This window comes from Zootoca vivipara, chromosome 12 (assembly GCF_963506605.1).
Source record: "Zootoca vivipara chromosome 12, rZooViv1.1, whole genome shotgun sequence".
Classification (NCBI taxonomy): Eukaryota; Metazoa; Chordata; class Lepidosauria; order Squamata; family Lacertidae; genus Zootoca; species Zootoca vivipara.
In genome coordinates this window covers 12,603,842-12,891,397 of record NC_083287.1, presented here as the reverse complement: position 1 = coordinate 12,891,397, position 287,556 = coordinate 12,603,842, and the positions used below count along the sequence as shown (strand labels likewise).

At 43.0% G+C, this 287,556-nt stretch overlaps 9 protein-coding genes, 1 non-coding gene and 1 pseudogene across 15 annotated transcripts; 9 read left to right on the top strand and 2 right to left on the bottom strand.

Moving 5' to 3' along the window:
• The first annotated feature begins 28,609 nt into the window (after window positions 1-28,609).
• Window positions 28,610-54,793, top strand: LOC118091969 (prostatic acid phosphatase). 2 transcript variants are annotated; one of them, XM_035129625.2, is made up of 11 exons: window positions 28,610-28,742; window positions 33,412-33,507; window positions 35,233-35,319; window positions 35,733-35,885; window positions 41,217-41,315; window positions 42,383-42,487; window positions 44,090-44,222; window positions 48,000-48,082; window positions 49,063-49,169; window positions 50,464-50,617; window positions 54,539-54,793. In XM_035129625.2, the coding sequence occupies exons 1-11, from the start codon at window positions 28,626-28,628 to the stop codon at window positions 54,569-54,571; spliced, it is 1,167 nt and encodes a 388-aa protein (XP_034985516.2). In that variant the 5' UTR covers window positions 28,610-28,625; the 3' UTR covers window positions 54,572-54,793. The 2 variants fall into 2 exon arrangements, with proteins under 2 accessions (XP_034985516.2, XP_034985515.2); XM_035129624.2 differs by having other exon boundaries at window positions 50,464-50,633.
• Window positions 54,794-58,096: 3,303 nt separating this feature from the next.
• On the top strand, window positions 58,097-64,089 carry LOC118092146 (prostatic acid phosphatase-like; annotated as a pseudogene).
• A 15,910-nt stretch (window positions 64,090-79,999) lies between these two features.
• LOC118092147 (prostatic acid phosphatase-like) lies at window positions 80,000-90,976 on the top strand. Its single transcript, XM_035129933.2, has 10 exons — window positions 80,000-80,107; window positions 81,468-81,563; window positions 82,785-82,871; window positions 83,401-83,553; window positions 84,414-84,515; window positions 86,137-86,241; window positions 87,053-87,185; window positions 88,263-88,345; window positions 89,777-89,883; window positions 90,820-90,976. The coding sequence occupies exons 1-10, from the start codon at window positions 80,000-80,002 to the stop codon at window positions 90,974-90,976; spliced, it is 1,131 nt and encodes a 376-aa protein (XP_034985824.2).
• Window positions 90,977-96,958: 5,982 nt separating this feature from the next.
• LOC118092148 (prostatic acid phosphatase-like) lies at window positions 96,959-110,538 on the top strand. The gene is made up of 10 exons (XM_035129934.2): window positions 96,959-97,066; window positions 99,189-99,284; window positions 99,611-99,697; window positions 101,387-101,539; window positions 103,863-103,964; window positions 104,789-104,893; window positions 106,095-106,227; window positions 107,041-107,123; window positions 109,021-109,127; window positions 110,382-110,538. The coding sequence occupies exons 1-10, from the start codon at window positions 96,959-96,961 to the stop codon at window positions 110,536-110,538; spliced, it is 1,131 nt and encodes a 376-aa protein (XP_034985825.2).
• Window positions 110,539-116,849: 6,311 nt separating this feature from the next.
• On the top strand, window positions 116,850-124,101 carry LOC118092150 (zona pellucida sperm-binding protein 3-like). The gene is made up of 11 exons (XM_035129936.2): window positions 116,850-117,239; window positions 118,167-118,285; window positions 118,370-118,473; window positions 118,578-118,758; window positions 119,289-119,409; window positions 119,705-119,796; window positions 119,872-120,014; window positions 121,380-121,502; window positions 122,363-122,479; window positions 123,633-123,749; window positions 123,854-124,101. The coding sequence occupies exons 1-11, from the start codon at window positions 116,850-116,852 to the stop codon at window positions 123,943-123,945; spliced, it is 1,599 nt and encodes a 532-aa protein (XP_034985827.2). The 3' UTR covers window positions 123,946-124,101.
• Window positions 124,102-129,320: 5,219 nt separating this feature from the next.
• Window positions 129,321-189,752, top strand: DNAJC13 (DnaJ heat shock protein family (Hsp40) member C13). Of its 3 annotated transcripts, XM_035129327.2 has the most exons (57): window positions 129,321-129,563; window positions 135,723-135,803; window positions 137,903-137,978; window positions 139,892-140,041; window positions 140,786-140,827; window positions 143,196-143,396; window positions 144,026-144,232; window positions 146,372-146,467; window positions 146,724-146,815; window positions 147,580-147,746; window positions 147,876-147,955; window positions 148,036-148,205; window positions 149,982-150,081; window positions 150,699-150,806; window positions 151,140-151,295; window positions 151,735-151,791; window positions 153,167-153,288; window positions 153,791-153,866; window positions 155,769-155,864; window positions 156,052-156,195; window positions 157,458-157,472; window positions 158,072-158,154; window positions 159,904-160,057; window positions 161,595-161,698; window positions 161,794-161,953; window positions 162,903-162,965; window positions 163,754-163,855; window positions 164,058-164,162; window positions 165,251-165,453; window positions 165,705-165,789; window positions 165,964-166,118; window positions 166,477-166,522; window positions 168,571-168,725; window positions 168,922-169,123; window positions 170,158-170,273; window positions 170,873-170,951; window positions 171,863-171,998; window positions 172,653-172,837; window positions 173,394-173,468; window positions 174,635-174,754; window positions 175,560-175,739; window positions 176,250-176,417; window positions 177,113-177,226; window positions 178,164-178,280; window positions 178,820-178,997; window positions 179,235-179,326; window positions 180,319-180,418; window positions 182,291-182,365; window positions 182,524-182,636; window positions 183,829-183,998; window positions 184,317-184,359; window positions 184,793-184,966; window positions 185,844-186,023; window positions 186,622-186,762; window positions 187,892-188,035; window positions 188,226-188,325; window positions 189,589-189,752. In XM_035129327.2, the coding sequence occupies exons 2-57, from the start codon at window positions 135,736-135,738 to the stop codon at window positions 189,684-189,686; spliced, it is 6,738 nt and encodes a 2,245-aa protein (XP_034985218.1). In that variant the 5' UTR covers window positions 129,321-129,563; window positions 135,723-135,735; the 3' UTR covers window positions 189,687-189,752. The 3 variants fall into 3 exon arrangements, with proteins under 3 accessions (XP_034985218.1, XP_060136618.1, XP_060136619.1); XM_060280635.1 differs by lacking the exon at window positions 157,458-157,472; XM_060280636.1 differs by lacking the exons at window positions 184,793-184,966; window positions 185,844-186,023; window positions 186,622-186,762; ... (1 more) ...; window positions 188,226-188,325; window positions 189,589-189,752 and having other exon boundaries at window positions 183,829-184,014.
• Window positions 189,753-189,846: 94 nt separating this feature from the next.
• Window positions 189,847-236,832, bottom strand: ACAD11 (acyl-CoA dehydrogenase family member 11). The gene is made up of 21 exons (XM_035129331.2): window positions 236,545-236,832; window positions 235,583-236,144; window positions 228,188-228,287; window positions 224,625-224,750; window positions 223,144-223,305; window positions 221,011-221,175; window positions 216,400-216,547; window positions 214,678-214,799; window positions 213,794-213,900; window positions 211,843-211,969; window positions 208,728-208,805; window positions 207,253-207,391; window positions 206,567-206,674; window positions 205,665-205,763; window positions 199,117-199,183; window positions 197,866-197,951; window positions 196,217-196,288; window positions 194,963-195,117; window positions 193,889-194,005; window positions 192,358-192,467; window positions 189,847-191,237 (listed from the first exon to the last, which is right to left on the bottom strand). The coding sequence occupies exons 2-21, from the start codon at window positions 235,717-235,719 to the stop codon at window positions 191,123-191,125; spliced, it is 2,340 nt and encodes a 779-aa protein (XP_034985222.2). The 5' UTR covers window positions 235,720-236,144; window positions 236,545-236,832; the 3' UTR covers window positions 189,847-191,122.
• On the top strand, window positions 201,252-205,551 carry ACKR4 (atypical chemokine receptor 4). Its single transcript, XM_035129337.2, has 2 exons — window positions 201,252-201,653; window positions 202,257-205,551. The coding sequence occupies exon 2, from the start codon at window positions 202,265-202,267 to the stop codon at window positions 203,321-203,323; it is 1,059 nt and encodes a 352-aa protein (XP_034985228.2). The 5' UTR covers window positions 201,252-201,653; window positions 202,257-202,264; the 3' UTR covers window positions 203,324-205,551.
• Window positions 207,069-207,153, top strand: TRNAK-CUU (transfer RNA lysine (anticodon CUU)). Its single transcript has one exon. It is a non-coding gene; the product is annotated as a tRNA-Lys (tRNA).
• A 51-nt stretch (window positions 236,833-236,883) lies between the features above and the next one.
• On the top strand, window positions 236,884-246,597 carry UBA5 (ubiquitin like modifier activating enzyme 5). Of its 2 annotated transcripts, none has more exons than XM_060280640.1 (12): window positions 236,884-237,270; window positions 238,803-238,848; window positions 238,937-239,026; window positions 239,775-239,884; window positions 240,162-240,248; window positions 240,766-240,850; window positions 241,630-241,734; window positions 241,971-242,098; window positions 243,085-243,220; window positions 243,500-243,575; window positions 244,278-244,384; window positions 245,132-246,597. In XM_060280640.1, exons 1-12 carry the CDS (start codon window positions 237,122-237,124, stop codon window positions 245,213-245,215), a joined length of 1,203 nt encoding a protein of 400 aa, XP_060136623.1. In that variant the 5' UTR covers window positions 236,884-237,121; the 3' UTR covers window positions 245,216-246,597. The 2 variants fall into 2 exon arrangements, with proteins under 2 accessions (XP_060136623.1, XP_034985224.2); XM_035129333.2 differs by having other exon boundaries at window positions 236,888-237,270; window positions 244,278-244,387.
• Window positions 246,598-247,635: 1,038 nt separating this feature from the next.
• NPHP3 (nephrocystin 3) lies at window positions 247,636-287,116 on the bottom strand. Of its 2 annotated transcripts, XM_060280638.1 has the most exons (27): window positions 285,573-287,116; window positions 285,178-285,303; window positions 284,536-284,686; window positions 282,767-282,919; window positions 282,233-282,366; window positions 280,693-280,853; window positions 279,965-280,112; window positions 278,675-278,749; window positions 277,648-277,827; window positions 275,452-275,555; window positions 273,546-273,660; window positions 271,272-271,415; window positions 270,294-270,391; window positions 268,818-268,920; window positions 267,464-267,546; window positions 266,027-266,165; window positions 259,802-259,966; window positions 258,004-258,101; window positions 257,500-257,622; window positions 255,632-255,821; window positions 254,837-255,078; window positions 253,684-253,759; window positions 253,462-253,589; window positions 251,648-251,888; window positions 251,239-251,364; window positions 249,598-249,713; window positions 247,636-249,015 (listed from the first exon to the last, which is right to left on the bottom strand). In XM_060280638.1, the coding sequence occupies exons 1-27, from the start codon at window positions 285,924-285,926 to the stop codon at window positions 248,835-248,837; spliced, it is 3,954 nt and encodes a 1,317-aa protein (XP_060136621.1). In that variant the 5' UTR covers window positions 285,927-287,116; the 3' UTR covers window positions 247,636-248,834. The 2 variants fall into 2 exon arrangements, with proteins under 2 accessions (XP_060136621.1, XP_060136622.1); XM_060280639.1 differs by lacking the exon at window positions 249,598-249,713 and having other exon boundaries at window positions 248,965-249,015.
• Window positions 287,117-287,556: the final 440 nt, after the last annotated feature.

Below are 287,556 nucleotides of genomic sequence, written 5' to 3'. Positions count from 1 at the left end.
CCATACAAAGGTAAAATTTACATCCATTGCTCTGCTCGCTTTTGTCTCTGGCTCCACCCACCCGCCATGGACTGGTCGAACGCAAAGGAATGGGGGAAGAAACAAGCTGGGGAACCCATAAGGGAAGAAGGCTCAGAGCCCGGGGATTGGTGGTGGAATGACGGTGAGGGAGAAGAGGGAGCAAACTGGGAGGAGGAAGTCTTGGAAACTGAAGAGGTGACAGGGCTTAGTGAGCTGAGAGAGCTTGTGGCAGAGAGAAGCCCAGAAGCAGAAGCAGGAGAGTGGGAGGAGGGAGGCCAAGAGGCAGAGATGAGTCAGGCTGGTGAAGAGTCACAGGTGTCTCCCCTCCCCCTGGTCTCCCAGAACCAGGAGAGGCATGAAGCAGGAGGAGCAAAGGCAGGCATGCGGGCACAGTCTCTGGTTGCTTGGGAAACACACTTGAAAGGAGGGGACTTAGGCAGTTGGGGGAGGCAGGGACCTTCAGTCTCAACAGCTGCTTCATGGGGGCAAGAACTGATCTGCTGTGCTTGTCAGGCCTGATCTATAGCCCATCATGACCAGCATCCTGTATCTCGCAGTGTCTAACTATGTTAAAGCAGGGTGTGAAGACAATTTCCCTCACCCACACTTTATAATGGCAATTGCTATTTTCTAATCCCTCCCCCTCCCATTCTGACTCTTCTGTTGGAGGCAAAGGGGCAGCTTTCAAGGTTGCTACCTGTTTAGTCATTTCATAGCAACAGTGGCATCTGCTTGGAAGAGTGTGCATCTTCCAGCCAGAAGCCGCGATTGAAGTGATCCATAACTGGGTTCAGGGTCACAGTCTGACGACACTTTAGCAGTCTCTCCTCCCAGGAAAACCACAGCCATAACAGTTTGTCCTTATTTGCCTAGCAAAAGGAAACCGCATCACTTCAACTGCATCATGCAAGCACATGCATATTGCTGAAAAGCAGGGAATAAGAAAGGGAAGCTCTGTCGTCGAATTGAAGCGACACAAACTCAAGGAACAATAGTAAAGAATATTGGCAATCAGATACATATGGTAGTATTTGATAACTATTGAGAAATGGTTTGTAATGTTCCCACAGGGTGTCTTTAAGCACCTCTCCACTACTCAGTGATTAAAGCAGTTCATCTTCTCCAATAGAGAAGGCTTAACACTGCAGTCCTACACAGTTACTCAAAAGGACAGATGGCTTAATCTGTAAATTTTAGTTTTTCCACTTTTTACGCTTAGGTTCAGCCCTCCACATGTCCACATCAGTAGTGATTTGTTTATTTTTAACATTCTTGTGAAAATGAATCAATGGATTTCTCCTAATAAATGCTTGCTTGCATAGAATATTGCCTAATATGCCTCTTTTGCAAGGCAATGTTCCCAAACGGGATAGCTCAGTTGGTAAATTGGTAGAGCATGAGATTCTTAATCACACGGTTGTAGGTTCAAGCCTCGCGTTGGGCAAAAGTTTCCTGCATTGCAGGGGTAGAACTAGATGTCCCTTGGGGTCTCTTCCAACTCTATGATTCTATAATGCACTTTGGTATGTTATTTTCACCCATACGTGCAACTTTACCCTAGCGCATGCATTTTTGCACCCATTACTTTGCTGGAGAACTGCCTTGCCAAAATTGGAAGTGCAAATTTTGAAGAAGGGCTGTGTATTGTTTCAGAAACTGAAAATAAGATGGGTTCACCTTTAAAAGTGGTCTGAATTGAATCTCTCCCCCATCCCTGCTCTAAGGTAAATCCCACTGAATCCAATGGGATTTACAGGTAAGTGTGATTCAGATTACAGCTTTAAGCATTCAGCACAGAAACAGTCTTTCTTTGGTGGTTCCATTGCAAGTGTACCCTTCAACAATTACAATTATCTGGCAACACAGTAATTGCAGATTAAGGTATCCTATTCCTAGGGTAATGGAGATGAGCATAGGACCCGTGTTTCTTCAGTGGAACAGCTGAAAGGGGGAAAGTTTTCCCTCCCTCCCTTACACACACTCTCTTTCTCTCATCCATCAGTTAAATTATACCTTTGTGCGAAGTGTTCCTGCTCTCTACTTTTTTCTTTGTTTGGAGATATCTATTCAACAGTGTTTGTAGAACCATCCCTGAGTCAATTGCATTTGAGAGCTGCCAAGGGCACAATTGGGATCTCAAGCAGAGAGAATGGGAGGGCATGCTTGCTTTTTAAGCATCTGAAATATGAACAGCTTAATCATGCATCTGGTAATTAATTTGTAATTAGGCACAAGGAGAATGTTAAGATTTGCATGGTGGGAAGCATGGGATGTGGAGAGAGTTCGTGTTTCGTATTCCCAGGAAGCTTCCTTATACTGAGTCAGATCATTGATCCCCTAGTTCAGCATTTTCCACACTGACTGGCAGCAGCTGTCAAATGTTTCAGGCAGGCTGGAGATGCTGGGGACTGACCCTTTCTGCATGCAATGCGGATGCTCTGCTACTTTGCCTCAATCCTTCCCCAAAGGCCTTTCATTGGGGTCTGAGGGCCAAACGCACCTGAGAAACTTCCTTCTTTCATCCAACAGTCTCTACAATTCTGATTCTTTGAGAAGATGGCTATGTTTTAGTGCGCGTATTGTTTCAGAATGTGCAGTTCAAGTAGATTTGCCCTTTATGTGGGAACCGAGGTGAATTTCTCTCTTCCCTTCCATAATGCTGACTAAATGGCACATATTATGCAAGAAGATTCCCCTTTACAGTCCCTTTTATTTTCAGTGACTTAAAAGCTTGAGTGACTTAGTTGCTGTGGTAGTCTTCCCTGAACCCGAGAGAGAGAAAGCAACATCTTGTCTCCTTCATTCATTTTTTATATGGGAATATGATGTTGGAGTCTCATGAAAGCTGACCTGATTAAGAATTAGCATGCCTTAAGTGCAGTTGCGTACGGAAAAGCAGCTTCCTTAAAAGAAGATTAAAATGGGACATGGTATTATTCATTAACAAGGGGCTCATTGTTCAATGCCGAAAATCTTGCAGTTGCTTTTCTCCCACCCGTTCAGTCAAAGAGTGTCTGCAGATAGTGTGGCTAAATGTGGTTTAGTCTAGGGATGGGGGGACCTGTGACCCTTCAGACATTGGATTCCAACTCCCATCATCCCTGACTATTTGCCATTCTGGCTGGGGCTGATTTAAGTTGTAGCCCCGTAATATCATCTTCCTAGCTTGTGTGCCCTCCAAGCCTTCCATGGTATGGGTTAAATTTACCTCCCTGCAATGCCAGCTGCTTTACGTACTAGATGAATGAGCAGCCCACATCCTTCATCATTCGATGCTGAACCTGGTAGCGTGACCTTTTCCTGCATATTGGCAATATGGCCTAAGAAAACTAGATTGTTTTGAATAGTCGTAGATATACCCACGATACACAGTAAAGCTGGTGGGTGGATAAAATGTGGTTGAGACTGCTGGAATAGTTTTACTTGACTTGGTGACTCCTGAGAGCAATTGCCACCGGGGATTTAACCAATAGTTGGTTCAATGTCAAGAAGGCAGATTCTGCACATGTAGAGGGAAGCGAGGGGCAGGTAGGAGAGAAGGAAAACTGTGATCTGAAACCTCCGCTGCCTTGCAGGGTATCTTCAGGAGAAGAAATGGCTAATGACTTACTAAATGCTACACAAATCCGGAGTGGAGTCTCTAGGATGGTTGGGTGGCAACTTGTACTCCTCCTTCTGACAACTCCTGCAACCAAGCTGGTGCCAAATTCCTTGCTCTGCTTTCCATCAGCACATCACATGATCTCCATACACACTGCCCAGGCTTGTGCCCAGGGCTGTCTCAAGCAGGTCGGGCGCCCTGGCACCATGGCGCGGAGATCGCTCCGGCGCCCCCGCCCTGGTGGGCGGGCGCAGTGCGCAGCACGGCTTTGCCACACAGCGCCCCCTGCCGGCCCGGCACCCTGGCGCCCCGCGCCACCGAGACTACCCCTAGAGCCAGGCCTGCTTGTGCCCCAAGGAGGTCACTTTGGTCCTGCTAACATAGTGGCTTGACTTCATCCCCAGAGGCACAAACCATTGTCTCTCAAGACAGAACTGAAGCCAACAATTCATATTCTAAGCAGCAATGCCCCAAATGGGGGGATAAACCTTTAAGATCTTGAAAGAAGCTTTGACTTGAAGAGCCACAAAAACATGTTGTAGCTTGAATCAAGAGCTATGAAGAAAACAGTGTATTGAACCCGGGACCGTCTGCATGCAAAGCAAATTCTCTGCCACTGAGCTACAGCTCTTCCCCAGTAAGCTGTAGGAAGCCTTTGAACTAGATTCCCTGGATGTGGCTTTGCTTTCATCCCATGATCTCATTGTGTGTGGATGGCGTCCTTGGTGAATGGAAGCCTTCCACAGGCAAGAACACTTGAGGAGACAGATTCCGTTTTGCAAGAGCTTTGGGTGAGCTGAGAGGCAGAAAATGGCACTAACCGAGCACTTAAATTTAGCACCAGCCGTTTTCATGTGCGATGTTGAACAATTGCTTACACATGAAAGTATAAGCTATGTTTCAGAAGCCCAGGGTTTCTCTCTTTAAAGAGATGATTGATCAGGGAACTCAGTATCTAACTGGAGAAAAGAAAAATAACGATATGTTTTCTACCTACCTAACAGAGCTGCAGTAGTGCAGTGTGGGTTCAAACATCATCTCAAACAGAAACTCAGTCACAGGACAAGGCTATGTCTGCTCAGAAGTAACTTCTTACTCCCAGGTAGGAAGGTATCAGATTGCAGCCTAAGTAGTTGTAAGAAAGACACTGGTTATACCCATGCTATGCTATGCAACAATCCTATACCACTTTATTAATTATAATTATTATTATTATTATTATTATTATTATTATTATTATTTTATTTATACCCCGCCCATCTGGCTGGGTATCCCCCACTACACTGGGCAGCTTCCAACAAATACCAAAATACATTAAAATGTCAGATTAAAAACTTCCCTAAACAGGGCTGCCTTTAGGTGTTTTCTAAATGTCAGGTAGTTGTTTATCTCCTTGACCTCCTACTGCATAATGCAGTGGCCGTTGGCATCTCTGAAGCGTAATTGCATCTTTGGTCGGTATTTCTCAAGGTAGAGCAGTTGTTTAGAATTGAAAGCTCATGACAGTCATGGCTTTTCAAAATGAATTCCGGAATCTATAGTTTGTAAAAGGTGCTGAGAGTTGTTAGGAGGCGTCTCACAGTGCTACGATTCCCAGAGTGATTTAATTATCAATCCCTCATTCTTAGGAACCCTGGGAATTGTACCTTTGTGAGGGTGAACTGCTTTCAATAATGTATTTCAGGTGAGAGCAACCTTTATTCTGTTTTTAATCTGCTGGGAGCCGCCCAGAGTGGCTGGGGAAACCCAGCCGGATGGGCAGGGTATAAATTATCCTCCTCCTCCTCCTCCTCCTCCTCCTCCTCCTCCTCCTCCTCCTTGTGGCGGGTGCACAGTCCCTTGGGGTAATTTGGAAGCACCACAAACTGGTGATGCCAGAGTCAAAAGTGTGAAGCCCAGTGCCAAATATGGGTAGGTCCATTTTGTTTCTCTCTCGCCCACTTTCCCCATATTATTCCATCCTTAACACCAAATGGAATCGGACCAAAGGTCACATGAGGCCATAGAGCAGCCAGCTGCTTGTCTCTGTTTTATCCCTACAACTTTTAACTTCAAATGCCCTTGGCTTTTAACTTCAAACGCCCTTGGCATTTATTTCAAAAATGAGTATCAGGCTCCAAAACTTGAATTATACACTAGCAGCTACATTACTAGAGAATTTGAGTTCAAAGATACCCAATAAGCAGTGTAGTTTTGCCATCGAGCAGTGCATTTTTGAAATATTCAGTCTGCCATCTGGATTCAAAATTGTGTCCAGATGTAGCCAAGACTAGATGAAAACTTGCTCCTTGATCTCAGGAACCATCACACAAAATTTGGTGATGATATCTTAAAAGAGGTGTCCAAATGCATAATGAACAAACAACTTTTCAAAATAGATTTAGTAGATTAAGCTAAAGATGACAATTTCCCATCTGTATCAATCTGTGTCACTTTACAAAGCCTCTCTAGATAACTGGGATTTCAGCTGCACACTCACATCGCCTACACACCCACAATATAGTGGTTCTCTTCTCTTTACCTAGTTTATGACCTTATAACACTTCAGAACCTCCCAGGTTATAAATGTCATTCCTCTAATTCACCTTAGTACAATGGCAAAGTTAGATCTATGCTTCTTGCAGTGCCTTAATAAAAAAAATATATATATTCACCAACAGATCAAACACAGCTAAGCCTGCCAGCACACCATGAAATACTGCTTGCAGGAAATTAAAATTTCTACGCTATCTTCCATACCTCCTTATAGGCAGAGATACTGTATTCTTTTCCAGGTGATAAGAGAAAAAGAAAAGGTCTTGAAACTAATTACTTTAGTACACTTCTTAGGGGGGAAGGATGGAGAAAATAAAATGAAACCTGTCTGGAGAAGTCATTCAAAAGACTGAGACGCTGTGGTTGTTTTAGGAAGATTAGTCAAAGAGCCAAGTTATATAGCCCATTGTCCAAAAAAATGACTGGCAGAAGAAGTAAAAAAGAACACCAGTAGAAAATCCATTCTTATTTCTAAACAATGTTTCCCTGTAACTTTTCCCTGAGGTTCAGTTTGCTGCTATATATTAAAAGGTCTTGCCTTAACTTGGAACATTTACCGAAAAATGAAATCCCTAATTTCCTGTAAATATCACAACAAGGCTACATCTTTCTCAGGATGTTTTATTATGTTTTTATAAACACAATAAGCCGCCAAGAGTGCCTGGGGCAACCAAGCCAGATGGGCAGGGTATAAATATTACTACTACAACAACAACAACAACAATAATAATAATAATAATAATTTATTATTTATACCCCCCGCATCTGGCTGGGTTTCCCCAGCCACTCTGGGCGGCATCCAACCGAATATTAAAAACAGTACAGCATCAAACATTAAAAACTTCCCTAAACAGGGCCGCCTTCAGTTGTCTTCTAAAAGTAAAATAGTTTTTTTTTAATTTATTTATTTATTTATATAACAGAAAATAACAAAAAATAGTCGAAAAGTAATAATACACTTACATTCTTGCATGTCCATCATTTACATCGTACAAACAAATCTATATCGTTATTGTTCCTAATAGCAATTTTCCAAAATTAAAATCCCAAAAAAGCTAATACTTGGCGGTTGTATCGAGAAGGAGAAAAGCGATGAAGAGAGAGGAGAAAGAAAGGGAGAGGGAAAAAAAGAATGATAATAATAATAATAATACTATTATTAGTAATAATGTTGATAATTATCATAGACAAAAAGAAAATCAGCAAAAAAAAAGGAAAAAAGAAGAAGAAGGAACAGACAAAGGGAAGAGGGAGGTAGAACCTAATTGACTGATTCAACAGTCATACCTTACTTAGTTACATTTTCATCTTCTGTCGCTTCCACCACACTTTGCACAGAATTTCACTCTTCTATATTTCTATATCTTGTCCTCTTGATGTTTGTTGCACTGACTTCTGTTAACAAGACAGAAGCCTTCCCATTCCTACACAGTTATTGTAAGCACAGCCATGTTCTATTGCCCATTCCTATTTTCTTTAAATAGTCATTTAGACACTCCCACTGTTCCTTAATTTTATCTCTAGGTTTATTTCGAATCAGATCAGTTAATTTTGCTAACTCTAAATATTCGCAGAGTTTATCAACCCATTCACCTCTCGTTAGTGTCCTAGGTTCCTTCCATGTTTTAGCAATAATCATCCTTGCTGCTGTTGATGCATAGAGGTATACATTAGTCTTATCTGGAGGTATTTCATTATTAAGAATTCCTAATAGATAGGCTTCTGCTTTTTTTTTAAACAGAACTTTAATTAATTCTTGGATTTCCCGGTGGATCATTTCCCAAAATGTTTTAATTTTAATTTTTTTTAAATAGTTGCTTATTGCCTTGACATCTGCTGGGAGGGCGTTCCACAGGGCAGGTGCCACTACCAAGAAGGCCCTCTGTCTGGTTCCCTGTAACCTCACTTTTCACAATGAGGGAACCACCAGAAGGCCCTCGGTGCTGGATCTCAGTGCCCAGGCTGAACGATGGGGGGGGGGGATATGCTCCTTCAGGTATACAGGACTGAGGCCATTTAGGGCTTTAAAGGTCAGTACCAACACTTTGAATTGTGCTTGGAAACGTACTGGGAGCCAGTGTAGATCTCTCAGGACCGGTGTTATGTGGTCCCGGCGGCCACTCCCAGTCACTACTACTACTACTACTACTACTGGCATTATTGCAATTTTCTGTACTCAACGTGCTGTTGCTTGTTGCTTATCTGGACCAGGGTGTAACGTTTCAAAGAATCATATAATTGTAGAGCTGGAAGGTACCCCAAGGGTCATCTAGTCCAACCCCCTGCAATGCATATAAAAATAGATCATCTCTGGATTAAAATATGGGGATCCAAAACACACACACACACACACACACACACACACACACACACACACACACCTATCCCTAAGATGCATTAAAGCTTTAACCCAGCTATGATCGCCTAGATGTTGTTGGCCTCCAACTCCCATCATGCTTCACCAATGGCCCTGCTGGTTGACGTTCATGGGAGTTGGAGTCCAACAGCATCTGAAGGGCCACAGCTGCCTTATTGCTGCAGTTACCCGTAAGAGCCATTCAAGGACTATGGGGTAGTACAAACTCTGGCTAGGATATATCCTCATTCAATAAAATGTCCACAGGAAGTTCCTGCATGTACACATGGAAGCAATAACCCTTCAAATGATGTTCCCACCATGCACACTAATTGAAAGAGCTTTTGATTGACGGGGGGGGGGGCATTGTTGAAATGTTTATGATCAACCACAAGGTGTCACTCAAGTGCTGCGGGGAACACAATGCACACAGCAACTCACAGAAGGGACAGAGAAACCTCCCAACACTTGAGCCGTTTCCTCTGGTATTTGGTTGGGGGGTGGAATTATCCAGGTCTGTGGTATGACATGCATGAAACTACACTTTTCGTACACGAAGAAGCAAAAACAGGAAAGGGCCAGGTTGACAGACTGACTACAGACATTTTCAGATAGATAGATAGATAGATAGATAGATAGATAGATAGATAGATAGATAGATAGATAGAAGAAAGAAAGAAAGATTGACAGACACAGACATTTTCCAGAATGATCTGGAATGTCCACATTGGAAACAGGATGATGAACTATATGAAACTTTGACATCATTCAGGCAGGATTTGCTTATGCTCTGAACATGAAGACCTTTGACAAGGTGCCCCATGATATTCTTGTAAAGAAGGTGGTAAAATGCGGGCTAGACAATGCTACCATTCAGTAGATTTGTAACTGGCTGGCTGCCCGAACCCAAAGGGTGCTCATCAATGGCTCCTCCTCATCCTGGAGAGTAGTGACTAGTGGGGTGCCACAGGGTTCTGTCTTGGGACCAGTCTTATTCAACATCTTTATCAATGACTTGGATGATGAGCTTGAGGGCATCCTGAGCAAGTTTGCAGATGACACCAAATTGGGAGGGGTGGCTAATACCCCAGAGGACAGGATCACACTTCAAAATGACCTTAACAGAGTATACAACTGGGCCAAAGCAAACAAGATGAATTTTAACAAGGAGAAATGTAAAGTACTACACTTGGGGGGGGGGGAATGAAAGGCACAAATACAGGATGGGATACACCTGGCTTGAGAGCAGTACATGTGAAAAGGATCTAGGAGTCTTGGTAGACCACAAACTTGACATGAGTCAACAGTGTGATGCAGCAGTTAAAAAAGCCAATGCAATTCTGGGCTGCATCAATAGGAGTATAGCATCTACAAAAAGGGAAGTAATAATACCATTGTGTTCTGCTCTGGTCAGACCTCACCTGGAGTACTGTGTCCAGTTCTGGGCACCACAGTTCAAAAAGGATACTGACAAGCTGGAACGTGTCCAGAAGAGGGCAACCAAAATGGTCAAAGGCCTGGAAACGATGCCTTATGAGGAATGGCTTAGGGAGCTGGGTATGTTTAGCCTGGAGAAGAGAAGGTTAAGGGTTGATATGATAGCCATGTTCAAATAGATAAAAGGATGTCATATAGAGGAGGGAGAAAGGTTGCTTCCTGCTGCTCCAGAGAAGCGGACACGGAGGAATGGATTCAAACTACAAGAAAGAAGATTCCACCTAAACATTAGAAAGAACTTCCTGACAGTAAGAGCTGTTCGGCAGTGGAATTTGCTGCCAAGGAGTGTGGTGGAGTCTCCTTCTTTGGAGGTCTTTAAGCAGAGACTTGACAGGCATATGTCAAGAAGGCTTTGATGGTGTTTCCTGCTTGGCAGGGGGTTGGACTGGATGGCCCTTGTGGTCTCTTCCAACTCTATGATTCTATGATTCTATCAGAAGTACTTTAAATTGAATTTGATGGGGCTTATTCAGTGGGATTAAGACTGCAGCTTTACAATGCAATCCTAGTGCCAAAATATGGAGGTTGGGAGAGGGTAGATTGTGGGATCTCTCCCTCCCCACCCCCGTTAAAATGACCTTAAACCAATAATAATAATAATAATAATAATAATAATAATAATAATAATAATAATTTATTATTTATACTCTGCCCATCTGGCTGGGTTTCCCCAGCCACTCTGGGTGGCTTCCAACAAAGATTTTAAATACATTAAAGTTGGATAGTTACAATGGAATGGTCTCGGTGGCGAGGCGCGCATTTTTCTTCCTATTTACATATGATTATTACTTTGTCAAAATATTTTTTAAAAAATTAAAAAGAATGTATAAAATGTAAATAAATGTATAAAATATAAATAAAGGAATGAAAAAATAATAAATAAATATTAAAAAGATGACCTTAAGCCAGCACAATTTTCTTACCACGGTGTATCGACTTACCCCAACTGAGGGAAGGCTGAAGAAGTTGGCAGAAGTTATCTCAGTGCGAAGGGCAGAAAAGGTGTGCGTCGGGGCAGCGAAAGAGTGGGTTGGGTTTGGGGAGGAGGATAAAACAGCTCCCTGTACCAGTGGCGGACCTACATTTTGGGGGGCCCTGAAGCTTGAAGAGTTTGGGGGGGGGCTTTGCAACCAGCAACAAGATCTGGGTAACCCTTGTTGTCTTCTTCAACAAGGTTGTTCCTCGGCATTTCGCCACACCTGTGCTACCGACTCTCAAACTTTGGGATTGTTGAAATAGATACTACTACTACAACAACAACAATAAACAATTTGAGCCGTGACACTCAGATTGGGTCTACTAGGCCTAAAAAAAGAAAAAGGAAGCAATGTGGACTAAAGTTGCTTCTGTGATTAGCAGCCCTGAAACTTAAGCTTCCTTAGTTTCATAGTAGATCCGCCCCTGGCCCTTTGTTAATTGATCCTGCCTACAAAGCAATTAACACACACACACACCAAAAATGCAGGTGTGACCAGTGCTATTTTTTTTTTCTAGAAAAAGAGGTGCCGGAAGTCACCATGAATGCCTCCCATGTTCTCTTTGTAATGGCAATGGCGCCCACCTGAGAGGTGCCGGAACAGAGTTCCGGCAAGTTCCGGCTGAAAAAAAAATGCCCTGGGTGTAACAAAAATTCACCCCACAGGGGTTGATGGAAGGACACAAAATGAAAGTTTCCACCATCCTGGTCTCACACAGCTATGTTGGTGGAGGATCGCCCTGCTAAACCCTCAATTTACAGTGAATTCAAAAGTCTTGCAGGCCATGTGGTGCGGTCTGCGAATCTCCTCAGATTTGCACACTGGGCTGACTCCAGTTTTATCATCATGCAGACACAGCACTCGCCCTCCCATAGCAGCCCTCCGACCTTTGTGGCTGGTGGGCATTTTATTTGGGAAGGGTTGCCACAGGGAGGATCGCAGTGGCAAGAGAAACAGCGGTCTTATCAGGAAAGTGCTGGTTGCGGCCTACAGCCGCCATTTTACTTCCCCTCACAACGTCCCAGGGACCTGATGTTTGAGTCTCATTTTCAAAAGAGGGTTTCTTGCTATTAGATGCATAAAACCACCTACAATTTCACTGGAACCCGCTCATTTCCACACTCAGTTGAAGTCATTTATGGCAGACATTTATTATTATTATTATTATTATTATTATTATTATTATTATTATTATTATTATTTACAGCAAAGTAGTCCCACTGGCAACAGTGAGCTGGTTCTTGTTAAATCTGAGGAAGGGAGCATTAATTCTTTCACATCCTCAGTAGTCTGTTGCCGTTCAATGTCAAATCTTTAAAAATAAATATCATCATGCGGGTTAGAAAGCTTAGATTTTGCTGCTATTTATTTTGGTTCCTTTCCTATCAAAAAGTAATCAAAAATTCCTGAAGTTTCATTTGTCCACATCACACCCATTGTGCCTTCCTGCTGAAGTTGCAACAAATATTCTGCTGAAAGACAAAAGTGCATATCCTGTGGGATCTGTGCAACGGTTTCTTTTTGAGTTTATCCTCTCCATTTCTCCCTGCTTGCAAAAATAAAAGTTGAAGGCACTGAGTATTTTCCTTGATCTAACAGCCGCCTTCTAGCAAAGGCAAGATCAAACAGTAGGAAATTTGTATCACTCTGTGAACACAGCAGTGAGTATGGCAGACATCAGAACCAGGGAAACAGGAGAGATAGAAAACCTAAATGCAAGTGAAAGGAGGAGAGAAAATGAGCTGGATCTCAGCACCTGCTATTCCAAACTGAGAGGAGATATTTTGATTTTCTTAGATATTGGCAAAGATTGGCTCAGACGTCCTGAAATCTCCTTGACATACGTGAAAAATGGACAATTAATATTGTTCTCACAAAGCTGTAGGCTTTGCCACTTGGACAAGAGGACCTTCAGGGCACATTCAAAACCTATGATTCTAGGGTTGTAAACTAAAAGAGTAGATTAATGGATTTGGAGAATGTCACATATCCTCAATCATTGTAACTCTGCTTTCTAGAGATATTGAAACTTCCCAGCTTTGCATTGCATTGCACTGTAGTTTTACGAAACTGTGTGTGTTTGTAGAACAATGTTGCAACTCAGAAGACAGTACAGCATGTTCGTGGTTTTTATGGTTGTGGTTTGTAGCCATTCAGTAAATGCTATGACACTTACTGAAATGATGACACTCATGCATCCCTTCTGTATAACCATTTGGGAGGATCCCTTGACTCATCAACATACAGTGGTGCCTCGACTTACAGCTAGTACTTGTATATGTGGCTGTCCCTTAAGCTACTGCCGTATTAGGCTTTTAAACCCAGCTGCATGAGTTATGCACCGGGCTCAATCAGTTATAAATGTTATGGTGATTTTATTCTGCTCAGATTCTGAGACAGCCAAAGGCCCGATAATTGCTTGGGGAGAAAGCGCCTGGAACAAGTAACCTGTTTGTTGATTTCAGTGAGATATAAATATGTAGCGATAGTTTTAATATAGAGGACATGCTGGATGTCTATTACCGCGACCTGGCATGCTCCATTATTTCACTTGTACAAACAAGACGGGCTTTTCATCAGCAGTTGTGTTGGAGGTGGAACGGCGTTTCATTGCTGCAGTTTGGAGATATTGGGGAGTCCTATCTACATGTTGTTATATCCATGCTAACATATGGTTACCAGATTTTTTCCTCAATGAATCTGGGGACACTTTTCTTTCTTTCTTTCTTTCTTTCTCTTTCTTTCTTTCTTTCTTTCTTTTGAAGCTGAGTAGCAACAGGGAATCTGTAGTGGGGATGGTAAGGCAAAAGACCCTGGACCCAAGCACACATGCATATTGTATAAAGGTGCAAAGCCCTTCTTTCGCACCCTGTGAAACATAAATGCACAGAGTGTTTTTTTTAAAAAAACCTGGGCAACAGTTGCCTGCCCACAACTCCCGAGCCTCCCCTGATCAGTCAAAACAAAGGGGGAAGGGGGCAGGAGATCTGTACCACCAGACGTCCCCGGTTCCCCTTCGGCAGTGGCGGCGGCAGCAGCAGCCTCGGCTCTGGCTGGCTTCAGGAGCTGCTCGCTGCTCACTGCCCGCTGCCGTGGCACCCACCATTTTTCCTCTCTAGAAGTCCCCATATGAAGTGTTGCGCTCTGGGCTGCTGAGGCTGCCGCTGCCATGTTTCCCAGGGACAGATTAGCAAATCTGGGGACATTCCGGGGACGGAATTTGTCCGGGGACAGATTTGCAAATCCGGTGACTGTCCCCGATAACCGGGGACATCTGGTAACCCTATGCTAACAAGAGCAATTCCCAAGGCATTAAGGGAGAGAATTAGGGCAGGATGTGGAGGGCAGACACGGAACTCCCCTTCATGCTAACATTTGGTTGTGCTGACAACTGTTGCCATAACTACTCTGATACGGAGCTCATTTGCTAGGAGAATTTCAGATCAGCCGGAGCTGGCGATTGTGTCCATTCCACAGCAGGTATGTGTGTGTTCTTTTCCTTGTCACGTCACCGGAGTGTTTCGAAACAAGTTGGAATTGTCAGGGGTTTTATGTGCCCACTTAAATTCCGCCCTGAAGCAGAGAGAGGGAATATGCAACCTCCTGCAAATCTAGGATGCTGTGGAGGTGACATTAAATCAACCTTGCAAATAAGTCCATTAAAAGCACGAGCTGCAACATGTTCTTGGCACAAGTGTATTGTGTGTTTGTAGTGGTTTTGTTCTGTGTTATGAATGGTCCTGCAATGGGTCCGCAATACCACCACATCACTGCTGTCAGCCATGAATGCACTACTGTTGTGCCAAGAACTTGGGTGACCTGGCTCCATAATAAAATACTTAGGGATACAACGTGATGGATGCAAAGGTGCTGGAGGATTGCATACAGAACCCAAGAGAAAGACTTGATCAGCCTTAGATGTTTTACCAACGAAGTGTGTCACAGTGACCGGATAGGGCTACTTCAGAGTAACGACTCTACACCGCTCTGCATTTTATCTTTTTATTTGTGCTGTGTATTTACAGTGCTAAAGGTGGAGCTATTTACAGAGACACAACTTCTCAGCTTGAATCAGTACCTCCGAATGGCGTTTGGCGCGTCTTGCGCCAGCATAACAACTTGGGGAGACCCATCCTCTTCCCCCGACGCTTTCTGCGAAGTTCCGGAGTTGGGGGGATGGGTCTGCCCCCCTTTCTTCCTCCTTCCTGTCCCACCTGGGACGATGGCTCTTCTACCCTGCCAGAGCCTTGGACCCCACTTCCTGTTTCCCCACTTGAGCTGGAGCTTTCCCTGCTTTCAGTCGTGCTCTGGGCTGGGCTGGAACTCAGGAGGGGAGGGGCTTCGCGATATCCCTTGCCCCTCACAAAGTGCACTCTCTTCTAGGAAACAGAGACATGGCCGCTATGACACACACCTTTGCAATATCTTGCTGGACTATTGTAATGTGCTTAGGCATAGAGCTACCCTTGATAACAATCTAGAAATTCCAGTTGATCTGATTTTTGTTGTTTAGACGTTTAGTCGTGTCCGACTCTTCGTGACCCTATGGACCATATTGTTAACTGGCACCAGAGGCTAGGACCAAATTTTGCCACTTTTAAGAGAGCTTTACTATTCATTATACATTTGTTTTCTGGACTGAATTCACAGGACTTGTTTTGACCATTAACTCCCTAGGAAAAGTGAGTCCAGGGTTACCCAGCGAGCACATTTTCCAATCAGATTCTCCACAGACATTAAGACCTCCAGGCAGTCATAAATTATCTTCCATAAGGTTGGCTCTTTTTCTGATTTATTTATTTTTTGTCATGATACCTCTTTTCTGGCATACCTCCTCCTATGAAGTCTTGCAGAGTTTGATCACTACTGTTCTTCCAAAAGTAGGTCAAGGCCATTTGTCTCAGCAAGCCTTCAGAGAACAACATTAATCTATGTGCTCTTTTTGGGTTTGGGGGTTTGTTTTGTTTTGTTTTGGGCAATACTTTTAAATACTTGTGATTTGGGGGGGTTGTTATGTCAAAAAGAATGTTGGTTTTAAACATGAATCAGGGTTACGTATTCCAATTTCATTGTTTGTCATTGTAAGCAGTCTTGTGGGAAACTGAAAGGGAACAATCGCAACTACAGTCATACCTCGGGTTACAGCCGCTTCAGGTTGTGTCTTTTCGGTTGCACTCCGTGCCGAACCCGGAAGTACTGGAACGGGTCACTTTCGGGTTTCGGTGCGCACGCATGTGCAGAAACGCTAATTCGTGCTTTGTGCATGCGCAGAAGTGCCGAATTGCAACCTGCGTGTGCGCAGACGTGCCTCCCGCATGGATCACGTTCGCAACCCAAGCGTCCACTACAATTAACTAACTAAAGATGGCTAGCATCCTTTGACTTCCTCTGGCTCTTCTTGAGCTAGTTAGTGGCATCTCACCCCCGCAAGAAAATGTCTTTACCTACAAAAACCCATGGCTGAGTGACACAAAGTACTCCCAGTGCAAAAGGAATAAGGGAACTGCTTCCTTGAAGTGGAACTTTGTCAAAGAGCGCACAGATTAGAAGCTGTGTCCTAGGATCCTCGCTGTTCCAACAGTGAATTTTGATCTTGAAGCCAGCCTTCTATGGCCCTTCAGATATCTATTTCTCCATTATATAAAAACTAAATATAGTTCTGAAAAAAGCCTCCACACCGAAAGTCTTTGTTGCTAAGGGTTTCTTTCTATTTTTACACAGATCATATGCTGCCTCCCATGAGAAAAGGGAATTCCTGGCCAAGAGTCTAAAGTTTCTACTTTTTTTAAAAAAAAAGAAAAGGCCACAGGGTATCAAACTTGCAGATATGACCACTTAGACCTCATTTTCAGAAAGAGTTGCCACTAAGCAATTGAGCATCTGACTGTTCTCTGCTTCTACCAGGTCCCCCACCCACGCACCCACATACATTGCATTTGTTATTCATTAGCTGAAGAGGATTCTAACATTGTCCTTCTAATTTAGGGAAATTGCATTTTCCCAACCCACATTATTTTAGGGAAATGGGATTGTGTGCCACCACCTGGAATTGTTCTTGCACAGGGACAGAGAAGCAAGTTCAGTCTGAGGCCCACATTCCCATCAAGGCAATGGTGGGCGGGGCTAGAAGCAGAAGTGGGTGAGGCAACTTTGGAGCTTCCCCTAGGCACCTGATCGGCCACTGTAGAGACAGATGTTGGACTAGGATGATGAACCCCCTCTATCCTGTATCCTAGCATGATCAGAATTGAAGGGCACATTTCAGCCAGGGCAAAACACTCAGTGAGGATACAAAGTAAAGATTGCCAGCTGACTAAAAAACCTGGCCTAGCCTGTATCTTGGGCTACAGAAACTGGTAGATAAATCTTTTCATCACACCGTGATAATATTTATCACAGCCAATAAATGTTGCTGCAGCCTCTGTTGAAGACCCAGTGGCAGGAGGTAGTTCAAAAGTTGGCAATCCAACAATTCTATGATTCCACTATTTTCCTCCAGATGCAAGCATTAGCCAGTGCCACTGGGATAAGAGAATTTGAAAGTATACCTTGGAGGGAATATGAATGGGCTGACTTTGGCTTTCCCTGAAAGTTTGAAGGGATATGATGAAAGGATTGCCAAAATGAGACCCATTTACATCTATTGCACAAGTAAACAATATACAAACTGAAGCCTCAGCAAAGAGAGGCAAGATAAATGTTCCTCTTCTTCCCTCTCAGGACGACAAAACATTCTGTGGGGAGTGCCAAAATCATTTCCACCTTTGTGCTGAATTGTAGTTCTGAGGCCATTAGTCCTTTTGACTGAGCGGGAGAAATTACTTAGCCATTCTGTCAAACCCTTCCTTCTTATATCTCCCCACCCCACCCCACCCCCGATGGCTCTTTCCATCAGCTGGCAATCAAATGTGATAGATGGAGTCAAGCTTCTTAGCTTTTGCATCTGTGCATATTAGCAGATTCATGGAACCATAGCTTCATCCATCATTTTTTTAAAAAATCTCCTTTCAATGGCTCCTTATTAACAGCTTTTTCCACAGTGAACCTCCCCGAATCAAGGACGAAATTACTTGAGCGCCCCCAAGCGTAAAAGATAAAGATGGTTAACTGGGCAGAGCTTGCTCTCACTTAAACCTCAGAAGCAGCTGGATCGTGGAATCGTAGAATTGAAAGGGGCTATGAGTGTCATCTAGTCCCCCCGTAATGCAGGAATCTTTCATCCAATGTGGGACTCAAACCCATGACCCTGGGATTAAGAGTCTTGTGTTCTACCGACTGACCTGTCAATAGGAAAGGGAAGGTGCTTGGCCATTTGAGGCAGGAGGGTCATTCATTCATTCATTCATTCACTGGGCATAAGAAGAGCCTGCTGGATTAAGCCAATAGCCCATCTAGTACCACATCATCTGCCACCACTGCCTTCTGTGGGTGTGAGTTCCAAAGCTTCACCATGTACTGCATGAAAGAGTAGTTTCTTTTATCTGTTCTGAATCTTCCAACATTCATTGGAATTCCACAAGCTCTAGTGTTGTGACAGAGGTCTGTCTAGTGTTATTGGATAGGACACAAGTGAAGGTTATCTGATAGGAACCCGGGTGCAACGTTACACAAATGCTATGGCTTCCAAACTACTGTGACCAGGATCATTGTTTTTTCTATGTCAACATTTAGCTCTCCCCCCCCCACATGAATCTACTCTTTCCACACGACTTCCCATTTGACTAAGTGTTGGATCAGATGCTCAGCAGCACATCGGGGCCTATTAGACCCATTGAAAATAATGGTTATGGTTGCTGGGTCCATTAAGTTGAATGGGCGTACACTGAACAAAACTTAGTTTGATACAACCCTAATTCTCCAAGTCTATTGGTAGGATAGTATTTATTCCTGTGTGCAGGTAACCCTGCCTTAGGCTAGGCAGGGACAGTAGGTAATCATCACATTCTATGTGTTTTACAATCAGTTGTAATCTGAATCAGGATATCAGTTCATCCCTCTTGCCTCCACCTCAACACAGAAGTAATTTTATTAGCCAAAATATCATGCCACCTATTTCTCACGCAACTAGTCCATTTCTAGAACTGATTCATCCATCCCCTCTTATTTGAGAAATGTCATCTTTATATTTTAAGAAACGGCGCACAATGCCCTGCTTGTTTAATTTGCTCTTTGCTCATGACATGACAAGCTGCATGAGAATAGTAACTAGAAGTTAACTAGTGCACAAACATTTCAAAATACAGATTTTTGTTTCCCTTGCTCTCTCAGTAACTCTGCAAGAATATAATTACTTGTCGGCTAAGTGCCCAGAATTTACCAGAGGCAAAGGATGGCAGTTTCCAGGGAGATGAGTTTTGTTTTTCCCCCATGGGAAACGAGTTTGGTTGATAGTTAAAAATATTCATAATCTGAGAACTGAACGAACTTCAGTGCTTGGATAAAAGACGTAATTCAAAGGACAAGATCACCCAGTCTATGGATACTGCCCTAGGTGGAAAAGCTGTCTGAGTTGACTTTTTGATCACTACTTTCTTTACAAGAAAGAGAGATTCTAACTACAAGCAAAATGACACTCCACTTCATCTGAACAGTTGGATACCTGAAAATGGTTGCAGGGCGAATCTGGGTTTGAGGGGAGCATTCAGCATTGCACCCTCTGGTGGACACCCTTCTACAGCAGTGACCCCAAAAGTCCTAAATACACTTCAGTGGTGCCTCAACTTATGAATTTAATCCGTTCCGAAGGCACCTTCATAAGTCGAAAAATTCGTAAGTCAAAAAACGCCTTTGGAAACGCGATTTCCCATAGGAATGCATTGGAAACGGGAAAATTCGTAAGTCGAAGCAACCCTATCTAAAAATTCGTAAGTCGAACAATCCCTATCTAAAACCGCCTCGGTTTTCTTTCGGATGTCGAGACATTCATAATCGCGCGGCCATTACCCCCATTCGTAATTCAAAAAAGTCGGTTGTTGAGTCGTTCATAAGTCGAGGTACCACTGTATTTAGTTTTCATTTGCATTGGCTTCTGAACCATTTCCAGGCACAACTCAAAGTGCTTGATTTTACCTATAAAGTCCTAGACACCTTAGGACCAAGTTAGCTGAAGGACCATCTCTTCTCAGGTGAACTTGCATGAGTACTACCTTCAACATCTGAAGACCTGCTCCATGTTTTGTCACCTCCAGAGATTCTCTTGGTGGGGAGGTGAGGTTGGGCCTTCTCAGTTGTTGTTGTTGTTGTTGTTGAGTCGTCTTAGTCGTGTTCGACTCTCCGTGACCCCATGAACCAGAGCATGGAAACTCTCACTTTCTTCTCAAAGCTTCTCCTTTTTTATGTCCATGGAGTTTTCTTGGTAAAAATACTGGAGTGGTTTGCTAGTTCCTTCTCCAGGTGGATCAGATTTAGTCTAAACTCTTGGCTATGACCTGTCCATCTTGGGTGGCCCTGCACACCATAGCTCATAGCTTCTTGTAGTTATTCAAGCCCCTTCGCCATGACAAGGCAGTGATCCATGAATGGGACCTTCTCAGTAGCAGCACCCAAATTATGGAACTCATTCCCAAAAGAGGTTTAGCATGCACACCTTCCCCTAAGCCACCCAGGAAATTATAGTGGTACCTTGGTTCTCAAACTTAATCTGTTCTAGAAGTCTGTTCCAAAACCAAAGGATTCCAAAACCAAGGCATGCTTTCCCATAGAAAGTAATGCAAAATAAATTAGTCTGTTCCAGACTTTTACAAACAACCTCTAAAACAGCAATTTAACACGAATTTTACTATCTAACGAACCATTGATCCATAAAATGAAAGCAATAAACAATGTACTGCAGTCACACAATCCATCAATCAGTAACTGAATTGGGTTCCACCCAGTCACAAAAACAAAAAGAGCCTCAAAAACAAAAATGCAAATAAATAGCAAAAACAGACAGACCTCAGCATAATACTCAAAACAGAAGTGTGGCATTCAAATCGGAAGCATAACACTCAAAACAGAGCATGTTCGGCTTCCGTAAAAAGTTCGCAAATCAGAACACTTATTTCTGGTTTTGTGTTTGGGCTCCAAGTTGTTTGAGTAGCAATGCATTTGAGAACCAAGGAACCACTGTACTCCGGTGAGAGACTTACTTGGAAATCTAAAGGAAAAGACTCTTGAGTTTGGTTGGGAGGACATCAAAAAAACATTATCAATGGAAGTGACGCTGCATAGAAGCAGAAAGCCACTAGAGGTCATCCTCTCCCTTCATTTGAGTGTATGTGAGACATTCACATCCTTTACCTTACATTTTTATTTTGCAGTTAACAATCTGGCCATTTCAGCCTCTCTGAAGGCCCATCCTCTGTGAAAGATTGCCTCCCCCCCACCATCAGTCAAGATTAATAGTTCAAATCATGTGATTTGATGCAGCTGCTTTTGTTGCCTTGGATGTAGAATGGAGTTTCAGGAGTTTCTTGCACTGAAATTCACCAAGAATTATTTGAGATATCGAAAGCATTTAATAGGGCAATAAAAAATTTTTTTAAAAAAATAAAATAAGTGTGTCTTCTCTTTGTTTCTTTTTTCATTACTGAGTCAGGATGAGGCATCTGTGGCTTTCCAGATGTTAACTGTTATCAGCCCCAACCAGCATGGCCAAAGGGCAGGGATGATGTGAGCTAGAGTCCAACAAGAGCTGGAGCACCAGAAATTGCTCATCCTTGTTACAAAGGAAATAAAATTTCATTGCATCTTTCCTTCCCCTTCCTGGTTATGCAAACAGAAACACACTGCATACGGGAAAGATTAAAGGTGTGTGTGTCTCATCCCAGCTCTGCACTGCAAGGACGTCCATGTGTTGGTAGCTGTCAATTATAAGGAGAAAACCTCAGAAAGGTCAGGAACACACCACCCACATATATAGCAGGAGATGTAGCAGAGAGTGCCACGCTCAGTTTTCAGCCAGGATGACGTATAATTTGTTACTGCCTGCTGTTTGCAAACCAGTGAGCTCGAATGGCCAGGTTTCTGTCAATAGCAATGTTTCCAGCTTGTCATAGGCAGATACTGTTGTTTCTAGGAAAAGAAGTAGATGAATGGAATGCACATAATGAATAGGTGGTTGTCTGCAATCTGGCAGCAAAGAGGGAGAGATAGGAAACAGCAGCATCCCATCAGCTTTGCGGAAAGCCCAGCTCCAACTGACTTATCCTCTGCATGAAACTGTTCCTTTGCCAGCTGATAATTTCTTTCCCCCTCTTTGTCCATTCCCCTTTTATTACATCCTGTATTTTGGACTGTAAACCTGTGGGTATTTTTAAATTATTTTTGTTGATCTCATACAACCTGTTTGGGGAGCCATTTTGCTGAAGGGTAGGGTGAAGAAGGTGAAGAAGAAGGTGAAGAAGAAGAAGAAGGTGAAGAAGAAGAAGAAGGTGAAGAAGAAGAAGGTGAAGAAGAAGAAGAAGCAGAAGAAGCAGAAGAAGCAGCAGAAGAAGAAGCAGAAGAAGCAGAAGCAGAAGCAGAAGCAGAAGCAGAAGCAGAAGAAGAAGAAGAAGAAGAAGAAGAAGAAGAAGAAGAAGAAGAGCCACGAGTTTGACATTGGTTCAACACCTGAGCAAGTTGGAGGTATGCTAGGTTACAGTGGGTGCTCTGCATTTGTAGCCCTTTCCCAATTAAACCAAAAACAAAACAAAACAAAAAAAAAAACCCCAAACCATCAGAAAGTATAATTCCATAAAAGGAAATAAAAGGTCACAAGCCCACACTAGACTGGAAGTGGGGGAAATCTTGTTCAAATAAGATCAGTCACAACGTGGCATATGACGTGCAGATGAATTACATGCCCAACTGGCCTCACGCAAATTAACTTTCAGTTATGAATGGGAGTAATGGGTCCAGATGTTGAGTGTAAAGAGTTACATCAAATGTTCAAAGGCATGTTAGGCTTTAGCATTACAGTAGAGTAATCATGGTTCCAGCAACCACACTGCCCTAATTCAGGAATGAGATGGCATATTAATAATAACACAAGTGTATTTATGTAGCATTACCCCTAAGTGTTCAAAACACTTAATATAGATAGATATACAGTGGGGTTTGTTTGTTTAAAAAGAAGCATTGGTATTAATATCTAGATTGGGGCTTGTCAACCTGGTCCCTACCACCTGCTATTGGGCGTTCCAGATTTCTAGGTAGGGGGTTCTACGGCACAAGCTGAATCCTCCTTCCATTGAGCACTGGTGGGCGGTAAGGAAATTTTACCGTCAAGAAAGATGCATTAGGGGGCGGTAGGTATATAGTGGAAGACAGGAGTGCCTGGCGTGCTCTGGTCCATGGGGTCACGAAGAGTCGGACACAACTAAACGACTAAACAACAACAACAACAAGGTATGTTTAGCCTGGAGAAGAGAAGGTAAGGGGTGATATGATAGCCATGTTCAAATATATGAAAGGATGTCATATGGAGGAGGGAGAAAGATTGTTTTCTGCTGCTCCAGAGAAGCGGACACGGAGCAATGGATTCAAACTTCAAGAAAGAAGATTCCACCTAAACATTAGGAAGAACTTCCTGACAGTAAGAGCTGTTCGACAGTAAGAGCTGTTCGTCTCCTTGCTACCAAGGAGTGTGGTGGGCTCTCCTTCTTTGGAGGTGTTTAAGCAGAGGCTTGACAGCCATATGTCAAGAATGCTTTGATGGTGTTTCCTGCTTGGCAGGGGGTTGGACTGGATGGCCCTTGTGGTCTCTTCCAACTCTATGATTCTATGTATAAAAAGGTTGACTACCCCTGATTTAAATTAAAGTGTCATGGGTGCCAGCAACAGCAACATCACATGACAAAAAAATCTCTGTCTCTCTCCCTCTTTAGCAAGGGTGCCTAACTCCTGATATACCCCCACATGCAAGTGTTTCTGGCCCCTGATATCTGACCAGCCCTCCCTCCTCCTTCAAAGCTGACACAGCACAGGAAGATTTAAACCTCTCCACCCAGCCAATGTCCTCCCCAGTCATCAGGTTGTTCATTTGATGAGCAGGGAGCAATGATTTTTTTATTTAAAAAAACCACCACCCAACCCATGGAGGGGAGGGCAACCAAGATGATCAAGGGTCAGGAAACCAAGCCTTCTGAGGAACAGTTGAAGGAGCTGGTTATGTTTAGGAGACTGAGAGGAGAATTCTGAGCATTCTGTTTCCATGTCAATCTGCAACCAAATACATACTGCTAAGCCATTCCTAGGGTAGTAAAATGAGATCGGCCTAGTGAATTCTGGTTTCAGACAAGGGGTATTTCTAGCCCTACCTGTAGAGCTCAGGGATTGAACCTGGAGCCTCCTGCCTGCAAGGTGATACTCTGCTACTTCCTTCCTCATGGCAGCCTCCACACCCACATCCTCAAGGAGAGTCCAGTCTATTACGACAGTCACAAAACAGTGAGCTACTAAAGGGCGGTGTAGTGGTTGGCACATTAGCTGGGAAGACCTGTCTGAGCCTAGTCTACATAAGAAGAAGATCATGTGCCAGGCCATATCTGTCCCCCTATTGTCCACCCTCCTATTGTATTCACAAATCCCACATCCGGCAAATGATGTCATCACTCATGCTATTATGGGGTGAGGGAGAGTTCTGTGCTCTCTGACTTTCCTGATCCACTTTGCTCCCAAGGAATTAAATTCAGAAGACTAGTCAAATATATTATGGAGCAATGGAAGAGTTCCCTAAGTAGGTATAACTTTGCATGCGTTTAGATAAGAATCAGACCAGGTGTTTAGTCAAATCAAGCCTCTGTACTTTCTGAGTCACAGCCTTGAAAGGCAGCAACAAAGTCTTGTGGGAGGAAGGAAATTCCTTAACTCTAGTTCCTTGTTCCCAGATAATATGGCAAGGCCTAGCTGTGTCCCAGATTTTTATGTTTACTAACAGAAACACTGTTTGTGCCGTGTTGGATGTTACAAAAGCACCATGAACACTGCTAGAACCAGTGCTATTTTTATAGAAAAAGATGTGCTGAAACTCAACATAAACACCTTACTTGTTCTCTTACAATGGCAATGGCAGCTGCCTGAGAGGTTCCAGAACTGATTTTTGCTGAGTTCCAGCTGAAAAAAAAGCCCTGGCTAGAACAATATGGGATTTTGCTATCCACTTCTTAATCAGATTAGGCTGCACCACTATGCCTGCTTAACCAGGGGAACATCCTATGGAACTGAACTAGACGTAGTTTTGAATATAGATGTATAGGATTTGTTTGTTCATAATCCACACTTTTTTATATGCCTGTTGTCTTTGTCCATGGAGTTTTCTTGGCAGGGATACTGGAGTGGCTTGCCAGTTCCTTCTCCAGGTGGATCACGTTTAGTCAAAACTCTCCACTATGACCTGTCCATCTTGGGTGGCCCTGCATGGCATAGCTCATAGCTTCTCTGAGTTATTCAAGCCCCTTCGCCACGACAAGGCATTGATCCATGAAGGATCAATGACAAACCTAGACAGCATCTTAAAAAGCAGAGACAAAGGTCCGTATAGTTAAAGCTATGGTTTTCCCAGTGGTGATGTATGGAAGTGAGAGCTGGACCATAAAGAAGGCTGATCGCCGAAGAATTGATGCTTTTGAATTATGGTGCTGGAGGAGACTCTTGAGAGTCCCATGGACTGCAAGAAGATCAAACCTATCCATTCTTAAGGAAATCAGCCCTGAGTGCTCCCTGGAAGGACAGATCGTGAAGCTGAGGCTCCAATACTTTGGCCACCTCAAGAGAAGAGAAGAATCCTTGGAAAAGACCCTGATGTTGGGAAAGATTGAGGGCACTAGGAGAAGGGGACGACAGAGGACAAGATGGTTGGACAGTGTTCTCGAAGCTACGAACATGAGTTTGACCAAACTGCGGGAGGCAGTGCAAGACAGGAGTGCCTGGCATGCTATGGTCCATGGGGTCACGAAGAGTGACCCCATGGACCATAGCGACTAAACGACTAAACAACAACAATCCACACTTCCATAAAGTATAACAAGGTGTCTGACAACATACATTATGTAATAAAATCAGTCTATAAATAGCAATACAACATCATTTGAAACATCAATAAAACATCAGTAGGTACTGGCTGGTTTAAAAGAGAAATTCATCTTACGAAGGCCTTGTAAAGGCTTCAGACACAGATTTCTATACCACACCATGGTAGGGACATGGGTGGCTCTGTGGTCTAAACCACTGGACTTCTTGGGCTTGCCGATCGAAAAGTCGACAGTTCGAATCCACGTGACGGGGTGAGCTCCCGTCACTCTGTCCCAGCTCTTGCCAACCTAGCAATTCGGAAGCACGCCAGTGCAAGTAGATAAATAGGTATCGCTGCGGCGGGAAGGTAAACGGCATTTCCGTGCACTCTGGTTTCCATCATGGTGTCCCGTTGTGCCAGAAGCGGTTTAGTCCTGCTGTCCACATGACTTGGAAAGCTGTCTGCAGACAAACACCAGCTCCTTCGGCCTGAAAGCGAGATGAGCGCCACAACCCCATAGTCGCCTTTGACTGGACTTAACCATCCAGGGGTCCTTTACCTTTTTTACCACACCATAAAATATTGTTATGTAATAACACATTATTAACGTTACAAACAAGATATAATGTGCCCATTACGTTATGAAAATCATTCCTTAACCCTACCTTAGTGTTATAAACCATGAGTGTAGATCCTTCCCAGGTCTTTTTTAACACAAAGAGAAGTCTCACTCCTTTGATCCTTCCTTGTGCTAACACCCCATAACCCCAGGCTACTACCTCAAAGGAAAACAGACTGACTCAATTAACCCAGTTTAGGAAGTTTGCCCAACTTAATTAGCTCTTCATATGTGCCAATACCAGATGCTTGGAAGCGGGTTGAACACACATCCTAATGCACACGGGTTTAGCTTACATTCTGACACTTGGTAGTCTGATATACAGTTTTATCGCACCAGCGCCCTAATTAAATTCTAACATTTACTGAACCCAGGAACTTAGCACCTACAAACCCATAGGTAGCATTGTTTCTAAGTACTGATCTTTCCAAAAATCCAAAGAAAGACAAGCCTTTGCTGATTTTTAAACAGAATCTGGTATAAGAGTCATTGCTTGGTGGTTCAATAGCTGTCATCCACACAGCCATGACTCAAAGAGCCAACAGCAGCAGCGACTGTTCCTGCTCAAGGAAAATCTCACCTAACCCGGAAGTATTTAGTCTTCTTAGGTCACGGACAAGGTGGATGGGGTCCTGATCCCAGTAACATTCCTGATCCACTGATAGCTATGTTACAGCGTCAAAACATTCCCAGGCTGTGTCAAGATTCTTTTTCTGTCAATATTATTCTTTGGGGGGGGGGGGAATGGAGTCTCACAGTGACGTTGGTTGCAGATCCACAAGGCACAAGGAAGCAAGGAAGCAAAATGCACGATCTTGGATTTAAAAAGGGGCCACAAGTTTACAATCTCCAATTGTACAAGGTCTTTTTAATTGCTTACTCCATTCTTCGGTATTCATATTCACAAGAAGGTAGATGCTGTCTCCTGGTTCGTCATTCGCCCCAAGTGACCCCAAACTGTCTCAGAGCTCAGAAGCAGTTGAAAGCACCATTCCTGATTCCTCACAGCCCCCACACATTAAATGATGCGCCAAGAGAGGCCTCCCAAGGCCCATTAGCTTTGGGTGAGTAATGCCGTCCAGCCCTCAATTCTCTCTGAGACTAGTAGTCCTGATAAGTACATCTATGGAAGCCCATTTCAACTTTCAACTCATGTGTCTGCAAAGGGTGCTCACGCCTTGTCTCTCTCTCTCTCCACCTGAACTGACCCCAACATCTATGACCTCATAATAATAAACATCACTTGCCACAAGGAGTGAGATGTGCAGGGCAGAGTAGGCAAGAAGGAGATGGGATCCCTGAGTAAGAAAACAATTATTAAGTCATAAAGAGGAATGAATGCATAAATGTCAAACAATTTGAGAACTGTTAGAAAGCTGGGTTACCTTATATACAGTGGTGGAGGAAGCCGAAAGGGGTGGGGCGCGCCTCGGGGCCTCCAGAGTCTGCCTGCCTCCTCCCACTCAGCCGCCATACAGCTGGCGGGGAGGCAGCGGGTTTGGGCAGCAGAGACGCGTGGCTTGGGCGCGCTGCAGGCCCCGCGATGAGTGCCACCCGGCATTTTGTTACGCCCCTTAGTGGTGACACCCGGGACGGCCCTCACCTACCGCACCCAATTCCTCTGCCCCTGCTTATATAGGCAGCATATTTCCACTTTGGGATGGCCAACCTGCATGGGGCAGTTGTGGCCTGCTCAGATATATCCTTCATCTTCTGCTCTGTACCATATACAAATCCACACCCACCCCTACATGATGTGAGGGGAGGAGAAAGGTGTGGGATTCTGCCTTTGGCAGCACAATATAGAAATACCCTCTTGAACCAAATGATTCTAGGTGGGGAAAAGTTTTTGCCTCTCCTCCCTTGTTTATCCTCATTGCCTGGGACTCACACTGCAGCTTTTCAAAAGAAGCTCGATGAAGAAATACGTCTGTTGTCATCTTGTTGCCACATCCTCCTGCAAATTTCAGTTATGTGTCCACCCATTTGAGTCCTATAAAAAGCAGGCGTAGGAAAGGCAAACCTTTTGCCTGTCTGCTGCCAGGATGGGAGAAACAAATCCAGCGAGAAACTCCAAGTGTTTCTACTTCTTCCTGCTTGGCTTCATTTCATCCCTCCTCCTTCAGTCTGCATCGGGTCGGGAGCTGCACTTTGTGCTCTTAGTAAGTAAAGGAAAGCAACTATTTCGTTACTACTGTGCATTTGGTTTGTGGGTTCTTCGAGACAAAATTCCTGGGGCTGTGTCCAATTTTAGTTCTACTCAGAGAAGACCCATTGAAAGTAATTGATATGACAAACTTGGGTCCATTCATTTCAGTGGGTCTACTCTGAGTAAACTTAGTTGGAGCCCACCCTTGGTGTGCAGCTCTCCAAAGGTTTCGTGAATTATCTAGACTTTCATGGTTTTCCTCACACCTATATTTACAGGAGTGGGGAACCTGTGGCTCTCCAGATGTTGCAGGATTCCAACTTCCATCATTCTTGACCAGTGGCCATGCTGCCTGGGGCTGATGGGAGTTGAAGTCCAACAACAGCTAGAGGGCCACACTTCAGTAAGACTGTACACTATAAATTAAAAACTGATGCTAACACAATCCGTCGGTCGCTTGAATTATTTTAAGATGCACATGTGTTTAATGGGGGAGCCTATGCCTCTTTAATAATAATAATAATAATAATAATAATAATAATAATAATAATAAGTAAAGGTAAAGGGGCCCCTGACCATCAGGTCTAGTCGTGTCCGACTCTGGGGTTGCGGCACTCATCTCGCTCTATAGGCCGAGGGCAGACAGCTTCCGGGTCATGTGGCCAGCATGACAAAGCTGCTTCTGGCGAACCAGAGCAGCGCACGGAAACGCCGTTTACCTTCCCGCCGGAGTGGTCCCTATTTTTCTACTTGAACTTTGATGTGCTTTCGAACTGCTAGGTGGGCAGGAGCTGGGACCGAGCAATGGGAGCTCACCCCATTGCAGGGATTCGAACCACCAACCTTCTCATCAGCAAGCCCTAGACTCTGTGGTTTAACCCACAGTGCCACCTGGGTCCCCCAATAATAATAATAATAATAATAATAATAATAATAATAAAAAATTTTTATTTATACCCCGCCCTCCCCAGTGGGAGCTGGGCTCAGGGTGGCTGACATCAATAAAATTACAATTAAACATAAAAGAAAGAAAAACAATTGATTTAAATGCAGATTAAAATACAATTTAGATTTAAAAATTGTTTTAAAATGCAGCCTCATTTTAAAATGGCCCAAATCAAAACCCAAAGGCCAGGCAGAACAGCTCCATCTTGCAGGCCCTGCGGAAAGATGTCAAATCCCGCAGGGCCCTGGTCTCCTGTGAGAGAGTGTTCCACCAAGTCGGGGCCCATACTGAAAAGGCCCTGGACCTAGTTGAGGCCAGTCTAGCCACCTTTATAGTAAAGAACATGCAATTTGCCTATAGCTTTTAGAGATGTAACACGCATCAGAATGTTAAAGAATATAAAGATAACAATTGAAATGCTTCCTTGCCTTCAAGTGTAATGAGCTCCTCTATAAACAAACTCCAAAAAGCAGCCATTTTAGATTGCTGCCATTAAGATGCTGCTTTATCAGATACATGAGGTTCAAAGGGAAGATAATCACAGCCTACATGTAAATAGATATACAGTTTTACAAGGTGAGCATAGGACGGCATCCTGATAGAAGGGATAAAACAGACTATTGAACCAGCTGAAGTCATGAGGACATAAGAGGCTTGCTGGACAGGACCAAAGGCCAGCCTAGTGTGTCACCACAATGACCAACCTGATGCCATGGAAGGTGGGAGATGACAGCAATAGCCCTCATAATTCAGTTCAGACCCCAGTTTAATGCTTTGGGAAACAATTTGCTTAGGTCTGATTAAAAACAAAGCTTTCTGCTTTCCCCAGGATTCACATAACATCCCTTATTATTTCATGGGCAATGCATACAATAGAGGTAATAGTAAGAAATCTCTGAAATTGCACAGTAAAGGTACCCCTGACCATTAGGTCCAGTTGTGACCGACTCTGGGGTTGCGCGCTCATCTCGCATTATTGGCCGAGGGAGCCGGCGTATAGTTTCCAGGTCATGTGGCCAGCATGACAAAGCCGCTTCTGGCAAACCAGAGCAGCACATGGAAATGCCGTTTACCTTCCCGCTGTAGCGGTTCCTATTTATCTACTTGCATTTTGATGTGCTTTCGAACTGCTAGGTTGGCAGGAGCTGGGACCAAGCAACGGGAGCTCACCCCGTCACAGGAATTCGAACCGCCGACCTTCTGATCAGCAAGCCCTAGGCTCAGTGGCTTAACCACAGCGCCACAGTGCTGGTGCCTTTAAAGCTGGTTTGAAGTGCAAGGCGGATTTGACCGGAGTGGATACATAGGCGTGTTGCATGGAAGCAGAAGAACTTGAATGCCCAGCATTTTACAAACAAACCCCATTAACAGAACTAGCAAATAGCAGATAAGGACAAGGTGATGTATTACTTCCACATCCCTTCCAAAGCAGGACCAGCCCAAGGCGTTTTGCTGTCTGAGAAAAAGAACAAGTCAGTCCCGTCCCGCCCCCGCATTCCACAGGCAGAAGCTGCCTGGCTTGGAAGTTTATTTTTATTTAATACTAGCGTTGGGACAGTATTCTTCACCACATCTAAGGACAGCAGGCCAACTCAAGGGTAGCACAGCAAGCTGCAGTACATACACAACTCCATCCTCCAATAGAGGGGAATGGTTAAGTGGCTCAGGAGGAAGGGGGTGGGCTACCACTGGTGACTCCCACCTACATGCCCCAGGATCTGAGTATTGTATATAATATATATATGATAAGAATAATATTGGAAAAAACTATTTTGAAACCTGCTTAACCTAAATCATATATCCCAGTTTCCAGTGGCCCTTTAAAGTACGCTTCACGCAGAGTATACACAGTCAGAAGTTGACCTGGCTAAGAAAACTCCACCAAGAGCGTAGGGTATTATTTCCCTTATATGAAACCCCTTACTAGCTGCACACTTGTAAAAGTATGCAGATGAAAATACAAACGGTTGGGTTTCTTTAACTGAAAAACAAACTGACTCTAAAGAGACTTTAAACTAAAGATAAATGCTTTCTCCCACTTTCCAAACCTCCCACAAAACTCCCATTAAACTACCCGAGAATTAACAGCAAACTAGCATTATAACTAAGCAACTCTCATACTAAGATTCAACTAAGGAATCTCTTAAACTGAGAACAACTGAGAGAATGATTTATTTAGAGATGAATCAAACTGAAAGATCTAACTAAGAGATGCAGAAGGCCTTCTGACAGAGCCTTATATACAAGAAGCAGAGCCCACGCCTGTGGGCAATTAACAGAAACACCTGTTTCTCTTAAACAGACAGTATTTACATTAGACCGGCTCTAAAGTAACTTGACTATTCAAAAAATCCAACACTGAGTTCTGTGGAAGAAGGCAGGTGGCGGGGGGGACACCCACTAATATTGGCTTTGTAGAGATCAATGATCACTGCTCAGAGCAGCTTTTGAGGCAACTTCGATTGCCTGGAGATGTTTGTTTTCTTTCTCTCATTTTACCCACTCCCCATAACTGCTTTACAGTAGTGGTCAGCGGTGTGGTAGCACTCACCTGATCTCCTGCCGCCCATGTTGCTTCTGCTTACCTGCAAGTAGATCAAAAGGGGAAAGGTGGCAACACAGGAACCAGGGTGCAAATGCGCTGGCAGGAGGCCCAGAATGGCTCTGCTGGTATGTTTGCATCTCACCAACTTCTTCTCCTCCTCTACCTCCCAGTGAGCTGTAGGAACATGGGCAAAGTGAGGTCAGGTGAGTGATGCCACCTTACCACCTGACTGCTACTGCTGCATATCACTGCTATTACAAAGGAGCTTGCGAGCCATCCAAGTTAAATTCTGGTGATCCTTCTCATCAAGTTGCTGAAACTACAGTAAATTGGAAGGCTAAAATTGTATTGGCTGAACAGACTTGGATAAATTATTTCAACTTTTCCCCATCGTTACCTCACAGCCTTTCCTAGTTTTCCACTGGCATAATATATTATTAATATTTAGCCCTAAAGTGAAGTTACGTTTTGGTGCTTGCTGAGTCCCGTCCCGTCCCCCCCAATTTCTATAATAATTATTAGACTACATAATAATTATTAGACTGCAGTGTGATGCAGCAGCTAAAAAAGCCAATGCAATTCTGGGCTGCATCAATAGGAGTATAGCATCTAGATCTAGGGAAGTAATAGTACCACTGTATTCTGCTCTGGTCAGACCTCACCTGGAGTACTGTGTCCAGTTCTGGGCACCACAGTTCAAGAAGGATACTGACAAGCTGGAGGGCAACCAAAATGGTCAAAGGCCTGGAAACGATGCCTTATGAGGAACGGCTTAGGGAGCTGGGTATGTTTAGCCTGGAGAAGAGAAGGTTAAGGGGTGATATGATAGCCATGTTCAAATATATGAAAGGATGTCATATGGAGGAGGGAGAAAGATTGTTTTCTGCTGCTCCAGAGAAGCGGACACGGAGCAATGGATTCAAACTTCAAGAAAGAAGATTCCACCTAAACATTAGGAAGAACTTCCTGACAGTAAGAGCTGTTCGGCAGTGGAATTTGCTACCAAGGAGTGTGGTGGAGTCTCCTTCTTTGGAGGTCTTTAAGCAGAGGCTTGACAGCCACATGTCAAGAATGCTTTGATGGTGTTTCCTGCTTGGCAGGGGGTTGGACTGGATGGCCCTTGTGGTCTCTTCCAACTCTATGATTCTATGATTCTATGATACTTTAACATTATTTGCCCTCTTTTACTAGATTTATAGGCATGGTGACAGAAGCCCTATTGAAGTCTATCCTAACAGCCTACACAATGAAAGCGCCTGGTCACAGGGATTTGGACAACTGACTAAGGTTGGTTGGCTTTTCATAAAGTTTGGTTTGGAAATTGTTCAAGAATTAGACTTCTGGAATTTGTACAAAATTTCATTCCTGCTCTAAGAGACATGATACCCCACCCACTGATAGTCACAGACTGCTGTGGGCCATCTAACCTGACCTGTAGTGGTCAGTGCCTGACTTATCCAACACCCAAATCCCTCTGAATGTGCCTGATTTGGCTCAGGACTTGGAACTCAGGTGAATATGGTACACGACCCTAATAAAAGGGGCAATGGGTCTGTGATATAGCAGTCAAGAACCTTCCGGCTATGGGCTTGATTAGGCCTGCTGGGCCATCCTATTTGGCCTGCAAGACCATTTCAGCCAAGCTGCACCCACCTGTCGATCACCTCATGCCGTGTTTTGGGCAGGGATCAGATGCACACAGGAAACCCCATTCACTCTCAAGTGTATCAAATCCCTTTCAAATTCAACCCAACATAGAAAGGCACCAGATTCAAACAGTGCCAAAGGTTGTGCCATGGTTGCAAAGGAACCATAGCTGCCAAGTACCCCGTATTCCCCAGGAAACCCCCGTTTTTCCTTACCATTTCCCAGAGGTCTCCCGTTTGAGCTCCTCTCCCGTAAATCTCCCTTAAATCCGCTCCTGCCGGCAGCCATTTTTCTGGTGCCGGTTTGCCCATCTATGGGCGCCAGAAAATGGCCACCACTGGCGCCGGAAATAGCTTCTAAGCATGTCTGGCAGCCAACTTAGGGGTGGCCACATGGCAGCGGCCATCTTGGAGGTGGCCGCATGGCCACCCCTAAGATGGCCACTGCCATGCGGCCACCCCCAAGATGGCCGTCAGACAACTTCCGGTGCAACTTCCAGTGCCGCTGCTGCTGCTGATCCTGTATTTTTCTGCGGGAGACTTGGCAGGTATGAAAGGAACCATCAGGAGCACAGTCCTGACCAATCCTTTGCAGCCAAGTCCCATGTGAAGTTGAGCCAAAGAACCATCAGGAGTGAACTGCCAACTGTCCATTTCCAGCCACAGCTTTACTTTGGGTGCCGTTTGTACTCGGCATCTTACCTTGTCATGCTGCTTTCAACTGGAATCGGATACTCGGGAGCTCTTGCTCACTCCAAGCATATCCAGTTCCCGCCAACCACAGTGCAACAGGGGGAGGCACCAAATTCAAATGGCACCAAAGGTTCAACTGTGGCTCCAAAGGAACAATCAAAAGCACATTCCCAATGGCGCACCTGCAGCTGTGGCTTTAACTTTTTCACATCTGACATCATACGATGTTAGGTGCTTGACAGGTGGGCAGCCCTACCATTTGCTAACCTGGCACATTGTTTCCCAAATTTAGGTCTCCAGCTGTTTTTGGACTACAACTCCCATCATCCCTAGCTAGCAAGACCGTTGGTCAGAGATGATGGGAATTGTAGTCAAGAAAGTTTGGGAAACACTGGAGGAATTGCTATGTTTGGATCTGACACTCTGGCAGAAATAAAAGCAGTTCCCTACCCCTGCTCTGAAATGTTTATTATTAAGAGCAAAAGGGTCACATGGTGGTTCTACCTGCATGGGAAACTGATCCCCTCCAGCCTCTGATCCTTTTTGTCACATTTCCTGCAATCGTCCCCTAGGAAAGCAGGAGGGGTGGGCAATGCTTGGCTCTCCACAAGGGCTGGAAAAGCCATAAGACTGGCTTCGAGAGGAAATCATGTATCTATTGTTGCTCCCACAGATTGGAATGCAGCAGCATTATGAACTTGGACAATACATAAAGAAGAGATACTCAAACTTCCTGAGTGCTGAATATAAACGAGAAGAGGTGGGTTCAGGAACTTTCAAGAAAGAGATTGGTGTGGTTCATAAGAACATCAGATTCTGAGAAAACCCAAGGGGTGCTTTGACATTATTCAACAAACATTTCAGCGGTGTTAATAAGTCTCCTCTGGCAATGGTTGCCACTACGGTATGCGTGTAGCATAGAGGAAATTTCTGGAGTAAAGCTTCTGGTATCTGATGATATTCAAAGGGAGGCATTCCTTTGGGTTGGCAGCAGACAAAGCACGGCCCTTGGATACTCTTATTCCTCTTCATCAGTGGAGGGCTCTGCTAGAGAGGATCCTTCAAAGGCTACCAAGAAGATGCCCTCAGATCCCAAGACACCCTCCCATGTCTAATTAAGAGGTTTCTGAGTCCAGATCCTGGGTCTTGACACACTCCCTTAATGCTTTCTAGATTTTGATCCAGAGTACCGAAACTGATCGAACCATTATGAGTGCCCAAGCAAACCTTGCTGGTATGTACCCTCCTACTGGTGATCAAATCTGGAATCCTAAAATCCTGTGGCAACCTATCCCGGTGCATGTTGTACCAAAGGAAAGCAATCCGGTGAGTACCAGAGTCACAACCAATTTTGTCTGCCTTCCAGGCTCTTCCTCAGAAACATAATATACTGGAAAGTGTGTGCAAATGTTCGTTTAAAATAAACATTTTCCTTAATCAGAGATTCTGCAGCAGATAGAAGCAGCACATTACCATTTGTAGCTCATTTATTTATAGCCCTGCCTTACTTTCTGCTGAAGGAAACAGCATTTGAATTTAGGATTTGGGTGCCAAGCTCCCTTTGAGGATGTTAATTTCTTGACTGACACAGCGAACTGTCTGGTCCTTGTGTAGGGACAGTGAACAGCTAGCTGTTGGCTGTGTTGCAGCCGGTGTGATGTTGCAGGGCCAATACCAACAGTGATTTAAATGTGTACATCAAAACCAGACAACTCTGCATCCACTGTACTGCTTTCATCAAAGCATAATGCTGCAGTTTGTACATGTATATAAAGCTATATAAAGCTTTCTGCCTATTACTATCATATTTTTTCATACAACAGTAGTACCGACTGGACTTTCACAAGCACCAAAATATATTGAGCTGTTTCAGAGCTGCAAGGAGCTTTGGCAAAGATCCAAGCAGTACCTTACGCCACACTGTACGGTGCTACTTAAAACATCTGAATCTCTACATCATGTTATGTTTATCTGCCCTATGTACAGTTCGGCTCGTGCTAGTATACTAAACTCCATAATCCAGCCTATGGCTGACAAACCAGTTGACCTACAGCTTGCCTGGGTTCTTCAAGATGTGGATCCTTATATTACTCTACAGGTTGCTAAATTCCTAATAGCCGTCCTCTCATACAAGAGACGGAATGGAATGTTAGCTGATTATTTATAGTTATAAGAATTTTCTATAATGACATTAGGTATTGATTTTAGCGTAGTGCCTAAATTTTTAATCATAATCTTAAACTTTTCTTTTTGAATTGTTAATATTTGTCCTTGTGAGCTATGAATTGTGTTATATTATTTGTGGCTTGTACGAGTCCGCTGTTTTATTTGATTTATTTTGTTGTGTTTTATGATGGGCGTAAAGCCGAATAAACATCTTTGTCTTTGTTCATACGGTGCTACAGAAAGCATGCAGTATCTTTTCTTGCTTTGAGGTTTTTGTAGCTTTGGAGACTAAAGGACATTTGGGAAGAGTTTTCTTAAAGGCACAATGGAGACACATGTCTCCCTTGCAAGTCTTGAATTGTTTTGAGGAAACAATTTGAGGTTCTCCCTTACAACCCATTCCCAGCACTATCCTGATAGGCAGGTTATTTACCAGGGCGAACTAAGAGAGTTTCATCAGTCATCATCATCATCACCTGTCAAGTAACAGGAGAGCCAGGAATAATTAGCTTTCATTTTGATGCCTGTTGGTTGCATGCTGCTGCAATTCAATTGGGCAAGAGCTACTACACCAGTCATGCCATCAGCAGGAAGGGGGGGTGGACAGGACTCTTCGATAGCATATAGATCAGGGGTAGGCAACCTAAGGCCCAGGGGGGCTGGATGCGGCCCAATCGCCTTCTCAATCCGGCCTGTGTGTGGACGGTCCGGGAATCAGTGTGTTTTTACATGAGTAGAATGTGTCCTTTTATTTAAAATGCATCTCTGGGTTACCCTGTTTCTCCTATTTTAAGACATACCCATAAAATAAGCCATAGCAGGATTTTTAAGCATTCAAGGAATATAAGCCATACCCCGAAAATAAGACATAGTGATAGGCGCAGCAGCAATGCCGGCCGCAGCAGGAGGAGGAGGAAAAAAATAAGACACCCCCTGAAAATAAGCCATAGTGTGTTTTTTTGAGGAAAAATAAATATAAGACAGTGTCTTATTTTTGGAGAAACACAGTATTTGTGGGGCATAGGAATTCATTCATTTCCCCCCCCCCCCCAAAAAAATATAGTCCAGCCCACCACATGGTCTGAGGGACGGTGGATGGGCCCACAGCTGAAAAAGGTTGCTGACCCCTGATATAGATTGTGACACGGCTCTGCTACGATTCCTAGAGCTTCCTGGGAAGAGGGATTGACTGGGAATTGTAGTTTTGTGAGGTGAATAGGGGGTCTCCTAACAAACCTCAATACCCTTAACAAACTACAGTTCCCAGAATGCTTTGGGGGAAGCCATGGCTTTTGAAGTTGTGTAATTGTGCTTTAAATGCATGGTGCAGGTAGGGCCTGCCTTACTTCCTCCTTCTCTCCTTCCCCCTCACTCACCCTATACAGAAAAGGGCCCATATGCTATACAGTACCCACAGTCCAAGAGAGGATCATTTTCATTTGATTATTTTTTTTAAGCATATGAAGAGTGGCTATGTAGGAAGAAAATTCATTCCAAGCCTCTGCCCCCAAACTACTAGCTATTTATCTATAATGTGGTGACAACAGCACCAGTTTTTTCTAAAGGATGCAGAGAGTGGTATAGGGATGGGTGAACCTGCATATTTTGTTTTCTCTCAGTTTCTCATTTTTCCAATCTTAAGTTCAGTTCTCCACCATTGCACATCAGTTTGCCATTTATTTATTTAAAAAATTCTCTTTAAAACGTATCAGAAAAATTCTCCATATTTTCCCATTTTTCTATGCCATTTTGTCTAAGATAACATTTTAAAATGCATTTTCCACTGATACCATGAGTTTTTATGCTCACCGTGCTAGCAAATGTCTTTTTGTACACATTACTTGGCTGGAGAACTACATTGCAAAATTCAGAAAAGTGTTACTTTCTGAGGCCAGTTGTCTTTCAATTTATGTATTTAAGTGCAAACTGAGCCAAAAAAATTTTCCCCTTCCCTAAAAGAGGAAGTAGGCAAACTAAATAAATAAAAGACCTAGGAGTTATTTAGGAGAGGTGAAGGGGAGGAAGGGTGAGGAACAGCTCAAGTAATTCGTGTTGTGTCAGGGAGATTCAGAATTTTAATTTTTTTTGTGCTTTTATTCAGTCAAGTTTTTAACACAATTTCCTCAGTTTTGTGCAAATTCATTTTGCTTCTGTTAACATGGGAACATTTCTAAAGGGAAGTGTTGTGATATGCCAATGAAATTCAAAATTTCAAGTGTTTTTATGTTGTATGATTTGATGGTCTGATGACAAGATACAAATAAACAAACCTACCAAACTATGGTTTATATCAGGCATCCCCAAACTTTGGCCCTCCAGATGTTTTGGACTACAATTCCCATCTCCCCCAACCACTGGTCCTGTTAGCTAGGGATCATGGGAGTTGTAGGCCAAAACATCTGGAGGGCCACAGTTTGGGGATGCCTGGTTTATATGACATTTGGGACTCTAAATTCAACAAAAACGGAAAGGGGTGGAGTCTAATAATTGGCAGTTATCCCCAAGTGAATCTCTTAGACCTATTCCTGGTCACGTAATCTGTGCTGTGATGAACTGTAGGCCTCAATCAGGTTTCCTCAACCTTGGCCCTCCAGACGTTTTTGGCCTACAACTCCCATGGTCCCTAGCTAGCAGGACCAGTGGTCAGGGATGCTGGGAATTGCTCAATTGCTGTCACTTTGGAGCTGCTCCTCAGGAAATGTGATGCAAGGGCAAATGGCTGATGTTCTCTCTCTCTCATTGTCTTTTATTCACTCTCCATGGCCTCTCTCTCAGTTCTCTCAGAACTCAACTCTCCCCTCAAAATCTCCTCACCAAAACTCCCTTGTGTCAGGCAGTGCAGTGTGAAACCACCCCATGCCCAACTTCACAATTCTGACAACATTCCTCACGCAGAACCAATTAGCTTTTTAATTTTTAATTTTTATCTTCTTTTATCTTTTTGAGGGTGGAAACCACCAATGGGAGAGGTGCCTCTTTTCACTAAATGGTGGGCGAGGGAGTTTTGCATTACTCATTAATCGAGAGAGAACACTGAATATTAATTTAGCTTGACTCTGAAGATGCTTCCCTGCCAAATAGCTGCGGTCTTGATACCACACTGAGTAGCCATTCCCAAAGCTGGAAAAGCAAGAATTATATAGCACACATTTTGAGGGATAAAAAGTAAGAATTGTTATCACCTCTTCCCCACCTTCTCTCACCTGTCTTGCACTCATTTCTGGATTTTGGCCTGCAATGTTTGCTTCAGATGTTGGGAAGATAGAAAAAGGGACTAAACTTCTTAGGCTCAATTTCTTGATTCATAGACTACTTAACACCACACAGACTGTCTGACATGAGTTCTAGTTCCTCACTGGGGTGCCAAGCCCATGGGACGTACTTGCATTTATGGTGGGAATGCTCAGAGGTTAAATGCTTTGGGGATATAGTATTCCATGAAACTGGAACTATTATAAGGTGCCAAGTGACACCTTCTCCACACCTGGCAATATCTCCTTTATTCACTGAGGATTACACTGCTTATGTACATTAAGGAATTAGTTGGGCGCTTTCTTATTTGAAATTCACAATTGCAAAACGCTAGAGGGAGTTGATATGAGCGAACCTGGATTATTGGTATGGGAAGGTATGGGACATATTGTTACCGGGTTGGGGGGGGGGGTGACATTCAGATGAAGAGTGCTTAGAGGCCAAAGTAAGAAAGATAGATTTATTTTGGTATGGCATGGTTGTGCAATGTATGTTAATATACAGGAACATGGGAAGTCTCCATATGCAGCTTCTAAACAGATTTGGATTATTTGAGTTCCATAGGGGTTCAAATCCACTTTATAGTGTTTTCAGTTTTGGCAACCCTATGCCCGCAGATGGAAAATGGAAAAATAAAAATAAAATAATTACTCAGGTGTTGATTTGACGTATTTACCTGAGTAGATCCCCTAATGAAGTTGTTTTGTACATGCCTGCCCAGAGAGATAACTCTAATCCAAACTGTATTTGTTGTAATTATATTTTGCTTTCCTTTTTATATGGTTCATGACAAAACGTGTCTTATTTTCCTGTATGTTAAAAATAAGTTAGCATTTATTTTAGGGGAAAAAATTATTAGGCTAAGCAAAAAAGAAAAACCAAGTCAGTTCTCAAAGTAAGACCAATGTTGCAATACTGTACGTCATTCTGACAACCAGAAAATATCTCAGTGATCATCTTCACTTTATTCTGTTAGTATATTAACAGCATGCCTATTCTGAAGCAGGTCCCATTCAGTTCAGTGGGGCTTACTGTATGTGTATGGATGGCGGGATCACTAAATCATATGACTTCTAGCCAATGAACCGCTACAGGTTATGAGACAGGTATAATTCAGAAATGGCATCATTGTGACAAACATCAATCCTACATAGAGATAAGCACTCTACAAAAACCTAGCCGAGAAGCTTGAAGTGAGACAGAAGGCAGTTACAAGTTGTGTTGTTGTTTTTGTTTCAGAAATTACGCTATCCAATTTTTAATTGTCCACGCTATAAGGAACTTCTGAGGGAAACGATGGAATCAAGTGAATTCAAAGCCAAAATTCACCCGTACAAGGTACACTGTGCAGGATTGGGGATGGATATTGTGTCAGCAATATTTCCACTACAGCCTAGACCCAGACATTTCAAACTCTAGTGGGTAATTGCATTGCTGTTAGATTAGACCTCAATTTATCAAAACCTGCTTACTTAAAACAAGTGTGATATTTCTATATGTATATATATTTCTATATGCATGTCAAATAAACACAGACCCAATTCAGATGATCAGTTCAGATGGGCAATTTGCCCACACATTCTGTACTCACGCCGCCACCTCTTCCTTCCTGTGTTAGCCAGGAAATCTTCAGTCAACCATAATCTCTACTTATGTCCAAACTGAGAAATTAATGGTTACCAGGTTCGGAACAAGCCAGGATCTTAAACTAAGGTTGCCATACATCCAGAATCTCCCAGACATACCCGGAATACAGTCTCACCTTGGTTGTCGAATTTAATCCATTCAATTGGAAGCCGCATCAGACGTTCGGCTTCCAAAAAACGTTCGCAAACCGGCTGGGTTTGTGGCATTCGGGAGTCAAAACATCCCAGTACCAAGGCGTTTGACAACAAGGTACGACTGTACTGGTTGGAAGCAGTGTCCGGGCGGCAAAATGTCCGGGAAAATCTGTACATATCTTAAACCATGCTTTGATGTTGGTTTAGGATATTGCATTTTTAGGCCTGTTTATCCCCTTTGGATGGAATGAGAAACAATGGTTAATTAAACTATGGTTAATTCTGGGGTAAATTGTGGTGCACTGAAAAGGGGGTAAGGAAGGTGCTGTGTGCCCAGGCACAAGGTTAGGTTTATATCTCAGCTAGTTATTAAGCCACAGTGTTAGTACAGAGCCTATGGCTGCAATCCTCCACACAGACTGCAATAATACATAAGATGGATATGAATGTGACTTACCTATATGGAGAACTGCAGCCTATGAAAACTTGAGTGGCACGTGACTACATTCTACAGACGTATCCATGCTTAACAGTGTGCAGAATCATAACCTATGCGATGAAAATATTAGAAAATCTTGGTGTCTGATTTGCAACTGAAGTATTTGTGTTCTCATTTCTTTTCAGGATTTTATGGAAACAATAGGTTTATATTCAGGATATGACCCTCAAGTTCTCATGTATTTGGTCAATTTCAAAATGTGGCACGTACAGGATACTTTATTCTGTGAGGTATTTTTCTCAGTTTTTTTAAAAATCTTTACAGTTTTATTAAGTTCTCCCATCAGAAAAGGTAAAACCCCTGACTTATAATTAAATTATTCTGTGGCACCTAAGAAAATTAAAAGGGGTGAATGGGTTCCTCTACAAGTGCATAATAGTTAAAGAAAATATGGAATGTTTTGTCTACATGTAAATTTTATATGGCTTAGAAAAGTGATGGGAAGGTGGATATTTTTGCAACTCATTAGAATATTTTGTCAGATAAAGGTAGGATTTCCAGAAAATGGTAGCAGGTACTGGGGCTGTTCAGATGTAACAGTAAACCATGGTTTGGAACAGGATAATCTGTGCACACACACCCATGTGTTGCTGGTCTACATCTTCCCCTGCTTTCCTAATGGGAGCTGGAGTTCAGCCGTATCTGGTAGGTCACAGATTGCCCATCTCTGATTTAGCAGACAAGCACAAACCATAGTTTGCCTTTTCAGATAGAATGGCAAGCTATGGTTTGACATGGAACCAAGATGTGAAGTTCAGAGAGCAACGGGAGAAAAGACAGCAGGGAGGTGAAGGGAGAGATTGTATGAGCTTGAGTCTTATTATAAGGGCATTACATCTCAACAGACATTTGGGGTTACATCTCAACAGATCCAGTCTATGGGACCTCAATCTGAACTGAATGAAAACTTGCTCAGACTTAAAAGCAAGGCCAGAGACAGCAAAAATATAAAGCCAGATAGAGCTTTATTGGCTCTTCAAATCACCTGATCCTGCCTGAACGCTTCTGATCATCAGCACTGATCATCACCATTCTCTCTGCCTTCAAGTTTCCTTGGTAGCTGCAGAGAATAAAGCTGCCAGGCCTTGTTTGCAGACTCCCAAATTTGAGCCCTCCAAAGCCTTACTAGTTTTTATTCCATCGAAGAACAAGGACTATATCAGGGGTCCCCAAACTAAGGCCCGAGGGCCAGATGCAGCCCAATCGCCTTCTAAATCTGGCCTGCCGACGGTCCAGGAATCAGCATGTTTTACATGAGTAGAATGTGTCCTTTTATTTAAAATGCATCTCTAGGTTATTTGTGGGGTCTGCCTGGTATTTTTACATGAGTAGAATGTGTGCTTTTATTTAAAATGCATCTCTGGGTTATTTGTGGGACATAGAAATTCGTTCTTTTTTTCCCCCTTCAAAATATAGTCCGGCCCCCCACAAGGTCTGAGGGACAGTGGACTGCCCCCCTGTTGAAAAAGTTTGCTGACCCCTGGACTATATCAACCATGTAGTTTGCAACAGTTTTTTGTGGTATGGTTTTTGTGTGCAGGAGAGCAAGGTAGAATCCATACTGTGATTTACTACTTAGAGGGATCCTGGGATCCTGCCAGAGTCAGAAAGCAAATCCAAGTGTGACATTGATGGCTGGAGCCCTGAGGTTAGGGATGGGTGAGAAAATAGTTCAGTCTGCATTTTAATCTGAATTTACGGAAATTGCACTTCCTGAAACAATACACACACACACACCCCAAAAAGAAACAACAGCCCAACATGGCAATAAAAATGGAGCTGCAAAGGGAGGTATTTCAAAAATAAGAGTAATGTGCTTCTTTCTATTGCAGTCTATTCACAATTTGACACTTCCTGTGTGGGCTACTAAAGAGGTAAGGGCAAAACTAGCTGAGCTGACCGTGTTATCCTTGTCGTCGTTCTTTGGGATTTACAAAAGAGAAGAGAAGGCGCGGCTGCAAGGAGGTAACCAAGGCCCTTTCACTGAGGCACTGTCATTGACTTCTCTTGCTGTGCAGCACACTGTAGCTGAAGCAAGACAAGCCTTAGGGCAGTGATGGGCAACCTTTTGAGCTTGGTGTGTCAAAATTCGCCAAAAAACCAAGCATAACTCAGGTGGTGTGTCACTTCGCTAAAAAAACCATAATTTCACGATATTTATAGTTTAAATAACAAAAATGTATAATTGTAATATATAACTGTATTTAATAAACCAAAAACTAATTATTTAACCAAACCAAACCAAAAAACCCTTATTTATCACAAAGTGCCCAAAGTTGTTGAGCTTTTTGGGGGGAGCTGCTGACCAAAGTTTTGGAGTTGTTTTTTGGGGGTGCAAAAGTTGCTTTGCTTTTTTTTGGGGGGGTGGCCCAAAGCTGCTGCACTTTTTGGGGGGAAAGATAACAGAAATAAATGACAAATAATACTTTTCGCTAGAACTAACACGCAGCACTGACATAGTCTGCCAAAGCACAAAAAAAACCCAGCACAGAACAGGTTAAAAAACGAACGCTGTTACACCCAATCATAGTCTGCCAAAGCACCAGAAAAACAGCACAGAAAGGGTTAAAAACCAATCTCTGGCTACCAGCAACAACAAAAGCGGAGACAAGCTGTAGGAGGAGCGGGAGAACAAATGGGGGAAAAACAACAAAAACAGCATGAATGGGCCGAAGGGGCGCGTGCCAGCAGTGAGGGCTCTGTGTGTCATGTTTGACACGCGTGTCATAGGTTTGCTATCACTGCCTTAGGGCTTGGATGCTCTTAATCGATGTAACTGCTTAATCGATATATATAACTTAATTAACAAACAAAAAAAAGTCTTAGTGGGTTGATCAGTGCAAGCCAATTTTAACCCGTGAGGGAGAATCTTAATTGAGGGAGCAGTATATTGGGGGGGGGCACATGTTCATTTTGTTTCTGCTGTTTTATTGTGGAGTTTGCTGGGCTTACAACTCATCCTTGCCTCTCCAGTTGAAGGATGCAGGCTCTGGACAGGGGTGGCTAACTGGTGGCCCCCCCAGATGTTGTTGCACTCCACTCCAAATGCAAGAAGCATCTCCTGTGATGACTGCAACACTAACATATATAGGATAAAGCAATCTCTCAGGTATCCTGGTCCCGGCTGTTAAGGACCAGTACGAAAACATTAAACCTGGCCCAGTACCATGGTAGATCCCTCAGTGTAGATCCCTCAGCACAGGTGTTATGTGCTGATGATAGGTCCAACAGCTGCTCACCTGGTGAGGCGGGGACACAGCAATAACCTCCTAGCAGTAACAAGAATGTATGGGTTAGGGTATTTTTTCGTATATATTCATATATACTTTTCTACACATTTTTGTGTCTATTTATTTTTCTTCTTCTCTTTTTCTTTGTATTGCTTTATTTCTTTATCATTGAAACCTTTTAAAGAAAATTTTCAAGAAAATATTCACACACACACACACAAAAGAGTCAGCAACAACGTTTGGGCTGTGTGGTGCACCAGCAGAGAGACAAACTGGCACTCCCACCAGGGACCCAGCATCAAACTGGCACTGTGTCACTGCTGCCGGGAAGTTATTGCTGTGGCTCCGCCCCACCTGGTGAACCACTCCTGTACAGGTTGCCCCAGTTAGCATCCTAACTACCATATTCTGCACCGGATGCACCTTCCAAGGCAAGCCCTGGGGCACCCCCATAGAATGCATTGCAGTTTTTAGAAAGCCTGGAAGTTTTTAAAACAACTGAATGGGCAAATTATTAAGTGTCTTTTAACTGCAGCTAAAACAAACCATTTGGAACTTGGAAACAGCTTTCCCAGTTTTGCGGATCCATCACCTATATGCCCAGTAGATTGTGCAAGCTGATAATACCTCAATGCAAACAACATGGTTATGATGTAGTATCCAACGCCCACACAACCTGAGGCACGGAAGGAAACGCTCAGGTGTTGCTTGACCTGAATTTCATCTCACTGTATTAGACGAGCGTTCCCATCACTGCACTGACATTTCACGTGGCCTCCTAATTCAAATTATTGGCTGCGTTCCTAGATTCCTAAAGTGCTTACCTTTGGCTGGATCATGCCCCTTACTTCTAGCTTTGCCTTAGCTGCATTGCAGTACTTGTGTTTATATTATTTCAGCACACTCGTGATGCTGCAGTAAATGTATTTATTTCTAAGTATCTCATTATCATTTTTTTTCTAAATCTGTAGTTGGCTCAGGAAAGATAAATATGTTGTAGTGATGAAAACTAAACAGTCTGCGATTGTTTACATTTGATATGTAATTTTCTTGAAATGGGAAATTTCAAGTCGCATCTTATTGGGGTTTTTTTTTGGGGGGGGGGGTTGTATATAAAAGTATTTCTATATGCCCTTATCCTAAAATATCCGGCTGGTGTACCGCATTGAAACATGAACACCATTTTAAAAAAAATTAAAAATGCAGATAATCGCTAAGGTGACCGGCTAAAAATAAAAATTAAACAGCTACAAAGACCTGTCAGCATTAAAAGATCTTCATGAGAAGCCTGAAACTCAAAAGTGAGGGTGCCTTCTGAGTCAGCATTGGACCAGCTTTGATAAATGCCCTGACTTCTAGTTGAGCCCAGTTGAGTTTCTGTAATGTAAGGGACCGTTAGCAGTGGTCCTCTAAATGATCTTAATCATCTTGCTGGGATATAAGGGCTGGAATTAAACTTACTAAACTTTACATTTGCAGCTGGATTTGAGCACCAGGGTCCGTGTGAGTTGTAGAGAGTCCATTTAAGTACACACTGAATTATCATGATCTCTGGGCATAACTATCTATTTTCCAATGAGAATCGCAGTTGAAAATAGCATCAGTATTGGACTCACAACTCACCCAGGGCACTTACTAATTGCATGCTATCAGTGATAGATGATTGGATTTGGAATTATATCATTTTGAGTGCTTGTATCCCATGCTATAAGGACATAGCTGCCGCTCTTGGCGATTTTTCATTTCAAATAGAAAGAGGCAACAGGAAGACAATCTAGCAAAACTATTCTAGTAACTATTGACAGTTTTTAATTCAAAGCTATAAAACACATCAGACTTGGAGTTAAGTACTGTACTGATAAATTCTGTTTATTTCAATTTAGAGAAACAGGCTGCATCCCTGTATGCACTTACCTGGGAGTGAGTCCACAGATCTCAATGGGACTTACTTCTTGAGTAGACATGTATAGGAATGTGCTTTTAAACATCTGCTTGACCCTCCTGTTGACCAATGAATAACAAGTATTAATTGATTAAACTTGTACACTGCCCTTCATCCAAAGAGCGCAAGGCAGCTCACAACAAGAAAATACAAAGCAACAACACAAAATACATAATACAACAAAAACAAACCAATATAACCCCCCCCCTGAAAACACATTATAAAGGACATAGAATGTTTAATCATCCAAAGGCCTGGTTATAGAGAGACCCATGCCAATTTTGGTGGTGCCCTTGTTAATTGGTGGAGATTGCATAATTGGCTAGGATATTATTGCCATTCTTTATGATATTGAATCAATTATTTATTTATTTTGCTCCTTTCTATGCTATCCTATATAGAAACCTCACACATTACAGCACAATCCTAACTTTGACTACTCAAAAGGTCATTCCTCTTTAAATTCAATGGGCTTACTGCCAGATCAGTGAGATTCAGACTGTAGGTTTAGTAATTTTGCAATCCCCCCCCCCCAACAATCAATATCAACACTATCTCATTTATACTAAGGTCTCCTCGTGAAAAATATTCTAGAAAAACTCTCCAGGGCTGCCAAAGGTTCAGAAAAGAGGAAAATGCTAGTCTATTCTGCAGTAAGTATATTTCTCCCAAAAACTTTGATTGAAGTTGTGGTCATAGTTAGGCTGATCAATCTCAATTGGAATTTACAGTGTAATCCTAGACAAGCCCACTCTGAAGCAAATCCCATTGAGTTCAATGGGCCTTGCTCCCAGGTACGTGGGTATAAGATTAAAGCATTAAGCAGTTTAAGTCTGTGCAGGATTCAGCACTGCATCAAATTGGCTTTGATGTTTAAAACCCCGAGATCCTATTCACTCTCTAGCAAGCCTAAGACCAAATGTGCTTGTCAGAAGCTGGAAATGAGAAAATGGGCCTATCTCTCTGTCTCTGTGGATTCAGCTAGAGCAGGGGTGGCCAACTCCCAAGAAACTGTGATCTACTCACAGAGTTAAAAACTGGCAGTGATCTACCCCCCTTTTTGGGGTTCAGGTCAAAGTTGAGTTTTTTCAGGGAGGAGGTAAAATGTTGAGTTTTTCTTAGGGGAGCCACAATTGTTCAGCTTCTTTGGGGGGAGCCAATGATCTACCAGTGATCTACTGCAGACATCCAGTGATCTACCGGTAGATCACGATCTACCTGTTGGACATGCCTGAGCTACAGTATACAGCTTCAAATTAATCGTTTTAAGTGTGCTGTAAAGTGCATTATACAAATGTGACACTAGATGGTGATGGTGAGCTGTGGCAAATTCTATATATTTTTCAAACTTTTAAAAAAAGGATTTTCACAACTTTTTAATATGTGTCTAGATTCTCTCTGTGTGTGTGTGTGTGTGCGTGTGTGTGTGTGTGTGTGAGAGAGAGAGAGAGATGGAGAATGGGTGAAGGAAGAAGATATGCTACACATTCTCAAGTTTGCTGAACAGTGTTCTGCATCTAGCAATTAATAAAAAGGTTTCAAATTACCGTAGCAATATCACCAATAGTTACCTTTAGAAGCTACCTTCATTCACAATACTTTACAGATGTATGTTTGGGTTTATTTTTCACAGCACGACACTACACTTGGTGCCTTGCAGATGGCACTCAATATCTACAACGAAAAGCTGCCACCATATGCAGCTTGCCAGTTTTTTGAACTGTATCAAGAAGATAACGGGCAAGTATTCTATTGTTTCCTCAACAATTGCAACTTTTTCCGTTGCAAATTTGGGAGGGGGGGTGAATATGTGTGCATTCAAATTCTTAAATTACATCCATGCATGGACAGTTCCCCCAAAATGCATGAAGCTTAAAGGTAGGGCCAAAAATCACAATGGCGTTTTGTCTACCTAGCTTTTTAAATTTATTTATTTTTAAATCTCTTAGTGACTAATGTGGTTAAAACATGGACAGCAATATAGATAAATAAGCATAGCCTAAAATATCAGCAACCAAGCTCAGCACCAAACAAGAGTCCTTAGGAGTGTGTGTCAATGTCAGGGCATCTCAGCCAAAAAGGGCCTGTCAGAGAAGCATAGAATTGTAGAGTTCGAAGGGACACTGAGGATCATCTAGTCCAACCCCCTGCAATGCAGAAATATGCAGCTGTCCCATATGGGGTTCGAACCTGCAACTTTGGCTTTATCAGCACCATGCTCTAACCATACCTGCCAAGTCTCCCACTGAAAAATGCGGGATCAGCAGGGGCGCGGCACCGGAAGTTGCGTAGAAGCAACTTCTGGGGCCGCTCTTCCCATATGTGGACACCGGAAATCAGGTAGAGCAGCACCGGAAGTCGCTTCTACGCATGCCCGGCAGCCATCTTGGTGGTGGCTGCATGGTGGTGGCCATCTTGGTGACGGCCGTCGCCATGCGGCCACCACCAAGATGACCGCCGGGCATGCGTAGAAGCAACTTCTGGTGCCGCTCTGTCCGATTTCCGGTGCCCACACATGGGAAGAGTGGCACTCAAAATGGAGGCTCCCTGGCAGGTAGCAAATCCGGGGGATTTCCGGGATTTTTCTCCATTCGGGAGAACAGTGGGAAACAGATTAAAATCCGGGGGTTTCCCGCGAACAACGGGATACTTGGAAGCTAAGGCTCTAACCAACTGAGCTATCCATGCACATCTCGCTCACCTCACTTCGGAAGCTGGGGAGAGCAGGAGCTGAAAATGTATTTCTATAAGGATCTTAATAGCTGGGTACCCCCCAAAACCCATTTAGTTTAAGCCCAGACTATTGTAATAACTGAGAGTTTTTACGTAATTGCCATACATTGCCATACATTGCCCAGGTCAAGACTTGAGATCTGCTTTTGCCCATGTGGTATTACAGACTCTGGGTTTAGTTGTTCTCGAATAATTGTGGCTGTCAAGGCCTTTTCATTTCATTCCTGAATAGCTCTCCTCATATTGTTATAATTTAATTTATGCTACATTTTCCTTCTTCTTTTTTGGTTCTGCAAACCAGAGAGCAAACCGTTGAAATGTATTTTCGGAATCACACTATGAAGGACCCCTATCAACAAACCCTTCCAGGTTGCTCATCTGCGTGTCCACTGCCAAAGTTTGCTGAACTGGTTTCCCCCATCCTAGTAGACGACTGGGCCAATGCATGTGGGAAGGTAAAAGGAAGAAAAGGTATTGTAATTTCCTTAGCTAGCCCACATGGTCATCAGTACAGATATGGCTGAGAGCTGTATATTGGCTACCAATATGAAAGCAGGGCTGGATCTACACTGACCTTTTAAACGTTATTAGAACAATATTAGATGTACCTTTCTAAAATGTCACAGGGCACACTGATGAATTAAAAACGTTCCTACCTTGTTTCCTCCATAACAATGCAGTTTCCATTACTGCTGGTTCCTGGTTTCTCTGCAGCACTCTTTGGTGTCACATTTGAATAACACATTATTAATGTTACAAGCAAAATGTAATGTGACCATTACGTTATGAAAAGCATTCCTTAATCCTTCCTTAATGTTAACCATGAGTGTAGATCTGCCCAGATGTGAGCAATTGATTACTCAAGGCAAAAGTGTCCACAATTTGGGCGGTGTTGCTCCAAAAAGCATTGCCAATTAGTTTTGTTTGTCCTCCAGTGACGTCATCACGTTGACAAATGATTGCACTGTGATTTCATCCTGTTTCATTGTATAGTTCCCCAGCTGGCTGGTGATCACTCAGAAAATGCAGTAATCAGAAGCCACAAAGGCTAATTGTGGCAGCAGGCGGGAGAGGAAAAGGAACAATAAATATGAGTGAAAAATCACACATGGGTGTCGCAGTTTGGGGGGAAAGAGGCAATATTGTTAGCTCAACAATAGTGTTATGAGTTTGGAGGGAGGGGAGAGTAGGCTGTATGCCAAGACCGTTATAACCCCTGGATCAAGTAAGTGTTAAAATATAACCCAGGCTACCTTCCTGATGAGGTGATCGCCTGGGGGATGAGCCATTAAGGGGAACAAAGGAAAGGGGCTCTGTGCGAGGTGGCAAATTGATGGGGGCCCTCACTCAACTTGTAGTAGTTAGAAAGACAAAGTCAGAGCTGAGATCAGAGAGTGCAGGAATGTGAACTAGAAAAAAAGGAGCAAGCTGGAGAGAGAGTCAGAGCAATGTTTGATTTCTGCTTGAATCCAAGACTGCAGTTATGGGAGAAATGAACCTATTAGGGTGTTAATGCTGCGAACCCCTCTATCATAGGCTCAGGTTGTATATATCTGTAAATAAACTATATACAGTATCATAAAGAAAACACAGTCTCTGCTGTGCCTCGTTCCAAAGGAAACACGAAGCCTAGGTAAGCACCTGGAACCCCGGGAATCTTGCATCACTCAGAGATTGGGGTGGCGCACAAGAACATATATCAAGCCTCTTTAAATGTCTCAATAACCTCTACATTTTAATCAAGACTCTCCAGCCAGATTGTGTGATCAAAATGCACTATAAAATGGGCATACCTAAGGGCAGGTTGTTCTACAAAAATGTGTACATTAGGCATACAAAAATGTGTTTATTAATAGAAATTCACACAAAAATGCTGACAGGTTTTTATCAGGATTTTTTTTTTAAAAAAAGTGTGTTTTTAAAATTGCTGCAGAAGTGTGGAGAGCTGAATTTAAACCTGGGAAAATGAGAAACTAAGAGAACTGAAACTCACAGTTCCATCCACCCCAGAACAGATTTTCTAACCACTTGCTCAATATTGGTAGCTGAACTGGGGGTGGGGGGAAGAGAGAGACACAAATGCCAGGTGCAGCACCTGTTTGTCCCTGTTCTCATCCAGCCTGATTCTGAGCCCTCTTCTCCCGATATAGGGCATTGGGCTATACAATCTACAGTTTACCCATTCTATTTCCCCCCCCCAAAATTTTTAAATTCCTTTTATAATAAAACATATAACAAAACACAACATGCAAACACAAACTATAAAAAGAAAAACAATAAAAGAACAATAAAAAACAACAATACAAATACCTTGTCTACTTTACTTAACATTGTTATACTGACTTCCTGAGATCCCCCCTCCCTGATTCCATTCTAAACTCATCTTTAGCAATTTTCATAAATATATCTTAAACCATTTTCAAAACTTATAAATTATCTCTTCATTATCAATTTCATTATCACTTTTCTCTTCATTATCAATTTCAACATTTATTCCTGACCTATAATTATTTCAAACAACATTATCTTCTATTTCACCCCCCTAGCCTAAAGCTACTTCCCAAAAATATCCATAAATTTAAACATTTCATCATTTTACCTAATAGCATTTAAACCTTTTGTTATCTACTTCTACCCCCTCCTCCCCTGGTCTCAGAGTCTCCCAGTCAATTCAGCAAGTTCCATAAAGCAGCCCAGTTTCAAACAATCTTTACCTATCAGAAAGAAAATATCCATTTTCCTTTGTCATCCCACTCCCAATCTAACACATTTAATACCCACGCTTCCTTCTTTCCCCCTGGTGCCCCCTATTTCTCTAGATTCTGCAAATTGCCAACCTCTGATGTTAACATTTTCCAATCCTCTTACTAATTTCTACCTCAAAAAAGGGTCTTGCTCTCTCATCTGTGAGGGAGCAAGATTCCTTAATGGCTCTTGGTAACTTATTTTGGTCTCTCGGCTCATGCTATTGATTTCTATTCCCCTTGGATTCTGTCCCACATATGGATCCTGTTCTCCCTCTCTCACTGAGAGAACAATGTTCCATGCTGGATCTTGGTAGGTTTTTACCACAACTTGATCTTTTCCTTCCATTTCTTCTTTAAAAACATTTACATTGTCCACAACAGTTAAATGTTCAACTTTCTTTTCCTTTCCTTTCCTTTCGGGGATATCCATTCGTTTTTCCTTTTCCACAAAAAATTGGTTCATCCTTTCAATCTGTAATCTGTTCTGTTGTACCTCGCTTCTGATTTCCCATAACAATTTTAAGACTTCCTCTTGAAAGACAGGTGTTGTTTTGTCTGTTGGCATTTTTCAAGTTCCAAATTTCACGGGCGCAGCCAAGGTTGGAAAACAGGAAATGGTGCAGTTTATGTCTCCAAACTTAAACAAAAATTGTGTCCAAACTGGCTGCAAAGTATCATTATAAATTCCTCTTAGTTACTTTATACCCTTGTAACCATTTATGAAGAGAACAGTTACAGGTCTTATTCTTAGCTGTCAAATCATTTCTATTCTCCTCACTGCTAGCAGGTCACAGTCTTTAAGAAGTAAACAAATTCCTTTCTATTGTGACATCATATTGGTATCTCGCTGATCCATCCAGGATGCCGATTCCAGCGTAAAAGGTGGATTTCCCCAGTCCAAAATAAAACTTTACAGGGATTTTGATTAAATGCAACTATTCCCCCCTTTACCCTGCCTCAAGGGGAGGATTTAAGTCCAATCTTTGGAAATTTAAAAAGTTCTAAACATCTTTCCGGCTTCGCGAAACGTAACTGCTTCTCAGCTCTCTCAGTGGGGGAGATCGACTTTCATTTTTAGATCTCTTTCCCGTGGCCAAATTCTTCAAATTTTAATCCAATAAATCGCATTACTCATGGTACAGTCCTTGAATTTAGAAATTACTTTGGAATAATTGACCGCTGGTGCCACTCAGTCTCACAGCTTTGTGCCGTCAGAGGAAGCGTCTTTGTCCGATGTGCTGCAGCTCCGACCCCCCTCGCTCTCAGGGGCTCAAAAGAGAGCCTTACCAGGGAGGGGGGAGCCCGCTTTCTGCGCCTGCTGGACGACCATGTCCCCCAAACGCTCTATTTGGGGTTCTTTAGGGGGTCCACTGCGCTGGAGTGGTTTCCCCCATCTCTGACGTGCCGAGGTCCGCTCCGCCAAACAGACCTCCGACTGTGATGGCCACGCTGTCAACCGGAAGTCCCAGTTTACCAATTCTAGGGCTGTCTCAGAGCCTTTAACATGACTTAGCTGGATTAAATAGCTATTTTGCTGCCACAAAATCCAAAAGCCAAGGAAGGGAAAGATGAAAAGGTTGAGGGGATAAGTAAAGAATATTGCAATAGCCTTTTAATTGTTTCTTACAGGAAAATGTTCCCAATAAACCAGTAAATAAATAAATGAGCCGGCTTTCAGCCTGTGTGGACGTTGTGCATCAAAGAAAGAAAGAAAGAATATGCCTAACTGGAAAGAAGCGGGATGGAAGAGTAAACTGAGCTTCTGGAACATCTTGAAATGTGACACTGCACTCAACAAATCCCAAATGAAGGATCTCTTTTAAAAGGCTGAATTGGATTAATAATAATAATAATCCCGCTGCCTGGTAACACTTCAACAATAAAGATTGCTTTAAATAATAAAGTGGGGTTTTGGAGTTCACTTATTTCATAGAATCCAGAGAGCCGAAAATGCCATCTAGAGAGTGCTGTTTCTTAGCAAGTGGCTTCCATGTAGGGAAGGAAGTTTGTGTGGGTTCTGCTGCAGGCAGCAGGAGAGATCAGGTGGGAAAGCCACTTTGAGAAGGAGCAGCTTGCACCCTGCAGCCAAAGGCACCCCACCCCTAACTTATCCTGGGAAGATACAGTCAGCCCAGTATCTCCATCTTCTCTCCTCCTGGGCCTTTTCATTGCTTCTCCTTCTTGCTACCCAACCTCTCTTTCTTCCTGCCTCTGGTTGTCCAACACCCCACCCTCTGACAGTCCTGGATCACTCTAGGACAGGGGTGTCAAACTCAAATTCATCGGGGGCCGCATCAGCAGTTTGGTCACCCTCAAAGGGCCGGTTGTGTCTGTAGGACTATATGTCCACTCTTTATTATCATAAATTATTGTCACTGCATTCAATTATTACTGTTTTTTGTAATAATGTAAGCTCATTCCCGCCCCCACGCGGATCACATTCCTGCATCGTGGCGCGTGTGTGGGAGGGGATTTAAACGAGGGAAATTTGAACAAAAGGTGGGGTTCGACGGCTTCCGGGTGGGGGGGCTCAACTAAACCTTCAGCAGGAAGGAGAAAGCCACTGCTGGGATTAAAAACCTGCAGATGGAAAGAGGGCTTCCCTCTCCCGCCCTGCGCACACCCAAACCCCGCTAGGCAGGATGCCACACGCTGCAACCCACCCCATGCTTTGGAGAGGGGCAGGAACATGCAGTGCAGCGCCAACTCCCTGCTTTGCTTTTGCATCCTCCCTCCTCAGCGCCAGAGTCCCTTCCCCTCGCGCTGAGGGAGGGCAGCAGATTTCCCTAGGAGGAAGGCGGCGGCAGCCCCAGCGGACGTGCATCTTTGCCTCAGAGCTGCTCTTCCCCCCACCCGCGCTGTTGTCATCTTCGCCGCCGCCTCTCCCTACCGGGACTGCAGGCAGAGGAGGCTTGAAAACCTCCCCCCCCCCAAAAAAAATCCCCTCCCACCTACTCAAACCGCGAGGCGACTCCATCTGGAGCCCTACATCACGAGGGGCTGAGAGGAGGCGGCAGCAGAGCAGGAAGAGCAGGAACCCGTGCCGCCGCCGCCGCCTCCCTCCCGGCCTCCCCCCAGGGAGCAGCTCCGCCGGAACTGAGAAGCCAAAGGGCGGCTCGGGGGTGGGGGGCAGAGCAAAAGCCAGGCACCCTCCCGAGTGTCTATGAGGAGAAAACAGGGGAAGAGGGAAGAGAAACCCGGCTCCATCAAGAGAGCGGCTGTTGCGCTTCGCCTACTTCCCCCTCAGGCTCACTCCGCGTCCCTTTCGCCCCCTCGCTTGCCCACCTCCCGGATGCAGCTGAGGAGAGGAAGGGAAGCGGCGGGCGGCGGCTCCCCAGTGCCGCCTCACTCGCTCTCAGAGACAACAGCAAAGCCCGCCCAAAAAAAATCCAGCGCTGCTCCGTCCCGGCACCAACTTTGCCGGCGGCGCCTGTAGGGCTTTCCTACCTCCTCAGCGGGCTTCCTCCTCCTCCTCCTGCATCTCACTTCCCCGTCTGGCCACTGTGCCACCGCCTCCCTCAGCCTCATTCAAAATTGAAATTCCCTGGCCAAGGCCGTCAGCGCGGCTCCAGCGCCCGGCCTCCGCCTGCAGCCCCACCCCCGGTTTTGACCCTCGGCCAATCGCAGGCACCAGAACTACTGTCAGTGGCTATTGGCGGCGGCTACGCGGGCCACATGACAAGGTCTGGCGGGCCGGATTAGGCCCCCGGACCTTGTGTTTGACACCCGTGCTCTAGGTCACCTCACCTGACCCACAGCAATCCAGGGCTGCCTCCATCTGATTCAGGTGAACCCAGGAAACCGGTGCTTGGCGGGGGGGGGGAGGTGACCTACAGTCAAAATGAGAACCATCTCATTCTAAAACAGGAAATGTACTGTGCTGCAGAACATTTATAATATTCCCACATCTATTTGCTCACCAAAAAATGATTCAAGAAAAAGAACTGTTCTCCTATCTTGATTGTTCTTCTGGTGATATAAATAAACTATGAGATTGTGCAAGTCTTGGACAAACTCGCCCAACTGAGCAACCATTCATCCTTTGCCTGCTGGATGGGCACCAGAATGTGATTCCTTGCAGCCTTACAGTCCAAAGACAACTGCCAGTTGTTGGAGCTGGGGGTGGAAGGGCAGGGAGCAAGTTGCCTGCAGCTGTTCCTTCTCTGGCCAGTTGGAGGGGTCCAGGCTCTCTTCCATATTGCCATGACATTCTCCCTGCCCCTCTTGGCAGCAGTGCCACTACGTTTGCTGATTTATTTAGAAGATTTTCACCCCACCCTCCCCCATTGGATCAAGTGGTCCTCCAGGCAGCTAGCAAAAGACAAACTTCAAACTCATCCAATTTAGTCCTTGGGCTGATGGGCGGGGGCCAGAGTGTGATTCCTTACAGAACAATTGAGATGGCAGGGGGTTGGGGGTAAGCTTCCTGCAGCTGTTCCTTCTCTGGCCAGTTGGAGGGGTCCAGGCTCACCTTCAAACTGCCATGATGTTCTTCCTGGAAGGCTGAATGTGCAACCTCCCCCTCACCCGTGGTTCCCTGGCCATTAGCAGAGAGCGGAGTTTCCTTCCTTTTGAAGAAAAACCATGGGGCACATCCTCCTAAGTTCTGGCATCTAAAATAAGATAATCTTTATTGTCATTGCCCCCCCCCCCAACGGGAACAACGAAATTACTCGGCTGCTCCATCCACTCAGATAAGGCACTCCGCATAAATTTAAAATAACCACAAAACATTAATTAAGCAATACAATACGAAATGTCAAGTAAAAATAGGATGACTTCTAAGTCCAGACTTTCTATTTAAGGCCGAAATTGCTCTAGAGAAGAAACTGTTCTTGACATGGCTTGTTCTCGCCTTCATTGTTCTGTATCTCCGTCCCAAAGATACAGAACTGTGTGGCAAGTGTGGTCCTCCAGCCCCACAGAATTTGGCACTTCCTCCTCGGTTTTTGACTATATTACAAAAAGCCATAAATTAGTAGCCATCAACTTAAACTTCCAGGTGAATTTTAGGGTCTCCTCCCCTTTGTTGGCTCTTTATAAAGCATGGCTTTTTCCCTTCCCATCTTCACACACAGACAAAAAAAGCTATTTCATAATTACTGCCAGGGCTGAAAGGTCCGTTTTTGTGACAGCAGCCACTCTCCTCCTCTCCTACAAAGCTTTGGGCATTATAGATGACGCAAAATGGGGGCTATTATTTTAGATGTGGTAAACTGTGGCACTGCTACTGGTGAGCACTCCCTCCTAAGACACTGGCAGGGCTGCCATATGACAGATGGCCACCCAACCTCTGCCTAAATACCTCCAGTGAAGGAGAGTCCACCACTTCCAAGGGAGTCTGCTCCACTTGTTGAACAGCTTGTTGAACAGAATGCTTGTTGAACAGCTTTTACCATCAGAAAGTTCTTCCTGATGTTTAGTCAGAATCTCCTTTCTTGTAACTTGAAGCCATTGGTGCAAGTCCTACCTTCCAGAGCAGGAGAAAACAAGCTTGTTTCCTCTTCCACATGACAGCCCTTGAAATACCTGAAGATAGCTCTCGTATCTCCTCTCAGTTTCCAAAAGGCGGTGCTTTTGGTGGAGGTGCCAGTACTCGTCTCTTTATAGAAGCTAATGTTCAATTCTGATAAATTACATCAAATTCTATTGTCTCTGAAAACCAATACACTTTTCAAACCATTTCACCAGGTTTACCGACACGGAGACAGAAATCCCACTTCAACTTTTCCCACTAATGAGGTCAAAGAAGACGTTTGGCCAGGAGGATACGGACAGCTCACAACGGTCTGATAGCTGCTGTTAGAAATGAAAGCATGCTGTGATTGATTAATTAAATTAATTTCTTACTTATTAAGATACTCATTGATCAAAGTAGATTATAAAGGAAGGTTTTCTTTGCTTGTTTAATTATTTTATGTAACAGGATCTACATACTGCTCAATTGTCAAAATTGCTATGTGGTTGCTGAAGCATTGGAGTAGCTTATTATTTATTATTGCAGGCTCTCATGAATTCCTGTTTCAGTGGAAGAGGCTTGAAAATAAATAGAATTTATTTGCAGCCCATTGACCCCAAATTAAAAGTTATGGAATGTAAAATACATAAATTCATTTTGAAAGATAGAAAAGCAATCATACATTTAGAAATTGTGCGATCTGCTTAGTATTTTTTTTAAAATATAGCTGTGCTGAGATATGAGACCTGCCACAAATTTAGGTTTAAACCTTCCTGTTCTCTTGATGCTGTGAAAAGGAATAGGCCAAAATTCCATGCTTATTTTTTTTTTCACGATGCAATTTGCAACCAACATTGTTATCCTGCTCAGTACTGTATTCCATTATCTTATGAAATTGTCATAGGTAGCCTGGAAGGGCAGCACAATCTATCAATGGGTTCTATAGGCACACTTATGTTCTTGTTCCCACAGAAAGGAAATGCAGCAGCAATACAAATTGGGCCAATTCATAAAGGAGAGATATAAGGGCTACTTAAGTGATGACTACAAGTGAAATGAAGCAAGTATCGGAGCTAACACGAGACTTTCCCCCTGTTCATTTGGCAGTAAGGTTTATGGAAACGTAACAGATGAGTTCCCCCCATGCTCTTTAGATCAGGACAAGCAAATACAAGCAGAAGTGGAGAATGTGTGTGGAGGAGAGGGAACGCCGAATTATTAGAACCCGTTGGGGTTCTAAACTTACTCATAACTGCGATCCCCATGTGCCCCAAATCTCCTTGTCCAGCAGCAGCGGCAGGGACTGTTGCCAAGTATCTCCATGCTTCCTCCTCCCTACAATGGCTGTTATCAGCATGGCAGCAGAGGAAAGAAGGTGAAGGCCCCTCTCTTTCTTTTCCCATGTCCTCCTCTATTTTGGTCCTCTCTGACCCACCCCCAATATTGTTGTAACATCCCCTGGGACCTTACAGTGAAGGGCAGGGAATAAATTAAAATAATAACACTCACGACAAAAAGAATAACAACCACACTGGGGAATAAGCCCCAGAAATCATTGACATTTCCCAGCATTTGGTGATTGAGGAAGACAGAGAAGGGGGTTCTTCACTGGCTAGGACTAAACCAAAAGCTACAGAAGGACTGGGTTCCAACGCTCGCCACATTTTAAGGCACACGTTATGAACTGCTATGGTTTGTATTCTGAGAAAATGAATTGTGAAGTCCAGTGACATGACTCACACTTTCACATATCCACATGAGTTCGTCAGCCCTCACAACAGAGTGAACATGCAGGAACAGGTGGCTTGTCAGTCAAATCTGCCTCATGACTCCTGGCAGAAGTTGGGTGAAAATATTCACCAATGATTCTCAAATGTTGTTCTTTCTTCTGTTTCTCTTTGGGGTGTATGCTTAATGACCGAGCCATGTCCAAGTCTCCCCAAGAGAGTATTTTACTGGAATTCAAATCAAATTATACCTTCTGTTGTAGGATCAAAAAAGCAGCACTCTCCTATAACTACACTTTTCCTTTTCTCTACTCTCTACATTTATGTCCAAAGTACAGATCATGATTGAACCATTATGAGCGCTCAAGCCAATCTGGCCGGTCTTTTTCCTCCCCAAGGTTCCCAAATCTGGAACGCAGACATCCCTTGGCAACCAATTCCAGTTCATACTGTGCCTCATTCAGCGGAAAAGGCAAGGAAGCATTTGGCGTTCCTGAAAACTATTCAGTGGAAACATTGCAGCCTTAGAGAGGAATGTTTCCCTTCAGTATATCTTGAAGATATAGAGATATTGATATTAAGAGAGTTCAGGATATGTATGTGTGTGTATGTATATATGTATATATATATATATATATATATATATATATATATATATATATATATATATATATATATATATATAAACATGTCTTGGAGCTGTGGTGCTAAGTAAGAGCCATAATGCAAGGTGGTGTCAGAAATCTCAGATCCCAGCCTAGAAAAAACAAGGGTCACAAAAGTTGCTCAAGCAGTCATTCAGGCAGATACAAACAAAAAGACACAGAAGCAGTAAGAGTGGGAAGTTAGATGTTCTTAGTCCTAGCTGGGGGGTGGGGTGGGGTGGGGGGCGTGGAATTGCTATCACAGTAGGTTAAAGATAAAAGGGAGTGAAAGGCTTTGAATGGCTCCTTGATTTCACCAGTATTTGTCTCATCACTAAGGTCTCCTTGTAAGAGATATTTTGGTTAAGATGACAGATGCTACTAAGGCCACTGATGGAAGAAAAATGTTAATGTATTCGGCTGTAGGTATGAACATTTTAAATTGACCAAACCTGCTATAGTTCACATTTTTCCTGCTCCTTTCTAGCTCCCCTTTCTATTTGGCGACACTGTTTGTCTACTCAATTCACATTATGTTCATCACATATTTTAAAAGTTGAGTTGAACACCACTTTTTAATTTGAAGGAAAAGCAGCTGTGCCCCTGATCCTGCGACCCTGCCCTTCTGGTCTGGATTGGGCTCCACACAGTACATTGTACCTTGGGAACACATGGGGAGGGTTTGAGGCAGGAAACCTGCACAGCCCTACAACTCAGATCAGGTGTGATGTGCCAGATCAGAACAGTCACACTTCCAGATAGGTGATTAATGTAACATCTCAGTGATATTGAAGGCCACATCAGGGCAATCCCCAGGTGTCATGAGTATAGCTTAAAAGACAACCAAAATGCAAAAAATAGAATAAAATAAAAATTAACCAGATTCTTGGGCTGGGAAGAGGGAACCTCAAGTAGGGGTGTAACATATCCATTTCTGTGCTGGCATGTATTTGTTAAACAAGTGGCTCTCTCCATTTCACTGCTGCTAACATTCTGCATCCCAAACCACAATTCATTCCCCCCCCCCAAATATGACAGGTTCTTACATAATTAAGGTTGTCATGTTTTACTTCTCTCTTGTGCCTTGTAGAGCTGCAGGGCATCAGGATGTTGTTGTTGTTGTTTAGTCGTTTAGTCGTGTCCGACTCTTCGTGACCCCATGGACCATAGCATGCCAGGCACTCCTGTCTTGCACTGCCTCCCGCAGTTTGGTCAAACTCATGTTTGTAGCTTCGAGAACACTGTCCAACCATCTCGTCCTCTGTCATCCCCTTCTCCTAGTGCCCTCCATCTTTCCCAACATCAGGGTCTTTTCAAGGGAGTCTTCTCTTCTCATGAGGTGGCATCAGGATATTGATGGTCTATTGACTCCCAAACTCCAGATGGGACCCCACTCAGTAGTTTCATGTAGATAGTCATGCCATCAGCAGGAAGGGGGGGAAATGGGACTCTTCGATAATACAGTGGTACCTCGGTTTATGAACACGATTGGTTCCGGAAGTCTGTTCATAAACTGAAGCGTTCATAAACTGAAGCAAACTTTCCCATTGAAAGTAATGGAAAGTGAATTAATCCATTCCAGACGGGTCCGCGGCATTCGTAAACCGAAAATTCGTAAACCCAGGTGTTCGTAAACCGAGGTTCCACTGTGTATAGATCAGGGGTAGGTAACCCAAGGCCCGGGGGCCGGATCTGGCCCAATCGCCTTCTCAATCCGGCCCGCGGACAGTCCGGGAATCAGCCTGATTTTACATGAGTAGAATGTGCCCTTTTATTTAAAATGCATCTCTGGATTATTTGTGGGGCATAGGAATTCGTTCATTCCCCCCCTATATATATATATATATAGTCCAGCCCCCCACATGGTCTGAGGGACAGTGGACTGGCCCACGGCTGAAAAAGGTTTCTGACCCCTGATGTAGATGTTAAATGAAATGGGAGGGAAATCAAAGCCTGTGCAACCCCACACTGGCAACTACACAGGGCCAAACAACCCCCTCCCTTGAGGACCACCACCTTGGGAAAAGACCACCTCAGTAAGAACAGAAGCACTGCAAAGCTCAGAAAAATACAACAGGGACACACACTCTCTACCTTATCCTAAAGCACTGAGTACATTTGAGTAGGCATGGAACCTGCCATGAAAACCTTTTGGGGGCATATAGATTACATGGGTGGGGTAGGAGTTTGGTTTTTTTGCGTACTTAAAGTCCAGGATTTCTATGTAGAAGTGTAAGAGGGAATGAGCTACAAATGTGAAGAAACTACATGTTAAAATACTGAATTATCTGACTGTCTAGAACCAGCCTGAGGATCCTACAACTCCTAAGTTGTGCATTTCTTTCTTTTTAAGCTCCTGGTTGCATAATTGTGAAAAATAGATATTTCACATGTCATAGGCCATAATCAGAGGACTTGTCTAATATGGCATCCATAGAGCTAACAGGGTCTGAGATCAGAACTTGTGTGCGTGTGTGTGCGTGTGCGCACGTGCGCAGACACACTTCTGTAATGAGAGTTGTAAGGAATTCTTTTCTTTCCCTTTATAGCACGATATCACATTAGCTGTCCTCCAGATAGCACTGGATGTTTTGAAACCACATCTGCCTCCATATGCCGCTTGCCAATTTTTTTGAACTATATAAAGAAGACGATGGGTAAATATGAACTCACAGGTGAAATAGCCAGCAGTGGTTCACTGGGTAAACTTTTGCAAATTCACTCAGCTTCTCAAACCCACAGTGAGTGCAGTATTTCTTTTCTCAATTTGTGCACTGTTAAAATGGGTCAAAAACCAGTTGCATTCCCTCTGTGTTTGAGCCTGAAGTCCAGCTGTTCAAAATGCTTTTGAATTATCATTTCATAGTTGGGCTGAGGTGTGCGTGCCTTTGAAAGACAGAAAGGGCTGAGCCACACTTTGTGCCAGAGTTTTTCAACCTTGAGTCCCCAGATGTTGCCTTCATCTCTGGAGAGCATTTTAAGCAATTTGCTTGCATGTATTTCAGCGTTCTGCCACTGTTACATAGACCCTTCATTGGCTAGCAATACATAACTCCACCCATCCATTATCTCAGAGCATTTATTTTAGAATGGAAGTTTTCTAGTGATCCCGGGGCAATATATGGCTGCATCTTATGAGAATGACCACATTGTAGTCCAATCAGGGGGCGACCTGACTTTCTTCTTTGCAGTCAGTTCACCATCGAGATGTATTATCGGACCAGTACTGATTCTCCACCTGAACAGCTCATTTTGCCGGGCTGCGAAGTGGCTTGTCCCTTGCAGAAGTTTAAAGAACTGGTTTCTCCTGTCATACCAGGGGACTGGCAAGCAGAATGTAACAGTAAATGAGAGGTAAGATAGGGTGGAAACAAACGCACGTAAAACAGATGTGTCATCATTCAAGATCCCAGCTTGACCTTCCTCTCAAAATCATAATAATAATTAGTGGGGCTGGACTGTTTTAGGTTTTGGGAATACAGCTTCCACCCCCACCTTCATCCTGCCCCACCCTCAAGACACTGGAAAGCAGGCTTCCCTGTTATCCTGGGAACTGTAGTTCATTAAGGCTGTCAGGAATTGTAGCTTTGTGAGGGGTAAAATGCAATTCCCAGTGTACTTTGGAGGACGTCACTGTTGGGAGGAAAGCTACAACAATTGTAATACGTTACCTAAAAATGAGGCAAGGCAGTAGATGCAAAGGCAGCCTATTCTTCCTCTTTACTGATTCCTACTTTCTTTTTTTTTTAGTAATACTTATTGGTAAAAAAAATTCACTTCCTTTCAGGCTTCAATTCCTTCAGGCGTCTTCTCCAAGTTTATTTGGAGTCAGTATGTTAAGTATGAATGAATGAATTTATTAATACGGTCACAGACCAGCATCAACACGCACAATATCACAGATCATAAAACATAACAAAAATACAAAGGGCAGAGTGAATATAACAAGGCTTTAAATATAAAATTAAAATTACTTATTAACGAACCCCCTGTAGTTAACATTTAGGGGTTGGATCATTATGGGATACCACTTGCTTCCTGCGATTGATTGCAGACACACAAAATTTGGCTACATTTAATGTAGTCTTGGGATTCTTGTCCTCTAGCAGTAGTTTTAAACTATGATGTTCGGATTCTTTCATGAACTTTTGCAAGACAGGTGTAATAAAAGTCAAACGTATATCTTCATACAAACGACAACGTAAAAGTACATGTGAGGCAGTTTCTATGTTAAGTAGTGTTAATTTCTTCTTAAGCAATTTCTGTTACCCACTTTGCCACAAGTACTTTTAAGGTAGTTAACAAAATGCAATACCCCACCCCAGTTATCCTCAAACAACCCTATGAAGTGGGCTAGACTGTGTGGCTGGCCCAAGGTGAGCCAGTCTGCTTCATGGAAAAGTGGGGGATTTGAACCCAGGTCTCCCTGGTCCTAGTCCTGCACGCTAACCAATACATCACCCTGGCTTTCATGTACTATAGATGGACATCGATCTTAAAAGGAATGCAAATGTATGCATAACTTATAAAGACTATCTGCATATTTCCCAAATATATATTTCTAAATGTGGGCAGTGTTTTTGACCTTTCTGGATGTTGCTGTTATCTCTCATCTTCTACCAGGATGAAATGGAAAGTCAAATAAAGGGCAAATCAGCAAATTAACATCCTCAGGGAGGAAACTGGAGAGTGAATAAATTGTGGGACACCAGCAGCACTACATGACGGTTGATGCTTTCATGCAGTCCTCCTCATCAACATTTTCTTCTTCCCAGTGATAATTCTAATCAAATAAAAACCAGGCAAACAAGTTGCAATAAATTAGTTTGAGCAAACACCACCAACTGCCACATCATTTGCAAGTCAATGTGTATTTATACGCTGCTGAACTGTAAATTCTTGGGGTCGGGGAAGCCTCTGGGGGTGAGGGGAAGCAAGGATTTATTTTGCAACATTACTGGCAAATATAAGGGTTAGGATAAAGCATTCCCAAGTGCTACTGAGCTTTATTATTATTATTATTATTATTATTATTATTATTATTATTATTATTATTACCCCACCCATCTGGCTGGGTTTCCCCAGCCACTCTGGGTGGCTCCCAACAGAATATTAAAAACACAATAAAACATCAAACATTAAAAGCTTCCCTAAACAGGGTTGCCTTCAGATGTCTTCTAAAAGTCAGATAGTTGCTTTTTTCCTTGACATCTGACGGGGGGGGCATTCCACAGGGTGGGTGCCACTACCGAGAAGGCCCTCTACCTGGTTGCCTGTAGCCTTACTTCTCACAATGAGGGAACCGCCAGAAGGCCCTCGGTGCCGGACCTCAGTGTGCGGGCTGAACAATGGGGGTGGAGACACTCCAATAATCTTTTTCAGTAACCCATTTACCTATTTCATGCACAAATCCTGTATTCTTCAAGCACCGCTTTCATTTATCCAACTGTTGGATAGGCCAGAAGGTTTGAATTCTGACAACTCATCTAGTGCAGTAAACAATAAATACAGATCATTCATGGGGGCGGGCAACCTGCCAGAAACAATAAAGGAAAAACATTGAGAAAGGAGGGCTGTGCTACCAGGACAAGTTGTACAGGATCTCAGCTTATCACTGCAGTTCTGTTCAGTTTCTACAGCTTTGAAGTGCCTGATCCCATGCCAGCTGCAAAGGCTGTTCCAGCTCCCTCCTCCCTATGTCAAAGAAGATGTGCGGGTGGGGAGAGAAACATATTGTTGCATGTCACCCCAATCACTGAGAGGAGTGAGATTCCAGGGGTTCCAGACACTTTCCCGGGGTTCATGTTCCATTCAGAATGAGGTACAGCAGAGACTGTGGTGTCTTTACGATATATGGTTTATTCACATATATGCAACCTGAGCTTACGATGGAGGGGCTCATGGCATCAACACTCCGAAAAGGTCTTGCTTCTCCCATTGCCACAGTTAAGAGCAGTAGATTCTTAATCTGGGGGACCGGGTTCGTGTCTCCGCACCTCCACATGCAGCTGCTGGGTGTCCTTGGGCTAGTCACACTTCTCTGAAGTCTCTCAGCCCCACTCACCTCACAGAGTGTTTGTTGTGGGGGAGAGGAAGGAAAAGGAGAATGTTAGCCACTTTGTGACTCCTTAGGGTAGTGATAAAGCGGGATATCAAATCCAAACTCTTCTTCTTCTTGGTCTGAAGCAGAAATCAAGGGTCCATACTTAGGGACATTACCAAGAAGCTGGTCTGACTATTCCAGCAATGGAATCCTTGCTGGATCCAGCAATTAGAAGGGACTCATGCATACAGCCTAACCCTGCCAAAACAACAGCAGCAACTCACAACAATTCTAATGGTTTGTCCTGCTGGCTTTCAAGCTGGCTTTGTCAAAATCAGTGTCAACTTGTCCTTTTTTAATGTGTTTCCCACACACACAATGCTGATAGCCTTGAACTTGTTAATGTCTTTCACCTGCATTTTCCAAATTACTAACAGCCTCCAGCTTTTTGAGGTTGTAAAAGCATTTTGGCTCTGGTGTGCAAATAATTCAGATTCTATATTCCTGAATTCAGTAGTGGCACAACAACTATTAAAGATGCCCTTTCCTTCTCTCTGTGGTGGCTTTTATTTACGTGGACGTTGCCACCCTTCCACCTCCCTTTAGAGTTCTCAAACAGAAGTCATTTATATAGGTGGTTTTTGCAGCAGGTAATTGTGTTAAAATCTTCAACTGGTCATCAAATTGCATTGCACTCTATAAACAACTTCCTCTGTTCTTCTGAAAAAGTGGTATCAATATGTCCATAATGAAAAATATTCCTGAAGCGCTCAAGGAGTTGCTACTGTTTTTCCAGCAATAGAATTTGCAGGGAAAGAGTCTGCGTACTTGTATACTTCTGAATTCAATGAATTTCTGGATTCTACTAATTACAGAAACCAATAAGTTTATCCTATCAAAAAACAATTGCGGTCTTTTCATGATTAACCTGGGTGTGCTGTATTTAATATGGAGGATAACAGGACCCCTTTGGGCCATAATGAATGACCCCAATGAAGCATTTAGAACAAATGTACACACTGATTGGGTGTCCTCAAATATCTAAACTGATGAAACTGTGGAAAAGAACTTACTCACTAGATGTCACTCTACTCCTTCAAATCTCAGATTGTGGTTAAGTCAGCCAGGGATGTTTTTCACTGTGAGTTAGAATCTCCACACAAAAAAACAAGGAATATTCAGTGTTATGTTGGAGGGGATGCCAGGAAACAGGGAATTATGTTCATATGTGGTGGGGGTGTAAATGTGTACAAATATGTACATTTTTTTGGCAAGGGGTGTTTAAGGAAATAACAGAAATCACTGAGTTAAAGCTGACCGAAAATCCAGAGGTAGCATTATTACCAATTTACGATGGTGTGGAAGGTTCATAGGCTATGAAGGACATGCTCACAAATTTATTGGTAGCTGCACGAATTATTATAGCTACGGTAGGAAGTGGAAGGGGCAAGCAGAATATAAAAGGGAAGAATGGTATAAAGAGATGTGTGATATAGCTATTAATGATAAAGGTAAGATGGGGAATATGCAGGAGAAATTATTTTGAGGAGATATGGAGGGGGTTTGTAGAATTTGTACTGTTAAAACGGAAAGGGGTCAAACCATCGCAAGAGGTGTTGAAATTTTGGGAGGTTGGATAGTTACAATGGAATGGTCTCAGTGGTGGGGTGCACAATTTTATTCTTATTTATTTATGATTATTACTTTGTCAAAATAAATAAAAAATTTTATAAAAAACCCACACAAAAAGAAAAGGGGAAAAATAATCTCCACTGTTCCCCCATTCACATTTAATGGGGAAGCTACGTAACATAATCAAATATTTATTCTCCTGTGTTTTCCCTGTGCTTTATCCAGTTTCTTTTGAGAACTCACAAAGCCTCTTTTTTCTTCTTTTTCTTCTTTTCTGATGGGTGGGGTGGAAAACTGAACAGTAGTAGCATGATTGCTGCAGGCATAGATTATTTTGGCAAGGTAGTTCCACCCTTTCTGAAGGGACGTAGTTTTGACATGTGCGCCTTGATCCAAACAATTCCAATGTGCTCCAGTTCAGGGGGACAGATCTGGGGACAAAAAGTAGCCTGTTGGTTCCTGCTTAATTGTTTTAGATAGATACTTTATTGTCCTTGTACATAGTACAATGAAATTGAATGCCGTCCCATGAAAACAAAAACAAAAACAAAAACACAATTACCGGTACAGCCACACATACATACACACACACACATCGCAACTCCCCAATATCATATTATTTAGTTACATATTATTGGAGCCTCAGCTTCAGGATCTGTCCTACCAGTGAGCACTCAGGGCTGATTTCCTTCAGAATGGATAGGTTTGATCTTCTTGCAGTCCATGGGGCTCTCAAGAGTCTCCTCTCCAGGGGGGAGAGCAGCGAGAGCGACGTTGCGCCCCAAAGAACCCCGGGTCGAGCATCCCGGGGATGAAATTGCTCAGCAGAGCCCCAATCCGGACTCCCCAACTCTCCGGTAAGCTCTAATAAGAGCCCCGGAGCAAGAAGGGTAGTAGTCACGGGGGGCATCTTGAGCGACAGCGTTACCCTAACGGAGTGAAGCTCCGAGCCGGAGGCTGAGAGCGCTGGATACTTCCAAAGAACAAGCTGGAAAAAAGACTGTGAGTAAAGGATTTAAAAGCATTTTATTGGATTATAATTTGGAAATGGGAGAGAGAGAAAAACGGAAGCCACCTCCTCCCACTGGTAGTTTTAAGAAGCAGTTAATAAAAGTACCCGAAGCCGAGATCAGAAGTTTCTTTTTAATATAAAGATATCTTCAAGGACTTAAAAAAGATTCTCCCCTGGAAGCAGGGTAAAAGGGGAGAAGGATATTGATGATTAAAATTCCCGACAAAGAGAGGAATCAGAATTGGGAAAAGCCTATTTTTTCCCTGGAGCCGGCAGCCCTGACAGATCAGTGAGTTTATTAGGATATTATAAAGGAAAAGAAGGAAAAGAGTTTTTGACTTTCTGGAATTCATATGTTAAATATTTGTATAGAATTTAATGTAATAGGACTTTGAGAAGATACATTGCAGCCAGTTTTGTGAAAATGCGGTTGGGGAAATAAGTAGTGACTATTTCCCGTCCTCCAAGACAAGTTTTGACCTTGAAAGGACTGGAAAATGTCAACAAAAGTGTATCCACCTGGGTTTCAGCAAAATGTTTTGAGAAGCCTGTGGGAACTGAAAACTGGAATGTACCATGACGGAATACAACTGCAAGAAATAAAGCAGCAACTACAGATGGAGGACACTAATGATGGAATACCAGACGAAGACAGTACAGAAATTGAATCGAAAGACAGTGACAGTGATAGTGTAAACCAAAATGAAGTCCACCACGAAGGAAAAGAGGAATACGTACAACAAGAAGGCTTGAGGAATATCCCTCTTATGTGGAGGGAAGGACAGGAACTTGTAGGAATTCAGAACAAGGAAAAGGACGTTCAAAGAAGTGGGAAAATCCCGGGGGGGGGGCACAATGATTGCTGGGTTGTAAAACATTGGAGAAAGGGGGTGGGATGAAAGGAGAATGGACATTTGATTACTAGGACTGATTAAAAGGACTGAAAACTGGACTGACGATTATGGAACTTGCTAGAATGGAAGGGGTTAGCTGGGAATAGGGGAAGAGAAGGTATATTAGAGGATAGTCTTATAGTGAATTAAAATTGGGAATGAAAAAATGGTTTAAACGTTATGGAGGTTTTTGGAGGAAAATTTAGGCAAGGGAAGAAAACAGATTTTGAATAGGTTGAATTAAGATATGTTATGAAAATGATAATATTAAATTTAGAATGTTGTAAGAAGTTATAAGAAAAAGGATTAGTATATTTAAAAGAAGGTTAGAAAAATTGGCAAAAAGAAAGGGGACAATGATAAGAAAACTGTTAAAGGAGAATTTAAAATGAAGACCGGGGAAGGGGGGAGGTAGGGGAAGCCTTCAAAATAATGTTTATGGATAATGAATGGATATGGTATTTTTCTTCTTCTTTTTTGTTTTTGTTTTTCTGTTTTTCTTTTCTCTTTTCATTTTTTGTGGGGGGGGGTGGGGCTTTTCTTTTTTATAAGATATGTATAGATAGATAGATAGTTGGGTGGACTCCCTCCTTAATCTTCCCTCGCCATCCTAGAGCTTCCTGGTGGCAGGAGGGGGCTCTGGGGGGGGAGAGGGAGGAGGGGACAAACCCAATTATAAAATGGACCACCTTCAACTATCCACTTTGCATGGGACTCTCTCGTGGCAGGAGTGGGCTCGTGGGGGGGGGTAGAAGAAGAGGGAGAATATGTTATGTACGTCTTGCTTTATTGTGTAAAATTAATAAAAATTATTATAAAAAAAGAGTCTCCTCCAGCACCATAATTCAAAAGCATCAATTCTTTAGCAATCAGCCTTCTTTATGGTCCAGCTCTCACTTCCATACATCACTACAGTACTGGGAAAACCATAGCTTTAACTATATGGACCTTTGTTGGCAAGGTGATGTCTCTGCTTTTTAAGATGCTGTCAAGGTTTGTCATTGCTTTTCTCCCAAGAAGCAGGCGTCTTTTAATTTCGTGACTGCTGTCACCATCTGCAGTGATCATGGAACCCTAGAAAGTAAAATCTCTCACTGCCTCCATTTCTTCCCCTTCTATTTGCCAGGAGGTGATGGGACTACTACCAAAGGGTAGTAGTCAACTACATTTTACTCAGAGTAGACCAATAGAAATTAAGGCTCAGGTAAATTAATTTGAGTAGGTCTGATTAGCATTTAGTTGAATGGCACCCAGAGAATCTTACCTTAAAGATAATCAAATTTATTATGGCATAAGAAGACACTACGGTCCATTTCATTAGATGCATCAAATGCTATCCTGAGTTTCAGAGGTGTGTGTGTGTGTGTACACGGACACACACACACACACACACACACACACACACACACGGCTTGTGGAAATAAGATGTAAACTTAGTGAGAGGACTTTGGTATATAAAGGTTGGTTCTGTTGCCGGCCCTACTATTGGGCAGAATTAAACAACCACCTCAGCCAACGGTTACGATGAGTGGGGCGTGATGGTGAAGTGTTGATGGGCAAGGGCTATGCGGAACTTAAAGAACTTTTTTCTCACTTGCCTTTATAATTTTAACTATATGCTCCTCAGACTCGTTGGGCAAGGCTCCCACCTTTGACATGAAGCATTTTTGCTTCTTCCTCCCTCCTTGAAACCTTAAACCTAGGAAGGGCCTGTGTAACCCACTGCTGTGCATTACTTTAACAAGGGCAAACACATTCATTAGGAGAGGTGAGGCAAAGAGCAGCCACCATTATGGGCAACTACCTCAGAAAGTTTAGATATGCCCAATGTTACCTTTCTGTAAGGCCCTGAACCTTTAAGTGCAGGTTGGTAGTGAGGCTTCCCTTAAACTTTCAAAATGAGTTATGAATTTCCTCAGCACTGTAAGATTCCCTCTTTTTTTGGTTGATATCTTTTTTGTTATAAAGGGCTCTAAATTTTAGTTCCTGAGCATGATGACTTTTGGGGAAACTGCTGTGGAGCTGAGGTGAATGTGAAGAAATTGTTTCTGCTCCTGTCAGCGTGAAGCTCAAACTTCATGAGGCCACATCCCAAAAGATATTTCTGTGGAAAGATTGTCCTATATGTTATTAATTTCACGACACTTCTGTAAATGATAGCATTTTTGTTAAATCCTCATTGATGTATTGATATTTAAGATAAGTCGTGACCGACTCTGGGGTTGCGGTGCTCATCTCGCGTTATTGGCCGAGGGAGCCGGCGTACAGCTTCCAGACCATGTGGCCAGTATGACAAAGCCGCCTCTGGCGAACCAGAGCAGCACGCAGAAACACTGTTTACCTTCCCACTGTAGCGGTACCTATTTATCTATTTGCACTTTGACATGCTTTCGAACTGCTAGGTTGGCAGTTCATGTTATTTACCTCTGTATAAAATCTTTGCTATGAGTCCCTCCAGACGAGATCCTAAACCTTTGATAAACAAACTAAATAAGTTAAATAGTTACATCTGTATGCCAAGCCTTCTGAGGTAAAATGGTGCCGCTACACATCACTAAAATCATATGTGAAAGCACCCCCACTTTGTTCTTATTTTCATTTATTGAACATACGTGTACGGAATCTTAATTAATGGAAATGATTATGGCAATGTGCCCTATCTTTAGTGCCATGAAATATAATTTTCATTTCCCTCAAACAACCAGGCACACTCAGTTCCTCTCTTGCAATTCTTGGTTGCCCTGTATTAGCTAAAGGGCAACATCCTGACCATAATGGATGCCCATGATGCTCTGTAGCCAATGCAGCTTCTGACTTTCAACTCTGAAATGTCTGTGTCCAATTTCCGCTCAGGGCAAATGTTACTATGGTCCATTGGATGTTGGGTCTGTTTCTACAATAGTATGTACGTCAGCTTTTTAACATTCTCTTCTTCAATGAACACTTGATCTATGGAGATAATGGTATTGTGTTGTGCTGATGTCCTCCTTGACTGACCATGCTGTGGAACCGTAATGCCCATGATTATTTGCCCATGCAAATACTTCAACTGGCCATGAGATTATGCATCTGTGCAGAATATCTTCTTCTTCTTCTTTTTAATCATTTTTATTGTTTTTCCATATACAAAGTTATAAACAAAGAACTGTAAAGTATATTCATATAGAGATTCCTCCGAATCTCAGGACTTCCCCCCATCCCCACCATGGGGTCCCATTTTAAACATTTAATAAATAAGAAGACAAAGGGAAAACAATTTAAATAAGATCCAAAAAGAACTCGAGGAAAAAGAAAAAGAATTAGTAAAAAAACCCAAAGATACTAAAGTGGCATCTGAAATTAAGATTCTGCAAACAGAGTTATCAATATTAACGGGACAAGAAATGGAGAAAAAAATTAAGTGGGCCAAACAAAGAAATTTTGAAATGGGGGGGAAAGTGGGGAAGTTATTGGCTTGGCAATTAAAAAAGAAACAGAATGAAAGAATAATCACAAATATCAAAATGGATGGGAAAAATTGGGTTAAGAGAGAAAATATACATAAATGCTTCATGAAATATTATGGGAATTTGTATAAAGGAGACCAAATTAATGAGAAAATGATAAGAGAATATATCAGAAACCATAAGTTAGAAAAGATAAGGGAGGAAGAGAAAGAGAGGTTAAATAAACCCATTTCCTTGCAAGAGGTACATGAAGCAATTGGGAATTTAAAAGCAGGGAAGTCCCCTGGTACGGATGGGCTCACTAGCCAGCATTACAAAACCCTCAAAGAAGAAATAGGAGAGACTTATGTGAAAGTAGTCAATAAAATAATGGAAGAAGGGAAAATGCCCCAGTCTCGGCAAGAGGCTTTTATAACTCTCATACCGAAGGGAGACAAAATGGATTCAGTAGAGAACTTTAGGCCCATTTCCCTATTAAATGTTGATTACAAGATATTCGCAGCAATCATGGCAAAAAGATTAAAGGGGGTGCTAAATAGAATCATAGAAAAAGAACAACAAGGATTTCTCCCCCAAAGGAGGATGAACAATAATGTTAGAATTCTGATCAATTTGATTGAATACCTTGATTGGAACCCTGGTCGGGAAGCTGCCTTGATATTCCTGGACGCGGAGAAGGCATTTGACAATGTCAACTGGGAGTATATGAAAGGAGTAATAAAAGAAATAGGAATAGAAGGGAATTTTTTCAGAAGTATAGATACAATTTAAAAAAAACAAAAAGGAACTCTGATAATAAATGGAGACCTCTCCGAAGAAATTGAAATATCAAGGGGCACCCGGCAGGGATGCCCACTCTCCCCCCTCCTTTTCATCCTAACAATTGAAAGCCTACTGAAGGAAATAAAAGAAAGCGAGAGGATTAAAGGAATTAAAGTGGGTAGAAGTACATATAAAACGCGAGCTTTTGCAGATGACGTCATCATAATTTTAGAGGATCCTCTAGAGACAATAGGGCATTTGAAAAGAGTTCTAAATGATTACGGTAAAGTATCGGGCTTTAAAATAAATATGAACAAAACGAAAATTATTACAAAAAATTTAAGAGAAAAAGGGATAAAAGAATTGAGGGAAAAATCAGGATGGGAAATTGTAAATAAAGTGAAGTATTTGGGAATTGAAATTACAGCCAAAAATATAAACCTATTTGAAAATAATTATGGGAAAAAATGGAAGGAGATAGAGAGAGAGTTAGAAAGATGGAGTAATCTACAGATGACGTTATCTGCAAGGATAGCGGCGATCAAAATGGTAATATTACCAAAATTATCATTCTTATTTCAAATGCTCCCAATTGTGGAAAAAAAGGAAATTTTCGAAAAATGGAGGAAAGGGTTGAGTAAATTTATATGGGGGAAGAAAAGGCCAAGGATACAATACAGATTGTTGACTGATGCAAAGGAGAGGGGAGGATGGGGGGTCCCAGACCTAAGATTATACCATGCGGCAGCAAGCTTGGTGTGGCTAAAAGAATGGGTAGAATTGGATAATAAAGAGATATTAGACATAGAAGGGTTCAATAATATTCAGGGATGGCATCAATATTTATTAGAGGGGGGGAAAGGCGGATATAAAGAATTCACGAACCACGTGTTTAAAAGATCTTTATTAAAAATTTGGTATGAACATAAAAATATTTTGGAGCCGAAAACGCCCTGGTGGGCCTCCCCTATGGAAGCAACTGAACTATTCAGCAAATTCAGGCAGGGTAGATGGCCGACGTATTCGGATATCCTAGAGAGAGAGGGAGAACAATTAAGATTAAAACCATATCAAGTATTAAAACATGAATGCATGAGCTGGCTTCATTATGGCCAGATCCAAAGCTTATTTAATAAACATTTGAAAATTGGTTTTCCCGAAAATAAATCTAAATTGCAGGAGATATTATTGGAAAATGGTGGAAAACCAATGTCAAAACTCTATGCTTACCTTCTCGAGTGGGAATTAAAGGATGAATTGGTAAAAACCACGATGATACGTTGGGCCCAAGACTTAGGGAGACCTATATTTAGTAACAAATGGGAAAGACTCTGGAAAGAATGAATGAAATTCACGGCGTGCTCAGGTATTAAGGAGAATATTCTTAAAATGGTTTATAGATGGCATCTAACGCCGGCCAAAATTGCCAAAATACACAAAAATGATTCCAACAAATGTTGGAAATGTAAAGAGAAAATTGGTAATTATTACCACTGCTGGTGGCAGTGTGGCAAGGTTCAAGGATTTTGGAACGGAGTATATGAAAAATTGAAAAAAATGTTGAAAATGACGTTCCCCAAAAACCCAGAAATATTTTTATTGAATATGATCCCAGAAAATATTCCCGAAGGAAAGAGAAATATATTATTATATGCTAGTGCAGCGGCCAGACTATTGTTAGCTAAAAATTGGAAGGGTGAAAAGATGCCGACAATATATGAGTGGCAGGAGAAATTGGTTGAATTCATGAATTTAGATAAAATGACCACAGCAATAAGGAACATCCCCAAACAGAAATGTATTAAGGAATGGAAACAGGTAGAGGACTATTTAAGAAAAGAGAATTTTAATATAGATCTGGTGATATGCTTATATTGAAGATAAAAAACAGGGAAAAATTAATAATAAATATAAAAATTAGCAGTAGGAATTTAAGGATAATCCAAAAGAAGCAAGAATTTGGGAAATTTGTAAAATAAAGCGATGTATGAACAGTGGGAAGTTTTTTCTTTTTCTTATGGCAATTTCCAACTTTTAATCTATAATTTTCCTTTTCCCTTTTCCTTGTTTATCTTTTTATCTTAGGATTTATAATTCAAACCTTAAGTTTATATGATATCTTACCTGGTACATTATTATAGGTGTCGATTTCCGTTATGTTATATCATTGTGTATTATCAGTTATATTATTTGATATGTTAAATTGTAAGACTATTGAAATGGAATAACATTTCAAATTAGTGTTTATATGTTCTCTGTCTTACTATATATATGTGTGCATATATATGGTTACATATATATAGCTCTTCCCCCCCCTTTTTTTTCTTTTTCTTTTTCTCCCTCTTTTTTTGCTATTCTTTGTTGTTGTCTGAATGTGATTTTTTGCTAATTTGTTATGTTGTGCCTTTGTTTTTGGTTAAATGAATTTCATATTGTACCTTGTGTTTGTATAACCGAAATAAAGTTTATTTTTAATTTTTTAAAAAAAACATTTAATACTGTACTACATATTCTTCCATACTCCAATTTTTATATCAAACCATGTTATCCATAATAATTTTAACACTACAGGGAAAGTTAAAATTCTGCTTTTGTTTCCATCTGCTTACAGTGGTTTCCTAAATAGCTTATAAATTTTTCCCATTCTTTTATAAAGTTTTTGTCCTCTTGGTTTCTGAGTGTTCCTGTCAGTTTTGCCATCTCCGCATAGTCCATCAGCTCAGTTTGCCATTCTTTTCTGGTAGGGACTTTGTCTTCTTTCCATCTCTGGGCTAGTAGCATCCGGGTGGCTGTTGTTCCATACATTAAAGTCTTCTCTGCTCCTTTGGTATGTCGGTACCTATAGGTAAAGGTAAAGGGGCCCCTGACCATCAGGTCCAGTCGTGACCGACTCTGGGGTTGCGGTGCTCATCTCGCTCTATAGGCCGAGGGAGCCGGCGTACAGCTTCCAGATCATGTGGCCAGTATGACAAAGCCGCTTCTGGCAAACCAGAGCAGCACACGGAAACACCGTTTACCTTCCCACTGTAGAGGTACTTATTTATCTACTTGCACTTTGACATGCTTTCGAACTGCTAGGTTGGCAGTTCATGTTATTTACCTCTGTATAAAACCTTTGCTGTGAGTCCCTCCAGACGAGATCCTAAACCTTTGATAAACAAACTAAATAAGTTAAATAGTTGCATCTGTATGCCAAGCCTTTCTGAGGTAAAATGGTGCAGCTACACATCACTAAAATCATATGTGAAAGCACCCCCACTTTGTTCTTATTTTCATTTATTGAACATGCGTGTACGGAATCTTAATTAATGGAAATGATTATGGCAATGTGCCCTTTCCTTAGTGCCATGAATTATAATTTTCATTTCCCTCAAACAACCAGGCACAGTCGGGTCCTCTCTTGCAACTCTTGGTTGCCCTGTATTAGCTAAAGGGCACCATCCTGACCATAATGGATGCCCATGATGCTCTGTAGCCAATGCAGCTTCTGACTTTCAACTCTGAAATGGCTATGTCCAATTTCTGCTCAGGGCAAATGTTACTATGGTCCATTGGATGTTGGGTCTGTTTCTACAATAGTATGTACGTCAGCTTTTTAACATTCTCTTCCTCAATGAACACTTGATCTATGGAGATAATGGTATTGTGCTGTGCTGATGTCCTCCTTGACTGACCATGCTGTGGAACCGTAATGCCCGTGATTATTTGCCCATGCAAATACTTCAACTGGCCATGAGATTATGCATCTGTGCAGAATATCTTCTTCTTCTACTTTTTAATTATTTTTATTGTTTTTCCATATACAAAGTTATAAACAAAGAACTGTAAAGTATATTCATACGGAGATTCCTCCGAATCTCAGGACTTCCCCCCCATCCCCACCATGGGGTCCCATTTTAAGCATTTAATACTGTACTACATATTCTTCCATACTCCAATTTTTATATCAAACCATGTTATCCATAATAATTTTAACACTACACGTAAAGTTAAAATTCTGCTTTTGTTTCCATCTGCTTACAGTGGTTTCCTAAATAGCTTATAATTTTTTTCCATTCTTTTATAAAGTTTTTGTCCTCTTGGTTTCTGAGTGTTCCTGTCAGTTTTGCCATCTCCGCATAGTCCATCAGCTCAGTTTGCCATTCTTTTCTGGTAGGGACTTTGTCTTCTTTCCATCTCTGGGCTAGTAGCATCCGGGTGGCTGTTGTTCCATACATTAAAGTCTTCTCTGCTCCTTTGGTATGTCGGTACCTATAGGTAAAGGTGAAGGGGCCCCTGACCATCAGGTCCAGTCGTGTCCGACTCTGGGGTTGCGGCGCTCATCTCGCTCTATAGGCCGAGGGAGCCAGCGTTTGTCCGCAGACAGCTTCTGGGTCATGTGGCCAGCATGACAAAGCTGCTTCTGGCGAACCAGAGCAGCGCACGGAAATGCCGTTTACCTTCCCGCCGGAGCAGTCCCTATTTATCTACTTGCACTTTGATGTGCTTTCAAAATGCTAGGTGGGCAGGAGCTGGGACTGAGCAACGGGAGCTCACCCCGTTGCAGGGATTTGAACCGCCGACCTTCTGATCAGCAAGCCCTAGGCTCTGTGGTTTAACCCACAGCGTCACCTGGGTCCCGTTGGTACCTATAACTCCAAAAAAAAAAGTTTCTGCGTTCTTAACAAAAGTTATTTTAAGCACTTTTTCATTTCATAATATATCATCTCCCAGAAAGCTTTTATTACCTTACATGTCCACCACATATGATAAAATTGTACCTTTTTTTCTTTACATCTCCAGCAGATATTATTACTTGTCCTATACATTTTTGTACGGAATATCTTCTAAATAGGTTTGGGTTATTGTTTCCACCATCACTGACATACCTTCACCCTGAGTAACAACCAGTGTGGTGGGCGAGTGGGATGTTTCTCCCCTCCTGGCAGCAATACCACTATGTTTGCTTATTTATTTAGAAGATTTGCACCCCACCCACCACTGGATCAAGCGGTCCTCAAGGCAGCCAGCAAAAGACGGTAATCACATGAATGCATATACACAAATTGAGCTGTGGATGGATAGGGGTTGGAGTAAGCTTCCTGCAGCTATTCCTTCTCCGGCCAATTGGAAAGGTCCAGGCTTACCTTCAAACTGCCATTATGTTCTTCCTGGAAGAACATAATCTCCCCATTATCTTTGGTTCCCTGCCCATAAGCAGAAACCCAAGTCTCCTTCCTTTTGTAGATAAACCATGGGGCACAGCCTCCAGGAAAGTGTGGTCCTCCAGCCCTACAGAATTTGGCATCTCCTTCTCAGTCCTTGACTATATTACAAAAATACATAAATCAGTAGCCTTCAAGTTAAACTCCAAGATGAAATTTAGAGAGAGTCTCCACCCCTTGGTTTGCTCTTTATAAAGCACAACTTTCCCCCTTTCCACCTTCACTAACTAGGTAATTCATAATTACTGCCAGGAGCAACGGGGTCAGTGATGCTTCTGCGGCACGGTTTCAATAGTTGTGGCTTCGCCTTCTTCAGCCTGTTCTTGGGTCTACTTCTCCCGAGTATCACAGGAAGGGAACTGAAGTATGTTGTATTGGTAAGCGTGAGGTCTTCTTTTCATTGCTAACAATGGCCTTGACACTGTAGATCTTTGCAGTTCTTCTTTCTAAAAGTATGTTCCTGTGAATGATTTTATGCAGTTTGACATGCTGAGCAGAATTTTTTTCAGAAGGTTTGTTTTTATGAGAAAATTTCTGTGGTTTTTCTCCCCCCCCCTTAAAAAAGACCACTTGGAATATCCCACCCCCATCCCCTATTTCTAACCATATTTTGTGGTTGCCATCTTTCCATTATTCCCACCCCCCACAGTGCTTTTGAAGAATGATGCTAGAGAAGTACTTCTAAGTACCACCACACACAAATAGCATTGTTTAAAGGAAAGGGTATGAAATGTCTATATAGAAACCAGAGCTTGAACAAAATACTGTCTAATTGAATTTAAACTCTCAATTTTTCTGGTCAGCTTTATGAAGAACACACAATGGGCTTGTAAGTGTTCAGTCATACAATATTTCACTTGACATCTGAATGTTAACGCCCAACAGCGAGCAGATTTTGCAATGCATGTTTTCTGAATATGAGAAAATGTTGTATTCCCTTTTTGCTTCCTTTTTCCAACTGTACAGCACTAAGGTTCCACGCAAACTATCACTTATTCTTTGCAGCACACAACAGTATTATTGACAGTCTTCCTTTTGTAGATACCCACCCTCAAAGTCTGTTAGCTCTAGAATAGGGGTTCCCGAACTATGGTCCATGCCCTTCCTTCAGGTGGTCTGCAACATGTCCTCATAATGATTTTGAATACTTATTTTATTTCTTCCATTGTTTTTCAGTTTGAATTATATGAAATGCAAAGTGTAGTACAATAAGATATAAGACATGAAAGAAGCACTAAAAATAGAATTAAAAATTATACAGCACAGAGTGGATTGCAAGCACTACAGTAGTCAAGAAAACCATTAAGACCAACAGACGTTTTCAAATGGTCCAGGAGAAACCACTTCTCTAGAAATTCCTTATGTACATTGTGTTCTCCTCTCAAAAGGACAAAAACTAAAATCGAAATACAGCTGTATTAGCGAATCCCCTTCAACTTCTCACCCTGCACAGAATTGCAGAGGCACAGCACTGCTAGGAGATATTCTGGCAGCTTTTTCATAGTGCATTTCTCTGATAACGAAGGCTATAATATTATAGGCACTTACTTAAAAAGCAGGACCCACTGAAGTCAAGTCATTGGGGCTTCTGAGAAGACAGGCATAGGGTAATGTTGTGAGAGGGCCGTGTGCTCCAGATTTAGAGCTGCGGCAGGGCAGTTAATACTTAATTCCAACAGATTGCATCCAGTTCTATTTTCTCTGAAAACTAACGCAATCTTCAAAACATTTCACCAGGTTTACCGGCATGGCGACAGAAACCCAGTTTCAACTTTTCCGACTAATGAGGTCAAAGAACACGTCTGGCCACAAGGATATGGACAGCTCACAACGGTCTGATAGCTGCTCTAAGGAATGAAATCGTATTTTGTTTATTTGTTTGCAGGCTCCAATAGTATCAGTGCCCATTTCAGTACAATGTACACAAACAATAATATAATTTATGTACGGTCCACTAACCCAAATTACAGAATGTAAACTATATAAATTTATTTTTTATTAAAAAAAAAAGAATCAAAGAGCAATCATAGACTAAGGTAAATTGCAGCATTTAGAAATTTTGCAACATTCTTTCCTTTTGCTGCTATTGAGAATGGGTTCTATCTCTCCCCCTCCCCAACCTGAGTCCTTATAATGACACTTCATCGTGAGGTAGTCTTTAAATATTGCTGTGGGCGAGAAGGGAAAGGCCGTGCATCAAGCAGGAAGTAGAATGGCAACAAAACATTGTTGAGAAGAAGACAAGCTGATGCCACCATCATAAGCCCCCACCCAACTCCCAGGCTGCAGAAGTTGCCAAAATGCAGCCCCCACTATCACAGTCTGCAGTTGGGACTGTGAATTTAAAAGGCTTTCTTAACCCAGCTCTAGAATGATGTCAGTGATGTGAGAGCTACAGCCGTATCAACACACATTCATAATTTGTTACAGAATCTGGTCCAGTCCCTTTTTTTTTTTAGTCTTGGAGACCTGCCACAAATCTAGATACAGATAGGTAGCAGTGTTGGTCTGACGCAGTCAAAATAAAAATAAAAAATCCTTCCAGTAGCACCTTAGAGCAGTGTTTCCCAACCAGTGTACCTCCAGATGTTTTGGGACTACAACTCCCATCATTCCTGACCACTGGTCTTGCTAGCTAGGGATGATGGGAGTTGTAGTCACAAAACATCTGGAGGCACACTGGTTGGGAAACACTGCCTTAGAGACCAACTAAGTTTGTCATAGGTATGAGCTTTCGTGTGCATGCACACTTCTTCAGATAGCTCATACCTATGACAAACTTAGTTGGTCTCTAAGGTGCTACTGGAAGGATTTTTTATTTTTATTTTGACAAATCTAGATGTTAACCTTGTTCTCCTGATGCTGTGAAAAGGAACAGGCCAAAATTCAGAGCCTAGCTTTTTCATGATGATGTAATGTACACCCAACACTGCGATCCTAGAATACACAAAGTGTTCCTTTATCCTTTGAAATAGTCAGAAGTAGCTTGGAGGGGGCGGTAAATTGCATCAATGAGTTTTACATGCATACTTTTTCTTTTTCTTTTTCCCATAGCGTGGAATGCGGCAGCAATACCAGTTGGGTAAATTCATAAAGGAGAGATATAAGGACTTTTTAAGTGATGAATACAAGCGAAATGAAGCAAGTATTGGAATTAACTCCCCCCTGTTTTCTCAGCAATAGCATTTATACTAATATAATGTTAGGGTCAAACTATGGATGAGCGTCCCCATGCTTGTCGGATTGGGACAAGCAAATAGAAGCAGAAGTGTAGTGATTTCCACCTTGTGTTCAAAATTTACTCATAATTGCAGTCCCCACAAGCCTAGCAGCATCCGCGGTGACTTTCCATCTCCAACCTTTCTCCTCCCTACCATGGCTACTATGTTCACCTTAGGGTGAAAGGCAGGGAATAAATTAGACGATCAACAACAACCACCCTGCCTTGGGGAATAGGCACCACACCCTGTTGACCTTTCACAGGATTTCCAGTTAGGAGATGGGGCACAGACAGAAAAAGAAGACAGCCGTCACCAGAACAGCAACCCTGAAAGTGGGTTGGTGTGGGTATGCAAGTTAGAATTATACCTTCCCCTGTGGAAAATAACCATCTAGGATCAAAACAGCAATGCCATCCTGAGCCACTCTTTCTTTCTTTTTTCCTTCCCAGATTTATGTCCGAAGTACAGATTATGATCGAACCATTATGAGTGCTCAGGCCAATCTGGCCGGTCTCTTTCCCCCTAAAAAAAACCAAATCTGGAACAAAGAGATCGCTTGGCAACCAATTCCAGTTCATACTGTGCCACTTTCAGAGGAAAGGGTAAGAAAACGTGTGGTATTTTTAACCTTTTCCGCTCCCAGTTCAATGGAAACATGGTAACCTGAGAGGTGAATATTTCACTGAAATAGAGAGATAAATAGAGATGAGACAAAGTCTTGGAGTTGTGATGCACAGTTAGAGCTTCTATTTGCAAAAAACCAGCTGAGGGCGCCCTAAATTTGGACCGAGGCCATGGGCATGGGGAAGTCAGTCTGTGGCATCGCTCGGAGCTTAAATGCATCAGCAGAAGTTGCACTGTGCATTGAAATCCCTGCTCAGAGGGGCACACTTGACCCTTGTTGCAGTCACACTCAAACTCTGAGTATGGAAGATAAGGAAGGGAAGTTTACTGTGTGAAATATTTGTTGGCTATGACAGCTCTTAGGTGCAGCTGAGGTAAATGTACAAAGAACCATGCTTGCTCTTCTATCTCTGCAGGAGAGAGAGAAAGGAAAGATAATTCCTCTCAAAGGTGGGGTGAAGAAGGAGGAAGTGAGGTCAGCAGCCCTGAGAGTGTCAGCCTAGCATCTGAAGAAAGGACAGCACTGAAAGTCTAGCGAGCATGGAAGCTCTTCTTTCTATCTACTTTCTGTCGCCATGCAAACCCACCAAGCCTTTAGCACAAGCCACCCCTGACCAAGGCAACTTTTTGCAACAGAAAATGTGGGAGTTGTAATCCCATGCTTCTGACTGCTTGCTCTTCAAGCATCTTCCCACCTGCCACAAAGCACAGGATGTGTGACTAGGACCTCAGGCTATTAATAATAATCTGAATTTAGGATGGACATATGTAATATACACAGGCAGGTGATAATATGAGGAGGTCTTTTAGCTGATTATGTTTCATTTCATTTTATTAGTTGTTGTACTATCCTGTTCGCGCTGCATGTCCAAAATTCGGTAAACTTCTAAAGGAAACTTTGGGATCCAAAACAGTCCAGGAAAAACTGAAAAGTCACATGGTAAGAAATGGAAAGGGAGAGTCTTATGGCTGCAATCCATGCGAGTAAATCCCACTGAAATCAATGGTGCTTGCTTCTGAGTAGACATACCTCGGAATGTGCTGCAAATGTCTGATATGACAGCCAAACGCCTTTCGTTTCTTGATGTGGCATCGATTATAAACCTGTTTTCTCATTATTAATTTGTTATTGTTTTGCTTACAGGTCTTTTTAGCAGTTGTGCAAGTCCAACTGACTTCCCTGGGCTGCTTAAAACTAGAGATGAATCAACCGTCCCCAAAGGGACTCTCTTATCTCTCTGAAATTACAACCTGTGCAGTGTGCAGCCTTGAACAGTGTTTTATTTTTCATGTTCCTGCCTGCTTGTAAAATAAAGGGAGAATCATTTTCCCCAAAAGGGGCAATAAAAGAGGTCTGGGCGGATTGCCTTGTTGGCTGTGCAGAGCAGGCAGTGGTGCTGCCATGTTTTCAGGGGGCATGTACAAAATGCCCACTGCCCCATCCCGCTCCATTTCCTCCCTCCCTCCACCCCTCTGCCCTGGTTAGTTACTACTCCCCACAGCCTTTTCACTAGCAAAAGGGAATGAAGAGGTCTCTTGTTCTTTCTTTGGGGGCAAAAATGAAAGAGAGTGGGGTTCTTTTGTCCCTTTCCTATCCTCTTTGAAGTGGAACAATAAAACTCAGGACAGATGTAGAAATGTCCAGTCACAGACAGCCCACGAATGCTACTGGAAACTCCCCATTTGCAGGGGTTACGTTCCTGGCCCCCATGCGCATTCCTGGAGCATGCATAAGCCCGCCCCACCTCATTAAACCCCATTATGCCCACACTCCAATCCCCATTCCATTCCCTCTTCTGGCCACGAGGTCCGCAGCAATGAGTTTTTACGCAGAGCTGCATTAATCGGACACACGTAAAATGGTCTCTGCCTGTACTATTTCACAGATGTGGAACACTGAGGTTGGTGTCACCAAGCAACACTACCACCAGTAATTAGGAGCACTTGTTTCTTTCAATATTTCCAAAGCATCCAGCAATTTCCTTTGACCACCTGTTCCCACCTGTGGAAAGGAGGATTGCAGAGATAAAACAGGCTTTGGCTGAATGGGGATTTGCCAACGTGTGACAGCATCCCACCTGGAAGTAGTAAGAGGTTGGAAGTGTCCGTATTGGCAAAATCAAGTTGACTGGAGCTCAGCAAACCCACCATTCATATCCTATGTCTCCAAGGCAATCTAAACCTTTCCCATCTCGCAGTTGAAATGACGATTGCATGGGTCTGCCTTTGAAGGGTCTTCCGAAGCTGCAACCTGACTGGTGCAGAACAGTGGCAGTCAAATTTATTTCTGCTGCTGTCTTCAGGGGCCATTGAGCATGCCGGTTGCCTACTGAAGCCTTGTTTGCCAACAGCTTTCAATCCCCTTGTGCTCCTTTCAAGCTCTGAAAGCCCGCCGTTTAATCCTGTCATCCAAGATTGGGGGCTACTGCAGCACCCCCCACATTATGGAACTGGCAGGGCAAAACATCGCCCCATTAAAAAACGGCAGTCACTGCAGGATCAGGCCCTACCATGCATTTGCACTTACTGATTCATTAATCCTTCTGCTCTTTATCTTTCAGTCACTTCTAGGTCAAATGGCAGCTAACCTGGGATACGAAGTGACAGATCTTCTGGATTTCAACAGTCACAAACTCTGGAATGCGTACGATGCTTTACTTGTTCAGGTAATTCCTAGTAAACCTATATGAAACTCATTCAGCCCCAACAAAAAAGGCCAAGGGGTTTAGGACGAGGTGGCATGTGGCAGATAAAAGCCACACTTGTGGCAAGGTCATGAACGATCCTGCTTTCAATATTATTTGTGCTGGCTGTAGGCTGTTGTAACCATAGTAGCAGAAGCTGCAGTGGTCCAAGTTACTGTTTACATCGAGGATGAGGAACCATTTTCAGTTTCAGGGGCACATTTGCGTCTAGGAAACATTCCAAGGTAGGACCACATATCAGTGGTGGTTTTAGGGGGCAAGGTTGTGTAGAGCTATAATTTTCCTTTTTCCCTGTGTGCAGAAGGATGGTTTACACCCACCCACCCACACCTCTCTATCTCCATATAAGAGACATTATCAGAAACCAAAGACACATTTCAGCAAAGCTAAAACACCCCTTTAGTTAGGCAGAGGCCTATTCTCCCCCCCAAAAAAAAGGGGGATCTTCCAGATTGAGTTCATCAACGCAGTTGGGGCTGTGTTTTTTCTTTTCTTTAACCACCACAGACATGGGGCTGGGAGAGGAGACCTATGTAGTCTAATTCTAATCCTACAATTGTGGAAATTTATTTAGACCAAATCCCCACTCGTCGTAATATGGTTTTATTGGGCGGCTGTGAGCCATTTTGTGTGGGCCCCAATGTGTCATGGAATGGGTTTTCCTATATATAAACATGAAGGTCCATGAAACAACTGAACAGATAAGAGTGAAAGAGCAAAGGCATGGCTGATAGATGAATCACCACCTGCTTTTATTTCTTTTCGACTGTAGAAAAAACATAACCAACCAGTACCACGCTGGGCTACGGACGAAGTCATGGACAATTTGAAAAATCTTTTGGCATTTTCCATAAATGCAATGTTCGGGATACACAAAAGAGAAATGAAATCACAACTACAAGGAGGTAAGAAAAAGAAAAACCCACAATTTTCTATATAAAAATAAAAAATCCTCCCAGTAGCACCTTAGAGACCAACTAAGTTTGCCATAGGTATGTCATATAGGGACCCAGGTGGCTCTGTGGGTTAAACCACAGAGCCTAGGGCTTGCCGATCAGAAGGTCGGCGGTTCGAATCCCTGCAACGGGGTGAGCTCCCGTTGCTTGGTCCCAGCTCCTGCCCACCTAGCAGTTCGAAAGCACATCAAAGTGCAAGTAGATAAATAGGGACCGCTCCGGCGGGAAGGTAAACGGCGTTTCCGTGCGCTGCTCTGGTTCGCCAGAAGCAGCTTTGTCATGCTGGCCACATGACCCGGAAGCTGTCTGCGGACAAACGCCGGCTCCCTCAGCCTATAGAGCAAGATGAGCACCGCAACCCCAAAGTCGGACACGACTGGACCTGATGGTCAGGGGCCCCTTTACCTTTACCTAAGGTGCTACTGGAAGGATTTTTTATTTTTATTTTGACTGCGTCAGACCAACATGGCTACCTACCTGTAATTTTCTATATGACATGCATATTATCTAAAGCAGGAGCAACTAACTTATCTTGGTTCAAGGGCTGCATTGAAGGTTGGACACACAGAGAGACCAAGTGCTGCATGCCTCATGTGTAGACACAAAGGCTGGATCTAGACTCATTAAAGAAACGTTTCAGGAAAACGCATTATAAAGCTTATAGTGGGAAGTCACATTGCCAAAGGGTCCAACTCTACAGCTCCATCTGGTGTCCCAATGTTATAGCACATTTAAAACTTTCTTTCTTTCTTTCTTTCTTTCTTTCTTTCTTTCTTTCTTTCTTTCTTTCTTTCTTAATGTAACTGAGTCCAAAGTCACATTCCTATGTGTGTATAGACCAACTTAGCACACATATAGTATACCCCTCAACAGTCCCAATTGAACTGGGAGTATTACTAGAATGTTAGAACTTCTCTGCCCCAGCTGGGGAGAAATGTCTTTGCCAATTTGCTTTAACAATTGGTTAAAGATAAAAAGGGCTTCTTGGTTTCACCAGCATTCGTATTCTTTTCCATCACCATTAAGGTCTCCTTGTGAAAGATATTTTGGATAAGATGACAGAAGCTACTCAGGCCACTGATGGAAGAAAAATGTTAATGTATTCAGCTGTAAGTATGAACATTTTAAATTGACCAAACCTCCTATAGCTCACATTCTCCTGCTACCTTTTGGCTCCCCTCTTTAAGCCGTCTATTTGGAAATGCAATTTGTCTACTCAAGTAACATTAGGCACATCAAATCTTTTTAAAACAGGGTTGAAAAGTGCCACTTTTTGCTTTGAAGGAAAAGCACTTATGCTCTTGGTGAGTCGCCCTACCCTCCTGATCTGGATTGGGCCACACTCTGTACATTATCTTTTGGGGGCTGTGGGGAGAGATTTGGGTAGGAAAACTGCATAGCCCTCCAGCCCAAATCAGGGTCCCACCTGAAATATACTCGGAGTCGAGAGTGAAGTTCATGCTCTTTATTCAGCTCATATTCATCAAGGAGAAGAAGAGAAGACGAATGGCTCTTTTCCCAAAACCATCTGCTTATATACATTATTTACACAATGGGCCTTGCGTGATTGGCTACTTCAGGGCTACACCTGTGGGCCAATTATATTGTGGATTGACTTCTGCCTGCAGCCTGATTGGCTGCTCCTACAGGCCAATCAGGTAGCAGATTCACTTCTGCCAGCCGCCTGATTGGCTGCTCCAGCAGGCCAATCAGGTTGCGGATTCACTTCCACCTGGAGTTGGATTGGGTAGCTCCCGCTGATTCTGAATCCTATTGTTCTAGGATTCAGCTCAGTACATAACACCACCACAGCTCATGTTCCTGCAAAATAAAAGTAATTACACAGAGAAAGAGAGAGAGATGATTGACATAAGGTTTCATTGATACTGAAGGCAGCCCCAGAGCTACAAATGTGAAGAAACTACATGTTAAAATACTAAATTAGCTGACTGTCTGGAACTAGCCTAAGGTCTTACATGCCCATTTTGTTGCACATTTCATTCCCTTTAGTGCCTGCTTGGATTATTTGCAAGCGTGATCCCTTTGCAGTATCTCATGTCCTAGAGACCATAATGAGGCCTTTGTCTAATATGGCATCTTTGAAACTAGCAGAGTCTGAGATAAGAACTCTCTTTCTATACATTCATATATACCAGGCATGTCCAACAGGTAGATCATGATCTACTGGTAGATCACTGGACGTGTGCGGTAGATCACTGGTAGATCATTGGCTCCCCGCAAAGAAGCTGAACAACTGTGGCTCCCCTTAAAGAAGCTCAATATTTTACCTCCTCCCTGAGAAAACTCAACAACTTTGATCCAACTACCCCAAAAGGGGCCTTCCTCCTTCCTAAAAAAAGCTCAACAACTTTGACCTGAACCCCCAAAAAGGGGAGTAGATCACTGCCAGTTTTTAACTCTGTGAGTAGATCGCAGTCTCTTGGGAGTTGGCCACCCCTGATATATACACACATGTACACACACACGCACACACTTCTGTCCTAAAAGTTACAATGAATTCTTTTCCCCCCCTTTTATAGCATGATATGACACTAGTTGCTCTCCAAGTAGCACTCAATGTTTTCAAAGAACAGCTACCTCCATACGCCGCCTGCCTATTTTTTGAGCTACATAAAGAAGACAGTGGGTAAATATGAACTCGTATATTCAATAATTAGCAGTGATTTATTGGGTAAGCATTTGCAAATTCACTCATCTTCTCAAACACAGTATTTCTTCTCACAATTCCTGCACTGCTGAAATGGGTCAAAAATCAGTTGCGTTCCCTCTGCGTTTGAGCTTGACATCCGGCTGTTCAAAATGCTGTTGAAAAATTATTTCATAGCTGAGTGTCTGAGGTGTGCATAACTTTGAAAGACAGAAAGGGGTTGAAAGGGTTGAGTCACACTTTGTGCCAAATCTACAATATTGATCATTGATGCAGAGCTGAGAAACCCCAGTTAAATCATAATTACTTGAAACAGCAGGTTAGAACTGGGCAACATGGAAAACAAGACTAAATACCACAAAATATCCAATTTCATGAAAGGGTTTTATAAACCACATCCAAAATAATAGTGCAGTTCTAGTCACCTTTAATGGGTCATAATCCCCACTGGGACTCACCTCTGAGACAACATGTGTATGATTATGCCTCAACGCACTTACTAGAGAAGAATCCCAACTGAACAGAATGAAATTTACTTCTAAGCAACTATACCCATAATAGCACTGCCTGAAGGCTACATTCCTGGGCTTACTTCAGAATAAACCCCATTGATATCTGTGGGACATATTTCTAAATATATATGCATGAAATAAATCGAACAACCAGGCGGCTTGTGACAAAGGGTTGGTTTTGCTTCTTTAAGTAAATCCCATCGAGATGGTTTGCATTCAGTCGAGAAAATCAGCAAGTTGTCTTGAGCCTTCCGTGGTTAGCAATACAGAAGTCCGCCCATCTTATCAGAAGAGTTCTCAGAGCAGTTCTTATGAAATGGAAGTGAGGCCTGGGTGATATATGGCTGCATCTTATGAAAATGGCTACAGAATGCTCTTAATGACCTAAATTTCTTATTTTCAGTGAGTTCACCATTGAGATGTACTATCGGGTCAGAAAATATGATCCACCCCATGCTCTTGTTTTGCCGGGCTGCGAAGCGGCTTGTCCCTTGCAGAAGTTTAAAGAACTGGTTTCCCCTGTCATACCAAAGGACTGGCAAGCAGAATGTAATAGTTAATGTAGGATGGCATCAGAAATGAGAGGTAAGATAGGTAGCAGGGTTGAAACGAACACATATAAAACCAATGTGTCAACATTCCATTTGTCAGCTTGACCTTCCTCACAACACCCCTATGAGGTAGATTAGGATGAATCGCCCAAGGTCAAACGGTGCACTTCATGAGGCTACCTTTGACTGTGACTCGGAAACTGCAACTAATCCAGAATGTGGCAGCTAGATTGGTGTCTGGGAGCGGCCGCAGGTACTGAAAGACCTACATTGGCTTCCAGTATGTTTCCAAGCACAATTCAAAGTGTTGGTGCTGACCTTTGAAGCCCTAAACAGCCTCGGCCCAGTATACCTGAAGGAGTGTCTCCACCCCCATCGTTCAGCTGAAGTCCATCTCCGAGGGCCTTCTGGTGGTTCCCTCACTGCAAGAAGTGAGGTTACACGGAACCAGGCAGAGGGCCTTCTCGGTAGTGGCGCCCTCCCTGTGGAACACCCTCCCATCAGATGTCAAGGAAATAAACATCTATATGAATTTGAGAAGAGACATTAAGGCAACCTGGTATAGGGAAGCTTTTAGCATATGATGTCCTCCTGTGTTTTTATATTTTTTTGGAAATCCACCCAGAGTGGCCAGGACAACCCAGTCAGATGGACAGGGTACAAATATTATTATTATACAGGTACACAGATGTATACATAACTTGTAATAACTATATGTGTATTTCCCAAAAATATATTTCTAAATGATGGCAGTGTTGTTGACCTTTTGACATGTTGCTATTGTCTCTCATCTTCTACCAGGGTGAAAAGTAAAATCAAAGAAAAGGCAAATGAGAAAATTAACATCCCCAGGAAGGAAAGTGGACAGCAAATAAGTTGTAGGACACCAGAAACACTGCGTGACACTTGATGATTTCGTGTGATTCTCATTATTAGGATTTTCCTCTTCTCAGAAATTATTCTGATCAAATAAAAACCAAATTGGCTTGAACAAACACTGCCGGCTGCGGCATCATTTACAAGTGAATGTGTGTCTATATACTAAATCTAAGGCCGGGGGGGGGGATGAAAGCCTGGTTGGAGAGCAGCAATTGATTTTGCAACCTTATTGACAATACAGTATTTTTAAATATTGCTTTTTTAAAAAAAGTTCAAATGTGCAACTGAGCTTCGTATTTTTTTTAGAAGTCCATTTATCAAAAATTGTTAACATATTTTGGGCATTAAACCCATATTCTTCAAATACGCCTCTTATATAACCGTGAAACTGAGCACTTGTAGAGTTCCCATTCATTTCAATGGGTGTTAGGACTTTTGAAGTCCCTGCTCCCATGCAAGGCGTACAAGTTTTCTGGCCCCCTCCTCCCTGTTGCCAAATAAGATGAAAAAGAAACATAGGGATGTTTTGTCCTGCAGACCATTTGCATTTCAAGCTTCCTACTCAACTGAAACTGGCAGGTGCTCCATCAACATCATTGTCACCTTGACCTTTAGATTTTTATTTTGCTTAATGCTGGTAACCTTGAACTTGTTTGTGTCTTTAACCTGCATTTTCCAAATCATTGACACCCTTAAATTTACTAATGTTGTCAAAGCATTTAGACTCTGTCGTGTTAGGGTAAATAATACAAATATTCTATATTCCCGAAGTCAACGATGACACAGCTATTAAAGATGTCCTTTCCTTCTCTGTTAGCTTTTGTTTGTGTGACTCTTTCTTCCCTTTCACCTCCCTTTAGAGTTCTCAAACAGTAGATATATAAACACACACACACACACACACACACACACACACACACACAATGTGTACATTTACTTGTAATGGGTTAAACAATGAAAGGGCAGTTAATCATGTTAAAATCTACAACTGCTAATCAAATCATATTGTGCTCTATAAATATTTCCCTGACTTCTTCTGAAACAGTGGTTATCAGGCTGCAAGCAAAGGATGCAGAACAAATGTATATAGTGAATGGTTATTCCAAATCGTTCCAAACTGATGAAACAGATTGTAAAAAAACAAAACAAAACAAGTTAATCACTAGATGCCATTATTAAAATATCAGACTGAGGTCAAATGAGGATGTTCCCACAGAACTTTACTCCAGAATTTCCACTTTCCTCCCACTCATGTTTTATGGGGAAGTTATATGGCATTAAAGGGAGTTGGTAGTGCTGTGGTCTAAACCACTGAGCCTCTTGGGCCTGCTGATCAGAAGGTTGGCGGTTTGAATCCCCGTGACGGGGTGAGCTCCCATTGCTCTGTCCCAGCTCCTGCCAACCTAGCAGTTTGAAAGCACACCAATGCAAGTAGATAAACAGCAGCGGGAAGGTAAACAGCGTTTCCATGCACTCTGGTTTCCATTGTGGTGTCCCGTTGTGCCAGAAGTGGTTTAGTCCTGCTGGCCACATGACCTGGAAAGCTGTCTGCAGCCTGAAGTGAGACGAGCACCATACCCCATAGTCGCCTTTGACTGGACTTAACCATCCAGGGGTCCTTTACCTTTACCTTTAGCTATATGACATTGTTCTTCTGTGATTTCCACCCCCCACCCCCCTGTGTTCTTATGGTTTCTTTCTAGAACTTGCCCAACCTGGGGTTTTTTTTGGGGGGGGGGGGAATAGAACGGAACAGTATCATGATCTCCACAGGTGTAGATCAGTTTGGCACGGCGGTTCTGCCTTTCTGAAGGGGCGTAGTTTTGACACATGCACCTTAATCCAAACAAGTCAATGGTGCTACAGTTCAAGAGAACATATCTGAGAACATATTTGCTGTGGCAAAGTCAGTCAGAGATATTAGTGTTTACATGGTGGCAGCAGAATACCAGTAGTTGGGAGATGGTTTGAGGTCCTAGAAACCTGGAACTGGGGACCCTATAAGGCAAATAGGGGTTGAGAGAACCTTTGCCAAGCAAAGGGAGATTGGTGATTTGAATTAAAGTATCCTCTTGCTCCTAAAGTGGTGGACTTGGGCAGGGGGGGAGGAGGTGCCTGTTTGTCAGGGGCTTTGGGGGGGCAGGCAAGCCCGGCCCTCACCTGCATGACAACAGGTGTAGGGTGAGTGGCTATGGGGTGCCCAAAACAGCTTCATGGGCCAAATGGGAAAGTCTGATGGGCCAAGAATAAATAATTGAAAAATCACCTCAGAAGCTGGTGGTCTCTTGCTTTGCCTCAGGGAACAGTACAATCACGTAAAAGGTTAGAGGCAACCATGAACACAAACGGCAAATGGACTTTTAACATAATTTAGAATAAACACCACAAATATAGAGAAATATTATAACCTCTATCACCCTAACAACCAGGCACACTCAGCTCCTGCCTTGCCGTCCTTAGTTGCCCTGTATTAACAAAGGAGCATGATTGTGACCATAATGGGTGACTATGTCCTTTCAAAAAAGCTCTCACCAAGTTACCTCACAAAATACTCCTGAGTAAGCTTAGCAATCATGCAATAAGAGGGGAAGTCCTCTCGGGATCAGGATTCTGTTAAACAGCAGTATTAGGGGTGAGCAGTGAGGTGGCAAGATCAGAAGAATATTTATTTGCATTAGCCACTAGCCATAGCAATAAAATGCAATGCAATGCAATGTACTGTACTGTACTGTACATAGAGGCGATTAAAATGTTCAGGGTTGTTAAACCCAAAAGAGATTGTGAAGAGCTTCAAAAGGACCTCTCCAAACTTAGTAGGTGGGCAATAAGTGTAAAATGCAATTGAGTGTAAACAAGTGGAAAGTAATGTATGCTGGCATTAAAAAAATATTAATTTCACATTTATACTTATGGGGTCTGAACTCAGGAACAAGACCTTGTGGTTATAATGGCTGCGTACCCAGTCCTGGGATGGGTGGTGGTTGTGTCTCTTAGTGGTGGGCTCCGAGCCTCAGGGAGCAATGCTGGAATGGGCGGTTGGCAGTAGAGGAATCCCCAGGTCAGCCACTTGGAATGATGGGAGTTCCCACTAGCTATAATTTGAATTCTGGCCAGTCATTTGGAATACTGTGTACAGTCACTTCACCTCACAAAAGGGTATTGCAGAGTTGGAAGGGGTTCAGAATAGGGCAACCAAACTAATCAAGCGACTCACCTTATAAATATAGTGGCTAGAGAACAAGTTTCTTCATCACTTTCTCTCCTAACAGTAGAACTCATGGACATCCAATGGAGATGAATGCTGGAAGAATCCAGAGTAAAAGTAGATCTGGAGATGCAATGAGGTTCTATCGTATGCGGTAGACTTGTAAAAGGGTAAAAGAGTACCGGAAAATAATTTATAATGAACTGAAAAAATGTTTTAAAGTACATCCCCCCCCCAAAAAAAACCAGAGTACTTTTTGTTGGGGATAATTCAGAAGGAAATTCCCAGGTGTCAATTCCCAGGTGTTACTTATGTATGCCACTACTGCAGCCTGTGTTTTGTTAGCCCAAAAATGGAAAATGTGTGAGGTCCCAGCCAAAGAAGAATGGCAACTGAAACTGATGGAACATATGCAGCTTGCAGACTTAACATATAGAACAAGAGGAGGGAGAAATGTTGTTTTCTGCTGCTCCAGAGAAGCGGACACGGAGCAATGGATTCAAACTACAAGAAAGAAGAATCCACCTAAACATTAGGAAGAACCTCCTGACAGTAAGAGCTGTTCGACAGTGGGATTTGCTGCCAAGGAGTGTGGTGGAGTTTCCTTCTTTGGAGGTCTTTAAGCAGAGGCTTGACAGCCATCTGTCAGGAATGCTTTGGTGGTGTTTCCTGCTTGGCAGGGGGTTGGACTGGATGGCCCTTGTGGTCTCTTCCAACTCTATGATTCTATGATTCTAAGAGAACAAGAAGAACATACGTTTATAGAAGACTGGGAAACCTTTATTGAATATCTGGGTGAAAATTGTATATACTTAAAAACGCTGGTAGCATTAAGATAAATTCAACAGTGTAAATAAGTTTTGAGGGATGTAACAATGGAATATTCAGCGGTTTAGGTCATGCAGGGATGTATGGTATGCAAACTGAATCACGGAAGAAGAAGAAGGGGTTCCCATAGGAGGCAGCCATGACAACTTAGATGTCTAAGTCGAATTTCTGCTAAGAGCTAATACCACTATGGCCCACTCAGGGCCGTCTCAAGCAGGTCGGGCGCCCTGGCGCTGAGGCACGGAGATCGCTCTGGCACCCTCGCAGCGTGCGGCGCCACCGGGACCTTACCTAGAGCCAGGCCTGGGCCCACTGGTGGTTGTGTCCCCTTGGCAATAAGCTTTTTAACGTTCTCTTGTTCAAGGAGCACTTAATCTATGGAGCTAATGGTATTGTGCCGTGCTGGTGTCCTCCTTGACTGACCATGCTGTGGAACCTTGGTGCCCATGATTATTTGCCCATGCGAACACTTCAAGTGAGACCGTGAGATTCTGTGCATAGCTATCTATGCAGAATATCTTATCGACACGCTTGGGCTACGGTTGCTCCCATCACTTTCATTTCTGTACCTCGGTGCTGGGTGACTTACTACGCTCACTAGCAACCAGGAACACCAATTAGCAGAGACTAGAGTGTCCTTCCTTTTGGAGAAGAATCATAGGGCACAGCCTCCGGGCATCTGCTGGGTGGCGAGTGTGGTCCTCCAGCCCTACAGAATTTGACCCCTCCTCCTCTGTCTGATGTTCTTCCTGGAAGTCTGAGAGTACAATCTCCCCATTATCTTTGGTTCCCTGCCCAATAGCAGAGACCTAAGCGTCCTTCCTTTTGGAGAAAAACCATGGGACACAGCCTCCAGGCAAGTGTTGTCCTCTAGTTCTACAGAATTTGGCATCTCCTAATATAGTCCTTGACTGTATTACAAAAATACATAAATCAGTAGCCTTCAAGTTAAACTCCAAGGTGAAATTTACAGCAAGTCTCCACCCCTTGGTTTGCTCTTTATAAAACACAACTTTTCCCCTTTCCACCTTCACTAACTAGGTCATTCATAATTACTGCCAGGAGCAACGGAGTCAGTGATGCTTCTGCAGCACGGTTCCAATAGTTGTGGCTTCGCCTTCTTCAGCCTGTTCTTGGGTCTGCTTCTCCCGAGTATCACAGGAAGAGAACTGAAGTATGTTGTATTGGTAAGCGTAAGATCTTCTTTTCACTGCTAACAACAGGCATAGGCAAACTCGGCCCTCCAGATGTTTTGGGACTACAACTCCCATGATCCCTAGCTAACAAGACCAGTGGTCAGGGATGATGGGAATTGTAGTCCCAAAACATCTGGAGGGCCGGGTTTGCCTATGCCTGGCTAACAATGACCTTGACAATGCAGATTTGTGCAGTTTCTCTTTCTATAGCCTGATTCCATGAATAATAATGTGCATTTTGTACAGCCGAGGTGCAATATCCTTTTTTCAAAGATGATTTCAGATATTTTTATTTTCTCATCCCCTCCCCTTGGGGGGGGGAGGCAGGCAGGGAGGAAGGCCATTTTGCACAATTGTTTCTCCCTGAAAAACAGCTATCTTTATAAATTCACATTTTTCTGAATTTTGCGATGTAGTTATCCAGCTCACATACAAAATGCATTATATTGGGGAAGCAATCTCCATGCAACCTTCAGAGGCAACCCTTGTGCACTGCATTGCAATAGTCTATCCTGGAGGCAACCAGAGCATGGAAACATGAAAAGTAACTTACAGTACCTGTGTTTCTGGTGCCTGCATTGCCTGCACTCAGATGTGATACAAAACTATGGTTAAGTGCTACATGAATGAATATTGGGTTTGTAATTCCCCCATTCCCTTTCCTCCTCCAATGCAGCTGGAAGCATTTACTTCCATGTTTGACTAACTGCAGTTTATCGTTTTTGTCCAAGCTGAGACGAACGGTGGCTGGTTTTAACAGTGCCTTGCCCTAACCAGCCAACTTCAAACCCATAATGAACACTATCTGTAACTCCCAGTTTAGACCTTGGTTGAAAAAGGAAGCAAATGTTTCTAATTTTTTCCCCTTGCAGTTCCATGGGAGGAAGAGAGGAATGGAGAAGATTTGTGCAGATATTAAACTAGCTTTCCCTAGCTTGCTAGGTAAAGGTAAAGGTACCCCTGACCATTAGGTCCAGTTGTGACCGACTCTGGGGTTGCAGCGCTCATCTCGCGTTATTGGCCGAGGGAGCCGGCGTACAGCTTCCAGGTCATGTGGCCAGCATGACAAAGCCGCTTCTGGCAAACCAGAGCAACACATGGAAACGCCGTTTACCTTCCCGCTGTAGCGGTTCCTATTTATCTACTTTCATTTTGACGTGCTTTCAAACTGCTAGGTTGGCAGGAGCTGGGACCAAGCAACGGGAGCTCACCCCGTCACAGGGATTCGAACCGCCAACCTTCTGATCATCAAGCCCTAGGCTCAGTGGTTTAACCCACAACGTCGCCTGGGTCCCTCCTAGCTTGCTACCCTATAGCTATTTTGGACAGCAATTCCCATCAAACCTCGCCAGCATGGCCCAAGTTCAGGGATGATGGGAGTTGTAGTCAAAAAAGCGGGGAAGGAACCAGGTAAAGTAAGGCTATACTAAATCACAGCGCTTTGAGAGTGGGTGTAAAAATGAGGTTGTATTGCATTATCTTGATAAAAAGTGTTGTGGGTGCCAGCAAAAAATGGCTGAAGCAGACAGAGAGAGATGATGATCATAATGACCCTCTCAGTAGCATCTCACAAAAACACACTGTCTGAAGGACAGGGAATTAAAATGTCAAATCAAACAAGTAAGTAAATAAGCCAGAGCTTGAGCAAACATTTGTTTAAATGAATTTAAACTCTGGCCAGCTTTGTGAAAAACACACAGTGGTCTTATAAAGTGTTCAGTGCATGGAATATTCTGCTTGAATCTGAATATAAATTCAAGAGACAGAGAGCTGATTTTGCAATGTATATGTATTTTGAATATAAGAAAACGTTCCATTCTTTCTTTGCTTCCTTTTTATGGATAAACACCAGTAAAGTTACATGTAAATTTTTACTTATAATTTGCAGTGCAGAACTGTATTCTTGACAGTCTTTTATTTTGTAAATCTGTTATCTCTAGAACAGGGGTTTCCAAACCCATCACTTTTATTCAGGTGATCTGCAGCATGTCCTCATTAAATAGTCATATTGATTTTTAGAGATATGGCAAGAAAGCGAATGTCTAATTCAGGTAAATTGCAACCAATTCTAGTTTCTCTGAAAGCTAATACAGTCTCTGAACCATTTTACTAGGTTTACCGACATGGCGACAGAAGCCCCCTTTCATCATTTCCCACTAATGTTGTCAAAGAAGATGCTTGGCCACAAGGATTCGAACAACTCACGAAGGTTTGATAGCTGCTCTTAGAAATGGAAGCACATTTTGTTTGATTTGTTTACATTTATTTCACGCTCACTAAGATACTAATTACAGTAATCAAAATATGCAAAAGTTTTATTTTTATTTTATTTTTAAGTTAACAGAATCTAAATACAGATGTTAACCTTGCTGTTCACCTGAAGTTGTGAAAAATAACAGAGCTTAGCTTTTTCATGATGCTGTGATGTACAAGCAACATTGTCATCCTAGAATACACAAAGTCCTTATCCTCGGAATGGGCAGCAAAACGTATCAATCAGTTTTACATGCATACTTTTTTTTCTTTTCCCCTCAGCTTGGAATGCAGCAGCAATACGAATTGGGCCAATTCATAAAGAAGAGATATAAGGGCTTCTTAAGTGATAACTACAAGCGAAATGAAGCAAGTATCGGAGCTAACACGAAACTTTTCCCCTGTTCATTTGGCAGTAACATGTAGGGAAACATAACAGATGAATTCCTCCCATGCTCTTTGTTTAATTTCCAAGCAAAGGGTCTGCTGGTTTCTCTTTAAGGTTTCCAGACTCAAAAGAGAGCAGGGCAGTTAAAGGCACAGAAGTCCTGTCCTCTATTGAGTCTGGCAACCTGTTAGGACGCCGACAAGTCAGTGCGCTGAAGAGCAGCAGTCAGGGCCAGATGCAGCCGAGGTACGTAATCCAGGTCAAAGCCAGCAGTCAGGGTCAGATAAGGCCGAAGTAAACAGTCCAGGTCAAAGCCAGCAGTCGGGTTCAGATAAAGCCGAAGTACACAGTCCAGTCCAGGTCAGTCAGGAAGCCGAGGTCAGGGGAGCCAGGAGTCAAAATGCTGAAATCAGGAAGCCGGGAACAGGATTAGTCAGGAGTCAGAATACAGGAATACACACACTATGAGTGATTCAACTTATGCCTTCAAACGCGGCAGTTGCAGACACTGATTGACTCTTATCTTGCCTTCTCTTAAGTATCTGACTCACTCCCACGCTTTCTACGAGCTGCAGCTGTTTCTAATTGCATCTTTCGTTTTTCCGCTCGCCGTTGTAGAGCTGTGAATGGGGGGGTGAGGGGGCTGGCTGGTCCCCTCCCTGACTGGGGCCTGCTTCTGACTCAACTTCTCCCTCTTCCTTTTCTGAGGAGTGCCTCCACCATAGCTGCCAAGTTATCCCTTTTTTTAAGGGAAATTCCCTTATGCTGAATAGGCTTCCTCAGGAGAAAAGGGAAAACTTGGCAGCTATGGCCTCCACCAGTCTTCCCCCGGCATGAATTCCTCACATTCCTCTGTGGGTGCCACTTCGTCAGGGGGGCTATGCCACCACTCTTCCCCCTCATCTGTCTCAACCCTGACACAACCCTACGAGTATCTCGGTCTCCATGCTTCCTCCTCCCTACAATGGCTGTTATCAGCATGGCAGCAGAGGAAAGAAGGTGAAGGCCCCTCTCTTTCTTTTCCCATGTCCTCCTCTATTTTGGTCCTCTCTGACCCACCCCCAATATTGTTGTAACATCCCCTGGGACCTTACGGTGAAGGGCAGGGAATAAATTAAAATAATAACACTCACAACAAAAAGAACAACAACAACACTGGGGAATAAGCCCCAGAAATCGTTGACATTTCCCAGCATTTGGTGATTGAGGAAGACAGAGAAGGGGGTTCTTCTCTGGCTAGGACTAAACCAAAAGCTAGAGAAGGACTGGGTTCCAACGCTCGCCACATTTTAAGGCACACATTATGAACTGCTATGGCTTGTATTCTGAGAAAATGAATTGTGAAGTCCAGCGACATGACTCACACTTTCACATATCCACATGAGCTCGTCAACCCTCACAACAGAGTGAAGACGCAGGAACAGGTGGCTTGTCGGTCAAATCTGCCTCATGACTCCTGACAGAAGTTGGGGGGAAATATTCACCCATGATTCTCAAATGTTGTTCTTTCTTCTGTTTCTCTTTGGGGTGTATGCTTAATGACCGAGCCATGTCCAAGTCTCCCCAAGAGAGTATTTTACTGGAATTCAAATCAAATTATACCTTCTGTTGTAGGATCAAAAAAAGCAGCGTTATCCTAAACAACACTTTCCTTTTTTTCTGCTTTCTAGATTTATGTCCGAAGTACAGATACTGATCGAACCATTATGAGCGCTCAAGCCAATCTGGCCGGTCTTTTTCCTCCCCAAGGTTCCCAAATCTGGAACAAAGAGATCCTTTGGCAACCAATTCCAGTTCATACTGTGCCTCGTTCAGATGAAAAGGCAAGAAAGTGTGTGGTATTTTTAACCTTTCCTGCCCCCTGTGCAATGGAAACATGAGCTGGATCTAGACACATCAGAGAACTGTTTCAGTTTAAAGTGTGGTAAATTTAAACAGGGAAAACAGGTAGAGAAAAACAGGACTCCATATTGCCACCTGGTGGCACAATATTATATTGCACATACAACACATATAAATCACTTTTTCTTTAACATTCTAGCTAAATCCATGGTACCCTAAAAGAGAATATATGTGTGTGTGTGTGTGTGTGTGTGTGTGTGTGTGTGTGTGTGTAAACTGGGCATGTCCATTCCTGACCAATAGCGTTGAAATTCAGACACAAAGCCACATGCGAATAAGAGAGTAACCTAAGACACTTTCTGTACACAGATGTCACACCTGGGCCACGTAAAACCCCCAAAACCTTGTGTTTCAGACAACACACAACTCACCCAAAAGTGCATGCTGGGAAATAGGACCCAGAAGCTGACAGTTCCTTTTCCAAGGGTGGGGGCCAAGGAATTTACATTTACATTTACATCCCAGGCTTGATTATTGTAACTCGCTCTACGCGGGGCTGCCCTTGAAGCTGACCCAGAAACTCCAGCGGGTGCAGAATGCCGTGGCGAGGCTCCTTACAGGGTCCCGGCCGCGGGATCACATTCATCCAGTGCTTTACCAGCTGCACTGGCTCCCGGTGGAGTACAGGATCAGGTTTAAGGTGCTGGTTTTGACCTTTAAAGCCCTATGCGGCTTGGGACCCTCGTATCTACGGGACCGCCTCTCCTGGTATGCCCCGCGGAGGACCTTAAGGTCCACAAACAACAATATTCTGGAGATCCCGAGCCATAAGGTGGCTAGATTGGCCTCTACTAGGGCCAGGGCTTTCTCAGTGTTGGCCCCAACTTGGTGGAACACTCTTTCACAGGAGACCAGGGCCCTGCAGGATTTGTCATCTTTCTGCAGGGCCTGCAAGACAGAGCTGTTCCACCTGGCCTTTGGGTCGGACTTAGTCTGACCCCTGTGTTTTTCCTCCCTCATGGCTTGAATTTGTGGACTACTCGAAATGAGGCTGCATTTTAAATTTTAATACTGTATTTTGGTCTGTATTTTAATTAATTGCTTTTTATGTTTTATTGTAATTTTATTGGTGCGAGCCGCCCTGAGCCCAGTTTTGACTGGGGAGGGCGGGGTATAAATATTATATTATTATTATTATTATTTACATTTACATACTAGGCCAAGCCAAGGCCTATAGACTAGACCTCGGCTCTACAGCCTATAGACTAGGCTGAGTGGAGCCTTGGGTGGGGGGTGGGGGAGGAGGGGCCCGAATAGGTCATGCGTTAAGCCAGGGTGGGGGGAGTCACAGGGATGACCCCAGGGGTGGGGGGAGGGGGGACAGGATACCTCATGGGTCGTGATAGGATGGGAGGAATCACAGGGATGAGACACGACAACGGGGGGAGGAGAAAACACATAGTCCGGGGGGGGGATGGACATATCCTCCCCCTTTCCAGGGAAACAAGGACCCTGAGTCAGGCACAGCAACGCGTGCCCGGGCCAGCTAGTGTGTGTGTGTGTGTGTGTGTGTGTGTGTGTGTGTGTGTACTCTTTTAGGTTGTGCCTCGCTAGACGAATTTAATTCGTTCCACGGGTCTTTTCTTATAACGAAAAATTCGTCTAGCGAATCCCATAGGAATGCATTGAAAAAATTGTTTAATTTTTTTTTTGCCCATAGGAACGCATTAATTGAATTTCAATGCATTCCTATGGGAAACCGCGATTCGCTAGACGAATTTTTCATAAAACGAATTCGTCTAGCGAGGCAACCTCCACTCGAAAAATCCTTTCGTTAAGCGAAAATTTCATTAAGCAGGGCATTCGTTAAGCGAGGCACCACTGTACCATGGATTCAGCTAGAATGGTAAAGAAAAAGTGATTTATATGTGTTGTATGTGCAATATAATATTGTGCCACCACACCACACCACACACGCACACATATATTAATAGAGAGAACACAGACCTGTTCTAGGTATAGACAGGTATATATTAAGAGAGTTTGAGATATATATATTAAGAGAGAAAGCTAGAAGGCTTAGACCTGTACTGCAGGGTTGGAGGTGTAATGCAACAGAAATCAGACTGCAGCCTCAAGAGTCTCAAGATTTAAACATTTTGCCGCCTCCCAAAGTATTGAATGTGTGAAAGCAACCTCAGACTATTAATCACAATCCAAATTTAGGAAGGACACATGGATTATGCACAGGCAGGAGACCTTTCTAGTTAGTTAATACATTTTATTTATTTGCTCTTATTTTAGTTGCTGTATTATCCTGTTCGCGCTAAATGTCAAAAATATAGCCAACTTTTAAAGGAAACTTTTGAATCCCAAACAGTCGGAGGAGGAGTGAAAAAGCACATGGTAAGAAAGGGAAAGGTGGTAACTTTAAGGCTGAAATCCCTGCAGGGCAGTCCCACTGAAGTCAATGGGTCTTACTTTTGAGTAGACCTCCTGAGGAATGTGCAGCAAATTGTCTGATTTGACAGCCAAACCGTCATAGCGCCAGACTATAAACCTGTTTTCTCATGACAAATTTGTCGCCACCATTTTCTTCCAGGTCATTTTTATTAAAAAAAAAGTAAAAAGTTGTGCAAGCACTCCTCTAGGCTGCTTAAAACTAGAATCAACTGACCAATAGGGAAAGACTTTATCTCTCTGAAAATGCAACACATGTACTTGCGTATGTAGTTTTGAAGTGTTTTATTTCTCTTTTTCTTACTTGCTTGCAGAATAAATAGAGAATAAATTTTCCCAAAAGGGAAAGATGTCTGGACAGATTGTCTTGTTGTTTGGGCAGGGAAGACAAGAGCACTTCCAGATTTGCAGGGTCCAATGTCAGTGAGCTCTCTGGGGGACTCCCCCGCACCACTTTCTCTCCCCCCACAATAGTCCTGATTGCTTACCCCCTTCCCTTCTTAATAGCAGAAGGGAATGAAGGGTCCCTTTCGCTTTCTTTGGGTGGCAGGTTGGAATAATAGGAAAGGGCCCCCATTTGCTCCCTTCCCATATCTGGGAACTGGAGAAACTGATCCTTTAATTCTTGAAAAGCCTGTACAGTATTAAAGGACAGGGGAAAACTTTGACAAATCATAACACGCCAGTCACTGCAGGAACAGGCGCTATTGATCCCTGTGTATCCATTCGCACTTAGTGATTTATTGATCCTTCTGGTCTTTATCTTACAGGAATTTCTAGGTAAAATGGCAGCTCACATGGGATACGACTTGAAGACGGCCCTGGATTATAAAGAGCTCAAACTCTGGAAGGCATACGACGCTTTAGTTGTTCAGGTATTTCTAATAAACCTTTTTTTTAATTCATCCTACTCCGATAACAGCAAAATAATAGGTTAGAACAAGGTCCGGCGACCAAAGGCAAATGAGAGCACTTCATGGGGCACAATGATTAGCGACCCTGTTTTCAATACTGCTTGTGTCACCATAGCAACAGAAGCTGCAGAGTGGTCCAAGCTACTGTTTAGACCCCAGGTGAGGAACCTTTCCCATCCAAAAGGCCTCTGTTTTCTTGCAGACTAAGGTTCAGGGCTGCCAGTGTCTTGCTGTCTTCACACACACACACACACTGTCCAGGATGTCATCACCAAGCAGGGGTGCCATCGCAAATAAAATATGGGGGGCAGCTAAGTCCTACCCCCTATCATCAATCACATGGTGTGGCACACGCATGCCATTTGGGGGGCAATGCCTATCAACTTTGGGCCTGCCGCCCTCAAATATTTTATTAGGGGGCCCGAGGGACCTTGGTCCCTACAAGTTGGCTCCTATGTCACCAGGGAAGGGAGAAGGGAAGAAATAAATGCCCCCTTCCATAATGAGCTCTGTGGCACAGACAACGTGTCACCTGTACTTGGCCGCCTCTTTAGTTATGGAAAGGCCCATTCTCCCAACAAAGGAGAATCTGTCAGGCTAAGCTCATCCATCTTGGTTGCCCACTCCAGCAGTCATTTTATGTAAACACCAGAGTCACAGGGTTTGGGAGGGGGCTCCAAAAACCTATTTAGTCTAACTCTAATCCAGGCACCCCCAAACCTGGCTCTCCAGATGTTTTGGGACTACAACTCCCATCATCCCTAGCTAACAGGACCAGTGGTCAGAGATGATGGGAATTATGGTCCCAAAACATCTGGGGGGCCAGATTTGGGGATGCCTGCTCTAATCTTACAACCACAGAAATTTATTCAGACTCAGCTACACTCAGTCAATTATATCATTATAACTGTGTTATAAACATGCGGCACCATTTTTTTTACCCGTGTGTAGATCCAGCCCCAGCCTCCTCTCATTATAACGTGTTTTCATTGGCTCTGGTTTTAGTTGGTGGTTGTGAGCCACTTTATGATAGACCCAAAGGTGGCATGTAATGGGTTTTCCTAAATATAGATATGAAACAAGAGAACAGGTACAACTGTGAAAGCGGGGGAGAGGCATGGATCACAGGGGAGGTAAACCCTCTTTTCACCCCTAACTGTAGAAAATTCATGACAAGCCTCGACCAGACTGGGCTGACGACAATGCCATGGACAGATTGGGAAAGCTTTTGGCCTTTTCTTTAAATGCAATGTTTGGGGTACACAAAAGAGTAGAAAAATCACGACTACAAGGAGGTAAGGGGGGGGGAATTCAATATGACATGCATGTATCCTTGTTCCTCTCAAGGGACACGTGACTATGTGTGCAAAAGCACATGAATGTGTGTAATAATAATATATTATTATTATTATTATTATTATTATTATTATTATTATTATTATTTATACCCCGCTCATCTGGCTGGGTTTCCCCAGCCACTCTGGGTGGCTTCCAACAGAAGTATTAAAATACAATAATCTATTAAACATTAAAAACTTCCCTAAACAGGGCTGCCTTCAGATGTCCTCTAAAAGTTTGGTAGTTGTTTTTCTCTGACATCTGGTGGGAGGGCGTTCCACAGGGCAGGAGCCACTACCAAGAAGGCCATCTGCTTGGTTCCCTGTAACTTGGCTTCCTGCAGCGAGGGAACTGCCAGAAGACCCTCGGCACTGGAGCTCAGTGTCGGGGCAGAATGATGGGGGTGGAGACGCTCCTTCAGGTATACTGGACCGAGGCCTACCTCTGCACCTGTCCACCATGGGCCTAAGCTGTTCCCTTCACCATCCAGAGAATGAGGAGCAAACGCCTTTGCAGTTGCCAGCCTCTGCCAGGGAAACAGGCTCTACAACATGTACTGATCACATTATTATTGGTGACAGTGGTTGTGATTGGAGGGCATTGCTAGGATTCCATATCACCTTGAACAACAACAACAACAAAGTTAGATGTTCTCAGTCCCAGCTTTTTTGGCGGGAGGGAGGAGTCATTACAGTGATAAAGGGGAGTGAAAGGCTTTGAATGGCTTCTTGGTTTCACCCGCATTTGTATTCTTTCTCATCACCATTAAGGTCTCCTTGTGAAAGATATTTTGAATAAGATGACAGAAGCTACTCAGGCCACTGATGGAAGAAAAATGTTAATGTATTCAGCTGTAAGTAGGAACATTTTTAAATTGACCAAACCTTCTAGAGCTCACATGTTTCCTGCTCCGTTCTAGCTCCCCTTTCTATCTGGCAACACTCTTTGTCTACTCAATTCACATTATGTTCATCACATATTTTAAAAGTTGGGTTGAACGCTACCACTTTTTAATTTGAAGGGAAAGCAGCCACGCCCCTGATCAGCGCCCCTGCCCTCCTGATGCAGATTGGGCCCCACGCTATACATTGTACCTTGGAAACACATGGGGAGGGCTTGAGGCTAGGAAACCTACAGAGCCCTCCAACTCAGATCAGGTGTGCTGTGCCACATCAGGGTCCCACAATAGTTGCTCTTCCTGCAAAACAGAAGTGGAAATCTCACACATATACAAGATTAATGCAACATCTTGCTGATACTCAAGGCAAACTCAAGGCCATCCCCAGGTCGCTTAAGTATAACTTAAAAGACAACCATAACACAAAAGAATAAAAAATAAATAAATAATGTCAACTAGATTCTGGAGTCTTTCTAGGGCAGAAAGGGGAGACTCCAAGTGTCTTGTAACATGTTGTCAATTTCAGTGCTGGCGTTGATTTGCTAAAGAGCCGGTGTGGTGTAGTGGTTAAGAACAGTGGACTCCTAATCTGGTGAACCGGGTTCGCTTCCCCTCTCCTCCACATGCAGCTGCTGGGTGACCTTGGGCTATTCACACTTCTCTGAAGTCTCTCGGCCTCACTCACCTCACAGAGTGTTTGTTGTGGGGGAGGAAGGGAAAGGAGACTGTTAGCCGCTTTGAGACTCCTTAAGTGGAGAGAAAGGCAGGATATCAAGTCCAAACTCTTTTTCTTCTTCTTCTTTCTCCATTTGGTTACCGCTCACATCCTGTATCCCAAACCACAAATCATTCATTTTTTCAATATGACAGGTTCTTACGTAATTCATGTTGTCAAGTTTTACTTTCTTATTGGCTCTGGATATAGATGTGTGCCTCCTCCCTCCCCTTAGGGAGTAGAGTTGCATATTGACTCCAGTCCAAAACGCTTAATAACCCTACTAGTAGTTTCATGTAAATGTTAAACACAATGGAAGATAAATCAAAGCCTGCAGAACCCCACCTCACCAAAGCACCACCTTCTGGGAACAACCATCCGAGTTGGAACAGAACAACTGCAAAACAACTCCCCTTACTCCCAACTCAGATAGTCTCTCCGAAGAGACTGGTGGCAATAAAAACCCCTGAGAGATCAAGGAGATCCAACAGGGACATACTCTACCTTTCCATTGTTCATACATAGGACCTGCCTGTGCAATCCATTTTAGGGCAGATAGATTGCATGACTGGAGTACACACATTTTATGTACAATATGCGTATACAGTCCTAGATTCATATGTAGAAGAGTGAGTAGCATAAACTTTATTTCAGGTGGATGTATGCTGAATGAAGCACAAATGTGAACTAACTACATGTTAAAAAAATACTGAATAAATGTTTGAAACAAGTTGGAAGGTCTTTCATCCCCGGGGCTGCACATTTCATTCTCCTTAAATTCCTGCTTGGGTAATCTTGCGAGAGGGGTCCTTTTGCAATTAAATCCATCGCATGTCATAGACCACAGTGGAAGACTTTGTCTGATACAGCATCCTTGGAACTTAAGGCTGGCCCAAGACATTTTGGCACTTGAGGTGGACCACAAAATGTAGTGAAGATCTGCATCAGGAACAAAGGGGCAACAAAGATCAACATTGTTACCTGCCGCCCCTGTGCAACTTGCCACCTGAGGCAGTCATCTTACTTTGCCTCATGGGTGGGCCGGCCCTGCTTAGAGCTAACAGTATCTAAGTACTCTATACACAAACACACTTCTGTCATGGGAGTTGTAAGGAATTCTTTGTTTTCTTTTTATAGCATGATGTCACACTAGCAGCTCTCCAGGTAGCATTGGATGTTTTCAAAGATCACCTACCTCCCTTCGCCGCTTGCCATTTTTTTGAGCTACATAAAGAAGACAGTGGGTAAGTATTGATGCATAGATAAAATAATCAGCAATGGTTTATTGGGTAAACTTTGGCAGATTCACTCACCTCAAACCTGCACAGAACACAGTATTTCTTCTCATAATTTGAGCGCAGCTAAAATGAGTGAAAAAAAAGTTGCGTTCCCAGGCTCTCCAAGTGTCCCTATTTTCCAGGGACGACCCTGATATAGAGAAGCTGTCCCAGTTTCTGATTTGATTTGATCCCAGAACTTCCCACTTTTCCTTAGAAAGCCCCTATTTTAATTAGAGAAATGTTGGAGGGTATGGAGTTATCCGACCCCCAAGCTGTCTGAAGGCAATCCTGTATAGGGAAGGTTGTTTTTAATGTTTAATGTTTTATCATGTTTTTATATATGTTGGAAGCTGCCCAGGGTGGCCGGGGCAACCCAGTAAGATGTGTGGGGTATGAATTATCACCATGGAAATGGGACGTCCCTATGTTCATCGGAGAAACGTCGGAGTGTATGTGTTCCCTCTGTGTTTGAGCTTGACAGCCGGCTGTCCAAAATGCTATTGGAAATGTATTTCATAGGTGAATGGCTGAGGTGTGCATGCCCTTGAAAGACAGAAAGGGATTGAAAAGGCTGATCCACACTTTGTGCTAGAGTTCTTCAACCTAGAGTCCCCAGATATTGTTGGACTACAGCTGCTTTCATCTCCAGACAGCCATCAGAGTTGTTGTCCAGCAACATCGATGGTCTTAAAGCAGACATCCCCAGACTTCGGCCCTCCAGATATTTTGGACTACAATTCCCATCATCCCTGACCACTGGTCCTCTTAGCTAGGAATCATGGGAGTTGTAGGCCAAAACATCTGGAGGGCTGCAGATTGGGGATGCCTGTCTTAAAGCATAAGGCAACTGCTTGAGCAACAGTTGCATTTTGCATTTACGTCCTTCAGTGTTTTGCCACCTCTACACAGATCCCATTGTGTTGCATGCAAAGGTGTGCTAGAGAGGACAGGTGGGGACACGCTTGAATTGCAGGACAGATACACTGAAGGACTGAAATGGAGTGGATATTGCCAGACAGCAGCAGTGCACAGCAGGGGCAGTGGGCAGCGGGAGCAGGGGTGGAGGCCAGGCACCCACAGCAAAATATTTGTGGGTACCTGGCCCGCCATAGCCCCCTGGAGTTAGCGCCAATGGCCCTGGGCAATATATGGCTGCATCTTATGAGAATGACCACATAGTAGTCCAATCAGGGAGTGACCTGACTTTCTTCTTTGCAGTCAGTTCACCATTGAGATGTATTATCGGACCAGTACTGATTCTCCACCTAAACAGCTCATTCTGCCGGGCTGCGAAGCAGCTTGTCCCTTGCAGAAGTTTAAAGAACTGGTTTCTCCTGTCATACCAGGGGACTGGCAAGCAGAATGTAACAGTTAATGTAGGACGGCATCGTAAATGAGAGGTAAGATAAGGTTGAAACAAACACGTGTAAAACGGATGTGTCATCATTCAAGATCCCAGCTTGACCTTCCTCTCAAAATCATAATAATTAGTGGGGCTGGACTGTTTGAGGTTCAGGGCTTTAGGAATACAGCTTCCACACCCACCTTCATCCTGCCCCACCCTCAAGACACTGGAAAGCAAACTTCCCTGTTATCCTGGGAACTGTAGTTCATTAAGGCTGTCAGGAATTGTAGCTTTGTGAGGGGTAAAATGCAATTCCCAGTGTACTTTGGAAGACGTCACTGTTGGGAGGAAAGCTACAACAATTGTAATACATTACCTTAAAATGAGGCAAGGCAATAGATGTAAAGACTACCTTTTCTTCCTCCTAACTGATTCCTACCTTTTTAGTAAATATTTTTTGGTAAAAAAAATTTTTAATTAAATTCCAACCTTTATAACATACACAGTCAAAACACACTTTCACATTTTCTCTTATTTTTGTCGACTTCCAACCCCATTTTCCATGGAGTTGCTGTTTCTCCCCTTCTGCTACACCCTATCTTCTAGCTATCAAATGAAAGCCACAACATTATAATCTAATTCCTTCTGTTGTTCATAGCTCAAACCCTGCTGGTGAGTTCATCATACTATAACACTTCTTTATTTATTTATTTATTTATTTATTTATTTATTTTTTAAATAAAGTCTTTATATAGTCTTTATACACTTCTTTAAATAGTCTGAAAAAGGCATCCGTTCTTCCATAAAAACACTCGTCTTTAGATTCTCTGAATGCAAATGTGTACATAACTTGTAATGACTACTGTATCTGCAAATTTCCCAAATATGTACAGTGGTACCTCTGGTTAAGAACTTAATTCGTTCTGGAGGTCCGTTCTTAACCTGAAACTGTTCTTAACCTGAAGCACCACTTTAGCTAATGGGGCCTCCCGTTGCCACCACACGATTTCTGTTCTCATCCTGAAGCAAAGTTCTTAACCCAAGGTACTATTTCTGGGTTAGCAGAGTCTGTAACCTGAAGCGTTTGTAACCTGAAGTGTTTGTAACCCGAGGTACCACTGTATTTCTAAATGTTGGCAGTGTCATGTTGCTGTTGTTTCTCACCTCCTACCAGGATGAAAAGGAAAGTCAAATAAAGGGGAATCAGCACATTGACCTCCTCAGGAAGGAAACTGGAAAGCAAAGTTATAAAACACCGTCAAGACTACATGATTGTTGATGCTTTTGTGTGGTCCTCATAATCAAGATTTTTTTCTTCTGGTTGAGAATTCCAATCAAATAAAATCAGGCACATAGGTACACTAGATTAGCTTGAACAAACACCACCAACTGCCACATCATTTACAAGTTTAATGTGTGTCTATAGACTTAATCTAATTACTTGAGGGTGGGGGAAGCAGGGATCTATTTTGCAACCTTACTAAGGGTTAGGAATATATGGATATTCCTAATTCCAAACTGCTGCAGAGTTTAACAATCTTTGTCAGAACCCCATTCATCCAAAATGGTTGACACGTTTAATATAGTACCCCAGGCATCCCCAAACTGCGGCCCTCCAGATGTTTTGGCCTACAACTCCCATGATCCCTAGCTAACAGGACCAGTGGTTGGGGAAGATGGGAATTGTATTCCAAAACATCTGGAGGGCCGAAGTTTGGGGGTGCCTGTATTACCCCGTACCGGTCCTTACAACCACAGCAGACACTGCAAGTCTGCAATGGTTTGACTTCACCCCTGAAGGCACACTCTTCAATTGTCTTCCAAGGCAGATAGCTGCCAACAATAACTTCAGTTGGCACTGTTATTTATCCAACTGTTAGATTAGTCAGATGGTTTGAATTCTCACACCCCATCTAGACCCAGCCGAGAGTCACTGTACAGTAAAAACACTGACAACTAGCCAGAAACAATAAAGGAAAAACAGGAAATGGAGGGGTGTGCTGTAATCATCACACTAGATGTCCTGTCAGGACAATCTTTGCAGGATTTCAGGTTATCACTGCAGGTTTGTTCCATTTCTACAGCTCCTATCGAATGGAAGCTCTTGCACAGCTCCCACAATTTCAGCGGGGCTTAGACAGGACTTTTGAAGTCCCTTCTCCCATGCAATCTGTACAGGTTTTCTAGCTCCCTCCTCCCTGTGCCAAATATGTTGAAAAGAAACATAGGAATGGTTTGTCCTGCAGGCCATTTATTTCCCTTTGAAGCTTCCTACCCAACTGAAACTGACCTGCGTTTTGTGCATCAGTAGTGATTTAGTGATTTAGTCAGGCTGGCCACATGACCCGGAAAAGCGAGATGAGCACTGTACCCCATAGTCACCTATCCAGGTCCCTTCCAACTCTATGATGTGGGTTAATCAGTTAAAGTAGGCATCGCCAAACTTCGGCCCCCCAGATGTTTTGGACTACAATTCCCATCATCCCTGACCACTGGTCCTGTTAGCTAGGGATCATGGGAGTTATATGCCGAAACATCTGGAGGGCCGTAGTTTGGGGGTGCCTGAGTTAAAGGGCAGTTCATACCCTCCAACTCCCGGTAAGAAAAATCCGGGATCAGCAGTGGCGCAGCACCGGAAGTCGCTTCTACGCATGTCTGGACATAGAAGCAACTTCCAATGCCGGCGCTGCCCAATTTCCGGTGCCCAGACATGGGCAGAGCGGCACCCAAAATCGGTTCTGCACATGTCCAGACATGCGCAGAAGGAGCCTCCCTGGCAGGTAGGAAATCCGGGGGATTTGCGGGATTTTTCTCTATTCTGGATAACAGTAGGAAACGGGTTTAAATACGGGTGTTTCCCGCGAAAAACGGGAGACTTGGCAGCTATGGGGCAGTTGCAGTTAACCATTTTCAAATATTCAGTTGGTCGTCAAACCATATTGCGCTCTATAGAGTTGGAGTTCATATGGTTACCTGTGGACTTTTCAGAATTAACCAGGGTACTTAATGGAAGATAACAAAACCCATTTTGGCCATAATGAATGACCCCAAACAAAGCACGCAGAACAAATACGGTCTATACAGCGAATGGATGTTCCAAAACATCCAAAACGATGAAACTGTGAAAAGCAACTTAATCACTAGATGTCACTCTTCTTCAAATCTCAGATTGCGGTTAAGTCAAATAAGGATGTTTCCACACTTCACTCTAGAATTTTCCCCCACACTCATTTTTATGGGGAACTTACATGACATCATCAAATCTTTCTTCTCTATTGTTTTGTTTTTTCCCTGTACTTCTATGTTCTCTTTTGAGTGCTCTCAAAAGCTGACTGGACAGGGTGGGCTGGATCTCTGCAGGTGTAGACCAGTCTGCCTTTGAAGGGGCATCGTTTTGGCATGTGCACCATAATCCAAACAAGTCAGAGAGGCTCCAGTTCAGAGGAACAAATCTGAGGTGGAACAGGGAATGACATCCCACCCTCCTAGTCAAGGCCAAGTTGTTGTGGCACCTGAGGCAGAAAATCCCAGAAAAAACGAAGGGTCGTCATAGCACAGCAGGGGAGAAGCTATGGAGACAGTGAACGTCACTTCTCAGGAACCCTTCATAGCCGCTTCCAGTTAGCATAGACAATACCCAGCTTGATGAAACAACAGCCTGACTCACTATGAACCAGCTTTCTACGTGAGTGTGTTTCCTCTTCCCTGGTAGTAAAAAAATACAGCAATAAATTAAACCACAAACAGTTTGCTGCCCATTCGTGAAACTGCCTCCCTCTGCCTAATTAAAGGACCGACTCTGTAGCCCTTAGCCATCCACTGCCACGTAGAAACGTTTAATACATATTTTTTTTTACTGCTGTTTGACCTGCTGAGCTGAGGGACGTTGCTAAACTAACCCAGCTTTTTAGCACAACATTTCCTGCTGTTAATTGTCTCTCGTGCTACACGTTTTTTTGATATTTTAGGACTGGCAATTTGGTCATTGTTAGCGAAGATCAGAAGGCCCCTTAATGACATCCTTATTGGATTATCGCAATCTGTGGTGTGCGGTCAGTGGACTAGAAGGACTGGGTTGGCCCCTAAACATTGCTGGCAAATTAGAGGATTAAACCCTGGCACCTCCTTCCCAAAGCCTAGGAAGCTTCTGCCCAATTTAGGGAGGGAGGCGTGATGCTCACTTGCGGTGTCCCAACATCACAACATCACTCTCTCAAGCTGGCCTCTCTGGCTCTGTTTCCCGACGAAAAATATCACGGCTGATTGCAATGCATTTATTTCCCGACAAAAATAAATAAATCACCAATGATTGCAATGCAGGGTTCTGCCTCTGAAGAGCCTCCAAAAACATATACGGGGTCCTCAATCACACCCCTTGCAATGAACAAGCAGCACGCAGTCAGTGAGCACTAAGCTACCTTTTTGCACCCAGTGACTCTCTTTCCCAAACACTAAATAACTGAAATAGGTGCCCCTGCCATGTTGGCACCCCAGGCAATTTCCTTGCTTGCTTTTATGGTTGGGTCAGCCCTGAATACAGTCAGCCTGATTTACACATGTCCAGCTGAAGATGCCTTTATGCAAGTCTTCTGATCCCCAAGACAGACATTTGCCTCCTGCAACTGCTGCTCCTCCAGACAGGTTTCTGCTTAATTGTTCTAGAGCAGGCATCCCCAAACTTCGGCCCTCCAGATGTTTTGGACTACAATTCCCATCTTCCCTGACCACTGGTCCTGTTAGCTAGGGATCATGGGAGTTGTAGGCCAAAACATCTGGAGGGCCGCAGTTTGGGGGTGCCTGATCTAGAGGCTATCTGGAAAACCACCCTCTGTACCTAAATAACACCTCTTGAACAATCAGGAAAAATAAAAAGGCCAAAGAGTTAACTGGCCACAACTGCAGTAAGGTTTTAGTGGTGTGGTGGTTTTAGGCATGTTCTCTTCAAAATAAGCCCCAAAGAATTAAACGAGTCTGAGCAACAACTTCCACAGGTGTCACCTGTTGCCATTTGCAGCAAAAAAGAACCAAGGGTGGCATTCAAGTTTTACTCAGAGAAGGTTCATCTAAATAAATGGCTCTAACCTAGTCATGTTCATTAATTTCAGTGGATCTACTCTGAGTCAGATTCAGCTGAATACCAAATAATCTTGTTGCACTTAAAGACTTGCAAATTTATTGTGGCATAAGGGGCCATTCAACAGATGCATCGAGAGTTATCCTGAGCTTTATGTGAGTGAGTATCTTATCTATCTATCTATCTATCTATCCACACACACACACGGCTTGGGTGAGAGCCAGTGCTGGATTTATGTAAACAAGCTATAGCTTAGGGCCCCACTCTCTTGGCAGCCCCCCAAAAAATTAAAGGGGAAAAAACCTGAATGTACATTTCCAAAATATAAGATAAAAAACCAAATAAAGTAAAACCTACATGCAGCAACAGTGTTTTGTGTTGTGTGGGCTCCTATGATGTAACTAATGAGCCCCGCCTGCTAGCCTGCTCTCTATAATATCACTGGTTTGCTCATTTCTATACAGTGGTACCCCGGTTTACAAACACAATTGGTTCCGGAAGTCTGTACTTAACCTGAAGCGAACTTTCCCATTGAAAGTAATGGAAAGTGGATTAATCCGTTCCAGATGGGTCCGCGGCGTTCGTAAACCAAAAATCCATAAACCGAGGTGTTCATAAACCAAGGTTCCACTGTACATTATAGTCCAAAGGCTATTCATCGGGAAATAAGGATTTATTTTAAGTTTTTCATGAGTGCTAAAACTCAAAGTTTTTTTTAAAAAGTGGATTAATCCGTTCCAGACGAGTCCGTGGAGTACTTAAACTGAAAATACTCAACCCGAGGCGTACTTACACCAAGGTATGACTGTATATAGGGTGCCTACATTCTGCATGGACTGGTTGCATGTCAACATGTGCAAATGGCCTTAGATACCTATTAGGTCCATAAATTACCATATAGCATATATTCAACACAAAAAACTGCAACAATTTGTTGTTGACAAAGGACAGCTGGATATATAAAGAGCCCCATTACCTTCAGTAGCTTAGGGCCTCATCAAGCCTGAATCCAGCCCTGGGGCGAGCATAAGTGCACAAAGGACTAGATCCTTACTTCTTCAGCTACAGTGGCCCAGGTGGAACTGATTTTCTTGGCGTTCCCTGTTAGAAATGCCTTAACAGCAGAGGGTGGGAAGTGGCAACAACTGATCTTCTATAAACGAGGCTCATTACTTGCAATAGATAGCAAATGGGGGAAACGTATAAAACGACTGCTGCTGGGTAGTTTTCTCTTGGGTGGTGGAATTTCAGAAGTAACATTAGCAGGATGTGGTACTCCAAAGGGCTTGGGTGCTTATTGTTGTGTTGCGTGATTGAGAGTGTGGCTTGTGCTACTACGGGGGAGTCTCCGAGGCACAAGCCCATCACTGGGCAACTGCATAATGGAGCTAGCGAAGAATCTTCAAGGCAAGCTGATGTGCCTTCTCCTAGGCAGCCCTTGACTTGGTCACCCGCTAGCTCTCTGCGACATGTTGCAGTGCAATGCCACGAAGACGAAATGGTGATAGCCGTTCGCAGAGATCTGTTTGGGTCCGAGCAGCTGATCCAAGCAGCTGATCTCCACTTAGGCTTGCAAGGCTGCCGATACACTTCTGCTAATGCTTCTGACTTGGTTGTTTTTGAGGTGGGGCTTCAAGAGTGTGGCATTAATCTACAGGTAATGTGAGACTTGTGTACAAATAAGATCCTTCTTATGTTTTATTCCTATATGCACTTACCTTGGAGTAAGTCCTGTTGTACTCAGTGGGGCTTCCTACTTTGCAGAGTTATTCCTGTGGGAGTTTCTGCCTCAGGTGCAGAAATCTCTCTCTCTCCCCGGCAGAATAAAGTGTAGCAATAATAAATTACATAGTAATTTGCTTCCCTTTTATGAAGCAGCTGCCTTATTCTGCCTAATGAAAAGGCTGTCCTGTCCTGTAAACAGCACTTTGGGGAGCAATTTGCAACTGAAAACTTGTGCTGGGCCCTGCAGATGTGTCTTCTCTGAAAATTAAAGTGATCACATTACATGTGCTTGTTTGAATGCATTATTAGGGATGGGGAAATATATCAACCTGAGATTGTTTCGGTTTGTTTTTTCCAGCCCCAAGTTCAGCTCTCCACATTTCCACATAAGTTTGTGGGGCTTTTTTTTTAAGCTCTCACATTTTAGTGTTAATTTTGTTTTGCATTTGTGCAGCACAGTTTCCCCATAATGCAGTTTTGTGTCATTTTCACCAATGTATGAATTTATGTGCATACTTCACATTAGTGTTTGCATTCTTATACACATTACTTGACTTTAGATTTGCATTGTGCAAACTCCAAAGGATAACTCTCTTTTCGTTCACATATTGCTTGACAAGCGTGAACTGGTTAGTTTCATCTTGAAACACAAGCTGATTCTAATTTCTCCTCCATCCCTGGCCAGGCGTGTACTGTAGTTTCTTGAAAATGCAGCTCACCAAAGTTATGCCAAAATTAAAAAGTAGCCTGACCTTAGTTACGTTCACTCCCCAGCCACTTTGTTTTAATAGGTAACGGGCAATAACTCTGAACAATAAAAATACAGAATATTGAAACCTGGGTTGCTTTATTCTTCCAGACAACAGCAGACTCCCTGGTCTACCGCACAAGACTGTACTATAACCCAAGCTCTGCAAGCGGCCCTGGAATTGCAAGGAACAGCTCAGTAGAGATCCCTATTGAGTGCCACTACCCTAGGTGAGCATCTTAGGCCACAGTTCAGTATCCCACTTGCATGTCAACATCCACCGAGTTGTAATTTATTTATTTTTTGCTTTTTAGGGAAGATAAGGTGAGCAGCAATGGCACCAAGCCTATTGGGGTTCCTTTTACTTCGACAAAGTCTGCAGAAGGAGGGTTCCGCTTTTCCCTGCGTCTGATGACTGGTAAGGGAGATTCCAAACCCTGAAGAGGACAGTTGGTCAGATACTATTTTAAGTCTCCCTCTCTCCTCCTCCTCCTTTCCTTTCTTTGTTGTGGGTGACTATAGATGACTGGAGTGCTGAGAGGAAGTCTACTCGATATTGGCTGGGCGACTATCTCCATATCCAAGCAGATGTTGAGAGGCGAGAAGACCAGTTACCTCTCAGGCTATTAGTTGATAGCTGTGTGGCCACACAGATGCCAGAAGAAGATGCCAGCCTACAATATGCAATTCTTGACTTTCATGGGTAAGATTGGGGGGGGGGGATAGAGAGAGAGACACTGACTGGAAAAGGGATTATGTTACATGCCACCCCAATTTTAGATCAGTGTGTGACTCCAGGAGTTAAGTGATGGCTCCCTCTGGTGAAAAACGGCATAGGGATTTTTTTTTGGGGGGGGATGTCTATTACGGTAGTGACCCAATCCACACAGGCAGCAGAGGATCTCTGTCTGCTTGCCCACCTTCAGAAGAGATTCACACAGAATCACTCCTGCCTCTACCAACCTAGAATCAATTAAGGCCGCAATCCTAACGCAACTTACCTGGGAGTAAGTCCCTTTGAATGCCTTTGAGTGGCCGTGGTGAGGATTGTGCTGTAAGGCTGCGGTTCTACACACACCTCCTCGGAAGTAAAAACACCCAGGGCTTGCTTCTGCGTAAACATACATAAGATCAGGTTGCACGTTTTAATGGGGCCCTCCATTCCCAAATAGTTGCAGCACTGGAATAATGCTCAAGCGTTTTTATTCTTGACTGTACCGTCTTTGGATCCAGATGCCTGGTCGACGGGAGAATTCATGATGTGAAATCAGCCTTCAAAATCCCAAGACCACGCCTGGAAACCCTCCAGTTCACCATAGAAGCGTTCAGATTTGCTGAGGACATAAGGAACTTGGTGAGAGGACTCCTTCGTCTCACTAGCTTCCAGGGCCAGCCCTACCATTGGGCAGAATAAAAGTGATGGTGAGGGTGTTGATGGGAAAGGCCAGTGATCCACCCTCCGCCTCCTTAAGAGTGCCTGCTGCTGTCCTTAACAGCGCTGAAGTAAGATTCAGCTGGCCATGCAGGCCACTTCTTTCCATGAAGGCCATATTTTGTCTTGTCCCTGGACAACTGGCCCTGCTTACCTTTTTCATTTACAGTGAGATGGTAGCATCCCCCCCCCTGACCCTGTTTAATTTCCCTTCAAGATCTACATTGCTTGCCATCTGAGAGGCGTCACGACCGACAAAGGACCAGATCCTCTAAATAAAGCTTGTTCGTTCAACAGCCAAAGAAGCCTGTAAGTATCGCAGCATGCGTCATGGGAAAGACAGGACTTTGAGGAGTACTAACGTGACCTTTTCGTATGTATCAGTTGGCTACCAGTAGAAGGCTCCGAGGACATCTGTAACTGCTGTGAGACTGGGAACTGTGCATCATCTAAAGGATGGCCCAGCACAAACAACCCCAGCAATCGCCGTACACCAGAACAGTGGAAACAAGTGACTTCGGGGTCAGGTATGCTCTAAACCTGGGCGGTGGGGGAACCTGTAACCCTCCAGGTGGTGTTAGATTCTACCTGCCACCAGCTCCTTCCAGTATAGCCAGGTATAATGGGATTTGGGTCACATCTTACATCTTCCCCCAAAGCATCCCGAGAACTATAGTTTGCTAACTTTGTTTGGGGGTGGGGGGTAAACTGCAGTTCCCAGGATTCCTTGGGGGGGGGAGCCATGGGCTTAACACCAGTACTGAAAGACCTACATTGGCTCCCAGTACGTTTCAAAGTGTTGGTGCTGGCCTTTAAAGCCCTAAACAGCCCTGCTCCAGTATACCTGAAGGAGCATCTCCACCCCCATCATTCAGCCCGGAGACTGAGGTCCAGCTCCGAGGGCCTTCTGGCGTTTCCCTCAGTGCGAGAAGTGAGGTTACAGGGAACCAGGCAGAGGGCCTTTTTGGTCGTGGTGCCCTCCCTGTGGAACGTCCTTCCATCAGATGTCAAGGAAATGAACAACTACAGTGGTACCTCGGGTTAAGTACTTAATTGGTTCTGGGGTGCCATCCGCACCCCAAAAAGTACTTAATCTGAGCGGCGATGGCACATGTGCGTGAAATGCTGATAGAACGCTGCTGTGCATGCGCGAACTGCACAGATCGGTTCTGCGCATGTGCACGCCGTGGAACCCGTTGGGAGCCGCCCAGAGTGGCTGGGGAAACCCAGCCAGATGGGTGGGGTATAAAGAATAAATTGTAAGTACATAGTATGGATGTAACATTGTACCCAAGCAATAACTGGCCTGCCACAGATTCCCGCCCCCTACTCTGAATTTAGTAAAACAAGGTAAAGGGACCCCCTGACCATTAGGTCCAGTCGTGACCGACTCTGGGGTTGCGCGCTCATCTCGCATTATTGGCTGAGGGAGCCGGCGTATAGCTTCCAGGTCATGTGGCCAGCATGACAAAGCCACTTTTGGCAAACCAGAGCAGCACATGGAAACGCTGTTTACCTTCCCGCTGGAGCGGTTCCTATTTATCTACTTGCATTTTGACGTGCTTTCGAACCGCTAGGTTGGCAGGATTTTCTGAATTTACTCTATGGCAATAGCTCAGCTACTGAGAACTGCAAACTACACACTAGCTGGATATTCTGGAAACTTCTGCATTTCTAAACTGAGTGGGAATGCTTGAATGTTGCCATAAGTGATGCTAAGAGCTAAACATTTCCCATATTTCAAAGGTAAAAGCTATGTGCATGGAATTTCAAAAAGGTACAGTATTTTTTTCCACATTGCACAAAAAGCTTGTGGGACCAGCTCTTGCCTTTAACACCCGGGGATAAGCTTCCTTTAAGGCTCTAAAACCCGTTCTGTTGTTCGCTTCTAGCTACCGTTGGCATCTCGGAAGGGGAAGCTGAGGCGGACCTTCTGGTGGGACCTCTCTTAATCCTTGATGCTCCTTGGGACCTCCAGAAAGGGGACGTGGGAACAACAGACATGGGGGCCCAAGGTAAGAAAGGAAATGGCCGAACCAAAGGCTTGTGCTATGATAAAGTAGGGGTGGGGGAATCTGTGGCCCTCCACCTAACTTCATGCAAGTGGGGAAATCCTGGAAGGGGGCAAGAAGGGGGAAATTGCAGAGGAGATGGTCAAAACAGATGAAGCCATGATTCGCTCTGCAACCATTCAGTTCAGACTTCTGGCGAGAATGATCAGTTCCTTCCCAGGCAACCTCCTAAAGAAGACTGAATGGAGAAGTGGAGGTGCAGAGAGAAATTGGGGGGCTCCAGGTGTGCAGCCCCCCAACAGAGAAGAGGCAGTTCTCCTTGACATCTGAGGTTTTCAGGATCCACCCTATTCCTGTGACTGTAACTTGTTTTAACTTTTTAAAATACTGAATTTTGAATTGTTGCCACACACCCACACACAGCCCCGGCACTTGGTGGCGAAAGCCAGGTAACAAATTTCATTACCCTCTCGTCTTCCTGTCTATGTGGCATTCCTAGAGAGCTTCAAGCCACTTACCAATGGAAGCCTCTCATCTAAGCCTCACGATGGGAAGAAATGATCTGTTTTCTTCACGTTTTTGTGAAACATATTTACTTTGGTATTGGGGGAATGACCTTTCTTGAAGGTAGGGCTATTGATGTCACACGGCCTGGAGGCTGAGAACGTGCTATTTGCATGAAATGTACTTGTCTAGAGGCTACAACATACCAAACGCTTCCTAGTTCTACGTTCTCAGTAAATCCTGGAGTTGAAATCACTTGAGTACATAGGAGACTTGTTAAATACTGAAGTTCACTGCTGGGCCAGAAAGTGGAGGAGCTTAACATGTAAATCTGTCTTGTTGTGATTCCTTTCTTAAAGGTGAATCTCATGTGATAGAAGCCGAGGCTGACTCTACAGTTGGACGCCAGTTTATCCTCAAGGCAGACGAAGGACTCGGATGGCTCCTGGATTCCGATGAGGCTGTGACAACAACTGGTAAGGTCCTTTTAGAGAGCCAGTGTGGCATAATGGTTAGAGAGATGGACTAAGACCTGGGAGAGCAGGGTTTGAATCCCCACTCGGCCTTTAAGCTCACCTTGGGCCACAGTCACTCGCCATCTCTTAGTCTAACCTACCTCACAGGGTGGTTGTGAGGATGAAATGGGAAGAACCATGTACACTACTTTGAGATCCTTGGAAGATACAAGTGGCATATAAATGTAATAAAATAGACGGCTTTATATTAGAGAATCCATAGATTTCCCCAAAGGCTCTTACCTCTCAGTAACTGTAGTCATGGCTTCTGCTCCACCTTTTGCAATTTTCTCTAAGAAATCTGCTCCAATAATTACTACAGCTATGGTGATTTTCTTTCCTAAACCCATATACTGGGATCTTGGGAAGTGTTAGGGAGGGTGTCTACCCAAGTAAGTCCTGAGGCCAGAATGGGATAGACAAGTGGGACCTGAAACAAAATGTTGCAGTGTGAATGCTGCTATTTATGATTCAAAAATCACCAGTCAGTCAACTCCAGAGCAAAAACAATCCTCATTTGACTGTTTTTTGGAGGGTATCCCTCTAAAGTTTGTGGATGGGTGGTGCTGTTTTGGCTACATAAGGTCTGGCACTCACGGATTGGAAATACAGTTGTACCTTGGATCCTGAACGCCTTGCGAGTCGAACAGTTTGGCTCCCGAACGCCGCAAACCCAGAAGGTGTTCCAGTTTATGAGCGTTCTTTGGAACCCAAATGTCCGGCGCGGCTTCTGATTGGCTGCAGGAGCTTCCTACAGCCAATCGGAAGCCACACCTTGATTTCCGAACATTTCAGAAGTCAAACGGACTTCCGGAACGGATTTCATTAGACTTCCAAAGTTGTCAAAGTTGTCACTGTAGAGAGGTGAAAATCAGAAGTGTAATGAATGGCTAATTGTAGCTAACACAGAACAAATCAAGATGCAGTTAAAAGCAACAGGAACTGTAACTTCCTTCCTCCTTCTTCTTCTTTCTCCTCCTCCTCCTTTTTAAAGCCCTGTAAAACTTTTTTTAAAAGCAAAATGGTGGCTTTGCCTCTGAGCCTCCAAAGTCGCCGTTCTCGACAAACCCTTTGACAAGCCAATGCCTTAACACTCCTATTCCCTTGACTATAGATGGTGCACCACACACCACACCTGAAAATGTTGTTGCGGCCAAGCTAACCTCTGCTACAGATGAAAGCTTGGGTAAGCTGGCACCCTCTGTGGAGATAGCAAAGTTGTCACTGCAAGGTAATGGACATAATGAATGCATGGCACCGTTTACTAAAGGGGTTGGGTAGCAAACCATGGGAGATGGAGCTCTTGATTTTAATAACTTCTTAAACTCCTTTTAGGCACTGCATCACCGAAGGGGACTGTCCTGGAACAAATCCAAACCACAGCAGCTGCAATCGTGGTGCTTGCCATATTGAGCTGCGTCTTCTAGATATGTGGATAAAACCATTTGCTTGTATATTGAATACTGAGGTTTTTTTCTTGCAGCCTGAAACTGTACAGCGGGCAAGAATTGTGTTTATGTAATGTCTGCTGCACAAGCTTCAAAGCTTGAGGCCAGGTGGATCACCCTCTGCAAGGGCTTAAGCAAAATGGACTACCGAAATGAAAAATAAAACACATGTTGTTTTCAATCGGCAAGTGATGCATAACAATGTGCAATTGATGTTGTTGTTTTTCCCCCATTTACATTGAGGTCTCCTTTGAATTGGATGGTGCAGAATAATAATTATTTACATTAGTTGCTTGACTCACAAAAGCGACTTTAAATAGCTATGATTTTATGTAAAATCTCATCACAGCGAGACTAATAACACAACTTTTCCGGGAAGCCGAACTGCAGCAGAACAGCAGCAGTGCAGCATTCAACTAATACAGGGAGAAATGGAAAGCAATGCCTTTGTACAGGCATCCCCAAACTTTGGCCCTCCAGATGTTTTGGACTACAATTCCCATCTTCCCTGACCACTGGTCCTGTTAGCTAGGGATCATGGGAGTTGTAGGCCAAAACATCTGGAGGGCCGCAGTTTGGGGATGCCTGCCTTTGTATATCCCTAGGCTAGCCCTTCAGTCGTAACACTCCATTGGCAGAGAAATTCTGCCTTCCAATAGAAGACTGCCCTCTCAAATCTTCTTGCAGCAGTTAAAAAGTCCTGCCGTAGAAGAACCTCAAATTCTTGAGGTTCTTTTAAAAAATGGCTCAGTGGTGTTAACAGCTGAAATGCATAGCCTCAAGCCTATACAGTAAAACAAAACTGAGACAATCTGAGAAGGTAAAGTATAATTTTCTGCTGTAACTTGCAATTAAAACTGGTATTGCTCGGGTTTGAGTTACCTTAAGGGCTTGGTTGGCGATACAAATTCAACAAATGAAGATACGGGGTGTTTAAAGGCAGATTTTTCTCACATTTTGGCCGGGGGTAGTGGCTAGCAAGTGGCCAGGTGTTCCCATTTGCAGAGAGCAGTCCTGGGTTTCAAACGTCTGCAGAAGGCAGTCCTCTATTTGAAATACTGGACACTGTGTGCTTGATATGCTAAATACATTGTTCGTTGGCCAAATTTGTGCCATTCAAACTAAATTGGGATATCTATCATCTGATCCCCTAGTTGTTGAGTTGGGGTGTATGTAACTGAGATCCTTTACAGTACTCATGTTCTTAAGTGGAAATATTGTGTTTTATGCCTCAAGACTAGGAGCACTACCCTAGCTTTGGCGAGAAAGCATGCCAACTTCTCAATATGAGGGGAAGTCATGTGCTTTGCACAACCTTGTTTAATGGCTTTTTAACAGGCTTCTGATGTAATAGCTGCTGTGTGTCAAAGGAAGCAGAGCTAAAATCATTTCATTTGAACTTAGACCTTTGGCAAGCTCTGTTTAGTTTGTTTAGTGTCTAACCAGAAGAGCCGGTATTTTGCCATTTGTATGCCGGCAGCTGAAGTGGAGAGCTTTCGGTCTTTGTCTGCTGAGTCATCATTCTGAGTCCCTGTAACATCTTGCTTTCCTAGCTTTTAAACCAACAGCAGCAAACTGCTACCGGTAACAAGGATTGCATAAGACCTACTACAGTGACAGCTCGGAGCTCGACTTTAAAATCTCCCTGTTCAGCCTGACCAGAAAAAGATAAACATTTAAAAGGACCCTGTTTATCATTCAAAAGAAAGCTCCTGCTGAAATAGTCCTTAGAACAGTATAGCTGTAGAATACAAATAAAGTTCCATTCAATTTTCCTATCTCTTGCAGAGGTAAGATGTTAACTGAATTTTTAAAATAGGTCATTATCTGACCAAGCCCTTGTAGGCCTTTAACCATTTATGCTAGAATAATAATTCCTCCCCCCCCCCAAAAAAAACACCACACACACAACTACTATTGGTCTGCTTCTAGAAATCTATTTAATATTTGAGAAGATTGATAGGCATCGTCTGTCATCTTCCTGTTATCCTGAAAGCTTCAAACAGCTGAGGCCTATCCACTCCATATAAATACACCGATGACTCGCTAATATGTTGACAAATCTTTTATTGTTGCTTGAAGAAACAGTATGCTGCTGCCAGCATTTTATCCCTGCTTCCTTCCTGTTTCTTGTTGTACCCGATACTACTTCTACATTTATGCTTCGTTTGTTTACAGGAACCCTGCTGAACTCAGGCACCATAAACAATCATTTTGCAGTACAGTATCTAAGCCCATGTAGATCAGCAATGTTTGCTTTCCTCATCCTTGAGACGTACACACGCCCTCACTCTAACGATCTCGGGGTCATGAGTTTGAGCCCCTCATCAGGCAAGAGGATTCCTGCATTGCAGGGGGTTGGACTGGATGACCTTCGAGGTCCCTTGCAATTCTATGATTCTAAATAAAGTGAGGGGCAAGTATGCAAACAGTAACTATGGTGCCAAAAGAAGAGCAGCCCTAAACACCTGATCCTAGTGGACAATTCTTATTTTTTTTAATAGTGAATGAATTGCCTGCAGCATGATTCAAAGATGTGGGTAATTCTATTTTTCCTTGTTCAAAATTGCAATAGCGGTTCTGGAAACTATAAATGACTCTACTCCCCTTTCATGACAACAAATCCAGTAAAAAAAAATTGATTAAAATGACTGTCAGAAGAAAATAAAAACAGAGCTTTCCAAACTTTTTATGTTGGTGACACGCTTTTTAGACATGCATCATTTCGTGACACAGTAATTCAGTTTTACTAGCAAACCAGAGGTTGAACCAATTCATTTCCAGCCCTGGGAGAAGCACAGGGAGTGTTTTTATGACACACCTACACACTGCAGCTGACACATTAACTGGTTTGGAAAGCTCTGAAATAAAAGAAAAAAAGGTTAAGCTGGTCGTTGCATTCTGCATTTCTGCTGTCTACCAACCAAGAGATCAGGTGTGAAATGTCATAATACACAAAGGCCGGCTATTAATCCCATATCAAGACTAGAGTGTGTAGTTGTTTTCCACAAGGGAGAAATCTGTTTTTTCCTGCTTGCATGCAGAAGAGTAACATGCATGTCCAGGGAGTTTGGATGTTACTGTGAGAGAGTTTGAACATGCAACACCTGTTTTCAAGGGCAGTGGAGTTCATGCGGAAAACTGTGTTTGCATAGCAGTAAAAGTAATTGATACAGGATGCTGAATTGATCCTCAAGTTGGGCTGAGAAATGCGAGTTTCTTCTGACAGCATCAAAGGTAAATGGAACATTCTCTGGGTTCTAATTACAAGAGCTAGGAGATGAGACTGGGATGGAATTGGCCATTTAGTTTTTAAGATGACGAAATGGGAAAGGCAGAAATGCAGGCAGGATTCTTCAACTGATACCGCTGGCATGGATGGCTAAAGCATAAAATGCTCAGGATGTTTCCCCGTTGAGGACAGCCTTCCACAGGTGGGGAGAGCATCACAGCGCAGGGTTAAAACTAGAAGATGTATCTGGATTTAAAATGGGATTAGACAAATTCATGGAGGATAATACTACTAGTGGTTACTAATCATGATCAGTGCTATTTTTCTAGAAAAAGAGGTCCCAGGACTCGCCATGAACACCTCCCTTGTTCTCTTATAATGACAATGGCACCCACCTGAGAGGTGCTGGAACTCAGTTCCAGCGAGTTCCAGCTGGAAAAAAGCCCTGGTCATGATAGCTAAAAATGCTACCTCCATGAGCAGAGACACAATTGTCCCTGCCATTCACATTTACAGGACAGTTTATGGTAAGGTTACCAGATTTTTTCAATTAATCCAGGGACACTTTTCAACTTCCTACTAAAGAGATTGAATTTGTCAGGGGACTGAATTGTAAATCCGGGGACTGTCTCCGGGAAATGGGGACATCTGGTAACCTTACCGGTAGTTTATGGAGAATTACATATATCTTCCTAGAATGAGCGTTAATGAGTGCCTATGAGTAATAATTTCAAAGGAAGGAGCTATGTGACAGTGAAGCATTACTGTCCTATGAACGTTCAAATTTTTAGGAAGAACTCTCAGAAACAGGCAGTTAAAAGAGAGGCAAAACTGTTCAGTTGTAGGTTTGGGATTGTGCTGGCCTCCCTACCCTTTCCTGAGCCACCATTTGGAGCGGTAGGGGTGCCCTACTGGCCAAGCTACTTGATGCCCACTCACCTGAGCCAACATGGTGTAGTCATTAAGAGTGCTGGACCTGGGTGACCAGGGTTCAAATCCCCCACCCCCACCCCACTTCAGCCATGAATCTCACTGGGTGACCCTGGGCCAATGAGTCCCTCAGTCACTCTAACCCACCTCACAGGGTTGTTGTGAGAAGAAAATGGGGAGACAACACTAATTAATGGGTAGATGAACACTACCTTGAGCTCCTGGGAGAAAAGGCAGGATATAAATGTAAATAATTAAATACATGAATGAGCTCAGCCAACAGTGATAATATTTGGAGCTGTGGGGGGGGGCATCCTTTACAAAACTGAGCCCGTGAATATTGGCACAGAGTTTAAAGCACAATCCAACAAAGATAAATAAATTCTTTCCTACCCCATGGTAGGGAAAAAGCACCGGGCAAAACATTCCTGCATTGCAGGAGGGTTGGACTAGATGACCCATGCAACCTTTTCCAATTTTATGATTCTGTAATATGTCTCCCCAGTATTAAGTCTCTATAGCCACAGCTGATGCTGTAACTCTGCGCTCTCCCATTGTCTCCTGAGACAGGTGGATGCCAACAAATGCATTTTGTGCTCCCACTTTGTATTTTCAATGTTGTGAACAGCCCTGTGATCTTCGGGTGAAGGGCTGTATATGTCCTGCCCCAAGGCCCAGGCCTTCTTCCCCAAAAAGTGACCGGAAACGAAGCCAAAGACCTAAGAGAGACAGGCAGTTTTCTAAGAGTTTATATTTAAAGTAGATAAATGAGCAAATTAAATGAATTTGGATATGCAGCAGATTTGAAAAATAAATTTAAGGAGCAGCAGAAAGAGAAGGAAGTCAAACTCTGAAATGCTCAAATGACTGTAAAATTAATGAAAAGTATAAATTTGAAAAGTATAAATAAAAATCTTTATATATATTATCCTGGGAATGGAGAGAGAGAACCTCCATTCCCAGGACTACTCTACCACACCTCACCCTCCCCGGTCAGAGCGTGGAGCGTTCTCTCCCTTCGCTCCGCCCCTCTCTCCCTCCCTCCCTCCCTCCAGCTGCGCGCTCTGCGCATGCCCACTTCCCTCAGGCAATGGGAAGCGAGGTGTGGGGAAGGCGGCTGATTACTGAGCGGGTCAGCTGAGCTCGTCGCGTGACCAGGCCGGGCAGGCGGCGGCGGTCGGCCTCTGCCTGGACTGCGCGTGCGCGCGGAGGGTGGCTCCCCTGCCCGAGCGAAGATGGCGGCCTCCAGAGCCAGGCTCTGAGGGGAGGCGGCAGCGCTTCGGAGGGGTAGCGGCTGCAGCCCAGGAGGAGGAGGAAGAGGAGAAGCCCTCTCGGCAGGCAACTGAAGCAGCTGCGGGGGCTGCTGACTCGCGGCGCCCCTTGTCAGTGCAAGGCGTTTGGGGGGGGGGACTGGACGGCGCCGCTCCCCGGCCAGGTAAATAAATGGGTTCCCCCTCGGAGGGCACAAAAAAGAGACTGAGGGGAACCGGCGAGGGCTTTGCATGCAGTGGGGGGCGGACTTTCCCCCTTATTCATCCGAGCCAGTGACTTCTCTTTTCTCCCCACACCCAATTCAGTAAGCCCCCCCTCCCTATTTCCCCTCGGCAAATGCAGGTTGCAAATAAGGTGGGGTGGGGTGGGTTTAAAACAGGTGTCTAGCTAGCCCTCATTTCCGCATTTGCTTCAGGGAGGCTGGTACCCAGCTTGCAAAATCCCTCTTTCTTTTTTTTCTTTTCCTGTGGCCAAAGCAACAGGGGAGAAGCGGGCTATGCACTACTATAGCATGTTAACTGTTGTGTTTCCAAGCACAAATCCTGCATTCTTCCACAATTGTACCTATCAATATGTATGGAACGGTTCCCTTGGTTTGGGGGACACCCCCTTTGCCTGGCTGCCCCTGTGCTGTAAAGGTGGGTGGAAATTAAACAAAAAAGCTGACTATATCATTTTTTACGCCAGTCAATGAATTCTCTCCCCGAAAGACTGGATGGAGCCTGCAAGGAAGCAACAAGCTGTGCCAAAAACTTTCATGCTGTGCTGAGAATGTCCTGGCTAGAGTTAATCTGTGCCACAGCTTGTTGCTTCCTTGCATGCTCCATCCAGTCTTTCGGGGAGAGAATTGATTGGCGTAAAAAATGATATAGTCCGCTTTTGTGTTTAATTTCCACCCGCCTTAGAGTTTTCTTTAGAAAGGTGGTAAGGTATGTGAATTCTTGGGAGGTGGGCAGAATTTGTGCGCAATAGAATCATAGAATCATAGAGTTGGAAGAGACCACAAGGGCCATCCAGTCCAACCCGCTGCCAAGCTTCTGAATTGCATGATGCTGTGATTGAGAATTGCATCTTCAGTTCCATTTCAAATGGAAGTTCCACATCCAATATGTGTTTTGAATCCTGGGCTTGTTTTGTAGGGTTAGTAAGGGTGTTTTATATAATTCACCACAAAGCAGGGAGTACTTCTGCAAGGAAACGGCACTTACACTTGTGCACTGCAAGCCATGGCTTTTAAGAGACTCTACTTGAGAGCTGCTTTTCTCACGCTGAGAGCCAGAATGGAAAAGGAAACAATCAATATATATAATAGACTTTAAACAAGATGTTAATGTATGTGCTGTCTCTGGCATCCAGGAATTGATACTGTACAAATAATTTTAAAGCAATTCTGGAATGTCCCCCAGCTTCTGAGTAATTTGAATGCATGTTCACATGCATGAGTATCTGAGTAAATGTTTTTCCACTTACCATCATTTAATCATTAACACCCAGAAGTAAGCTGCTTTTTGTTTGTTTGTCCTTGTAATTCTTTATCTGCTGCATTTTCCCAGAAAGCCCACAACCCAGCTAATTTTTGAGGTAGATTGGCAAATAAAATAACTGTGGCAATTGGGCCATCTGGCAAGGGAGTGGCAGTATCTTTTAATTCTATACATAATTTGATGAATGCAGGAGCCCGTGTGGTTATTTTCTTAGGAAAGTATGCAAGTTAATGTGTAAAATGCGAAACCACAGTGTAGGTAAGGCAAATCAGTCTTTCTTCTGAATTATATGTATGCTCTGTTTTAAAGTTAATCAGATTGTAGTCAATTACAGTGGTTTATTATTAAATTTGTATACCACCCTTTATCTGAAGATCACAGGATGGTTCACAACAACAACAAAAATACAAGGGAACCCAAAATACATAATAAAAACAAGAAAGAAAACAAACCAATAACACGCCACTCACAAACACATTTAAAATGACATAGAATATTAATCAGCCCAAGGCCTGGTTATCAGCCTTGTAGTGTCAATGTTGAGTTCAAAGTCAGGAAAATAGATGCAACTTGGTAAAAATGATCAACCATTTGTCTTGATGCTACTAGTAGTAGGCCTTGGATTTCCAAAGTTTTAGCATCTTATTGGAAGCTTTGGTGGGTTTGTAGTGTACAGGGCAATCCTATACATGTCTACTCAGAAGTAAGCCCCATTGAGTTCAGTGGGCCTTAACAATTGGGTAAGAATGTTTGGAACTACAATCTTAAACATTTATTCCTTTATAATGGGTTCTGTGTGCTGGATGACCATTTCCATCATCCTTGGTCAGTATGGCCAGTAGTCAGGGGGAATGGGAATTGTGTTGTGGTGGCTCCCCATTTGTGGAATGCTCTCCCCGGGAAGGCTTGTCTAGTGCCTTCATTACATATGTTTAGGTCCCAGGCGAAAACATTTCTTTTCAACCAGGCCTTTGGCAGATTATCATTTTATGGCCCTGTAAATGTTTTTGTAGGGACGTGGGTGGCGCTGTGGGTTAAACCACAGAGCCTAAGGCTTGCTGATCAGAAGGTCGGTGGTTCGAATCCTCCTGACGGGGTGAGCTCCCGTTGCTCGGTCCCAGCTCCTGCCAACCTAGCAGTTCGAAAGCATGTCAAAGTGCAAGTAGATAAATAGGTACCACTACAGCGGGAAGGTAAACGGTGTTTCCGTGTGCTGCTCTGGTTCGCCAGAAGCGGCTTTGTCATGCTGGCCACATGACCTGGAAGCTGTATGCCGGCTCTCTCAACCAATAACGCGAGATGAGTGCTGCAACCCCAGAGCTGGTGATGACTGGAACTAATGGTCCAGTCTAATGGATGACTGGAACCTTTTTAATGTATTAGTGGGAAGAGGATTATTGGTTTGCCTTGGTTTTTGTATTAAGTATTTTGTGTTCTCATTTTGTATTTTTATGTTGTGAACCACCCTGCGATCTTCAGAAGTGTGGTATACAATTTAATAAATAATAATAGTAATAGTTCAGCAATATCCAACGATCCAAAGGTTAGTTGTCCCTGACTTATAACTAGTACAACACATTTGATATGAGATAATATTATGGACCTTTGTCCATGATTTCTTAGCTTTAAGGTTTTTTTGTTTAGAGACAGACAAATGCTATACTACACAAATGGCAATAATTCATTATTGATTTTCAAACTGACTGAGTCAATGGAAAAGTCATTCATCAACACTCCACCTTTCTGCTCTTCTTTTTTTCTTTCCTGAAACATTTTCCCTTCAAACAACCCCTACAGCTGATTTCATTTTGTTAGAATGGTTGATGCACTTAAGCAGCAAATATGCTGTGCGTGATACTTCCAACTTTACTGCACATCTTCAGATTAGTTAAAATAGCTGTCAAAAACATGTAGCCACTCATTGGAAGCTTGCATCTAATGAAAGATTTGGTGGAATTCAGTTTTACTTTGAAGTCACAATAAGTTACATTACAAATGTATAACCTGAGAGGTTGAAGGATGTGTGTGGAATTAGTATAATAGACAATGGGTGTTCTGCTTTACTTGAAAGAAATCAGATGTCTCAGATGTCTTGAAAGTCATGTTAGAGAGAGAGAGAGAGAGAGAGAGAGAATAGCATTACTTTTCTTCAAAGTGAGAATGTGTTAATTGCATGCTGGCTGTGGCGGCTGCTAACAATGAAATTGAACTTGGGAATAATTTGGTAGACCAGGTCTGTTAGTGGAATATTGCAACCAAGTTGCTTAGTGAGAGAAGCTGCACAAACTAATATAATTTTTGGATAGAAAGAAATTTGTGTATGTGTGTGCTTTCATTCTCAACTCATGGCTCTCTAAACTTCCACTGGTGTTTATTGAGCAGGTAGTTTTTAATAGAGCATACCTAATTGGTTCAGCTGTCTTGCCTGATTCAGTTGTTCCTGGGTCATCTGACTCAACATGCCGTGGGCCTTAACATTTTATTAAGTGCAACATTTGAGACTCCTTAGTTGTGCTGGTGCCTTCCTTTTCTTCTCCCTGTGACTGTCACTGTGCCACACACTCACATATGGCAGTTCTTATAGCATACTGTACATAACACTACTGTGCTGGTATCTTTCAAATTTGGGCCACCTCACTTGTTTCCCCTCGCTCGCTGGTAAAATCATTATTTCATCGGGCCTGTTGAGATCATTTTTATTTGTAATCGCTGGCATCACAGCATTTAAATGGATTTCAATGTGTGTTGTTTTTTTGGATTTTTATGTATTTCATTGTGCTGTTATCAGTTGCCCTTCTGGGCATTAAAAGGTGGGGTGGAAATGTAATTCAACTTCAATGTATATACAAGCTAAAGCATAATGAAGAGTTAAAACAGCCTTCATTTCTTGACTTCACGTGGCAGCTGATCTTTTAATTTCTTCTAAAGCTAGCCAATGGAAAATGAGTAGCAATTCACCATTATCAATATAAGTGGCATTTATTTAGGCTTAAAATATGAGCTCTTAATTGCACACAGTAATAGAGAAGAGATCAGAACTAAGATCATGGTTGGGTAGAGATGTGTGTTAGTGAGTGTATTCTAATTTTAAAACCCTAAAAAGGAATATTAATTGCACATATTGTTGAATATTATTTTTGAGTGACCCTTTGGGTTAATAACGTTAGGATGGAAATGATGGAAGTTATTATTTCATACAAATCTGATTAAATGGTTATATGATACTACACAGCCTGCCTGGCTCTTTGCAAATGACATTCTTTGAACAATAAAAGCTTGTGATAATTTTGCCCAGTGGCATGGAACAGCTGAAACATGCCTGTAGCTATAGTAGCAAAAAGTAATTGTAACCTAGTAACTTGTACCTGTATCAAATATATTCCTTACAGCCTCTGTTTACCTTAGTAGTATGCTTGTTCCCTCTTTCCTCCCCTTCTTCTATAAGTTATTGCATAATAAGTACATCATGTGAACATACTGCTAATCGTTACTGCCAAAGAATTGGATCCATTTCTCCAGATTTATGGGAGCAAAGTCTCTAAATAGATAAGCTTTGAGTATGAAAAGGCTGAATGGAAACTGTTTTGTCCCTTTACAGTATTTGAGACTTAACACTTATATTTTGCGGTCAGTAAAAATTTGTGGTAGTACTTGACTTTTCATGCACTTACACACTCAGCAGAATGAAGTGATAGAAGGGAAATACAGTGGTGCCTCGACTTACGAATTTAATCTGTTCCGAAGGCACCTTTGTAGGTCAAAAAATTCGTAAGTCGAAAAACACCATTGGAAATGCGATTTCCCATAGGAATGCATTGGAAATAGAAAAATTTGTAAGTCGAAGCAAACCTATCTAAAATTCATAAGTTGAAAAATCCCTATCTAAAACCGCCGTGGTTTCCTTTCAGATATCGATACATTCGTAAGTGTGTGGCCATTAGCCCCATTTGTAATTCAAAAAATTCGGTTGTCGTTCGTAGGTCGAGGTACCACTGTAGCAACTTCAGGTTGCAGTAGCAAATGTCGGATTTCCGGTGCGGGTGGGGGGGGGATTGAAATTTGCATTGCGTTGGAAAAACCTACAGTTTGCATTTTAAAAAATCTTTAGCTTGGGTGGCTAACCTGTGACTCAGTTAAGGCAGAGCTGTTGTTGTTTAGTCGTTTAGTCGTGTCCGACTCTTTGTGACCCCATGAGAGGCAGAGCTACAACTCCCATAATATCTTTACCATTTTTTCTATTGACTAATGGTGATGGGAGTTGCAGTACAGCATGTTTCCCTTGTATTTAGTGAAGAAGCCTAAAAACTTTGAAACAGTCAAGTTTGCCTAATATTTGCAGTTGGCACCCCATTCTTTGTAACTAATGAACTTAAAGAACTTGGAAAAAAGAGCGCTGGAAGATTTTCCACGCCGTATCACTGAATGCAGATAAGTGATCAAATTTTGACTGCTCCTCTGTGCTTCTAACCCTGCAGATAGAAAACAGTACAGCAGACAAAAGGCTGCACTACAATGGTTGCCCTTGATATGCTACATTTATCTTTGCAGGGAGTTCTTTTGTACATGAGGAGGTATTCAAAAGTGGTTTGCTGCAGCTGTACCTTGAAGTGGTACAATCCCTTTTAACACATAATTGTGTAGTCTATGTGAAGCTGCTTAGTAAAGAGATGTGAGAGAACTCCTGAACTATTGTCAGTCGGGGTCCCTTGGCTAATAGTTATTCAACATTTTGAGTAACAAGCAACCCCTTTAGCAAACTGTATTGTGTATTCAGTAGAAAATCTATTTCTGTTCTGTGGCAAATTGCTTTTATTAATCCCAAGCATATTTTGTTACAGGTTCTGGCACAAAATGAATATAATTAGGGAAAATAAAGATTTGGCCTGTTTCTACACAACTAAACATTCATGGAGGGGAAAGTAAGTAGCCTAGTTTATTTTATTCTCCAGTTTTGAGTTTTGAGGTGGTAATGACATACAATAGCCTTTCTGCTATCCATCTGTGAGTTTTCAAACTGGTCTGCTAAAATTTATTTGAATTGGAATATGCTAATAATCTAATAATCTCTTTGTGATTATTCATAAATAGCACTGGTCTCCTAAACAGCTTATTTTTATGTAAGGTTATGTTTCAACAGAATTTATTAGTTTCAGGACATGTTCACACAATCTGTTGTTGAGTGGTCAGTTTATTAACTGCCTCCTATACATTTATGAACTAGAGATTGATTGATTGATTATTGCATTTCTATGCTGATTTGCATTCAAATGAATCTCAAATACAGTGGTGCCTCGCTAGACGAATTTAATTCGTTCCACGGGTCTTCTCTTATAACGAAAAATTCGTCTAGCGAATCCCATAGGACTGCATTGAATTTTTTTTGAAGTTTTTTTTTTGCCCATAGGAACGCATTAATTGAATTTCAATGCATTCCTATGGGAAACCGCGATTCGCTAGACCAATTTTTCATAAAACGAATTCGTCTAGCGAGGCAACCTCCACTCGAAAAATCCTTTCGTTAAGCGGAAATTTCGTTAAGCAGGGCATTCGTTAAGCGAGGCACCACTGTACAGTGGTACCTCAGGTTGCGGACCCAATCTGTTCCGGGATGCCGTTCGCAAAGTCCGCAACCTGAGCAGCGATAGAGCGCATGCGTGAAAGTGCAATAGAGTTATTCTGTGCATGCGCGAACCGCACAGAACAATTATGCGCACATGGCGGAACCCAAAAGTAAACACTTCTGTGTCTGCCATGTTCGCAACCTGGAAAAATGCAACCTGCAGCGGACGCAACACGAGGTATGACTGTAATAACATAATAGAATATACAGTGGTCCCTCGACTTATGAACTTAATCCATTCCAAATGCACATTCGTAGGTTGAAAAGTTCGTAAGACGAAAAGCGGTTTCCCATAGGGAAAAAAAATATTCAGAAAAATTTGTAAGTCGAGGAAACCGCATTTAAAATTCGTAAGTCGAGGAAACCGCATTTAAAACTGCCAACGGTTTCCATTCGGATGTAGAAAAATTCGTAAGCATGCGGCCATTTGTCCCGTTCGTAAGTCGAAAAGTTCGAGTAATTCGTAAGTCGAGGGACCACTGTAATAGAATATCACAAATGCAACATAAATCGTAAAATAATTAACAAATAATCAATGAAGCAATTACAATTTATAAAACTATTAACAAAACAACTACTAAAAATAAGCTAAATATCACAATTACAGCAAAAGTCATATGATAAACTAATCAGTACAGCATTTAGTATCTTAAGACCAATATTATAGAGAAGTAACTACACAATATACTAATATTTGACTCCCTTTGAGTATTAATACATATTGTAGCCTATCTGACACCATCCATGCACAAGAGGGAGGTATCAGCAGTTTTGGGGAAACACCAACATTTGCAGAACAACAAAACCTATTTAGTGGCTGGGAGGGTACCCTTAAGAGAGCGAGGAGAAACCCCAAACAGCTCAGTGTGGACTGAGCATGCTCAGTAGGCACAGAAGGCTGGGTGGGGTAGGGTGGAAAGGGGAAATGGGAGAAAAAATACATTGAAAGAAAGCATGAGTTGGTGACTGGAACTCTGGAGTGAAGTGCTTCAAACTGCAAAATATTGTTGCAGGTCTCATACAACTATAACCCCACATATTTGCTCTGGCGCTGCTTCTTGCAATGGCTGTGTAATCCGCGTTGTGATACAGCAGCGGCGAAGCAGCTTTTGGGCATCCCATTTCAAACTTCTGCTTGCCATCAGAGTATATTCAAGGGTGGGATCTCAAGTTTCATAATTAATGCCTAACTTCTATTGCTTAGAAACATGCCGAAGTGGGCAGGGGATAATTTTCCTTGCCCCAGATATTGGTGAGTCATGTTGATGATTCACCTGGAAGAAGCTTCATGAACGTTTATGGCTTATTTATAAAACAAAAGCGATTTTTGCTGCAATATTTCTCTCCTAAGTCTGCAGTTTCCCTTAATGTCTTGTTTCTTGTTGGTATGTTTTTTAGGTATAAGCGAGTCTTTTCAGTCGGAAGTCATGCCATCACGACATACAATCCTAACACATTAGAAGTTACGAATCAGGTAATGCCAAATACATAGTAACTTCATGAAAATGTATTATCTCCAAAGCTGGATTGAGTTGGTTTATATGCCAATCCTATTGAGAGAAGAAGGATGTTCTAACTTACGTCACTTGGTATATGCTCAGATTAATTACCTCATGATATCCTTCAAACATGCCGTAAGATAACTGGTTGGGATAATAAAGGTATATTTTCCCCATCCTTTCAATGTACATTTCTCAACAATATATGGATTTCCATCCATATTAAAGGTAAAGGGACTCCTGACCGTTAGGTCCAGTCGTGGGCGACTCTGGGGTTGCAGCACTCATCTCGCTTTACTGGCCAAGGGAGCCGGTGTACAGCTTCTGGGTCATGTGGCGAACCAGAGCAGCACACGAAAACACTGTTTTCCTTCCTGTCGGAGTGGTACCTATTTATCTACTTGCACTTTGATGTGCTTTCGAACTGCTAGGTTGGCAGGAGCAGGGACCGAGCAACAGAAGCTCACCCCGTCGCGGGGATTTGAACTGCCGACCTTCTGATCGGCAAGCCCTAGGCTCTGTGGTTTAGACCACAGCACCACCCGTGTCCCTTTCCATCCATATTAGTGGAATGTTAATATTAATGTGGAATCAAGTAGTGCCATTATTTGGAACCCAGGAGTATATTTTTGGTGCCCTGTAGCAGATAATGAAGAATAGTTGTTGACCTTGATTAAATGAAATGTTATGTTTAGTTGCCTTAAGTTTGTACTCTCTCCAAATGCTTTGTGGGGTTGATCTGCAATTTGATAGTAGGGAGTAAAAGAATTTTAAAATTACCAAGTGTAATTCTTTAGTTTTCTTGTCTTATATCAGATTGCTTGATGTCCCTGCTTGGCAATGATTGTTGTTGAGGAGATCCCAACAATTGTTGAGGAGATGAGGAAATCTGAAGGACTATAGACTTAATCACAATGAGAAATGTTAGTTTTCTGATCTTTGTCATTTCACCTGGATCTTTGAATGCCTTCTCATTACGGATTTCTTTTTCCTTTGGTGCCATGACTGAGTACAGAAATGCTGAATATGCAATACCTAGGACTGTTGGTATCAAAAAGTTTAATATGAATAAAAATGAAAATAGAATACTTTTTTTAAAATTTAGAGTTGGCAGTCTGCCTTGGGCAGCCAGATGCCTAGGGCGTAACTATCACATTCTCATTAAATATGCAGATTACTGCAATGTCTGACACTAGGGGACACACTGGAGGTGTCTGTGTGTCTTGCAATTGTAGAGTTGGCTAATTAAGGGCAATGAATTTTGGAATTGGTTTCTGTGCCTGATACTGGGAGTATGGGACAGAGTAGCAGTTCTTTATCACAGTGTCAGTGACTAATGGTCTCCCTACCTGGGCTGTTGGACGTTCTGCGCTTGAGGTTCTGCTACGAATGTTTTCAGAGGCATCAATGGTCTTCTGTTTTCACAGAACGTCTAAACTTGGAGCACCTTAACATCTCTTGTGGGTCACTTGTAGGTTATTAGGATGGGATGCAAGCAATGATTTATGGGTAACCAAACAATCAATGTACATAGTGCCTAAGGTTGAGAACAAACAGCTATCACCCAGTGGTTTAAAAATCTCACTGCCTTTTATGTATTTGAATGCATAAAATGATGTTTGGATGCTGAAATATAACTCCCTATACTAATTTAAATCAGGACTGATGGAATACGTACTGTTTGAAGTTAGTTGGCAATGGTTTGTTTGTTTTTTAATATTATAATTACTTATTTTTCTCTTTCTGTTTGCCCTCCCTTTTTGTTTTCAATATACCACGTGACAAAAAAAATCTGTGTATACTTTTGAGTCATTTATGTTGGAATATGAATTTATGATATTATGGTGATAATTATGGAGCATTCTCCAACTCTGATCTTTTGGTTTAGTGGCCTTATGGAGATATCTGTAGCATCAGCCCTGTTGGCAAAGGACAAGGAACAGAATTCAGCCTCACGTTTCGTAAGGGAAGTGGAAAAAAGTCTGAAACACTTAAGTTTTCTACAGAACACAGAACAGAACTCCTCACAGAAGCCCTGGTAGGAAGCTTCTAGTTCTAAAAATCTGAATTCCTAGCTACCTTGCACTCTTTATTGCTAACTGTAACGTAAACGTAACGAGGAACATTCAATTTCTGCTGGATGCATGATTTTAGTGCAATATGCAACACTTGCTTGCCATTTTTTAATTACTGATAACTCTCAGGACAGCAATTACACCTTCACCAGCTATACTTTGGAGCCAAGCTATAGGGTTGTACTAAAACAACAAAGATCAAAAGGAAAATAGACACCTAGTGCTCTCACAAGTTTGCAGTGGTATGTAATAGATGGGCTGAATAGCAGTATTTATGCTTCTGCTTATGCAAGTTCTTTCACATGCAGAACATTTGGTTGCCTCCAACAAAATCATGCCATTTGTGCAGTGGAACATCCCTTCACCACATGACCCCCAATCCGTTAGGGAGTGTATGGGGAACCCCCAGAGAGGATTTTGGGGGCACAGAGGGAAGAAGAGGATAGGAATCTCTGGTGTAAAGGCAGAAGTTCTTGCACAAACCGGATGAATTCGTTGGATAAAACCTATTATCTTTGGATTTAGTATGCTCTAGTATGAAGTATGAAACAGCCCTCCCATTAACTGGAAGCTCCTTCTGTGAGTTGAAGGGTCCAGTTTTATGTGCTTGAACTTGAATTATCTGCAAAATAGTTCACGGTAACTTGTTTGGTGTGCTTACTGCTCATTCTATATATATTTTTCCCCCTCCCTCTTTTCTGCCCCAGAGATTTAGAACTGATTTTGCTGAAGGAAAAATCACAGGAAGGGCAAGTATCTTTTGTCACATTTTTTGGTTTGTTTGTTTTTTAAAAAAACCTTGTCTTATAATTTTGCTTCCCTTCAAGGCTGAGGCATTTACAGGTCATTTAGTTGGAGTGGGGAAATACTTCCCCCCCCCATTGCCAAATTGGCAAGTAAATGCGCTTTGTGTGTGTTTCTATACACTGTGCATAACTTGTTGCCTTGGGATTGTGGAAGGGAGGGTGATGGGACTCTGGCCTTTGCTGCCAACCAGAAAAGCAAGGGCCATTTGGAAGTTCAAGGGCCAGGAAGTACACCACGGTAAGGCAGAGACTAGACTGGCTCCAGCCTTTGGCGAAGGAAGAAGCAATTGCAGAGCAACTGGCTGCCTGCTAGAAATAACTCTTCTCCCAACTTCCAGCTGCTTTGGGATTGCAATAGTGAGGGGGAAGTGCCATATTTTTCCATCTATAAGATGCCCCCATGTATATATTTTTTGGGGCTCAAAATTAAGAAAATGTGGGGGGGAGATTGCCCCCGTGTATAAGACTACCCCCCCTTTTAAAACATTTTTTTAGTTTTAAAAAAAGAACCTAGTCTTATGCACAGAAAAGCCAATATAAGTCATCTGCTCTGATGGGGCAAAAAGAAACCTGCTGCCATTGCTATATGTACCTTTCATTTCACTCAAAGCCTTTAATCCTCCTCTTTTTAGATAAAATTGTCACCCATTTGAAGACTTAAGGGGGCTGGGTAACTTTTAAATTGCGTTAACGGCATTCAGGATCATTTGATCAGAAGTTGGAATAGAAATATTAAAACGACTTTTGAAATGACTCTACGGCCCCCCGGGCCGGATGCGGCCCAATTGGCCTCCCAATCCGGCCCGTGACGACCCCCGCCGCCCGCACGCACGGCGCGGCGGCGATCTTCAAAATCTGCAAAAAATTGCCGAAAATCCTTTATGTGCATGCGTATGGGCCTCTCCCGACCCAGAAGAGGTCATTTCCGATGCACTTCCGGGTCGGGGGAGGGCCATACGCATGCGCACAAGCGATTTTTTTCCGACCGTGTGCGCATGCGCACGGGCACGCACTCCCCCACCCTCCGGCCCGCTGCGCGCGCACTCCCCTACCCTTCAGCCCGAAGCCCAGTAAGTCTGGGGACCCCTGCTCTAGACCTTCATGGGCATTGTGTCGTCTTTTCATGTTCTACTCATTTCTTGAATTAATTGTAATGGGAATAATCTGCTAGAGATGTATTGAGTTAGAGTCGTTCAAGTTTCAGCATAAGAAATGACATCGGCCTGACATCCTTCCTGCCTTGTGACTTGACAGATTTTGGTACTCTTGTCAAATCTATGCACTGAATGAAATTTAAATAAAAATTACCACCCTTAGATTTGTGAACATTAGTAGCCTTCTTAAAGTGCATGCTTGAATAGTGTGTGGTTTTCACAATGTTGCCTTGGTAAGTGTTGTGTAAGACTGAAGTCGAAAATATCTAACTTTCTTTGTAACTATTTTCTACTGAAGTAGCTTACACCATGTGGTGTTTTTTTCAAAATTATGAACAGCATAAGAGTTTCTTTTACTTCCTTCCATTTTTACTTAGCTTATGTGTGAAAAAGGGAGCTTTCTATTCTTCTGTTTAATTTTATGAAGCAATTTAAGGTTGCATTTCCTTCTTGGTCAATGCAACTCATTGTCATGTTTCACAGCATTCAAATCAGCCTTAAATTGCTCATCTTTTTTGGAATTGAACATCATTAATTCATGTTAGTAAGAGCAGTTTTTCATATGTTAATTTTTCCTCAGTCACAAAACATTTTAAAAGTAAACTAGGTGTGTTGGCCCATGGAAATGGTGGAGGGGACAATCCAAAATGCATATTTAGGCAATACCTTTATATGGCTAACTAAAACATAACCAAAAAATGCATTTGCGGAGGAAATGTGAAATTTTCATGTACTTTGTTGTGACAATGGCGTCCATACATAGTATTTCACAGCATGTACATGTTCACAGAAACCACTGTTAATGCCGGTTTTCCAATATATTATGCATACTGCATATACATAGAATCAAATGATGAGCCCTATGAGTCCATCATGCAGCAATCTATATATGTATGGAATGTTGCTTCTTACACACCTGTAATCTTTGTGGCAGGAATACAGTATATGAAGAGAGTCTGATGTGCTTGTTGGATTTGCAGCACTGAAAATATAGTTAACTGCATGTGCTCAGAAAATATTTTTGGACGTCTGTTCTTCTGCTTTCATATTAAGTAACTGCTCCCCTAAGTTGTGATACTGTATTTGTGTGTGTGTGTCCGTGTGTCCGTGTGTCCCCGTCCCCTCAGTGTCCTTACCTACCACTTTCCTTTTCACAGAGATACAACTGTTATAAGCATCACTGGAGTGACACAAGAAAACCTGTAATTCTAGAAGTCACTCCTGGAGGCGTTGACCAGATTGATCCTGCAACAAACAAAGTCCTATGTTCTTATGACTACAGAAATATTGAAGGATTTGTTGATCTGTCTGATTATGCTGGAGGCTTTTGTATACTTTATGGTGGATTTAGTAGACTAGTAAGTATCCTAACATTACAACTTCACCTATGCCTAAATTAAGACACCAGTAACCTTGAATTCAGTAGACTTGGTTTATTTGGCAAGGCCAGAATGTTTATCTGTGCGCTGTGCAGAGAATCACCTCCATTTTCCTATCCTGTATCTTCCAACATTCAGCTTTATTGAATGGACTTGTGTCCTGGTCTCTTGATAAAGAAAAAAACCATCACCACCCTGTGAATAATCGTATGCACCTCCTTCATGTCCCTCCTTATTCACATTTTTTTCTAAACTAAAAAGCCCCAAATTTTGTAGCCTTTTCTCATAGGAGAGTTGTCACAATGTCACATCCTCTCAGTCATTTTGGTTGCCCCTTTCTGCATGTTTTACAGATGTAGAACATTGGTTTTGAGGTGTATTCCAAGTGTGGTTGCATTGTGCATAATTCCCTAGGTCTTTGAGCTAGAAAATACAACTGGTCCTTAGCAAGATTATTTTGTTCAGCTGGTGACCAGACAGTTGAGAGAAGATGATAAGCTATGAATTATTTCATACTAATTGCTATTCACTGTGTTCAGTTTGACAAATTCTGTTGTATTCACTTTCGTAGCTCTTAGGAACTTACTGAAGTCTCTTGAATTTTTCAGCATTTGTTTGCTTCTGAGCAAAGGGAAGAAATTATTAAAAGTGCAATAGAACATGCTGGCAACTATGTTGGCATTTCCTTGAGGATAAGGAAGGAACCTTTGGAATTTGAGCAGTATTTGACACTTCGCTTTGGAAAATACAGCAATGATGAATCTATTACTTCTTTAGCAGAGTTTGTGGTCCAAAAGATATCTCCTAGGCATTCGGTAAGGCTTAAAGATGTGAATACATTATTTGAGTCCTGAACTGGGGGGGGGGAATCCCTTTTGTGTGCTTCTGCATCCCGCCAGCCCCCCCACACACACACACACCTTGCCCAGTTTTTTGGAACTTGAATTGTGTGTTTCTTTGTGTGAATATGTAAAACTTCTATGAAGAATGTGCACAACTATTAGTGTTATCCTTAAAATTATTATTTTTAAATGAATTTTTGACACATCAAATGGCTAGGATACAGAGAAGAGGAAGTAGTTAAGTAAGTCCATGGGACTTTACATGCTCCTTTGTGGACAGCAGCCATCCATCCATATCCCACTACATTTGAGAATTGTTTCCACAGAAGATGGTGGTATGTCGTGGTATGCAGTTTCAAGGGGAAAAGTGAAAGTTGCATTAGGCTAGGCCATATCCCTTGCATTAGCTAAGGAGCTATTGATTTTTAACATCAAATAGTAAAATATGGGGGCAGTAGACATAGTATGATGATGCAGTTGTTCTATGCATTGCCTGTAACTACTGTATCTACTTCATTTTAATATTTTTGGTTTGGTTTGGTTTGTTCTTCTTCTTATCTTGTATATTTTTATTTGTACTTCTATGCTGTGAACCACCCAGAGATCTACGGATGAAGGGCAGTATACAAATTAAATGAATGAATGAATAAAAATTTAGAAATTCTATCAAAATTGTTAATTAAAAGATCAGTTACACTTAGGCTTTGATTATGATTTTTTCCCCAAATGGAAAGAACTGAGCTTCCATCTTTTTATATTTTAAGGTAGATTGGCAATTGCCATTCATTCTAGGAATATTTTTTTTCTGAGTCACATAATGAACATTGGTGGTACTGTCAAGATTAAAATATTACCTTTGCTGGGGATTTGTACCCACTTTTAAAAATTATTTATTTAATTTGTATACTGCCCTTTATCTGGAGGGCAGTTCACAGCGTGAAAATGCAAAACCAAAGCGCAAAATGCATATTTAGAACAAGAACCAAACAGACCAATAATCCCCCCCCCAAAACACATTTATTAAAAGGGCATAGAATGTTAATCAGCCAAAGGCCTCATTGAAGAGGAACATTTTCACCAGGCATCTAAAGATGTATAATGAAGGTGTGAGGCGAGCCTTCCCATGGAGGAAATGTAAGAACAGGGCCTCGGAGGATGATCTCAGGGTCTGGGTAGGTTCATATGGGGAGAGGGGTAAGCAATAGGATCATGGCCATTGGGTTGAATCAAGGCTTAGTCCTCCTTAGAACAAACCCATAGAAACTAGCAGGCTTTCTCCATCCCGATGCCCTGTAGATATATTGGATTACAACTCTCATCAGCTGTGTTGGCCAGGACTAATGGGATTGATAGTCCAAAACACTTGGAAGCCTGCAGTTAATTATGGCCGAGTCTGGATCCAAATTATAGCAATTGACATTACTTGCTACCAGAAGGGAATTGTCCCCAAATGTTAAATCTCTTACTTTAGCCTTGCCATACGTCCAGTTTTCCCCAGACATATCTGGGATTCGGCGGGCGGCAGTAACACCTGGGTGGAGTTTCCATAAAGTGATCAAATGTCTGGGAAAAGCCAGAATTATTTGGTCCCTGTGACTATAGCAATTTGAATTTAAGCCTCTTTCCTATATTTTTGTTCTTTGTTGGAAACTCACCAGGCTGCCCTTGGCGGTGGCTCGGGTGAGGCGCTGGGCCTGCCTCATCTCTACACGCCCTGGCTTCCAAGCAGACTAGGGACATGCCGAGAAGAAACAGGCCCAGTGCCTCGCCGGAGCTGCCTCCAAAGGCCACCTGGCAAGCCCACTGCTCGCAGCAGATCGCAGAGGGCCTCTGCGATCTAATGCAGCAAGGTGCTGGGCCTGCTTCCTTGGACTAGATACAAGCCAAGACTCGCACCTTGCATCATTTGTGAGCAGGAGGCCAAAGACAGCAAAAGTAAGGCGGGCGACAGAGATGTGGGATGGTGTGTATATGTGTGCCTCAAATGTGTGTGATGGGGGGGGGTTGTCTGGGGTTTTGGACTTTGGAATATGGCGACCCTATCTTGCTTGGTGTCTGTGACTGTAGCAATTTGAATTTAAGCCTCTTATTTTTTGTGTTTTTGTTTAAAAGGAACCAGTGAAAAGGATATTGGCTCTTACAGAAACGTGCTTAGTGGAACGGGACCCAGCTACCTACAATATTGCAACACTGAAACCCTTAGGAGAGGTAGGGCGGAAACTTGTTTAGAGCTTTGGATAGGGTGGGAAGGAATAGTAACCTTTAAGCTATCTAAATCTACTGTTGTACGTCTATTAAAATCTGAAGTTTACACAACAAGCTTTGTAACCAGCTTAAATGCAACCATAGTGGGATGTAGAAAAAACGAAGAGTATGTCGTTCACAATACTGAAACTTTGAGTGTGTCATTTAAATACAGTGTGCAGAATAATGACAACCTGTTTGATACACTCTTTCTTTAAAGGTATTTGCGCTTGTGTGCGATTCTGAAAATCCACAGCTTTTTACCATAGAGTTTATCAAGGGACAAATCCGAAAATATTCTTCAACAGAGAGGTATTTTTAAACAGTTCTTGAACTGTTGTTCTTTACTGGCATGTCTTGGGTAAACCACGCAGTGCTTACATAGTTAGTTTCACTCTTACAACCAGGTCACAATGCTGCATTTACATTTGATTCATTCTAAGCTTATGCCACCTCTGTGAGGGAATGACATTTTTAAAGAACCCAGTACTATCCCAGAAGGAAAAAGAGAAAAATCAGATACACAAAGCAATGAATGGCAGGGGTGAATTACCAATAAAAATGTGAAATGCAGGTAGGCTTTTTCCTTACTGAGTTTTTTAAATACCTAAAGGACTCCTTGAAACATGTCTCACCTAAACTTATCAGTTTTGTTCCCCATCTCCGCAGATGAGTGCAGATGATGATGATGGGAAATGTTTTGTTGTCTTTCCTATTACCTTGCAGAAAGCTATTCATTAAACCACAGTTTCCCTCTCACTTAATCACAAGCTAGTTATCAAGCCTCCATATGTCAACATGCTGCCTTAGTCACTTTCCTTTCCCTCAAGTCACCCCCTGCAGTGCCATTGAAGGGACAACCCAGTTAAAACTTCCTATTACGAGGCATTCATACATTGTGAACTGCCATGTGATCTTTGGATGAAGGGCAGTCTACAAATTCAAGTAAATCCTGTCTTTGCAGCACTTGCTCTATATAATCTTAAGCAGAATGAAATGTGTATGTTCTTGTGGGCTTATAAGCATGCTTAACATCATTGGCTGGAAAAGCTAATTGTTGGGGGCAATTTTCCTAGGGACTCATTGCTAGCCAGTTTGCTGGATGGAGTAAGAGCCTCTGGAAATAGGGATGTCTGTGTGAAAATGACACCAACAGACAAGGGGCAGCGGTGGGGCTTGTTGAGTATGCCTGTGGAAGAGGAAGTCGAAAGCCTTCATCTCAGGTTCTTGGCAGCACCTCCAAGTAAGTCTTCTGCTTTTGGTTTCTAATATTTGAAATGAGTGCGTTGCAAGCTTTTTGCAAAGCAAGCTGCACTGACATGCTGCAATATCAGTCCGCCTGACACTTATATCCATGCCTGTCCTGTTGCAGATGGCAACTTTGCAGATGCTGTTTTTAGGTTCAACTCCAACATTTCCTATAGTGGAGTTCTGCATGCAGTGACTCAAGATGTAAGTTAAAAAGTCATTCTTCTGTACATTTTGTGTTCTGTTCCTGTCCAAAGGGTTAACACCTTTCCTCCTTCCTTCAGGGCTTGTTTTCAGAAAACAAAGAGAAGCTAATCAACAATGCCATAACAGCGTTGCTCTCGCAAGAGGGTGACATGACAGCATCAACTGCAGAGCTTGAAAGCCAGTTCCAAGCCGTTAGAAGACTAGTTGCATCCAAAGCTGGATTCCTTGCTTTCACTCAACTTCCAAGGTAGGTACTTGGGTTTCAGCAGCAATCCTGTAATAGTCTGTGAGTTATTTACATTCTGAGCCCAATTCTGAAGTTTGAGTCTTCCACAATGGTTTCTGCAAAGCAACATCAATACTGCTGCAACCGTCCTATCTCCCTTGCTTTGCTCTTCACTATTGTTAGCTGATCTCAGTGGTACATATTATCAGTGATGTATGTATAGACAGTTTTGCCCAAGCCTGCAGAGAGCTCAGCCTTGCCATTAGCCCGATGAAGACCAACATCCTCTGTCAGGATGTCACCAGCACCCCATGCATCAGCATTGGTGACCACACTCTTGAGGTGGTAAGGCTGTTTTGTCTACCTGGCTTCCACCACAACCAGCAAGATCTCCATCAACATTGGGCTGGACAAGTGTATTGGCAAGGCAGCTATGGCAATGGTTCACCTCTCCAAAGTGGTCTGGGAGAATGTGATGCTAATGACCGATACTAAGATGAAAGATTGCATGTTAAGCATGCTGCTTCATGGAAGCGAATTGTGGACAGCTAAACAACCGCACAGAGCGACATCTCAATGCCTTCCACATGCACAGGAAGATTTTGGGCATCACGTGGCAGGACAGAGTCTCAAACAGAGATGTGCTCTCCCAAGCCCACATTCCCAGTATGTTCAAACTCTTGTCTATGCTGACTTGGTCGTGTCTACAAAATGGAGGCAGCACAACCAAATGCTTTCATCTGCCCCAGTTGCAACAAAACATGCCTCTCCCATATCGGTCTCTACAGCCACAGCAGGTGCTACAACCTTTCAACAATTTGACTTCACCCCCAATGGTGTACTCCTCCATTGTCTCCCAAGACTGGCAAATGCCAACAATCTATGAACAGTGCTGGGTTATTTAACTACAGTTAAGGAGGGTGGTGTCTTGGAAATAGCCCTCAGGTTTTTCACTCATTTTTAACTACAAGTTTGATTACAGCTCTGTATATCAGTAATTACAAATATCTTTAAGAGTGAAGTTTATGTACCTCTTGCTGCAAGCATGCACACAGTTATGTGTATTTATCAAAAGGTGCAGAAGCAGGTGGAAAAACTGTTGCCGTTTCTAATAATCACTGGATCAAATCTAAAAATGTATTGGAGGTTTAGTGCCGGAATTGATGTTTTCTCTTTTGGCTTCTGCACATCTGTTTACTTTTATTGTGCTTGGGGGTTTCAAGACACCTGAAGACTTTAGCTCTGTTACTTAAATAAAAAGTACCACCTGATCTTTTATGGGTCTTTCAGTGGCCTCCCATCCAGATTGCTGACCCAATGCAATAGTCTCAGTAATGCTACAGCTTTTGTGTTCCCAGGTCCAGCCATTGATCCCCAGCTTTTACTATTCTTAAACTTTGCTCTTCAAATACAGTTTGGCAGCTCAGTTGCACTTAGCCATGTAATTCATTTCCCGTGACAGACAAGGCCTCCATGCTCTTGTTTCCCCCCTGCTATTCTTGGCAGCAATTATTTAGCTGTAGCTTATTAGAAGATTTTCTTTTTACTGGCGGTTATACTGCCCACAACTACTAGAGCATATCATTGTGAGCTTTCATGAATAATTTTGAAAAATTTAAAAAGAAAAGTAATTGACTGAACTTTTAGTAATGTTCAAGTTTACTGTTCCCTAAATAGGCTGCTGTCAGTTATGCTTGAGTGTTTATTTACACACATTTTATGTTAGGGCTTTTGATATTTGTCAAAATACTGCTACTATTTCAGTATTCAGTCTGCTACTTTGCTATGTTTTGAAAGGTTTCGAGAGCGCCTGGGAGTGAAGGTCGTGAAAGCTCTTAAAAGGAACAATGATGGAGTAACTCACGCTTCCATTGATATGCTATGTGCCCTCATGTGTGTAAGTACTCTTGGGATATTTATTTTCTTGGTTTGATGTGTTATACACAGTAATTCCTATAATGTCATAGCCTCCGTAGGAAGAAGCAGCACTATGTGATCAAAGGAGTTGTATAGCTTTATCTGAACCCATCAGTACAGGTTTTGAGTGATAAACAGGCAACTGCCTATTCAACTCTCCCCAAGGCTAAATACTATACACCTAATCAGTCAATGGTGGGGACAATGTTAGGGGAGCAAGAAGCTTTTTCTCTCTTCCTTTACGGGTGTGGGGAATTATGTGGTCCTTAATTGGGGGGGAGTAAAGGGCGGAGAGCCTTAGTTACACAAGGAAGCTTGAGCGACTTGTTTTAGCTTATGTAGATTTTCTGACATTATAAGAACCATCATTTTAGCAAGAAGGATATTGCAGTGGGTCTCATTTAAAGAATGGATGTTGTCTTGATATATGACCTCCCAAGTGCATAGCCTATCTACATTATTTTGGAACAAATAAGGCGAACTAAGAACTCTTTAATTTTTATCATGCATTTCCTGCTAGCATGTGTTTCCATTTAGCTGGAGCCTTAAGAGTGTTTGAGACCTACATTCTGATGAAATGCTATCTTTTATCCATAGCCTATGCATGATGATTATGACCTGAGGCAAGAACAACTAAATAAAGCATCTCTTCTTTCTTCAAAGAAGTTCTTGGAAAACTTGTTGGAGAAATTTAATTCCCATGTGGTAAATCTTTCACATCAGTCAAATAATAAAGGATTCTATGTTTTTTTGGGGGGGGGAGGGGATATGTGGGACAGAGGTCCTACAGTTTAGATAATTAAGAGATTTGCAAGGATATTCAGTTTTGCGTCTTGGTTTTGGTCTTGATCATGCCTCTCCGTTGAATACACAGTTGTATTTGAAAACTTAAGTGGAGGCAGTGAGACATAGCAAGGGCATGCCACTTTGTAGCTCATAATCCAAGGGCAATTTCAGCAAGCGTTTTTCATAAAAGCATATTCATCTATTTTAACACTGCTATATCTGACATATCTGATCTTCCTTTTTCAATTTCAGGAACATGGAACAGGTGCCCTAGTTATCAGTTCACTTTTGGACTTCCTTACTTTTGCCCTCTGTGCTCCATATAGTGAGACAACGGAAGGGCAGCAGTTTGATATGTTACTAGAGATGGTTGCATCTAATGGGAGAACCCTCTTCAAGCTCTTTCAGGTGAGTTCAACATTAAGAAAGGAGACAGCAAAGATTCCACCTCGTTTCTGCTGCTAGTTGAACTGAGCTAATACTCTTGAGGGAAATTAACATCATATGATGGTAATTTGTTGTATGGGAACAGGTCCAGTTGTGGAGCAGAGGCTTTTGACTGGAAAACCCGTTAAAATCCTCAACAAGTAGCAAGAGCCAGAATGACAGCTGTGGTTCTAGATCTTTGTATTAAATCTGTCCCAGTACTGTAAATTCTTTATTGGAACAGATCACTTAATACTGTAGTTGGAAATAATGATGATAGATCATGGAGTTGGAAGGGACCCTGAATATAGTCCAACCCCCTGCAGTGCGGGAATATTCGAACCTACAACCTTGGCATTTCAGCACCATGCTCTAACCAGCTTTGCTATCCATACACTCCTTTTTATTATTTGTTTTGCAGCATCCTTCCATGGCCATTGTGAAAGGAGCTGGATTGGTTATGAAGGCAATAATAGAGGTAATGCATCTATGCAATCTTGTAATATTTTACTTCCTTATAAATAGGAATGAGAATGGCTTAGTTCATCAAACATGCATCCAAAGTCTTTTTTTTCCAGGGAGAAAATTTTCTGTTATAACTTCTTGCACACTTGCATTCAGCTGTTTGGAAGGAGCAGTTGGCTCACATCTTAAGGGTGTTTCTCAGAGGTGTTGAGTGCACAGCATAGTGGGTGATGCTGCTCTCTTGTGGCTGCAGACAGGAATCGTAGACTGTTCTTTGTCCGTTAGACACACAGCCATCACTTCAAACTCTTGACTGACAAGCTATGGGAACAGGCAGGCTATATAACTCAGCTCACATAATGAAAATAGCAATTGGAAAAAACAGCAAGAACATCAGCCAAACTACTGAAACTTATGAGAAAGAACACTCCACTAAACATATAGTAGAAAAAAATGAAACTGTAGCCAACTGGGTGGTTTGATTCATTGCCTTCAGGAAACACCCTTCTGAAATGTGAAATGAAATGAAATGTGTCGATAAGCCCCAAAAGGATGTCAAACACAATACAGTGGTGCCTCGCAAGACGAATTTAATTTGTTCCGTGAGTCAATTAGTTTTGTGAAAAATTCGTCTTGCGAAATGCGGTTTCCCATAGGAATACATTGAAATTTCTTTTATTGCCCATAGGAACGCATAATTAAAATTTCAATGCATTCCTATGGGAAACCGCGATTCGCAAGATGAATTTTTCACAAAACGCATTCGTTTTGCGAGTAACCATCAAATCGCCAGATGCATTCGTCTTGCGGGAAATTCGTCTTGTAGGGCATTGGTCTTGCGAGGTACCACTGTATACAGAGAATTTTTCACACACATATATACACATATATCACTTTGTAAATTCTAGGTAGCACACAGAATTAAATACAATGAATTCAGTAAAATTCAATTTTGAATCCCCTAAATACCAAACATCCTTAGAAATAGCAAGCACAGGCAAAAAAATCTACCCGGCCACCATCAAATGCACATTAGTTTGTGCTGGGAGAAAGGAGTAATAATATTAATAATGATAAATTTATTATTTATACCCCGCCCTTCTGGCTGGGTTTCCCCGGCCACTCTGGGCGGCTCCCAACAGAATATTAAAACAGAATAAAACATCATGGCCACGTTCTCTATTTGAAAAATATGAAAGCCAAAACTCTTCTGCCTGTAGTACTCTTGTGATTTGCCAAGGGACATAGCAGAGAGTTTTTTTAAAAGTGCAGTTTTATAAAGTACCTTCATTTTAAGTCCCGTCTACACTGTGAAAGCATTGCAAGCTACAGGCAGAACAACTTAACTAAGATTTTTTCATGGTTATCCTCTTGCTCTGTTTCCAAAGGAGGGAGACAAAGAAATAGCAACCAAAATGCAAGATCTTGCCCTCAGCGAAGGTGCCTTACCTCGTCATTTGCACACTGCTATGTTTACAATAAGCACAGATCAAAGGATGCTTACAAATAGGTAAGTCTATGTCACTCGCTTGCTTGCTATCATTCCTGTTGTGTGATAACCTCCTAATTTTATAACCTGTCCCTTCCGAACTGATCACTGCACAGAAAGTACCTGTCTCACTAACGTTTTGTCCCATCCCACCCTACCACTGAGTAGACCATTGAAGGTGGCAGGCATAGAGGTAGCAGGTCAGAAACCAATAGGCAGAATTATGGGAGAGAACATGCTGAAAACCACTGTTCTGTGGTAATGGCAATTTGAAAAATAACCACAGATAGCAGTGCTTACCATTGGCATTAAGAAGTCTGCAATCTAAGTACAATATTTGTAGTCTACCCTAAGACTTCCAGAAGTGTAGGCTGTATACCAGTAGCAGAAATACAGTTAAGTTGGGAGTTAGATTCCATATGTTTAACAGCAACTGCAAAACAATGAAACGTATTACATGGTCTGAAGTTTAATCATTTTCTGGCAAATAAGTAGCTCATTTCTCAATCTCTCTATTTCTCAGGCAGCTGAGTAGGCATCTAGTGGGCCTCTGGACAGCTGAAAATGCAACGGCTTTAAACTTGTTGAAGCGTATTTTGGTAAGAGTCTACATTAAATGTCATTCTTAATTTTGCTTGTGCTGTTTTGCAGTTGACTCAGCTCTGTCTAATCAGCAAATGCTTTAAATAGGCTAGGTAGAAACCAGTGCTGAATAAATGTTATGCTTGGATTTACACATGTTGATTGAAGATTTCATGGTGGATCTAGAGAATACTTTAAGCATGTACATAAACTTTTGTACAAGTATAGTTTTTCTTCAGGTTTTCTGAATTGTAACTCTGCAGGTGTCACTCCACAAGTTCTAACACATTTCAAGAAAGGCTCAGTGGGTGAGGCTCTGTTTATGAAATCCCTTGCAAGACTTCCCCCTCCCCAGCCCAAATAGAGAAGATCTGGCACATCGAATGACTTTTTGGAGCTTTTCCTCAAACTTGTACCGGTAGTCCCACATGCTTCCTGGCAAACCTTTTGAGAAGGTTTGAAAAGCAGTTTGTGATATGGCATGGGGTCATTTATCTTAGTGGGGGGGATACCAGTGGGAATCATGTGCAGTGTAGTTCTAAGGGTTTGTGAATAAAGAAAAAGTAGTTACATAGGAAGTAGAAAGATATGCAGAGAGAATGTAAGGGTCACTTCACACATTGGCAAGTCTTTACACGTAGGGTAAAATGTGTATATAGTCATGTTTGAAAATTGCATGTGTATGTAGTACATCCACTTGTGAGGGTATTTGGGTGGGAAGAAAAATAGATTTAAAAATCCTAAATCAAATGACATACTGGACCAGTTTGCACGTTACAGTTTGCCATGGTTTATGGTTTATTGTGAATAAGCCCGCACTGCTCAGTTGCCTCTTCCCTAGATCTGGGAGAAACAAATTATGAGGCTCGGCTTAATGTTGGGTGTGAACCAGCTCTTGTGGTTTGTTTCTCTCCAAACAAGCCAATTTTTTTTCCTGGTTTGTATGCAACACTAAGCTGATGCCTCATGATGCCCAGCAGGTGGGCATGATTGAGCCCCATTCATTAGCCTACAGCTTATTCACAGTATAAGTCATGGTTTATTGTTTGTTGTCTGCTATAAAATTCTTGGGGGGGGGGCAGTAAAAGAAATATTGTGTGGAAAGTGTTTCAAATGGTGAGTGATACTCAAAGAGGTAGAAAGCCCAGAATACAGGCCTGAGAATCAGTCCCATAGCTTATCTGGTGAACAGGACTTCAGCCCGTTCTGGAAGCACTAACTCTCTTTATTTCAGTTGGATTCATATCCAACTGGAATATATATATATATAAGAAGAAGAAGAATTTATTATTCATACCCCACCCACCTGGTTGGCTTTCCCCAGCCAGTCTGGGCGGCTCCCAACAGAATATTTAAAAGCATGATAAAGCATCAAACATTAAAAATTTCCCTAAACAGGGTTGCCTTCAGATGTCTTTTAAAAGTTTATTTCCTTGACATCTGATGGGCAGATGTTCCACAGGGCAGGCACCACTACCAAGAAGGCTCTCTGCCTGGTTCCCTGTCACCACTTCTTACAGGGAGGGAGCCACCAGAAGGCTCTCAGTGCTGGACCTCACTCAGTGTCTGGGCTGAACAATGGGGGTGGAGACACTCCTTCAGGTATACTGGGCCAAGGCCGTTTAGGGCTTCAAAGGTCAGCACCAACACTTTGAATTGTGCTTGGAAGCGTACTGGGAGCCAATGTAGGTCTTTCAGGACCGGTGTTATGTGGTCTTTGCGGTCACTCCCAGTCACCAGTCTAGCTGCCACATTCTGGGTTAGTTGTAGTTTCCGGGTCACCTTCAAAGGTAGCCCCACGTAGAGCGCATTGCAGTAGTCCAAGCGGGAGATAACTAGAGCATGCACCACTTTTGGTTTTGGTTAATAAACATATGCTCTTCGACTCAAGAAACTTAAAGCTTTTTTTGTGGTTTTAGCCATCAGGCCTGCTCTTATACCTGGACAGTAGTGATCCTGTTCCTGAAAAAGATGCTGATCGGATGCATATTAGGGATAACTTAAAAATCGCAAATGTAAGTATATGCTCCACCTTTAAGAGGCTTGAATTCTCTTCCTTTGCATTGTTGTTGCTTAGTGCCCTACATGGTGCATGATCTGAGGATGAGGCACCCTTGGATATAACCATTGTAACATATTTCAGTGTTTCATTCACATTTCCCGTGAAATTAATTTGGATTAACGATGAGCTTTGTTCTGCAGGATCAATATGGAAAATTTAATAAAGTGCCAGAGTGGCAAAGGCTTGCAGGAAAAGCTGCTAAAGAAGTTGAAAAATTTGCCAAAGAGAAGGTGGATTTGGTATTGACGCACTGGAGAGACAAAATGGGGATAGCTCAGAAAGAGGTAATACGTTTAATCCTCTGCCTTTGTACTTTGAGCACCAATGCTATTTATTTATTTTATTGTACCACCCGAAATGTTAACGAAGAAGTCTTAGCTTTGATTTTATTGGTATTTTTGTGCATTTAATTAAGTTCCAAATACATTTTTATCCAAAGAGAAATTTGTGGGGGTGGGGGAAAGGATTTCTCCATTAAAGGTGATGACTGGACTTGCATAATGAACCTCGGTGTTCTTTGTGGTCTCAAAAAGAGACGGTCAAAATAGTGTGAGTTCTGCGGTGCTCCTGCCATACTTTCACCTTTTCAGCTTGGGCAACTGGTACGCTCCTTGTAGAATGCATGACCTGGTGCTTCCTTTCCTAATCCTTCCAGTAACATTGGACCAAAGCTGTCCATTCATTTTACCTCTTTCCTACCTTAATTCTTGTAGTAATTGTGAAGTTTAACAGGCTTCTGGTGCAGTGGTAAAATTTGCTACTCTTCCTTGATGCCAAATGTATTGTTAGTGGTGCTTGATGAATGGTGGTTCCTGAATGGTTAGATAAGTGTGGAGGGGCAATGGTGTGGTTTAGATCCCTGCTCCCTCTTGGATTCCTCTTTCCAGGCTTATGATCTGCATCCTGCTTTCTCGTGCTCTTATTTAGTATTTTTTTGTGTGCATTTGGTTTACTTGCGGTTCTTCTGGCATTCCTCACTTTGGCATCTCAGACAAACGGAAGTCTAAATCGCAATGGCCCGTTTGTCAAATGTGCTTTCATTTTGTGTGAGGGCTTGTCATTTGACTTGCTGTTGACTTGGCAGGGAATAAGGCATGATGCATCTTATGCAGGACATTGTATGCAAGTACTTTGTGCAAATTACTTGACCTGAAATAAGTGAAGACCAAAAAAAACCCCACTTAGCTTCACATCAAATTAGATAGCCTTTAACAGTATATCAAAACTTTATGTGACAGGTTGAGCAATGGGGCATGGCTTCCATTTTGGTTTATAGGTGGTCTTTCTGTTGAGTTGCTTAGTAGATAACACATGATACGGGGACTGTAGCTAGATTTTCCAGAGCTACATTACATTGCCAAATAGTCTTGAGTTTAGCTACTTACGGGCTATAAAATCTGGGGGTGCATTTGAAGATTCTATTCTGTGATGGTGTTACCTTGGAAGGTTTCTTGTAGATGATTATTCTAGGTATTCAAACATTTGAGAGGCGCTTTTGTTAAAAATTCAATTTTTGTTTTTCTTTCTACTTCCCAAATACTACCAGGACAGAAATAATATGGTGAGTCTTGAGTCCTTTTTCCTTTCTGTAGAGTGTAGACGGCCTTGAATTATACCTGGCATGTAGTGACCTGTCTGTCTGTATACGTTAGTTTGAACTATTTCTTGATCAAGTTTGGCTTGCATTCTTCTGAGCAGCTCCTTTGTCTCCATTCTGCAAGGAAGTAATCCTCTACTCGCCAATTTAAACCTCCTCCATCCTGTTCTAGTTACACCATTCCAGATTTAACTGGCATGACTGTCTTGTTGTTCCCATTCATTTTGGTAACACTCTAAAGATGTGGCTTTCCTGCATGCACATTTATTCTGTAACACAGTTGTGGTCTTATTGCATTGCTCCCGCACTACCTGATCCAATGAAGTTGGACTCATTGGCAGTAAAGTGTAATCAAAGAGATAGCCAGGTCACAGTCAAGTGGCCCTCTGGCCTTACTTGATTTGCTCTCTTAATTTTTATAATGTGTCTCTTTTTAGCATTGAGACAGACCTGTCTTGGAATAGAACATAACACATTTAACTTTTTGTTCAGTTTATTGGAATCTGTGTGATCTCATCTCACAGCATGTTGACAGTTTTGGATTCACAAATCTTCCTTTGCAGAACATTAATCAAAAGCCCGTCATACTGAGGAAAAGAAGGCAAAGGATAAAAATACAAGCAAACTGGGAACTCTTCTATTACAGGTACAATTGTTTTGCTGTAGCCCAGGCATGGGCAATCTCTCTTTGGCTCTTTGAACCCTCCCTTGGTCACAAACCTTCACTGGCCTTGCTTCTCCTTTGCCTGGCTGGAATGTGGCCTGGAACTCAGATAGTGACTTCTGCTTGCCAGAATGGAGGATAGAGAGGGATGTTTGAATATGTGTCAAAACGAGGTACAAAGGTAAAATCTGCATTCATTGTGCTGCCCACTTTTGTCTCCAGCACTGTCTCCACCCCCTCCCCCCGCCCCCCAAGCATGTATGGCTCCTGAAAGGTTGCTGAGAGGGGAATGATCAGGCCCTCACCCCTGTTTTGATATAGATTAGAACTGTGTGTCAAATCAGAATTGGAGCAGTGCCACTTTCGTGTGCAATGCGCATTACAAAAATGAAGCGTGCTTTAGGAAGATTCAGAGGAACCTTCGTAGGAATGCTCATGCGCCAATGGGATGCGCACTCTCCTTTTTTAAAAATAGCAGTTGCCAAGGTTTGTTGCAAGCAACCTTTTGAGCAGGGGTCCCCAAATTTACCCGGCTTCAGGCCGGATGCCCGCCGCGCCGATTGCGTGGTGGGCCGGAGGGTGGGGGAGTGCGTGCGAGGGCGCGTGGCTGAGCATGCGCATGTGCAAACACTATTTCTGGCACACTCCCAACCTGGAAAGTGCCGGAAATAGCTTGTGCGCATGTGCAGAAGCCTCCTCCGACCGGGAAGTACACCGGAAATGACGCTTGCGCGTAAACTATTTCTGTCGCTTTTCCGGGTTAGAGGTCAGCAGCCGCGCCGCACCACGCCGGTGGCAGGATTTCCCGGGGGCCGCATAAAAGAGCCTCGGGGGCCGTATGTGGCCCCCTAGCCATAGTCTGGGTACCCCTGCATTTGAGGTTTCCTCAAGTTTCGAAAAGATGCTCCCTTTTATAGGAGAAGGATGCAAAGCCATTTTAAAAACACAGCTGGAGGAATAATCTTTAAGTCAGACATAGGCAAATTCGGCCCTCCAGATGTTTTGGGAGTACAATTCCCATCATCCCTGACCACTGTTCCTGTTAGCTAGGGGTGATAGGAGTTGTAGTCCCAAAACATCTGGAGGGCTGAGTTTGCCTATGCCTGTTTTAAGTGGTTCTGGGGGTTGTTGCCCTTAATTACTATTAAACATGCATCACCTAAACATGCATTACTTTAAGCACATAGCTTGTAACTTTAAAGGTACACATACAATAAAAAGGATTGAAACTGCCTGAATTGACTGTCAGCATTATTCACCTGCTATCCAGAGCTAGTTAGCGTGTGGATTACAACTTTGAAAACGTATTTTCTGTTTCTTTTTTAATGTATATCTTGCCTTACAACACCAAAAGCGGGCAATACAACATTTTACAAAAAAGTTTTAAATTATTTTACATTTGTTCAAACATTCAAGTTACTGATTTAAGTTGGCTTTAAAACTATAGTTGGTTTAGAGTAACATCTGGCTAGCTTGAATGCTAATTGCTGAGCAGTTTTCAGATCTGTAAATATATGTAACAGAATATACTACGGTACATAGTATATACCAGTATTAGTTTAATGGTTTCTAAAAGTCCTCGGTGAGTCACGGTTGCCAGTTTGGTACTTTCCAGTACTGTTACCAGTGGATGGGTGCTTTAATTTTTATTCAGAAACTTAATCCCTACCCCCCAGTAACATGTAGTTAAATGCTACACACAATCTACTTCCCATGTGTTTCTGTATTAAGATTTCTCCAAGATCATGCTAGATCCAATTTGATTTGGAATTTCAAAACGCGGGAAGAACTAAGAGATACCCTGGAGTCTGAGATGCGGGCATTTCAGATTGACAGAGAACTTGGCAGTGCTAATGTCATCTCCTGGAATCACCATGAATTTGAGGTACTCCTTCACACAGTGCTTGTGTTTCATGTAAACTCATCGTTGATTTTGAACATCCTTGTATTGATACCTGGATACACGTACTGTTACTTACAGATGCTATTATAAAAAGCAAGCTTCAGTTTGAAATATCTTTATATAGTCTGCATATTCTGTCAACTTAAGTTGCCATTCTTCTTTGGTTGAGACCTCGCTCAATTTGTACAACTTGCAGACTTAACATATAGAATAAGAGAACAAGAAGAACATAAGTTTAAAGAAGATTTTAAAAATTTATTTTAAATTGTGAAACAGAAAATTAAATAAAAATTATAGAAAAGGGGGGGAGTTTTATATAGTTACAGTTCAGCTACCTTTACATAATGAAAATTTTATATCCACGCAGTTCCTGCTTACAATAATTACTGGGACTGTCATTATATCAAAGAAATTTAGTCAATTCATCTTACTGATTTAATTTTGCATTGCTCAAATTTTACTTGAGCGTTTCTAATCTGAAATAAGACCTGTTCAGTTCAATGGAGCTTACTCCCAGATAAGGACGGAGGTGGCGCTGTGGTCTAAACCACCGAGCCTCTTGGGCTTGCCCATCATAAGGTCAGCAGTTTGAATCAGTGCAACAGGGTGAGCTCCCATTGCTTTTTCCCAGCTGCAGTTCGAAAGCATACCACCACAAGTAGATAAATAGGTACTGCTGCAGCGGGAAGGTAAACCTGTGCTCTGGCTTCCATCCTGGTGTCCCGTTGCGATTTAATCATGCTGGCCACATGACACGAAAAAGCTGTCTGCAGACAAACACAGGCTCCCTTGGTCTGAAAGCGAGTTGAGCGCCACACCCCATAATCGAATTCGACTGGACTTAACTGTCCAGGGGTTCTTTCCCTTTACTCCCAGATAGGATTGCAACCCTAGTCTTTTAATGGTTTCATTTAAACTGACAAAAAGAGCAACAGTTCTAAAGAAAGAAAACACCCACTTTGCTTTTAGATGTTGTGGCTTTGTCATAGCAAGCACCCTGATATAACAGCTCTCTCCCTTCCCTTTTTTGCATACGGGGGATTCACCGCTTCTAAGGTGGTGTTTGTCATCTATACTCTTTATTTACAAATAATAATTTTTAATGCAGTTAATTAAAGCAGCATGTTTTAAATCAATCAGACTATTTTAGTCAAATAACACCTCATATTTATTACCAGGTGTAGAAAAAGTGCCTCATACGTGGGTGTTTCAGAAAAGCTTATCTTGAATATCTTAAATTGTGTATTTTAAGCTAATTCTCTGGCACATACAAACACACATTCATTCATTCATTCATTCTCACACTCTCTTTTTCTCTTGATGAGGTTCATATGGGTTTTTCTTCATTGTACGTTTTAGCTTACAAACTAAAATGTAAAATAGACTATTATAACTAACTGGTTTGTTGATTCCGGAACTTCATTCAAAAGTCATGTTCCCAACACACAACCTTGATTCCTCAGCAATTATGTCAGAAATTTTTGTTCACTTGCTGTATCTTATTTTTTCTCTTGAAAAGGTGAAGTATGAATGCCTGTCAGATGAAATCAAAATAGGGGATTATTACTTGAGATTGCTGTTGGAAGAAGATGAAAGTGAAGACAGTGGAGCAATAAAGAAATCGTGAGTTGCTGTTATCGTCTTAATATTCTCTCTGACATCTGAAATCTTAATTTTCTGCATAATAAACCTTTTGTTCTGCCTTTTTCTTCCAACAGGTATGAATTTTTCAATGAGTTGTACCACCGTTTCCTGCTCACTCCTAAAATAAATATGAAATGCCTCTGTTTGCAAGCCTTGGCCATTGTTTATGGAAGATGCCATGAGGAGATTGGCCCATTTAGCGACACAAAATATATTATAGCGATGTTGGAGAGGGTAAGCATTTTTTTAATTACTGCACACAATTTGGGAGAGCACAGCAGGCATATTGAAGGTGTTTTTGTGTGTGTGTTTTTGGAACTTCAGCAAACAGTGGCTATCAGTGGCATGTGGTCATTGGACTAGGGGGACTAGACTAGTCCCCTAATGGTTCCCGTGGTGCCTCCTTCCCAAACACCAGGAAGCTTCTGCCTGACTTAGGGAGGGAGGTGCAATGCTCACAGGCATGACATCAGCCCCACGCCCCCGAAAAAATCGCCCTTATAAGCTGGTGTTTCTTGCCCTAACTGTTCCCCTACGAAAAAATTCACCGCACACCACTGATTGCTACAGTGAGCTGTCATGGTTTAATTCTAGCCTTCTCTGAGGTTGGCCTTGCAAGTAGTAAAATAAAAGAGTCAAAATGGTACATTTTGGAGAGCAATCCCTACAGCTGCTTCAGTTCTGGTTTCAGCTGTAGATCTGCTTTGCTTTTGTGCATCCAAATTTTTGTACGGTAGATCACTTTCTAGCACTGTATAAAAATAGATGAGTGTTTAGTTTTACTTACAGATTTTGGAGATACAGTGGTCCCTCGACTTACGAATGACTCGACATCCGTAGGTTTCAACTTACGAACGGGACAAATGGCCGCACACTTACGAATTTTTCTACATCTGAACAGAAACTGCTGGCGGCTTTAAATGCAGTTTCCTCGACTTATGAATTTTTCCGAATTTTTTTTTCCTATGGGAAGCCGCGTTTCGACTTACGAGCTTTTTGACCTATGAATGTGCATTTGGAACGGATTAAGTTCATAAGTCGAGGGACCAGTGTAAGAGGATAATTGTGCCTTCAACATAGCAGCACATTTAATCTTAAATAAATAAATAAATAAATAAATGATAACACTGTAGCACATTTCTCAGACTTTTTCCTATTAAAAATGTTTTGTATTTTTCTCTAGTGCACTGATAGACTTGAGCGGGACCGATTGATAGTGTTCCTAAACAAGCTGATTCTCAACAAGGTGAGCAACCTCACATTTCTGCATAAATTGTGCCATTTCAAATAAATTTAAATACTTGCACAGCAGTATTTATTGTAGCTTGGGGTGATCATAAATGCCTCCCTCTCCACACATCTTGCCATTCTCTTTCATTTGTGCTATGGAATTGGAGGTGATATTACATTTTCGATCAATAACCATGTCATTTGATATGTTGAATTGCTGAGAGAATATTGTATGTCTTACAAGGAGATAATAATAAGAATAATTTTATTATTTATACCCCGCCCATCTGGCTGGGTTTCCGCAGCCACTCTGGGCGGCATCCAGCAAAATGTAAAAAATAATAATATGTCAAACATTAAAAACTTCCTGATAAAGAGCTGCCTTCAGATATCTTCTAAAAGTTGTGTAGTTCTTTATCTCCTTGACATCTGATGGGAGGGTGCCACTGTCGAGAAGGCCCTCTGCCTGTGTGTGTTTTTATTTTACCCTGTCCTGATCTTTTAGAGATAGGCTCAGCTAAAAGTCCCAAATCCATAAAACAAATTATATTCTTGTATTAAGGAATAAGGGTCGTCCCCCCATTAAACTTGATAGATACGGCTCTTAGAATATACCTGTGATTTTTATAAGTGTGTGCTAATTTTAAAGGTTCTGGTGTATTTGTTTGTACATCAGTTTATGTATTTGTGTGTCTTAGAGTCATTAAGCAGCATTAGGTTAATGGATTATGCTTAACTAAATCACTTAATCTTGTATCTTACGTTATAGGTGAACATGTGACTGTTGTTTTCCCTTTCTTGCAGAAAAATGTCAAGGAGCTCATGGATTCAAATGGCATTCGGATCCTCGTGGACATCCTTACCCTGGCCCATCTGCACACAAGCAGGGCAACCGTGCCATTGCAAGTAAGACATATTTTACTTCCATGTATATCGTTTAGGAGTGGGTTATTAAAATATTGGTCCCGTGTATTTGAAAGCTGCTTAGCCATATTGTACTTTCTATGAAATGAGCTTCAAATTGAATTATTCAGTGCTGTGAAAGTAGTTCATGTGTGTGTGTTGCTTCTAACTCTAAACGGGGTTGTTCTTGTTTTTCGTCTTTAAGAGCAATGTAATCGAAGCATCGCCTGATATGAAGAGAGAGAGTGAAAAGGAGTGGTACTTTGGCAATGCAGACAAAGAGAGGAGTGGCCCTTACAGCTTTAGCGAGGTAACTTTTAAAGCGGCGGTTGCACCTTTTGAGTCAAAGGTAACGAACACAAAAAGCACAGCGTTGTTTGAGCAACCTTTCTCATTCTGGTGCCCTTCAAATATTTGGGGCTGTCGCTTTGTCAGCCCCAGCCAACATGGCCAATGATCAAGGAGTTTCACAGCAGCATGCCAGGAGGGCACCAGGTTGGGAAAGGCTGTGTTGCAGCATGCCCCTGTAACACTTGAGGAAAGGATGTGCTTATAGAGATATATCTCAGGGGTGTCCAACAGGTCGATTGTGATTATGGGATGTACCTGGTCGATTGCGGGGCCCTGATGCCCCCCCCATCCCCAAATAAATAAATAAATAAGATCAACAACTTTGGCTGATCCTCCCCCCAAAAAGCTCAACAACTCCGGTCAATCCAATGGGTAGATCACTGCCAGTTTATTTATAGCGGGAGTCGATTGCAGTCTCTTGGACGTTGGACACCCCTGATATATCTCATTTGGCCATTGTTGTTCTTGGGAATTTCAGCTTCCACAAATAACAGCTATAATTTCAGAGCCAGCACATGCTGTGTGGTTTGTATGGTTTGCTTTGGAGTGGAGATGTCCCACTTCTTGGTTGATAATTCCCTAGAGGTGGGGCACCTCCCATTAATCCCTTCATTTGAGCCTGCAGAATTGGGGAGAATTTGACAAAGAATGGCTGGCAGGGTGCACTAAATGGATGTTACAATTTCTTCCTGACTGGCTTTTGATTTATTTATTTTTTGTACTGCGCATTTGCTAGCAACTGCTTTTTAAAAACTTCGTCCTCTTAGTCATTTGGCACTATTTGAATTGCAAATGTCATCCATTTGTGGCCTCAGTGGACCCGTAAGCTGTTTGATTGCCCATCTTGGTTGGGTCAAAAGCTCTTAGGTTTGCTAAAATTCTTTGGTGCCTTGATATGGTATCTAGGGAATAGGTTGTTTAAAAGGGTACGGTAGTGTTGGAATGAAAGTGCCTTCAGCACAACTTCTAAAGACATAGTTTGTAAAAAGACAACTGCTGTTCATTATGGCATTCTGTTTTCTCTGTGGCAATCCATTCCTAACATAGATGCAGGAACTGTGGACCAAAGGGGTATTGACTTCCAAAACAAGGTGCTGGGCCCAGGGCATGGATGGATGGCGTCCGCTGCAACTTATCCCTCAGCTGAAATGGTGTCTACTTGCCACTGGGCAAGCTGTATTGAATGAAACGGACCTTGCTACACTTATCCTCAACATGCTTGTCACAATGTGTAGCTATTTCCCCAGTAGGTAAGGTGTAAACAAAGAAGTTGGGTGGGGGGGGGAGTTGGGAAGGTAGGGGGTTGGACTAGATGATCCTTGGGGTCCTTACCCACTCTGCAGTTTTGTGGTTTTCTTTTCACACAAACACCCATAGCCTTTATTCACCCCCTACACAGTTCCATCGACTCGAGGAAGTCCGTATCAACCACTTTGAGGGTAACCCTGTTTTACAGTACAAGCTCTGCAGACACTGATTAGGGAAACCTCTTCCCTTTCAGAGACCCGGATAATGCCATTATAAGGCCTTTGCCCAGAGTCAAGAGGCTCCTTTCAGACAGCACTTGCCTTCCTCATATCATTCAGGTAAGCTGATCTGCAGTCTGATCGTCAAGATCTAGATTGCTTGCTTTTCCACATATTTTGCTTTTTGAAAAGAAAAGAAATCTTGGAACTTTGATTGGGTAATGGAGCAGTAGCTCTAATCTGAAATGCACAGTTTAAAACCATGTTAAGTTGTTGTTGTTGTTTGCATTGCAGCTGCTGCTGACCTTTGATCCCATTCTTGTTGAGAAAGTGGCCATATTGCTTTTCTACATCATGCAAGACAACCCGCAGTTACCTCGCCTTTACCTCAGTGGAGTATTCTTCTTCATCATGATGTATACCGGTTCCAACGTGCTCCCCGTTGCAAGGTGAAAGCAATAATGTTTAGCATCTTTTCTATGCTTGCTTAAACATAGAGTTTCACACCGACTAAGTGTAAATGCAAGGATACGGCATTCGTTTCTGAGAGATTTTAAGTGATTAAATTGTTTTACACTTTTCCTCTCTGGACCACCTTAAAGAAACCAGGCTACATTGTATAATGGTGATAGTGAGGGGGAGAATCCCTAGAGGCTGTATTTAGTGCTAGATGGCCGGTGAGAGCCCAAGGATCAGAGAAGTTAGAGGGCAGGTGCAAGTTTAATAGTCCCATTAACCTGCATACTGAGCTCATGCCATTGAGCTAAAATCATATATGTAACAAAAATGAATTAACTTATTTTCCAGGTTTTTGAAGTATACACATTCGAAGCAGGCCTTCAAGTCTGAAGAGGTAAGCAGCAATTAAATATTACAAAACAAACTGGCAATGCTCCAACAAAACGAGTCAATTCCAAGTATGTGCTAAGTATAAGCATTTAAACTGCAAAAATGTTTGGTTGCTCTCTGATACAACTCTTTCTCTTCAGAATATGCTGGATCCTTTTAAAAGGCAAATTGACAAAAAGTCTATTGCGCTATTAGCTAAACATTGTTTAACCAAGCAGTTGGAAATACGTACAGTGGTGACTCGCTTAACAAACGCCCCGTAAGACAAAATTTTCGCTTAAAGAAAGGATTTTTCCAGCGGAGGTTGCCTCGCTAGACAATTTCGTTTTACGAAAAATTCGTCTAGCGAATCGCGGTTTACTATAGGAATGCATTGAAATTCAATTAATGCGTTCCTATGGGCAATTTTTTTTAAAAAAAAATTCAATGCATTCCTATGGGATTCGCTAGACAAATTTTTCGTTATAAGAATAGACCCGTGGAACGAATTAAATTCGTCTAGTGAGGCACCACTGTATTTGAATTTAGTGTTAGGAAGTTTTGGTAGGGATGAGTGTGGAGACAACTCTGAAGCGTTAAATGCATTGGTAGTTGTGCTGTAATGTGATTGTGGAGGCAAACTGCAGAGCAGTTTGTAGTTGTAGCAGTTGAAATTCCTGGAGACCAAGATAGCAATGCTATACCCACTCACTGCTGGGTTCAAGTGTATGGCAAGGGCAATAAACCTTTCCAGACTGAGGGCTTGTTTCATTCGCTTCTGGGCAGCCTTGCAGGGCCCACATACCCCAGGGAGGTGGGCAGCACCAGATGCAGAGAATTTGGCTTTTATAGCAGACTATCCCATTCATGCAAAAGTCAGAGGCCTTTCCTGTAAAGGCATTCTCATGGTTCAGTGACATATTCCAGCTGGGGGAAATTACTGGGGGTCAGGGGTGTAGGGGTTTTAGACCAAGACAGTGCTTGGTGCGGCCTATATGGCCTAGGACCCTCGTACTTACAGGACCGCCTCTCTTGATATGCCCCGCAGAGGACCTTACGGTCCACAAATAATATATTGGAGGTCCCGGTCCTCGAGGTTAAACTGGCCTCAATCAGGGCCGAAGGCCTTTTCGGCTTTGGCCCCAGCCTGGTGGAACGCTCTATTGCAGGAGACCAGCGCCCTACGGGACTTGACATCCTTCCGCAGGGCCTGCAAGACGGAGCTGTTCCGCCTGGCCTTCGGTCCAGGCCCAGTTTGACTCCCCTCTATGGGACCCTGTAAGTTACCCCCTTGGCCCTTTTATCGGCTCATGTGGGACCAACATGGATAGCTGCCCCTGATGAATACTTGATGTTCCCGACCCCTATGGTTGTAATTCATGGGCAGTCATTTAATTCTATCCTGATTCTAATTTTTAAGCTGTATTTTAATCAGTTGCTTGATTGTTTTAATGTATTTGATATTTGATGTTAGCCGCCCTGAGCTGGGTCTTGGTCGGGGAGGGCAAGGTATAAATAAAAATTTACCTACTTACTATGGAGAGGGTGCAATAAAGAGGCATGAAGGGTCGCCTTTGGATTCTGCGCCTGAGGCTCCTAACTCTTGATGTATTGCAAGAGTGTTGGACTAGATGGCCCTCAGGGTACCCATCCCAACTCTGTGATTCTACAAGTTGTGCTGCACATAATAATAATAATAATAATAATAATAATAATAATAATAATAATAATAATAATAATTTATTTATACCCTGCCCATCCAACTCTGTGATTCTACAAGTTGTGCTGCACATAATAATAATAATAATAATAATAATAATAATAATAATAATAATAATAATAATTTATTTATACCCTGCCCATTTGGGCGGCTTCCAACAGAAAAATGAAATAAAATAATCTATTAAGCATTAAAAGCCTCCCTAAACAGGGCTGCCTTCAGATAGTGGCTTGTGAAAATTACCAGTACGCTAATACTGTAGCTCCATTATCACAAAAGCATCCTGTAAAGATGTGCAAAGGCATGCTCGTTTCATTTTCACATTTACATCCTGACAACTTCTTCTTTTTTAGATGAAAGGGCAAGATATAGTTCAGAGAAGCATTCTTGGACACATCCTGCCGGAAGCTATGGTGTGTTACTTGGAAAACTATGAGCCAGAAAAATTTTCTGAAATTTTTTTGGGCGAATTCGACACTCCAGAAGCTATTTGGAGCAGTGAAATGAGGTAATTTGATTTATACACTTCCAGCAAAAGAAGTGGGTCACCCCCCCCACCATCGGTATTCCCCCCCCCAGTTTCCTGACTAATTAAATTCATCTGATATCTTTGTGACTTGCCACAGATAACAAGGTTTAATGGTTTAGTGATCTGGAAGAACGTTAGCCTTTGTTTGCTCCAAAATGCCTTTTGCAATTCACAGGCGCCTTATGATAGAGAAGATAGCTGCTCATCTTGCTGACTTCACCCCTCGTCTTCAGAGTAACACAAGAGCGCTTTACCAGTACTGCCCGATACCACTAATCAACTACCCTCAGCTAGAGAACGAGCTGTTTTGTAACATCTATTACCTCAGGCATCTTTGTGATAAACTCCGTTTTCCTGACTGGCCAATTAAAGACCCTGTAAGTCAAATGTCTTGCACTCTCCCTCGATCTGCAGCAAAGCAGAATTGAAAAATAAAAAGGCGAAATAGGTCAAAGAACTGCAAGAGCCATGACTGCTTTACTGGCATCTTGAATGTGCCGTGATCTTTACAGTTCTGTTTTAAAGTATACAGTTTCAAAGCCAGTTAAGTTTAAACAAGGAGTGTGTTCAATGTGGTGGGGATGTAAGAAAGCTAAGGGATATTGGGAGATGATATACACAGAAATAAAAAACATGCTAAGTTTGACGTTTCCCCCCAAAAAACCCAGATGTTCTTTTGGTGTATGATAGAGGGTGAGATACTTAAGAATGTATTGCATCTTGTTCTTTATGCAACTGCTGCAGCCAGAATAGCCTATGCACAAATGTGGAAGGACAAAAACAGTCCAACAAAAGAGGATTGGCAGAATAAGCTAATAGAATATGTGGAGTTAGCGATGCTGACTGCAAAGATAAGAAAGAATTAATATACCATAAGAGAGGAGTGGGAAAACTTTGGAGATTGTTTAAAGCAGGCATCCCCAAACTGCGGCCCTCCAGATGTTTTGGCCTACAACTCCCATGATCCCTAGCTAACAGGACCAGTGGTCGGGGAAGATGGTAATTGTAGTCCAAAACATCTGGAGGGCCAAAGTTTGGGGATGCCTCGTTTAAAGAATTGTAACAGTTACAAAAGTCTCCCAAGTAGGACTAGATTGATGAACAGCAGCTAAATCAAATAGAAGGTAGAGAAAGATATGTAGCACAGCTAAGAGTAAAAGGGAACCTATGGAAAGGCTGGGGTGGGAAAGTTGAATAATGTATTATTATTATTATTATTATTATTATTATTATTAAGGGGTCTGTTCAAATTTTCAAATATAAGAGATAAAACTCCTATATTGCAGGTTTTCTAACAGAGAGGAAGGCCTAGGTGTTATAGCAGCTATCTCCCCCCCCCCCCCGGGAAGATCTGAAAGTTACATTGGAAGAACTCATTTGGAATTTTCTGTCTCCCCACCACCCTGGCCAGGTTAAACTCTTAAAAGATACCCTAGATGCTTGGAAGAAGGAGGTGGATAAGAAGGCACCCACAATGTCAATAGATGATGCTTATGAAGTTCTCCATCTCCCCAAGGGACAAGGACAGTAAGTTATGTGCTCTTTGGTTCCACTGACATTTTAATATAAATTACTCTTATCTCGTGTCTCTTGCATTATTTAAACTTAGTTGCCCTCTGATCAAGTTCTAGAACTGGACAGCTGGCACGGCTGAAGTTTTGTGCAGTAACGATAGTATAATGGTTCAGCATTGGAGCACCTCTGTTTCAGACCAGCCTGACCTATTGATTTGGAGGCATATCGGTTATCTAAAGCGCAGGAGCCCACATAGCAGTGTGCAGAGAGGATTGGGCGGGGGGATCCAGTTTCCAAGATCGGATTGGCATAATAGTTTACACAGGCCTTGCTATTGTCACATTGGCAGTGCTGAAAAGTCAGGTTTCTGATGTACTGAAAATGCGCCATTAGTGCTGCCACCCCTGCTCAGCATTAAGTAAGAGACAGACTGGCTTAGGATAACCTTTGTAGCTAACTCATAAAACATGCTTTGGAAAGTGACCTGAAATCTGCCGTTCAAAATAACCTCTGCCAGAGTTTAGTTTGAAATCTATGTTACATTCCCCCCCCCCCGACTGAATGACAGCATATTGAATCCTAGGTAAGCAAATTCTTTATGTATCTGACAGACATGATGAGAGCAAAATCAGGAAGGCTTATTTCAGACTGGCCCAGAAATACCACCCTGACAAGAATCCAGAAGGTCGAGTAAGTGCTATGTATTAAATATATATTATGCCTATAGGATATATTGTGTCTGAGCACAGGCTCTCTACTGTATACATGGATCTACCCCAGTTACTGCAGTGGGGGGAGCAGGTTCAAGTGTGCATTTGTTCAAATGTGTAGATTCACTCCTTTTATGTAAAGAGGCATATATTTCATTTTTAGTAACTCCATTCAAGTTTCACCTTCCATTTTCTTGGGGGGGGAAATAGCTCTCCCAATGCCCTTTTTATTTGTTCTTTCTGTGAAATTGGCAAAGCTCTGTAATCCCTGCAGAAGAATGTAAATGAAGTCAGCACATTGCTGAACTGGAAGCCCTTAACCGCAACTGTTTTAAACCCCAAACTTCAAAATGTAATTGCATGCCCAAAATTGTATGGACTACTTTTAGCACATCTTCCAGGAATGCAGGTCTGTTAATTTCTCCCTCAGCTTTGATCTGATTGTGAGGGAAGAAGTCGTAATTGCACGATTTGCACAACTTCAAAGACCCTTTCCCTTCCTGCTGTACAACTTGGGAGGGGACTCTGAGAGCAAAATGAAATCTGACTGCAGGTCTCAACCCTGCTTTACATTAAGTAATCCTTTGCCAAATACTGGAATATTATGTACGATGCTGTTTGTACACGGGCCTGTTCTGAATAGGTTGTACTTATGTTTCTTGTTAACTCTCTTGTCTTACTGTGTGTGTATGTGTAGGACATTTCATAAAAGAGTATGGTATAAAAGTCAGAAAAACATTAAAATAAGCTCAAAATTAGAACAGTGTCTTTGAAGATTATGTAGTAGAAGACACTCTTTCTCAAAAACCTGGCCTGTTTCTTTTGCAACATCAGCTGATTTATTTTGAGATTGGATTCATATCTGCTTCCTTACGTGCATTGTATTTGCAGGATATGTTTGAAAAGGTGAATAAAGCGTATGAGTTTTTGTGCACAAAGTCAGCCAAAGTGGTGGATGGTCCAGATCCTGAGAATATAATTCTAATTTTGAAAGCTCAAAGCATCCTTTTCAACAGACACAAAGATGGTAATTATACTTAGCATCTTGAAGACATAACTTTGTTTTGTAAAATATTAAATTGCATTTATGTGTTGTTGAAAACTTTGGGCCTATTTGGGAGCTCACTGGCTACAACTGATACAAATCGTGTGGCAAACTATCAAGCTCTACCTTCTCAGGTGCATAACCTTGGTTTTGTTGGGAGAGTGGATTTCTGAAAGAGGGGAGGCCCCTGTACTTCTGGAGGCTACAGTCTAGTCCAAAATGGACATTTCTTTGAATGCAGTGAATGCACTTTTTCCAGCAATTTAAAATCAACCAGTCTCCACTGATTAATAGGTGGACCTTTGTTGGTAGAAAACCTAGGACTTGTTCTAAAGCAGAAAGTCTGCATTCAAAACAGAGCCTTGAGATCCCATTTTCCAAATGCTTCTCAGATTCACCTGTATGCTGCCCGAGGAGCTGCCCAGAATCTTGGGGAATTCAACCTCTCCTACTTGTTCTGCAGTAGCTAATTCGTTTAGTGCATTCTGTGTTACACTTTTCAGACCCTCCTTTCTCCTGTGTTGTTGGCCTTTGAAGTAAGAAACCATAAAATAATTTGTTTGGTAATAGAGTAAGTGTCACCATGAGAGCGATTCACATGTGAATGTTGATTCCTGGCATTCTTTTCCTTTCAAGATTTGAAGCCTTATAAATACGCAGGCTACCCCATGTTGATTAAGACAATCACAATAGAAACTTCAGACGACCTCTTGTTCTCCAAAGAATCTCCCTTGTTGCCTGCTGCTACTGAGTTAGCTTTCTACACTGTCAACTGCTCGGCACTAAATGCAGAAGAACTAAGAAGAGAGAATGGTATTGAGGTAGGCTCAAAATCCTCCTGTGGGTTGTGTTTTGCAGAGAGTGAGTTCTATTCTTTGCATCATCTCTATTAAGCTCTTGTTTGCAAAATGCATTTTAATAGCCCTTTTTGGCTGGATGTTGTCTGCAAAGCCTGCTTTCCCTTATATTTTCTAGCTATCTTTAAGTACATCTCAGAACTGCTGTTGCTGACTATTCTGTAAGCTTGCATAACCAGTGCTGAATATTTCATGTATTTGGTTTAATTTGCCTAAGAATAAGCAAGTAGATTGTTATTTTTAAAAAAAACACCAAAATATTAACTTCTAACTTAATATCAAGCAAAAGAAACAATAACTATTATTCCAGAGAATTTCAGATTATTGGTTGGGCTTATAATACTTGAATTTCTCTTTCTCTAACAAGTAGGCATTTGAAGTACAGTATTAAATTTTACACTGTGGCTTTAAAAAGCCACCTGAAAATTTGTAGAGAAATATTTGCTGTATGTGAACAATCATTTCAAGTTTTGCTGCTGGCAGTGTTCAGGGGGAAAATATGTCTTGTCTATCCCCACAGATTCTGCAAGAGGCTTTTAATCGCTGTGTTGCTGTCCTGACACACTTTAGTAAGCCAGATGATATGTCAGTTCAGGTAAGTGTTCAAAATAAACCGGTAATGGAGGATTTAGCCTATGTGTGAATGAGAACTAAAATGTAAACTAGCCATAGGAGAGCAGATTCAGACAACTGTTCTGTCTAACTATTTACATTTTACATGGTTCTCACATCATATTAAAAGTGTAGATGAAGTAAATTATGGTTTGATGTGAATAAGAACAAACCTTGGCTACCTGCTCGTAGTTGGTTTGGAGAGAAACAAACCACCAGTCCAGGCTCGGATAACACAAGAAGCTATGGCTTGTTTTTGGTGGTACAGCAGCAACAGGGGAGGAAGGAAGCACCTGCAATTTCAGTGGTGCGTACCAGCATTCTCTTTATTCTCCTTAAAGCATAGTTTATTTTAACAATGGAGATACCAAAGATTGAACCTGAGAACTTCCACATGCAAAATGTGTGCTCTACCATTCTCCCATTTTGCCACAGCCCTTTCCTGGTGCCAATATTAGACACTTCATAAATTAAAAAGAAGTAACGATGCTCACTGTAAACAGCATCTTAAGAAGCAGAGACATCACCTTGCCTACAAAGGTCCGTATAGTTAAAGCTATGGTTTCCCCAGGAGTGATGTATGGAAGTGAGAGCTGGACCATAAAGAAGGCTGATCGCCGAAGAATTGATGCTTTTGAATTATGGTGCTGGAGGAGACTCTTGAGAGTCCCATGGACTGCAAGAAGATCAAACCTATCCATTCTGAAGGAAATCAGCCCCGAGTGCTCACTGGAAGGACAGATCCTGAAGCTGAGGCTCCAATTCTTTGGCCACCTCATGAGACTCCCTGATGTTGGGAAAGATTGAGGGCACAAGAAGAAGGGGGCGAGATGGTTGGACAGTGTTCTCGAAGCTACCAACATGAGTTTGACCAAGCTGCGGGAGGCAGTGGAAGACAGGAGTGCCTGGTGTTCTCTGGTCCATGGGGTCACAAAGAGTCGGACATGACTAAACGACTAAACAACAACAACGATGCTTCACAAGACTGAAAGAAGTAATCACTTAGCAAATTACAGTGCTGGGTCCGCGTCTGCCTTCCAGGGAACTCTTTATCATTCCTTTTCAACTTCTGAAGCATGTATATTTGTAGTGCATCTTATTATACACTGACCCAACACCATATGACTTGACATTTTTTTCACTTAATAGGTGTGTGGGCATGTAAGTAAATGTTACAGTGTGGCAGCCCAATTTGAAGATTGCAGAGAGAAAATAACTGAAATGCCAAATATCATCAAGGATCTCTGCAGAGTACTGTATTATGGGAAGGTAAGCTCTTGTATGACTCCTGTCTTTCTTTTCTAGAGTCCCATTTCTGTAGAACCTCAGGAGTGTCCATTAAATGGATGCAATCGATTGGGCCTATTGCCTTCCTTTTGAAAGCTGTAGAACTTCCTGTCAGAGCCCAGTTCACATAAGGCTTCCTGGAGCATGTAGACAGTTTTGTTTGCACATTGTCCAATGGAATGTACAGACACAGTCCTTCTGTTCACCCTATTAAAGGTAAAGGGACCCCTGACCATTAGGTCCAGTCGTGACCGACACTGGGGTTGCGCACTCATCTCGCATTATTGGCCGAGGGAGCCGCCGTATAGCATCCGGGTCCTGTGGCCAACATGACTAAGCCGCTTCTGGCGAACCAGAGCAGGGCACAGAAACGCCGTTTACCTTCCCGCTGTAGCGGTTCCTATTTATCTACTTGCATTTTGACGTGCTTTCGAACTGCTAGGTTGGCAGGAGCTGGGACCAAGCAACGGGAGCTCACCCCGTCAGGAGGATTCGAACCACCGACCTTCTGATCAGCAAGCCCTAGGCTCAGTGGTTTAACCCACAGCGCCACCTGGGTCCCTACAGCGCCACCTGGGTCCCTTTACCCTATTATATTTTTATTTATTCTGTTTACCCTATTATGTAATGTGATTAAAGCGCTACACTGCAGAAGCAAGAAAGGAAAAATGTGACGAACGTGCCACTATTGCATTTTGTCATTTTTTACATCAGAAATACTGCTTGTCTCGTTCCTGCTGAACTGAAGCACTTCTCACCCAAAGCAAATGTTTTCTTTCCTACTCAGAACATTCCCCGCGTGGCTTCTCTAGGGGTCGAGTGTGTCAGCTCCTTTGCTGTGGACTACTGGCTACAGACACATCTGTTTCAAGCTGGAGTTCTGTGGTATTTGCTTGGCTACATCTTCAACTATGATTACACACTAGAAGAGAGTGGGATTCAGAAGAGTGAAGATTCCAATCAGCAGGTAATGATAATAAGGAACTGTGAATAGACTGAGCAGCATTCCTGAGATGGCTGTAGGAACTTACAGTCATTATCTTAAAATCAAACACATAGCTTAATGTGCTGTGCTTTTAGGTAAAACTTTGCATGTCTCTTGTAGCCTTTCTTGTGCGGTTCAAATGACATTCTCAAGATCAGTTGTGCTTGCTTATGCCAAGCTTTGATCCAAAGAGAGAAGGAAGCTTGAAGAAGGGAACTTCTCTATATTCTTTTTTAAAAAACAAAAACAAAACACCCCTCTGCAGCACCCAAAAATCCTCTCTCGAGAGTTAGAGGACCATCCTGAATAGTGCACAGTGGGGTATAAAGAAACACAATGGCAAGTGACAGATGCCCCAAATTGGGCAATGACATTTTTGCAAGTTGTGTCCATTTTATTTTGCAGTATTGCTTGTGAAGGAGGGGTGGTCTGGTTTCTTCATCTACTCAGAAAATCTAAGTATGAGATTGATTCCCTATTTTCTGCTAATAGGAAGTAGCCAATACCCTTGCCAAGCTTAGCCTCCTTGCTTTGAGCCGTCTTGGCGGATATCTTCCAGGAGAACAAGCTACGCCTGAAAACCCAACCATCAGAAAAAGTCTTGCAGGCATGCTGACGCCTTATATTGCAAGAAAACTTGCTGTGGTTAATCCTGCCGAGGTACAAGAACGTTTTAATACCCACGTTAATGTTTTTCCACTTTTATTGACAAGTATGCTGAGCATGTAAGTTCAGTATGAAAATGTAGTAATGGCAACAAAGAAAATTATACAGCCTTTAGTGTCTTAGAAAAGGAGTCTTGACCGAGGCACTTGTGAGCACTTTCAGTTCTCTGTGTTGCAGCCAGTAGATTTTTGTTTAATATAGTGGAGTGTTAATAGAGATGTGTGGATTTGTACAGTAGTCATCCTACTATTTCTAACTTGTCGTGTCTCTCTTGCCAGATACTAAGGGCTATTTCACATGATATTACTGCTAAAGTATTTTTGAGTGACTACTGCATATGGCAAACCAGGAACATTGTGTGTGTGTGTGCGCGCGCGCAAACAGAAGAGAGAAACAGTGCTTGCTGCACTCAATAGTTTCAGAATACGGACTGTTTCAGGTTACTTCTGTAGCGCTTGAAATCATAAAATGTGCATCTGTCCAGAGCTGGAGTTTTTAAGAGCAAATTCCAAATAGACTTGTGTTAAAGAATAAAAAAAGAGGAAATAATTTGCACATTGAGAAAGCTAGAAGGGTTACAGTGGTCTTGTAGTGGTATTAAGCTGGTGGGATGTAGATGCTGTAGGAAAAAAAATGAGATATTTGTGTTGCATTTAAATCTGTTTTGCCATAACTGTTTCTTACCCTAGATTCTGAAAATGCTGAACAGCAACACAGAAAGCCCGTACCTTATTTGGAACAATCGGACAAGAGCTGAACTCCTTGAGTTCTTGGAATCTCAGCAGGAAAGCATGATTAAAAGAGTGAGGCACATTTTCAAATTGCCGGGCTGGCTAGTTGGGAGTTTCTGAGGCAGGGAACTGAAAGAAGCAGCAAGTAATTCTTGTGGCTGCATTTTTCAGAATCATTAAACCGAGGTGTACAAGCTTCTTTTAATGTACCAGGCCACAAAAGTTTGGTGTCCTCCCGTGGGATTTATAGATTTCATCCCCTCATTTCTCCATTTGTGGATGTGCCGCGGGTCTCATGTTGTAAACGGCATCCTTTAACATATGTAAATAACTCTGATCCTAATTCGCCATCAGTGAATGAAAAGACTCCTTCAGTTCAGACATGACCTAAAACCAGGAAAGGTTCTTGCTGGTAGAGGTGGAGAAGACAGTATTTCCTGATTCCTTTATCCCCTTTGTTGCTTCTCATGTTGCTCTGGATGGAGAAGATGTTGAAGCAGTACAAGGGGCTGAGGGGTGACTTGTTTTCCCTCAGATATTTGCCCTCAATTGAGAGGTCGAGAGCTCTGTTTTTGCCAGTAGTGCAGCTCAGGTGTTGTTTAGCATCTTCTTCTTCTTTGGCAATCACTTGTAGCAGAGTACGATTGTCATACGTGTTCAAGTTCTGCAGCTGGGGATAAAAGAACGCTTTCACATCGGCCTGCTTTTGGTTGCAGGAATCCTGTTGCAGCACCACACATGTTAAAAGATCATTGAGGGCTAAAGTGTGACCTGTGCAGGAATTAGCAACAGCCATGGGAAAGGACAGAAGTAATAGATATCTTCCCAAGTCTCCTCCTACCTTCACCTGCCTACATTTCTAGCCTTTTCTTGAAAAGTTAATGAGAACTGAATTCAAATTCTGTCCCTGCTTCATGTCTCCAAGCTTAAAATAGACAATTCATACTGGGCTTAATGTTTTTACTATGGGAAGCTGCAAATATATTCAATTGATTTTTACTTTCTCAAGGGTGACTGTGATAAAAGCTATGGATCTGAATTCATCTTCAGCGATCATGCAAAAGAGCTTATTGTAGGAGAGATTTTTGTTAGAGTTTACAATGAAGTCCCCACATTCCAACTAGAGGTAAGATTCTGCTTCTTGTTATTTGGTGAAGTCTTTTGGTTTTAAATTGGTTAACACCCCCCCTTTTTTTGCATACCAGTATGAAACATGTTAGACATTGAAGCTCCTTTCCTTGCTTTCTTTGTCAAAATATAGGATGTACTAATTTGTTCTCAGTAAATCATCAACACAGCAGATACATTCAGAGGATCTATATCCGTTCCCTCTGAATTTTGTTACATGTTTGTTATAGCTCTCTTCCTTTGTTAAAAACATTCAAACGTTGGGAAAGAAATGTTTTCAGAATGGAGTAACCCTATAATGTACTATTGAACTTCCTAGACTTTTATATAGCAGTTTTACCCTTCCTTTGTTATAATCTTGTGAGGAAGCCTTGCTAAGTGAAGCTGAAACACTACTGGTGGTGTATACTGAGTGTTTGACTGTTCATCCCTTAATTGTAAATAGTTTGTAAAATATGGCTACACTATGTTAAGCATCAGCAACAAAATGTTTCCTTCCTATCTTTTTAATTTTCCTTCTTGCTTGTTACCCTACAGCTTCCGAAATCATTTGCTGCAAGCCTCTTGGACTACATAGGCTCACAAGCCCAGTACCTTCATACATTAATGGCCATGACTCACACAGGGAAAGTGGAGTCGAACCAACATGTAGAGAGGCTCAGAAGGGTTGAGATGGCCTTGGAGGCTCTGAGAAATGTAATAAAACACAACCCAGGTAAGGAGGCATGTTGGACACCTTAAAACATTCCTGTTGAACGAAACCTCACTTTAGATTTTGGAAGTTTTAGATGAATGCTTAGTCACACAGCTTATCACCAAACTAAAATGGCTGTTTAAGCAGATTAAGGTGGGGGCTTTTTATTTAAAAAAAATGTTTTAAGATACCTTTGCTTGAAAGTTAGTGCTTTAGTTTAGTGCACTTTAACCATATCAGCTGTCTTTCTCCTCGTAGGTTCAGAATGTGAATGCATAGGTCACTTTAAGTTAATCTTCTCTCTTCTGCGTGTCCATGGAGCTGGTCAAGTCCAACAGCTGGCTCTGGAGGTAAAGAACAAAGCAATAAAAGTGTCTTGCCATAGGAGAAAGTTCTTTATTTTGGAATATATTGTGTAGATTAATCAAATTAATTAATTCACTTTTATGATAAATGTAAGGACGTTATTTTACACTCATCCAGTAACGATTCTGGTTTTGGGCTTTGTAGCTAGAGAATGGAGTGCAGGACATCAAAATAGCTACCGTACATGACTTTAAATCTTCAGTTCACAGGCTATGCGAATAGTATGTAGCATATAGTAAGGAATGTGCGTTTAGCAGGCAGTAGAACACAATGAATCTTGAAGTATTTGTCCAAATGTTATTTCCGAAGGCGACGGTGGCAGTCTTAATTTCTCACCAGAAGGAGCATCATTGGGCAGAAGCAATGGCCCGAGTTGCCTTGGCAAAAGTGACTGCTCTCTTTGCACCGCCACCCTTATCCAGAGTATTAAAAAAGGGTTATTTCCTCGCCCAGCCCTATACACCAATATCCACTCCCCCCCCCGGCTTACATTTCCACACCTATTTGCCTGTTCTAAGAAGCTGGCTAAGTGGCAGATTTGCGGGGGGGGGGGGGGAGTCTTTTTTTCAGCCCACAGGATCCCAGATAATCCCAGGTCATATATCCAGTGTGTTGTTACACAAATTAGATTTGGCTACCTCGCCAAGGGCAAATGAAGCTTTTGCACTGACCTCGCTCTGAATGGGTAGGGAAAGCAATGCAGGGCTGGGAAGAGATAGAGAACTAGGGTTACGGCTTTTGCCTGATGGTTCTCCTGTTGCAAAATTAAACTCCTATTGTTTGAAAACCGCATTTGGGCAAATATTTTGAAAGACGTTTTCTGCTATAAATATTCACAGAAAATTCAGAGCAGCCTCTCTGGAAGCAGAGCTCGAATCTGTGTATCCAATCAATGTACACAATCCTTGTCTTATTGACAACTAGCTGCTTCCATACCAGTCTAGCAGTTTTTATTATTTTTCTTTTTCTTTCACAGGTGGTGAACATAGTGACTAGTAACCAAGAATGTGTAAATAATATTGCAGAAGCAATGGTTCTTTCCAACTTACTAGCCCTCCTACATTCACTGCCTTCAAGTACGTAGAGCGTATGTTTACTTATTCAGCGACAAAAATATACGTTTAGAAAACTCTTAGATACCAAAAGAAAAAGAAAAACTTTCCCCCACACAAGCGTGCATATGGAATAGTGGCTCCAACTTGGGGAGGTTTCATTGAGGTCTCAGGACTGTATAGAGACAAATATTCTCTAAACTGGCGGTCTTGCCCTCTGACTTCAGATCTGTTGAGGAAATTATAAGAAGTCACCAATGAAGTAAAATCGCCTGTGTTGGGGTGTTGTCTTTGGCATTCAAAATAGATCCAGAGGAATCTATATGTTTTCATATTGTGAATATATTTTTGAAGCACAAGTTTTTAATGTTTTGGTGTTATCCACGCTGGGACCTTAGCGTGAAGGGCAGCTAAAGGGTGGTGATGATGACCTTCTGCCTGACCTTTAACTTGGGGGTGAGTTGAGGCAGAAGTCCCTTGAATGCTTCACCAACTGAACATCACAAATAATTGAAATTTCAAAACGTTTTAAAAGGTTCCCATTTACTCACATCCCTCTCCAATATTAACAGGGAGCATTTTAGCTTGATTACATATGAATTGGTGATTAGATAGGTATTGCCATGTGATAGAGGAGAAGCTGCTGACCAGTAAATAGTCAAGAAGGCCAGGCGTTCAGTATCCTGAATTACATTTGTTTAGCTAAACTGTATATCAAGAAACTGAAGACACCGGCCTGCATTCTTATTACATTGGAAATCAGCTATGTGGTGATGATTGGGTTTAAAAACCAGGAAAGATATATTGTCATATGTGGTGGGGGATGTAATTATGTACACAAGTTCTGGAGGCAGGTGGTAATGGATATGAGTATTGTTGTTGGCAAACCAGGTCACCTTGGGCACTAAGCTATGTCTCTCTATCCATTTGTGATGGTGCCAATGCTGACCTTAATTCTCGACAATAAATTCTGTATCTGTTGGTTGCTGCTTATCTCTCAAGGGTGGAAGGACGCATCTTATTATTCCTTGAATCTATGATTCGAAAAAAGTCATTTTCATGGCCATTTCATAAATGCTGCTAAGGGTGATGCGAACTCTTCTGACTTTGCTGCTGCTTGAGGGCCGTTTGTGATTTATGTGACCACACAATCTCATGGTTGGCACATTCCCACTAAATGGGAGTTTATTGGGCACCATTCATGAATATTTGGCGGGTTTGGTAGAAATACAAACCTTGTATTCCACAGTGGAATATATTTTATGGCATTCTTTTTAAAGCTTTCTGTGATTATGATTTCATTACCTAGTAGTCTTATTCTTCCTGTTTTCATGACTGTTTTTAATTATAGATAGGGTGAACCTACATAACTCAGTTGGTTAGAACTTGGCGCTGATAAGTTTGCAAGTTCGATCCCTGTATGGGACAGGCACATATGCCTTTATTGCAGGGGGTTGGACTAGATGCTCCTCAGGGTTCCTTCTAACTATACAATTCTATGAAGGCATCTTGCCACAATCAGCCCTTTGGAACTTCTTTCTCTATTAGGGACTTACTTTTAAGGGAAAGGCTAGACCTGTGATGTTTTTATTGTATTGTATATTATGTATTTTTTTATATGTATATATTTTAATTCTACTAGTGCTTAGTTCTTTGACTTAAGCTGATCTTTCATAGGATTTTTTTTTAGTACCTTTGCTGACTTTGGAATTAAATCCATGGAAGGCTTTTGTTTCATCTCATAAACAGCTCTTTCCTAAGGGGCCAGCTAAACTAGGCAATAGTGCAGGCCTCATTGTCCAACTCTAAACAAGCCCTGTTGTGTTTTTACTTCATCTTTGCTAAATAGAGACACACAAAAGCTGGGTTTCGCTCACGGTTTTTTCCTCTTGGCAGGTCGGCAGCTTGTTCTCGAAACTCTCTATGCTTTGACATCCAGTACCAAAATAGTTAAAGAGGCCATGGCAAAAGGTACAGTGAACTCTGTTGTTCTTCATTGCTTTTGGAATCCAAAAATAATGTTTTGAACTTTCTGTGATTGGAAGAGGCAACAGTTTGTTCATTTATTTTTATCTATCAGAATACTCATAGACTGCCATAAGGCCCTCTGTTTCTCTGTCCTTTCCTAGGTGCTTTAATCTACTTACTTGATATGTTCTGCAACTCAACACATCCCCAAGTTCGATCTCAGACTGCAGAGCTTTTTGCTAAAATGACAGCCGACAAGCTGGTTGGTCCAAAGGTGAGTGTGTTTTGCTTCATGTTTGGGAAGTGTAACTGGCCCTTTTAAAAGCATGCTTTTAACACTAAATTTAAGCACAATGTCTGTTAGACTTGATTCGCAACATGCTTATAAAAAATGCTGTCCAACCCTGTACTAGGAGTTAACATTACACATGCCGTATTCATCTTTATCATCCCTTCATATGGGCTGGGAAACAGGTCATGAAGCTGCTGTTACCATGGCTTCCTATTACACCTAAGCTAACAAAAACTATGATTAATGGCTTCCCAGCAAACCAGGATAAATAAGCCAGCTTTGAAATATGACTTTCTGTCATTCCTTATTTGGAAGCCATTAGTCATAGTTTTCCTGGTTTGGTTGCAAGAGGAATTTGCGATGTCTTCCTGCCTTGATTTTTCCACTTAACGTGAAGGGTGGGGAGAGCTAAGTGGCTGCCTGCCTGTTTGTAGCTTGGCTTCTCAATCCAAGATCTAATTGTCTGGATGCAGCCGATGTGCATCCCTTCAAATAAACAGCCCAGCCCTCACGTGGTGCAAGTTTTCCATTTCATTCTCTGCAAGCTACTAGTCTTGTAGAACAACATGCTGGTTGGAAAACATGGGAACATAAGAAGAGCCGTTCTGGATCAGGCCAGCAGCCCATTTGGTCCAGCATATAATACTCACAATGGCCCAGTAAGACATCAAGCATTAAAAGCATCCCTATACAGAGCTGCCTTCAGATGTCTTCAAAAAGTCAGGTAGTTGCTTATTTCCTTGACATCTGATGGGAGAGCATTCCACACGGCGGGTGCAACTACCATGAAGGCCCTCTGCCTGGTTCCCTGTCACCTCGCATCTCGCTGCTGTCAGGCGTCTCTCAGCAGAAGGCTGTCAGAGCTGGATCTCTCTGTCTGGGCTGAACAACGGGGATCCACCATGCCCATCTATCAAGTTTAGTTTAGGTTATTCCGAGGCAGGGGGGGTAACTCAAGGACTCTTCACAAGACAGGTCATTATGCAAACAATAGTCAGCCATACAAAGGCATTCCCCACACAGGTTTGAGAATTGCTATATGTTAAGTCAAATTCCTTTCAAAAACATTTTCTCTGTGCTTTGCTAGATGTCAGTATTGCAAGCTGTTCATTTGATTAACTGGAAACCTTGGTTAGTGGTGATAGAATCTGCCATCTGGTGTGTTCTTTTCTAGGTTAGAATTACCCTAATGAAGTTTCTACCTGGTGTCTTTATGGATGCCATGAGAGATAACCCTGAAGCTGCCGTTCACATTTTTGAAGGAACGCATGAAAATCCAGAGTTGATATGGAATGACAACTCCAGAGAGAAAGTGTCTACAACTGTTCGAGAAATGATGCTAGAGTATGTCACAATAGTGGTGAATAATGGTTGTTCTTGCGTGGTCAGTTTCGTGGTAAAATGCAACAGAACTGTAAAGCAACAATTCGATTCCGTTTGGAATCCTCTAGGATTGTAGTACAGGGTCTGTTCCAGGCGGCATAATGCAAAAAATATAGCCAGATATTCTGTATTGCTCAAAATTGCTAAAAGTGATTAGAGTGCAAATAAGCCAGTTTGATTTTAAAATCTCAGGTGAGGGAAGAGTTTAGAATTTAATTCATTTTAAGCCCTTGCTTGCAGAAGAATTTGTTAATGGGTATTCTGACTTTTTTTTTAAAGGCACTTTAAACTACAGAGAGACAACCCTGATATTAACTGGAAGGTAAGCAAAATTTAAATGTTAAGGGGGAAATTAAGACAAAGCATCGGTATGACTTTCCTTTGTATCCTTTTGCATTTTCTGTTTTTCGCTACTGCTCAGTCTTATCTCACTATACCATGACTAAACTGCACTGTAGGATAGGGGCGGGGCGGGGGGGGGAACCTATGAAACTCTAGGTGTTCCTGCACTAAAACTCCCATCCGCTCTGGCCACGTCATGCTACTTTTGGTCCGATGGGAGCAGGAGCCCAACATGCACCAGGTGGCTGCAGCTTCAACAGCCCTGCTGCAGGGTATTCTACATTGATACGGACCCTTATAATTGGGGTTGGGCTCACAGCTATGTTGCTACACCTCTCCTTTTCTAATAAACCAAATGTAACTTTCCTAATGCACGAACTCAGTGACATCCCCCCCCTTTCTCGTTGATCCAGCTGCCTGAGGACTTTGCTGTGGTGTATGGTGAAGCAGAAGGTGAACTTTCTGTAGGAGGGGTCTTCCTAAGAATCTTTATTGCCCAGCCGGCCTGGGTGCTACGAAAACCTAGGGAATTTCTCATTGCACTGTTAGAAAAATTCACCGAACTCCTGGAGAAAAACAACCCCCATGTAAGTGGAGTTGATAATAATAATAATTTATTATTTGTACCCCGCCCATCCAGCTGAGTCTCCCCAGCCACTCTGGGCGGCTCCCAATCAAGTATTAAAACAATACAGCATTAAATATTAAAAACTTCCCTAAACATGGCTGCCTTCAGGTGTCTTTTAAAAATAGGATAGCTGCTTATTTCCTTGACATCTGATGGAAGGGCGTTCCACAGGGTGGGTGCCACTACCGAGAAGGCCCTGTCTGGTTCCCTGTAACCTCATTTGTTACTACTTCCTACCACTGTTTGTTTCTGATAAGTTTACAATAAAGACCTTTAAGGATGTGGTTAGTTCTGCTTCTTACTCTGTAAATCTGCCTTTAAACGTAACTCTGTGAACATGCATAGGCTTATGCTGTGAAATAATTGGCACATAACAGCAGTAAACCCATGGTGGTTGAAGGCAGTAGAAGAGCTATTCGTTTAGTTTGAAGAACAATGAATGGATGAATGAATGGCCGCTAAATGAATGCATTCTAGCAGAAGCCGCTGTGCAGCATGCAGTTGCATAAGTGATCAGGCAGCTGTTCAAAACAGTTTATGCACCTACATTAGATCTGTGCGTGCAGTTTGGGTTTTCCCCATACTAGATTCTGACTGAAGAAACGGTAACTGCTCAGTATGTTAGAAGAGGTTCTTATTCATATTCCGGTTGTAGCTGTCATTCTCTGCTTCTTAACAAGATAAGCCTACGTTCCCACAAAATAATCAAGATGTTCATACATGCAACTCCTGAGTATCATTAAATGGTTGATTGTAAACTGGCCGCTTGTTGACTGACGTCAATAGCAGAGCAGGAAATTTCATTGACTTGCTCTGTGCTTTGTGTTCCGAAACAGGGGGAAACTTTAGAAACTTTAACAACAGCGACGGTGTGCCTCTTTAGTGCTCAGCCTCAGCTGGCAGACCAAGTTCCCCCTCTTGGTCATCTTCCCAAGATTCTCCAGGCCCTGAATCACAAGAACAACGCCATTCCAAAAAGCGCAATGCGTGTCATACACATGCTGTCTGATAATGAGGTATGAGGATATGGGTTTATTGTGTTGTTGTTTGCTGGAAGAACTTTCATCTCAGGTGCTTGTTGTATGTTTCTGATGTTGTAGACTGGATTTCAATCCCCTCCCCACACCCTGAAACCAGTACCAGGGGTGGTAAGCCTGGCTAGGCACAGTATAAAGCAGGGTTCAGTTATATTACACCCCAGATTAGATTGTCTCCAGCTGGGATCATAGTATATAAAACTGTCAACTCAGTCAGTTGAAGAGATATGGTCCATGCACACATCAACCTATTTACATTGCAGGCAAAGTGTTGCTTCCAGTCTCTCAGTATGCAGCAACCCCAACACTATCCTGATGTGGTGCCCTAAAATATGTTGGTTGCCTAGTTATTTGAACTCTCTATCAATCCATAGTTTGAATTAATCCAGAGCATAGAAAAATAGCAGCAGTTAGCTTTAAGAACTGTTGCCTACTACTTCTGCAGCCCAGGTTGGAAAATGGCAGTGTTAACTCATGTTGCTATGCTAGACATTTCTTGGCATCTTATAACCTCATCTTTTAAATGAGACTCATCAATAGCCTAAATAAAACTTCTGTGTCCCCCGTCCCCCCACAGCTTTGTGTTCGCTCAATGGCAGCGCTAGAGACCATTGGACCCGTGATGAATGGAATGAAGAAACGGCCAGATACGATTGGAGTAGCCTGTGAGGCACTTAATCGAATGTTTCAAAAGGAACAAAATGATCTTGTAGTCCAAGTAAGGAAGCTAGAACCGTGCCCTTTAAAGGCATTTGTATAGCAATCTAAATGTGTGTCCATTCAATTTGTTACGCTTGCTTCGTGGAGTGGTGTGGAATGAAAGTATTTCCCTGTGGCAGCTTGCGTGTGGGTTGCTTAGGGCAACAAGAAAAAGTGAGGCTCACTTTGCAAAGCTGTGGGTGGAATGCCCTTGCATTAACATGCATCCTTGCTCATTCGCTCACACATGTATCTGGTATTTTCTAAGAGCTTGGGCCTAGAGTGACCACACCACAGGGATGTTGCCATGCATGCTGATATCCGTAATACACCTCAAATATCTCCCTGAGTTACTATCCGAGTTCCGTGCGCAACGCTAAATGCAGAGTTACTAACATTTGCTGTTTGGAGTACCTTACCAGTAGGAACAGTGTGTATTGAATGGCCAAACAGAGGCACATGCTTGTGCAGAAAAGGAATCTGGTATAGAAAAAGGCATTTGCGTACAGTAATAATCCTGCATCTCAGGGCAAGCCTAACTCCAATGGTGCATGCCACTCATTACTTCCTCAGTCATTGATGAAGATTTCGGTAATACAGTCATACCTTGGAAGTCAAACGGAATCCGTTCCAGAGGTCCATTTGACTTCCAAAATGTTCGAAAACCAAATTGCAGCTTCTGATTGGCTGCAAGAAGCTCCTGCAGCCAATCAAGCCATGGAAGCCGCATCGGACATTCAGGTTCCAAAAGAACGTTTGCAAACCGGAACAATCACTTCTGGGTTTGCGGTGTTCGGGAGCCAAAACGCCCGAGTTCCGGGGTGTTCAGGCTCCCAGGTACAACTGTATCTGTCTGTCTATTAGAGCTGGAGTTGTCTTTACCATAAAATCATGTGGAATTACTGTTGAATGTTGGGGAAGGTGGTGAATTCACCCTTTTATTTCTGCTGTGGTTCTGGGTGGCCAAATTTGAGATAACCCGAATGGCTGAGTTACTTTTCTTCGCGTGACATAAGCAGGAGAGCAAAGAATTCTGGGAGGCAGGGGCGGTCCCTCAGTTCTTTGTCTTCTGCCTGATGGATAGGAGCACTTCTTGCTTTGGAATGTCCATGGACTATCATTAAGTACCCTGTAATCTTGTTTTGCAGGCTTTGAAAGTAGAGTTGGTTCCATATCTCCTGCGACTGCTTGAAGGCATCGGCCTTGAGAATCTGGAAAGCCCCTCGGCCACGAAAGCTCAGATCGTTAAAGCTTTGAAATCTATGTCTCGCAGTCTACAGTATGGAGAGCAGGTAAAGCACCCTGAATTCCTTTCAGTTGAGGTATCTGCATTTTGTATTTTTGACCCCCCCCCCCAAAAAAATGCTCCAGATTTGTGCAATTACAAAGGCTGCTGCTAATGGCAGGGTCAACTTCATAATGACAGCAGCCAGTTGTAAAGAACAGTGGGGAAAATGAAACAAACGTTTGTTGTTCTTGCAGGTGAATGAAATACTGTCTCGTTCCTCTGTGTGGAGTGCCTTCAAAGATCAGAAACATGACTTGTTCATTTCTGAGACTCAAACAGCAGGATACCTCACTGGTCAGTAAACATTCTAACTTAGCCTTTTCCTGTTGTGTTTTTCTTTCTTTTGTGTATCATGTGGCTTGTTTATTCTGGGATAACACCTTAATTCCGTCCCCTTAATTTGATCATAGAATTGTAAGGTTGGAAAGGGGGCCACAAGGATCAATGGATGCTCCAATTTGACTTCAGCTTTAATTCAGGACATATCCAGTGTAGAAATTTGAAGGGGGCAAATGATTAATGTGTCAGTTACAAACCTCGTCGGGACACTACGGAGTGATGCTTCACTTTTGCTTCAAAGTGCTTTGCTGTCTGTACTTCCCTTGCGTCTGGTTTCTTTCTCCCCCAGGTATCTCCTCTCCTTCCCTTCTATCTGGTAGCAGTCCTCTTCATCTCAGAAGTGGGCTTTAGATCTACTTTGGCAGGCAGCTTGCTAAACTTCTCTCTAGCACTCTCTAAAAGCAGGTAGATACCACTTTGCTCAGTGCATGCTGCATCTGCGCAGTTCCTAGAATGAAATGCTTCCTTAGATGCATGGCAATACAGTTGTAGCGGACATGTGACTGTTGTAGAGCATTGCACAAGGCCACGTTTTGGAACTCTTCTTTTTATTCCCCTGTGACATGGGGGTTCCAAATGGTAGGTGCCTGAGAGTACGTATCAGTGGTTCTCAAACTCCCGCCCCGCACGGACCACTTGAAAATTTGCAAGGAGTCTCAACGGGCCATTTAGTATTTTACACTTTAACTATGAAAGCAAGCAACATTTTTTGCTTCCACACTAGCATTGTTGGAACAAGGGACATGTTGCAAAATGAGAAGTACCTCTAATTGGCAAAGCTAGTAGGCTTATTATGAAAACAACTGACCCACCATCTCATTGGCCAGTTTAATCATCGTGCCCTGGCCCAAACAGCCTAAAAAACAAATCAGGTTTAGGGTGAAGTTCAGATAGCCTTGTCTGTTTTGCAACCTTTCTGCGGACGGACCATAGTTTGAAAACCTCTGGTATATGTATGTGTGTATGTGTACATATATGTATATGTATGTTTTTGTGGATATATTATTGCACTTGAGTTAAAACATAAATCCTAGATAACATAGTGACTGGTGATATCTGATCTCCAGTAACATGTGTATCAGTCTAGAGAAATGTAAGCTGGACACGTCATGGGTAAAACAGATCACTCTGGTTTGTCTGAACAGAACTAACAGCTTTGAAAACATTCAAGTTTAAAGAAAACTGTTTGTTCCTTCCCATCTTTCCCCCCTGGTACAGGTCCTGGAGTTGCTGGCTATCTTACTGCGGGGAGGTCTTCGTCGGTTCTGCCCAGTGTCCCCCCTCCAGTAGACCACGAAGCTGGAGACCACAGCTAAAGGACATGAAATGCCTGTGCAAGGGACTCTGAAACAGACTGGCGGTGGTGAGGAAGGCCCCATTCCTTGGCCTGTCCATCGAAACAGATTTCTGCCTGCCTTTCCAGTTTCATGACAGTGTTATTCCTTTTTCTATGAATATATTTTTTTTAGGGGGGAAAAGAAAAGTTTCCACAATTCTATCACACTGTAACATAAGAAGAAAGTACTTTGGGGATCAGCCTAAAGGGGTACGCAAGAAGTTTTTGTTTCTTGCTGTACGTAAGCACATTTTTTGTTCCTTTATATTTTTGTTTACAAGACTGTGAATCGAAACACTTTTTCCTAGTTTTTTGTATTTTATGAGCTAAGCATGACTGAAGTTGAACTGCAGTCTCGGAAGAAATTGGGCTAAATCACTTGATCCTCTTACTCTCCTCCAAGTTGGACAAGATAAATCCTCCCAAAACTTGACAGACTTGGTGTTTTGCCTCTCTCCTCAATCATTAACATTTCCTTCACCAGACCTAACAAGATATTTGTATGTATAACTGGCTTTACCAAATTGAAAAATTAAAATGCAGCAAAAAAAAAAACCTATTTAAAAATGACGTTAACATGTTATATATGAAAAGCATAGTGTAATTGTGATATGTTCTATACATTATCCAGTATATAAAACTTTCTATATTGAATGTACATTATACAGATCATTCGTATGTACATAAAATTTTAAAAAATAAAGGGAACTGAACGCCTTGTTAATGTGACAGACTTGTACTTCTGCTGTTCTATTCCTTTGTAAAGCTGGAAAGAAAATGAGTCTGGGATGAGATGCCTGAAATATATTTTGAGGGCAAGAGAACCAATCAATACCAACAGAAACCTGAATATTTGATGGCCCACAAGACTACAATTCCCATCATCCCTGACCACTGGTCCTGCTAACTAGGGATGATGGGAGTTTTAGTCGAACAGCAGCTGGGGACTGAAGTTTGAGAAACACTGCTGGGAATGCATCTCTTGGGGCTGAATAAATGTCCCACCCCTGCTTTTAAAAAACCAGAAGGAGCTTTAGGCAAAACCCAATGTGCAATTGAGTAGGTATCTTACCTTTCCCTGCAGTTGGTGGGTTTCATATAATGTCTTAAAATTCTGATGGCAGGCCTATTCTAGACCCTTGGGTTTAGATGGTCCCAACACATAAGCAAAAAGTTTGATTTCTCCTCCGTTCTGAGTGAAGCCATTTTGTCTGCAAGAACACTATTCCTCACGTGAAAGATCAGTAAAGGAATTGCTAGTAGAATTAGTAAGAGTGAGTTTACTTAAGACATACCCATAATTAAGAACAGTGTCAAATCTACAGTCCCCTGCCCCATAAATTTTCAGCCTAATTTAAAGAAAGAGAATGGCTTTAAATGATTGCGGTACCATCACGACTTTAAGCAAGCAAAATATTACAGATGTGCACTCAGGTGTTTGGCTTGGTCCTGCAGCTCTTGTCTTGCAATTACTGAGAGGTGAACTTCATCAGGCCCGTCTGCTATGCGTAACGTCCGGATGTAGGCAAACCTGTAGGAGGGCAGAGCAGCTGCAGATGGTCTGGCCATTTCAGCACCAAAACAGGAAGGCTTGCTGGTTTACACCTTAGGTCTCTACCTCTAATTATATAGAATTGTAGAGTTAGAAGGGAATTGTGAGGCTCGAACCCTGAGATCAGAAGTCTCATGCGCTATCACTCCCCAGCTTTTCTTAACATACCAAGGACCACTTTCAATGATACAGACTTCGTATTCTAGCCCAAGCTGGTGCCCTCCTGATGTCGCAAGACTACAACTCCCCTCGCCCCTGACTACGCTGGCCAAAACTGATGGGAGTTGTAGTCAAGAACACCTGGAGGCAAACAAGTTGGAGAATACTATAAATTTCATCAAAGTTCAGCACATAAGCATCTTGGCTCTTTCAGCACAGTCAGTGGGGCTTTTACACTTTTACACTGCTTGATTGTAAAACAAAAACATCCAAGCAGTTTATAAGAATAATGCCATATACAGATTCGGCTTCGGAAAGGACTTTGTAGGTCAAATCCAACCACCCCCACCATGCAAAAGTTGTGGGATACAGTACTGTACATGGATTTCTGCTAGGGCAAAATTCCCAGGATTAAATGACGCATATAACGCTTATGGCTCAAAAGCTTGTACTGTGAATTTAAATTTTTTATTACTCTCAGGCTGACTTTTGAACAAGAGAGCACTAGATACATTCTTTAAATAAAATTAAGCTTAGCTACTATACCTTCCAAAAAAATTCCATATTTTTTAGATTAGAACGTGAGCAAAGGAAATTTTTTAATTCAGTCCCAACAGCTTAGATTGAGCATGGTTTGTTGGATCACCTCTTCCACCTTACCCCATGTGCTTCCAAGCAACAGACTCAAAGCAAGAGGAAGCTTTGGAGAAGCAAGGCTTGTTACCTCATCTGCAAGACAACTTGTGGTTTGTTGAACAAACCATGGTTGAAGTAAACCATGGCTCAGCTTTATGTGCAAACATTGCAGGAGCTTGACACTGCACCTGTGTGTTTGCAGCTAAAGGAGGAGCTTTGAGCCTCTGCTGAGCCACCACACACAGCTCGTGGGATGTGTTCGGCTTAACAATATGAGCCTGTCCTAAGAATAACTTTCACTTACATTTCAGCCAATGGGAAGTCTTGGGAGACTCCGGCGCCTCCACAAACTTGAATGGCGCAGTCAATCACTTTAAGCACAGCTCGGGGGGCCACCACTTTGATCATCGCAACCTGTAAAGATGAGGGAAAGCTTTTTTTTAAAGAGATCTGCTCATGAACAAACAAAACCCTATGACAACAAGCAGGCTTGCAATTCAGAAAAGATGTGAAGCACCCCCATGCCACTGGACACATTTGTGAGCGTTTGTGTTTTGCAACTTGCCTAAAAGCCAAGAGGACTCTGGGTACATGACAACATACACAAATGTAGCATGCTTGCTGGTGTGGGAGGTTGTAATTTCTAGAGTGCTTACTAAAAGTTGTTTCTAAGAAAATCTAGAACAGGCACAATCATATAGAGGCAAACCAGAGCCAATCTAATCCAGCCAGCTCAAGCAAGAACACTAATTGTTGATAATTTGGTGATCTTCCAGTTGAACTTGTCGATAGCCACTAGCTATAGTGATCTTTGTAGCACGTAGCTAGAGGGTCAGACTCAGATCAGAAGACCCAAGCTGAAATATCTACTCAGCCATGAAGCCTACTGGGTGCTCCCTGGAGATAAGGGCACAAAGGTTGCAGTTCCTGATCAAATTATGTTTGCTTTCTTGAAAGCTGGAAGACCATGTGCCTTGATTGCTATAAGTCTTATTGGAATGGTCTGCCATGTGTAGGAACAAGTCATACCATTGGTCCTCCTGCACTAACTGGCAGGGGCTTTCCAGGCAGGGTGACCTCCTGCATCCAAAATAGAGCAACCTTGTAACTTTTCTTGGTTAACACGTCATGAATTTAGTGCAAAATAGATGCTCTGCCCCTGAGCCAAGTCTGCTTCCACTAAATTCATGACGTGTTTGCCAAGAAAAGTTACAAGGTTGCTGTATTTGCCAAAATACAGCCGTACCTCAGAAGTCAAATGGAATCCATTCCGGAAATCCAACTTCCAAAACTCTTGGAAACCAAGGTGTGGCTTCTGATTGGCTGCAGGAAGCTCCTGCAGCCAATCGGAAGCAGAGTCGGGTGTTCGGGTTCCAAAGAACATTCGTAAACCGGAACACTCACTTCTGGGTTTGCGGTGTTTGGGAGCCAAAACGTTCGGCTCGCAAGGCGTTCAGGATCCAAGGTATACACACAGGTGGGATTGTCCAGGTATGAAAGAATGGATAATTTTGCTATTGGCAGAGATGGTGAAGTTCTATTTCCTAAGTCAGGAAAGCCAAGATAGTGCTCTCCCATGAGTCCCAAGCCAGCATAGCCAGTGGTCAAAGATGATAGGAGCTGTAGGCCACCCCAGTTTTGACTTAAGACAGGCATCCCTAAACTGCGGCCCTCCAGATGTTTTGGCCTACAACTCCCATGATCCCTAGCTAACAGGACCAGTGGTCGGGGAAGATGGGAATTGTAGTCCAAAACATCTGGAGGGCCAAAGTTTGGGGGTGCCTGACTTAAGACAACATCTGCTATTTTCTCCAGCTTGCAACACTTGCCGTTACCTCTTTTCTGGCTTCTTTGTTGCCCATGGCATCTATTTTGCTGGCTGCTTTCAACGTAAGCAGCCTTGCCTGTTCGATAGCAATGCGGCATTCAGCAATCCAGTGAGCGACAACTTCCTGCAGTCATAAGGATAACCAAAGAAAAGCGAAAATCAGCACCCAGCTTAAGTAACACAACCAATCTCACTGCACCTTCTACTAGCGGCCTGCCTTGAACATGGATACTTAATGTAGATCTGCAGTTTTGGACAGTTATCAGAATGCATACCTCCAGTTGGAAGATGATCGGAAGAATCAATGAACCACAGTGCATGCTAAAAACTAGTAATTTTGCTAACAGTGATAGAAACTATAAGAGTTAAACGACTTTGAAAGACTTTACAAGCAACTCCCATTTTGTGTTACAGGTAGGTAGCCGTGTTGGTCTGACGTAGTCAAAACAAAATAAAAAAATTCCTTCCAGCGGCACCTTAGAGACCAGCTAAGTTTGTCATAGGTATGAGCTTTCGTGTGCATGCACACTTCTTCAGATACACTGAAGCAGAAGTCACCAGACGCTTATATATAGTCAGATGGTGGGGGGAGGTATTACTCAGAAGGGTGGAGGGAGTGGGTGATTGACAGACTGACAGCTCTTGATGACCGTTGATGACTGCAAATGGTCTACAGGAAAAAAGCAAGGGGTGAGTATTCCTTCTCATTTTGTGCACATTCAATGCACGCGCAATCGCAACCAGAAGAGGGCGGGGCAGGAACAGAACAGGATGTTATGCATGCTCTGCTGACATGCACCATGACCCCTGCATAAATTAGAGGAAGCCTGTATTCTCAATTTTATTTTATTTTTTCACAATCCCTGCTGCCCAGTGGTTCCGTTCATGAGATATTTTGAACAGCACGAGAGCACATCAGACTATTGGTCCATCTAGTTCAAAATTGTCTCTTATCTAGCACATAAACATTCTGCTTCCTAGCGTGCTACTGAAGCCTTAGCTACAACCTCCTGTCACTGGATCTGACGCACCTTTGAGCTAAGAAAAGAGTTACACCTACAAAAGTAGAGACTCAACTCACGTGATGGTAGAGCTTCTTCCCAAATGCCACCCTCTGGGCTGAACGCTTGCACAGGATCTGCAGAGCAGTTTCAGCTGCCCCTATGGACCGCATACAATGGTGTATGCGGCCTGGCCCAAGCCTTCCTTGCGCTATTTCAAATCCTCTTCCTTCTCCTGGGTTCAGAGAGACAGAGAGAGACAGACAGAAAGGTTGTTTGCCTTCCTGGGAAGGAGATTGCATCTGTACCACTAATGCGGTGTTGTCCCATAGCTAGCACATAACAATGGAGAGATTGCTGAAGTTTCAGTGGGGATACTGTACATGGGAACATTAAAAAAAAATGACCTTAGACGAGGTCAGTTTGTACAGATGTTTTGAATGAGAACTCCCACCAACCCCAGGCTAGCTGGGTCTGATCAGAGTTGAAGCCCAAAACATATGCAGGTGGGAAGAGGTCGCAGTAGAGTTTTGCAGAGCTCACAGGAAAGAACCACAGCAACGCGTGGCCGGGTCAGCTAGTAATAAATAATAATACTTTTTATTATTTATATATCCCACCCATCTGGCTGGGTTTCCCCCACCAACTCTGGGCAGTAATAATAATAATTTATTATTTATACCCCACCCATCTGGCTGGGTTTCCCCAGCCACTCTGGGCGGCTTACAACAGAAAAATGAAATAAAATAATCTATTAAACATTAAAAGCCTCCCTAAACAGGGCTGCCTTCAGATGTCTTCTAAACATCCGGTAGCTGGTTTTTTTCTTTGACATCGGATGGGAGGGCTTAGGTAAAGGTAAAGGGACCCCTGACCATTAAGTCCAGTCGCGGATGACTCTGGGGTTGCAGCGCTCATCTCGCTTTACTGGCCGAGGGAGCCAGCGTACAGCTTCCTGATCATGGCCAGCATGACTAAACCGCTTCAGAGCAGTGCACGGAAACGTCGTTTACCTTCCTGCTGTAGCGGTACCTATTTATCTACTTGCACTTTGACATGCTTTCGAACTGCTAGGTTGGCAGGAGCAGGGACTGAGCAATGGGAGCTCACCCCGTCGTGGGGATTCGAACCACCGACCTTCTGATTGGCAAGGGCTCTGTGGTTTAACCCACAGCGCCATAATAATAATTCTAATATTAATAAATAATAATACTTTTTATTATTTATACCCCAGCCATCTGGCTGGGTTTACCCCACCATCTCTGGGCGGCTTACAGCATATATAAAACATCAAACATAAAAAACTTCTCTAGCAAAGAAATGTTGAGACTCACCAAGGATTAAATGAGAGGCAGGTACCCGGACGTTGTTAAAATGCACCTCAAAATGTCCGCCATGGAAATAATCTATAAAGTTGTGAAAAGAACAAAGGCAAGTGTCAACTGAGGGAAACAGCTAGCATCAGTATGTACATACAGTTATACCTCGGTTTAAGTACGCTTCAGTTCGAGTACTTTCAGTTTAAGTACTCCACGGACCCATCTGGAACGGATTAATCCACCTTCCATTACTTTCAATGGGAAAGCTCACTTCAATGCGCTCTACTGCAATGCGCTCTACGTGGGGCTACCTTTGAAGGTCACCTGGAAACTACAACTAACCCAGAATGCGGCAGCTAGACTGGTGACTGGGAGCGGCTGCCAAGACCACATAACACCGGTCCTGAAAGACCTACATTGGCTCCCAGTACGTTTCCGAGCACAATTCAAAGTGTTGGTGCTGACCTTTAAAGCCCTAAACGGCCTCGGTCCAGTATACCTGAAGGAGCGTCTCCACCCCCATCGTTCTGCCCGGACACTGAGGTCCAGCGCCGAGGGTCTTCTGGTGGTTCCCTCGCTACGAGAAGCCAAGTTACAGGGAACCAGGCAGAGGGCCTTCTCGGTAGTGGCACCCACCCTGTGGAATGCCCTCCCACCAGAAGTCAAAGAGAACAACAATTACCAGACCTTTAGAAGGCATCTCAAGGCAGCCCTGTTTAGGGAAGCTTTTAATGTTTGATTTCTGTATTTTAGTGTTTTGTTGGAAGCTGCCCAGAGTGGCTGGGGGAACCCGGCCAGATGGGCGGGGTATAAATAATAAATAAATTATTTATTTATTATTATTATTATTATTATTATTATTATTATTATTATTATTCAAGTTAAGTACGCTTCAGGTTAAGTACGGACTTCCAGAACCAATTACACTCATACTTCGGGTTAAGTATACTTCAGGTTGAGTACTCCGCGGACCCATCTGGAACGGATTAATCCACTTTCCATTACTTCCAATGGGAAAGTTTGCTTCAGGTTAAGTACGCTTCAGGTTAAGTACAGACTTCCAGAACCAATTGTGTTCCTAAACCGAGGTACCACTGTATTTTTAAACTGCAGGATCTGTGTCAGTGGTGATTCGTCTTTCCTATATCCAGTAGGCACAGTATAGCAACCCAACAGCAGCAGCTCCATGAGCTACGGGGAGCCCTGGACTATGGGACAGCTCAGTCAGTAGAGCTTAATCAAAGGTCGTGGGTTCGAGTCCCACATTGTGCAAAACAGTCCTGCATTGCAGGGGGTCGATGACCCTTGTGGTCCTTTCAGACTCTACGATTCTGTGAGTCTTAAGTGTCTCCAATCCAGTGACAAAACATCAGGACGAGAGAGTAAGGAACACCCATTCATTTAGTGGTTTAAATTAAAGCAGGCATAGGCAAACTCGGCCCTCCAGCTGTTTTTGGCCTACACCTACCATGATCCCTAGCTATCAGGGTGGTCAGGTGGTCAGGGATGGTGAGAATAGTAGTCTGAAAACATCTGGAGGGCCGAGTTTGCCTGTGCCTGAATTAAAGCAACAATTCAGACCAGTAAGGGCACTGAGAGCTAGGAGCCAAATCAAAGCACTTGGATGGTGCTGGATGATGACAACGATGATCGTAAGTACTTACCCCAGTATCCAAAGACTGAAAGAGGCCTTATAAGTTTGACACCAGGTGTATCCATTGGCACAATGATCATACTGTGCTGTTTATATCTAATAATAATAAAAAAGTGGTGCCGGGAATTAACCTTGAGGGTTTTTTGTGTGTGAGAGAGAAACTTTTATTACCTCTACCTCTTGAGCAGCAGTTGTTTATTAATGGATACAGAAAGCTGCCATTGGTCCAGTATTGTCTACACCAGGAATAGGGAAGCTCAGACCTGGAGGCTCAATCTGGCCCTTCATACTTTTCAATCAGGCCCTTGGAACTTTCCTGAGGCCCTGCCACTCACCGACCCTGCTTTGCACTATTTTTGCCTAGCTGGAATGTGTCCTTGAACTCTGGCAAGGATAGAGGGACATGGGAATGTGTTGCCTACTGCACAAAGGTAACATGCACATTTGTTGCTCTGCCTGCTTTCGCCTCTACTGCCGTGTGGCCCCTTTCTGAGGGTGGCCCAGAAGGATATATGTCCCTCAGACTTTAAAAGGTTCCCCCCTCCTCTCTGGTCTGTACTGATGGGCAAAAGCTCCACAGGATTTCCGGCAGGGGTCTTTGCCAGCTGTTCATGGAGTTACCAAGGATCGAACCTCTCGGCTTGTAAAGTATGCAAAGCATACCTAACCTATGGGCCTTCTATGGCAGGGATGGGAAGGCACTGGTAGAAAGGGGTCTTGCTCAGAGCCATGCAGGCTCATAGCTATTGACTGGTCCAGGTTCAGCCAGTGTGAGCACGGATACCAGTGGACAAGGCTCATGCAAGGTATTGTGCAATTGCATGCATGCGCTTGCTGATTAGGGCACCTTCTGCCCCAGCATGCCAGCCAGGAAGGACACAAGGTGGTCTTCCCCCGTGGTCATTTTGTAGTGGTGACATGCCATAGCCCTTCTTGAGCTTCCTCTGTTCATAAGAACATCTGTCTTGCATTTGGAGATATTGCTTTTTAAAATTATGTATTAAAATAGAATACATAAGAAAGTAGCAATACAAATACAATTGAAACTCGATATTTAATGTGCCTAGCTTTAGGCACATTCGATTTAATGTGATGGATGTCCCATCTCCCATCTTCAACCACAAATCCACAGACAGGTTGCAATGCAGCTCTCAGACCACTGGCGGTCCACAGACCAGAGTCTGCAAACTCCTAGCAGAGACAATACCGAGTTAGATGGACCAACATTTGGCTTAACATTTTACCATGGCTTTCTTCTTACCTGGATGCAGATGTGTTTTTATCTCTGGCCATCACAATAGCAAACTTGCAGTCTGGATTTCCAGCTCCTAAAAAATGGGCAAGTTCCCAGTGAACAGTTTTAGGATTGGGCTAAAAGGCCGTGATACTAATCCCATCTCATTTAGCAAGAAATGACATTCATAGATACACATTTACTTGAAAGCAAATTCTGTCCCCAGTTAAAAAGAGCAGCTGATGGGAAAAGAAAACCTGGAGACCCAACGGCCAGTCAGAGCAGACAGTACAGTCGTACCTTGGAAGTCGAATGGAATCCGTTCTGGAAGTCCGTTCAACTTCCAAAATCTTTGAAAACCAAAGTGCAGCTTCTGATTGGCCACAGGAAGCTCCTGCAGCCAATCGGAAGCCCCATCAGACATTCGGCTTCCAAAAGAACGTTCGAAAACCAGAACAGTCACTTCCGGGTTTCAATCATTCGGGAGCCAAGGCGTTCAAGAATTAGGCTGTTCGAAAACCAAGGTACAACTGTACTGGACTTTATGGACCAACAGTCGGATTCAATAAAAGGCAACGTAAGGTGGAAATCCCACAGATTCTGCTGCCTGAAATGACCCACAAACCAGCCAGATTTAAACTGGCTTAACAGACTTGTTGGTCTGGTTGTTAGGATGCATGAAACGTAATATTTTTGAAATAGAGATTTGAGGCATGCAAACAATTTTTAGCAGACTGTGTTGAGTATAACCTGACAGTTGTGCTGCAGTAGGAGAATGGGGCACCCTACATTTAAAGCCGGATACCTGCCCTATAGACCATACTGATGCCACTGATCAGCAAACTTCAGTGCCCAAGATTCCTGGGGGAGCTGGGGGGAAAGAGATGTGCTTTAAAGGCATGGTGCATACACAGCCCTTATCTGAGCTAAAATAGACTTCACAACACTGGCCAAACCTGTCATCGAAACTCCACACCACTAACTGGGTTTTCAACAAAGTTTTTGTGTCTTTAAGGTTAAAAGGCAACGCTGAGCCAGCAAACGGAGCTGCCCTTTGGCTCAACTGAAACAGATGTTTTCCAGGAAAGCACAAGTGTTGCTGGCAAATGGGGGGGGGGGAGGGAAATAAAATGGAAATGAAAAGGCGTGGTGGTTCTGGAGAATAATTGTGAGTCATAAACAAAAACAGCATTGCACAGGAGGAGTTTGATGCAGCAGCTCCTGCGAGGAGGAAAACAGGTCAGCAATTTCATTTTATCATTTTTATAAACGAATAGCAAACAGCCTGTTGTGACCTTTTGCTGTCTCTCTCCCTCTCCCCCCTCCCTCCCCCCCCCTCTGTGTGTGTGTGTGAGTTCCCTCAAGTGGTTTCCCGGATACTGCAGTTTGCAAAGGGTGCTGAGAGTTGTTGGGATAACTCTCACAGAGCTACCGTTCCAGCACCCTAAACAAACTACCCTTAACAAACTACAACTCCTAGGATTCTTTTTTGGGGGGAGTCATGACTGCTAAGGTGGCATCAGAGTGCTCTAGATGTGCAGGACAGATGTGACCTGGCTATGGCATTCTGGCGTTTACAAGAGGGAGACGCTGGGAATTAAAGCTGGGACTAAAACATGTGCTCTGCTGCTACTGCTAGGCTTACGGTCCTTTTTCCTTGCGGGATCCCAGAGGCGTAGCATGGAGGGGCTGTTGCCCCAGGTGAGGCTTTGGTAGGGGGCACACACAGGGTGTCATGAGCTGCTGCATCCTCCCCAGCTGGAGGGCGCCCGATTAGGATGCAAGACCACTGTACTAGTGGTTAAATTTGTGCCCATTGCTCTGCCTACTACTGAAAGGGTGCAGCCCTCGTGCTGCTCTAACCACTCATTTGTACAGATAAAATCCTTCTCTCAGACATCTCATGGCACTAGCCAAACACAGAAGCCAAGGGGGATAAAACATACATGGATAAAAGGATGGGGTTACTAGGGGCCAAGCAGATGATCACAGAATTGTAGAGTTGGAAGGGACCCAAGGGTCATCTAATCCAACTCCCTGCAACACAGGAATCCAAATTCAAAACCGCCAGGAGGGGGGATAACGAAGCCTACCACTGTTAAAAGTATTAGAGTCTTGGAAATCAGCCATTCCAACCACCCCCGGCAGCAGTTACCTAGCTTTATGGAGGGAAGTGGGAGGCTGGAAAATCCCCAGGCGCACATGGTAGATCAAGAGAAAACTTTTCGACTTCAAAAAAGTACTTGGGATCTTTGTCGATCGGTGAAAGAAATCCCACCAGCTGCAATTAGTTGGATGTTGGAAGATTTCACCCAGGCGCACGGAGGAACAATATGAGACTCAGGAGTCTAGCCACCGACATCTAAGAAAAGAACTTCCTGTATCCATTTTAGGAAAACAACAAGGAGTAAAGTGGGTCCTCCGCCAACTCAGCTGAAATTAATTACTTGGATCAAGAGCTTCAAGGGCAAACCGTTGAAAGAAAGCCACAGGTTTGGCATTCCTGCCTTATCTTAATTTTGAAAGCTGCAGAGCTTTACTGCCTGGAGTACCGTAGTCTCGCTGTAAGTTTATATTATCTACTATACTGCAATCTTTTTTTTATATAACTCACTGTTTATTTTGTATCATTGTTTATAAATGCATCGTTTACATTGCCTTCATTGTACATATTTGCAATTTTACCATTTACTTTTAATAAATTTTCTAATGAATTTTCTTTTGGCGTGATTCTGGGTCTTTGCTCACTGGAACAAATTAATATCATCTAAATTGAGAACCCGTTTTTCTGATGACATGGTCCCACTTCACATCATTGGCTACCAGAGGTGCCAACTTAAATATAATGTTATGCAAGCGTGTCAGTTTTAAATGTTTTAGCTTTCTTTATGAAATAAAAGTAAAATAAACATGCAAAATTAGATCACTCTCTGGGACATCAGTACATTTTCTGATGTAACAAAGGCATTTATCTCCCTTTACTAAACAAAAGTGAAACAAACACGCTTCCTTGGATCACTCTAAGGCATCAATAAATCTTCTGAAGCAAGCTGGAAATCATCCTAATTTGTACAGGAAATTTCCCCAGTCCAAAATTGCCTGGAAAACCGACATCCACTGGGTGCAATTAATTTCAACTTCTCCCTCCATCCCACCCTGTCTTTCAGATTCTTCCATGGAGCTCTCTACAGAAGGGTACTACCACTACGATGATTATGAACTGAACACTACTTTCGACTACGCTTCCTTCGAAATGCTTTGCTACAAAGGTGAGGTCAGAGCATTCATCACCTCATTCCTACCGGCATTCTACTCTGTCGTTTTCCTCGTTGGGCTCGCTGGGAATTCCCTAGCGGTGGCATTCTTCGCCTGCATCAGAAAACTAAAGACCAGGGTGGATGTATACATCATGAACTTGGCGGTTGCCGATTTGTTGCTGCTCTGCACTCTTCCCTTTTGGGCTGCAAGTGCTGCCCACGGGTGGGTCCTAGGTATCCCTTTATGCAAGATCACGTCCGCTACCTACACAATGACCTTCAGTGCTAGCATGCAATTTCTGGCCTGCATCAGCGTCGATAGATACAAAGCCATTGTCAAATCCCAAGCTAAACCACGGGCCATCAACCAATGCATCAAAACGTCTTTCCTTGTCTGGGCAGCCGCCATGTTCCTTTGCATTCCTGAACTCGTCTTTAACACAGTCGTGGAGTTCAACAACAGACTTTCATGTTTTCCCGCATTTCCTCAGAGCACGGGGAACGTAATTAATGTAACCATCGAAATCATGGAAATGTTTCTGAGTTTTGCGCTGCCTTTCCTTGTCATGCTGGTTTGCTACTCAGCTGTGGCCAGAACTCTCATTTCAAGCCCCAGTGTTAAAAAATGCCGGCCTCTGAAAGTTCTTGTCGCAGCGGTGTCTGTCTTCATCGTCACGCAACTGCCTTATAACATCGTCAAGCTTTGGAAAGCCATTGACATTATCTACCCGCTGATTACAGACTGCAACACAAGCAAAACCATCGATATTGTATTCCAGGTGACGAACAGCATTGCCTTGTTCCACTGCTGCCTGAACCCCATCCTTTATTTTTTTATGGGAACTTCTTTCAAAATGCACATGGTCAAAATGGCAAAGAGTTATGGCTACTGGAGAAGGCAGCAGAGCGCAGCAAATGAAGAAATTCCTATGGACTATGAAGATTCTGGGCAAGAAACCAGTAGTTTTACTATTTAGAAAATGGGGAGAAGGAAAGCAATCCGTGTTCGCTTAAGCCAGTCAATGCCTGGCTGTGCTGGGTTGACACAAGAGATCCTTGATAAAAGAACTGAATATCGATTGCGATAGCTTCACGTGGTAGGATGAAGCTGTTCCAATCGAGCAGATAGCTGGACCTAGCGTACCTGCTTTCTGCTGACAATATAACCTAGTTTAAATGGTCTGATCTACTCCTATAGGAAATGATGCACATTATTTCTAGCATCAAATAATACACAATAATGAAATGTTCAAGTGGAAATAAGCCTGCTTAGTAGCAAGGAGATGGAGTGAGCAGAAGCACTCAATAGCTATTTTCCTAAAGGCTGGTTTTTCTTCTTGAGAAGCATGGCTCAGGAAAGAGGGTGGCGAGCCTGTTCTGTTATAGAAAATAAAATCATCCTATAATGCAGAGTTGGGGAAGCATTGGACTCCACCCCCCATCAGTATGGCCAGTGGTCAAGGATAATGAAAGCTGTTGTTGGGCTTTAGCTTCCATTATCCCTGACCACTGGCCATACTGATGGGGGTTGATGGGAGCCAGAGTCCAACAACCCCTAAAGGATCAATGCTTCCCCTGAAAGCCCTGCTATAAATCCTGGTGCCATTGTGCAAAGTTTTCTCCTGTCCCCACCAGGTAATTTACATGGAACATGAATCCAGAGAACGCATAGAATAATGGCATCACTACATGGGGTACATGTTGCCTTGTGTTCCTGAAAGAAGGAATATTAGACATGGGGATGCCATGTTCAGGTGCTGCTCAAGAATGCACCTGGATACTTACGGTATAAGGACAAGACACTTATTTACACAAAGATTTGTATAGTAATTCTTCTGGGGGTGGGGAGAGACCTTATTCCTTCATGTAATGGAATTTGAAGGGCATGCCTTAATGGGTAGAATTTCCTAATACGATTAGAACTGCCATGTAACGACACCTGCAACATTTCCATTAAGTCACCCACAACACAATCTTATGTTTTGTTATTCCCACTGTATTTTATTACTATATATTATGCTTCATTTTTGTATACAATAAAAGAGCTTCAATGGAAGAGAAAGAAACCATGTGTATAAAACGATCCCTGAACTACTATGAGGGTTTTTTTAATAGGGGAATCTTTCAAACTCAAAATTCAGGAGGGTCCCTTATTGCCTTGCGGAAGTTTTGGGATATCAGCTAATTAGCATCTCATGCTATTCCGATTCAAAAGATGGATACATCCGTAGCTTTACACATTGTTAAACGATATGTGTGTGTAAAATATATTCCAAAGGAGTCATTGGTTTACATCAGGGGTTCCCAAACTTGGGTCTTCAGCTATTGTTGGACTACAACTCCCATCATCCCTAGTTAGCAGGACAAGTGATCAGAGATGATGAGAATTGTAGTCCAAAACCAGCTCGAGGCCCAAGTTTGGGAAACACTGGTTTACATGTACGCAGCACAGGGTTGAGGCGCAGCCAAATTAATGTGTCTTCTCCACTATTTAGAGAACACTCAGTTTGAGCAGGTCCCTAGAATTCAATTCACATATGTGCAGGAGCAAAGCCCCTTATCTGTGAAACCTTATGCTGGAGTCCCGTGTGACTTAATCCATAGATAAAATATAATGGAATACAGTCATACCTTGGTTTAAGTACACTTCGGTTTGAGTATTTTCAGTTCAAGTACTCCGCGGACCCGTCTGGAACGGATTAATCCAATTTCCATTACTTTCAATGGGAAAGTTCGCTTCAGGTTAAGTACGCTTCAGGTTAAGTACAGACTTCCGGAACCAATTGTGTCCTTAAACGGAGGTACCACTGTATCTAGCATGTAAATGCAAAGGCCTGTTCAAGCATGACACTAGGGGAAAAAATAAAAGCCATATTTCTATTCCTCATGCAGTCAATACGGAAACATGAAAGGACAGAATTAAAAATGTACTATCCAAACGATTCTTTACTAGCAGAAATAGAGTAACGTTTGAAAAATAGAAAGAAGCATCAACCCGTGGCATTGAAAAAATTTGCTATTGTATAATTAGGAGGTCTGGAAGTAGTTAAGATACAACAGGAAGAGATATATCAGTCATAAGCCGTTCACGTTGCGATTTTTTGTGTGTGTGTTTGATTATATATTATATACATAATTCTTTTTTGTATTTTTTGTTTTTGCTATGAATTTGTTGAATTGGAAGCCATTCTGTATATCGAAGACATATCTGTATAAATTTCTTTTTAGACAATAAAGTTTATTAAAATTTAAAAATAAAAATAAAAATTCAGAGGTAGAATTGACCTCATCATTCCAGGGAAACTTTTTTTTACTCACCACTGCTCCACCACTTTTGCCCATTGATCACATAACTGCCTCCCTCTCTCTCGATGCTGCATTCCATATTGGTGGCATCACTCGAAGCGACGCCAGGTTCTGTTCAAATAAAATACCAGTCATGGTTTACTGCAGCTGGAGTCCTTGAAAGCAGAATCTAACTTAGTCCATTTTATCTCCCAAGCAGAGGTGATAGAAGCAGCATCAGTGGTTTGCAAGGAGGAAAGGCAGCAGTCTGTCCGTCCCCACCACCCTCAGCAGATGATGTGTCTATTTATGTGGTTCTGCTATGCTGCTTAATGTTCCTCTAGTTGTTTTTAAGCACTTCTGGGGACCACACAGACTGCTTGGCATTTCTCCTGGTCCCTCTTGATTGGTTTGGGAAGTGGCCTTACTACTTATTTTGCTGAAGATCTTAGATGGTTTCTAAGTTAATCTAAGGAGAATGTCAAAGAGATCAAATATATATGTAGATATTAGTCGAGAATTCTTATCAACATGCAATTCTATGTGATGCAGAAAGATGAACGGCGATGAGAAGGCCAGGGAATATTTTAAATCTGGTTTAAGCTATATTTGTTTTATTATTGCAATGTTTCTTACAGGTTATTGAATTTCACACATATAACAAAACATATATACATTTCAAATTAATAAAAAAAAACAGTATAAAAGTAAGGCAAACATACAAAAAATAATAATTGGAGCAGATATAAATTATAGAGAAAATATATTCCTGGAAAAATATTACGGAGGAACTGTTGTGGACTATCAATACTAAAACCATTATTTTTCTCTGCATGTAATACAAATGTAAGAAGTTACCATGCAGCCCCAACTGGAGGATTTGTAGCACCATATCACAATCCTTAGTTTTAGGAGAAGAAGAAAAAAACTATTACCTGTCATGCAGAAGCAAGAACTTATTTTCCCTTCTAGGAGAGGCTCCAGCCATTGTTTCTTTTGTTCTTGGGTCCCATACATGTGCAAGACCTCCATGTTTCCTGTGTCTGCGGGGGAGACAAACAGAAAATATGCTGTTACGGTTCCCGCTCCATCAGACACACAATGCTCAATGACTAGAGGCAAGGATGGGGAACTTCAGGCCCAGGAACCATGTGCAGCACCTCAGGACTCATTATCCAGCCCTCAGGACAACTCCTCAGGTCACATCTGTCACCAGCCCTGCTTTGCACCCTCAAGGAGTGTTTTTGCCTGGCTGGAATGTGCCCTTTGACTCTGAAAATGCTTCTACCTTCCTAGATATAGGATGAAGAGGGGTGTGCGAATGGTGTCTGCAGGAACCAGTCTACCGGTCAAAGGTCTAATGCACAATTGTCTCTCTGCCCAGCACTGGCATGCGGCCCCTCAGGAGGAAACGTGGCACTTGAGCTGAGAAAGGTTGCCCATCAGGTGCTAGGATAGCTTAGTTGGTTAGAGCATGAGACTCTTAATCTCAGGGTCATGGGTTCGAGTCCCACGTTGGGCATTGCAGCGGGTTGGACTAGGTAACCCTTGAGGTCCCTTCCAACTCTACAGTTCTGTGATTCTACGATCCCTGGTATGAGTGTCATAACAATTCACTGACCTGGGGCATGGCAGTTGAACACGTTGGGCGCGAAGAAGCACTTCCCAGTCTCTTCTGCAATTAAGGCATAGTCCAGCTGGCCAAGACCACTAACCCCTGGCAGGAAAAGGTTCCAGAGACCCTCTGCCTTGGCCCTTTCCTGACGACAGAAGTAAGAGGGATCAGCCAAGTCATGGTGGCACTGAATGACCATTCTAATATTCCAGCTAGAAGAGGGATGTATAATACAATGCCTTGTCGTGGCGAAGGGGCTTGAATAACTCAGAGAAGCTATGAGCTATGCCATGCAGGGCCACCCAAGATGGACAGGTCATAGTGGAGAGTTTTGACTAAACATGATCCACCTGGAGAAGGAACTGGCAAGCCACTCCAGTATCCCTGCCAAGAAAACTCCATAAACAAAGACAACAGGCAAATATAATAAAATAAATAATTTAAGAACTTGGATGCTTACAGCATTCATGGAAATATATGCATTTTAATATAATCCCAATTAAAAAAATGCCAATCTGATTGAAATCACAGCACTCAGAAAACACCAAGCCAGATTCTTGGTTCTGGCATTGCCATAAACAGCTTCACTTATTCTCTCTGAAGAATATCTGAAGGCAGCCCTGTTTAGGGAAGCTTTTAATGTTTAATAGATTATTGTATTTTAATATTGTGTTGGAAGCTGCCCAGAGTGGCTGGGGAAACCCAGCCAGATGGGCAGGGTATAAATAATAAATTTATTATTATTATCTCTCTATTTCTTTCTTTCTTTCTTTCTCTTTCCTTCCTTCCTTCCTTCCTTCCTTCCTTCCTTCCTTCCTTCCTTCCTTCCTTCCTTCCTCTCTCTCTCTCTCTGAGTCTCTCTCTCTGAGTCTCTCTCTCTCATATATACACACCCGTTCTTAAACTCTGGTCCCAACAAACCTAATTCCATTAAGGAAGTCCAAATGAGTCAGAGGAACTTACTCCTGACTAGTTGCCAGTGTGAAATTATTATTATTTCCTCCTTGGTTATAGAAATAAAAGACTAAAAACTACACATTGCAGAGACATAGCTGCCAAGTTATCCCTTTTTTACAGGGATTTTCCCTTATGCTGAATAGGCTTCCTCGCGAGAAAAGGGAAAACTTGGCAGCTATGTGCAGAGATTTGTCTTTCCACAGTGTTATTCAGCAAAACATCTATGATTAATGGCCTGGAATATAAGCCTGTGAAACTGCAGAAGAAATTTGGCCTAGGCTTCTCTGCAGTTGAAATCAATTGAACTAAAGCGCTTTAAAGCAAAAGCACCGCCATTTTATCAGGCCTGTGGATCAGGGTGATAAACTACTCTTTCTCTTCAAAACTTTACCTGCTATTTTAATTGGAATAAAAGCCCCAAACATCAGATAAGCTATTATTCAAGTGACATTTGCACAGCTACAGGACTGTATTGGGCAATTCCTTCCATTATTAACACCACAGAAGCGAAAAAACACAAGCACCTTCAGTCTCTCAATCACTGGAGGCTTTTTCCAGATGTCTGGCGAATTTTTATTTCTGGCGTAATACTCCGCCATTTCCTAGAAAATAAAATGAATCAATAGAGGCCACACAACAGGCCACACAACAGCCAATAAAGCCACATCAGTACACACAACAGCCAATAAAGCCACATCAGTACATTTCACTAGATTGCTACTTACTCTGCTTTTCATATGGTAAGAGATTTCTGAGTAATTGAAGGAAAGAGTCATAAAGACACAGAATTGTGAATGTGAGCTGGATGAATAGTGATGCAATATTCACCTCACACATCTAAATGACTATATGACTTTCAGAAGACATCTGTACAACAGGGAAGTCTTCAATGTTTTATTGTGCTTTTAATATTTTGTTGAGAGCCACCCAGAGTGGCTGGGACAACCCAGTCAGATGGACGTCATATAAATAATAAAATTAAAGGACTCCTGTAAAGCCATTATGTCTAGAGTATACTTTACCTAACTGTACAATTGGGCCCTAGAAAGGCCCACTACTATTGCCTGTCCTGGGCCCCCTGCACTAGATGGCTGGGTTTGAAAGCCACCCACCATTAAAATTTCCCACAATGCCACAGGTCAATGTTTTGTTTCCCAGCTGCCCAATTTAGAAAACAGATGCTGCTGCTGCTGCTGCTGCATGCCCCTGGGGTGAGGACACCAACCCAGGAGGTGAGTTACCAGACCACATTTTGTTATGAGGCAACTCAGGCTTGCAGCTGGTCCTGGTGGCCAGGGATGAGACAAGTTGCACCAGCTAAAATCCCCTCTCTGTAGAGGCACCAACTTCTCAAGATGATTGAGGGGGCCTGATGTGTCGTCTTGACATCATGCACCCAACGTCGCACAACATCCCGATGTCGCGAGCATGGCATTGTGATGAACCACGGGACAGAGTCAAATGCCATCTGAAAATTGCTGGGGCCCACCCACTAATAAAAAGAAACATTGGCAAAAGTGCCTCAGCCCCCAGGATCTGGCACCTATGCCTCTGTGTAAAACTATGAATGATACAAGAGCCCTAATAACCTTTGCATGGGATCACCTCTGCCCTTGAAACCCTCTGGCACTGAGGGAGAAACCAGGCCTCATAGCAGGGAGAGCAAAGTTATGCTGGACTTGAACTCCCATCACCTCTGCTCATAGCCATGTTGTTTGATGGAAGCTGAAGTCTAACGACAGATCTTGCCCAAAATCTTGGGCCCATTTCACCATGGCGGCTATATTATTTGGGTATAATATAGAATTGAAAGAGTGGGGAAACTTAGGGAAAGTAAATTGGACATTTATGGTGTGTTATTCTCCGAGGGAAATTTTTCAAAAAATGCAATACCGCTGGTATTTGACTCCATGGAAGCTTTCAAAAATGTATAAAAACACAGTGGTACCGCTGGTTAAGAACTTAATTCGTTCTGGAGGTCCGTTCTTAACCTGAAACCGTTTTTAAGCTGAAGCACCACTTTAGCTAATGGGGTCTCCCGCGCTGCCACCATGCGATTTCTGTTCTCATCCTGAAACAAAGTTCTTAACCCAAGGTACTATTTCTGGGTTAGCAGAGTCTGCAACCTGAAGCGTTTGTAACCTGAAGCGTTCGTAACCCGAGGTACCGCTGTATATCCAGTACATGTTGGAGATGTGGAGAAGAAATTGGTACAATGTTTCATATGTGGTGGTTATGTAAAAAAATAGGATCTTTTGGGACAATATTTATTCAGAACTTTAAAAATGTTCAGGGTTTCTTTTAAAAAGAAACCAGAAGCTTTCCTACTTGGAATTACAGGATCAGACATTCCTAGGAATGTAAGAGAAATTTTTCTGTATGCCACCATCGCAACAAGAATTCTAATCACAACTAATTGGAAAAGTGATAAAACCCCTTCCAGATCAGAATGGCTACAAAAATTGGTTGACTATGCAGAACTAGCCCAATTATTCAAAAAAATGAAAGACAATTCAAAACATTCATTGCAAAATGAGAAGTTTTCAAAATATATCTTAAGAATAATTGTTGCAGTATGAACTCGGTTGCTGTCTTTGAATAACCTCTGTAGCTGTACTAAGCAGAAAAAAATGAAACAGGAGAAATAATACTTTATTATAAAATAAATGGATAGGTTTATGCAATAAGTTTGTAATTATCAAATGAAATATGGAGACAACAGGAAGTTAGTTGCCCTTAAAGATTTACAGTCAGAATATATATGAATTTATTTTTGTATATTTGTGTAACTGATGATTGTTACACAATGTGTAAATGTATGGTTTTCTTTCTGTTGTTGGTGTTTAAGCATAATAAAGCATAAAAAAGAAGTCTAACGGCAGATGGAGAGCAGCAGATTCCCTATCTCTGCTAGAGCCGCCAACGGCAACTAAATCTGTGTCTTACTTTCACAACCACAAATCAGTACTGTTGAATCATATACAGTGGCACCTTGACTTACGAATGACTCGGCAACCGAATTTTTCGACTTACAAATGGGGCAAATGGCCACGTGCTTACGATTTTTTCGACATCCAAATGGAAACCGCGGTGGTTTTAGATAGCGTTTTTTCAACTTACACATTTTTAGATGAGGTTGCTTCGACTTACAAATTTTCCCGTTTCCAATGCATTCCTATGGGAAATCGTGTTTCCAATGGTGCTTTTCGACTTACAAATTTTCCGACCTACGAAGGTGCCTTTGGAACGGATTAAATTTGTAAATTGAGGCACCACTGTACTAGAGAAACGAGTGGCTTGGCTCAGTTTTCTTGCCAATACTTCACTAGTCTGCATCTTAATAAACCAGAGCAAAATTCAGCCACATTTCTGTTCCTAATCAATGATTAGGCTCTCAATATGTGCCTGACTAGTACCACTGTTCTGAATATGCTACATCACATGCCACACCTTTTCAGCTGGAAAAACATATTTCTTCATGAAATCCTGCACCTTTTCAAGTACTTCTTTGCCCTCTTTAGACTGGTGGAATAATTCTCCTGTGTTACAGGACTGACTCTCAGTGGTAAAAGATGTTCTAGAAGAAAAATGTGCCTGACTAGTACCACTGTTCTGAATATGCTACATCACATGCCTCACCTTTTCAGCTGGAAAAACATATTTCTTCATGAAATCCTGCACCTTTTCAAGTACTTCTTTGCCCTCTTTAGACTGGTGGAATAATTCTCCTGTGTTACAGGACTGACTCTCAGTGGTAAAAGATGTTCTAGAAGAAAAATCCAGATGGGACAGTAATGACATTTTTCTTCAGCTACATAGCCTTAAAGCACGGGTGTCAAACACAAGGTCCGCGGGCCAAATCCGGCCCGCCAGACCTCGTCATGTGGCCCGCCGAGCGCCCCAGCCAGCGGGACCCAGCAGCAGGACCTTGCTGCTGAAGCGCCACGCCGACACAGCGTCGACAGACAGCTGGGGCCGGGGGGGGGGGTGGAAAGGCGGCCGGAGCAGCGCTGCGTGGAGCGCCCCGAGCCACAGCAGGAGGAGGAGGAGGCAGCTTGCCGGGTCAGCACCCAGCAGTGCCGCCCGGAGAGTCCCGAGCCTCTGGGACGCAGCAGTGCTCTGTAGCACTTTGAATCCTCCTCCTCCTGCCACGGCTCAGCGCCTGGAAACGGCTGCTGCTGCTGCTGCTGCTGCTGAAGCACAGACAAAGCACCCAGCAGCGCCGCATGGAGGAGGAGGAGGATTCAAAGTGCTACAGAGCACTGCTGCGTCCCAGAGGCTCGGGACTCTCCGCACGGCACTGCCGGGCACCGACCCGGCAAGCCTCCTCCTCCTCCTCTTGCCTCACCTCCTCCTCCTCCTCCTGCCGCGGCTCAGCCTCATGAAAGTGAGCTCAGCAGCGGCTCAGCCTCACGAACGTGCAACTCTGAGGCTTTACGCACTTCTCCTAAAACAGACACCCGCTGCCTCACGCTGCAGGGGAAATGCTTTTTGCCCCTGGGTCCCTTCACGCTCTTTTCTGGCGCTGAATCGAGGCGGCGACCCCCCTTCCCTTTCTTTCTTCCTCTCTCTCGTTCTTATTCTTTCTTTCCCTCTCCTTCCTTCCTTCTTTATCTCTGTCTTCTCTCCCTCTTTCTTTTTCTTTCCTTCTTTATTTATTCCTTCTTTCCTACTCTTCTTTCTCTCACCTCTTTCCTTCCTCTCTCCCTCCTGCTCCCTCTTTTCTGTCTTTCTTTCTTCCTTCCTTTCTTCCTTCCGTCCTTCCCATCTTTCTTCCTCTCCCTCATTCTTATTCTTTCTTTCCCTCTACTTCCTTCCTTCTTTCTCCCTTTCCGTCTTCTCTCCCTCTTTCTTTTTCTTTCCTTCTTTATTCCCTTCCTTATTTCCTACTCTTCTTTCTCTCCCCTATTTCCTTCCTTCCTTCCTCTCTCCCTCCCACTCCCTCTTTTCTTTATTTCTTCCTTCCTTCCTTCCTCCCTCCCTCCCTCCCCTCAGAAACATAGGATGCTGCTTTATACTTCTGGCCCTTAAACCCTGGAACCAGGAGAGCAGCTCCAGTGAGTCAACCACAGCCAGTCCCTTTGGTGAAGGGTGGTGGCTCACTGGCAGAACATCTGTCCTGCATGCAGAAGGACCCCAGCATCTCCAGGTACTAGTAGCTCTGCAAAGGTCCTGCATGAAACCCTAGCGAGCCTCCACCACCCAGTGCAGTTACCAAAAATCATTTTTCAATAAATTGTACAATAATTGTACATTTGAATATCTACTTGCCATTATTCTGACTATGTTTCTGCTTTCAGAGCTAGTTATTACTTACATTATTACAAAAAACAGTAATAATTGAATGCAGTGACAATAATTTAGGATAATAAAGAGTGGACACATAGTCCTACAGATACAACCGGCCCTTTGAGGGTGACCAAACTGCTGATGCGGCCCCCGATGAATTTGAGTTTGACACCCCTGCCTTAAAGCATCAACAAATTCATCTCCCCAACTCCTCATGCAATACCCCACATTACAACCTCAACTGCTTTGGAGTGAACTCATTGCCATTTTTTAAAAAATATTCTGAATAAACCATTCTTACTTTTTTGATACCAGTAATCCAGTTTCTGCCAAAGGTTGTACCATACTGCAAAACTTGTGGCTGTTTTCTGCAACGGAATTTCCCTGAAGGTATCTGGCATAGACGCCCTAAGGAACATACAAATGAAAGTGTCGCAATTTGGCTTTTTATTTCATTCAAGAACCCATTTGCTAAAACAATATGTCAAGTAGAAATTGTGAAAATGGCACAACACTTAGTACTGCACAGCCAAACAATTCTTCCTCTGAAACAACTGATAAAATATAAAATTTGGAGAACTGTTGTTTGTTACTAGCTAAAGTAATATATAACCTTTGTTATTTTATTTTGAAATAATTTTTATTAAAGATTTTCTTGAATTGCAAAAGAACATGCAATGTCTCTCTCTCTTGTTACGTTCAGTGTAAGACAATGTTGTTGATGTTCCAGACCCGTTTATTTTTATTTTAAGTTGGGGTGTTGAGGACACTGACACAAACCCACTTGCAGGATGGCTAAAATCTAGCTCCTGTAGGCTGCAGAAAACTAAATATGAAGTATGGTAGCAGTAATAAGCTCAACTAGCCCCGCAAAATCTCACAGCTGGATCTGCCAGTGTTTAAGGTGAGCCAAAAACAGGATTAGTTCCCCGCCACCACCCAGTTATTAAATTTTGTGTTCATGAAAATGTTAAGGGGCATTTAAATGGTGTGATTGATTGACACACGCCTGAGACATATCTGATCACATTCTAGGAAAGGTGCACATCAAATTAACACTCAGTTTCTTGTTGAACTTCAAAAAGCTTCACTAACATTATGTAGCAGTATGGTTTGCGGTATTTCTCCCTGAAACTTAAAATATGTTTAAAACAGGTAAGCTATATGTATAGCCACAATTATTACCTGCATTATTGAAGCCACTTTAAAATATGAGAGCGCAAGGAAGAAATTCAGATTGGGCGCAGCAGCACTAATACCTCTGCAGCGACAGTATGTCGCGATCATTTCTTCAGCCGAAGGAATTCCTAGGAAATTGATAAGGAATAATGTGAAAACTTGGCTTTGGTGTGCCAGTTACACAGGGTTGTTAAATGCAACAGGGGTGTAAACAGTAAATACTAGTACTGCATCTATTTTCTCATGCAACAATATACCCATCAGATCATAGAACCATAGAGTGGCGGAGTTGGAAGGAAGCACAAGGGCCATCTGAACCAACTGCAATGCAAGAATATTTTGCCCAACGTGGGGCTCGAACCCACAACCCTGAGATTAAGAGTCTCATGCTGTACCGACTGAGATCAGGTTGTATCCAATGCAGTGCTTACGTGAGAATGCTCCCACATCTCACAGGCATACACTGAGCTGCTGTTGCCTATCAGTCACATGGAGCTGGCAGTTAGTAATTCCTTTGCCCCACTGATAAATGTTTTTTTTTAAGTTTGGTGTGGGTGGCAGGTGGGAAAAAGAGGGAGGAGCAATGGAGATAATCCCATTTGCTCAGGCGGTGTGTTGTTGCCTGCCAGTCACATGGAGCAGGCAGCAGGAACTTCCTTTACCCTATTGAGTTTCTAATACAAAAAAAGCCTGGTTGTGAAAAGGTGTGTGTGTGTCCATATGAACTTATTCTGTGGTTTATTACTGTAGATCATGGTGTATGCAAATAAAGTGGTATAACCTAATATGACAAAAGGTACCCCATCATGAACTTTTGTGCCCCTGGTACCAGGCATACCTTGAGTTTCTCACATAAATTTCCTTGCATAAAAGTCAGCACATGCAAATTTAGTTGCCAAGTACAATCTATCCACCCCCTGAATGGAGACCATCATGATAATATTAGGAGATAATTTGAAGAGAGGGAGCAGAAAAAAGATAACCAGCTCAGTTTCACTTCACTAGGATGTTAGTCTTTCAAACCCTCAATCTGCAAGAAAGAAATTGGCAGGAACTCCAGTGGAAAGACAATATATCTACAGTAAAAATTCCTCATCCCAAAGCCATTTCCCTTTTCCATGAAGGAAATGATATAATAAAGGAACCCTAAAATTTGTAGCCAGTGGCTCTCATGCCTCTAGTGAGGACCTTCATTCAGCTCACTGGTCCCCAAAGGTTGGTGACCCCCAATACATAGGCACAGAACATATAAAGAAAGATGGGTGCTGTCAGGGGCCGTCCACAGGGGCCGCAGGAGGAGGGAGGCAGGAGATTGGGGGTATAGGGATCCTCGGCCCCTTCTCTCAAGCAGCACCTCGACCAGCTGGGAAAGCAGCCAAACGTCCAGTGGGGAGGAGAGGGAGGTGGCCAGCACAGAGGAGAGAGGGCTCCAGGATGGCTCCGAGCCTTTGCACCACCTTAGCCAAGAGGGCTCAGAGAGGGAGACGCTACTTCCGTCGCCCCAATTGCGCAGGGGATTGAAACGCAAAGAGGGGAGGCGGAAGCTAGGGGTGCCCAAGTTCTTATGCTGGGGTCGAAACCAGAAGGGGGCACTCCCGGATTCTGTGAGTGACTGAGACAGACATGAACTTGTAGCTCTGCACTGCACATATAATGCACAATAAACCTGTAAACGTTCAGGTTGGAGTTTAGCGTCGCAACCACCACACCACCCTGACAGGTGCATACCTGCAATATTTTTAATATACCAGAAATTATCCATTTGCAAATGTTTGAGGGATCTGGGCCAAAACCAGGGAGAAACAGTGTAAGCAAAGTCTGCCAGAGGATGCCCTATAGTCGAAAGTTCCCAGTCCAGCACTGCCACAACACGGGCCTGGAAAGAGAGGAATACAGAAATAAAACCAGTGGCAATGGTGGAAAGGTTTAGATCAACATTCATCAGCCTGGTGCCCTCCAGGTGTTGTTGGGTTGCAACAAAGCTGGCTGGGGCTGATGGGATAGATAGATAGATAAACTTTATTTCGGCCATAGGCCCATAATGCACTGCAACCAAGGATAAAACAGTATAAAACCGGCATACATAAAAACAGTCAGACAAAATAAAGACATAAAAGAATCAGAACAATCAGACAAAATTAGTCCCTCATACAAGGGACTTATGTACAACATTTTTAAACGTTTCAAGTAGTTTTGTGGGGCTTTTAGCTATGGTTAAAACATTAGTGCATTGCGGGCCTTCATTTTTCATTACTCAGATCAGAAGGTTACTCGAATGATGTAGCTTGATGTCAGTAGTCGTAAAGTAAGTTATGCTGTTTTTTGTAAGAAAGAACTGAAATCAAATATCTTGCTACAAGTAATGTTTTGGTCGAATCGTCGTCTTGCAGCAGGTATGTTAATTGGGTCTCCAGCGGCTTGTCCGTGGTTTCCAGAATTAGAGGGAACAAGATTTTGGTCCGAGCGGGCGTATGCAGGGGGCAACAAAACAGTATGTGGGGGCTGATGGGAGTTGCAGTCTAACAGCATCTGGAGGGCACCAGTTCTGTAAGGGCTGGATTGGGCCAACAGTCCCCAACCACTGACTCCAGTATACACACAAGGATCTAGACACAAACATTTTCTTCCTCAAGTTGCAGTAATCTAACGAACATCTTTGCTGGACTTTTGCAGCTCTCCCTGGTCTTGAAATAAACATGAGATCCCATGCTTATGCTAGTGAGACTGTTCTAGGACTGGAGGATTAACTTCCATGAAGTGAGCACAGGTGAGTATAAAGGGACCATTAACACCAGTCTTTGGTGTGGACCATCTTCACTGCCCTGCTTCCATTCATTCAACTTCTGAGAAGCTTGTTTTTATTACATCAGCAGCCATTAAAAATATTGATGCGGAATTTACACACAAGTATTCATTTCTATCATGTAAAACAAGAGCAACTAACCATGTTCCATTGGCTGCATCCTGCCCCCAAGAAGGTTTTTTGTGACCCACCCCCCTTGTCATTTTTTTAAAAAGAATCATAGAATTGTAGAGTTGGAAGGGACCCTGAGGATCATCTAATCCAGGGGTCAGCAAACTTTTTCAACAGGGGGCCGGTCCACTGTCCCTCAGACCTTGTAGGGGGCCAGACTATATTTTGGAAAAAAAATGAACAAATTCCTATGCCCCACAAATAACCCAGAGATGCATTTTAAATAAAAGGACACATTCTACTCATGTAAAAACATGCTGATTCCTGGACCATCTGCAAGCCAGATTTAGATGGTGATTGGGCCACATCCGGCCCCCGGGAACCCCTGATCTAATCCAACCCCATATGCAGCTGTCCCACTGAACCTGCAACCTTGGTGTTATCAGCTCTAAAGAGTCACTTTCTAAAAATTGAACCTAGCAGTTCGAAAGCACGTCAAAGTGCAAGTATATAAATAGGTACCGCTCTGGCGGGAAGGTAAACGGTGTTTCCATGTGCTGCTCTGGCTTTGCCAGAAGCGGCTTAGCCATGCTGGCCACATGACCCAGAAAAACTGTCTGCAAACAAATGTCGGCTCCCTAGGACAGTAAAGCGAGATGAGCGCCGCAACCCCAGACTCATTTGCAACTGGACTTAACTGTCAGGGGTCCTTTACCTTAACCTTTTATGATTCCATGGTGCCGGAAGATTTTACTGCTGCCCCAAGCAACCCCCCCCCCAATGTTCTCATTTTAAATTGCTTTCTTTTCATTTTTGGTCCAATAGATCTCCCACTGTGATTCCATGATGCCAAAAGCCACCCCAATTTTTTGTTTCAATGTTAAGAGATTTAGAAAACAGCAAAACCATGCAATTATTATGCAGTTAAAACTGTGGTTTGCAATCTTGGTTTGCCTGTAAACTGCAGTTTGTATATACCACCGTTTGCCCGTTTCAAAGCAAAAGCAAATGAGGGTTTGCCACTAAAATGGAAGTGACGGGGGGAGAGAATCACAAAGCATGCAAGCAGAGGGCTCATTCTGATTGCAACCAATATTTTCTGGCAATTGTATCAAGCCCCCCCCCCCCCATGTGCCCAATAATTGCTTTGGAATGCATTGCATTGAATTGCATAATGATATTACTGCGTTGCAATTGAAAGGTTGAGGAAAGCCTCTCAGAACTAGAGTCACAGCCTACTAGGGAAACAAGCAATAATGGGGGGGGACACCTTTGTATGAGTGCCCTGTATCATATGCTGCTACTTCACTGGACTAGTATTTTGTGGAAAGAAATTGTACTTGAGGGAACGATCGCAGAGCAAAGCTTAAACTGGCTGTCGTTATGGTCATGAAAGCAAAGTGGAGATTTGGACTTTATTCTACAAGTGTTGCATAATTTGTTGCTTGCGCAAAAAGGGCTCAACTTTCACTCACAAAAGAGGTAGCACAGAGCTGCAGGAGAGGAGCTTTAGAGGGCTCTTTTTAAAATGATCCCTCCCACAGGGTTTGAATTTATTTACAGGATCCCTCCCACAGGGTATGAATTTATTTACAGGGTCAATGCCCAAGTGGTTTTCTTAGCTCAGTTCAAACAGCTCAGCTGCCTAGATTTCTAATTCCCGCCCCCCCCCCCCCAACCTCATTCTGAAGCATTTTATTTCACTCTCTCCTTTTCCATGACATTCTGGCACAACATGTCAGTCAGAAGAAGTCAGGAAAGTTTCCCAAGCATGGTGGTCGGTTCCTATGACCACTGGCTCCATTCATCTCTATGTACAGTATGTCTCTGAAGTCTATTATTATGTTAGGAATATAAAATATAATTCAGTGTTCCTTTCTAAATCTTAAAACATTTGTATACCTAATGGAACAGTAAGAGGTCTCCTTCAGCGAGGAACATTGCTATCAATGTTCTTTCTCATAATTGTCTACTTGTTACGATAAAAACAAGTAAATCAGTAAAACAAAACAGCCAAATAATACCCCTTCTTCCCTAAAACACATTTAAAAGGCTGTAGAATATTAATCAGCCCAAAGCCTGGTTGAAGAGGACCGTTTTCATTATATATTTTTAGGCTCCAGGCAAACTTCCCTGGGGAGAGTTTGGCCCAATCTTGTGTTGCCACCCTTCAGACCTCGCATGGAGAAGGCACACGAATAAAGGCCTCAGATGATGAACACACAGTCTGGGACAGTTTATATGGGGAGGGGTTGTCCTTCAAGTCCTTTTTTAAAAAAAATAATATGGTAAAGCAGTGATCCATGAGGGTACTGGCACCAAATTAATTCAAACCTATGGAATAAATAAATCTGAGGTTTATGCAGGATTATGCAGACATACTCTTAGAGAATTGGAATCCAATTGCATGAGTCACCATCTTTGGGTGGAAGTGTTCCCCCTTCTAACAGACTCCTTTATTCTTGCATCATTTGCAAAGTATTCCATAGCCTTATCTTTCATTCATTCATTCCAATCCATTTCCAGATTGGCTACTGGTGACAAATTTAAACAAATTGCACTAGAGCAACGTCAACAGTGTCTTGCTTCTGATGACACCATCCGAAAAAAGCGGCTAACAGATTGAGATTGAATCCTGACAAGACAGAAGTACTGTTTGTGGGGGACAGGAAGTGGGCAGGTTTGGGGGACTCCCTGGTCCTAAACGGGGTAACTGTGTCCCTGAAAGACCAGGTGCGCAGCCTGGGAGTCATTTTGGACTCACTGCTGTCCATGGAGGCGCAGGTCAATTCTGTGTCCAGGGCAGCTGTCTATCAGCTCCATCTGGTACGCAGGCTGAGACCCTACCTGCCTGCGGACTGCCTCGCCAGAGTGGTGCATGCTCTGGTTATCTCCCGCTTGGATTACTGCAATGCGCTCTATGTGGGGCTACCTTTGAAGGTGACCCGGAAACTACAACTAATCCAGAATGCGGCAGCTAGACTGGTGACTGGGAGCGGCCGCCGAGACCACATAACACCGGTCTTGAAAGACCTACATTGGCTCCCAGTACGTTTCCGAGCAGAATTCAAAGTGTTGGTGCTGACCTTTAAAGCCCTAAATGGCCTCGGTCCGGAAACCTGAAGGAGCGTCTCCACCCCCATCGTTCTGCCCGGACACTGAGGTCCAGCGCCGAGGGCCTTCTGGCGGTTCCCTCACTGCGAGAAGCAAAGCTACAGGAAACCAGGCAGAGGGCCTTCTCGGTAGTGGCACCCGCCCTGTGGAACACCCTCCCATCAGAGGTCAGAGAGATAAACAACTACCTGGCATTTAGAAAACACCTAAAGGCAGCCTTGTTTAGGGAAGTTTTTAATCTGTGATTTGATGTATTTTAATGTTTGTTGGAAGCCGCCCAGAGTGTCTGATGACACCATCAGAAACGATACCTCTGTTGGATGAAATATGATGTTGTCTAATCGAAAATCTCCATGGACCAACTTTTCTTCGGTATCGCCAGCAGGCAGGTTGCTGGTTAACCATTCAGCTAATTCATCCATAGCTGGGATGTCTGTATGAGCAGCTGCTTGATACTGTCTTCTCCAAGTTGATACCTGAAAACACAATCAGTAAGGGATGGGGCAAAATGTTAGGGTTGTGATCAAAAAATAAATTGCTTAGGTTCAGACAAGAGGTTTGTACTAGTGGACTTTTCCGTGGCTCTTTTAGTATTACATCACAATATTGCTTTCAAAAGCAGATTGCCATGGTTGCACAGTTTTTTGGATCCTAGTCCAGGAGTTCCCAAAATATGGTTCATGGACTTCATTCAGGCAGTCCGCAGTGTGCGTATGGATTTGTGATTGAAGACAAAAGAGGGCACATCCATCATAATCAATTTTGAGTGGATTTTCATTGCTTCCTTCATTTCCCGTATTGTATTTTATTGTGTTTGTTATAGAATAAATAAAATGCAATTTATAAAACCAATGAAGCAAAAAACAAATAAAAAAACCCTTTACGAATCATGCAGCATCAAGCAGAGAGAATTACAATTGCTGCAACAGGAGGAAAAATCATTAAGTGGTCAGCTAAGACACTCAGCGATTTTCGGGGGGGGGGGTTGGGAACCACTATCCTAATCCATAAAATTAAGAGCCTGAACTTATTTCTTTCTTTCAAAAGGGAACACTTCCTCACACAGCAAACGAGTCACACAATTCAAATGGATTTTTTAAATGAGAGTCAGAAGCACAGATGTTGTAAAGGTGTGGTGTGATCTGTTGTGGAAGAACCCCATTGAAGAAGAGAACAGGGGTTACCCAGACCTCGTTGCTGGTTGCGAAGGGGCACCCATTAACTGCTCATGCTTCAGGGCCCCAAAAATGTAAGGCTGCTACTGCTGGTTGGCCAGCGTGAGAACAGGATGCTGAACTAGATGGACTCTCAAAAATATTTATCCGGAAGCAAGTCCTAGTGACTTTAGTTGAGTTGCCTACACAACAGCCTTCCCTCACGTCAACCCTCTTCATAGCTGCAATACTGGAAAGTGTGGCTAGGATAGGGCGGCCATACATCTGAAATTTTCCAACTGTGATTCAACAGTTGGAAACAATGTCACCCATGTCTGAAGCGTAGATTTTGGCAAATTTCCTTAAAAATAGCTCAAAAACTTCATATCTCTTTTTAGGTGTTGCAGAAAAAGCTCAACAACTTTGGCCACTTTTTGAAATATAGCAACCGTAGCCTATGATATGTTTAGGTTTCGACTGCCAAAACGGTGTTTGGGTGGATTTTTGACGCATCAGCAAAATGTCAGGGGCAAACCCGGATGCATGGCAACTAGGGCAATTTTTTAAAGTAAAATGCTGTAAAAATCCCCAACAAATCCCAACAACTTCACACCCCCTCCAAAAAAAAGTCAACAACTTTGTCCAGATTTTTACTTTTGAGAATATGGCAACCCTAGACAGAAACGGTTAGTTGGCTTTCCAAACAGCTAATAGTTTCCAAAGGCTAATAGTTGCATCTTCTACCATGATGATTAACTTCTTGACATCTGTTCATAAGTTTGATGCTTCTTCTTGGAATGCTAAACTGGCATAACTAATGGAGCACATTTACAGAAGCAGAAGCAGCAGCAATGGCCAGAGATCAATGGTCATTTCCAGTTTGATTTAACTGCAGCTGCTGATCAAGCAAATAGGTTTTCTGCAGCTCTCAGTCCCTCCCCGCCATTGCTTACACAAACACACACACACCCCCACAGTGTTCACTTTGCCTTTTCTTTGCTGCTGCTCCTCCTCCTCTTACTCCACTGCTGGTGTTCCTATTATGGATAATCAGTTGCTGGCACCAGCCACTTAAAATATCACCCAAGGCTTGCAGAAAGCTAACTTTCTTGTTTAAGAGTTGAAATATGTATCCCTTGCCTGACACCAAAAAATAAAATAAAATAAAATAAAATAAAATGTGTGTGTGGAGGGAAGTCAATCACTCTGTAAATGGCAAAGAGAACATTACTGGTGAAGAAAGTCATGTGATGAGGCTGAAACATTGGAAAGGTTTTGTAGATAACTTACCTGCCTCTTACAGTAACCTGGTCCTCTTCCATAGCCTTGGAGTCCCAGTGAATTCACATTGAATGAGTGTAGTTTGGCCAGAGTTTCTATTACAGCTATGTATAAAGCAGATCTTTCCACTGGACTTACGTCAGGTAATGCAGCGTTCCGGAAGATGCGACCCTAAGGACATCAGCCGCCAAATACAAGGTGGGTGAGAAGCAAATAGGGAAGGCTACAGCTTTACAACACAATAATAATAATAATAATATAATTTATTATTCATACCCCGCCCATCTGGCTGGGTTCCCCCAGGCACTCTGGGCGGCTTCCAACAAAATATTAAAATACAAGATGCATATCTCACTACACATTTAAAGCAGTATCATGCTACTTTAAACAGTCTTGGCTTCCCCCCAAATAATCCTGGGAACCATAGTTTGTTCAGGGTACTGAGTGTTGTTAGGAGACCTGTATCCCACCCACCCCACATATACAGAGCTACAATTCTTGCAGTTGGGTTAACAGCAAATCACTCTTCCCAGGGAAATTGGGGGATTGGGGAAGAGGGGTCTCACAGAACCCTTAAACTACAGTTCCCAGGAATCTTTGAGGGAACCCATGACTGTGGGTATGGTATGATACTGCTTTAAATGTATAGTGCAGATGGAGCCTAATATATAGGCTCAGAATCAATTACAAAGCCAGTGATGACTTTGCTTTACTGGTTTTCAGAAGCACTGAGACATAGATATGCTGTTCCACCTTAGTTGAGCAATGAAGACAAACCAAGAAATCTGATTAGTAACACACTTAAGGGAAAAACAACATGTGATCATAACATCATAGCTTTGTCCTTGAATACAGAATTTATTTTCACAAATTGGAAGGGGCTGGGGTGTGTGGCTTTAATCTTTTGCTCCTGGCTGGGGTCCTCATTGCCACCACCCCCAACAAAATATGCATTGAAGAGAGGGAGGGGAAAGAGCCCATCCATTTTAAAACAAAATTTTTCACAATGCAAATTGCAAGCGTCATAGAGCTGATCTGAATCCGAACTGCAGTAAGGGACAAAGGCTTAGAGACCCCCCCCCTCCCCATACTCTAGGGTCCCGATCCAGATGGGGAGTCCCAGGCAGAGATGGCCCAAGACATTTTGGCACCTGAGGCGAACCACAAAATGCACCCCCCACCAACCAAGGGAAGAAGGGGTAAGTGAAGATCTACCTCAGGAGCGAGGAGGAGGAATAAATATTTATTTCAGGAACAAGGGTGGGAGGGGACCACTGCTTTATGTTCACCAAGATGCTCCTGTAGAGGCTATTGTGTTCATGCCCTGCTGAAGGGCTTCTTGGTCACTGTGAGAACAAGACGTTAGACTTCATAGGCCTTTGATCTGGTTCAGTGGGGCCATCCTTATGTTTTTAAGGATTCTGGGCTAAATTTGCCCATGGAACAGGAAAAATGCATGCAATAAATGCTGTTGCTATTCAAGCACCAACCTGTACATGTTGCATCACATAAAACTCCGTCCCAATCACAGAAGCATCGCTACAGTATAAGAGAGGCTCGGGAACTGGAAATCCAACGGCAAACAAGGCTTTCTGAACCTGATATTCTCTGTCGACCTGAACAGGATTATGGTAGGATATACAATAATGTGAGTGATAATAAGAGCTTAAGTGACAAAATCTGTGATCCACAGAAACAGATGCGCTTGCCCTATTCAGATTGGTAGAATTTAAGGATTCGGTAATTCTTATGTGTTTCAGCAAGATTTACAGCACAATCCCATATAGGTTTATTCAACGGGAAGCCCAACTAAGTTCAATGGAGCAGACTCCCAGCAAGCAAGCATAAGACTGCAATTTTCAGGTTACAATCCTGTACCAAATTTCCTGAGTACAAGTTCAGCTGAGCTCAGTGGAGTTTACTTCAAATACTCCGGCCTATTATACAGCACTCACAAATCCTTAAAGGTGCGGTGAAGCCATGAGAAATGAATCACAATCGTTAGCACTTACCCAAATGTATGCAAGTGCTATCTAATTGTCCATTTAAGTAATTTATAGACCAACTACAGTGGTACCTTGGTTTAAGAACAGCTTAGTTTATGAACAACTTGGATTAAGAACGCTGCAAACCCAGAAGTAGGTGTTTTGGTTTGTGAACTTGGAAGCAGAACATGTTGAGTGTGTTCCATTTGTAAACAGAGTCCCCCGCTGCTATTGGAAAGCACGCCTTGGTCTAAGAACGCTTTGGTTTAAGAACGAACTTCCAGAACGGATTAAATCCGTAAACCGAGGTACCACTGTATTAACAATATTGAAGCAGTTTACTTTAAAAACAACAAATATGTAAGTATACAGTAAACACAATCTCGATAACTTTAGAAGAAGAAAAATCCACATGCACAGATGTACGATACAGGACAATATCCATACACATAACAATAACCACGCCAATACAAAAGTCAAAAACGAAGAACCGTATCATTTATTAAACAAAAATCAAACCCACATACATTCCACCCACACAACAGTTCTCACCATTTATCACTTTCATCAGCAACTCACACGAAATATGCAACCTTACCAGGGTTATATTTCTTTTTGATTACACAGCTTTACATCAATCTCACACATGTAACAGCCAATAAAAACCAAACACACTAACCAGAATAACACCCATGTATTTCCTTCCTCTCTCTGGCTCAAGAGTTGCATACAAGTGCAGGCTCTCACCTGCAGGCAGGTGCTAATCTAGGCATTTCACTCACATGGTTTATTTCTATGGATCAGTTCAGCTGACATGAATTTAATATAAAATATGCATGTGACTGACAAACAGGCTACTATCTTAGATGCGACCTGTAATGAATAACTACCATCTGGACCCCAATGGTTGCAGAAAGTACCAATGTACTCATCTTTGTGTTTCAGCAAAAATTGGCCACCGCCCTCCTGTAAGCAGGAGCCAGACTTTACACAGACAATGGGATCTCTTTCAATAGTTCAAAGGATGTGGGTGTTTCATTCTTCAGTCATTTCTCTATCAGGTTTCGTTAGATTCAGGCTATACCTAAACCCCAGACTTTGAATGGTTCATTGTCTCACAGCTCAAACAGGACCCCCCCTTTTATTCCTTAAGGATCAACCCTATCCTTTGCTAGACAACCAAAGGCACAGGTGACAGGTGATGTTGGCTTGTGGGCCTAGGATTTTAAAGGGGAAGCTTAATTCCCCGACTTTATGTTCTGTGTGCTTCTAGAACAGGTGTACACCCCTCCCTTTCTTATAGTCCTTTCTTTTTAATGTGAGCCTGTGGCACTTACTCTTTTTTTTTATAACTATTTATTAAGTTTTCCAATTAAACACATTTAAAACATTATACAAGACAAACAAACAAACAAACATTCAAAATACATACATCACTCTTTTAACAATTCTCATTACTCCTAACTACAAAATACTCCGCCGAGTTTGACTTCCCTCCCTACCCTCAATAGGTTTTCTAATCAGTTCTTATCTCGCAGTTCCTTTATATCTAGTCTTTAAAGTCAATTCGTAGGATTTATTTCAAGCCTGCAAGTGTCTTTAAACCTCTACAGTTCTTTTCCATATAATCCACAAATTTACTCCAATCTCTTAGAAACCTTGTCTCCCTCTGGTTTCGAATCCTGCTAGTCAGTCTCGCTAATTCTGCATATTCAATCATCTTTGTCTGCCAGTCTCCGATTGTCGGTAAGTCCTGGGTCTTCCATTTTTGGGCCAATAATGTCCTCGCCGCGGTTGTCGCATACAGAAATAAGGTATTATCTTCCTTGGTTATCTCTTGACCTATCATTCCTAACAAAAAAGCTTCCGGTCTCTTGGGAAAGGTATACTTAAGAATCTTTTCCAGTTCATTATATATCATTTCCCAATAACCTTTAACCTTTTCACATTTCCACCACATATGATAAAAATCCCCCTCCTTTTCATTGCATTTCCAGCACATTCTATTACTCATTCTATACATTTTTGCTAATTTCACCGGGGTTAAATGCCATCTGTACATCATCTTCCAAACATTCTCTTTCAAAGCAGTACATGCTGTGAATTTTATTGTCTGGTTCCATAGTTTCAACCACGCATCGTATTCAATATTATGCCCAAGATCCTTAGCCCATTTTATCATTACCTCTTTCGTCAATTCATCTTTAGTATACCATTCTAACAGCAAATTATACATTTTGGACAACAGTTTTATTCTGCCCCCTAGCAACTCTATATGAAATTACTTACTCTTTAGGCCAGGCGTCCCCAAACTGCGGCCCTCCAGATGTTTTGGCCTACAACTCCCATGATCCCTAGCTAACAGGACCAGTGGTTGGGGAAGATGGGAATTGTAGTCCAAAATATCTGGAGGGCCGAAGTTTGGGGATGCCTGCTTTAGGCTTTTGGGGCCGTTAGGGATTCTCTTTATTCCTTATAATTAAGGTGTGTACATGTCTAATGAGTGTTTGCTGCTCGCATATGTGTAACATCCATATGCTCTGTCTCTTTTCATTTCCGCGTAATAAACCATTTTTTGCCCTACTTCCTGCTGTGACAAGTTTGTTACTGGGCATGAGGGTTAAAGGTGTACAGTATCACATTTTCTTTTTAACGGATGCATGTAATGGCTCCACGCAAAATGTTCCAACTCTATCATAGCTTCACGTTGAGTTCATGTATGTGGTGGACACACATGTGGTTTCAGACATACACCTCGTCACAGGAGGGAGGTCTATAAAACCCCTTTCCCTCTGAAACCCCCAACCACCAAGTCATTAACACATTGCACCAACTCCATCCCATAACACAACTACATCACATTGCTAGTAACAAATGTTAATGCCAACTGCTGATAAATCCTCAACACGTATCTAGCAGCAAATGTAATGCAAGATCAGGGGCAATCCTGAACGGTAGCAGTTCTGCTTTTTATACCTGCGAGCCATTCTCCTTTTCCACACCGTTGCTAACCAAATCAATGTTTTCAAATGAAAGCCAAAGGTATTGTTTTACAACAGCAAACCTACCTTATGAGCTTGAGGTAGGAGTGAGCCATGAGGCTTCTTCCTCAGTACGTAGGTCTTGAGGCCTTTTTCCAAATAAAAAGTTGGGTTTGACTGTCCTGAGCTATGTGAGCAAAGATATGCATTATTATTATTATATTTAAAAACTTGTTGGTCACTTTTTACACACACACACACACACACACACACACACACACACACACACACAAAAGCTCACCAAGTGAGTTACAACATTTTAAGAAGCAAAGCCTAAGTACAACCCAACACATGCTGGTTATAGAATCACAGAATTGTAGAGTTGGAAGGGACCACAAGAGCAATCCAGACCAACTCCTTGCAATGCAGGAATATTTTGCTCAACGTGGGACTCAAACTCATGCCCCTGATATTAAGAGTCTCGAGTTTGAAGAGTTTGAACGAAGGAGATTCCTAGGGCAGCAAACAAAAATTCAGCAGGTTGACCTCTTCCTGCCATGGAAATGAAGTGATGAATAAGAGGCTTTCTGCTGCCCATCAGACAATGGCTTTTCCCACCTATCTTGGCCTACCTTCCAGCCCAAGGAGGCTTCATAAGAGAGCTGCTCCAGAGGAAGAACTGTGAGGGGGGAGAGAGACTCTGCTGTCCATCAAGCAATGGCTTTTTCCACCTGCTTTGACCCATCCTCCAGCCCCAAAAGCTTTTTCCAGACCATGACTTTGAGAACAGCAGAAGCAGTTGGGAAGAGAGAATAGGAGATATATATATACTTAAAGTAATTTTATAAGCCGTGTGTCCTTGTTTCAGTTTGATCCTTCTACATAGTTTTGTATGGTATTTCATACATTGTGACTTGCCATTATTTTTTATTGAGTCTACTTAATTCTTTATTGTAACTGATAAGTGCAAATGGTTTAATTATTATTTGCTGATACTTAGTTTTACTGTTTACTATTATATTCTAATGGATTTTTGAATGTTGCTTAATTGGATATAAGTTGCTTACTTTAAAGTTATTGTGACTTTTTTTGTATTGGATCAGATTTGTTAATACTTATGTGATCTTTGCTGTCTCTTCTTGTAAACTGCATTGTGTATAGCAATATAGCAAGGCAGTATACAAATTAAAAGTGAAATGAAATTAAATAAAACCAAAAGAAACCAAACCAGGAATTAAAGAGGGATGGGGAATCTGTGGTCCTTCAGATGTGGTTGGACTCCATATACCATCAGCTCTAGCCTGCATGGCCAATGGCCAGGGATGATAGGAGTCCAGTCTTATTCTTATTCTTTTCTGGCAATCACTCGTAGCCAAGAAAGATTGTCTTCCATAAACATAGTTTTAACAGTGAGTCTGTGATTCTGGAGGCCAATTCTGAATCCACATGTCCTTCCACAGTGGGGACATAGGTTACCGGGTAGGAGTTGATCGCGGTGAGGGTTTGCCAAACGTGCCTTCCTCTTAGCATGTTTCTCCCTTGCGTCCTGAGATAGAGTGTCTTCAAAGCCCATGACACCTTTGGTAAAGGCTGTTCTCCAACTGGAGCACTCACAGGCCAGTGTTTCCCAGTTGTCGGTGTTTATACTACGGTACATTTTTTAAGATTTGCCTTGAGAGAGTCTTTAAACCTCTTTTGTTGACCACCAGCATTACACTTTCCATTTTAAAGTTCAGAATAGAGTAGTTGCCTTGGAAGACGATCATCAGGCATCCGCACAACATGACCAGTCCAACAAAGTTGATGTTGAAGAATCATTGAAAGAACACTGGCGATCTTTGCTTCTTCCAGTACACTGGCATTAGTTCGCCTGTCTTCCCAAGTGATACCTAACATTTTTCGGAGACACCGTTGATGGAATCTTTCGAGGAGTTGGAGATGGCGTTTATAAGTAGTCCACATATCACAAGCGTACAGTAAGGTTGGTAGTACAATAGCGTTGCAAACAAGCATTTTGGTTTCCCTGCGATTGTCCCGGTCCTCAAACACTCTGCGCTTCAATTGGGAGAAAGCCACGCTTGCAGAGTTCAGGCGATGCTGGATTTCGGCATCAATGTCAGCCCTTGTGGAAAGATAACCGCCAAGGTAAAAGTGATCAACATTTTCCAACGTTACACTGTTGAGTTGGATTGGTGGCGCTGCAGAGGGGTTGTTTTGTGCTTGTTGGTTCAGTGACATCTGGAAGACCCTAGGTTGTCCACCCTTACCAAATCCAATAACTTTGGTTTAACTCAGGCATCCCCAAACTTCGGCCCTCCAGATGTTTTGGACTACAATTCCCATCATCCCTGACCACTTGTCCTGTTAGCTAGGGATCATGGTAGTTGTAGGCCAAAACATCTGGAGGGCCGCAGTTTGGGGATGCCTGGTTTAACTAGTTAAAAGTCTGGGTGCATGGAAGAACAACCACACCTATGAAATTTTCTCATGAAACACTTGCACGAGCAAGTTGCTTCGTTGATCAAAGCAACCCATTTTGAAGCAAGCCTTTTCAGTGGAGACATACCAGTGGATTCTAAACTGTTTTTTACATCTGAAATTGCTTTTATTTATAGATTATTTTTTTTTAAGAAACACATTATTTTAATCATTGATGCTTTTACCGTGATATTGCTTCACAATACTTTATGGGAAGCGATTCACAAATGTAATCTAAATAATTAATTATAAATACTAAATCTGGATAGCACAGCCGCTCATTACGTGGCAAGTTTTCTCTCTGGGGACATAACAATCCCAGATTTGGTGGCTTCCGGTTGACCACGCCATCTTGCTCAGACGGGGGTCCGCACAGCGGAGCGGACCTCGGCGCTTCAGAGGTGGAGGGAATCGTTCCAGCGAAACGAAACCTCCTTAAAAGCCCCAAATCGTGCTTTTTGGGGACAGATTTTGCCTGGCGGCGCCAAAAGCGGGCTCTCTCCTCCCCGGATCGGCTTTGTTTAAGCCCCCGAGAGCGAGGAGGTGAACCGCGGCGGACAGGCTGACATTGCTGCTCTGAGAGTGCGAAGCTGCGAGTCTGGGAAGTGGAGGTGGCCAATTCTTCAAAGAACATTCAGCAAATGAATAGACTGTGAGTAATTTGGATTCTTTGGAATGTAAATTAAGGCAACAATTTGGACCTGGGAGAGAGGGGAAAAGAGGAAGCCACCCCCCCCCCACGGTAACATAAGAGACAGTAAACAGAAACCCGAAGCCGTAAACAGAAGATTTTAACTTAAAAGGATTCCTCAAAGGCATCAAAGAGAATCTCCCCTAAATGCAGGGTAAAAGGGGAGAGAGACTGTTGTGATTGACTAAGAAAGACCTTTCTTTTTCTCGGGAGCCGGCAGCCCAGAAAACCCAGTGAGCTGACCAGGATTTATAGTTAAATTTTATTTCTATATTTATCTCTGGACTTTTTGGGAATTTTTTTTTTGGTTTATATGCTTTTGAAATGTGAGTTCGAACTTTATTTTTAAGAATGCAGCCAGCTTGTTAAAATGGAGTCGAGAAAATAGACTGCGATCATATTCCACCCCATGTGACAAGTTTTGACCTTGACAGGACTGAACTATGTCAACAAAAAGGTACCCGCCTGAGTTTCAGCGGACTGTTTTGACCTTAATGTGGGAAACAAGAATAGAACTATGTCAAGAGGAGACACAACGGCTAGTGTTACAGCAACAATTCCAGATTGTGATGACAGAATATGATTTCCTAGAAGATGAAGCTTTTGAAACTGAAGAAGATGAATGTGAGAATGACAATGATGACGACTGTGATGATTTAACACAAAATGAAGCCCATCACGAAAAAAATGATGATTTTACTCTACAAAAAGTTGGATGGAGTGCCTCCCCTTCGAGGGGGGCACGACTGGATTTACTGGAACTCCAGAATGACCACAGGGAAGAAGGAAAAATTAAGCAGAGAAGAGAAGAAGCTCAGGGGTCTGATATGGAGGCCTGGATGGCAAAAGACTGCAAACAGGGGGTGGGGTGAAGGGAAAGTGAAGTGGTGATTGTAAGGATGGGTTAATAGGACTATAACTGGACTGCTGACTATGGAACTTGCTGGATTGGAGGGGTGGAGCAGGTACTCGGGGGGAGTAAGGTTAGTTTGGGAATAGTTATAGGTTTAAAAAGTGAATTGATTCTGGAAAAAGGTGAAAATATGGAGGCCTATAGAGGGGTAAAAACTAGGCACGGGAAGAAAAAATGGGAGTTTGATTTCTCAGTGATTGGATAATAGGCGAAAATGATAATAGTTTAAAAGTGGTATAAGATATAAAGGTGTATGTTATAAAATATGAACTATGAAACTGTTGAAGATGATAAATAAGGGAGGAAAACCGGGGAAGGGTGGGAGGGTGGGGAAGCCCACAAAATATGGTTTAACAATTATGAATTTAACAATTATGATGAATTTTTTTTTTTGTCTTTTTTCCTTTTTGTCTTTTTTTTTCCTCTTCTCTTTTTTCTCTTTTTCTCTTTTTGTATTTTCTTTTTTTTTTTGGTATGACAATAGATGGTTGGATGGATGAACTCCTGCGTACTGCCCTGGTTCACTGGAGCTCCCTGGTGGCAGGGGGGGGCTTGGGGGGCAGGGGAGGGGGAGGAGGACAGAAACCCAATCATAAAATGGACCACTTCTGACTGATCACCTGCGTGGGATACTTCTGTGGCAGGGGAGGACCCATGGAGGGGGGTGGGAAGAAGGTGGAAAAGGTGTTTATGTATGTACCATCTTTTGTAATTTGTAAAAACCAATAAAAATTATGTTAAAAAAAAAAAAAAAACAATCCCAGATTTGGTGCTGAGGAAAAAACAGCACAAAAGGATAATGCAGTGTGCTCTATGAGTTCAGAGAGCAATAATTAGACTCTATAACTCACTAAAAAAAAAAAAAGTTAGATGGTCCTTACAAACAAGAAGTGTATTGCTGGTAGGATATGGGTTTCTGGAACACAGTTTCAAAGCTAGTTAATTAGTTGCAATGATCCAAGATAACAACAGTGTCTCTCTCTTGCCTATTTGCGTCCTTTGTTCCTCCCTTTGGGGATTGCTCAAACAACACAACCAGGATGGGCAGGTCAGTACTATATGTGGAGCTACAACCATAAATGGGGTAATATTGTTGTAAAATTGGGCATTCCAACAGGAGAGACCGCCTGAGAGTCTTGGCAAAGTTGCCAGGTCTCTCCTTTGTTAGGTGAATTACAGGTAAATGGCCCACAATGAGGAAACAGTTGAAGAGCCATTGGGGGGGGGAGGCATTACAGTGGTGCCTCGCTTAACAAATGCCCTGCTTAACGAAATTTCCGCGTAACGAAAGGTTTTTTCTAACGGAGCTTGCCTCGCTAGACGAATGCGTTTTACGAAAAATTTGTCTAGCGAATCGCGGTTTCCCATAGGAATGCATTGAAATTCAATTAATGCGTTCCTATGGGCAAAAAAAAAATCAAAAAAAATTCAATGCATTCCTATGGGATTCGCTAGACGAATTTTTCGTTATAAGAAAAGACCTGTGGAACGAATTAAATTCGTCTAGCGAGGCACCACTGTACTGTCTCCTCCCTCATTAGCTAAAACTATTGTAACCTGTGTAGCTGTGGGGGGAAACAAAGGACAAAGTGAAGTGAGTGAGATCCAGAAAGACACATAGAGCTTTATATGGGTTCTCAGACTGCTAGCTTTCTTCCTAGAGATCTGATTTGACAGCAGATAGACTGGCTATCTGGTGGACTGTTTAGAGCAGGCATAGCCAAACTTGGCCCTCCAGCTGTTTTGGGACTACAATGCTCACCATCCCTGACCACTAGCTAGGGATGATGGGAATTGTAGTCCCAAAACAGCTGGGGGGGGGCCAAGTTTGGCCATGCCTGGTTTAGAAGCTCTCCATACTTGAACAGCCTGTACATTTGTAAATGAGTGATGTTACAAAATACCAATAATTTGCCAATGCTCTCTTTCCAAACGAAGTAACACCTGGATAAGCAGGTGTTCTCACCACTCTGAGAAGTGGAACAACATTACAGCGGGCCAAGGAAAACAACTAGCAGACTTTTAGAAGACATCTGAAGGCAGCCCTGTTCAGGGAGGCTTTTAATGTTTAATAGATTATTGTGTTTTATTTTTCTGTTGGAAGCTGCCCAGAGTGGCTGGGGAGACCCGGCCAGATGGGCGGGGTATAAATAATAATAATAATAATAATAATTATTATTATTATTATTATTATTACTACTACATAACACTTTTCTGGCCTCCAAAAAGCCTTTCAAATAGCCCTGTGCTGCTCTTTGAACCATTGGGTTTTCGGAGGATCAAAGAGCAGCACTGGGTTGTTGAAAGCATGCGTGAGAAAACCTTAGATGTTGTCATTGTTTGCTGGGGCTAATGGGAGTTGGGAGTCCAAAAACTGCCTGGAGGGTCTGCTTTAAAGTTACAGAACTTGTCAGCAACCTGGGGAGAGAGGAAGGGGAGGGGTGCATGGGAGAAAAAGAATCATGGATATATGTTCTAACTAGGAAATGAAGATTTGTCTCCTTTAATATATTGGAATGTTTCCACAAAAACAGTTAACATGGGTGCCCTTGGTGGAGGTGGGGAAGGGAGTAAAACACTGAAAAAGCAAAAGCAGACTTATTTCTGACCCCCCAAAAAGTGCCTTTACGTTTAGCTTCATATCTCAGGTTCTACAAAGGATAGAAGCTGGGGATCTGGGGGTTATTGTTCACCTACTGGAGATGTCCTAACTTATTCAAGTATCTTTAATTCACACTTCTAAAAATACAGGACACCTCAGGGGATAAGGAAGGATGGGCAGGAGAATAACCTCAGGGGATAAGGAAGGTTGGACAGTGTTCTCGAAGCTACGAACATGAGTTTGACCAAGACAGGAGTGCCTGGCATGCTATGGTCCATGGGGTCACGAAGAGTCGGACACGACTAAACGACTAAACAACAACAACAAGGGCAGGAGAAAGGAAAGCAATCTTATCCTATCAGATTTCAGTGAAATGTTTGCAGCCTAATGCACTCCTTTCCATCTCTCTCCACTCACTGATTTGAGAGTCCTAAGACTGCAGTGCTATCAACATTTACCAAAGGCTGAGAACACACGTGAACTTAAAAGCACAATTTATTTCCCAAAGAATCCTGGGGGCAGAGGTGGATTTAGGGGACAGGGGGCAACCAGTTTGGTCACTGGGTGCACCACAGAGTCTTGGGGGTTACCACCGGGGATGCAGCAATTACACTTTAGACTGGAGCGTAATAGGTCCAGGGTGCCAAATTTTGGCATTGCAGAGGGCACTATTGAAATCTGAGAACTTGGAAGGGACCTCGAGGGCCATCTAGCTCAACCGCCTGCAATGCAAGAATCTCGCTGAGTTCAGTGCCCTGATTTCCGAGCACCATTGCTCCGCGAAGCTGCCATTATTACCTGTACTGCCTGACCCTCAGCGCTTCGGGTGGGTGCTGCGGGAAGCCCGGCAGGTGCCGGCACAGGTATCTCTCCAAGGCTCCCTGGTCAAATCTGTGCGGCTTTCTCACTTCAGTGGTATCGGGCTCACTTGCCATTTTGCAGAGGCTCCTCTCCACCTGCGGAGTCAAAGTCACAGCCTCGAACCGGTTCGCTGATTACAGATAGTAGATGTGTTGGTCTGCCGTAGGCGAAACAAAATAAAAAAATTCCTTCCAGTAGCACCTTAGAAACCAACTAAGTTTGTCATTGGTATGAGCTTTCGTGTGCATGCACTTCTTCAGCTCCACTGAAAATGAAGTCACCAGACCCTTATGTATAGTGGGAGGGATATTACTCAGAAGGGTGGTAGGAATGGGTGATTGGCTGATAGGTGTGGTAAACCTGTTGACTTGACGACTGCAATTGGTCTTACAGGAAAAAGCAAGGAGTGAGATGGCTATCATGTACGTGCAGTACTGTATGAGACAAGAATCCAATGTCTCTTTTCAGACCAGGTCTCTCCAAGTTGCAATTCTTGTTTCTACACCGGAGGCGAGAGGGAGAGAGAAAAGAGGGGGGGGGGTGAAATAATAATTACAGTACAGCGCAAAGGTTGCTGCAGCCGCTCCTCCGAAGGCGACACACCTCCAGACTATAGGGCATAGCTGTCAAGTTCTCCCTTTTTTTCAAGGGAAATTCCCTTATGCTGAATAGGATTCCTCGCGAGAAAAGGGAAAACTTGACAGCTATGCTATCGGGCTGCTTCTTAAGTTACTCCAAAGCGTTTGCAAAGACTCTCCTCCTCCTCACCCAGGAGCAGAAAAAGCTGCTTTGGAGACCGAGCTGAACTCTGACTGAAAAAATTCTTTCAACGGGTCTGCCCAAGGCGTTTGGCTTTTATCCCCCAAGGGTGGCGGTGTCGTAGCCCAGACCTCACCTACCTACTCGTTGCTTTACAGAGAGAGCAGGTTCACTGACTTCAATGGGTTCACTCCCAAGTCTTGCGTGGACGGGGCTCCTCAACTTGCAACCCTTAAACCCACTTGCAAGACCCCGAGGGGGGCGGGGCTCATTTTTAGGCAAAGCAAAATGGTGCCCTTTTCATGGGCGTAGCCAGGGTTTTTGTTTGGGTGGGGGGCAGGCTTTATGTTGGGGAGGGGAGAGAACCTCAGTTAAGTTATTTATTATTTATTGTGAGGGGGCAGTTGCTCCTTCCTGCCCACCCACCCCTCCTTGGCCGCCCTTTTGCTTGCAAGGGGAGGCAACTAGGCTCCCCACCCGCTCGCCCGCCCGCCACCCCCGGACTCTGAAACGCGCAGCAGCTGGGCGACTTTCTGAAAGGAGAGACACCACTGAAGAACCGGAACTGTGGTCGCCGGCGCTGTGTTGCGCGGGGAGGGGGAAGCCTTTTGCCGCGACTCCCGGAAGCGCCGGTTGGGGAGACGTGTCTCTGGCAGCGGCGGCGCGGAGTTGGGCTGAACAGCCGGTCGTGCGGGCTTTTCCGCTTAGGGATCGGCCATGGCCGCCTCGGAGAAGCTGGTGGAGCAGCTGCGGCGCCGCGTCCGGGAGCTGGAGGAAGAGCTGGGCCGGGGGGAAGGAGGCGGGCCAGGCCGGCGGGCGAGGATCGAGCAGATGAGCCCGGAGGTGACCGACTCCAACCCGTACAGGTGAGCGGGCCTTTGGGGCAGGGGAGGGGGGTCGTGAATTACATTGCAGTGGGGGGTTGGGCTAGATGACCATTGTGGTGCGGGGGTCCCTCGCAGCTCTGCCGTTCTGTGATTCCCACCCTTTCCCTCCAAGGAGGAGCTCAAGGTTCTCCCACACACACCCTTTCCACAACAGCCCTGCGAGGTAGGTTAGGCTACCTGGGCCCAGGGTCATCCAGTGGAGCTGCAGGTATACCTGGCTGAGGCCGTTTAGGGCTTGAAAGATCAGCACCAACACTTTGAACTGTGCTCAGAAACATACTGGGAGCCAATGTAGGTCTTTCAGGGTGGGTGTTACATGGTCTCAGCGTAACCTAAGGCCCATGGGCCGGATGCAGCCCAATCGCCTTCTCAATCTGGCCCGCGGACGGTCCAAGAATCAGCGTGTTTTTACATAAGTAGAATGTGTCCTTTTATTTAAAATGTATCTCCGGTTTTTTTGTGGGGCCTTTCTGGTGAGTAGAATGTGTGCTTTTATTTAAAATGCATCTTTGGTTATTTGTGGTGCATAGGAATTCATTCATATTTTTTTTCAAAATATAGTCCGGTCTGGGGGATGGTGGACCGTGGCTGAAAAAGGTTGCTGACCCCTGGTCTCAGCGGCCACTCCCAGTCGCCAGTCTAGCTGCTGCATTCTGGATTAGTTGTAGTTTCTGAGTCGGCTTCAAAGCCTGAGCTGAGATTTGCAGACCCTGGGCTCCCAGATCCTAGTTCGGCACTCTGGACCAGCTATTCTGGAGGCACACAAAAGAAGGGCCTCTAGATTGCGGGGTCCGCATTGGTTCCTATGGGGAGATGTGGTCCTTGCGGTACAGCGGGCCTGAGCTATTTAAGACTTTATAGGTTGAAGCCAGCGCTTTGAATTGGACCCCAGAAGCTCATGGGCCGCCAGTGCTGTTGGGCTAACAGGGTTAGTGTTATGTGCTCAAACCAGCCTGCCCCAGGGAGCAACCTGCTTGCTGAATTCTGCACCAGCTGGAGTTTCAGAACTCTTCAGAGGCAGCCCTGCGTATAAAGCATTGCAGTAAAAAAGCTCAACTTTTAGGGGGGTGTCCTGGTTTTTTTAACTTTTTGAAATATGGCAGCCCTGTGGCAGTGGATAGAGGGAAGTCCTTAACAGCTGGTCATGAAGTGGTGTGGCATTTTCAACAATTGTAATGAAACAGTAAGAGGCAAGTAATGGCTATTCCTAGTGGCAGCACAGAAATTAGTGGCATGAACAGGCTGCATTCATACCTTCAAAGTGTTTCCATTTAGCCCTTTTCACCAATCTGGAGGCTGTTGATTTATGTTCCAGGATATCATGAATCCATACTTAATTTAATCACTGTGGGAGATCTGCAGCTGCTGAAACATCCAAAACAAACAGGGATTTCAATGCACTTCAATCTTGCACCATGGAATTTGCTAATCTCCTTTTGATCTTGAAATAGTTGTGTCATGTGAATGAAGCCCACTTGACAAAAGCTTTTTTGTTTCTTCCTTCTCTCTAGTCGCCTGATGGCGCTGAAAAGAATGGGAATTGTGAAAGACTATGAGGTGGGATAATGTTCCTTACAGAAGTTTGCATGAATGATGTAAACTCATGCGGCACAAAATGCTTACCAGTGTTGGTTTCTTGTTGCAGAAAATCCGCTCCTTTGCAGTCGCGGTGGTGGGTGTGGGTGGAGTTGGCAGCGTAACTGCTGAGATGCTGACAAGATGTGGCATTGGTAAGGTAATAATACGTTTATTCCTTATAACAACACTGTGCTGAGTAAAATCAGTGGTGCTTTGGTGACCCTTTGTCAACCTAAATGTATTCACAGTGGCCTCTGTAATGGGTAAAGGGTAGTCACATATATGATGATTAATGATGGTTTGGAGGCTGTAATTGGCTGAGACTCCTGGATGTATGTTTACAGTACATTTTAGGACACACAGCTCTCCTTGCATGTCCTTTTTGGTTCTTATACTGGCACTTCATTTTTCTAAAATTGTTGAGGCAACATACATGGTTTTACCTCATTTAATTCTGACAACAGTCCTGTAAGGTAGGTTAGGAAGAGAGGGAGTGACTTGCCCATGGCCAAAGAGCAAACATCAGCGTTCAAGCTTTATTTCCTACATCCAACCCCCACCCCCCCGATCTCCAGTACTACTGTTCTCCAATTCTTTTATCTCTGCCACAGAAGCACACAAGGGACAAATGGGAGGGGTTTGTTTTATTTTGCGGGAGTAACCCTTAAAAAGTTATTATTTAAAGTTAAAGGGCGTCTGTGATTAATTTTGAATTTTGAATCTGATTTTACTTAAACTGTCACAATCTTTTAAAACAGAATTTCAGGTGTTTTAGAAATAAATATGTTTGTCGTTTTAGAATCAGTGGGAATAAATATTTGCTAGCCCAAGGGCTGTGGCCCTTTCTGTTTCAAACATGAACCTGAACAAAGGCCATTCATGTGTCACTGTAACCTTTCTTTTAGCTGCTCCTGTTTGATTACGATAAGGTGGAGCTGGCCAATATGAACAGGCTCTTTTTCCAACCCCACCAAGCTGGACTGAGTAAAGTGCAAGCGGCAGAGCACACTTTGAGGTATGTGAAAGTGGGAGGTGGCATCCAGTTATGGAATGCATCTTCAGACATGCGGAGCTTCCAACTTTTCAAAATAGAGTTTCATGAGAAACTAATCTTACAGAAATCATGCTGCATACGTTTATGCAGAAGGAAGTTCTTCTGATTCCAGTAGGATTTATTCCCAAGGAAGAGCATGAGGTTGCAACCATAGTATGTTAGGATTTGCAAAACAAGCGTGTGGGGCTCCTTTTAGAGATGTTCATGTTAAAGCTGCAGTGTTTGTTTTATCCCTAAGGAACATCAACCCCGATGTGCAGTTCGAAGTACATAACTACAACATCACAACTGTGGACAACTTTCAGCATTTTATGGACAGGATCAGGTAACATATCTTTCGGGGGCTGGTGGTGGTGGCCGTAACAAAACACCACTGGTTTACATTTCTCTAAATCTGAGATAACCTCAGGCCTAGGGGGTCAAATGCAGCTCTCCAGGCTTCTCTGTTTGGCCTTGGTACTCTCTAGGCCACACACCCCTCCCCAGCCACACCCTTTCTCCCAGGGCACACTGCTGTCTGGCCTAACCTTACCCTCTCCTTGAGGGCTTTTAGCTGGCTGGAAATAATCCTTTAACTCTTATAATGATTCTCCCTAGCTTGGATGGAGGATAGAGGGGTCTGTGTGTAAGCAACTAGCCTATTGTACAAAGGTAAAATTTGCATTTGTCGTTCTGGCCCTGCCCATTGCGGTAAGATTTCGCAGAAGGGGATACAACCCTTAAGCCGAGAAGGATTCCATGTTGATAAAGAATGGAGAGTTCATAGTAAAACAGCTTCCTTGTTCTTCTTGCAAGGCTCCCTTACCGGTAATATTTCCATTTTATCCCCTTTTTATTTATAGTAACGGAGGTTTAGAAGAAGGGAAACCAGTTGATCTTGTATTGAGCTGCGTGGATAATTTTGAAGCACGCATGGCAATTAACACAGTAAGTGCAGCAACAGCAATGCACACATGCCTCCTGTTCTCATTCAAGTACACACTGCACACCTACTGCTAGAAGCTGTGGATCTCACACCCAGTACATTGTAGCAGGTGTGGCTGCTGTGCCATCTCCCAAGTGAGCCGCTTCTGAAAAGATGTGGGTATTCCAGAGTAGCTGTGCTTGGTGCATTTGCAGTATCGTCGTGCCTTGAGCTTGTGTATGTTATATGAAAGCAGAATATACAAAGATAAAAATATTGGAGATTAAACTGCATTTTGTTGGCAACTTCAGTTTCATCCTTGGGTGAATGAAAAGAGACTTCTGTGACATGAACGGGATCCTTTTTCCAGGTCTGGCTTGAGAAGTTTGAGGGGTTACTGAAGTCTGTCACGAAACCCAAAAACTTAGGAACTTTTGCTTTCCTAAGAACTTATTTTCCATTGAAATTATTTAGATGATCTGGGGGCCGGACCAACTCCCCTACAATGAGTTCATTTTCAGGCCTGCATACCAGGAGTGTGCTACCGATTCTTGCCTTTGAAGTTGGGTCACCTGATGTCATGGTGATGGTCAGGTGATTTTACAACACAGGTGTCCTGGCCCATCTTTCAAAATAGCCACCGGGTGGTTGCGGGGAGCTCAAGATCCAGGCAATTCTCCACTCCTGAGATAAGCCTTTAGCTTGATTCATCAGGACGCTTCTTATATCCACAAGCAGTTTAGATTTTTGCAGCAAATGCAACTTACGCATGTATAAATAGGGCATTGTTGTTGTTTTTAAGGCTTGTAATGAGCTTGGACAAATATGGATGGAATCTGGAGTGAGCGAAAATGCTGTCTCGGGCCATATCCAACTCATCATCCCTGGTGAATCGGCTTGTTTTGCGGTATGTGATCTTAACGCTTTCCATGTTCCATTGTGCTGTCTTGCTAGGGTGAAGTGAAAGTTGTTGCAATCTAAAGTCATTTTTGATGGATCCTTCTCTTGTTTCTGGGTTTTTCAAATGCCCCTTTTATGATTCTATTATTATTATTAAATTTTTATTCACTTTTCTTTTTCTATCATTACATACATCTCATATCCCTTTTATGATTCTCAAACTCCTCTCCCCTTTTTGGCTAGTGTGCACCTCCACTTGTCGTAGCAGCAAATATAGATGAGAAAACGCTCAAACGGGAGGGAGTTTGTGCCGCCAGCCTTCCTACCACTATGGGAGTGGTCGCCGGTCTTCTTGTTCAAAACGTCCTGAAGTAAGTGACTGAGATGCCTCGATTTAAAAAAAAAAAAGTTTAAGTGGAAATTGGTTCGTGACAAGGATTACATCAAGCGTATTGGGTGAGATCCAGTGTGTCTTTGCACATTGTCCATCTGTTCCCTCCACACGCCCCGACATTTGCTGCAGGTAGTTAGGGACCCTCCAGAGCAGATTTTGGGGGTGCACAGGTGCTGAAGGAGAACGCAGTTTTGCAAGTTTTATGTTGCACAAGTAGCTAGGTATCATTGGATGCAGGGTAGATAAAAATCAATGATTTTTTTTAAAAAAATCAAAACATATTTTTGATTTAAATCAGATTTTAAAAAATAAAATGCTTTTGGAGGAAAAATCTTTCTAAAGATACTTTTCTATTTAAGTTATATTATAGTCCAAAGGCTATTCATCAGGAAATAGGGATTTGTTTTAAGTTTTTCTTAAAACTTGTGTGTGCTAAAACTCAAAAGTTTTTGTTTGTTTTTTAAAGAATTGTTAACAAACATGGATACATGTGCTATGATCTTACTGTTTTAGTTAAATAAATTGTTTAAATTGTTATTAAGGAAATGATTATTTTTCACCTTCTAATAAAGTACAGCCGAAAAGTTGTCCAAATATAAACAGTTAACTTATTAAACCTCACAATAATTGCATAATTATCTGTCTATGTATTTCTAAGAGTATAACCAAATCAGTCATTTTTGATATAACTGTAAAAACCAGTCTGAATTTTTTTTATTTCAAAAACGAAACCTTCACCTGGTTGTAAATATTAAGATTCTACCAGCAAGATTCTACAGACTTTCTGTAAAAAAAGTGATTTAAATCAAGTCTTACTGACTGGTGATTTAAATTGATTTGATTTAAATCAAATTCACCCTGATTGGATGTCACCCATGATGAACCAAAGTGCTGTGTCTTCTGTCTGACACATGCAAACAATAAACTCTTCTTTTATCCTTCCTGCATTTCCCCCCCCCCCAGATATTTACTAAATTTTGGCACGGTGAGCTTTTACCTTGGCTATAATGCAATGCAGGATTTTTTCCCCTCCATGACGATGAAGCCAAATCCACAGTGCGATGACAGAAACTGTAGACAGCAGCAGGAAAAGTACAAGGTAAAATAAATAACTAAATGAGCTCAGGCTCCTTTTCCGATTCCTTGAATGGGGTGGATGATGATGATGATGATAATAATAATAATTTATTTGTACCCCGCTCATCCGGGTACAAGCTGAGTAACTTGTTCAACAGAAGTTTGCAAATGTAGCATGAACTCTTTGGGGTTATTTGCCCTACTATGGGCCTCTAGAATATAATTATTTAACTTTCCTCATTATTTATTTAGAGTGGCAACAACAAAAAAACCCCACTTGTGGCTGTGTTTGTATTTCCAGAAAAAAGCAGCAGAAAATCCTAAAGTAGAAGTAATTGAACAGGAAGAAGAAATTGTTCATGAAGAGAATGATTGGGGTGAGTTCAGTTACTAAGACAACACAAATTGCCGGCTTTACAATTCTTGGAACTAGTAAAATGCCCCTCATCCTAAGGAGCTGTTGTTTACTTTATCTCTTGTGAATGATTTCAGTTGAGCCCCCACCCCAAAAAGCAGGTGGCTTTAAGTGAGGACATAGTTGTGATAGCAGCACAAGCTATGGTCGTCTCACTATGGTGATCTATTATTGTCATGGAAGGGTATCCCACATTATGAACCCACTTTGGGAGATTATGCTTAATTAGGGTTTAAAAACCCCTAAACAATAGCACTGCCCCCAAATCATTTTGGGGTCAGTCCAACATAGGGGAGGGTAACAGCCCTATTCCTTGCCCTTTCAATTGCCTGAAGAGGTTTTTGACTGTAAGAAATACAGTGGTACCTCGTGTTGCATAACCTCCAGGTTACGGAATCTTCGGGTTATGGCCGTGGCAAACCCAGAAGTGTATACTTCCGGGTTTCGCCGCGCATAAGGGTGGCTCTGGTTACGAAGTTTTCAGGATACGTCCGGGCCTCCGGAACGGATCCCGTTCGTAACCGGAGGTACCACTGTAATGTCTTTATTTGCCCTGAAACATAATTTCAGCCTGTAACTTCTTTATATTTGTAGACGATTACTGGGTATACCATTAATCTACACTAACGCTTTCCCTTGCATTGATGTGTTTGGGGCTATTCAGGGATAGAGTTGGTATCGGAAGTTTCAGAGGAAGAATTAAAAGCTGCTTCAGGTCCAGTTCTCGATCTTCCAGAAGGGATCACAATGGCATACACAATACCAAACAAGGTGGTAAGTTGTTTTTAGCTAACATCAACAACATTTTATTTGGTTTGGCTTTAACTCACCAAGTTGCATGTGGGAATGAGCAGTTGGTGCCACTGTTCTGCAGTCTTCGCTTCCAGCATGTGGGTCAGTGAAGTTGCCCACAACTGCTGTCATAGCCACAGCAGCACTGCAAGCTTTGATGTGTGCAGCTTCCAAACTTGGCTGTCGTAGCTTCCCTGGCGGGGAGAGCCTCTGCTCACTTGGCACATACGTGCTTTGCTAACCTTTGCTTTACAACGGGGTGGGAACCTCTGGCTTGTGAGGAGGCCTCCAGGTATCAGGCAAAAGGCATGCAGCAATGCAGAGTTTGCAGCCTTGAAGTGTGTTCCTGCTTGTGGAAGGATGCTATCACTGCCATTCACCTGATAGGCCTTAACTAAAGCTCATTGCGATGAACGGTGCTTCTGAGTTTGCCCCATAGGGATTCAGTAGTGTAGCCAACTGCTGCAGAAAGTGGAGTTTGAAGTCAGCATTGATCCTTGGTAACTTTCAGCCTTGTGTGACTAAATTTGGATTTTTTGGTACTTGCCATGCGAGGAAGGAAGAATGGGTCTCCTGACATGATGGTGATGTTGGATGACTGACAGGTGCTTGTATTTAATTATGTTTATATCTGGCCTATTTTACTATAATGTGTGTGGTGTTGAGTACGCCAAGCTTGTTGGGGCTATAGATACAAGGCATTAACTACTCTTCTCCCCTCACCAGGAAGAGAATGCTGTTACTGGGGAAACTGTTCCGGAATCTGAAGAAAGTCTAGAAGAACTTATGGCTAAGATGAAGAGCATCTAGCGCAACACTTCGAGATTACTGTAATTTCAGCAGCCCAGTGATGTGTTTTTTAACAGATTTTGTCTTTCATGAATAGTGTGTCGTCATGTTGTCTTTTTGTTAATTATGTGAAGACTTTACAGAAGGTATGAGGGTCCAGTGAAAACCAAGGCAAGCTGACAGGTTTAATATATAACACAATGCCAAGCTGCGTTTTAACCCCAGTTCAGGTGAGAGTAAATTTGTTGAGCATAATCAGTTCCTCCTTAGAATGCCTGGATTGGAAAAGTATCTAAAATAGTAACACTTGATCTGCTTAAGCTTATAGTTAGAAGAATGAAAAGCTATATGATATATAGAGAGAGCCTTGTTTAAAAAATGATTATCATTGTCATACACCTTATCCAATTATGTCTGACTGTTACATGGAAAAGTAACTGTTTGGTATAATTTTGTTAGCTGCGAGAGAAGTCTTTTGGAAGACTTAGTGGACTGAAAATGTGGGACTTGAGCCAATATCTGGGTCCTCTGGCCATGCAGTGTGTAATAGGAAGAAAAAGCATTGAATGCTAAAATTTGCTATCACCAATCTTGCATTATGGGAGAATACTGAATTCGGAAATGCTGTTGAGCCATCATGCCTAAAATCCTCAAGTTTCCAAATAAGAAGAAAATAAAGCAATGAGGTGAAAGCTGCTTTGAATTGATAAGAGAAAACGCCAATACTGCACAATAAGTTGATTGCAGCCCCCATGGTGTTTGGCAAATGATCTAGTCTATTACGTTCAATTGTAGATTATCACTCAAGTGGTGTAGGATAAAAGGCTCTGGGAAGCAAAAGTTGCCAGGGCTTCCTCCACGAAAGCATTTAATTCCCTTTCTAATCAGCAGGTCAACCAAAAATTAAAAGTTGGGCAGGGTTAATGACACTTGCAGTCGCTCAGCACTTACAAGGCCTCCTCTTGCCAGTTGCTTTATAATAATTTCACCTTAGTAGTATTTATTTAAGTAATATTTCAGGAATATATTTAGTAAACAAAGAGGCTGCAATCCAAGAGAAGCCTATCTAGAATCAATGGCCCTAAGGGTATTTTAACTATTTTTAAACCACCTGCAATAAACTACAGTTTATGCTTGCTGGTCTGAATGTTGTACAGTCAGTTGGATAAAAGCCTGCTCAAGAAATGCTTTTGTCATTAGCTAGTGATTAACATAATTAATTCAGACAGATTTGCAAAAAAGTGGTTTGGAAGTTTGATGGTTCTGGGCAATCCCACAATTAATTGCTTCAACTACTTGTTCAACCACACTCCATTCCGTTTCCATTTTGCATTTTTACAACAGCATTTTTGTGTTTCCTTCCTGTGAGTTACTTTCTTGGAAATAAACTTTATTACTAAAATAAGCTCAGCATCAACCAACCAATTCGTTATCTACTTGTGTGCTTTTATAGATTGCTTTCTACCTCAGGACTTAGTGCTCAACTCACAACTATTAAATTTGTTACAAGAGTTTTGAAATGTAGGCTACCGGCATGTCTAGAATTCAGCTTTAACAGAACTTATATTGGTGCAGTTTATGCCATATACAAGTTTTGTTGCCAAAGGCCTGCTACTTGCTTATAAACATTTCAAATTAAATTATTATTGGAGTGCAAACAAATAGGGTTAAGACTAATTGAACCATTTGTTTCTAAGCTAACATTGCTTCAGCCTGATGCCTAATACAAAGAAAGGAATATTTAATATTTTATCGCAGCCCTGTTCAATATTCACCCATAAGTATGATTTGTTTTTAGTGGCGGTTACTAATACGCTTGCATGAATATGGTTGCTGTGCTAGGGTAAACACTTAAAAGGGCCTGTGCGGAGTGCCACTTATCAAGGGGAATATATTAACTGTGAGAAAGCAAAGCTGTATAGAACCAGGTAAGATGGAACAAAAAATGATAAGGGAAATTAGGAAGCCTCCAAATGTGTATAAATGTTTTGATGAATGGTATATTTCTTCGTGCCCAACTGCCAACTATAGCTGTGTATCTGTCCCACACATAAGCCATTCCTGAAGGTCAAAATAAAAGCATCCCACACAGCTCAAGGGTACATGGTACATGGTCTTTGAGTCCCGACTCTAGATTTTGTGTATGTGGCAAACATAAAGCAGGTTATTCAGTTAAGAGTGTAACTTCCTCACAATTTAATGTATATCCCAAAGGAAGTATAACTGGACAGCTGCAAATACTGCTTTTAAATTTCATGATTTACAGAAAGATTGATAGTCAATTTTTTTTCCTCTCCACTTTTGAGGAATAATATTTATTTATTTATTTATTTATACACCACCCATCTGGCTGTGTTTCCCCAGCCACTCTGGGTGGCTCTCAACATAATATTAAAAACAATAAAACATCAAACATTAAAAACTTCCCTAAACAAGGTTGCTTTCAGATGTCTCCTAAAAGTCAGATAGTTGTTTATTTCCTTTGACATGTGTTGGGAGGGCCTTCCACATGGTGGGCGCCACTACCGAGAAGGCCCTCTGCCTGGTATCAAAAGCTCTGACTGTAGAGTCGCATTAAATCCAACAGAGGTAGGAAAACACATTACAGACTGGCAGCTCAGTTCCAACAAATCATTTATACCTGGTCAAGGATTAATATGTAACACGAATAAGCCTTGGGGCTGTGTACTCTCTATCTTCTCTAGTGCAGCCAATCGCTTTCAATTGTGTTGTGTCCAAATCAAAATTTTGGGTTAAGCTTAACTATGGTCTATTGAAACAAATGAACATCATAAAACCCAGTTTGAAGTTGGCTTTCCTCTGTAAACAGCAGGACAAAAGACAGTTTGAGTTCAGTGAGTTTAAAACAAGGGGAAGCTTCTGTTCCTTTTGTGGAAGATAACTCACCTTGGCTGGAAATAAGGGAGACATGCAACTTAGCTTTTTGCCCCAATCAGGAAGCATCTCCCTGCTTTTTGCTAAAATCAAGAACCTCCATCTTTCTGCACCTCTATCTTTACTGTTTCACCTTGGCCTCCTTTCTCTTGCTGGAAAGACTCTGCACCTAAGAAAGGCATTATAGATTATATATGTACCTGTCCCTATAATCAGTGGGACTTAAATCCATGTAATGTATGCAGGACAGGAGTGTCAATATAACTAAAACTACTTTTTAACTGTGTGGAACAGTCTGCAAAACATTCAGCAATACTGAAAAAAAAGTGTTCAGGGCACTGCCATCCTCTTATTCAAACATACCCATTTGACGCGGGTGGTGCTGTGGTCTAAACCACAGCCTCCTGGGCTTGCCGATCGGAAGGTAAGCGGTTCGAATCCCCACGGCGGGGTGAGCTCACATTGTTCTGTCCCAGCTCCTGCCAACCTAGCAGTTCAAAAGCATACCAGTGCAAGTAGATAAATAGGTGTGGCGAGAATGTAAAAGGCATTTCCATGCGCTCTGGTTTCTGTTGTGGTGTCCCATTGCGCCAGAAGCTGTTTAGTCATGCTGGCCACATGACCTGGAAAGCTGTCTGGACGAACGCCGGCTCCCTCGGCCTGAAAGCGAGATGAGCACTGCACCCCATAGTTGCCTTTGACTGGGCTTCACCGTCCAGGGGTCCTTTACCTTTTTACCTAGTCATCACCTTTGTCCATGTTGCAAAAAAACATTGGGAGAGAAAGCACTCTTCAAACTGAGGGTGTCTCCACTGGATGAATGACGGGACGCTGCCTTGCCACCCATCAACAAAGTCTCTGCTTCTTTGATTTCCATGGCTCTCTTATAGAGCTCGGCAGCCTTCTCAAAATCTCCTCCTTCATAGCTTTGGGGGTGGGGGTGGGAATGAGAGGAAACAAAGGAACAAAAAACATTCCATATTGCTATTCCAGAACATTTGCAGAATAGTACAGTCATAACTCGGGTTACAAACTCCACAAACCCGGAAGTATTTTCGCCACGCGCACATTCTGCGCATGCGCAGAAGCGGCGCACAGGGTTTGCGCATGCGCAAAGCGCGAAAATCGTGGATTTTGCACTTTGTGCATGCCCAAAATGGCGCTTCGGGTTACAACCATTTCAGGTTACAAACTGCATCCCAGAACGGATCGTGTTCGTAACCCGAGGTACCACTGTAGTAGAACTGAAAAAAGTTATAGAATATTCCCCACTTTTCTGGAGATTAAAGTCCCCCCAAATCAAAATATACTACTTCTGTATCACATTAAAAAGCTTCAAAGAAACTTTGCCAGGTACCTCTGACACACAAACACACACACACACCCCACTGCAGCTTTTGCTCTGGTCTTAAGATGTGGTATGGGAACCTAGGATTATTAATTAAGCAAGTAGTGAACACATACACCTTTTAAAAATAACAAGGTAGGTTGGTTAGATTAAATGTTACCTAAGCACAGCCAAATTCTTTAATGTTTCTCCTACACGAGGATGCATCCGCCCAAAGCTGTCTTCATAAATTTTCAGCGCGCGTTCGTAAAGAGGCAAGGCTTCAGAGTGTTTTTTCTAGAAGTATTAGGGCACAAAAGATAACAGGTATTGCCAAAAGTGTTTGTTCACATCTGTCCTGAGCTGAACACTTAAGTTTCATTGAAATTTTACATTCCAACTATTGGAAATCATAAGATGTCTGAGACTAGGAGAATAGCTTGCAACTACTCTCACATTCTGGCTGAGGTACGATAAAAATCTGAGAGCTGGAAGGCAGGAACGGGTGCTGTAACTTTTATAAATTAAGCCAGGGCACCAAGCCAAAGAATTAAAACAGGCTGTGCAAGGCTTAACTTTTGAAGAAGAGAAAAGCTATGCTCATAAGTTGGCCTGAATGCAGACTTGAGTCCAAAGGAATGAATACAATGTAAGCCATGAACACCAAATATTTCAGCCAGAGTTTGTTGATCTCCCTGCCTGCCTGCCAAAAAAGAAAAACCTTTGAAGAAGTCATGAGTGGTAGATCGCCAGCTATTACTCATAGAACACTTGGATATCCTCATTTGCAAGCCAACCACAACAAAAAAGTATGGTAGGTGAGGTTTGTGTAGGAGAATTTTCCAATGTATTTGCAAAGTGTCCCTTGGATTTTCTGCCTATTCTGTCCTGCACTATAAACAGATAAGGGTGCTCTGTGAAGTTCCCAAAGGAACCATGTAAGTAAGGGCTTTGCTAGGGAGCACCCACAAAGCCACATGCCAGGGGCACTTCCACCTGATGCGAGTTATGTCAAGTAGCACACAAACATCCCTTCCTGTGAACTAACTTGTGTGGCAGTCGGGGAGGAGGATGAAGGAAAACATTGACAAAATAATAACCCTGCTGTTCCATATCCAAACTGCTGTGTGTGTGAGAGAGAAATCTTGCCACATGCCAGAGGATTTGGGCAAGTGCCGGGATAAGTGGTAAGTGAGCCATTCTAACACCTGTGGGCTCCTGCTTATGGGTTTTTAATAGTTTCCATCATACTCTCGGGGTTTGCTAGCAAGCAAGGACGTGCTAGTGAAATGGGGAAAGCCATTGGCAGCTGTACTCAAAAAGTACTATACAGCTATACAAAAATGTGAACCGCCCCGAGATCTTATGATCATACTATGCTGTGCCTCTGTTTCTGCTTCCAATTACAGTGGTACCTCGACATCCGAATGACTCTACGTCCTAAGGTTTCAACTTCCGAAGTCTGCAAACCCGGAAGTCTTTTCGCCCCGCGCGCGTTCTGTGCCTGCGCAGAAGCGCAAAATCGCACTTCGCGCATGCGCAAAACGGGCGCTTCGACAACCGAAGAATTCGACTTACAAAGAGCACCACAGAACGGATCGCCTTCGTAAGTCGAGGTACCACTGTAATGTTAAAACACTCATTTATAGCCTTATTGAAAACCAGCATTTTATATTTACTTGAGGAAGCTGCAATAGAGATTTTAATCTGGTTCCCCCCCCTTCTTATTGGCTACATTGAATTGTGGCGTGTGTTGTGCACATCATTCATTAACCATTTTGTGTGTTAAGAAGTGTAAAAGGAGAGGGCAGAGAAAACTTACCATCTGACAGTAAAGAACTGCTAAGTTCACTAAAGCGGTGGCCACACTCGGGTGCTGTGGACCAAAAGATTTCTGCCTGATTTCAACAGCCAACTCATACAGAGGAACAGCTTTGTCAAGCTTTCCCTAGGAAACAAAGCAAGCGTGAGCTTGAGAGGCAGATCTCTATAGTCTTCTTTCCTTTTAGAAATGCAGCACATTCAATCTATGCCATCATTAACCATTGGTTGAAGTCAAATGAAAATGTCACTATTTGCAGGGCTGTGCGATTACTCTGGACTTAATTTATTTGGCCTAATTTATTCTGCTTCTGTTATTTCCACCGCACTGTCACTGCAAGCTACTTCATAAAACCCCAAGCTAGGTGAGAGCTTCTGACACTTAAAATGAACACAGCATTCACACTTACCATCTTCTTGTAGAGCACAGCAAGGTGTTTCACTGTGTAAGCCAGAGACGGGTGATCTGGGGCCAGCGCTCGCTTCCTGATGTTCAGGGCCCTTTCGTACAGCTCCTCTGCCTTGTCGTAGTTCTTCTTCTCGTTGCTGAGGGCTGCTAGATTATTCAAAGACTGGGCACAGTCTGGGTGGTCAGAGCCGAGAACCCGCTCTCTCATTTCCAGGGAGCGTTTGAGGAAAAGCTCTGCTGTCCTAGAAGCATTTCCGTTTTAAGGGAAACCATTAATCTGCTGCAGCAAGACTAAAAACGCAGAACTGTAAGTGATTTAGTCAATGCATCCATCAATAGACAGGGAATGGTTAGCTCAACCAGAACTTGCAGAACAGTTTGTTTTACCAGTGGTGCAGGATGGTATAATTCTACTCCAAAGCCAGTACAGTGGTGCCTCGCTTAACGAATGCCTTGCTTAACGAAATTTCCGCTTAACGAAAGGATTTTTCGAGCGGAGGTTGCCTCGCTAGACGAATTCGTTTTATGAAAAATTCGTCTAGCGAATCGCGGTTTCCCATAGGAATGCATTGAAATTCAATTAATGCGTTCCTATGGGCAAAAAAAATTTCAAAAAAAATTTCAATGCATTCCTATGGGATTCGCTAGACGAATTTTTCGTTATAAGAAAAGACCCGTGGAACAAATTAAATTCATCTAGCGAGGCACCACTGTATGTTCCGCTGCTGCTGAAGAATCGTGACCCTTCAGTATATTGTACACTAGTAGGAATTTGGCTTGCTTTGTCAACCCTTGACTTTTCCTTCCAAGAAGGAAAAATGTTTCTGCCTAACCATGCTTGCAAGTGCTGGTTCATGCAAGACAGTTTGCTCCACGCATGAGCAATACCCACTGTCCTTAAAACGTACTTGCATATGCAAATGAAATAGATGATCTCGGTCGGTAGCCAGGGACATAGCAATTCCCATAATTGCACCACCACTTACCCCAGGACATGTGATTGCTTAATGTTTGTTGGACCTGCCCTGATACACACCTGCTAATTTTATCAAAAATCAAAGCAGAAATCTCAAAACCCCAATAAGATAATAGACCCTGCATTTAGGTCTTTCCCCTGATGGTCCTGAAGCCATCTGATATCACTATGTGCATAATGTAGGCCTTCTCTACATAACGGACACCATAAAAGTTAGGAGTAGGGTTGAAATTAAGCACACACATTTAGAACACAGCGCCTAACACAGGCTTCCTCAAACTTGGCCCTCCAGATGTTTTTGGCCTACAACTCGCATGATCCCTAGCTAGCAGGACTAGTGGTCAGTGATGATAGGAATTGGAGTCTGAAAACATCTGGAGGGCTGAGTTTGAGGAAGCCTGGCCTAACACATCTGGAAAATTAAGTAGAGAGGGGTTAGGATTGTCCAGCAGATTCTGGTCCGCTACCACGCGTCACCTGCATAAGGATAATGCTGGATGCAAAATTATGCTTCGGTTCAAGCTGATAAAAAACCAAGCTGCCTTGTAACTTTGGGCCACTTCACACCTATCTACACCAGTTTCAAAATCCATGTAGGAAGATTCTTGCACATTGGAATTGCAAATTCTTTTTTGGCCATTTCCTTCAAAAAAAATGGCAGGAAATGCAGCAGTGACATATACCTACAACCCGAGTTTGGATATTTGATGTTCCTTCTTCCACATGGAACACAGGCTACAAAACTTGTATGGCATTGCTCCTGTCAGGAATAATGGTACCCTCCCAGCCAGTTCTAAGAGAAAGGAAGCCATGTAGGTTGTTACAGAATCGCTACTTACTCAAGATTATTTTGGAGGTAGTAGAGAACTCCGAGCTCGTTAAGCGTCCGAGCATTATCAGACGTATCTTTTCCCAAAGTGAGTTCTTCTAGCTGCAGGGCTCGTTGGCGAAGAAGAGCAAATCCATACTAAAAAGGAGATTAAGAAACTCACTGCCTTGACCTTCTATATTTTAAGCCTTGAAATAGCAAAAGCCATATAACAAAGGAATAAAACATTTACCAGGCTTCCTTTACGTCTCACAGCTTTTTGCTGAATTTTTAAGGATTTTTTCCTTAGATGTTCAGCTTGTTCGTATCTAAAATGAATAAAATCAATTACTGTTTTGTTTGACTAACTTACTTACTAAGAGTTCAACAGTGCTTTTAACGGGGGGATATAACCCTTCTTTCCCACCAGGCTAGTGGGAGATCTTGATTTTTTGGGGCTGCAATTTTATGAGAAAGTATTGTCAGGGTTTGTTTCAGTAATGGCCTACATAAGGAGGACGACACAGTAGCCGCCACCGCCTATAAAAAGCCACCCGTGACCTGGGTTCCTGTATAAACAGAAGCACATTTCCTCTTTTCATTCCACTTGCTTCATGGATTACAGAAATTGGGCACAGTTGCAGCTGCCCAGGCAAGATGTGGCACATGGGTGTAATTCGACCACACACAATCCCATTAATGTGAGCATAAATATCTAAACTGGCCCATGGATGGAAGCAAGCATCTGTGAAACCCAACAAAAACAATTCCTTAAAATGTGATTTCAAAAGACCCACAAAATCAGTTGGTACAGATGACAGAAAAGAACAAGGCTACTGGGCAATTTAACAGTATTCTCTGCCTCTCCTATCCCACTCCTCTATAATTTTCTGGGAGATAATTATTATTTTTATTTATTTATTTATTTGTTTGTTTATTTATTTATTTGTTTATTTATTTATACCCCGCCCATCTGGCTGGGTTTCCCCAGCCAGTCTGGGCGGCTTCCAACAGGAAAAAAAATTGATTAAACATTAAAAACATCCCTAAGCAGGGCTGCCTTCAGATGTCTTCTAAAAATCTGGTAGCTGTTTTTCTCTTTGACATCTGATGGGAGGGCGTTCCACAGGGCGGGCGCCACTACCGAGAAGGCCCTCTGCCTGGTAAAATAATGCTGAACACCAAAGCATCATTAGCATACATCCCTTGCCATACCAGGCCGCCTAAAGAGGGGGAGCCTCTCTCCCCAGCCTAACAGCTTCCACAACCTCCTCCCCAAACTACCCTTCCGATGTCCCAAAACCAAATTTCTTTGCCCCATAGGTTTTGCAGCCCAGCTGCCACTCTGGAGCAACATCTTAGGGAGGAGAGAAAGAGAGAGATATGAAGGAGAAAACTGTGCTTACTTGTTCTGTTTCTGATACAACATTGCGAGAGCATCAAGTTCACGAGCGACCCTGAGATGTTCGGTCCCGTAAGCATTTTCGGAGATTTCCAGAGCCTGCTTATACAACTGTTCAGCATTACCATACTTCTTCCATTGCACATAAACGCCGGCTAACTGATGGAGTGACTGGGCAACTCTGGGATGGTCTGGGTCAAGGGCAGTCTCCCGAATCTCCAGTGAGCGCTGCAAAGGAGCAATGGCCTATAAAAGAATATATAATTTTTTATTTTTTAAAAAAATGGGAGGTGGGGGTGCTTAGGAAATTCTATTAAAAGCTCTCCACCTTTCCACCTGCCACTTCCTAGTGGTGCTGCAATAAAATTGCCAGCACATTTGCAAAGCTATGGTTTCAAAGTGGATGGAGAACCATGTGTTGAGATACCTGCATTGTAGTGGGTTGGAGGGGTGGTGCTTGGGCTCCCTTCCAACTCTATGATTCTAGGACTCTGAAAACTTTCCACTAGGTGAATCAAACTGTTTGTTTTACTCCATATAAAAAGGTGGTTCTATACATTGTGAAGGAGGAAATGAAACACTGCTTTCTCTGGGTGTTGGGAGCTGCCATGTACACCTTATACAGGTTTTCCCAATCACTTTCCACAGCTGTGATAAAGCTTTTTAAAAAATAATAGCAAAAATAACGAACTGTTTGAATGAAAACTACAGTTCTCCATGTATCCAGTACGGCACAAAATGGCGTGACACTGTGGGACATAAGGTTTTTATTTGCTCTTCGCCCACCAAATGCACTCACCTGACTGAGAAGACCTAGGTCTTTAAGAAATCGCCCCAGAGTCTCATAAAGATCAGCCAGAGAGATCATGCTTTCTTCCCCCTCGCAGCTTTGCTCGTAAAGTTTAAGGGAGCTAAAATACTCCACCGCCATGGAGCTCTTATCTTTCCCAAGAAGCTGCCAGTAACTCAGTAGTTCTGCAAAATGGCCCCTGCAGGCAAGGAAATATAATGCATGAGAAGTCCCAAGGAGTAAATTCTTAAGCACATTTAATAAAAGTTCTGGCCCCATATAAATACATTTAGTGGACACCTTTGTAACTCCTTATGTTCATCACACTGTGTCTAAAACAGCCAAAGCAGTCCATCAAGGTCTGAAGGTATCGCCCAAGGGCTGTTCATCCCCCCCAAAATGAGCAGCGCATTACTACCCCACATGGGGGAAACTTACCTTCCAAATCCCAGACTGCAGAATCCGGGACCGGCAGCCGTGTGACACCGGAAGTTGCGTCGACGTAACTTCCGGTGTCGCTTTGCCCTTCTATGGGCACCAAAAATGGCCGCCGCTGGCTTCAAAAGTAGCTTCTACGCATGACCGGAAGTGCGTTGACACGACTTCCGGTATCGGCGGCGGCCATTTTTGGTGCCCATAGATGGGCGGGCCGACACCGGAAGTTGCGTCGACGGACTTCCGGTCATGTGTAGAAGCTACTTTTGAAGCCGGCGGCGGCCATTTTTTGTGCCCATAGAAGGGCAATTCAGGAAAAAAATGGCCGCCGGCAGGAGAAAATAACAGAGAAAAACGGGAGACGAAGTGATACGGGGGACCACCGGGAAAAGGTAAGTAAAAACGGGGGTTTCCCGGGGGGGGGAATGGGGTACTTGGCAGCTATGGGGGGAAATAAAGCTCTTAATAACAGTATCCAATTTAATCCTCCTCCTCCAGTTAGGGACCTATGAAGCTACATCATGGTGAGCACTGAACTGATAGGAGGGCTTCTGAATCTTTCTTTGTTATGAGCTGCTTGTTATGAGCCAGTTATCCAAAATGTGTGGAAGTTTTGAGAGAGGTCTCCAGGGCAATACAATGACTCCCCCCCCACCCCTTCACAATCAGTATACATGCCAAATCTTTCACAAGTATACACATGGGCTCTCTGAATTGTCCTTTGCTGCTTAATTCAACTACCTCTAAAACCATATAAAAAGAGCTGCACCATTTAAGTATGTTAAATTATAAACATGTGTGGCTAAAAGGAGTTATCCAGCCTAGCACTGTCTACTCCCGCTGAAAGTAGCTCTCTAAGGCCACGTCTTTCCCAGATCTACTACCAGAGAGTCTTCTCAACTCTATAATGTTTCTGAACTCTTCCTTGTGTGAGCCCAAGACTCATTCTCACCTACAGCTCAGCATGAGCAATCAACACAGCCATTGGTTCTGCCTTATTGGTCAGTCCCCTGCAAGCTGAGGCAAAACACTCTTTAGTTCTGTCCCCCAAATTCTGACGACCACAATCTTTTGCAGAGCCTTCCCCCTTACTACGCATATCAGATTCTCTTTCATTCTCTCCAGACCTGACACAACGGCAACAAAGGTCCTGGCACTTCCCTCTCTTCTGAACCCAGGGCTCCCTTGCACAAGCCAAAAAATATGGGGGAAATAAGGCGCAAAAAGAAAATCTAACCAAAGTCTCAGTTGCTATTCGCACCAAGGAAGGGGAATGAAGAACTCTTGAGCAGCTGGGGTGCTTGAATTAGATACTCACGTTACTTGATATTTCTATCTGGAATGAGTGTGTCTGTATGTATTTCAAGGACTGTGTGCTTATTTAGAAAGGACACACTAGCAATAAGAACCTGCAAACCAAGGCATGGTTAAGCTCTTCTTACCTTTTATAAAGGTTCTGAGACACAAAGAGATTCAGCAGGCACTTCTGCAACTTTTGCCTGTCCCCTTGCTGCTGGAACAACCAGGGGAGTTCATCTGCACTCCTCCAAGTCACTCTCTCTTCGCTGATGGGAGAACAGAAAGCAAAATACAGGGGGTTGATAAAATAGTCACCCACATTGGGCAATATCACAATACATCATCTGCAAAATGCCTTATCTGCATAGAGTCTATCTAATGTATTGGGTTAGATCCAATACTAGTCATAGTCAGAGCAGACCCACTGAAATTAATAGACATGCCTAACTTTGGTGCATTAAATCGTGCCCAGGTCCCAAGTTAACGCTTTGCCTAAATCCATCCACTGAGCCTAAAGCAGAAGTGAAATCTGAGATGAAGACTTTCTGGTCTACAGTTCAGACTTTTAGCCACTGAGTTATAAAAACCATCTGCCAACTATAAGAAATACTGAATTATTTGTTTCTCTAATTTCCTGAAAAGACTACCTTAGTTGCATGGTGAAGTAGTCTATGAGTTTTTCTCTGAAAGTAGCAAAAACATTCTGACCTTCTTCCATGTATTGCAGCTTGACAGTTTCCCAAGCCTAAAAAAACACAAACACAAAACACACAGAAGACAATGGTTGCATTGTATAAATTGCAGCACAATTCTATGCATATCTTTTCAGAAGTCCACAGAGTCCAATTAGACCTACTCCCAAGTGTGTGTGTGTGTGTTACAATGTAATCCTATGCATGTTAATCAGAAATAAGTCATAGTACGTACAATGGGGTTCGGTTAATAAAATAGGTTTAGGACTGCAGCATTAATCTGTCAGATTAGTAAATTGTGAACTGAGGATTTCGAAGTCTCATCAGAGAAAGCAATGAAGAAAAACCAAGGCTGGTACATTGCATAACTTAACTGCTTAATATGAGGCTGGTAAGGCAAGGAAATCCAAAAATCTGGAATGAATTTTACATTAAGAACCTAATTCCTCTTGGGACTTAAAGTCTAATGGAATTGAAGATCCTGGAGGGGTTAAAATGTGGAGTGGGGTTTTTGTGGGATGGGAAGGACAGGGGCAGGGGGGGGGCAAAGGCCTGGAGATGGATTTGGGAAAGAATGGGTGTGGGGTAAAAACTTTAGTTAAAAGGTATTGTTTTGGTTTCTGAAAGACGGTCTTCGAAATCTTGGCATGACAATGGAAACGCTGAACCAATTGGGGGAAAAAGACTTAGGGAGAGGAGATGGAATGTAAATAAGAAGGGGAAAAAAAAGTTATGTTTCCTTAAGGGAGTATAAGAATGGCTTGGAGAGAATCTTTAAGTTAATGTAAATTATTGTAGGTTAAGTGAGGTGTTTAGGCAGAAAGCTGCCTGCCCCCCTCTCCTTACTCTGAGGCACTCAGTGGCAGGGGGTGCTCAGATGGGTGAGGAGGAAATGGAACCTTGGAAGTGCTGTGCTCTGCAGGCACCTCTCCTGGCAGGAGGGGACCTGTGGGAGGGCAGCATGAAAAAGGAGGAGGATTGAGTTAATATTATAAGATTAAGTTTTGAAACTGAGTTGGAAAATTCGCCACTAGTAATCAGAATTTGTTAGGAAAACCATGAGGAAGACTATCGAGGGAGTCGCAATTAAGATGTTAAAATAATAAGAACTGGGAAGTTTGAACTCTTCCCAATTTTCCCTTTGTTCTTTTTTGTTTTTTTTCTCTTTTCTTTTTTTCTTTCTCTTTCTTCTAGGTTTATTAATATGATTATGAAAGAGTTGGGGGATGCAGATCCCCATAACCCCTTCCTCCCTGTTCTCTCAGTGGCAGGGGGGGGATATGGAGGGAGGAGGGAGGGGGGAAGCAGAACTCAATTCACAATTGGACCCCTTTGTTTCCTAAAGCACACGGGTCCTACTGGTGGCAGAAGTGGACCGGTGTGTGGAGGGAAAATGAAGGGACAGTGTTATACTATATGTCTTGTTTGTGTATGCCTTATTTGAAAAATAATAAAAATCTTTTAAAATAATAATAATAATAATAATAATAAAGAACCTAATTCCTCTTGCCTGGGGCATGTCTGTGTGCAAGAGATGGAGGAAGACAAAACTTCCCATCAGGACTGGAACTATAATTTCTCTCCTTGAGCACAAACTGCATGATACATGAAACAGAATGGATCTTAAAAGGTTCTTTTTGTAGAAAATATGTGAAAACGCAAGGGGGAGGAGTGATGTACATATATTCTTTCATTTTGCCTTCTATAAGAAGCTGGCAGGTGTCAGATACCTTTTGCAAGACGAGCATCTTACCTGAAGGTGCCGAAACTTTAACAAGCCACAGCCGTACGTCAAAAAGCACATCTTGTGCAAACTGTAAACTAACGAGGCCAGCACTTCCCATGAGAGAGCAGGACATAGTTCCATCAGTTCTGATTCGCTGACTCCGTTGTGACTAACACTGATGAGGCAAAGTATCTACAGTGCAAGCATACAAATAATTATAATAAAAATCTATCATCCACTGCTTTCTGAGTCTGTCGTGTGATCAGTAATAAATAATACAGCAGCAGCAAAACAAAACCAGTAGATGTTTCAGGGTCAAGCTAAAAAAAATATTGAAACAATTAACGTAATAAGCATTATCATTGAATCTAGACGATGGACAGCTCTCCAGGCTGTTCTGTCTACATCCTTTAACAATAAGTAACCACATAAAAATCTCAGCACAGAGATTAAAATGCGCCTAAACAATATAAGAAGCTTTCAGAATGCTTGACAGACATACAAGATTTTAGATCTAAGGGATTTTGATCTTAGCTCTTTCAGAAGAGTTGACAGATGAAAACATGACTTCAAACTTATCAATTACTGCTTTTGAAAACTCGCTACAACATACCGTAAATTGTGTTTGCTGCAAATCTTTTGTCTTATTAGTATAAATGAAATAGATACTTTATCTGAAGAGACATAACAAAAGATTTTAGCCACCGCAGACTTACAACAGAGCACTGAAGAGAGAACGGATTTATCTTGAAACAAGCACTGACTTTTAAAATGTGTCACACACCAGCCAGCATTTCAGCTGTTCAGAATTTCCTATTTGCCAGACCAAATAAAACTCCATGATAAATCTAATTACATTGAACGTGCATTTGGTCATTGACTTTGGAATTGAAAGGTTTGCTTTTAGATAGCAAGCCAGAAGGCAGGGCCTTCTTCTAAAGCACTTAATTTTGTTTTAATGAAGCCTTGCTTGCATGACCTACTAAATTATAAAGCATGCATGTTGCTGTGCCTATGTCCATGTTCTGCAGAAATTGTGTGTAGTAGTACATGTCCTTGAAACCTGCTGAGATGTGGGAAGGTCTAAAAAAAGTGAGGCCAACATTGCCATGTGGTAACTGTTGTGACGTGGGGTTTGTGATTTCAGCTCTCTTGACAAAACATGCTGGAGACAGTTCTCTAGTAACAGCTCTTTATTAAAGTGAACAAGACTGACTGTGAGGGCAGGAAGGCTACATTTATAGGGACAGGGGACTGGCTAGGAAGGGATACATTTTGGAGGGAACAATATCAGGCAATCACAGTGCTGCCTTTTGGAGGGAACCAATAAGACAGAGGATCCAAATACAGCAGCTTAAATGAACCAATAGTAGCTGTACCCTCTGGAACCAAAAGGCAGTTACTTTATCCTAATGCAAATACAGACAATAATAATACAGATATAAAATCCTTTGACTCAATACACAACACCCCTCCCCCCCTAGTGAGCACAGCAGACGTAATCCCTCAGGTACTGTGGGGTCCTACAACTTCTACTTGATCTCCTGACAACAGGTGTTGCAGGTTCTGGATTGGGTGTTACCTGTGGTGGAGGGGCTGCTATAGGGGTTTCGTCAGGAACAGATGGAGTCCCAGACACCTCAGGGTCCCCGACCTGTACCTCGTCATCCTGAGGACTAGCAGACCCTGGTTCATTTGCTGAAGCCCCTGGTGACTGTACCTCTGGACCATTTTCACTCTGGTCTTGCAGCTGTGCGTCATTAGCCAGGGATGAATTATCTGACTCCTCCCTGCTGAGCGCCCGGCGCCTCAGCTGATCTATATGTCTCTTCCAAACTTGCCCATTTTCCAAGGTCACATAATAGGACACAGGTCCACTAGCCCGGGTGATCACACCGGCCACCCACCGCGGACCTCGTGAATAGTTCCTCACCCAGACCAGATCTTCAGGGGCGAGATACCTTGTTGTGTCAGTCTCAGCCTGGGGGGTTGCTCTTGAATTACAGTTTGGCATTTTATCTGGGTGGACATAATCCAGCACCGTTACCAGTCTTCTACCTAAGAGCAGCTCGGCTGGCGACTTGCCCGTCGCAGTACACGGCGTCGCATGCTGCAAAAATAACATTCGCGCAATGCGAGCCGACCAGTTACCCTCCATTAAGCGTGCAATGGATTCTTTGGCTGTTCTTACCATGCGCTCAGCCTGCCCATTGGAGGATGGGTGAAAGGGCGCGGATGTGACCCCTCTTATAAAGTTATCAGCCAAGAATGCCCTGAATTCTTGGGATACAAAAGCTGCCCCATTATCTGATACAATGGTCTCAGGTAACCCGTGGGTAGCAAACAGCTGCCTCAACACCTTGATTACGGCAGCTGATGCCATGCTAGGGACCATCGCCACTTCTAACCATTTGGAATATGCATCAACGATAACCAAAAAGACCTTCCCTTGGAATGGCCCAGCAAAATCTTTGTGCAGCCGGCTCCAGGGAGTCCTGGACTGCTCCCACCAGTGGACTGGTGCTCTGGCCACTTCTGGCCGCACCTCTTGGCATGCCTTGCATGTTCGTACCCATTGTTCTATGTTCTGGTCCATTCCAGGCCACCACACATAACATCGGGCTAGCGACTTCATCCTGACCATTCTGGGTGTCCCATGTGAAGCGTCTCAAGAACCCTGTTTCTCAGTGGTGCTGGGATGATCACCCTATCTCCCCATAGGAGACAACCCTTATGCATGGACAATTCGTGCTGCCTTGTCGCATAAGGCCTGAATTTTTCTTCATGCGGACCACCTGGCCACCCCCTCCCCACCCAAGTGAGCACACGGGAGAGAACAGCATCTTTCCTCGTTTTCTCAGCTATATCAGTAGCTGTTACAGGAGCCCCCGGAAGTGTTTCTAGCATCATAATGTGCTCCGCCGGAGCAGGATCCTCATTGCTCCCGCCAGGAAGGGGCAATCGACTCAGCGCATCAGCGTGGCACAACTGTTTCCCCGGCACATGGGTCAAGGTGTACTGGAACCCATTCAGGAATATTGACCAACGCAACATTCTGGGGGAGAGAATTTGTGGCGTTTGTTTGTTTGGGTTGAACAACCCTAACAGTGGTTTGTGGTCCGTTTCAATGGAGAAATGGCGACCGTACAAATAATCATAGAACTTTTTGATTCCGGACACAATTGCTAGTGCCTCTTTATCAATTTGAGCATAGTTGCGCTCCGTGGGTGACAACGTACGGGAATAGAAAGAGATGGGCTTTTCCGACCCATCCGGTTCCCTATGACTCAGCACAGCCCCCAGGCCGTATTGAGAGGCATCACATGCCAGGACCAGCGGCTTCGACTCATCATAATGAGCAAGGACGCTCCTGCTACTCAGCATTTCTCACAAGGAGTCAAAAGCCTTCTGCTGCTCCCGCCCCCATCGCCACACAGTCTTTTTCTGCAAAGGTCTATGTAATGGTTCAGCTACCGAAGCTTTCTGGGGTAAGAATGAATGATAAAAGTTAATAAGTCCCAGGAATGACTGCAACTCCGTCTTGTTCTGTGGTCGTGGTGCCTCGATGATGGCCTTAATCTTAGCATCTGTGGGGTGGATGCCTGATGCATCAATTTTAAACCCCAAGAAATCCACAGTTGGCACCCCAAAACTGCATTTTTCTTTTTTCAGTTGCAACCCCACCTCCTTGAACTTGAGCAACACTGCACGGACACACGCAACCAGTTCCTGTGGGTCTTTTCCAGCAATCAAAACGTCATCAAAAAATGGCAAGACCCCCGGCAGACCCCTTAACAGGCGTTCCATGAGCCCTTGAAAAATCCCTGGGGCCACACAAACTCCGAACTGTAATCTGTTAACTCTGAACGCCCCTTTATGTGTGACAATAGTCTGTGCTTCCGCTGATTGTGGGGTTACTGGCAGCTGTTGGTAAGCTTGTGCCAGGTCAATTTTGGCGAACACCTTGCCCCCAGCCAGTTTAGCCAACAGATGTGATACGACTGGAATGGGGTATGAGTTTCCCCTGAGTGCCTTATTGATAGTACATTTGTAATCTGCACATATCCTGACTTCCCCATTTGCTTTAAGGGGCGTGACGATTGGAGTCTCCCACTTAGCAGAGTCCACGGGTGAGAGAACTCCCTGCTTGACCAATTTATCCAGCTCTGCCTCAATCTTGGGTTGCAGTGCAAATGGCACTCGCCTTGGTTTGAGTCGGATTGGGGCCACCCCGGGGTCCAACTCAAAGTCAACTGGGGGCCCTTTATAACAACCCAGTTTTCCATTAAAGAGACCAGCAAATTCCTTGCATAATGCCTCGCTCATCTCAGGGCAGGTTTGGATTGAATTAAGCCCTGAGATACTCAGTCCCAGGGCGGGGAACCAATCAGTGCCCAGGAGACTGGGGCGACTGCCCTTCGCAATCACCAGTTTGAGTACAGCCTGTTTGTCCCGGAACTGTACTCTCACGGCACACATTCCCATAACATGGATGCGGCCTGCTGAGTACGACTGCAAGGTTGCCGGGAAGGGCTCCAGAGGGGGCAACTTACCCCTGGGGAAGAATGTCTTCGCAGTCTGGTCCGACACGATGGTGAATGCAGATCCGGAGTCCACCTCCATGTCGCACTGCTGACCCTCAATCTTCACCTTGACGTGTGCCTTGCCTTGCGCTGGAAACTGCACGGCCCTCCCGTTGATCTCCGTTACGTAGTGGCAGTCCTTTAGAAAATGAGGTGCTGTGGGCGGTCTGCGATGCTCCAGTCTAGGTGCTCCTGTCGCTCCCGACACCGCCGATCTACAGACCCTGGCGATGTGACCCGTCTTTCCGCACGTCCGGCACATAGCATCCCTGAAACGACAACTCTTCCGCTCATGGTTTCCGCCACAACCTGGGCAACTGCCTCAGCGATCTTTGTGCACTGTGCAGGCCTGACGCACCAACTCAACCCCACGGACTGGGCTCTGGCTCGGAGTAGCCTCTAGCTCGTCCATGGCATGCGCAACTTCTATCTGTGGCTTAGTGGCCTTGCGACTGGCATCAAGCTCCTCTCTTTCATAATTCTCCGTGGCGGTGGCCTCCTTCAAGGCTGAAGCAAGGGTAACCTCTTCTTTAGCCACGATGCGTCTTCTGGCTTTCTTGCTGCTCAGACCACCAATAAACCGATCCAGGAGAGTCTCTTCCAGATTTTGGAAGCCGCAGTGCTGAGCGAGCTTCCGGAGTTCAGCCAGAAATGCGGATACAGACTCCCCAGCATGCTGCTGCCTCTTATGGAACTCCATCCGCCGGGCCATCTTGGTCTCAGTAGGCGCCAAGTGGCTTGTTAGGCAGGCAAGAATATCTTTGAGAGATGTCTCACTCAGCTTCGCTGGAGCAAGTAATGCCTTGGCCAGCTTGAAAGTCTCGGGCCCACAGTAGCTCAGGAATGTGGCCCTTCTTTTGCTGGCATCGGTGATCCCTTGAGCCACTGCAAAGAACTCGAAGCGTTCGACGTAGTCTTCCCAGGTGTGGGGCTCTGATGGCTGGAAGGGCTCCAATACCCTTGGACTCTCCATTGTCCTAGCGGGCAGGGTCGTCTTCTCAGCTGGCCAGTGAGTCTTGTTCTCAGCTGCAATCCGGACTCTGAGGCAGGGCTGTGTTTAACCGCTCCTCAGCATTCCGGATCCCACCTTCGTCGCCAGTTGTTGTGACGTGGGGTTTGTGATTTCAGCTCTCTTGACAAAACATGCTGGAGACAGTTCTCTAGTAACAGCTCTTTATTAAAGTGAACAAGACTGACTGTGAGGGCAGGAAGGCTACATTTATAGGGACAGGGGACTGGCTAGGAAGGGATACATTTTGGAGGGAACAATATCAGGCAATCACAGTGCTGCCTTTTGGAGGGAACCAATAAGACAGAGGATCCAAATACAGCAGCTTAAATGAACCAATAGTAGCTGTACCCTCTGGAACCAAAAGGCAGTTACTTTATCCTAATGCAAATACAGACAATAATAATACAGATATAAAATCCTTTGACTCAATACACAACAGTAACCCTCTGTGCAACAGACTACGGTAAAATTGTTATAACCAACTGAACATGGTGACGAAAGGTGGGAATCTACCGTAAATGTGGATTTTACACTTTGGATTTGGGGCCATTGAGCTTACCCTGTGCTTTTCATTTTACTAATGAAAAACTGTTTCTATGAAAGTACATACACATCCCCCCCCCAAAAAAGAGAGCTTCTTTAGACTTCGTAACTTGCCTCTTTCATGAGGTTTTTGTCTTTTTCACTTTTCAAGGATTCTTCGACTGAATTCAGAACTAGCTTGTACAGCGACACTGTGTCTTGGCACTGCAAAAACCTCTGAAGGATTACGTCGATGTCTTCTGCACTTCCGGCACTGGGAAGGGGGAGGGGGGAAACAAAGGATTCATTTCACCTGAAACCAAGTATTTAAATGAATTACTACAGAAAATGACTATTTATTATGGACTTCAGTCACTGTTGTGCCCAGCTGGGAAAACATCTGCTGGTGTATGTTTCTAAATTTGGTTGGGGGGGGGATGGGAATCAAAATATCAGGCACAAAGCAAAAGCCTTCAGGTTAAAAAAAATACTATAAAGTAAGAGTTTTAAGGGTTTTTTTTAAAAAAAAGATTAAAACTACTAACACAAAAACACTTAAAGCCAGGCAGATATTTATTATATTCAAGCTGAGTCATAAGTTAAGTATAAGAAAAATAAGGATTGTTCATAAACATCTGTGCGATGAATGTTTTATGGTGTGATTCAAAAAAGCCTTGCTGCAGACACTTGTCAAGAATTACAACCGTTTCTTTGCTTGTTTTTCTTTGCAGATTTTTCTTCTCCCTCCGGACAACTCATTGTCATCCCACCACCAATCCCCTGGCTCTGAGTCTTCTTCCCTTGGGGGGTTCCCCAGCTGGTGTCTCCCCACCCCCACCCCATTCCTCTGCATCCAGCCAGTCCATGGCACAAGGTATAAACCAGGGGCTGCAATTTCCAACAAATACATCAGGTTTTTTAACAAGCCCAATTCAAACCATGGGATGTGAAGCTGGTTTGTTTAACTAACCAAAGTCGGTTTTAACCAATGATCTCTGGGTGCACATGCAACAAGCCAGGTTTTGTGGAAAGTGAAATTAGACTTTGCCCAAGTTTAATGGGAAGAGGAAGGACATCATGAATCCGCAGAAACTCCTTTGTCCTTGCGCTAAACCATGGTTTCAGTGTTACATTCTAATCGGGTCATAGTTTAAACTAGGGAGAGTTCCCTCCAGTTCATATGTCATGATAAACTATGGTTAGTTTTAAACAGGAAGTGGATGTTTCAAAACTCCGGTTTTGCAACTGCACTTAAGGAGAAAGAAGATGGGGGCAACCAAGTCTGAGTCTTGTTCCTTATAATATATTAAATTTATAATTTATTAAATTTATATTCCTCTGGGGAAAGGATCTTAAAGCCCAGGTCAGTTCATATGCAGCACTAAAACAATATTGTAGCATTATATCTGAATCAGGCCACTGTGAAATCTAGATCCCCCTAAAAACAGTAATGAAGTCCCATTGAATTTAGTGGATCTGGATTCCAAAAACACAGCTTTTACCTTTTAATCCACAGTATTTGGTTACAGAACACATGCGAAGCACTACAGTTTCTGTATTCTTTCAACATACCCAGCCATCATTCTGCCCAAGAGAGTAACATACAGGGCACTGCAAGTTGTAACAGAATGACCATGTTTCTCAAGCTTCTTCTCCTAGAGTAGGTTTGAACACAAACGTTAAGTATTCTATGAAGATCTGAAAATTCTGCACAAATACACAGGCTGAAGGAGAGCACAAGAACAGCAACACATTGTGGGTAGTATACAAAATATACTCAAGACAGTGCAATGTAAATTATATGCCTTCTTATTTTTAAAAAACAATGTAAACACATTACTGTATCAATTGCCATCATTCTAGATGACGATCTTTTTTGCAGTACGGAAAAGATAAAAAAAACAGGACAAACTAGAGTGTAGCTTGCTGAGCTTATTTATGTTATATTGTCTACAAACTGTCACACTCATAGAAATGTTTACTCACAGGAAACTCATTCCGCAATCTTTTTTTTTTTTACCGTTTTAATTTGAAGAATGCAGTGATTCAATTCAGACATCGCGTCAAACCATTGTTTACACTAATAGTTTAGAACCCAAACCATGTTTTTTCAAGCCATACCAGCAAACCATGCTTCACAGTGACTTGCTTACTATTTTCTCCATCTGCTAAATACCCTGATTTCTAAAGTACCGTGGCCTCTTGAGGTACAACAATTACTATAACTAGGTTTTTGTCAAAATTACTCTGGCTATAGTGTGCAAAAACCACTTTAAACTAGTTTCTAGTTTGCTGCCTGATCACAAACCATGATCTGCCAATTCGGACGTACCAGACCATAGTTTAGCTGCCTTTCATTTGATGAGATATTTGGGTTGAACTAATGACGGCTTAAGTGATAGTAAGGTGAAAAATGTTGCTAACTCTTTTTGGCAAATAGATATGTAGATGATCAGAATTCTCTCTCCTTGTTCATTTATCTAACACTACAAAAGCCAAAGCTTTGCAGAGTGGGGGCTGGTGTGGTCCAGTGGTTACACTGTTGGACCTGGGAGACCAAGGTTCAAATAGCCACTGGGTGACCTTAGACTAGTCAAGCTCAGTGTAGTCAACCCCACATGGTTATTAAGAAGACAAAACGGGTGGGATCCTTGCAGAAAAGGTAGGAAAGAAATGCAAGCACACAATTATATGCAGATAACCAAATAATTCCAAAGGGATTTTATGCATGATGGATCGAGCCCTTTGAGTGAAGTGCGCAGTTATTGGTTTCCCACATTTTACAGCATTTTGCTTCATTTTAACAAATAATTTAGTTACCCAGGTGGAGCTTTAGGAGTTTTCTTCTTGAGTCAAGGACTCTCACTATGACGGCAGATAATGTCTCCCAGGCTAAAGCATTCGCACATATATAAAGAACCAATACCTGTTCTTTTGTCAGCTTCAGGTCCGCATAGCTGCATTCTTCATTAATGAGAGATTTCACATCCTTTGCATTCAGTGGATCGAGATGAAGGGTTGGCCACAACCTTTCAGTGAGAGAGTGGGAAATCACTTCCTTAGCTGGCAATGCAGCATTTGTAAAGAACAGATTCAAATACTAGAACAGTATTTTAAAAAATAAAAATAAAAAATCTAATGCACAATTTGAAGCCTTTACTATTGAGCTTTGGGTGATAATATAGTTTTGATCTATGCAGTCTGACTATACCAAAGTACTGCAAGTAGATGCACTCCTCACCCAAGATTAGTGCACAGGAGATAAAAACTTTTTTTTTGAGATAATGGTTGTATTTCAAAGCCATAAATACGGAGGAGGCTTACCATTCTCTTCTAAGAGAGAACACTTAGAAGTGAAGTTACAGGGAACCAGGCAGAGGGCCTTCTCGGTAGTGGCACCCACCCTATGGAACATCCTCCCCTCAGATGTCAATGAGATAAACAACTACTGTACTTTTAGAAGACATCTGAAGGCAGCCCTGTACAGGGATGTTTTCAATGTTTGAGGTTTTTTTGTGTTTAAATATGTTGTTGGACAGTGTTCTCGAAGCTACCAACATGAGTCTGACCAAACTGCGGGAGGCAGTGGAAGACAGGAGTGCCTGGCGTGCTATGGTCCATGGGGTCACGAAGAGTCGGACACGACTAAACGACTAAACAACAACAACATGTTGGGAATCGCCCAGAGTGGCTGGGGCAACCCAGTCGGATGGGAGGCATATACTGTAATAATAAAACCTTCACCATCACCATCAAAAGAAAAGCAGTCAGGTTTCTTCCTGCTTCTAGTATTGCTCTATTGCTGGAAAAATTGAGACATGGAAATGTCCAGATTAATTCTATACACACTTTCCTAAAAGTAAGGCACACTGAACACAAAAAATAAAATTTAGCTTTCCAGTTCCTGGGTCTATCAATGATTCATAATTCAGGCTTGGGTGCATAGGGGTTCCTGTTTGAATGCAGTTCTATGTGGAGACGACATTGCATATCAAAAGCTTTAAGGCAAGGATGAATCACAACCTAGCCTTCTCCCCCATGAGACAGCTTTAAAATGCATGGCATTTTTTTATATGAGAGCAAGTGCACTCTGCACTCTGAAGTGCCAGAGTCCCAGGATCACATGCCTTTTCTGAATCATCTCCTAGGTCTCTTTCAGGTCAGTTCATCCCTCCCTCCCCCAGCAGGAAAATGCAACGTGGCTCCCCCTACATCTCTCTCTTGCCCCATTCCTTATATTGGGAAAGGGTGTCATGCTGCAAGCGTCGTTTGAGCATCAAGTTTGTGACTGAAGAGGCCTCTTGCAGAATACCATTTGTTGATGACTTAAAGGCACCTCCTGACTCCTGCCAACTAAACAGTTTAAACAGATTGCTTTTGAGCATCTCCAGAAGAAACTTACCTCCATGCTGGGGGACAAGTTTCAACATTCACAGACACTACAACCCTCACATTCACTGGCAGGGGGTCAATCAGCCATTTCATATGCTTTTCAGCTTGCTGAGAAACAAAGAGTTGAATTCAAACTCATAAACATGCTGAATAGAACACAGATTTCACCCCACCGCAGGACAACTGTTACACCCCTGATTTTTCCCTTTCAGCAGCCCCCATAAGTCACAAGTGCATGGATTTCCTATAGCCTCCCACAGGAGGAAAATTGTGCAGTGCTAGATTTATGTATAAGCTAAACAAGCTATAGCTTAGGGCCCCACTCTCTTGGGAGGGGGGCCCAAAAAATTAAAGGGGAAAAACTGGATGTACATTTCCAAAATATAAGATAAAAAACAAATAAAATAAAACCTACATACAGCAACAGTGTTTTGTGTTGTGTAGGCTCCTATGATGTAAGTAATGTAAGTAAGCCTGCTAGCCTGCTCCCTAAAATATCACTGGTTTCCTCATTTCTGTATATAGGGTGCCTACATTCTGCATGTGCAAATGGCTTTAGCTACCTATTAGGTCCATAAATTACCATATAGCATATATTCAACACAAAAATCAGCGACAATTTGTTGTTGACAAAGGACAGCTGGACATAAAAAGGGCCCCATTACCGTCAGTAGCTTAGGGCCCTGAAATGGGGCACATGTTTTCACTTTCCAAGTTTATGTATCTGTGGCCGCTGGGATTGCAGTAAACATCTATAAGCGGATTCCCCCCACCCCCTTCTACATAATGTGTTGCAAAAGTCAGTGTTGTGTTCTAGGCCCACCACTCCCAAACTTAAAAAAACCAGAACCCACTTCAATAATATTGAATAAGCATCATCCATTAGCAACGAAAAGGATGAATGGTAAAATAGCTAATGCACAATAATCAATACAATTCTAAATTCATTTTTCAGTAGTTATCAAGTCAAGTATACTGCAAATGTTACCTGGATCCGATCAATAGAGTCAATAATTATTATAATGCCACCTTGGTGGTGAGCAGAAAGTTTCTCCAGCCAACGAGGAAATTCTTCTAATAGCTTTACTGGATCGAGTGTCAAAGGTGAGACTGACCAGGAATGCTGCATAAGCTACAACAGTGTAAATGAGAGTAAAATACTGTATGCTTTACCTAATTGTTGATGAAGCAGAGACACACAGAAACAGCAAATTAAAGGCAATATATGACCACATGCTATTTCTTGCATTTTCCTTGTAAAGAGGACCGAAAAGTGGATTAAAATAGCCTTCTGTTTAAATCTGTTTTATTAAAAATAAGATGAGCAATTCCTTCCAGAGATACGTGAATGATGCTGCAATTAAATATAGTCTTTTATGATGTGTCAGGATTGAAGAGCATTAGGTTGGTTTTATTCTCCTTTCAGGAGAATAAATATTTCTCCTTTCAGGAGAATAAAGTATTGAGAATTATGCTATCCCTGACTGCCCAGTCCTATAGATTTGCTACAAATTGTTGCTTGCATCGTAATAGGTTGTGGTATATAGGGCTGGGCAATGTCTGCTTTTCAACATTGTGACAAATCACCAGCTAAACATTGTGATAAATCACCAGCTAAACATTGCGATATACCGATATATCACAATGTCTGAAATAAGGATGGAGCTATGTAGAGACATCGGCTGGCTTCACGGTTTTTCCTGCATCGTGATTTTTGCCAGCACCTCCTCTTGTGATTTGCTCCCTGCTGCAGGAGGGGAGAGGTGAGCTGGCAGAGTTAACAGGGGCTGCAGGAATCGAGAGAAGAAATGGCTGGCTTCGCGGTTTTCCCCACATTGTGATTTTTGCATAGCACACACATGCACAGACACATGATTGCCAGGTCAAAAATTATGAAACAGATACCACAATATGGACTTTGATCTGGTTTTGGATGATATATCGCCCAGCCCTAGTGGTATCCTATTAAAACTTCTTCCCAGTGGGGCTGAATAGCCCGTAGAATGCAGAACAGGTGGATGGGTAGAGAAGAATGTTGATTTACTGGCTCAGATTCAGGGAAAGGGATCTCTGTCGTTACAACTGCTACGACATCACTGTTCTTGTCCCAGTGGTTGACCTGGCATTTCCCAGCATATGAGGAACCACACAACATTCTGGGTGGCAGGGAGAGGGGACCAAGGACCCACGTATGAAATCAATGCCAAGCATAATGAACAATCGTCTTTTTTATTATTTTAAAAAAAGAACATTCATATCTTTAAACAACTGCTACACTTATACTTTGCAGAATGGCTTCCATATGGTTCCCTTCCCAGGCAGCTCACAAGGCCAGAGCGGCCCAGCTTCAATAGTAGACGCTGATTCACTTTGCCTTCACACTACTTTCGGGTCCCTGAAATAGGGTATTATTTTTAAAATATGAATGCATGTATCTAAATCAAGAGAGACAAACTCAGCAGCAGTGCAGTGTGCTGCCAACTGAAAAACGCCGACTGGGTTTGCCTGGAGCCTCAAACACATGAAATACCACCTGTCTCTTCTTTTTTGTCCAGATGGCTGGGAATAGCCAGGAAAACATATTACTCAGTGCATTAACTCTCAGGGTGGTTGTTGTTGTTGTTATGAACTAACTGGTATTCCTAAGATATATACTGTATATATTTCAGTGCCACAGAGATTGTTTTTGCAGTTTCATGGCATTTGAGACAAAGCAGATATTGATCACGTCCGAATATCATGCAAAGTCAATCTGTGGCTGGCTCCCAAGAAGGAAAATGCAGCCCACTTTGCTCTGCCACATGTTTTGGGGGTCAATTCAGCACTCCAGCTAAGTCAGCATTTAGCTTAGCATGTCATCCAAAACCAAGATCATGGTTAAGGCCTCTTCTCCTCAACCACAACCTGTAACCATAGACCAAATCTTGGCTACACACCATGGTTAATGAGGAGAGGCCTTAAGTGTGGTCCAAGGTTCAACAACATGCTAAGCCAAACCTTTGCTTCACTGCAATCCCGTGCTGAGCTGAAGGCCCAGGGAGGAACAAAATGGGAATGACCTCCTTGCCAGGGATCAGAATGTTCACAGTACACCATACGACGGCTTATTGTGAGATGCAAATCAGGCTACTAAATTCAATCAAATCAGAAATTCAAGGTCCATTAATACAAAATAGTTCTCGACTTCTTTAGCACACAGGCATTCAGGTCCTTAAAAAGACTTTGACGATTCTGCCCTGCCCAATATTTATTTTTTAAATACCTTTAAAGTGAGACGTCTGAGAATCAGCGCAGGCTCTGAACTGCTAGACAAAGGTTTCCCAACGAAATGATATAGGATGAGAGTATTTGGCGAATGCTTCTGTTGCAACTGAATCCTAGGGAGAAGGTGGAGAGAGAACAAGGGAGAAGATGGGTTTCTCGTGAACATACATTTTCAAAGTTGCATTATGGCATCTAAATGGTGCCGCTGATCTTTTGGAATGTTAGTTTTACTGCTTTTACTGGTTTTAATATTTTGAGACGGCTGTATTTTAATGTAAAAAAAAAAAAAAGAGCAGAGAAGGACGATCAGTATACGGGAAATATTGGGACCAGTATAGGAATGTAGGAAGCTGTATAGGAATGTGGGAAACCATTGGTCCATTTAGCCCAGTACTAGTTCCCAGGCAGGGTTCATTCCCAGCCCTGCCCCAGGTGCTGGGCCCTCAAACTCGAGACCTTCTGCATGCACAACATGTGTCCTGCCACTGGGTTTGTTGACAGCACTTACAAATGCATCGCGCTTTCAGGGGGCGTTAGCCAAATTGACCATTCTGACCATCCATGACCATTCTGGCCATGACAAACGGATGAACAGGAGCAGCCAACTGCCTGGACTTAAAGCCTGTACACCATATTATTCGGAGACAACCCACTCTGTCCGAAGGGTATTCGTGTTTATGGGGCTTGTCAGCCAAATGATTTCTCTCAACAGGCAGAGGTAGTTAATCGGTGGGTGAGGAAGGTCTGTGCCACCTCAGACCTGCTCTTCAACCATTTTGAGACCACTAAAAAGGGGCAAAAAACCTGACCCTGCAGTTATTAGGCATGTGCAGGATTTCCTTCCTCCCCTCCCCAACCCATAGAAAGGCAAAACACTTGGGAGTGGCCACAATAGAAGCAGGACAGAGAACCTGTGGCCCTCCAGATGTTGCTGGACTACCATCCCATCATCCTCAACCGTTGGCCTTGCTGGAAGGGGTTGATGGGAACTGTAGTTCAGCAACAGCCGGAAGGCAACAGGCTGTCCACCTGTTGCTTGAAAATAGTTTCTCTTGGCTTCCAAAAGGTTGAAGAGAGGACCGTGCTTTTGAACATTTGCAGAGTACCTTCTATCTACCAGGATTATTTCTATCCAAGAGCTATTTTGTGGGCTTGGGACTTCTTACTCAGCAGCATCCATGGGATTTAGGCAGGGAAATCAACACCCAGAGGACCATGGCATCCCCCATCTTTGCTATGTAACATGGGGGGGGGAGGTGTTTAAAAAAACTGAAAGGAGGAGGAGGAGACACAGCATGAACAGACCCCCCGTTCCTCTATAGGAGCTAGAGTCGAGTTTTGACTCCATTTTGCAAAAGAAGGTCCCAAAGAAATACTAACTCTGCTCTAGTCAAGGCAATTGCTCCCCCATTACGGCACCTTAGCTGTCATGCTAGGACTGGCATATCTGGTTCATCTCTGAAAGGCTGCTCTTGTCTACTTTCTCTGTTATATCCTGCAACTTTATTGGGTACAACTATGGTGGTGCTGTGGGTTAAACCACAGAGCCTAGGGCTTGCCAATCAGAAGGTCGGCGGTTTGAATCCCCGCGATGGGGTGAGCTCCTGCCAACCTAGCAGTTCAAAAGCACGTCAAAGTGCAAGTAGATAAATAGGTACCGCTACAGCTGGAAGGTATACAATGTTTCCGTGTGCTGCTCTGGTTCGCCAGAAGCGGCTTTGTCATGCTGGCCACATGACCTGGAAGCTGTACACCAGCTCCCTCGGCCAATAATGAGAGATGAGCACCGCAACCCAAGAGTCGGTCACAACTGGACCTAATGGTCAGGGGTCCCTTTACCCTTTACCTTATGAGGACGGGGGTAATATAAAAAGAAACAAGGAAAACATTTAAAAAGACTATACCATTTTGACAAAAGGAGAGATTTTCCTGAGCCTGGTCCTCCAGACACGAGAAGGGGTGGGATTGGTGCTGGGGCTGCCACCAAGTCATTCAGGCGTTCGTAATACTGCAAACAAAAACCAGGCGTTGTAACAAAGAGCTCTGGGGTTAAGTCGAGAAACAGAGTGATTCAAAAATCTAAGCATCTACTTGATCTTGAGGCTCTGTGTGATATAAGAAGAAGATATAACAGCATATTGGGTCCCCCCAAACGCTCAGTGCTAACCACATTGACTCGTAAGTCACACTGAATTTAATTGGCTTGTGTCCGCATTAGTATTATTAATGACACTGTCTTGATCACAGATTAGCTCACAAACGTAGTAGCCACATCACTCAGCAGAGGCAGAGCTGAGCTAAGCTTACTTTCTCAAATACTGGCCCCATTCATGCACCACATAGTTAATAGGTTACTATGATAAGAGGGCTCTTTTGCTCACGACTCATGCACAGAGGAAACAAATAATGACTGCTGGCTTTGTGCTTATGCCTGAACCAGGGTTCATTGTTTGTTTCCTCTATGCATGAGTGGGAGGAGCAAAATAGCTCTCCAAGGCACGATCACAGCAAACTATTAACCATCATATGCAAACCACATAAATATTTCACAAGTAGACTTGGATGTCTGGATGCTTTTGCCCCCCCCCCTTTAAAGTCAGATATTCAATTAGGTGACTCTCACCATCACTTCATTGAAAGTGTCATAGCACACGCTCTTATAACTAAAAGATTTAGTATGGTTCTTCAAAATTCTGGAGGGAAAGCTCTGCGTTTAGCCTATGCCGCTCCCAACCAAAATGCAGAATCTCCTCTTACAGCCAATATACTGTACTGAAATTCAACATACCCAGAAACAGGTGCAATCCTTCCAACATTGGTTTATGTAAAAGTGATAGAAAAGATACATCAGCAAAACTCTTAAATTCACTTAGCATGAAACAATTTCTTCCAATGTATGACTTTTTGAACTCTAGGAGCACCACTATTCCGTGAGCTAACATGAGTACATTTCCCCCTTCAAATATGCTTTCTGGAGTCTTGGAAGCCAAGCCATTATACACAATCCAGGCCCCTGCGCATGCTCCATTGCACAAGCAGCTCCCCTGTGCATGCGCTGCCTCTTGATTAAAACACAGAGGAAGCACACCTCCATGTGCAAAGGAATGTATGCACAGAGTTGGTGCCCTTCTTGCCAACCGTTTTCTGTTTAGAATTCCTGGGCCTGAAAGAAACCAGTGGATTGCAGCAACAGGGTATAATAATAATAATAATAATAATAATAATAATAATAATAATAATAATACAGTGGTGCCTCGCTAGACGAATTTAATTCGTTCCACGGGTCTTTTCTTATAACGAAAAATTCGTCTAGCGAATCCCATAGGAATGCATTGAATTTTTTTAAAAAAAATTTTGCCCATAGGAACGCATTAATTGAATTTCAATGCATTCCTATGAGAAACCACGATTCGCTAGACGAATATTTCGTAAAACGAATTCGTCTAGCGAGGCAACCCCCACTAGAAAAAACCTTTTGTTAAGCGGAAATTTCGTTAAGCAGGGCATTCGTTAAGCGAGGCACCACTGTAATAATAATAATAATAATAATAATAATAATAATACAATTTTATTTATACCCCGCCCTTCCCGGTTTAAAAACCGAGCTCAGGGCGGCTAACAGCAAATATAAAACATGAAAATGTGACTTAAAAACAGCATAAAATACAACATAAATGCAGCGTCAATGTCAATAAAATTAAAAAATTCAGGGTTCATTTTTTTTGGGGGGGAGAACCCCAGTCAGTAAACATCGCTGGCAGAATGAGCATGATTGCTGGAAAGCACTCAGAAAACTTTTGTCTGGGAGCAGCCTAGACTTAAGGTAAGTTTTTATACTTGTTACTTAAATAGTAAGGAAGCATACAGCCAGCTGGAATACGATCATTACACTTCCTCCTTGGTATAGGCACATTTGGCATTTGTCCCAAAACCAACCCAATCGTCTGCCTGAGACATATGGCCTCCTTCAGCCTGAGGACTGAGTGCCTCCGGGGATGTTTGCACATCCCACTCCTCTTGCAAGAGTGGCAGCCCTGCTGCAAGTGAAGGAAAACAGACACAAACACTTATGTGTGCCTTAAAATAGGGCACAAACTTACTTTCTCAAATCCTAGCTCTGAAGTTGAACTGGATGCCTGCTGGAATGCCTCCATCTGTTCCTGTTCATCGTGCGCATCCCACAGCACGTCTCCAAAAATTTCCTCTTCGGGAATGGAAGGCTCGGCACTGTCTGTTGCACCCTTCCTTTCCAGCTGTGTAATTTCACAGCCCAGTATATCCTATGTTAGCAGAAAAGCAAATCCTATGAAGAAGAAGTGAGTGACTCTTGCCCACGAAGTGGTCAGTGCCATCCATTATTGTGAGTGAGTTTGGAAGGGGGGGTGGGAATGCTCAGCTATATATTCCTCAGGGACGCGGGTGGCACTGTGGTCTAAACCACAGAGCCTAGGGCTTGCCAATCGGAAGGTTGGTGGTTTGAATCCCCACGACAGGGTGAGCTCCCATTGCTCTGTCCCAGCTCCTGCCAACCTAGCAGTTCAGAAGCATGCCAGTGCAAGTAGATGAATAGGTACTACTGTGATGGGAAGGTAAATGGTGTTTCCGTGCACTGCTCTGGTTTCTGTCACGGTATTTCGTTGTGCCAGAATCAGTTTAAGTGACGCTGGCCACATGACTCAGAAAGCTGTCTGTGGACAAATGGTGGCTCCCTCGGCCTGAAAGAGAGATAAGCACCACAATCCCATAGTGGCCTTTGACTAGACTTAACCATCCAGGGGTGCTTTACCTTTCTTTCTTTTTTTACGATTTCAGGGTAGTTACGGAATCAAATCATGATTTCAGATCTTTGCTAGTTCTCACCAACCATAGTTCAAGCAACCCACAGCTTCCCAAAGTTTGGATATTACTGAAACCTGCAATTAGTTGGTTTCCCCCTCTGGCTTTAAATAAGATGCTTTTAAATACGCTTTAGATATGCATATAATAATACAATGTGTGAAGCAACCCCAATTTATGGAAACGAAAGTCAAGAACCCCATGTCGATTTACTCCTTTTTTAAAAATAAAAAATATCACAGCATTTATATGCCGCTTTCCCACCAGCCAACTGGCTTTTGGGGGAAATACCTGTTTTATGGTCTTTTCCACATAATTATAGACTTCACGGGCTCCTTCCTCTTCTCCTCCCATATGGCTGATGATCTGGGGTAGGAGGAGAGAGAAATGATTCTGAAAAGACTACATCTCCAGACAGAAGTAGGTTATTTTTACAGGCCTTGGGCATCTTATTCAGCAAATATTTGCACACTTAAAAAAAGAAAGAAAAAAAGAAAGCCAGTTCAGCATACTACTCTCCTAGGCAACAATAATTAAATCTCCTGATTCCATAGGAAGCCTAGATGAGCTACTGTTTTCCTTTTAAAAATTGCTTCGTTACAAACATACACAAACTTATTTACATTTTAAAATTAAATTTAGCAAAAAGAATTAAATGGGGCTGCTGCTTTTCAAAGGGTGTGGATCATCCGGCCAAGCTGCATATTTGGATGAAGGGCTGTATTTAAAATTTGCACCACTATGGAATAACCAGGCATGTGGGTGGCACTGTGGGTTAAACCACAGAGCCTAGGATCCCCAGAATGGGGTGAGCTCCCGTCACTCGGTCCCAGCTCCTGCCAACCTAGCAGTTCAAAAGCACGTCAAAGTACAAGTAGATAAATAGGTACCGCTCCGGCAGGAAGGTAAACAGGAGCTGTACGCCAGCTCCCTCGGCCAGTAAAGCGAGATGAGCGCCACAACCCCAGAGTCGTCCGCGACTGGACCTAGCGGTCAGGGGTCCCTTTACCTTTACCTTTTATGGAATAACCACCCAACAGCCATTTCAAACTCAGTAATTACAAAGGGAAGGAATGACAGAAGACAAAATGAATTGCTAGTATTGCAAAGGGAAGAGAAATTCGAAGTATCTTCATTCTTTTAATGAAATTAATTTTAAAGACAGAACATTTTTTTCATAACTGCACTACATAAACACAAGCACATTTTGAAGGCCCAAAAAAATAAAATAAAAAATATTCCTCATTAGGGCTCAGGGTGAAAAAGATTACTACCACAGCAATCTTAGAAGCAATATCTCTTTTTGGAAACCTCAACCTTTTATCTACTAGATATTAAAGACAGAAATAACTCTTGTAGCATGACAACAGTACACAGCTATCTGGGAAGCAAAATTGATTTGGGATTGCACGATCAGGTAGTATCCAATTGCCTGAATGTGGGCTATTCCATTATCTTCCTGTGTATGCACTATCCTTAAAAAAAATTTTTTTAAGGCGTCATATACAACTTATGTTAACATCAGCTTCTACATAATAAGAAAACTGATAAACGTACCAACCTTCAGCACACTCTCATTACCTTTGTCTTGTTCACATAACGAACTTGCTCAACTAATCGCTGCACAGAATCTGAACTGACTTGTCCATCTTCCAGTCGGTGGCAAATAAGCCGGGGCTTCCCTTCAGGGTTTTTCAAGAAGGCTTCTTCGCACTCATCCAGCAGGCAGCTAGATTTAAAAACCAGCATTTTTGTGCTAGATACTATTCTGCTGTAGCACACAGTTTTCATCAACATCAGCCCCAAGGGTGCATTTTTTTCTACAAAAGGCTCCAGTCAAAAAGGGACAAGCCTTTTTTATCACAAAAGAAGCAACATGCCTTTAAAAAACTGAGGGCAAAACGTCCTGAGATTCAGAGTTGTAAAGAAACAAACATAAATAAATAAAACCAAGTGGGTCTGTTAAGGAAAACTACCCTTAGGCTGCAATCCTATAAACCCTATTAAACACAGTAAGTAGGCATTAGATATTGTGCTCTTAGAATTCTTCCTAAGAAGAATGCTGGTGTATACATTTGATTAAAGTAAGCGCACTTCAGAGTATGTTAGAAAACCTGAGGTGCTGAGACAAGCTGAGTTTTTAAACCTGGTTTAAGGCAGGTTCTGTATTCAAGTATTTAAAAACAAAACTGATTGAAAATATATTCCATATACCCAGGAACATCTTAGTGACATACCGGTAGTCTTCTTTTACTGATGTACCGTACTTGCCTGTTTCTGCTTAACAGTCTCCTAAGCTGCTAGCTCACCTTGGCAAATTTAGATGCAGGAACAAAATGGCTAAAGAGCTTTTCTCAATTTCCCATTTTCTCACAGCCTGGAAAGCACTTTCAGTTTCTACCGGAAAATGGACAGCTTGGAAGAAGTATTCCATTGTTTCACAATATTTCCGAAGTTTGGGAGAGTATTTCTGAAAGTCGAGAGGAAAATGTGGTTTTTGTTATGGGTGCTAAATTGCCATCACAAAAAACAAGATTGAGCAAGCTAAACCATTGTTTCACTGGGATCTTAATCAGGGTTAACACAAGAAACTCTGGCTAGCAGTAATCACTGTTAACCATTGTCTACTCTCAGCCACAGTCATTCATAAATGATTACTAGTAGTGGGTTATAAGCCTGAGAGTCATTTGATATGCACCTTCCTTCCTAATTCAATTTGTTTTCTCTCCCGTTAGCTACAAGATGCTCTGGATAATGCCAAGGACATGCCAAGAGACAGTCCCATTCTCTTGATTCTCAGATTTATTTACTTACAATAATTTATAACTCGCTTTTCTATACAAGGATACTCAAACTGGTTCACACAACCGAGCAAAGATAGCACTGAAAGATCAAAACAATATATTATACAAGCACAAGAATAATATCCAAGATCACAACACGATTTCACGCACAGTTGAAAACAGAAGAGTTTCAAATCAGCTGACGGAAGACCCAAAAGCTCACTGGTACAGCCGTATTTTCATTGCTCCACAAAACATGGGTAGCAATGGTGTTGGACAGACCTCTGTTGGGAGACTGTTCCACAGCACTGGTACCCACCCTGTGCACCTCCAGTGGTCGCAGAATCCACATTTCAGCATTGATTTTAGTGTTCAGGTAGGTTCAAATTGAAGGCAGCAGTTCTGGTCTGGAGGGGTTTGAACTTCCCTTTCTCGAAAAGGTTTGCAAAAGCCCAGGGGCATTTCAAGTTAAGCATACCTATAATAAAACACTTCTGCATTTGCTGTACTTCATACTGAGATTTTGTTGGCAGATAGGTAAATAAATGACAGCGTGGACTACAACCAGGTGGGTGGAAGTTATATTCTGATCAAACCAAAATTCAAAATAAACTTGCTGTGTCACACAGCCAGAATACACTCTTTGCACTGAAGTGATTCATTGTGTCACACACCAGGTCACCAAGGCGTCATAAATTCAGAAAATTCCACTCCATGTGACAGAAAAAAGCCACATTCTTTATGAGCCAAGTAATATAATTAAGGCTCATACTGTCTACTCTGGTGGGGAGCAGTTCTCTATACCTTGAGGCAGAAAACCCAGCTCAGCAATATTACTCAAAATTACTTTTAAACTGGAAAATGCCAAGCAGAAACCTAGAAATCTTATAAATACAAAACACAGGCTCTACTAACTGGGCAATGTTCCCTGTTTTGAAAACAGTGAAATCAGGATACGGTTTACTGTCTGTGTGAAGAAGATTGCAAATTGTTGTGACAACAGAAGGCAGGACAATGCAGAAAAGTGTTAAAAATCACTAGTATACCCTGCACTCATTTTTCTCACCTGTATGAAGATGTCTACTTCTTGCTGAGTCTCTTCTGTACTGATAAGATACACCCTTACTGTATTGCTCCACAAAGAGTGGGAAAACAAGGGAGTGACCTGCAATAAACTGGCAACAGCTGCATCCCAGTCATCTGCAAATGTAAGAAAAGACAACACACAAAAGCACACTGTTAGCCAATTCAAAACCACCAATCAGCTCAATGCAACCCACCCAGTCAATCCCTCCCAGCTAGCTCTTCCAACAGCCGCAGGGGACAGTATGCAGTTGGCCTTAAGGGCCACAAAATGTTGCTCATTCATCAATATTTCTTTAAACTGAATGTCACGTTTCGAAGCAGTACGTGTGCTAAGAAAAGAAGTCCCTTTGGGTGGCTTCACACACACAGAGAGAGAGAGAGAGATGAATTGTTCTGTAGCTCGACTCCGCATTTCAGCCAAAGTTTGTCTTGAAGTGATACAACACTGCAAGATTTGGTCCCCGATCTTTTAAAATTTTAATTACTCTTGCTTCAGAGAGAACCAACCCCTTACCTCTGTTGACATTTGCAAATGGCCCTTCCACATCTATGGAGCTATGTGCAAACTCAGGGCCTCGGAAGGACTGCTGAAGCTGTATCATGCTGCCCATGGAAGGCTCGCTTCCCAAAGCTCCACCAGTCCAATACTCCGTCTGAGCTCCAGTGGCTTAAAAATGAAACAAGCATTTACTGGTGGATACCTATTGTTTACATAGACTGGTCATCAATTGCCTAGTCATTTAGGCGACATGCAACAATTTAATCAGCATAACATAAATCAAATGATGAATTATCAAATTAGGTAACGTACGACAACAGCTTAAAATGCAATCAGATTATTATCATTGTATAACCCAGGCTAGCTTCTGGTGTTGATCTAATATCTTGGATGATTGCCCATTAAGGGAAACAAAGGAAAGGCACTCTGTGTGAGATGGCAAATAGTTAGAGGGGCAAAGCCTAAGTTTAGGAGTTGAGTTGCAGTGATGTGAATTAAATCAGCAAGCTGGAGTGTCAGAACAGTATTTGAGAGCAATGTTTGATTTCTGTTTGAATCCAAGAGTGCAGCTGTAGGAAAATCAAGACCCATTTGGGGTGTTAATGCTGCGACCCCCCCCCCCCCATCGTAGGCTTCGGTTGTATGTATGTGTAGATAAAACTTTATATCTTATCTGTGTCCAGGGCAGCTGTGTATCAGCTCCATCTGGTACGCAGGCTGAGACCCTACCTGCCCGCAGACTGTCTCACCAGAGTGGTGCATGCTCTAGTTATCTCCTGCTTGGACTACTGCAATGCGCTCTACGTGGGGCTACCTTTGAAGGTGACCCGGAAACTGCAATTAATCCAGAATGCGGCAGCTAGGCTGGTGACTGGGAGTGGCCGCCAAGACCAAATAACACCAGTCCTAAGAGACCTACATTGGCTCCCAGTATGTTTCCGAGCACAATTCAAAGTGTTGGTGCTGACCTTTAAAGCCCTAAATGGCATCGGTCCTGTATACCTGAAGGAGCGTCTCCACCCCCATCGTTCAGCCCGGACACTGAGATCCAGCGCCGAGGGCGTTCTGGCGGTTCCCTCACTGCGAGAAGCAAAGCTTACAGGGAACCAGGCAGAGGGCCTTTTCGGTAGTGGCGCCTGCCCTGTGGAACGCCCTCCCATCGGAGGTCAAGGAGATAAACAACTACCTGACATTTAGAAAACACCTAAAGGCAGCACTGTTTAGGGAAGTTTTTAATCTGTGATATTTTAATGTATTTTGGTATTTGTTGGAAGCCGCCCAGAGTGGTGGTGGAAACCCAGCCAGATGGGCGGGGTATAAATAATAAATAATAATAATAATAATAATAATAATAATAATAATAATAATAAAGACACTGCGGTCTCTGCTGTGCCTCATTTCCAAAAGGAAACATGAACACTGGGGAAGCGCCATGGAAGACCCATGGAATCTTGCACCGCTAGGAGTTTGGGGTGGGGTGCGACATTACATTTGGGGGGCCGGCCAAACAGCATCTTTTGGCAGTGGTACACGTGAGGATCACCGTACAGCGATACTACAATTTGAAATGGCTTGTGTGATGAGTTTGTGGGTGGGCAGTAATTTAGCAGATTATCATTGTTTAAAAGTTAATATTATGTAGTAGTTCTTTTAATCCACCAGGAATAGAAGCCAATAGCTTTTTCTCTATCTTATCATTATGCTACACATTTATATACATTCACACACACACACACACACACACACACACACGACTGGCAAAAGCAGCAGGATAAAATTCTTACCGGTAACCTCAGTGCAGCTGTCATCTGAATCCGACTCCTCAGGATCAAACACTTGGATGCCTTGAGCCTGCAGCCTCTGCAGTTTTGCCTCCAGATCCCGCTTAGCCCTCAGTAAATCCTGAATTTCATTTTCCTTGGTTTCTCTAAAAATCTATATATATATAAAAGCAAAGTTAACTATATGAACCTACCGACCAGCCAGAATTTACAGCTGTTATAAAACACCATTTAATAGTATGTGAGAGTCCTTTCATGCTGGCATGAAATTAATACCCACTGGGACACTCCAATGTACAAGCGACAGGACCCTCAGCCCACCCCCCACCCCCATGCAATGTGAAAGACAGAAGGAAAATAAGTAGACACAAATGGGAACTGCAACAAAATCTTGCAGTGTGGAGTGGCCCTGTTTAGGGCTCCGCCCACTTTTCCTTCTTCAAAATGCTCCATTTGATTCCATCCTCTAGTTTTGTTTTCTCCCACTAACAGAAACTCAGCATACATGTTTGGTGCTCACTGAGTTGAAGGGAGGTCCCCCCCCCTTGCATATTCCCCAAGCATATTGATACCTTCTTTTTGTTTCTCAGCGGCAGTCCTGGTTTCACTCAGCACCTGAATTGGCTGTTAGAAGAAGCAATTTACCTTGAACTGCCTCTTGACTTTGTCCCGGTCATGTTCGAATGTAGCTGCTCTCTCCATGGCTTGATATTTGGCCTCTAGAGCACTTTCTTTCTCCCGGAGAATCTTTTGATAGGTTTTCTGAAGTGCCTAAAAAAAGACCAGTGTTTATATATATATATATATATATATATATATATATATATATATATATATATATTCTTCCTAGGATGAAAAATTACAGCTAAGCAATGGTTTTGACTGTTAACGTTTAAGTGTTAGAATAGAAAAATTGGCAGCTTGCAAGCTGCTGCTCTCCAGTTCCAAAGTGGTGGCGGTGTTGTTTTATTACGTTTGGTCTTGTAAACCTATGCCTCTTTTTGCCAGCCCGTGGTGGCTGCCCCAACCTTTCCAGTTACCTGCAGCTCTGCCCGAAGCCGCTTGTTCTCCTTATCCAGCTTGTTCTCCTTTTTCATCATAGAGGCCACCTCGTTGTTCTTGCTGATGCGGAAGATCTCGTATTCCTTTTTCAGGCGCTCGTACTCTGCCATGCATTCCAACTCCTGTACGGACGCTGTGGACTTGAAGCTGGCTCCGATGAGGCCTCCAGGCCGCGACGTCCCTACACGGCGGAAGGAGCTGCGCAGCAGGCGGGCTTTGGGCTTCACCTCCACGGGGATCTCGCAAGCTTCACCACCACCTCCCTCATACGTGTCTTCAATCACCTCCCCAACTGTGCCGATTGGGTTCACCAACGATGAAGCAGTCCCCATAGCTCCTTCCTCAACCCTGTATCTTCTTGATGGAAGTAACTGCCTTACTCAAAGGCCACACCAGGATGCCAGGCATTCACCCAACCTCCGTATTTATGCCAAGACCCGCAACTGCAGCTTTAAAGCTCTGTGCCAGCCCTATAGCTACAGACTGACCTCCCTTCTCCCATCCCAGTTAGCCAAGAACTGTTCCAAGATTGTCCGGCTGCTTCAGCAAGCCAGCTCTTTAGGTTCGCAACATGGCCAGGGTTTTTTAAAGTACAGTCTTCGGGGCTCTGCATCTTCTAGATATTCAACAGGGAAATATTTTTTTAATTTTTAAATCAGCACGTAGATGATGACAACCCTACTCCCCTTGCAAGAGTGATTGTATTATGTTTTTCGTAAAACCAAGCACTGGATTATTCTCATTCTTATAGACCTCCTGGTCTATTCTTACACCACCTAGCCAAGACTGTAGCCACATAGTAAAGATTGTGAGAGTCTAGTAGCCATCACTACTACCACGCCTGACTTCTGAATCTACCCATCCAGCTAACAATCCCTGACTCACCGATTAATGTCTCCTGAAATGGTCTGGGTGAGACTTCCTTTCGGTCCACTTTCATCCCCGGAGGCACCGGCTGACAGAACAGCAGTGCAACCCTTAGACACACTTACCTGAGGGCAAGTTCATGTGAACTCAATGGGGCTCCCTGCTGAACAGACACGCATATAGGATTTGCAGCGCAAAGTCCGCCCTGTCCCGCGCTCCTCCTAATAATGCACGCTTACTAGGGGGCGAGTCCCGTCGACTCGCAAGTAAACACGCGCGCAGGGCCGGGCTGCGTTCTGACGTGACGTTCCTAAAAGGCTGAAACCCTCCTACCACCCCAGGGATGACCCAAGACTTCCCAGTCCAGTCAATATCTCCACCCCTCTTGCCAAAAGGGCCTTCGCCTCCCTTGGTAAACTAAAACAAAAGTAGCGGGGAGAAACGTGAGCCACAGGTTTGGCGCCCCCCGCCCCGGCCAGTGAAGTCAGAAGGGCGGGGGAAAGAAGAAGCCTTGCAGGAAGGCAGAAGTCGCCAAAAGTTTCCCAGAGCGCCCGACGAAGAAGGCAGGAGGGGCCAGGCGCTTGACCGCCTTCCTCTGACTGACTGACTTTTTGCAGCTCCCTCGCTGCTTCCCGCAGCAACGGAGGGGGAGAAAGGAAGGAGGGAAGGGGAAAGAGGGAGAGGGAGGAGGAGGCAGTGACGTGGCTGCTTCTCCCTCCCTCCCTCCTGCCTCGGGCAGCGGACGGAGGCGCAGTTGAGGGAAGAAGGCTCAGCGCCCGGTGTCTGCGCTCGCGACTTTGCATCGCGCGGCTACTTCTTCTCTCTCTCCCAACTTTCGCAGCTCAGACCCATCCGGAGGGTTTGCAGCTGGTCAACGGCCTCAGTGTGCTTGAATCACAGAGCCGCAGAGTTGTTGGATGGGAGCCCCAAGGGTCATCTAGTCCAGCCCCCGCACCCCCCTCCATGCAGGAATCTCAGCTAAAGCATCCACGACAGATGGCCATCCAAGCGCTGCTTAAGGAAACCTCCAAGGAAGGAAGAGGCCACAACCTCCCGAGGGAGACCAGGTGTCTGTCTGTGTCAAAAAATGTCTCT

Bases quoted from the DNA above. Each gene is read 5' to 3' on its own strand.
- LOC118091969 (XM_035129625.2), top strand. From the start codon at position 28,626: ATGGGAGAAACAAATCCAGCGAGAAACTCCAAGTGTTTCTACTTCTTC. The intron at 35,886-41,216 runs GTGAGTACCAGA...TTTTTGTTTCAG, and splicing joins TACCAAAGGAAAGCAATCCG to AAATTACGCTATCCAATTTT. The intron at 44,223-47,999 runs GTAACCAAGGCC...ATTTATACTAAG, and splicing joins GAAGGCGCGGCTGCAAGGAG to GTCTCCTCGTGAAAAATATT.
- LOC118092148 (XM_035129934.2), top strand. From the start codon at position 96,959: ATGCTTCTGCAGCACGGTTCCAATAGTTGTGGCTTCGCCTTCTTCAGC. The intron at 99,698-101,386 runs GCAAGTATCGGA...TCTGCTTTCTAG, and splicing joins ATAACTACAAGCGAAATGAA to ATTTATGTCCGAAGTACAGA. The intron at 106,228-107,040 runs GTAAGGGGGGGG...ATCACCATTAAG, and splicing joins AAAATCACGACTACAAGGAG to GTCTCCTTGTGAAAGATATT.
- ACKR4 (XM_035129337.2), top strand. From the start codon at position 202,265: ATGGAGCTCTCTACAGAAGGGTACTACCACTACGATGATTATGAACTG.
- DNAJC13 (XM_035129327.2), top strand. From the start codon at position 135,736: ATGAATATAATTAGGGAAAATAAAGATTTGGCCTGTTTCTACACAACT. The intron at 170,952-171,862 runs GTAAGTGCTATG...TTGTATTTGCAG, and splicing joins ACAAGAATCCAGAAGGTCGA to GATATGTTTGAAAAGGTGAA. The intron at 180,419-182,290 runs GTACGTAGAGCG...TCCTCTTGGCAG, and splicing joins CCTACATTCACTGCCTTCAA to GTCGGCAGCTTGTTCTCGAA.
- UBA5 (XM_035129333.2), top strand. From the start codon at position 237,122: ATGGCCGCCTCGGAGAAGCTGGTGGAGCAGCTGCGGCGCCGCGTCCGG. The intron at 239,885-240,161 runs GTATGTGAAAGT...TTTATCCCTAAG, and splicing joins GCGGCAGAGCACACTTTGAG to GAACATCAACCCCGATGTGC. The intron at 240,249-240,765 runs GTAACATATCTT...TTTTATTTATAG, and splicing joins CATTTTATGGACAGGATCAG to TAACGGAGGTTTAGAAGAAG.
- ACAD11 (XM_035129331.2), bottom strand. From the start codon at position 235,719: ATGGCAAGTGAGCCCGATACCACTGAAGTGAGAAAGCCGCACAGATTT. The intron at 214,800-216,399 runs GTATGCACCTGT...TCAATTTCCTAG, and splicing joins GTATATTAAAAATATTGCAG to GAATTCCTTCGGCTGAAGAA. The intron at 192,468-193,888 runs GTAACGGCAAGT...TCATCTTTACAG, and splicing joins ACAAAGAAGCCAGAAAAGAG to GTTGCGATGATCAAAGTGGT.
- NPHP3 (XM_060280638.1), bottom strand. From the start codon at position 285,926: ATGGGGACTGCTTCATCGTTGGTGAACCCAATCGGCACAGTTGGGGAG. The intron at 282,920-284,535 runs GTAAGAATTTTA...TTCATTTTTAAG, and splicing joins CAGCTGCACTGAGGTTACCG to CCACTGGAGCTCAGACGGAG. The intron at 259,967-266,026 runs GCAAGTTACGAA...CTTGCACTGTAG, and splicing joins ACAAAAACCTCATGAAAGAG to ATACTTTGCCTCATCAGTGT.
- LOC118092150 (XM_035129936.2), top strand. From the start codon at position 116,850: ATGTGGTACTCCAAAGGGCTTGGGTGCTTATTGTTGTGTTGCGTGATT. The intron at 120,015-121,379 runs GTATGCTCTAAA...GTTCGCTTCTAG, and splicing joins ACAAGTGACTTCGGGGTCAG to CTACCGTTGGCATCTCGGAA. The intron at 121,503-122,362 runs GTAAGAAAGGAA...CCTTTCTTAAAG, and splicing joins AACAGACATGGGGGCCCAAG to GTGAATCTCATGTGATAGAA.
- LOC118092147 (XM_035129933.2), top strand. From the start codon at position 80,000: ATGCTTCTGCGGCACGGTTTCAATAGTTGTGGCTTCGCCTTCTTCAGC. The intron at 86,242-87,052 runs GTAATTCCTAGT...TTTCGACTGTAG, and splicing joins ACGATGCTTTACTTGTTCAG to AAAAAACATAACCAACCAGT. The intron at 87,186-88,262 runs GTAAGAAAAAGA...ATCACCATTAAG, and splicing joins GAAATCACAACTACAAGGAG to GTCTCCTTGTGAAAGATATT.